We start from the raw sequence: 243793 nt of genomic DNA on the forward strand, positions 1-243793 counted from the left end.
TGGCGAGTGTGGCGTGTCGAAAACATAAAGGGAATTGCCTCTGAAAACATCTGGATCGGGATCTGGCAGGTCTGTTTTTTGAAAGACCCTTCTAACGACGGAAACTATTATTACCATTGTGAAGAGCTCCATGAACAACATCCAAACCTCCCGAGGGAAATTTTTGTTGCTCAGGACTTGATGGCCTTAGCTGCCATTATGAATTCAGCGGCCCTTGGATTACAGGCATTTGCCCTCTGCAATGTGTTCGAGACCAGAAACCATAAGGATTTTCTCTTAACCTTTTTTGGGCTTGGAGCTCTGCTGAACTTACCAGCAGGGATACTCGTCCTGATTTCCGTGATATGGAACATGTCTGCTGTCTTACAAAATGGGGAAATTGACTTCCCTGAAACTTTTGAGTTGCCTCAAATTCCCAGTGAGCAGCATATTGGACCTTCTATTTATCTAGGCTGTATTGCTGGGGGTTTCCAGCTGCTGAGTGCAGCATTGGTTGGGATGGAGAGATGTTGCATCAAGACCACCGCAACAGATACACCTCAAATAGCAACTGTAGTGGTGATTACCCCAGGAAGTGCGGGGAAAAGCGAGAGTCTTACTACTTGTTCAAAGTGTGGTTCTCTGCTGGACCTGGTAATTCAAGAGAAATCCTCCGCAGTGGAGATGGAGGAAACCCATGCGGAAGATCTTGTCAAATCCTGTGCAGTTAAGATGGAGGAAGGCTGGGCAAATGATCTTGTCATTCCAGAGGAATCCTGCGTAGTGGAGATGGAGGAAAGCTGTGCAAGTGATCTTGTCATTCCAGTGGAATCCTGCACAGTTGAGATGGAAGAAAGCTGTGCAAGTGATCTTGTCGTTCCAGTGGAATCCTGCGTAGTGGAGATGGAGGAAAGCTGTGCAAGTGATCTTGGCATTCCAGAGGAATCCTGCGTAGTGGAGATGGAGGAAAGCTGGGCAAGTGATCTTGTCTTTCCAGAGGAATCCTGCGTAGTGGAGATGGAGGAAAGCTGGGCAAGTGATCTTGTCTTTCCAGAGGAATCCTGCGTAGTGGAGATGGAGGAAAGCTGGGCAAGTGATCTTGTCATTCCAGAGGAATCCTGCGTAGTGGAGATGGAGGAAAGCTGGGCAAGTGATCTTGTCATTCCAGAGGAATCCTGCGCAGTGGAGATGGAGGAAAGCTGGGCAAGTGATCTTGTCTTTCCAGAGGAATCCTGCGTAGTGGAGATGGAGGAAAGCTGGGCAAGTGATCTTGTCATTCCAGAGGAATCCTGCGTAGTGGAGATGGAGGAAAGCTGGGCAAGTGATCTTGTCATTCCAGAGGAATCCTGCGTAGTGGAGATGGAGGAAAGCTGGGCAAGTGATCTTGTCATTCCAGAGGAATCCTGCGTAGTGGAGATGGAGGAAAGCTGGGCAAGTGATCTTGTCTTTCCAGAGGAATCCTGCGTAGTGGAGATGGAGGAAAGCTGGGCAAGTGATCTTGTCTTTCCAGAGGAATCCTGCGTAGTGGAGATGGAGGAAAGCTGGGCAAGTGATCTTGTCATTCCAGAGGAATCCTGCGTAGTGGAGATGGAGGAAAGCTGGGCAAGTGATCTTGTCTTTCCAGAGGAATCCTGCGTAGTGGAGATGGAGGAAAGCTGGGCAAGTGATCTTGTCTTTCCAGAGGAATCCTGCGTAGTGGAGATGGAGGAAAGCTGGGCAAGTGATCTTGTCATTCCAGAGGAATCCTGCGTAGTGGAGATGGAGGAAAGCTGGGCAAGTGATCTTGTCATTCCAGAGGAATCCTGCGCAGTGGAGATGGAGGAAAGCCATACACCCAAAGCTTACCTGAAGGACATCATAGGCCACCTGATGTCCCCAATCAAACGATTATACATGTGATTCCCTACAACAGGGAGTCGTAAACTGTCAGATGCAGATCCACGCAGGTCACTCCATACACGCATAGATCTGCGTGGATCAGGACTTCAGGGATTTTGGGACTTCAGGTGGGCTTTGATGTCCTTCCAGTGAGGAGGCCTCTTTTTATGATTATTATTTTTTTAGTATTTATTTATTTATTAAAGATTTTGTTGATTTACAAAAGTGTGCAATGTCTCTCTCTCATGTTTTTCCCCCCATGTAACATTTTTACAAGTCATTTTCATTTGTTGAGACATTAGGAAGGAAAGGGGAAAGAGGTGGAGGGGGGGAAGATGGGTGGGGGTGGGGTCGGGTGGCCTAGGGTGTGGTTATTCATTTGTAGTTGGCTGTGGTGGTCTTTGTTTTCATGTGTGGGGTGGGTGGGTGTTTTGGATCAGCAACAAATCTACTTATTTCAAGACCTCCCTTAAAGCAGTAGTGGACCACCATGAAGAAGGCGCCACCACTGAGAAGGCCTCTGCCTGGTTCCCTGTAACTTGGCTGCTCCCAGGGATGGGGGGAGGTCATATTTTTTCACTTGATTTCCCCCTCTGAAAACTAGGTGCGCCCTATGCTTTCCAAATAACTGGCCTCCTCCCAAACCGTAGTGCTTATATACTGGGATGGATCTCGTACACGGAAAACCACAAGAAGAATTCATTTCCGCAGCATCTGTTAACAGCCCACCCCCCCAATCTCTGAAAATTCCAAAGAGCTCAATATGGTTTCCAGAACCCTGAGAAAGCTGCAGTTCCCAGCACCTTTAACAAACTACAGTTCCCAGGATTCTTGGTGGGGGCGCCTTAAAAGTTCACAGTCCTAAAAAGAAAGCTGGTTTAAGCAGGAAGGTAGAGAGGCAGTGCGGCCTAGTGGTTAGACTGCCAAACTAGGACCTGGAAGGCACTGGGGCTCAAATCTCTCACTCGGCTATGAAGCCACATCTAAAAGAGCATAGAAATAAAGAAGACCGCGAAATGATACAAACATGACCACCGCTTTGCAGCCTCCTTTGAACAGATGTGAGGAGGCTCGGTGTGCCATCCTGCCCAGGGCCGGGCGATGTCTGGTTTTCAACGTCAGCCGATGAGCAGGGCTTAAATTCTGCTCAGTTGGGCAGGATTCCAAGCAAACCCCTTCCTGATTCAGACACGGGTTTGTCTGGATCTATCTCTTAAACAGTCCCCATTCTTTGTTTTAGCAGGGGAATCCAGTCTCATTCAGGCAGGGGGCTGCCTTGAATTTCCTGCTGAAACCCCCAAGTTGTCCAACTCTCTTTTAGCAGAAATCCCATCTTGACTGAGGAAGGGGGTTTGCATTAGAAGTGGGACGGGCGGGGAGGGGGAATAGTTTCTAGCAGCAGTACCTCCCCAGGTGTTTTGAGGACCTATTAGTAATTGATTGATTGATTTTCTATACATACCTTTTGCAAACAGATCTTTTTTAAAAAAGAAACACAGTAAGCCACACATTTCCTGCAAATTATCCCCCATGACCATTGCAAAGCTCACAATAATAACAGTGATAGCAGCGTATTGGACCTTAACTCTGCATAGGAAGGAAACAGGGGTGGGCTGTCTAAAATAATTGTGCCCAGAAAAGGGTGGCGGTGGACAGCAGAGGTTTAGGAGAGAGAGAGTGACCCCTCCCTTCCTCCAGCTTAATCTGCAGCTAAATTTGATGTGAAATGTGGTTTTCTTAAAAAACAAAAAAGCCAGCCACAGGGACAGTCTAAGGAACAATATTTTGGGGGGGAGTGGGGAGATAGCTCCATTAGAGGTTCCACACTGGTAAGGAAAATTCCGGGTTGAGAGACTACTCAACAGCCCAGCTTGTCGGGGTACAGGTCCCCCCACAGGTCCATGTGGTCAGTAAAAGAAGGAAATCCCAGCAAGCAAGCAATTTGGAGCAAAAGAGCAGTCAGTAGCCTCAGAGCCTTTATTGTTGCGCAACAGGTTCAACAGCAGCCAGTGAACCCAGAGCATGGGGCCACATTGACTTTGAAAACTTTCCCACCATATGTCAGAATACAGTTTGCACAGCATCATCAATACAACATTGATACATCACTAACATGTCACAAAAGGGGAGGGTTACACAAGATTAGCATAGGCAGCTATGTCGGGGCAACACCCAAGTACAGTATAAGCTTGGCATCATAGGCAAACATGTCTTAAGTACCCACCACCCAAAGTACAACAGAACTTCCTTGGCATGTCTGGAGCCGGAGGCAAGTCTGGGGATGAGATTTGTCTTCCCTTGGAGAACAAGGAGCCCAGCAATTGTCACCTCTGGGCATTTCCTGGGGCAGGAGGTGTGTACACATGTCTTCAATCCTGGGGAGTTGGAAGGGGAAAGAGTCTTTTTTCCAAGGGCAAAATGGTGCTGGAATGGAGGAACTTGGCAAAGGGGTTGATTTTATAGGATTCATAAAGCTTGGTATCTTCCCTGAGCTGTCAAGTCGAAAGGATAGGTTCAGGCCTAATATTTGTAACATTTAACAACTTTAAAGATGTGCCCCCCCGGTAGTTTCCGTAGGAACTGCAAATATTTTCTCCGCATTTAACTACAGTTCAGACGTAGACATATTTCCCACCCCCTTTGGTCCCATATGTTATATAGATCTGCACTTAAAAACAACCTGGTACATCACAACACTCAAGTCCCTTCCAAGCAAACCTACACTTTCAATTTTTAAAAAAATATATAAACCAAGGGTTCTGTAATTTCAATTCCGTGCACAAAAGTGTAGTCCTCATGATAAACCTTCTTTTGGGTTGCAGAATTGCGTTTAAAGCAAACGCGTGCATACGCACATCCCGGGAGCTACAGGTCCCAGCACACTTAAACTACAGTTCCCAGCTCCCTTGGCACACTGCGCTTTCCAGAGCCCTGAAGAAACTACAGTTCCCGACGCCCTGAACAAACTGTAGAGATCTGCGTGGATCTGGATCTGATAGTTTGCTCTTTACGGTGGAAGGGAATCACATGGAGGCCTCTTTTACGTGTTCTCTACCATTTGTGTCCTTGTTCCTTTTAGCTTGTTCCTCGTCTGGATTTCTTTCCTGCGTGTACTCATAGATTTACATTTTTTCTCAGCTCTTTCATTTCTCTGGAGGAGTGTTTATCGGTAGAGCCTTGAATAAATAGACAATTTCAGGATTTTTCCCTTTTAATATTATAGGATATCATCTTTTAATGCTATCTGATATATTTTCATGTTATAGGATATCATGAATAGACATTCCTATTTTTTATCATTTTCTGCATACAATTGTTTTATAATTCCTAACAGATTATTTTCGATGTTTTGAAATTAACTCCAGTACGTTTGTCCACTGATCTTCATTGTATTCTTTAGTAGTATTTAATGCGATTATAGGTAGAGGAATTTAAGGATTTTGTTGTAGTTTACTATGATTATTGGCTAAATTTCCCAATCTATTAGCTAAAAGATTTGTAATATAAAGTGATCTTTGACTCCTCAATGATATGGACCACAAGCAAACAAAGAAAAACTTGGAAGTCAAGAGATGTGGAAAAATTAATCTCAATTCAAGATGGTGGCACTCTGCTCCCTGGGTCCATGCAACCAGCTGTTTTGGCACCACTCAATAACGTCAGACAAAACCGAGCCTGCAAGCTCTAAGGTAGCAAGCGTGCACAATTTATTGAAATTGACAAGGGCTCCCAAAAATGGGCTTCCAGGAAGCAGTTGTTCAAGAGGCAATGTCCCAAAGAGAAAAGCAGGAAGCCTCAAGGTTGGTGGAGCTTGAGAGCATTAGTCAAGTGTGGGAATGCCTTGGTGCAGAGGGTGAAATGGTGAGTAGCAGGCCCTGAAGTCGTAGTACAGATACCACCTTGCAGCAATAAGAAGCTGGACTTTTTGCCAGCAAAAACCACTCGTTTACAAGGGCCAAGTCACCATAAGAATTTGCGTTTGGGGGGTGTTGTGAAGGGACACAGTGCAGTGTTGTTTGGAAGCAACTCACTTCAAAGCCTTCTTGATTTGTCAGCTAGCCAGGATCGACAGACGGAAAGAGCACATAGGTAGGCCCTTTGGCCCCACCCCTGCCAGAGTAGTTCCCCCTGCCAACATGCTCTCATCTTTGCACTATTGCAATGCACAACCAAATATGAAATAGTGTGCAGAGCTTGGGAGAAGGTCACACAGACCAGGGCGGGAGGCAGGGAGCGCAGGAGAACAGCAACAGATCTACTTATTCCAATGTAGGGCCATAAGAACGCCCTTTCTTTCACGGCAAATGTTTATTATTCAAGAGCAGCGAAAAATCCTGTGTTCTGAGGGGGGGTTGCCCCCCCCCCATGCAACTAAAGAGGAAAGGAATTTGTAACTCTGCTAGGGAATGTTTCCTTGCTCAGAAGCTAGTTTCCCAGTGTTTCATGAGCCTTAAGTAGGTCTCCATTTGAGAGAAAAATGTTATTAAAGGCAGAAGCTTCCCTAGCCAGCAATTGTCTATCTGAGTCCAGTTTTAATTTTGATTTGGTTGGACAGAGGAGTTGTAAGGCTCCTGATATCAGTCTCTGTGAGACTTCCTGGCCTCTTCTCTTGGGAAATTCCAACCCCCCCTTCCCCCTGTCTCTTTCAGTCCCCCCCCCCCTTCTTAGTTCTGTGCCAGGTAAATTTACTTCCGAGTAAGCTTCCCTTAACAAAAAATGTGCAATAGGGGGGAAATGTTTGCTAAAGGTACCCCACGTCTAACTTTCCTAAGTGTGGTTATTTTAAAAATCTTAATTAGGCTTCCTATTCTTATACAAGTTATGGAAAGAAAAAATTGTTCATTTTGTATTCCTATTAAAATCCAATCTATGGCTGTTTTATTATTGTTGAGTGGTTGTATCAATTGAATTAACCCTTATTTCAGGATCTGAGATCTATACGAGGTTGGATACTTCTATTTTCCTCCTCTTTAGGGTGTGATAGGCAGCTTTCAGGATAGGAGCATAGATGTTTCCTTTCCAGTTGTGCATCTGTACTTAAATGCGTGTGTCTCTTTGGTAGTACAAATCTTGCTGTAAACCCTGTATTTTGGAGGGTTGGACTAGATGACCCCAGGGTCCCTTTCAACTCTCCCAATTTTATGGCTATGTGGAAGCCAATGAGTCTGCAAAGCATTGAAGGGCATTTAAAATTCTGGGGTAATGTGATGGGTTGAAGTTTAGCCTAGCTTTGCTTTTTTGGTATAGAAAGATGGCTTGATTTCAGAGTTGGAATAAAGTTTTTAAAAGGGTGCGAGGTGTCCGAAAACTCCCCTCCCTTAGAAGGAGATTTTATAGTCAGGAGGCCCCTTTTGAGGAATGTAGCTCAGGCGATGAGATAACGGGTGACTCCTGTCTGGGAGAAAAGAGGGAGGCTGAAACAGGAGGAAGGGGGGCTTACAGACAGTACATGTACGTACTGTCTCCCCACATAAACCCTGTGCCATCCTCAGATTTGTTTCGAAAGGGGGGGGCGCTAGGGGCGCATTGGAAGATGGCCGACAATACCATCTCTCCGGCCCACACGAGGTAATTAAGAGGCTGATGTGGGAGTATGCAGCCTCCCTTGTTACCCCAAGGAAATGGGGAACACTGCCTCGCCTGCGGTTGCCATATATCACCCTCAAGTTCGACAGAAGGGGGTGAGGGCACAAGGCGCACAGCACTCGTGTGGGACGGCTCTCCCGGACGCTGCTGTCTCTGATCGCGCGGCCTGTTTGCAGCAACTCAAAATAAACAATTAGAGAGAGAAGCAAATGCACATATTTCGAGTGAAGGAGTTAAGATTGCTAATTGAAGTGACCTCTGTGAAGTGGAGCGACGGCTGGATTTAACAGGAAAAGATATCAAGAAGAAGACACATCAAAGGGTCGGTATGTTGGAACGGGACGGAATGGGGGGGGCTTTTCTTTTTTTATCTTATGTGATTACCTAACAATCCCCCACCCCCCAGGAAGAATCTTTGCAATTACTGAATATAAGCGGAATGATTAAGAACTGTGTGGAAATGAATTACTAATCAAAGACATGGCTTGTGGAATATTTGGAAAGGAATGAAAGGCCTTTGGAATGATGCAGTTATAAAAAGAGACTCGTTAGGAAGCAGGCCTGGTGGATTTACGATCGGGGGGGGGGGAGACCACGGCTTTGTTATTATATCGGAATGTGAGTTTGACCTGGCAGAACCCCCTAAGAAGTCTGAGGAGAGAGTGACAGGCCTGTGAGGATTAATGGGCAGACTTTAAGAATGCTTTGTACAGAAGTGTTGAAATGGCGTCTGTTTGAATATGGCTCTTGGAGGAACGGAAAATCCACACAGGATATAACAACGTTTGTTTTTAACCCGCTTGTGGAGACTATCTGAGGTCACAAAGAAAGGAATATACGATAACAACAAGAAGATGAAGAAAACAATAGAGAGAAGATTGGACAGAACTGTGAATATTAAAGCAGCAGCAAGAGAGACGTTTGGATCCTTTTCTGAGCTCGAAGTATGGGTACCCCCAACAAAAAATTAAAAATTTGGCTTTGTAATTTGGAATTAATGTGATTTGATTGGTTTGTTAATAAAAATTATATGAAAAAAAAGACTTGTTTCAAGGGGTTGGGGGAAATGCCAGAACAGATTTTGGGGGTACACACTGAGAGAAAAGAAAGTTCCATTGCACAATGAAAAGTCTTGCATTGGATTGATTTTTGATGTGCCATATGTTTTTTAACAAGCTGCCAAAGTAGCCTTTCATGTGAAACTCCTTGTGGACTTTTGTTAAAACAAACTCCGTTATCCACGTTCAAAAATGAAAGAAAGCAAGCAAGAAAAAATGCACAAATTGATACAGCAAAAAGTCCTAAACACAGGAGAAGGTGAAATGATTTGACCCAATTTCAACAAAAAGCACATCCATCATTCTGAGCTGTAATTAAATATGTATATATATATATGCAGATATGATTTTTTGGGAAGGGAGTAATAAAAGACTTTGAACCCCCCTTGGCCATCCCATGCGGAAGATCTTGTCAAATCCTGCGCAGTTGAGATGGAGGAAGGCTGTGCAAGTGATCTTCTCATTCCAGAGGAATCCTGCACAGTTTACCTTTTTTTACTTTACTTCTTATTAATTTTGTTATTGTGGCTAGTTCAAGGTACCTGCACCACAACCTTGAATTGTTATTCATTTTTCCTTGGTATGAATTCGTTTTTCCATATTCTGCTATTACATCAAGAAACGATCCCCTGAGAGGTTTTTCGGTGGAAACAGATGGATTTTTATCATTGGAAACAGAATGAGACCGCGAGGTCGGAACAACTTTTTTTTGAAAAAATCCCTAAGCCGCGCGGTCACAATTTCAGAAAAAATCTGACGTTCTGCAATTCACTCAAATATGGTGCCAAAGTGTTTAAACCATCCCCGCAGAGTTTTTTCGGTGGAAACAGATGGGTTTTTATCATTGAAACAGAATGAGACCGCGAGGTCTGAACAACTTTTTTTGGAAAAAATCCCTAAGCCGCGCAGTCACAATTTCAGCAAAAATCTGACGTTCTGCAATTCACTCAAAAATGGTGCCAAAGTGTTGCAAACGATCCCCTGAGAGCTTTTTCGGTGGAAACAGATGGGTTTTTATGATTGAAACAAAATGAGCCCTCGAGGTCTGAACAACTTTTTTTTGAAAAAATTCCTAAGCCGCGCGGTCACAATTTCAGAAAAAATCTGACGTTCTGCAATTCACTCAAAAATGGTGCCAAAGTGTTTCAACCGATACCCTGAGAGGTTTTTCGGTGGAAACAGATTCATTTTTATCATTGGAAACAGAATGAGACCGCGAGGTCTGAACAACTTTTTTTTGAAAAAATCCCTAAGCCGCGCGGTCACAATTTCAGCAAATATCTGACGTTCTGCAATTCACTCAAAAATGGTGCCAAAGTGTTGAAACCATCCCCTGAGAGGTTTTTCGGTGGAAACAGATGGGTTTTTATCATTGAAACAGAATGAGCCCTCGAGGTCTGAACAACTTTTTTTTGAAAAAATTCCTAAGCCACGCGGTCACAATTTCAGCAAAAATCTGACGTTCTGCAATTCACTCAAAAATGGTGCCAAAGTGTTGAAACCATCCACTCAGAGTATTTTCGGTGGAAACAGATGGGTTTTTATCATTGAAACAGAATGAGACCGCGAGGTCTGAACAACTTTTGTGGGGAAAAATGCCTAAGCCACGCAGTCACAATTTCAGCAAAAATCTGACGTTCTGCAATTCACTCAAAAATGGTGCTAAAGTGTTTCAACCGATCCCCTGAGAGGTTTTTCGGTGGAAACAGATTCATTTTTATCATTGGAAACAGAATGAGACCGCGAGGTCTGAACAACTTTTTTTTGAAAAAATCCCTAAGCCGCGCGGTCACAATTCCAGCAAAAATCTGACGTTCTCCAATTCACTCAAAAATGGTGCCAAAGTGTTGCAAACGATCCCCTGAGAGGTTTTTCACTGGAAACAGATGGGTTTTTATCATTGAAACAGAATGATCCCTCGAGGTCTGAACAACTTTTTTTTTGAAAAAAACCCTAAGCCGCGTGGTCACAATTTCAGCAGAAATCTGACATTCTACAAATCACTCAAAATTGGTGCCAAAGTGTTGCAAACGATCCCCTGAGAGGTTTTTCGGTGGAAACAGATGGGTTTTTATCATTGAAACAGAATGAGCCCTCGAGATCTGAACAACTTTTTTTTGAAAAAATCCCTAAGCCGCGCGGTCACAATTTCAGCAAAAATCTGACGTTCTGCAATTCACTCAAAAATGGTGCCAAAGTGTTGCAAACGATCCCCTGAGAAGTTTTTCGGTGGAAACAGATGGAGTTTTATCATTGGAAACAGAATGAGCCCTCGAGGTCTGAAAAACTTTCTTTTGAAAAAATCCCTAAGCCGCGCGGTCACAATTTCAGCAAAAATCTGACGTTCTGCAATTCACTCAAAAATGGTGCCAAAGTGTTGCAAAAGATCCCCTGAGAAGTTTTTCACTGGAAACAGATGGGTTTTTATCATTGAAACAGAATGATCCCTCGAGGTCTGAACAACTTTTTTTTTGAAAAAAACCCTAAGCCGCGTGGTCACAATTTCAGCAAAAATCTGACGTTCTGCAATTCACTCAAAAACGGTGCCAAAGTGTTGCAAACGATCCCCTGAGAGGTTTTTCGGTGGAAACAGATGGGTTTTTATGATTGAAAGAGAATGAGCCCTCGAGGTCTGAACAACTTTTTTTTGAAAAAATTCCTAAGCCGCGCGGTCACAATTTCAGCAAAAATCTGACGTTCTGCAATTCACTCAAAAACGGTGCCAAAGTGTTGAAACCATCCACTCAGAGTTTTTTCGGTGGAAACAGATGGGTTTTTATCATTGAAATAGAATGATCCCGCGAGGTCTGAACAACTTTTTTTTGAAAAAATCCCTAAGCCGCGTGGTCACAATTTCAGCAGAAATCTGACATTCTACAAATCACTCAAAATTGGTGCCAAAGTGTTGCAAACGATCCCCTGAGAAGTTTTTCGGTGGAAACAGATGGAGTTTTATCATTGGAAACAGAATGAGCCCTCGAGGTCTGAAAAACTTTCTTTTGAAAAAATCCCTAAGCCGCGTGGTCACAATTTCAGCAAAAATCTGACGTTCTGCAATTCACTCAAAAATGGTGCCAAAGTGTTGCAAACGATCCCCTGAGAGGTTTTTCGGTGGAAACAGATGGGTTTTTATCATTGAAGCAGAATGAGCCGTCGAGGTCTGAACAACTTTTTTTTGGAAAAAATCCCTAAGCCACGCGGTCACAATTTCAGCAAAAATCTGACGTTCTGCAATTCACTCAAAAATGGTGCCAAAGTGTTGCAAACGATCCCCTGAGAGGTTTTTCGGTGGAAACAGATGGGTTTTCATCAGTGAAGCAGAATGAGACTGCGAGGTCTGAACAATTTTTTTTTTGAAAAAATCCCTAAGCGCGCGGTCACAATTTCAGCAAAAATCTGACGTTCTGCAAATCATTCAAAAATGGTGCCAAAGTGTTGCAAACGATCCCCTGAGAGGTTTTTCGGTGGAAACAGATGGGTTTTCATCAGTGAAGCAGAATGAGACTGCGAGGTCTGAACAACTTTTTTTTTGAAAAAAATCCCTAAGCCGCGCGGTCACAATTTCAGCAAAAATCTGACGTTCTGCAAATCATTCAAAAATGGTGCCAAAGTGTTGCAAACGATCCCCTGAGAGGTTTTTAGTGGAAACAGATGGGTTTTTATCTTTGAAACAGAATTAGCCCTCGAAGTCTGAACAACTTTTTTTTGAAAAAAACCCTAAGCCGCGCGGTCACAATTTCAGCAAAAATCTGACGTTCTGCGATTCACTCAAACATGCTGCCAAACTGTTGCAAACGATCCTCTGACAGGTTTTTCGGTGGAAACAGATGGGTTTTTATCATTGAAACTGAATGAGCCGTCGAGGTCTGAACAACTTTTTTTTGGAAAAAAATCCCTAAGCCACGCGGTCCCAATTTCAGCAAAAATCTGACGTTCTGCAATTCACTCAAAAATGGTGCCAAAGTGTTGCAAACGATCCCCTGAGAGGTTTTTCGGTGGAAACAGATGGGTTTTTATGATTGAAACAGAATGAGCCGTCGAGGTCTGAACAACTTTTTTTTGGAAAAAATCCCTAAGCCGCGTGGTCACAATTTCAGCAAAAATCTGATGTTCTGCAATTCACTCAAAAATGGTGCCAAAGTGTTGAAACCATCCCCTGAGAGGTTTATCGGTGGAAACAGATGGGTTTTTATCATTGAAACAGAATGAGACCGCGAGGTCTGAACAACTTTTTTTTGAAAAAATCCCTAAGCCGCACGGTCACAATTTCAGCAAAAATCTGATGTTCTGCAATTCACTCAAACATGGTGCCAAAGTGTTGCAAACGATCCCCTGAGAGGTTTTTCGGTGGAAACAGATGGATTATTATCATTGGAAACAGAATGAGACCGCGAGGTCTGAACAACTTTTTTTTGAAAAAATCCCTAAGCCGCTTGGTCACAATTTCAGCAAAAATCTGATGTTCTGCAATTCACTCAAAAATGGTGCCAAAGTGTTGAAACCATCCCCTGAGAGGTTTATCGGTGGAAACAGATGGGTTTTTATCATTGAAACAAAATGAGACCGCAAGGTCTGAACAACTTTTTTTTGAAAAAATCCCTAAGCCGCGCGGTCACAATTTCAGCAAAAATCTGACGTTCTGCAATTCACTCAAAAACGGTGCCAAAGTGTTGAAACCATCCACTCAGAGTTTTTTCGGTGGAAACAGATGGGTTTTTATCATTGAAATAGAATGAGACCGCGAGGTCTGAACAACTTTTTTTTGAAAAAATCCCTAAGCCATGCGGTCACAATTTCAGCAAAAATCTGACGTTCTGCAATTCACTCAAAAATGGTGCCAAAGTGTTGCAAACGATCCCCTGAGAGGTTTTTCGGTGGAAACAGATGGGTTTTTATCATGGAAACAGAATGAGCCCTCGAGGTCTGAACAACTTTTTTTTGGAAAAAATCCCTAAGCCACGCGGTCACAATTTCAGCAAAAATCTGACGTTCTGCAATTCACTCAAAAATGGTGCCAAAGTGTTGGAAACGATCCCCTGAGAGGTTTTTCGGTGGAAACAGATGGATTATTATCATTGGAAACAGAATGAGACCGCGAGGTCTGAACAACTTTTTTTTGAAAAAATCCCTAAGCCGCGTGGTCACAATTTCAGCAAAAATCTGACGTTCTGCAATTCACTCAAAAATGGTGCCAAAGTGTTGAAACCATCCCCTGAGAGGTTTATCGGTGGAAACAGATGGGTTTTTATCATTGAAACAAAATGAGACCGCAAGGTCTGAACAACTTTTTTTTGAAAAAATCCCTAAGCCGCGCGGTCACAATTTCAGCAAAAATCTGACGTTCTCCAATTCACTCAAAAATGGTGCCAAAGTGTTGCAAACGATCCGCTGAGAGGTTTTTCACTGGAAACAGATGGGTTTTTATCATTGAAGCAGAATGATCCCTCGAGGTCTGAACAACTTTTTTTTTGAAACAAACCCTAAGCCGCGCAGTCACAATTTCAGCAAAAATCTGACGTTCTGCAATTCACTCAAAAATGGTGCCAAAGTGTTGCAAACGATCCCCTGAGAGGTTTTTTGGTGGAAACAGATGGGTTTTCATCATGGAAACAGAATGAGCCCTCGAGGTCTGAACAACTTTTTTTTGAAAAAATCCCTAAGCCGCGCTGTCAGGGGTTCAGGAGCAGAGACGCAGAGAAGGGAGGAGACAGAGAGCGAGGGGGAGGAATACGAAGGAAGGATGAGTGGGGATGACGACCCGAGATCACCGAGCCTGTCTAGCGAGTCCGAGGATTCCCAGAAGGGAGCGCCAGCAGCCAGAGCAAGGGGGGAGAGCAGGGGGACACCCCAGGAAGAAGGGTCCAGAGAGGGATCAGAAAGCAGCAGTTGGAGATCGGGACCCACGTTCCCAGCCGGGAGCAGCGGGGAGAAAGGGGACCAGATATCGGGCTCCGGAGACTTTCAGAAGGAGGGAGGGCATGAGTCAGGAGTAGTCACGCCCACCTCGGGGAGCGATGAAACGATCAAGAGGAAAGTGGAGAGTTGGGCGCGCGCGCCAAGTTCAAATGTAGCGGAAGCTGGCGCAGTCAGCAGCCCAGAGAGTGAACCGGGTCCCAAAGCCCGCCGCAAGGAGGCGGAAGGGTCAGGGGGGTCCGCGTCAGAAGAGAGTAGGAAGGGAGAGACCCAGGGGGGCAGGAGGACCCAGAGACGGAAGGAAAGGCGCAGGAGGTGGAGCAAGGCTAGGGTATTAAGCTGGTGCGCTAGAGGCGGAGACTCAGACGGGTCTTCGTCGTTCTGACCTAGAAGAAGTAGGGCTGCACGTTGCAGTTTGGAAATGGAATCTGTAATCCAATAAAGACTCTTTGAAACTGAACGCTGGCTGACTTGGTCCTATGTGAGCTGGGACTGGGCGGCAGCCCTGACAGTAAGACCCGTCTCACAAGCTTCTGACACCTGATACCTCGCAGAGGAGACAGAAGCAGCTGGAGGAGGGGATCGGTGTGTGGGAGCAAGCTCACGACGGTTGGCAAAGATGACGGAAGCAGAGAAAGTTTCAGCGTTGCAACAAGCAGTTACCCAATTGAATGCGGAGGTACTGGCATCCAAGAAAAGGGAGGAGGATGCGGCAGCCGCCTACCGAGATCTCCACGCCAGGTTTGAAGCATGGGTTAAGCATGGGCAGCCAGGACCCAGACCGGAGGGGGTTGGGTTGGCACGGAGAGCAGGAGGGCTGGTGGCTCACTTCGATGGGAATTTACAACAGTACCCCAACTTTCGAGCAGATGTGATGTGCGCACTGCAACTGCTGGCAAAAGACTTTAGAGATGAGGAAGAGAAAGTGGGGTTTATACTGTCCCATTTGCATGGGGATGCGAAAGCGTGGCTGCGCAATTTGTGGAGGGATAAAGATCCGGCGCTTCAGAGTGCAGATGCCTTTATCAAAGCGATGGATGCATGTTTTTTGTCTACCATTGATGTGGATCTTGCCCGACGGGAGATTCATGGACTGAAACAAGGGAGGGCGAGCGTCCGGCAGTACCACGCCCGCTTTTTTGCGCTGGTCAGTGCATTGGAATGGGACCGGGACTCGCCCCCAGTCAGGGACCTGTTCTGGGAGGGTCTCAGCTCTGCTGTGAAGGATGAAATTGCGAGGGGGGAGAGGCCCCGAAGCACGCAGGAGGTGGTCCAAAGGGCGCTGACTGTGGGGGTGAGGCTGGAAGAACGTCCATGGTGCAGAGATGAAGGACGTGGAGGGCGCGAAGCAGCGAGAAGTTTCTCTTTCGTTCCAAGGGAAGCAGCGCGTGCGCAATCCACACCTCCGCCAGGAGGGGGAGTGGAACCTATGGAAGTGGGAGGCGCCAGGGCTCAGTCAGCTAGCAGAGCCTCTGCACCGACAGCAGTCAAGACTAAACCTCCTAGAGGGACCAGGAAGTGTTACATATGCGAGAGCCCTCAACACTTGGCGAAAGAGTGTCCCCAGAGGAGCTCCAAGCACACTGCAGCCTCCGCAACGGTGAAAGTGGCCACGCAATGCAGCGAAGCCCAGCAGGGAAACGACGATGTCTGGCTGGAGACAGAGGCACTGGGGCCCAGCCAGACGCATCAGTGAAGCAGTCCCCAGCGATATTGCAACCCACGGACCCCCTCCCACCCAAACCAGTAGTGCAACTCACAGCGTCTCTCCAGCTACCCAATGGAGTCACCATCGAAGTGCCGCTTTCTGTGGATTCTGGAAGCAACGCAGACTTTATAGCACAGGATTTTGTGGAGCAGCACGCTATAAAGCTGCTGCCTGCCACTCTGCCCCTGCAAGTCGTCACAGTGGATGGCAGAGAGTTGCTAGGGGGGCAGGTGGTGAAGCAGACGCCACCAATGGTGATGCAACTTGGTAACCACAGGGAAGTCATCAGTTTTAATGTCACCCGACTGTCGGACACGCCCATTGTGTTGGGCATGAGTTGGCTGGACAGGCACAGTCCAACGCTGGCTTGGTACCAGAGACAGCTGATCTTCGGCTCCTCTTACTGCGCAGAACACTGCATCCTGCCCAGGCAGGAGGGGGAGGAGGAGGACTCACAACTGCAGTTGGGAACGTTGCAAGCAGTTCCCCACAAATACGCGGACTTTCTGGAGGTCTTCTGCGAGAAAGAGGCAGACAAGCTACCACCGCACAGGCAATATGACTGCAAGATTGACCTCCTGCCAGGGGCGACGCTGCCGAAGGGGAAGCTATATTCCATGTCTGAGGACGAACTACAGGAACTCAAACAGTTCATCGATCACAATTTGCAGCGCGGTTTCATCCGGGAGTCCAGCGCAGTAGGGGGCAGTCCTGTTTTCTTCGTGAAGAAGAAGGACACGCCCCAAAAAAGATTGGTCGTGGATTACCGCCTCTTAAACAGAATGACCAAGCCCTCCGATTTCCCTATGCCCAGGATTGACGACCTGCTGGCGACGGTGCGCAAGGGACGCGTGTTCACCAAGTTGGACCTGCGAGGAGCGTACAATCTCATCCGCATGAGGGAGGGCGATGAGTGGAAGACAGCCATGTTCACGCCTCTGGGCACCTACGAATACAGAGTGATGCCGTTTGGTTTGCAAAACGGTTCTCACTGTTTTCAAGCTTTTATGCATCACGTGTTGGCGGGACTCCTCTACAAGAAGTGCGTCTGCTTTCTGGATGACATCCTGATATTCTCTGACTCGCAGCAAGCACACGACCAGGACGTTCGGGAGGTGCTGAAGAGGCTGCAGCAGCATAGACTGTACGCCAAACTGGAGAAGTGCCAGTTCGACACGACGGAGGTGGATTTCTTGGGTTACAAGCTGTCGGACAAGGGGCTAGCCATGGACAGCGCCAAGGTTCGTGCGGTGTTGGATTGGAAGAGCCCGCGCAACCGGAAAGAGGTCCAGAGGTTTGTCGGATTCGCCAATTTCTATCGCAAGTTTATCAAGGGGTTCGCGATGCAGACGGCAGCTATTACGGACACGCTAAGCTCCAAGAAAAAGAAATTCATCTGGACAGAGCAGGCGGAGCGGTCCTTTCAGACACTCAAGCGTCTCTTCGCGTCGGAAGAGCAACTGCTGCATATCGACCCCAGCAGACCGCTGAGGGTGGAGACAGACGCGTCCGATAGAGCAGTGGGAGCGGTACTGCTGCAGAAGGACCCGCAGGGGGTCTGGAGGCCGGGGGCGTTCTACTCCAGAAAGCTCAGCAAGTCGGAGCAGAACTACACCATCTGGGATAGGGAGCTGCTTGCCATTCATGCAGCTTTCAAGGCGTGGAGGCACTTCCTGATCGGCGCCAAGCACACGGTGCAGGTCTGCACGGACCACAAGAATCTGGAGCACTGGCGCACGGCTCGGTTCCTGAACCAGAGGCAGATCCGTTGGGCGGAGTTCTTTGCTGACTTCAATTTCCGAATTGAGTACGTCCCGGGCGACACCAACATCATGGCGGATGCCCTGTCCCGAAAACCGCAGTACCTCGAAGAGGCGACGCCAGCGGCGGCCATGCACATCTTCGCGCCAACAGCGTGGGCGTGCGCTTCAGCCACAGTAGACCTGGATGCGGTGCGACGGGCGTTGACGGACGACTCATTCGCGCAGGCAAAGATGGCAGAGGTGCACAAGGGCACGGCGAAGGGCGACGAGTTCCAGATACGAGACGGCTTGCTCTTACGTAAAGGGGCCGTCTACGTGCCGGGAGACGAACTTCGCGCCCGGGTACTGCAGCAGCTGCACGACGCACCCACGGCCGGGCACTTTGGCACAGAAAAAACGGTGGAATTGGTCGCAAGAGACTTTTGGTGGCCCAGACTGAGGGGGGAAGTCGCGGACTACGTCGCGAGGTGCGACACCTGCCAGAGGGCCAAGCCGGTGCACAAACCACCGGCGGGACTACTGGAACCGCTGCAAACGCCGTTTGAACCATGGGAGAGAGTGGCCCTGGACTTTGTCACGGATCTACCCAGCTCGAGAGGCAAGACAGCTGTACTAGTGGTGGTGGACTTGTTCACCAAGATGGCACATTTCATACCGTGTGCGAAGGTGGCCACGGCAGAACAAACAGCCAAATTGTTCATAGATCACGTGTTCAAAGTGCACGGGCTGCCGCGGTCTATACTGTCCGACCGCGGACGCCAGTTCATCTCGAATTTCTGGCAAAAGCTGATGGGCTTCCTGAACGTCAAGATCAACCTGACATCGGCAAGGCACCCGCAGACCAACGGGCAAGCGGAGAGGGTCAATGCCATCATGCAGCAGTACCTGAGATGCTATGCCAATCAACAGCCTGCGACGTGGGTGGATTACCTGCCGCTCGCCGAATTCGCCTACAACAACACGAAACACGTATCCACAGGGGTGACGCCGTTCTTCGCCAACAATGGGAGGAATCCCAGAACCTTCCCGGGACTGGACAGAGTGGGGGAAGGGGAACCACAGACGGCGGACGCTTTCGCATCTGAGTTGCAAGAGGTCCACGATCAACTCAGACGGCAGCTGGAGCTGGCGAAGCACGCATACAAGGTCCAAGCTGACAAGCACAGGCGAGTTGGCGAGGAGATCCGAGTGGGAGACTGGGTCTGGTTGGCAGCCCACGCGGTGCCGATCCGATCGTTAGCCAAGAGGAAGCTAGGGCACAAGCAACTCGGTCCATACCGAGTCGAAGCGCAGATCAACCCGGTGGCTTTCCGGCTGGTGCTACCAGAGGGTTCCAGGATGCATCCGGTGTTCCACAGGTCGGTGCTCACTCCCTACAGGGCACCGCACAGGTTCCAGGAACCAGGAACGGCACCGAGTCAGTCTCCGGAGCGGACGGAGGTGGGAAGATTGCCACAGCAGGACCCCATCAACGAAGTCACGGAGATTTTGGACTCCAGATGGGGGGAAGACGGAGTAGAATATCTACTAGCAAGGGAGGGCACCCGGGCCAGTACTAATAGCTGGGTGCCGGACTACGCCTTGGAGGAACCCCTGCTCAAGGATGAGTTTCATGCCCTTTTCCCACACAGACCTATGCCAGCGGGCTTCTTCGACGACTGGTTGTTCACGCCCACGCTTTCCTCCAGCACGTTCCATGGCTTCGACTCGGAAGGGGAACCCGCACCGCGCACACGTTCCCCAGAGGGGTCACCGGAGGGTTCGGCGTCCGACAACTCGTATTGGTGGGACGATCGGCCAGAGGAGCAGTGGCGCCGGAAGTGGCAGGAGACTCCAGGTCCAGCGACAGACGCAGAGACGGACATGGACGTTTGCGGGGAGGACCTTGGTTTCGAGCACGGCGGCACCGAAATGGAGGCGGAGGAGACCACCGTTGACGAACGCGGGGAGGAAGACTCGGAGGTCTTCAGTTGGCGGCCAGCAACGGGGAGCGAACTGTATCCGACATTCACTCCCGTGATGACGGAGCACCCACCAACCACCCTTGAAAGCGGGGAGGGGGGAAGGGGGGGCTTCGAGGGGGGGATGGATGTCAGGGGTTCAGGAGCAGAGACGCAGAGAAGGGAGGAGACAGAGAGCGAGGGGGAGGAATACGAAGGAAGGATGAGTGGGGATGACGACCCGAGATCACCGAGCCTGTCTAGCGAGTCCGAGGATTCCCAGAAGGGAGCGCCAGCAGCCAGAGCAAGGGGGGAGAGCAGGGGGACACCCCAGGAAGAAGGGTCCAGAGAGGGATCAGAAAGCAGCAGTTGGAGATCGGGACCCACGTTCCCAGCCGGGAGCAGCGGGGAGAAAGGGGACCAGATATCGGGCTCCGGAGACTTTCAGAAGGAGGGAGGGCATGAGTCAGGAGTAGTCACGCCCACCTCGGGGAACGATGAAACGATCAAGAGGAAAGTGGAGAGTTGGGCGCGCGCGCCAAGTTCAAATGTAGCGGAAGCTGGCGCAGTCAGCAGCCCAGAGAGTGAACCGGGTCCCAAAGCCCGCCGCAAGGAGGCGGAAGGGTCAGGGGGGTCCGCGTCAGAAGAGAGTAGGAAGGGAGAGACCCAGGGGGGCAGGAGGACCCAGAGACGGAAGGAAAGGCGCAGGAGGTGGAGCAAGGCTAGGGTATTAAGCTGGTGCGCTAGAGGCGGAGACTCAGACGGGTCTTCGTCGTTCTGACCTAGAAGAAGTAGGGCTGCACGTTGCAGTTTGGAAATGGAATCTGTAATCCAATAAAGACTCTTTGAAACTGAACGCTGGCTGACTTGGTCCTATGTGAGCTGGGACTGGGCGGCAGCCCTGACACGCGCGGTCACAATTTCAGCAGAAATCTGACGTTCTACAAATCACTCAAAAATGGTGCCAAAGTGTTGGAAACGATCCCCTGAGAGGTTTTTCGGTGGAAACAGATGGATTATTATCATTGGAAACAGAATGAGACCGCGAGGTCTGAACAACTTTTTTTTGAAAAAATCCCTAAGCCGCGTGGTCACAATTTCAGCAAAAATCTGATGTTCTGCAATTCACTCAAAAATGGTGCCAAAGTGTTGAAACCATCCCCTGAGAGGTTTATCGGTGGAAACAGATGGGTTTTTATCATTGAAAAAGAATGAGACCGCAAGGTCTGAAAAACTTTTTTTTGAAAAAGTCCCTAAGCCGCGCGGTCACAATTTCAGCAAAAATCTGACGTTCTCCAATTCACTCAAAAATGGTGCCAAAGTGTTGCAAACGATCCGCTGAGAGGTTTTTCACTGGAAACAGATGGGTTTTTATCATTGAAACAGAATGATCCCTCGAGGTCTGAACAACTTTTTTTTTGAAAAAAACCCTAAGCCGTGTGGTCACAATTTCAGCAAAAATCTGACGTTCTGCAATTCACTCAAAAATGGTGCCAAAGTGTTGCAAACGATCCCCTGAGAGTTTTCGGTGGAAACAGATGGGTTTTTATCATTGAAACAGAATGAGCCCTCGAGGTCTGAACAACTTTTTTTTGAAAAAATCCCTAAGCCGCGCGGTCACAATTTCAGCAAAAATCTGACGTTCTGCGATTCACTCAAACATGCTGCCAAACTGTTGCAAACGATCCCCTGAATGGTTTTTTGGTGGAAACAGAAGGTTTTCTCTCCTTGGAAAAAGAATTAGCCCTCGATGTCTGAAGGTCCAGAAAAACCTTTTTTTGAAAATTTCCCTAAGCCGCGCGGTCACAATTTCAGCAAAAATCTGACGTTCTGCAATTCACTCAAAAATGGTGCCAAAGTGTTGCAAACGATCCCCTGAGAGTTTTCGGTGGAAACAGATGGGTTTTTATCATTGAAACAGAATGAGCCCTCGAGGTCTGAACAACTTTTTTTTGAAAAAATCCCTAAGCCGCGCGGTCGCAATTTCAGCAGAAATCTGATGTTCTACAATTCACTCAAAAATGGTGCCAAAGTGTTGCAAACGATCCCCTGAGAGGTTTTTCAGTGGAAACAGATGGGTTTTTATCTTTGAAACTGAATGAGCCCTCGATGTCTGAACAACCTTTTTTTGAAAAAATCCCTAAGCCGCGCGGTCACAATTTCAGCAAAAATCTGACTTTCCTTAATTCACTCAAATATGGTGCCAAACTGTTGCAAACGATCCCCTGATAGATTTCTCTGTGGAAACAGATGGGTTTTTATCCTCGGAAATAGAATTAGCCTTCGACGTCTGGACAACTTTTTTTTGAAAAAATCCCTAAGCTGTGGGGCCACAATTTCAGCAAAAATCTGACGTTCTGCAATTCAATCAAAAATGTTGCCAAAATGTTGCAACTGCTCCCCTGAAAGCTTTTTCGTTGGAAACAGAAGCGTTTCTATCATTGGAAAAAGAATTAGCCGTCAACATCTGAACTTGCGGAAAAACATTTTTTTAAATAAAATTCCCTTAGCCGCATGGTCACAATTTCAGCAAAAATCTGACGTTCAGCAATTCACTCAAAAATTGTCCCAAAATGTTGCAACTGCTCCCCTGAAAGGTTTTTCGTTGGAAACAGAAGGGTTTTTATCATCGAAAAAAGAATTAGCCCTCAACGTCTGAATTTGCGGAAAAACATTTCTTTTAAAAAATCCATAAGCCGCGCTGTCACAATTTCAGCAAAAATCTGACTTTTAGCAATTCACTCAAAAATGGTGGGAAACTGTTGCAAATGCTCCCCTGAAAGGTTTTTCGGCGGAAGCAGAAGGGTTTCTCTCCTCGGAAAAAGAATTAGCCCTTGACGTCTGAAGTTGCGGAAAAACATTTTTTTTAAAAAAAAAAGAGAGACATATTTGTTCTGAAATCCACTGAGGAGGCATGTGTTGTTGTTATTTTAAGAACCCAACTCATAATCTTTGTTTCTTTTGATTTTTGCCATCCTATATATTCTTGCCTTGCGCAATTAACTTATCCTCCCATCTATTTTCATTATATAAAAATAAATTATCTGCTTAATCTCGTAAATTCCAATTATGGGTGATTGTCTCCAAAGAACCAAAAATGTCACATTTTCTCATGGGCATTTTTCTTTTTGCACAACAAGGGAGAGAAAGGAAATCTCAGAGCCAGAGAATATGCGGCATCTGTGGCCCTCCAGGCTGTTATAGACTGCAATGGGGGGCAGTGTGGTTTAGTGGTTAGAGCACTGGACTGGGATTGGATGTTTCGAATCATGCCCCACAGCCAGGCTATGTTCCTCTGGCCTCATGAGGAGCCTCTTTTGTGGGGCTAGCAAGTCGGGGCCTAGGCCACGTGGAAAGGGTCTAGCAGGGTGCGGCCTTCACGCCCACAGCCAGGCAATTTTATTTCATACCACACCATAGGGCAGCCATTTTTTGCCATCCACCATGGCAGCCATTTTGTGTTTTGCTATGTTCTCATTGGTAGCCAATTGGTGGACTGGCCCATGTAGCACTTTCCCAGAATTGGTCTGGCTCCGTCTAAGGCAGCTTCCTCCATTCTTATCATATGAAATACCCCACTTTGTATATTAATAGGAGCACGGGATGTTCTGCATATATATCCTAAGGGGGGGGGCGAATCTCATGAGCGTCGCTTGTTCCTGAACCTTTTCTTCCTTCCAAATGCCCTGAAGATCCATTGCACACCTTGACTTGCATGAAACCTCCTCTCTCTTATTTTCTCAGGGAACCAGACTGGGAGAAGGAGGAATGAAGGAAAACAGAAATCCGGCCTGAGAACGGAGGTCCCTGTCAAGAGAATGGCCAAGATCTCCTCAGGTGAGGATGAAAGGGGAGGCAGGGAAAAGCAAAGAGCCCCTGAAAACATCCCCCCACTCGGGAAGAACTTGTCGGCCAAACCCCTGCACAGAAGTGTATCTGCAGGAAGACGGTCAGCACTTTTCTACTGGATGGGTGTCACTGAGCAGAGTTTTCAATGGAGATGGTGTATCCGGATTAAGTGGGGAAAACAGAACGGGAGAGCATTTGTGTGTGGATGATGTTATGCAGATACAGAACTGGACTTGCGTATTTGACGGGGTGAGCTCCCGTTGCTCGGTCCCTGCTTCTGCCAACCTAGCAGTTCCAAACCACGTCAAAGTGCAAGTAGATAAATAGGTACCGCTCCGGCGGGATGGTAAACGGCATTTCTGTGTGCTGCTCTGGTTTCGCCAGAAGCGGCTTAGTCTTGCTGGCCACATGACCCGGAAAAATCGTCTGCGGACCAACGTCAGCTCCCTTGGCCAGTAAAGCCAATGAGTGGCGCAACCCCAGAGCCGTGACTGGACTTAACTGTCAGGGGTCCTTTACCTTTTAAAAAGCACTGCACACTGACATGCGATGTGAAAGTGCTTCATCTTATCAATGGTCACAACTCCTGGGATGAATGGATGGCTCCAATGCTCCATTTGCTGCCTTCCTTCAAACATTAACATTTGTGTATGTTCTAAGATGTTTCAAATAGTCAAAAAGATGACAGCTTTTAATTCCTCTGAATTTGCTATCTACTTTAGATTTTTAAAGGCTGGCTCCCAAAGTTATTTCAGGTGAAATAGATGGATTTAGGCCCATTGCTTGGCCGAATGTTAAACACACACACACACACACACACACACACACACACACACACTTCAGTGGAAACTGCATGCAGCTGAGCACCTCACATTCAGAGCATCAACACAGAAAGGAACAGGAAGGAAGCAACACAAATATTTTGACTGAAGTGTCTTAGGAAAGCGATTTTAAATCATGGGCACCTAGGTTCTGAAAATGGTGTTGCCCGTATTGGTGTGAGTGATGGGGTCTCATGGCACAAATTTAATGTAATCCCAGTGCAAAGGAAAAGAGCTAAGATCTTCTCCCTTACTATAATGTCCAAACAAGATGGGATGGGGAAGAAGAATGATAGGTTTGTAAGGAGTCTTCAGTAATTTTGCCAAGGAGATTCTTATTGTTCAGGGCCTCATGCTATTAGCCTTTCTTATACATGGAGATCCTTTATGAAATGCATTCAGGACCATCAAACAAATCTGTACTGAGATACACACATCACCATTTTTACTGCTGGAACTGCTCTGAATCTGACTTCAGGAAGAACGTGTTTTTAACTGCACAGTGTCCTGGAAAAGACACTCTGCATTGGGAAAGAAGGGAACTCAGTTCCCTCACATTTTCCACTTTCCTGATGTTCCAAATGACCAGTACCTTGGAGTTATGATTTGTGTTGTTGTCAGGATTCTAACTGTAACTGTAACTGACCTAAGAATTCTGCGGAGCAGTTGCTGCTGTGGCTGGCCGGCTGCTCAGGCGAACGTCAGCTCAGTGGCCAACAGCTCAGTCTTCTTGAGGCTCAGGAGCACCTAGCAAATACCTGCTCTGTTCCTGGCACTCTAGACTGTAGCTGAGGAAGGCATTTCACGTAAGTTTATGGATTAAGCATTCCTCACTATGCCATCAGGTGTGTTTATGCTCGGTGGAAAAGGATAGCTGCAGTAGCAGATAGCAGGACAGCGAAACATGAGCAGCTCCCATCCACAACAGGTTGCTGATTTTCACAGCAACAGTGCAAGAGTACAGTGGTACCCCGCAAGACGAACGCCTCGCGAGACGAAAAACTCGCAAAACGAAAGGTTTTTTAGTTTTCGAGTTGCCTCGCAAGACGAATTTCCCTATGGGCTTGCTTCGCAAAACGAAGCTTGCCCCGGGGACAGCGGGTCTTCTCTTTTGAAGCAAGGGGCGGCGGGGAGATCGCTTCTCCCCACCGCCCCTTGCTTCAAAAGAGGTCCGGGGGCAGCGGGAAGCGCTTCCCGCTGCCCCCGGACCTCTTTTGAAGCAAGCGGCTGCGCTTCTCCCCGCAGCCGCTTGCTTCAAAAGAGGTCCCGGACCTCTTTTGAAGCAAGCGGCTGCGGGGAGATCTCTTCTCCCGGTGCTCCGAAGCGGGGCGGGGGGGGCGGGAACACCTGCCCCAGCCGCCGGGCTTTGTAGCGCTGCTGCGAAGCCGGGCGGGGGGGCGGGAACACCTACCCCAGCCACCCCGCTTCGGAACGCTGCTCCGAAGCGGGGTGGGGGGGCGGGAACACCTGCCCCAGCTGCCGGGCTTCGTAGCGCTGGTCCGAAGCGGGGTGGGGGGGCGGGAACACCTGCCCCAGCCACCCCGCTTCGGAACGCTGCTCCGAAGCGGGGGGGGGGCGGCAACACCTGCCCCAGCCGCCGGGCTTCGTAGCGCTGCTGCGAAGCCGGGCGGGGGGCGGGAACACCTGCCCCAGCCACCCCGCTTCGGAACGCTGCTCCGAAGCGGGGGGGGCGGGAACACCTGCCCCAGCCGCCGGGCTTCGTAGCGCTGCTGCGAAGCCGGGCGGGGGGGGGCGGGAACACCTGCCCCAGCCGCCGGGCTTCGTAGCGCTGCTGCGAAGCCGGGCGGGGGGCGGGAACACCTGCCCCAGCCGCCGGGCTTCGTAGCGCTGCTGCGAAGCCGGGCGGGGGGCGGGAACACCTGCCCCAGCCACCCCGCTTCGGAACGCTGCTCCGAAGCAGGGTGGGGGGGGCGGGAACACCTGCCCTAGCCGCCGGGCTTCGTAGCGCTGCTGCGAAGCCGGGCGGGGGGGCGGGAACACCTGCCCCAGCCACCCCGCTTCGGAACACTGCTCCGAAGCGGGGTGGGGGGGCGGGAACACCTGCCCCAGCCACCCCGCTTCGGAACGCTGCTCCGAAGCGGAGTGGGGGGGGGCGGGAACACCTGCCCCAGCCGCCGGGCTTCGTAGCGCTGCTGCAAAGCCGGGCGGGGGGCGGGAACACCTGCCCCAGCCGCCGGGCTTCGTAGCGCTGCTGCGAAGCCGGACGGGGGGCGGGAACACCTGCCCCAGCCACCCCGCTTCGGAACGCTGCTCCGAAGCGGGGTGGGGGGGCGGGAACACCTGCCCCAGCCGCCGGGCTTCGTAGCGCTGCTGCGAAGCCGGGCGGGGGGCGGGAACACCTGCCCCAGCCGCCGGACTTCGTAGCGCTGCTCCGAAGCGGGGTGGGGGGGCGGAAACACCTGCCCCAGCCACCCCCGCTTCGGAACGCTGCTCCGAAGCGGGGTGGGGGGGCGGGAACACCTGCCCCAGCCGCCGGGCTTCGTAGCGCTGCTCCGAAGCGGGGTGGGGGGGCGGAAACACCTGCCCCAGCCACCCCCGCTTCGGAACGCTGCTCCAAAGCGGGGGGGGGCGGGAACACCTGCCCCAGCCGCCGGGCTTCGTAGCGCTGCTCCGAAGCGGGGTGGGGGGGCGGAAACACCTGCCCCAGCCACCCCCGCTTCGGAACGCTGCTCCGAAGCGGGGTGGGGGGGCGGGAACACCTGCCCCAGCCGCCGGGCTTCGTAGCGCTGCTCCGAAGCGGGGTGGGGGGGCGGAAACACCTGCCCCAGCCACCCCCGCTTCGGAACGCTGCTCCAAAGCGGGGGGGGCGGGAACACCTGCCCCAGCCGCCGGGCTTCGTAGCGCTGCTGCGAAGCCGGGCGGGGGGGCGGGAACACCTGCCCCAGCCGCCGGGCTTCGTAGCGCTGCTGCGAAGCCGGGCGGGGGGCGGGAACACCTGCCCCAGCCGCCGGGCTTCGTAGCGCTGCTGCGAAGCCGGGCGGGGGGCGGGAACACCTGCCCCAGCCACCCCGCTTCGGAACGCTGCTCCGAAGCAGGGGGGGCGGGAACACCTGCCCCAGCCGCCGGGCTTCGTAGCGCTGCTGCGAAGCCGGACGGGGGGCGGGAACACCTGCCCCAGCCACCCCGCTCCGGAACGCTGCTCCGAAGCGGGGTGGGGGGGCGGGAACACCTGCCCCAGCCGCCGGGCTTCGTAGCGCTGCTGCGAAGCGGGGTGGGGGGGGCGGAAACACCTGCCCCAGCCACCCCGCTTCGGAACGCTGCTCCGAAGCGGGGTGGGGGGGCGGGAACACCTGCCCCAGCCGCCAGGCTTCGTAGCGGTGCTGCGAAGCCGGGCGGGGGGGGCGGGAACACCTTCTGAAGGCGGGCGGGGGGCGAAAGTCTTTGTCCCCCCTGCCTGCCTTCCCAGGGGCTTTTAAATCGCCCCGGACAGTGGAGAAGTCCTCCGCTGTCCCGGGGCGATTTTAAAATGCCGCCCGCCATCATTTTAAGATCGCCCGGACAGCGGAGAAGTCCTCCGCTGTCCCAGGGTTTTTTAAAATGCTGGGGGTGGGAAGAAAAGCCCTTGTCCCCCCCCCCCCAGCCTTCAGACTGTCCGCGGACCTGGTCTGAAGGCGGTTTCCCTAGGAACGCATTAATTGATTTTCAATGCATTCCTATGGGAAACTGTGCATCGCAAGACTGAAAAACCGCAAGACGAAGAGACTTGCGGAACGAATTAATTTCGTCTTGCGAGGCACCACTGTATATTAAATCAGTAGCAGTTTGCTGGAAGAAAGTATGTGTGGATCAGATGTCTATACCTAACCGGGGGGTGGGGGGGGAGAGCAGGGGAACTCTTTCTTGTGCTACTTCTTTCTGTGCATGGAAGGATGTCCTTCAATGACTAGACATGCTTGTTATTCCCTCTCTCACTGCATGTTGTCTTCTCTTTTGTTTCCAGGATGTCTTCCAAGGTCTCCCCTGCTCCCCTCATCTCCAACCCCCCCCTGCGGGTGAAAGAAGGCTCCCTGGTAGTCAGGTGGCTGAGATTGGTGTCCTGCCTCCTCTTGTGTGCGTTCCTGATGGATATTATGGCCTGGATGATGTGCATTGCCTCAATAGCCATTGTCAACTGGCGAGTGTGGCGTGTCGAAAACATAAAGGGACTTGCCTCTGAAAACATCTGGATCGGGATCTGGCAGGTCTGTTTTTTGAAAGACCCTTCTAACGACGGAAACTATTATTACCATTGTGAAGAGCTCCATGAACAACATCCAAACCTCCCGAGGGAAATTTTTGTTGCTCAGGACTTGATGGCCTTAGCTGCCATTATGAATTCAGCGGCCCTTGGATTACAGGCATTTGCCCTCTGCAATGTGTTCGAGACCAGAAACCATAAGGATTTTCTCTTAACCTTTTTTGGGCTTGGAGCTCTGCTGAACTTACCAGCAGGGATACTCGTCCTGATTTCCGTGATATGGAACATGTCTGCTGTCTTACAAAATGGGGAAATTGACTTCCCTGAAACTTTTGAGTTGCCTCAAATTCCCAGCGAGCAGCATATTGGACCTTCTATTTATCTAGGCTGTATTGCTGGGGGTTTCCAGCTGCTGAGTGCAGCATTGGTTGGGATGGAGAGATGTTGCATCAAGACCACCGCAACAGATACACCTCAAATAGCAACTGTAGTGGTGATTACCCCAGGAAGTGCAGGGAAAAGCGAGAGTCTTACTACTTGTTCAAAGTGTGGTTCTCTGCTGGACCTGGTAATTCAAGAGAAATCCTCCACAGTGGAGATGGAGGAAACCCATGCGGAAGATCTTGTCAAATCCTGCGCAGTTGAGATGGAGGAAGGCTGTGCAAGTGATCTTGTCATTCCATAGGAATCCTGCACAGTTGAGATGGAGGAAAGCTGGGCAAGTGATCTTGTCATTCCAGAGGAATCCTGCGTAGTGGAGATGGAGGAAGGCTGTGCAAGTGATCTTGTCTTTCCAGAGGAATCCTGCGTAGTGGAGATGGAGGAAAGCTGGGCAAGTGATCTTGTCTTTCCAGAGGAATCCTGCGTAGTGGAGATGGAGGAAAGCTGGGCAAGTGATCTTGTCATTCCAGTGGAATCCTGCACGGTTGAGATGGAGGAAAGCTGTGCAAGTGATCTTGTCATTCCAGTGGAATCCTGCGTAGTTGAGATGGAGAAAAGCTGGGCAAGTGATTTTGTCATTCCAGAGGAATCCTGCGTAGTGGAGATGGAGGAAAGCTGGGCAAGTGATCTTGTCTTTCCAGAGGAATCCTGCGTAGTGGAGATGGAGGAAAGCTGGGCAAGTGATCTTGTCATTCCAGAGGAATCCTGCGCAGTGGAGATGGAGGAAAGCCATACACCCAAAGCTTACCTGAAGGACATCATAGGCCACCTGATGTCCCCAATCAAACGATTATACATGTGATTCCCTACAACAGGGAGTCGTAAACTGTCAGATGCAGATCCACGCAGATCACTCCATACACGCATAGATCTGCGTGGATCAGGACTTCAGGGATTTTGAGACTTCAGGTGGGCTTTGATGTCCTTCCAGTGAGGAGGCCTCTTTTTATGATTATTTTTTTTAGTATTTATTTATTTATTTATTTATTTATTTATTTATTTATTTATTAAAGATTTTGTTGATTTACAAAAGTGTGCAATGTCTCTCTCTCATGTTTTTCCCCCCATGTAACATTTTTACAAGTCATTTTCATTTGTTGAGACATTAGGAAGGAAAGGGGAAAGAGGTGGAGGGGGGGAAGATGGGTGGGGGTGGGGTCGGGTGGCCTAGGGTGTGGTTATTCATTTGTAGTTGGCTGTGGTGGTCTTTGTTTTCATGTGTGTGGGGGGGGTGGTGGGTGTTTTGGATCAGCAACAAATCTACTTATTTCAAGACCTCCCTTAAAGCAGTAGTGGACCACCATGAAGAAGGCGCCACCACTGAGAAGGCCTCTGCCTGGTTCCCTGTAACTTGGCTGCTCCCAGGGATGGGGGGAGGTCATATTTTTTCCCTTGATTCCCCCCTCTGAAAACTAGGTGCGCCCTATGGTCAGGTGCGCCCTATAGAGCAAAAAATACCGTAATAATAATTTAGTTAGACCCCGCCCATCCGGCTGGGTTTCCCCCTCTTTTAATTCTAATAGCGCATTAAAGTTCTGATATAAAAAAGGTTTGTCCTGGAATATCAGTTCTGGGAGGGGGGGAAGAGCTAAATGCCTTCATGCCCTGCCTGGAAGCTTCCTTGAATCACCCATCCGGCTTTTGTGGACTTCAGTGCATTGGACTAGAATGGGCTATCGGTCTGTTTGCATGACTCTAAGTAATTGTGAGGTTGGGTAACTTGCGATCTGAACAGCAGTGCCATATCCTAGAAAGTCAAACATCTTTTCTGTTTCTTTGGGATTAAGCTTTCCTTAGAATAAGATACATTCTCCCCAAATCGCAGTCTCCCTCTGACCTCATCTGCCACAGTCCACAAAAGTCTGGGTGTCTTTTTCTGTCGACCTTGTGCTTTCCAAATAACTGGCCTCCTCCCAAACCGTAGTGCTTATATACTGGGATGGATCTCGTACACGGAAAACCACAAGAAGAATTCATTTCCGCAGCATCTGTTAACAGACCACCTCCCCCCCAATCTCTGAAAATTCCAAAGAGCTCAATATGGTTTCCAGAACCCTGAGAAAGCTGCAGTTCCCAGCACCTTTAACAAACTACAGTTCCCAGGATTCTTGGTGGGGGCGCCTTAAAAGTTCACAGTCCTAAAAAGAAAGCTGGTTTAAGCAGGAAGGTAGAGAGGCAGTGCGGCCTAGTGGTTAGACTGCCAAACTAGGACCAGGGAGGCACTGGGGCTCAAATCTCTCACTCGGCTATGAAGCCACATCTAAAAGAGCATAGAAATAAAGAAGACCGCGAAATGATACAAACATGACCCCCGCTTTGCAGCCTCCTTTGAACAGATGTGAGGAGGCTCGGTGTGCCATCCTGCCCAGGGCCGGGCGATGTCTGGTTTTCAACGTCAGCCGATGAGCAGGGCTTAAATTCTGCTCAGTTGGGCAGGATTCCAAGCAAACCCCTTCCTGATTCAGAAACGGGTTTGTCTGGATCTATCTCCTAAACAGCCCCCCTTCTTTGTTTTAGCAGGGGAATCCAGTCTCATTCAGGCAGGGGGCTGCCTTGAATTTCCTGCTGAAACCCCCAAGTTGTCCAACTCTCTTTTAGCAGAAATCCCATCTTGACTGAGGAAGGGGGTTTGCATTAGAAGTGGGACGGGCGGGGAGGGGGAATAGTTTCTAGCAGCAGTATCTCCCCAGGTGTTTTGAGGACCTATTACTAATCAATTGATTGATTTTCTATATAAACCTTTTGCAAACAGATCTTTTTTAAAAAAGAAACACAGTAAGCCACACATTTCCTGCAAATTATCCCCCATGACCATTGCAAAGCTCACAATAATAACAGCAATAGCAGCGTATTGGACCTTAACTCTGCCTAGGAAGGAAACAGGGGTGGGCTGTCTAAAATAATTGTGCCCAGAAAAGGGTGGTGGTGGACAGGAGAGGTTTAGGAGAGAGAGAGTGGCCCCTCCCTTCCTCCAGCTTAATCTGCAGCTAAATTTGATGTGAAATGTGCTTTTCTTAAAAAACCAAAAAGCCAGCCACAGGGACAGTCTAAGGAACAATATTTTGGGGGGGAGTGGGGAGATAGCTCCATTAGAGGTTCCACACTGGTAAGGAAAATTCTGGGTTGAGAGACTACTCAACAGCCCAGCTTGTCGGGGTACAGGTCCCCCCACAGGTCCATGTGGTCAGTAAAATAAGGAAATCCCAGCAAGCAAGCAATTTGGAGCAAAAGAGCAGTCAGTAGCCTCAGAGCCTTTATTGTTGCGCAACAGGTTCAACAGCCCCCAGTGAACCCAGAGCATGGGGCCACATTGACTTTGAAAACTTTCCCACCATATGTCAGAATACAGTTTGCACAGCAGCATCAATACATCATTGCCACATTACTAACATGTCACAAAAGGGGAGGGTTACACAAGATTAGGATAGACAGCTATGTCGGGGCAACACCCAAGTAGAGTATAAGCTTAGCATCATAGGCAAACATGTATTAAGTACCCACCACCCAAAGTATAACAGAAATTCCTTGGCATGTCTGGAGCCGGAGGCAAGTCTGGGGATGAGATTTGTCTTCCCTTGGAGAACCAGGAGCCTAGCAATTGTCACCTCTGGGCATTTCCTGGGGCAGGAGGTGTGTACACATGTCTTCAATCCTGGGGAGGTGGGAGGGGCAAAATGGTGCTGGAATGGAAGAACTTGGCAAAGGGGTTGATTTTATAGGATTCATAAAGCTTGGTATCTTCCCTGAGCTGTCAAGTCGAAAGGATACGTTCAGGCCTAATATTTGTAACATTTAACAACTGTAATTTTTTTTGAAAAAGATATTTATTGCAATTTTTTTTAAACAACAAACAAACCCCCAAACATATAAAATACCATCACCATACACACAGAGAAAATCAAGACAAAATTAAGAAATAAACAAAGAAAGACAGAAAAGTACATTTAAAATGCAGTTGTTCATCAGTCGTATTTTCATAATCTTTGGACTTCCTCGCATCACCCTTCCCTGCGTTCTCAGTCACATTAGTTATAGACAGCAATTTATTACCTTATTTCAGTTCTTATCTTATGAATCTCAGATATTATGTCCCAAGTTTTAAGTGACTTTATCGTAAACTAAACTGCTTGGTTTGAACATAATATTGCTTCATATATCATCATTTCTTTAGACCTAACTTATTCTCATGTATCTTACAACCAAATTACTGCTGCCCTGTTACTTTCGATCGTGCATTCTCCTAACATTCATACAATTTATAGTATTTTTGTAAATAGTCTTTGAATTTTTTCCAGTCCTCTTCCACCGTCTCTTCTCCCAGGTCCCGAATTCTGCCAGTCATTTCAGCCAGTTCCATGTAATCTATCAGTTGCGTCTGCCATTCTTCCAGTGTGGGTAAATCTTGGGTCTTCCAGTGCTTTGCGATGAGTATTCTTGCTGCTGTTGTTGCATACATAAAAAAGGTTCTATCTTTCTTTAACACCCTTTGGCCAACAATGCCCAAAAGGAAGGCCTCTGGTTTCTTAGGGAAGGTATACTTAAATACCTTTTTTAACTCATTATAGATCATTTCCCAGAAAGCCTTAACCCTTGGGCACGTCCACCAGAGGTGAAAGAATGTTCCTTCAGTTCCTTTACATTTCCAACATTTATTATCAGGCAGATGATATATTTTTTCCAGCTTGACTGGGGTCATGTACCACCTGTATATCATTTTCATAATATTTTCTTTTAAGGCATTACATGCCGTGAACCTCACTCCGGTGGTCCATAACTTTTCCCAGTCAGCAAACATAATGTTGTACCCAATGTCCTGTGCCCATTTTATCATAGCTGATTTGACAGTTTCATCCTGCGTATTCCATTTCAACAGCAAGTTATACATTCTTGAAAGTACCTTGGTCTTAGGTTCTAACAGTTCTGTTTCTAATTTCGATTTTTCCGCCTGGAAACCTGTTTTTTTTATCTGCCTTAAAGACCTCTCTAATCTGAGCATAATGTAACCAATCTCGCACTTTATCCTTTAGTTTTTCAAAACTCTGCAATCTCCAAGTGTCTCCTTCTTTTTCTATTATTTCCCAATATTTCGGCCAATTGGCCTCCATATTGAGTCTTTTCTGGGCCTTGGCTTCCATTGGTGACAACCACCTTGGGGTAACATTTAACAACTTTAAATTTGTCCCCCCCCCTCCCAGTAGGTTCTGTAGGAACTGCAAATATTTTATCCGCATTTAACTACAGTTCAGACGTAGACATATTTCCCACCCCCTTTGGTCCCATATGTTATATAGATCTGCACTTAAAAACAACCTGGTACATCACAACACTCAAGTCCCTTCCAAGCAAACCTACACTTTCAATTTTTAAAAAATATATAAACCAAGGGTTCTGTAATTTCAATTCCGTGCACAAGAGTGTAGTCCTCATGATAAACCTTCTTTTGGGTTGCGGAATTGCGTTTAAAGCAAACACGTGCATACGAACATCCCGGGAGCTACAGGTCCCAACACCCTTAAACTATAGTTCCCAGCTCCCTTGACACACTGCGCTTTCCAGAGCCCTGAAGAAACTACAGTTCCCGACGCCCTGAACAAACTGTAGAGATCTGCGTGGATCTGGATCTGATAGTTTACTCTTTACGGTTGAAGGGAATCACATGGAGGCCTCTTTTATGTGTTCTCTACCATTTGTGTCCTTGTTCCTTTTAGCTTGTTCCTCGTCTGGATTTCTTCCCTGTGTGTACTCATAGATTTACTTTTTTTGTCAGCTCTTTCATTTCTCTGGAGGAGTGTTTATCGGTTGTTGTTTAGTCGTTTAGTCGTGTCCGACTTCGTGATCCCATAGACCAGAACACGCCAGGCACTCCTGTCTTCCACGGCCTCCCACAGTTTGGTCAAACTCATGCTGGTAGCTTCGAGAACACTATCCAACCATCTCGTCCTCTGTCGTCTCCTTCTCCTTGTGCCCTCCATCTTTCCCAGCATCAGGGTCTTTTCCAGGGAGTCTTCTCTTCTCATGAGGTGGCCAAAGTATTGGAGCCTCAGCTTCAGGGTCTGTCCTTCCAGTGAGCACTCAGGGCTGATTTCCTTCAGAATGGAGAGGTTTGATCTTCTTGCAGTCCATGGGACTCTCAAGAGTCTCCTCCAGCACCATAATTCAAAAGCATCAATTCTTCGGCGATCAGTTTATCAATAGTACCTTGAATAAATAGACAAATTAGGGATTTTTTTCCTTTTAATGTTATAGGATATCATATTTTAATGCTGTAGGATACCATCAATAGACATTCCTATTTTTTATCATTTTCTGCATACAATTGTTTTATAATTCCTAATAGATTATGTTCTATGTTTTGAAATTAACTCCAGTACGTTGGTCCATTGATCTTCACTGTATTCTTTAGTAGTATTTAATGTGATTATAGGTAGAGGAATTTAAGGATTTTGTTGTGGTTTACTATGATTATTGGTTAAATTTCCCAATTATTAGCTAATAAATTTGTATTAAAAAGTGATCTTGGACTCCTCAATTATATGGACCACAAGCAAACAAAGAAAAACTTGGAAGTCAAGAGATGTGGAAAAAATTAATCTCAATTCAAGATGGTGGCACTCTGCTCCCTGGGTCCATGCAACCAGCTGTTTTGGCACCACTCAATAATGACAGCCAAAACTGAGCCTGCAAGCTCTAAGGTAGCAAGCGTGCACAATTTATTGAAATTGACAACGGCTCCAAAAAATGGGCTTCCAGGAAGCAGTTGTTCAAGAGGCAATGTCCCAAAGAGAAAAGCAGGAAGCCTCAAGGTTGGTGGAGCTTGAGAACATTAGTCAAGTGTGGGTATGCCTTGGCACAGAGGGTGAAATGGTGAGTATCAGGCCCTGAAGTCGTAGTACAGATACCACCTTGCAGCAACAAGAAGCTGGACTTTTTGCCAGCAAAAACCACTCGTTTACAAGGGTGAAGTCACCATAAGAATTTGCGTTTGGGGGGTGTTGTGAAGGGACACAGTGCAGTGTTGTTTGGAAGCAACTCACTTCAAAGCCTTCTTGATTTGTCAGCTAGCCAGGATCGACAGGCGGAAAGAGCACATAGGTAGGCCCTTTGGCCCCACCCCTGCCAGAGTAGTCCCCCCTGCCAACATGCTCTCATCTTTGCACTATTGCAATGCACAACCAAATATGAAATAGTGTGCAGAGCTTGGGAGAAGGGCACACAGACCAGGGCGGGAGGCAGGGAGCGCAGGAGAACAGCAACAGATCTACTTATTCCAATGTAGGGCCATAAGAACGCTCTTTCTTTCACAGCCTTTCTTTCACGGCAAATGTTTATTATTCAAGAGCAGCGAAAAATCCTGTGTTCTGAGTGGGGGGGTTGTGCCCCCCCCCATGCAACTAAAGAGGAAAGGAATTTGTAACTCTGCTGGGGAATGTTTCCTTGCTCGGAAGCTAGTTTCCCAGTGTTTCATGAGCCTTAAGTAGGTCTCCATTTGAGAGACAAATGTTATTAAAGGCAGAAGCTTCCCTAGCCAGCAATTGTCTATCTGAGTCCAGTTTTAATTTTGATTTGGTTGGACAGAAGAGTTGTAAGGCTCCTGATATCAGTCGCTGTGAGACGTCCTGGCCTCTTCTCTTGGGAAATTCCAACCCCTCCCCCCCGCCCTTCCCTCTGTCTCTTTCAGTCCCCCCCCCTCTTACTCCTGTGCCAGGTAAATTTACTTCCGAGTAAGCTTCCCTTAACAAGAAAACTGCAATAGGGGGGAAATGTTTGCTAAATGTACCCCGCGTCTAACTTTCCTAAGTGTGGTTATTTTAAAAATCTTAATTAGGCTTCCTATTCTTACACAAGTTATGGAAAGAAAAAAATGTTCCTATTAAATCCAATCTATGGCTGTTTTATTATTTGTGAGTGGTTGTATCAATTGAATTAACCCTTATTTGAGGATCTGATATCTATACGAGGTTGGATACTTCTATTTTCCTCCTCCTTAGGGTGTGATAGGCAGCATTCAGGATAGGAGCATAGATGTTTCCTTTCCAGTTGTGCATCTGTACTTAAATGCGTGTGTCTTTGTGGTAGTACAAATTTTGCTGTAAACCCTGTATTTTGGAGGGTTGGACTAGATGACCCCAGGGTCCCTTTCAACTCTCCCAATTTTATGGCTATGTGGAAGGCAAAGAGTCTGCAAAGCATTGGAGGGCATTTAAAATTCTGGGGTAATGTGATGGGTTGAAGTTTAGCCTAGCTTTGCTTTTTTGGTATAGAAAGATGGTTTGGTTTCAGAGTTGGAATAAAGTTTTAAAAAGGGTGCGAGGTGTCCGAACCCCCCCCCCCTCGAAGGAGATTTTATAGTCAGGAGGCCCCTTTTGAGGAATGTAGCTCAGGCGATGAGATAACGGGTGACTCCTGTCTGGGAGAAAAGAGGGAGGCTGAAACAGGAGGAAGGGGGGCTTACAGACAGTACATGTACGTACTGTCTCCCCACATAAACCCTGTGCCATCTCTAGATTTGTTTCGAAGGGGGGGGCGCTAGGGGCGCATTGGAAGATGGCCGACAATACCATCTCTCCGGCCCACACGAGGTAATTAAGAGGCTGATGTGGGAGTATGCAGCCTCCCTTGTTACCCCAAGGGAATGGGGAACATTGCCTCGCCTGCGGTTGCCATATATCACCCTCGAGTTCGAAAGAAGGGGGTGAGGGCACAAGGCGCACAGCACTCGTGTGGGACGGCTCTCCCGGACGCTGTCTCTGGTCGCGCAGCCTGTTTGCAGCAACTCAAAATAAATAATTAGAGAGAGAAGCAAATGCACATATTTCGAGTGAAGAACGGGAGTTACGATTGCTAATTGAAGTGACCTCTGTGAAGTGGAGCGACAGCTGGATTTAACAGGAAAAGATATCAAGAAGAAGACACATCAAAGGGTCGGTATGTTGGAACGGGACGGAATGGGGGGGGCTTTTCTTTTTTTATCTTATGTGATTACCTAACAATCCCCCCCCCCGGAAGAATCTTTGCAATTACTGAATATAAGCGGAATGATTAAGAACTGTGTGGAAATGAATTACTAATCAAAGACATGACTTGTGAAATATTTGGAAAGGAATGAAAGGCCTTGGAATGACGCAGTTATAAAAAGAGACTCGTTAGGAAGCAGGCCTGCCTGATGGATTTACGATCGAGGGGGAGGAGACCACGGCTTTGTTATTATATCGGAATGTGAGTTTGACCTGGCAGAACCCCCTAAGAAGTCTGAGGAGAGAGTGACAGGCCTGTGAGGATTAATGGGCAGACTTTAAGAATGCTTTGTACGGAAGTGTTGAAATGGCGTCTGTCTGTTTGAATATGGCTCTTGGAGGAACGGAAAATCCACACAGGATATAACAACGTTTGTTTTTAACCCGCTTGTGGAGACTATCTGAGGTCACAAAGAAAGGAATATACGATAACAACAAGAAGATGAAGAAAACAATAGAGAGAAGATTGGACAGAACTGTGAATACTATTTGGACAGAACTGTGAATATTAAAGCAGCAGTAAGAGAGACGTTTGGACCCTTTTCTGAGCTCGAAGTATGGGTACCCCCAACAAAAAATTAAAAATTTGGCTTTGTAATTTGGAATTAATGTGATTTGATTGGTTTGTTAATGAAAATTATATGGAAAAAAAAGACTTGTTTTGAAGAGTTGGCGGAAATGCCAGAACAGATTTCAGGGGTACACGCTGAGAGAAAAGAAAGTTCCATTGCACAGTGAAAAGTCTTGCATTGGATTGATTTTTGATTTGCCATATGTTTTTTAACAAGCTGCTGCAGTAGCCTTTCATGTGAAACTCCTTGTGGACTTTTGTTAAAACAAACTCCGTTATCCACGTTCAAAAATGAAAGAAAGAAAGCAAGAAAAAATGCACAAATTGATACAGCAAAAAGTCCTAAACACAGGAGAAGGTGAAATGCTTTGACCCAATTTCAACAAAAAGCACATCCATCATTCTGAGCTGTAAGTAAATATATATATATATACAGATATGATTTTTTGGGAGGGGAGTAATATAAGACTTTGAACCCCCCCTGGCCATCCCATGCGGAAGATCTTGTCAAATCCTGCGCAGTTGAGATGGAGGAAGGCTGTGCAAGTGATCTTGTCATTCCAGAGGAATCCTGCACAGTTTACCTTTTTTTACTTTACTTCTGATTAATTTTGTTATTGTGGCTAGTTCAAGGTACCTGCACCACAACTTTGAATTGTTATTCATTTTTCCTTGGTATGAATTCGTTTTTCCATATTCTGCTATTACATCAAGAAACGATCCCCTGAGAGGTTTTTCGGTGGAAACAGATGGATTTTTATCATTGGAAACAGAATGAGACCGCGAGGTCTGAACAACTTTTTTTTTGAAAAAATCCCTAAGCCGCGCGGTAACAATTTCAGCAAAAATCTGACGTTCTCCAATTCACTCAAAAATGGTGCCAAAGTGTTGCAAACGATCCCCTGACAGGTTTTTTGGTGGAAACAGATGGATTTTTATCATTGGAAACAGAATTAGCTCTCCACGCCTGAACTTGCGGAAAAACTTTAAAAAAAAAAATCCCTATGCCGCGCGGTCACAATTTCAGCAAAAATCTGACGTTCTGCAATTCACTCAAAAATGGTGCCAAAGTGTTGCAAACAATCCCCTGACAGGTTTTTCGGTGGCAACAGATGGATTTTTATCATTGGAAACAGAATTAGCTCTCCACGCCTGAACTTGCGGAAAAACTTTTTTTTGAAAAAATCCCTAAGCCGCGCGGTCACAATTTCAGCAAAAATCTGACGTTCTGCAATTCACTCAAAAATGGTGCCAAAGTGTTGCAAACGATCCCCTAAGAGGTTTTTCGGTGGAAACATGTGGTTTTTTATGATTGAAACAGAATGAGCCGTCGAGGTCTGAACAACTTTTTTTAAAAAAAATCCCTAAGCCGCGCGGTCACAATTTCAACAAAAATCCGACGTTCTGCAATTCACTCAAAAATGGTGCCAAAGTGTTGCAAACGATCCCCTGACAGGTTTTTTGGTGGAAACAGATGGATTTTTATCATTGGAAACAGAATTAGCTCTCCACGCCTGAACTTGCGGAAAAACTTTAAAAAAAAAAATCCCTATGCCGCGCGGTCACAATTTCAGCAAAAATCTGACGTTCTGCAATTCACTCAAAAATGGTGCCAAAGTGTTGCAAACAATCCCCTGACAGGTTTTTCGGTGGCAACAGATGGATTTTTATCATTGGAAACAGAATTAGCTCTCCACGCCTGAACTTGCGGAAAAACTTTTTTTTGAAAAAATCCCTAAGCCGCGCGGTCACAATTTCAGCAAAAATCTGACGTTCTGCAATTCACTCAAAAATGGTGCCAAAGTGTTGCAAACGATCCCCGGAGAGGTTTTTCGGTGGAAACAGATGGATTTTTATCATTGGAAACCGAATGAGACCGCGAGGTTTGAACAATTTTTTTTGAAAAAATCCCTAAGCCGCGCAGTCACAATTTCAGCAAAAATCTGACGTTCTGCAGTTCACTCAAAAATGGTGCCAAAGTGTTGCAAACGATCCCCTAAGAGGTTTTTCGGTGGAAACATGTGGTTTTTTATGATTGAAACAGAATGAGCCGTCGAGGTCTGAACAACTTTTTTTAAAAAAAATCCCTAAGCCGCGCGGTCACAATTTCAGCAAAAATCTGACGTTCTGCAATTCACTCAAAAATGGTGCCAAAGTGTTGCAAACGATCCCCTGAGAGGTTTTTCGGTGGAAACAGATGGAGTTTTATCATTGGAAACAGAATGAGACCGCGAGGTCTGAAAAACTTTTTTTGGAAAAAATCCCTAAGCCGCGCGGTCACAATTTCAGCAAAAATCTGACGTTCTGCAATTCACTCAAAAATGGTGCCAAAGTGTTGCAAACTATCCCCTGACAGGTTTTTCGGTGGAAACAGATGGATTTTTATGATTGAAACAGAATGAGCCCTCGAGGTCTGAACAACTTTTTTTTTGAAAAAATCCCTAAACCGAGCGGTCACAATTTCAGCAAAAATCTGACGTTCTCCAATTCACTCAAAAATGGTGCCAAAGTGTTGCAAACGATCCCCTGAGAGGTTTTTCGGTGGAAACAGATGGATTTTTATCATTGGAAACAGAATGAGACCGCGAGGTCTGAAAAACTTTTTTTTGAAAAAATCCCTAATCTGCGCGGTCACAATTTCAGCAAAAATCTGACGTTCTGCAATTCACTCAAAAATGGTGCCAAAGTGTTGAAACCATTCCCTGAGAGGTTTTTCGGTGGAAACAGATGGGTTTTTATCATTGAAACAGAATGAGACCGAAAGGTCTGAACAACTTTTTTTTGAAAAAATCCCTAAGCCACGCGGTCACAATTTCAGCAAATATCTGACGTTCTCCAATTCACTCAAAAATGGTGCCAAAGTGTTGCAAACGATCCCCTGAGAGGTTTTTCGGTGGAAACAGATGGGTTTTTATGATTGAAACAGAATGAGCCCTCGAGGTCTGAACAACTTTTTTTTGAAAAAATCCCTAAGCCACGCGGTCACAATTTCAGCAGAAATCTGACGTTCTGCAAATCACTCAAAAATAGCGCCAAAGTGTTGCAAACGATCCCCTGAGAGGTTTTTCGGTGGAAACAGATGGGTTTTTATGATTGAGACAGAATGAGCCCTCGAGGTCTGAACAACTTTTTTTTGAAAAAATCCCTAAGCCGCACGGTCACAATTTCAGCAAAAATCTGACGTTCTGCAATTCACTCAAAAATGGTGCCAAAGTGTTGCAAACGATCCCCTGAGAGGTTTTTCGGTGGAAACAGATGGATTTTTATCATTGAAACAGAATGAGCCCTCGAGGTCTGAACAACTTTTTTTTGGAAAAAATCCCTAAGCCACGCGATCACAATTTCAGCAAAAATCTGACGTTCTCCAATTCACTCAAAAATGGTGCCAAAGTGTTGCAAACGATCCCCTGAGAGGTTTTTCGGTGGAAACAGATGGATTTTTATCATTGAAACAGAATGAGCCCTTGAGGTCTGAACAACTTTTTTTTGGAAAAAATCCCTAAGCCACGCGATCACAATTTCAGCAAAAATCTGACGTTCTCCAATTCACTCAAAAATGGTGCCAAAGTGTTGCAAACGATCCCCTGAGAGGTTTTTCGGTGGAAACAGATGGATTTTTATCATTGAAACAGAATGATCCCTCGAGGTCTGAACAACTTTTTTTTTAAAAAAAACCCTAAGCCGCGTGGTCACAATTTCAGCAAAAATCTGACATTCTGCAATTCATTCATAAATGGTGCCAAAGTGTTGCAAACTATCCCCTGACAGGTTTTTCGGTGGAAACAGATGTGTTTTTATCATTGAAACAGAATGAGACCGCGAGGTCTGAACAACCTTTTTTTTGAAAAAAATCCCTAAGCCGAGCGGTCACAATTTCAGCAAAAATCTGACGTTCTGCAATTCACTCAAAAATGGTGCCAAAGTGTTGCAAACGATCGCCTGGGAGTTTGTTTTTTTGGTGGAAACAGATGGGTTTTTATCTTTGAAACAGAATGAGCCCTCGAGGTCTGAACAACTTTTTTTTGAAAAAATCCCTAATCTGCGCGGTCACAATTTCAGCAAAAATCTGACGTTCTGCAATTCACTCAAAAATGGTGCCAAAGTGTTGAAACCATCCCCTGAGAGGTTTTTCGGTGGAAACAGATGGGTTTTTATCATTGAAACAGAATGAGCCCTCGAGGTCTGAACAACTTTTTTTTTGAAAAAATCCCTAAGCCACGCGGTCACAATTTCAGCAGAAATGTGACGTTCTGCAAATCACTCAAAAATAGCGCCAAAGTGTTGCAAACGATCCCCTGAGAGGTTTTTCGGTGGAAACAGATGGGTTTTTATGATTGAGACAGAATGAGCCCTCGAGGTCTGAACAACTTTTTTTTGAAAAAATCCCTAAGCCGCACGGTCACAATTTCAGCAAAAATCTGACGTTCTGCAATTCACTCAAAAATGGTGCCAAAGTGTTGCAAACGATCCCCTGAGAGGTTTTTCGGTGGAAACAGATGGGTTTTTATGATTGAGACAGAATGAGCCCTCGAGGTCTGAACAACTTTTTTTTGAAAAAATCCCTAAGCCGCACGGTCACAATTTCAGCAAAAATCTGACGTTCTGCAATTCACTCAAAAATGGTGCCAAAGTGTTGCAAACGATCCCCTGAGAGGTTTTTCGGTGGAAACAGATGGATTTTTATCATTGAAACAGAATGAGCCCTCGAGGTCTGAACAACTTTTTTTTGGAAAAAATCCCTAAGCCACGCGATCACAATTTCAGCAAAAATCTGACGTTCTCCAATTCACTCAAAAATGGTGCCAAAGTGTTGCAAACGATCCCCTGAGAGGTTTTTCGGTGGAAACAGATGGATTTTTATCATTGAAACAGAATGATCCCTCGAGGTCTGAACAACTTTTTTTTTGAAAAAATCCCTAAGCCGCACGGTCACAATTTCAGCAAAAATCTGACGTTCTGCAATTCACTCAAAAATGGTGCCAAAGTGTTGCAAACGATCCCCTGAGAGGTTTTTCGGTGGAAACAGATGGATTTTTATCATTGAAACAGAATGATCCCTCGAGGTCTGAACAACTTTTTTTTGAAAAAATCCCTAAGCCGCGTGGTCACAATTTCAGCAGAAATCTGACGTTCTGCAATTCAGTCAAAAATGGTGCCAAAGTGTTGCAAACGATCCCCTGAAATGTTTTTCAGTGGAAACAGATGGATTTTTATGATTAAAACAGAATGAGCCCTCAAGGTCTGAACAACTTTTTTTTTGAAAAAATCCCTAAGCCGCACGGTCGCAATTTCAGCAAAAATCTGACGTTCTGCAATTCATTCAAAAATGGTGCCAAAGTGTTGCAAACGATCCCCTGACAGGTTTTTCGGTGGAAACAGATGGATTTTTATGATTGAAACAGAATGAGCCCTCAAGGTCTGAACAACTTTTTTTTTGAAAAAATCCCTAAGCCGCGCGGTCACAATTTCAGCAAAAATCTGACGTTCTGCAATTCACTCAAAAATGGTGCCAAAGTGTTGCAAACGATCGTCTGGGAGTTTTTTTTTTGGTGGAAACAGATGGGTTTTTATCTTTGAAACAGAATGAGCCCTCGAGGTCTGAACAACTTTTTTTTGAAAAAATCCCTAAGCCGCGCGGTCACAATTTCAGCAAAAATCTGACGTTCTGCAATTCATTCAAAAATGGTGCCAAAGTGTTGCAAACGATCCCATGACAGGTTTTTCGGTGGAAACAGATGGATTTTTATGATTGAAACAGAATGAGCCCTCAAGGTCTGAACAACTTTTTTTTTGAAAAAATCCCTAAGCCGCGCGGTCACAATTTCAGCAAAAATCTGACGTTCTGCAATTCATTCAAAAATGGTGCCAAAGTGTTGCAAACGATCCTTACAGGTTTTTCAGTGGAAACAGATGGATTTTCATGATTGAAACAGAATGAGCCCTCAAGGTCTGAACAACTTTTTTTTTGAAAAAATCCCTAAGCTGCGCAGTCACAATTTCAGCAAAAATCTGACGTTCTGCAGTTCACTCAAAAATGGTGCCAAAGTGTTGCAAACGATCCCCTAAGAGGTTTTTCGGTGGAAACATGTGGTTTTTTATGATTGAAACAGAATGAGCCGTCGAGGTCTGAACAACTTTTTTTAAAAAAAATCCCTAAGCCGCGCGGTCACAATTTCAGCAAAAATCTGACGTTCTGCAATTCACTCAAAAATGGTGCCAAAGTGTTGCAAACGATCCCCTGAGAGGTTTTTCGGTGGAAACAGATGGAGTTTTATCATTGGAAACAGAATGAGACCGCGAGGTCTGAAAAACTTTTTTTGGAAAAAATCCCTAAGCCGCGCGGTCACAATTTCAGCAAAAATCTGACGTTCTGCAATTCACTCAAAAATGGTGCCAAAGTGTTGCAAACTATCCCCTGACAGGTTTTTCGGTGGAAACAGATGGATTTTTATGATTGAAACAGAATGAGCCCTCGAGGTCTGAACAACTTTTTTTTTGAAAAAATCCCTAAACCGAGCGGTCACAATTTCAGCAAAAATCTGACGTTCTCCAATTCACTCAAAAATGGTGCCAAAGTGTTGCAAACGATCCCCTGAGAGGTTTTTCGGTGGAAACAGATGGATTTTTATCATTGGAAACAGAATGAGACCGCGAGGTCTGAAAAACTTTTTTTTGAAAAAATCCCTAATCTGCGCGGTCACAATTTCAGCAAAAATCTGACGTTCTGCAATTCACTCAAAAATGGTGCCAAAGTGTTGAAACCATTCCCTGAGAGGTTTTTCGGTGGAAACAGATGGGTTTTTATCATTGAAACAGAATGAGACCGAAAGGTCTGAACAACTTTTTTTTGAAAAAATCCCTAAGCCACGCGGTCACAATTTCAGCAAATATCTGACGTTCTCCAATTCACTCAAAAATGGTGCCAAAGTGTTGCAAACGATCCCCTGAGAGGTTTTTCGGTGGAAACAGATGGGTTTTTATGATTGAAACAGAATGAGCCCTCGAGGTCTGAACAACTTTTTTTTGAAAAAATCCCTAAGCCACGCGGTCACAATTTCAGCAGAAATCTGACGTTCTGCAAATCACTCAAAAATAGCGCCAAAGTGTTGCAAACGATCCCCTGAGAGGTTTTTCGGTGGAAACAGATGGGTTTTTATGATTGAGACAGAATGAGCCCTCGAGGTCTGAACAACTTTTTTTTGAAAAAATCCCTAAGCCGCACGGTCACAATTTCAGCAAAAATCTGACGTTCTGCAATTCACTCAAAAATGGTGCCAAAGTGTTGCAAACGATCCCCTGAGAGGTTTTTCGGTGGAAACAGATGGATTTTTATCATTGAAACAGAATGAGCCCTCGAGGTCTGAACAACTTTTTTTTGGAAAAAATCCCTAAGCCACGCGATCACAATTTCAGCAAAAATCTGACGTTCTCCAATTCACTCAAAAATGGTGCCAAAGTGTTGCAAACGATCCCCTGAGAGGTTTTTCGGTGGAAACAGATGGATTTTTATCATTGAAACAGAATGAGCCCTCGAGGTCTCAACAACTTTTTTTTGAAAAAAAATCCCTAAGCCACGCGGTCACAATTTCAGCAAAAATCTGACGTTCTCCAATTCACTCAAAAATGGTGCCAAAGTGTTGCAAACGATCCCCTGAGAGGTTTTTCGGTGGAAACAGATGGATTTTTATCATTGGAAACAGAATGAGATCGCGAGGTCTGAAAAACTTTTTTTTGAAAAAATCCCTAATCTGCGCGGTCACAATTTCAGCAAAAATCTGACGTTCTCCAATTCACTCAAAAATGGTGCCAAAGTGTTGCAAACGATCCCCTGAGAGGTTTTTCGGTGGAAACAGATGGATTTTTATCATTGAAACAGAATGATCCCTCGAGGTCTGAACAACTTTTTTTTAAAAAAAAACCCTAAGCCGCGTGGTCACAATTTCAGCAAAAATCTGACATTCTGCAATTCATTCATAAATGGTGCCAAAGTGTTGCAAACTATCCCCTGACAGGTTTTTCGGTGGAAACAGATGTGTTTTTATCATTGAAACAGAATGAGACCGCGAGGTCTGAACAACCTTTTTTTTGAAAAAAATCCCTAAGCCGAGCGGTCACAATTTCAGCAAAAATCTGACGTTCTGCAATTCACTCAAAAATGGTGCCAAAGTGTTGCAAACGATCGCCTGGGAGTTTGTTTTTTTGGTGGAAACAGATGGGTTTTTATCTTTGAAACAGAATGAGCCCTCGAGGTCTGAACAACTTTTTTTTGAAAAAATCCCTAATCTGCGCGGTCACAATTTCAGCAAAAATCTGACGTTCTGCAATTCACTCAAAAATGGTGCCAAAGTGTTGAAACCATCCCCTGAGAGGTTTTTCGGTGGAAACAGATGGGTTTTTATCATTGAAACAGAATGAGCCCTCGAGGTCTGAACAACTTTTTTTTTGAAAAAATCCCTAAGCCACGCGGTCACAATTTCAGCAGAAATGTGACGTTCTGCAAATCACTCAAAAATAGCGCCAAAGTGTTGCAAACGATCCCCTGAGAGGTTTTTCGGTGGAAACAGATGGGTTTTTATGATTGAGACAGAATGAGCCCTCGAGGTCTGAACAACTTTTTTTTGAAAAAATCCCTAAGCCGCACGGTCACAATTTCAGCAAAAATCTGACGTTCTGCAATTCACTCAAAAATGGTGCCAAAGTGTTGCAAACGATCCCCTGAGAGGTTTTTCGGTGGAAACAGATGGGTTTTTATGATTGAGACAGAATGAGCCCTCGAGGTCTGAACAACTTTTTTTTGAAAAAATCCCTAAGCCGCACGGTCACAATTTCAGCAAAAATCTGACGTTCTGCAATTCACTCAAAAATGGTGCCAAAGTGTTGCAAACGATCCCCTGAGAGGTTTTTCGGTGGAAACAGATGGATTTTTATCATTGAAACAGAATGAGCCCTCGAGGTCTGAACAACTTTTTTTTGGAAAAAATCCCTAAGCCACGCGATCACAATTTCAGCAAAAATCTGACGTTCTCCAATTCACTCAAAAATGGTGCCAAAGTGTTGCAAACGATCCCCTGAGAGGTTTTTCGGTGGAAACAGATGGATTTTTATCATTGAAACAGAATGATCCCTCGAGGTCTGAACAACTTTTTTTTTGAAAAAATCCCTAAGCCGCACGGTCACAATTTCAGCAAAAATCTGACGTTCTGCAATTCACTCAAAAATGGTGCCAAAGTGTTGCAAACGATCCCCTGAGAGGTTTTTCGGTGGAAACAGATGGATTTTTATCATTGAAACAGAATGATCCCTCGAGGTCTGAACAACTTTTTTTTGAAAAAATCCCTAAGCCGCGTGGTCACAATTTCAGCAGAAATCTGACGTTCTGCAATTCAGTCAAAAATGGTGCCAAAGTGTTGCAAACGATCCCCTGAAATGTTTTTCAGTGGAAACAGATGGATTTTTATGATTAAAACAGAATGAGCCCTCAAGGTCTGAACAACTTTTTTTTTGAAAAAATCCCTAAGCCGCACGGTCGCAATTTCAGCAAAAATCTGACGTTCTGCAATTCATTCAAAAATGGTGCCAAAGTGTTGCAAACGATCCCCTGACAGGTTTTTCGGTGGAAACAGATGGATTTTTATGATTGAAACAGAATGAGCCCTCAAGGTCTGAACAACTTTTTTTTTGAAAAAATCCCTAAGCCGCGCGGTCACAATTTCAGCAAAAATCTGACGTTCTGCAATTCACTCAAAAATGGTGCCAAAGTGTTGCAAACGATCGTCTGGGAGTTTTTTTTTTGGTGGAAACAGATGGGTTTTTATCTTTGAAACAGAATGAGCCCTCGAGGTCTGAACAACTTTTTTTTGAAAAAATCCCTAAGCCGCGCGGTCACAATTTCAGCAAAAATCTGACGTTCTGCAATTCATTCAAAAATGGTGCCAAAGTGTTGCAAACGATCCCATGACAGGTTTTTCGGTGGAAACAGATGGATTTTTATGATTGAAACAGAATGAGCCCTCAAGGTCTGAACAACTTTTTTTTTGAAAAAATCCCTAAGCCGCGCGGTCACAATTTCAGCAAAAATCTGACGTTCTGCAATTCATTCAAAAATGGTGCCAAAGTGTTGCAAACGATCCTTACAGGTTTTTCAGTGGAAACAGATGGATTTTCATGATTGAAACAGAATGAGCCCTCAAGGTCTGAACAACTTTTTTTTTGAAAAAATCCCTAAGCTGCGCGGTCACAATTTCAGCAAAAATCTGACGTTCTGCAATTCAGTCAAAAATGTTGCCAAACTGTTGCAAACGATCCCCTGAGAGGTTTTTCAGTGGAAACAGATGGGTTTTCATCAGTGAAGCAGAATGAGACCGCGAGGTCTGAACAACTTTTTTTAAAAAAAATCCCTAAGCCGCGCGGTCACAATTTCAGCAAAAATCTGACGTTCTGCAATTCACACAAAAATTGTGCCAAAGTGTTGCAAACGATCCCCTGAGAGGTTTTTCGGTGGAAACAGATGGGTTTTTATCTTTGAAACAGAATGAGCCCTCGAGGTCTGAACAACTTTTTTTTGAAAAAATCCCTAAGCCGCCCGCGCGGTCACAATTTCAGCAAAAATCTGACGTTCTGCAATTCATTCAAAAATGGTGCCAAAGTGTTGCAAACGATCCCCTGACAGGTTTTTCAGTGGAAACAGATGGATATTTATGATTGAAACAGAATGAGCCCTCAAGGTCTGAACAACTTTTTTTTGAAAAAAATCCCTAAGCCGCGCGGTCACAATTTCAGCAAAAATCTGACGTTCTGCAATTCACTCAAAAATGGTGCCAAAGTGTTGCAAACGATCCCCTGAGAGGTTTTTCGGTGGAAACAGATGGGTTTTTATGATTGAAACAGAATGAGCCCTCGAGGTCTGAACAACTTTTTTTTGAAAAAATCCCTAAGCCACGCGGTCACAATTTCAGCAGAAATGTGACGTTCTGCAATTCACTCAAAAATGGTGCCAAAGTGTTGCAAACGATCCCCTGAGAGGTTTTTCGGTGGAAACAGATGGATTTTTATCATTGGAAACAGAATGAGACCGTAAGGTCTGAACAACTTTTTTTTGAAAAAATCCCTAAGCCGCGCGGTCACAATTTCAGCAAAAATCTGATGTTCTCCAATTCACGCAAAAATGGTGCCAAAGTGTTGCAAACTATCCCCTGACAGGTTTTTCGGTGGAAACAGATGGATTTTTATGATTGAAACAGAATGAGCCCTCGAGGTCTCAACAACTTTTTTTTTGAAAAAATCCCTAAACCGAGCGGTCACAATTTCAGCAAAAATCTGACGTTCTGCAATTCATTCAAAAATGGTGCCAAAGTGTTGCAAACGATCCCCTGACATGTTTTTCGGTGGAAACAGATGGGTTTTTATCATTGAAACAGAATGAGCCCTCGAGGTCTGAAGAACTTTTTTTTGAAAAAAAATCCCTAAGCCACGCGGTCACAATTTCAGCAAAAATCTGACGTTCTCCAATTCACTCAAAAATGGTGCCAAAGTGTTGCAAACGATCGTCTGGGAGTTTTTTCGGTGGAAACAGATGGATTTTTATCATTGGAAACAGAATGAGATCGCGAGGTCTGAAAAACTTTTTTTTGAAAAAATCCCTAATCTGCGCGGTCACAATTTCAGCAAAAATCTGACGTTCTGCAATTCACACAAAAATTGTGCCAAAGTGTTGCAAACGATCCCCTGAGAGGTTTTTCGGTGGAAACAGATGGGTTTTTATCTTTGAAACAGAATGAGCCCTCGAGGTCTGAACAACTTTTTTTTGAAAAAATCCCTAAGCCGCCCGCGCGGTCACAATTTCAGCAAAAATCTGACGTTCTGCAATTCATTGAAAAAATGGTGCCAAAGTGTTGCAAACGATCCCCTGACAGGTTTTTCAGTGGAAACAGATGGATATTTATGATTGAAACAGAATGAGCCCTCAAGGTCTGAACAACTTTTTTTTGAAAAAAATCCCTAAGCCGCGCGGTCACAATTTCAGCAAAAATCTGACGTTCTGCAATTCACTCAAAAATGGTGCCAAAGTGTTGAAACCATCCCCTAAGAGTTTTTTCGGTGGAAACAGATGGATTTTTATCATTGGAAACAGAATGAGACCGTAAGGTCTGAACAACTTTTTTTTGAAAAAAAATCCCTAAGCCACGCGGTCACAATTTCAGCAAAAATCTGACGTTCTCCAATTCACTCAAAAATGGTGCCAAAGTGTTGAAACCATCCCCTGAGAGGTTTTTCGGTGGAAACAGATGGGTTTTTATCATTGAAACAGAATGAGACCGAAAGGTCTGAACAACTTTTTTTTGAAAAAATCCCTAAGCCACGCGGTCACAATTTCAGCAAATATCTGACGTTCTGCAATTCACACAAAAATTGTGCCAAAGTGTTGCAAACGATCCCCTGAGAGGTTTTTCGGTGGAAACAGATGGGTTTTTATCTTTGAAACAGAATGAGCCCTCGAGGTCTGAACAACTTTTTTTTGAAAAAATCCCTAAGCCGCCCGCGCGGTCACAATTTCAGCAAAAATCTGACGTTCTGCAATTCATTCAAAAATGGTGCCAAAGTGTTGCAAACGATCCCCTGACAGGTTTTTCAGTGGAAACAGATGGATATTTATGATTGAAACAGAATGAGCCCTCAAGGTCTGAACAACTTTTTTTTGAAAAAAATCCCTAAGCCGCGCGGTCACAATTTCAGCAAAAATCTGACGTTCTGCAATTCACTCAAAAATGGTGCCAAAGTGTTGAAACCATCCCCTCAGAGTTTTTTCGGTGGAAACAGATGGGTTTTTATCATTGAAACAGAATGAGACCGCGAGGTCTGAACAACTTTTTTTGGAAAAAATCCCTAAGCCGCGCGGTCACAATTTCAGCAAAAATCTGACGTTCTGCAATTCACTCAAAAATGGTGGCAAAGTGTTGCAAACGATCCCCTGAGAGGTTTTTCGGTGGAAACAGATGGGTTTTTATGATTGAAACAGAATGAGCCCTCGAGGTCTGAACAACTTTTTTTTGAAAAAATCCCTAAGCCACGCGGTCACAATTTCAGCAGAAATCTGACGTTCTGCAATTCACTCAAAAATGGTGCCAAAGTGTTGCAAACGATCCCCTGAGAGGTTTTTCGGTGGAAACAGATGGATTTTTATCATTGGAAACAGAATGAGACCGTAAGGTCTGAACAACTTTTTTTTGAAAAAATTCCTAAGCCACGCGGTCACAATTTCAGCAAAAATCTGATGTTCTCCAATTCACGCAAAAATGGTGCCAAAGTGTTGCAAACTATCCCCTGACAGGTTTTTCGGTGGAAACAGATGGATTTTTATGATTGAAACAGAATGAGCCCTCGAGGTCTCAACAACTTTTTTTTGAAAAAAAATCCCTAAGCCACGCGGTCACAATTTCAGCAAAAATCTGACGTTCTCCAATTCACTCAAAAATGGTGCCAAAGTGTTGCAAACGATCCCCTGAGAGGTTTTTCGGTGGAAACAGATGGATTTTTATCATTGGAAACAGAATGAGATCGCGAGGTCTGAAAAACTTTTTTTTGAAAAAATCCCTAATCTGCGCGGTCACAATTTCAGCAAAAATCTGACGTTCTGCAATTCACACAAAAATTGTGCCAAAGTGTTGCAAACGATCCCCTGAGAGGTTTTTCGGTGGAAACAGATGGGTTTTTATCTTTGAAACAGAATGAGCCCTCGAGGTCTGAACAACTTTTTTTTGAAAAAATCCCTAAGCCGCCCGCGCGGTCACAATTTCAGCAAAAATCTGACGTTCTGCTATTCATTCAAAAATGGTGCCAAAGTGTTGCAAACGATCCCCTAACAGGTTTTTCAGTGGAAACAGATGGATATTTATGATTGAAACAGAATGAGCCCTCAAGGTCTGAACAACTTTTTTTTGAAAAAAATCCCTAAGCCGCGCAGTCACAATTTCAGCAAAAATCTGACGTTCTGCAATTCACTCAAAAATGGTGCCAAAGTGTTGAAACCATCCCCTCAGAGTTTTTTCGGTGGAAACAGATGGATTTTTATCATTGGAAACAGAATGAGACCGTAAGGTCTGAACAACTTTTTTTTGAAAAAAAATCCCTAAGCCACGCGGTCACAATTTCAGCAAAAATCTGACGTTCTCCAATTCACTCAAAAATGGTGCCAAAGTGTTGAAACCATCCCCTGAGAGGTTTTTCGGTGGAAACAGATGGGTTTTTATCATTGAAACAGAATGAGACCGAAAGGTCTGAACAACTTTTTTTTGAAAAAATCCCTAAGCCACGCGGTCACAATTTCAGCAAATATCTGACGTTCTGCAATTCACACAAAAATTGTGCCAAAGTGTTGCAAACGATCCCCTGAGAGGTTTTTCGGTGGAAACAGATGGGTTTTTATCTTTGAAACAGAATGAGCCCTCGAGGTCTGAACAACTTTTTTTTGAAAAAATCCCTAAGCCGCCCGCGCGGTCACAATTTCAGCAAAAATCTGACGTTCTGCAATTCATTCAAAAATGGTGCCAAAGTGTTGCAAACGATCCCCTGACAGGTTTTTCAGTGGAAACAGATGGATATTTATGATTGAAACAGAATGAGCCCTCAAGGTCTGAACAACTTTTTTTTGAAAAAAATCCCTAAGCCGCGCGGTCACAATTTCAGCAAAAATCTGACGTTCTGCAATTCACTCAAAAATGGTGCCAAAGTGTTGAAACCATCCCCTCAGAGTTTTTTCGGTGGAAACAGATGGGTTTTTATCATTGAAACAGAATGAGACCGAAAGGTCTGAACAACTTTTTTTTGAAAAAATCCCTAAGCCACGCGGTCACAATTTCAGCAAATATCTGACGTTCTGCAATTCACACAAAAATTGTGCCAAAGTGTTGCAAACGATCCCCTGAGAGGTTTTTCGGTGGAAACAGATGGGTTTTTATCTTTGAAACAGAATGAGCCCTCGAGGTCTGAACAACTTTTTTTTGAAAAAATCCCTAAGCCGCCCGCGCGGTCACAATTTCAGCAAAAATCTGACGTTCTGCAATTCATTCAAAAATGGTGCCAAAGTGTTGCAAACGATCCCCTGACAGGTTTTTCAGTGGAAACAGATGGATATTTATGATTGAAACAGAATGAGCCCTCAAGGTCTGAACAACTTTTTTTTGAAAAAAATCCCTAAGCCGCGCGGTCACAATTTCAGCAAAAATCTGACGTTCTGCAATTCACTCAAAAATGGTGCCAAAGTGTTGAAACCATCCCCTCAGAGTTTTTTCGGTGGAAACAGATGGGTTTTTATCATTGAAACAGAATGAGACCGCGAGGTCTGAACAACTTTTTTTTGAAAAAAATCCCTAAGCCGCGCGGTCACAATTTCAGCAAAAATCTGACGTTCTGCAATTCACTCAAAAATGGTGGCAAAGTGTTGCAAACGATCCCCTGAGAGGTTTTTCGGTGGAAACAGATGGGTTTTTATGATTGAAACAGAATGAGCCCTCGAGGTCTGAACAACTTTTTTTTGAAAAAATCCCTAAGCCACGCGGTCACAATTTCAGCAGAAATCTGACGTTCTGCAATTCACTCAAAAATGGTGCCAAAGTGTTGCAAACGATCCCCTGAGAGGTTTTTCGGTGGAAACAGATGGATTTTTATCATTGGAAACAGAATGAGACCGTAAGGTCTGAACAACTTTTTTTTAAAAAATTCCTAAGCCACGCGGTCACAATTTCAGCAAAAATCTGATGTTCTCCAATTCACGCAAAAATGGTGCCAAAGTGTTGCAAACTATCCCCTGACAGGTTTTTCGGTGGAAACAGATGGATTTTTATGATTGAAACAGAATGAGCCCTCGAGGTCTCAACAACTTTTTTTTTGAAAAAATCCCTAAACCGAGCGGTCACAATTTCAGCAAAAATCTGACGTTCTGCAATTCATTCAAAAATGGTGCCAAAGTGTTGCAAACGATCCCCTGACATGTTTTTCGGTGGAAACAGATGGGTTTTTATCATTGAAACAGAATGAGCCCTCGAGGTCTGAACAACTTTTTTTTGAAAAAAAATCCCTAAGCCACGCGGTCACAATTTCAGCAAAAATCTGACGTTCTCCAATTCACTCAAAAATGGTGCCAAAGTGTTGCAAACGATCCCCTGAGAGGTTTTTCGGTGGAAACAGATGGATTTTTATCATTGGAAACAGAATGAGATCGCGAGGTCTGAAAAACTTTTTTTTGAAAAAATCCCTAATCTGCGCGGTCACAATTTCAGCAAAAATCTGACGTTCTGCAATTCACACAAAAATTGTGCCAAAGTGTTGCAAACGATCCCCTGAGAGGTTTTTCGGTGGAAACAGATGGGTTTTTATCTTTGAAACAGAATGAGCCCTCGAGGTCTGAACAACTTTTTTTTGAAAAAATCCCTAAGCCGCCCGCGCGGTCACAATTTCAGCAAAAATCTGACGTTCTGCAATTCATTCAAAAATGGTGCCAAAGTGTTGCAAACGATCCCCTGACAGGTTTTTCAGTGGAAACAGATGGATATTTATGATTGAAACAGAATGAGCCCTCAAGGTCTGAACAACTTTTTTTTGAAAAAAATCCCTAAGCCGCGCTGTCAGAGCTGCTTGAAGATCCTAGCTCACAGAGGATCACGCTAGCCAGCGATCATTAAGTAAAAGTCTTTATTGAATTACAGTTTCCATTCTCACGCTGCTGCGCGCAACTCTACGTCTAGTAGCTAGATCGGCGAAGCTCCGTCTGAGTCTCCGCCCCGTGTGCACCAACTTAATATCCTAGCCTTGCTCCACCTTTTCCGCCTGACTGTCCTCCTCTGGGTCCCTCTACCCCCCGGGGCTTCTTCCTTCCGGGATTCTTCTGACGCTGACCCGGACCCTCCTGCCTCCTTGCGCCGGGCTTTAGGACCTGGCTCCCTTTCGGGGCTGCTTACTGCGCCGCCTTCCTCTGCATTTGAACTTGGCGCGCGCGCCCAACCTTCCACTTTCCTCTTAACCGTTTCTTCTCTCCCCGATGGAGGTGTGGCCACTCCTGACTCATGTCCTCCCTCCTGTGGTGAGCTGCCAGCGCTTCCCCCCTGGCTCCCTTCCTCTTCCCTGCTTCCTGGCGGTGACGCTGGTCCCGATTTCCAGCTGCTCCCCCCTGAGTCCCCTCTGGCTCTATCTTCCTGGGGTGCCCCCCTAGACTCCCCCCTTGCCCTGGCCACTGGTGCTCCTTTCTGTGAATCCTCTGATTCACTGGAAAGACTAGGAGATCTCGGGTCGTCGTCATCACTCATCTTTTCTTCTGCCTCCTCCCCTTCGCTCTCTGTTTCCTCCCTTGCCCGTGCCTCTGCTCCTAAACCCCTGACACGCGCGGTCACAATTTCAGCAAAAATCTGACGTTCTGCAATTCACTCAAAAATGGTGCCAAAGTGTTGAAACCATCCCCTCAGAGTTTTTTCGGTGGAAACAGATGGATTTTTATCATTGGAAACAGAATGAGACCGTAAGGTCTGAACAACTTTTTTTTGAAAAAAAATCCCTAAGCCACGCGGTCACAATTTCAGCAAAAATCTGACGTTCTGCAATTCACTCAAAAATGGTGCCAAAGTGTTGAAACCATCCCCTGAGAGGTTTTTCGGTGGAAACAGATGGGTTTTTATCATTGAAACAGAATGAGACCGAAAGGTCTGAACAACTTTTTTTTGAAAAAATCCCTAAGCCACGCGGTCACAATTTCAGCAAATATCTGACGTTCTCCAATTCACTCAAAAATGGTGCCAAAGTGTTGCAAACGATCCCCTGAGAGGTTTTTCGGTGGAAACAGATGGGTTTTTATGATTGAAACAGAATGAGCCCTCGAGGTCTGAACAACTTTTTTTTGAAAAAATCCCTAAGCCGCGCGGTCACAATTTCAGCAAAAATCTGACGTTCTGCAATTCATTCAAAAATGGTGCCAAAGTGTTGCAAACGATCCCCTGACAGGTTTTTCGGTGGAAACAGATGGGTTTTTATCATTGAAACAGAATGAGACCGAAAGGTCTGAACAACTTTTTTTTGAAAAAATCCCTAAGCCACGCGGTCACAATTTCAGCAAATATCTGACGTTCTCCAATTCACTCAAAAATGGTGCCAAAGTGTTGCAAACGATCCCCTGAGAGGTTTTTCGGTGGAAACAGATGGGTTTTTATGATTGAAACAGAATGAGCCCTCGAGGTCTGAACAACTTTTTTTTGTAAAAATCCCTAAGCCGCGCGGTCACAATTTCAGCAAAAATCTGACGTTCTGCAATTCATTCAAAAATGGTGCCAAAGTGTTGCAAACGATCCCCTGACAGGTTTTTCGGTGGAAACAGATGGATTTTTATGATTGAAACAGAATGAGCCCTCAAGGTCTGAACAACGTTTTTTTTGGAAAAATCCCTAAGCCGCCCGCGCGGTCACAATTTCAGCAAAAATCTGACGTTCTGCAATTCATTCAAAAATGGTGCCAAAGTGTTGCAAACGATCCCCTGACAGGTTTTTCGGTGGAAACAGATTGATATTTATGATTGAAACAGAATGAGCCCTCAAGGTCTGAACAACTTTTTTTTTGAAAAAATCCCTAAGCTGCGCGGTCACAATTTCAGCAAAAATCTGACGTTTTGCAATTCAGTCAAAAATGTTGCCAAACTGTTGCAAACGATCCCCTGAGAGGTTTTTCAGTGGAAACAGATGGGTTTTCATCAGTGAAGCAGAATGAGACCGCGAGGTCTGAACACCTTTTTTTAAAAAAAATCCCTAAGCGGCGTGGTCACAATTTCAGCAAAAATCTGACGTTCTGCAATTCATTCAAAAATGATGCCAAAGTGTTGCAAACGATCCCATGACAGGTTTTTCGGTGGAAACAGATGGATCTTTATGATTGAAACAGAATGAGCCCTAAAGGTCTGAACAACTTTTTTTTTTAAAAAATCCCTAAGCCGCGCGGTCACAATTTCAGCAAAAATCTGACGTTCTGCAATTCATTCAAAAATGTTGCCAAAGTGTTGCAAACGATCTCCTGACAGGTTTTTCAGTGGAAACAGATGGATTTTTATGATTGAAACAGAATGAGCCCTCAAGGTCTGAACAACTTTTTTTTTGAAAAAATCCCTAAGCTGCGCGGTCACAATTTCAGCAAAAATCTGACGTTCTGCAATTCACTCAAAAATGTTGCCAAACTGTTGCAAACGATCCCCTGAGAGGTTTTTCAGTGGAAACAGATGGGTTTTCATCAGTGAAGCAGAATGAGACCGCGAGGTCTGAACAACTTTTTTTAAAAAAAATCCCTAAGCCGCGCGGTCACAATTTCAGCAAAAATCTGACGTTCTGCAATTCACACAAAAATTGTGCCAAAGTCTTGCAAACGATCCCCTGAGAGGTTTTTCGGTGGAAACAGATGGGTTTTTATCTTTGAAACAGAATGAGCCCTCGAGGTCTGAACAACTTTTTTTTGAAAAAATCCCTAAGCCGCGCGGTCACAATTTCAGCAAAAATCTGACGTTCTGCAATTCATTCAAAAATGGTGCCAAAGTGTTGCAAACGATCCCCTGACAGGTTTTTCGGTGGAAACAGATGGATTTTTATGATTGAAACAGAATGAGCCCTCAAGGTCTGAACAACGTTTTTTTTGGAAAAATCCCTAAGCCGCCCGCGCGGTCACAATTTCAGCAAAAATCTGACGTTCTGCAATTCATTCAAAAATGGTGCCAAAGTGTTGCAAACGATCCCCTGACAGGTTTTTCGGTGGAAACAGATGGATATTTATGATTGAAACAGAATGAGCCCTCAAGGTCTGAACAACTTTTTTTTTGAAAAAATCCCTAAGCTGCGCGGTCACAATTTCAGCAAAAATCTGACGTTTTGCAATTCAGTCAAAAATGTTGCAAAACTGTTGCAAACGATCCCCTGAGAGGTTTTTCAGTGGAAACAGATGGGTTTTCATCAGTGAAGCAGAATGAGACCGCGAGGTCTGAACAACTTTTTTTTAAAAAAATCCCTAAGCCGCGCGGTCACAATTTCAGCAAAAATCTGACGTTCTGCAATTCACACAAAAATTGTGCCAAAGTGTTGCAAACGATCCCCTGAGAGGTTTTTCGGTGGAAACAGATGGGTTTTTATGATTGTGACAGAATGAGCCCTCGAGGTCTGAACAACTTTTTTTTAAAAAAAATCCCTAAGCGCCGTGGTCACAATTTCAGCAAAAATCTGACGTTCTGCAATTCATTCAAAAATGCTGCCAAAGTGTTGCAAACGATCCCCTGAAATGTTTTTCGGTGGAAACAGATGGATTTTTATGATTGAAACAGAATGAGCCCTCGAGGTCTGAACAACTTTTTTTTAAAAAAATCCCTAAGCCGCGTGATCACAATTTCAGCAAAAATCTGACGTTCTGCAATTCACTCAAAAATGGTGCCAAAGTGTTGCAAACGATCCCCTGAGAGGTTTTTCGGTGGAAACAGATGGATTTTTATCATTAGAAACAGAATGAGACCGCGAGGTCTGAAAAACTTTTTTTTGAAAAAATCCCTAAGCCGCGCGGTCACAATTTCAGCAAAAATCTGACGTTCTGCAATTCACTCAAAAATGGTGCCAAAGTGTTGCAAACGATCGGCTGAGAGGTTTTTCACTGGAAACAGATGGGTTTTTATCACTGAAACAGAATGAGACCGCGAGGTCTGAACAACCTTTTTTTTGAAAAAATCCCTAAGCCGCACGGTCACATTTTCAGCAAAAATCTGACGTTCTGCAATTCACTCAAAAATGGTGCCAAAGTGTTGCAAACGATCGGCTGGGAGTTTTTTTTTTTGGTGGAAACAGATGGGTTTTTATCTTTAAAACAGAATGAGCCCTCGAGGTCTGAACAACTTTTTTTGAAAAAATCCCTAAGCCGCGTGGTCACAATTTCAGCAGAAATCTGACGTTCTACAAATCACTCAAAAATGGTGCCAAAGTGTTGGAAACGATCCCCTGAGAGGTTTTTCAGTGGAAACAGATGGATTTTTATGATTAAAACAGAATGAGCCCTCAAGGTCTGAACAACTTTTTTTTTGAAAAAATCCCTAAGCCGCACGGTCACAATTTCAGCAAAAATCTGACGTTCTGCAATTCATTCAAAAATGGTGCCAAAGTGTTGCAAACGATCCCCTGACAGGTTTTTCGGTGGAAACAGATGGATTTTTATGATTGAAACAGAATGAGCCCTCAAGGTCTGAACAACTTTTTTTTTGAAAAAATCCCTAAGCCGCGCGGTCACAATTTCAGCAAAAATCTGACGTTCTGCAATTCACTCAAAAATGGTGCCAAAGTGTTGCAAACGATCGTCTGGGTGTTTTTTTTTTGGTGGAAACAGATGGGTTTTTATCTTTGAAACAGAATGAGCCCTCGAGGTCTGAACAACTTTTTTTTGAAAAAATCCCTAAGCCGCGCGGTCACAATTTCAGCAAAAATCTGACGTTCTGCAATTCATTCAAAAATGATGCCAAAGTGTTGCAAACGATCCCATGACAGGTTTTTCGGTGGAAACAGATGGATCTTTATGATTGAAACAGAATGAGCCCTCAAGGTCTGAACAACTTTTTTTTTGAAAAAATCCCTAAGCCGCGCGGTCACAATTTCAGCAAAAATCTGACGTTCTGCAATTCATTCAAAAATGTTGCCAAAGTGTTGCAAACGATCTCCTGACAGGTTTTTCAGTGGAAACAGATGGATTTTTATGATTGAAACAGAATGAGCCCTCAAGGTCTGAACAACTTTTTTTTTGAAAAAATCCCTAAGCTGCGCGGTCACAATTTCAGCAAAAATCTGACGTTCTGCAATTCACTCAAAAATGTTGCCAAACTGTTGCAAACGATCCCCTGAGAGGTTTTTCAGTGGAAACAGATGGGTTTTCATCAGTGAAGCAGAATGAGACCGCGAGGTCTGAACAACTTTTTTTAAAAAAAATCCCTAAGCCGCGCGGTCACAATTTCAGCAAAAATCTGACGTTCTGCAATTCACACAAAAATTGTGCCAAAGTCTTGCAAACGATCCCCTGAGAGGTTTTTCGGTGGAAACAGATGGGTTTTTATCTTTGAAACAGAATGAGCCCTCGAGGTCTGAACAACTTTTTTTTGAAAAAATCCCTAAGCCGCGCGGTCACAATTTCAGCAAAAATCTGACGTTCTGCAATTCACTCAAAAATGGTGCCAAAGTGTTGAAACCATCCACTGAGAGGTTTTTCAGTGGAAACAGATGGGTTTTTATCAGTGAAGCAGAATGAGACCGCGAGGTCTGAACAACTTTTTTTAAAAAAAATCCCTAAGCCGCGTGATCACAATTTCAGCAAAAATCTGACGTTCTGCAATTCACTCAAAAATGGTGCCAAAGTGTTGCAAACGATCTCCTGACAGGTTTTTCGGTGGAAACAGATGGATTTTTATCATTAGAAACAGAATGAGACCGCGAGGTCTGAAAAACTTTTTTTTGAAAAAATCCCTAAGCCGCGCGGTCACAATTTCAGCAAAAATCTGACGTTCTGCAATTCACTCAAAAATGGTGCCAAAGTGTTGAAACCATCCACTGAGAGGTTTTTCAGTGGAAACAGATGGGTTTTTATCATTGAAACAGAATGAGACCGCAAGGTCTGAACAACTTTTTTTGGAAAAAATCCCTAAGCCACGCGGTCACAATTTCAGCAAAAATCTGACGTTCTCCAATTCACTCAAAAATGGTGCCAAAGTGTTGCAAACGATCCGCTGAGAGGTTTTTCACTGGAAACAGATGGGTTTTTATCATTGAAACAGAATGAGACCGCGAGGTCTGAACAACCTTTTTTTTGAAAAAATCCCTAATCTGCACGGTCACATTTTCAGCAAAAATCTGACGTTCTGCAATTCACTCAAAAATGGTGCCAAAGTGTTGCAAACGATCGGCTGGGAGTTTTTTTTTTTGGTGGAAACAGATGGGTTTTTATCTTTAAAACAGAATGAGCCCTCGAGGTCTGAACAACTTTTTTTGAAAAAATCCCTAAGCCGCGTGGTCACAATTTCAGCAGAAATCTGACGTTCTACAAATCACTCAAAAATGGTGCCAAAGTGTTGGAAACGATCCCCTGAGAGGTTTTTCAGTGGAAACAGATGGATTTTTATGATTAAAACAGAATGAGCCCTCAAGGTCTGAACAACTTTTTTTTTGAAAAAATCCCTAAGCCGCGTGGTCACAATTTCAGCAAAAATCTGACGTTCTGCAATTCACTCAAAAATGGTGCCAAAGTGTTGCAAACGATCGTCTGGGTGTTTTTTTTTTGGTGGAAACAGATGGGTTTTTATCTTTGAAACAGAATGAGCCCTCGAGGTCTGAACAACTTTTTTTTGAAAAAATCCCTAAGCCGCGCGGTCACAATTTCAGCAAAAATCTGACGTTCTGCAATTCATTCAAAAATGATGCCAAAGTGTTGCAAACGATCCCATGACAGGTTTTTCGGTGGAAACAGTTGGATCTTTATGATTGAAACAGAATGAGCCCTCAAGGTCTGAACAACTTTTTTTTTGAAAAAATCCCTGAGCCGCGCGGTCACAATTTCAGCAAAAATCTGACGTTCTGCAATTCATTCAAAAATGTTGCCAAAGTGTTGCAAACGATCTCCTGACAGGTTTTTCAGTGGAAACAGATGGATTTTTATGATTGAAACAGAATGAGCCCTCAAGGTCTGAACAACTTTTTTTTTGAAAAAATCCCTAAGCTGCGCGGTCACAATTTCAGCAAAAATCTGACGTTCTGCAATTCAGTCAAAAATGTTGCCAAACTGTTGCAAACGATCCCCTGAGAGGTTTTTCAGTGGAAACAGATGGGTTTTCATCAGTGAAGCAGAATGAGACCGCGAGGTCTGAAAAACTTTTTTTTGAAAAAATCCCTAAGCCGCGTGATCACAATTTCAGCAAAAATCTGACGTTCTGCAATTCACTCAAAAATGGTGCCAAAGTGTTGAAACCATCCACTGAGAGGTTTTTCAGTGGAAACAGATGGGTTTTTATCATTGAAACAGAATGAGACCGCAAGGTCTGAACAACTTTTTTTGGAAAAAATCCCTAAGCCACGCGGTCACAATTTCAGCAGAAATCTGACATTCTACAAATCACTCAAAAATGGTGCCAAAGTGTTGGAAACGATCCCCTGAGAGGTTTTTCAGTGGAAACAGATGGATTTTTATGATTAAAACAGAATGAGCCCTCAAGGTCTGAACAACTTTTTTTTTGAAAAAATCCCTAAGCCGCACGGTCACAATTTCAGCAAAAATCTGACGTTCTGCAATTCATTCAAAAATGGTGCCAAAGTGTTGCAAACGATCCCCTGACAGGTTTTTCGGTGGAAACAGATGGATTTTTATGATTGAAACAGAATGAGCCCTCAAGGTCTGAACAACTTTTTTTTTGAAAAAATCCCTAAGCCGCGTGGTCACAATTTCAGCAAAAATCTGACGTTCTGCAATTCACTCAAAAATGGTGCCAAAGTGTTGCAAACGATCATCTGGGTGTTTTTTTTTTGGTGGAAACAGATGGGTTTTTATCTTTGAAACAGAATGAGCCCTCGAGGTCTGAACAACTTTTTTTTGAAAAAATCCCTAAGCCGCGCGGTCACAATTTCAGCAAAAATCTGACGTTCTGCAATTCATTCAAAAATGATGCCAAAGTGTTGCAAACGATCCCATGACAGGTTTTTCGGTGGAAACAGTTGGATCTTTATGATTGAAACAGAATGAGCCCTCAAGGTCTGAACAACTTTTTTTTTGAAAAAATCCCTGAGCCGCGCGGTCACAATTTCAGCAAAAATCTGACGTTCTGCAATTCATTCAAAAATGTTGCCAAAGTGTTGCAAACGATCTCCTGACAGGTTTTTCAGTGGAAACAGATGGATTTTTATGATTGAAACAGAATGAGCCCTCAAGGTCTGAACAACTTTTTTTTTGAAAAAATCCCTAAGCTGCGCGGTCACAATTTCAGCAAAAATCTGACGTTCTGCAATTCAGTCAAAAATGTTGCCAAACTGTTGCAAACGATCCCCTGAGAGGTTTTTCAGTGGAAACAGATGGGTTTTCATCAGTGAAGCAGAATGAGCCCTCGAGGTCTGAACAACTTTTTTTTGAAAAAATCCCTAAGCCGCGTGGTCACAATTTCAGCAAAAATCTGACGTTCTGCAATTCATTCAAAAATGGTGCCAAAGTGTTGCAAACGATCCCCTGACAGGTTTTTCGGTGGAAACAGATGGATTTTTATGATTGAAACAGAATGAGCCCTCAAGGTCTGAACAACGTTTTTTTTGGAAAAATCCCTAAGCCGCCCGCGCGGTCACAATTTCAGCAAAAATCTGACGTTCTGCAATTCATTCAAAAATGGTGCCAAAGTGTTGCAAACGATCCCCTGACAGGTTTTTCGGTGGAAACAGATGGATATTTATGATTGAAACAGAATGAGCCCTCAAGGTCTGAACAACTTTTTTTTTGAAAAAATCCCTAAGCTGCGCGGTCACAATTTCAGCAAAAATCTGACGTTTTGCAATTCAGTCAAAAACGTTGCCAAACTGTTGCAAACGATCCCCTGAGAGGTTTTTCAGTGGAAACAGATGGGTTTTCATCAGTGAAGCAGAATGAGACCGCGAGGTCTGAACAACTTTTTTTAAAAAAAATCCCTAAGCCGCGCGGTCACAATTTCAGCAAAAATCTGACGTTCTGCAATTCACACAAAAATTGTGCCAAAGTGTTGCAAACGATCCCCTGAGAGGTTTTTCGGTTGAAACAGATGGGTTTTTATGATTGAGACAGAATGAGCCCTCGAGGTCTGAACAACTTTTTTTTAAAAAAAATCCCTAAGCGGCGTGGTCACAATTTCAGCAAAAATCTGACGTTCTGCAATTCATTCAAAAATGCTGCCAAAGTGTTGCAAACGATCCCCTGACAGGTTTTTCGGTGGAAACAGATGGATTTTTATGATTGAAACAGAATGAGCCCTCAAGGTCTGAACAACGTTTTTTTTGGAAAAATCCCTAAGCCGCCCGCGCGGTCACAATTTCAGCAAAAATCTGACGTTCTGCAATTCATTCAAAAATGGTGCCAAAGTGTTGCAAACGATCCCCTGACAGGTTTTTCGGTGGAAACAGATGGATATTTATGATTGAAACAGAATGAGCCCTCAAGGTCTGAACAACTTTTTTTAAAAAAAAATCCCTAAGCTGCGCGGTCACAATTTCAGCAAAAATCTGACGTTTTGCAATTCAGTCAAAAATGTTGCCAAACTGTTGCAAACGATCCCCTGAGAGGTTTTTCAGTGGAAACAGATGGGTTTTCATCAGTGAAGCAGAATGAGACCGCGAGGTCTGAACAACTTTTTTAAAAAAAAATCCCTAAGCCGCGCGGTCACAATTTCAGCAAAAATCTGACGTTCTGCAATTCACACAAAAATTGTGCCAAAGTGTTGCAAACGATCCCCTGAGAGGTTTTTCGGTGGAAACAGATGGGTTTTTATGATTGAGACAGAATGAGCCCTCGAGGTCTGAACAACTTTTTTTTAAAAAAAATCCCTAAGCGGCGTGGTCACAATTTCAGCAAAAATCTGACGTTCTGCAATTCATTCAAAAATGCTGCCAAAGTGTTGCAAACGATCCCCTGAAATGTTTTTCGGTGGAAACAGATGGATTTTTATGATTGAAACAGAATGAGCCCTCGAGGTCTGAACAACTTTTTTTTGAAAAAATCCCTAAGCCGCGTGGTCACAATTTCAGCAGAAATCTGACGTTCTACAAATCACTCAAAAATGGTGCCAAAGTGTTGGAAACGATCCCGAGAGGTTTTTCAGTGGAAACAGATGGATTTTTATGATTAAAACAGAATGAGCCCTCAAGGTCTGAACAACGTTTTTTTTGGAAAAATCCCTAAGCCGCCCGCGCGGTCACAATTTCAGCAAAAATCTGACGTTCTGCAATTCATTCAAAAATGATGCCAAAGTGTTGCAAACGATCCCATGACAGGTTTTTCGGTGGAAACAGATGGATTTTTATGATTGAAACAGAATGAGCCCTCAAGGTCTGAACAACTTTTTTTTTGAAAAAATCCCTAAGCTGCGCGGTCACAATTTCAGCAAAAATCTGACGTTCTGCAATTCAGTCAAAAATGTTGCCAAACTGTTGCAAACGATCCCCTGAGAGGTTTTTCAGTGGAAACAGATGGATTTTTATCATTGGAAACAGAATGAGACCGCGAGGTCTGAAAAACTTTTTTTTGAAAAAATCCCTAAGCCGCGCGGTCACAATTTCAGCAAAAATCTGACGTTCTGCAATTCACTCAAAAATGGTGCCAAAGTGTTGAAACCATCCACTGAGAGGTTTTTCAGTGGAAACAGATGGGTTTTTATCATTGAAACAGAATGAGACCGCAAGGTCTGAACAACTTTTTTTGGAAAAAATCCCTAAGCCACGCGGTCACAATTTCAGCAAAAATCTGACGTTCTCCAATTCACTCAAAAATGGTGCCAAAGTGTTGCAAACGATCCGCTGAGAGGTTTTTCACTGGAAACAGATGGGTTTTTATCATTGAAACAGAATGAGACCGCGAGGTCTGAACAACCTTTTTTTTGAAAAAATCCCTAAGCCGCACGGTCACATTTTCAGCAAAAATCTGACGTTCTGCAATTCACTCAAAAATGGTGCCAAAGTGTTGCAAACGATCGGCTGGGAGTTTTTTTTTTTGGTGGAAACAGATGGGTTTTTATCTTTAAAACAGAATGAGCCCTCGAGGTCTGAACAACTTTTTTTGAAAAAATCCCTAAGCCGCGTGGTCACAATTTCAGCAGAAATCTGACGTTCTACAAATCACTCAAAAATGGTGCCAAAGTGTTGGAAACGATCCCGAGAGGTTTTTCAGTGGAAACAGATGGATTTTTATGATTAAAACAGAATGAGCCCTCAAGGTCTGAACAACTTTTTTTTTGAAAAAATCCCTAAGCCGCACGGTCACAATTTCAGCAAAAATCTGACGTTCTGCAATTCATTCAAAAATGGTGCCAAAGTGTTGCAAACGATCCCCTGACAGGTTTTTCGGTGGAAACAGATGGATTTTTATGATTGAAACAGAATGAGCCCTCAAGGTCTGAACAACTTTTTTTTTGAAAAAATCCCTAAGCCGCGTGGTCACAATTTCAGCAAAAATCTGACGTTCTGCAATTCACTCAAAAATGGTGCCAAAGTGTTGCAAACGATCGTCTGGGTGTTTTTTTTTTTTGGTGGAAACAGATGGGTTTTTATCTTTGAAACAGAATCAGCCCTCGAGGTCTGAACAACTTTTTTTTGAAAAAATCCCTAAGCCGCGCGGTCACAATTTCAGCAAAAATCTGACGTTCTGCAATTCATTCAAAAATGATGCCAAAGTGTTGCAAACGATCCCATGACAGGTTTTTCAGTGGAAACAGATGGATTTTTATGATTGAAACAGAATGAGCCCTCAAGGTCTGAACAACTTTTTTTTTGAAAAAATCCCTAAGCCGCGCGGTCACAATTTCAGCAAAAATCTGACGTTCTGCAATTCATTCAAAAATGTTGCCAAAGTGTTGCAAACGATCTCCTGACAGGTTTTTCAGTGGAAACAGATGGATTTTTATGATTGAAACAGAATGAGCCCTCAAGGTCTGAACAACTTTTTTTTTGAAAAAATCCCTAAGCTGCGCGGTCACAATTTCAGCAAAAATCTGACGTTCTGCAATTCAGTCAAAAATGTTGCCAAACTGTTGCAAACGATCCCCTGAGAGGTTTTTCGGTGGAAACAGATGGGTTTTTATGATTGAGACAGAATGAGCCCTCGAGGTCTGAACAACTTTTTAAAAAAAAAATCCCTAAGCCGCGCGGTCACAATTTCAGCAAAAATCTGACGTTCTGCAATTCACACAAAAATTGTGCCAAAGTGTTGCAAACGATCCCCTGAGAGGTTTTTCGGTGGAAACAGATGGGTTTTTATCTTTGAAACAGAATGAGCCCTCGAGGTCTGAACAACTTTTTTTTGAAAAAATCCCTAAGCCGCGCGGTCACAATTTCAGCAAAAATCTGACGTTCTGCAATTCATTCAAAAATGGTGCCAAAGTGTTGCAAACGATCCCCTGATAGGTTTTTCGGTGGAAACAGATGGATTTTTATGATTGAAACAGAATGAGCCCTCAAGGTCTGAACAACGTTTTTTTTGGAAAAATCCCTAAGCCGCCCGCGCTCACAATTTCAACAAAAATCTGACGTTCTGCAATTCATTCAAAAATGGTGCCAAAGTGTTGCAAACGATCCCCTGACAGGTTTTTCGGTGGAAACAGATGGATATTTATGATTGAAACAGAATGAGCCCTCAAGGTCTGAACAACTTTTTTTTTGAAAAAATCCCTAAGCTGCGCGGTCACAATTTCAGCAAAAATCTGACGTTTTGCAATTCAGTCAAAAATGTTGCCAAACTGTTGCAAACGATCCCCTGAGAGGTTTTTCAGTGGAAACAGATGGGTTTTCATCAGTGAAGGAGAATGAGACCGCGAGGTCTGAACAACTTTTTTTAAAAAAAATCCCTAAGCCGCGCGGTCACAATTTCAGCAAAAATCTGACGTTCTGCAATTCACACAAAAATTGTGCCAAAGTGTTGCAAACGATCCCCTGAGAGGTTTTTCGGTGGAAACAGATGGTTTTTTATCTTTGAAACAGAATGAGCCCTCGAGGTCTGAACAACTTTTTTTTGAAAAAATCCCTAAGCCGCGCGGTCACAATTTCAGCAAAAATCTGACGTTCTGCAATTCATTCAAAAATGGTGCCAAAGTGTTACAAACGATCCCCTGACAGGTTTTTCGGTGGAAACAGATGGATTTTTATGATTGAAACAGAATGAGCCCTCAAGGTCTGAACAACGTTTTTTTTGGAAAAATCCCTAAGCCGCCCGCGCGGTCACAATTTCAGCAAAAATCTGACGTTCCGCAATTCATTCAAAAATGGTGCCAAAGTGTTGCAAACGATCCCCTGACAGGTTTTTCGGTGGAAACAGGTGGATATTTATGATTGAAACAGAATGAGCCCTCAAGGTCTGAACAACTTTTTTTTTGAAAAAATCCCTAAGCTGCGCGGTCACAATTTCAGCAAAAATCTGACGTTTTGCAATTCAGTCAAAAATGTTGCCAAACTGTTGCAAACGATCCCCTGAGAGGTTTTTCAGTGGAAACAGATGGGTTTTCATCAGTGAAGCAGAATGAGACCGCGAGGTCTGAACAACTTTTTTAAAAAAAAATCCCTAAGCCGCGCGGTCACAATTTCAGCAAAAATCTGACGTTCTGCAATTCACACAAAAATTGTGCCAAAGTGTTGCAAACGATCCCCTGAGAGGTTTTTCGGTGGAAACAGATGGGTTTTTATGATTGAGACAGAATGAGCCCTCGAGGTCTGAACAACTTTTTTTAAAAAAAAATCCCTAAGCGGCGTGGTCACAATTTCAGCAAAAATCTGACGTTCTGCAATTCATTCAAAAATGCTGCCAAAGTGTTGCAAACGATCCCCTGAAATGTTTTTCGGTGGAAACAGATGGATTTTTATGATTGAAACAGAATGAGCCCTCGAGGTCTGAACAACTTTTTTTTGAAAAAATCCCTAAGCCGCGTGATCACAATTTCAGCAAAAATCTGACGTTCTGCAATTCACTCAAAAATGGTGCCAAAGTGTTGCAAACGATCCCCTGAGAGGTTTTTCGGTGGAAACAGATGGATTTTTATCATTGGAAACAGAATGAGACCGCGAGGTCTGAAAAACTTTTTTTTGAAAAAATCCCTAAGCCGCGCGGTCACAATTTCAGCAAAAATCTGACGTTCTGCAATTCACTCAAAAATGGTGCCAAAGTGTTGAAACCATCCACTGAGAGGTTTTTCAGTGGAAACAGATGGGTTTTTATCCTTGAAACAGAATGAGACCGCAAGGTCTGAACAACTTTTTTTTGAAAAAATCCCTAAGCCGCGCGGTCACAATTTCAGCAAAAATCTGACGTTCTCCAATTCACTCAAAAATGGTGCCAAAGTGTTGCAAACGATCCGCTGAGAGGTTTTTCACTGGAAACAGATGGGTTTTTATCATTGAAACAGAATGAGACCGCGAGGTCTGAACAACCTTTTTTTTGAAAAAATCCCTAAGCCGCACGGTCACATTTTCAGCAAAAATCTGACGTTCTCCAATTCACTCAAAAATGATGCCAAAGTGTTGCAAACGATCGCCTGGGAGTTTTTTTTTTTGGTGGAAACAGATGGGTTTTTATCTTTGAAACAGATTGAGCCCTCGAGGTCTGAACAACTTTTAATTGAAAAATTCCCTAAGCCGCGCGGTCACAATTTCAGCAAAAATCTGACGTTCTGCAATTCATTCAAAAATGGTGCCAAAGTGTTGCAAACGATCCCCTGACAGGTTTTTCGGTGGAAACAGATGGATTTTTATGATTGAAACAGAATGAGCCCTCGAGGTCTGAACAACTTTTAAAAAAAAAAAATCCCTAAGCCGCGCGGTCACAATTTCAGCAAAAATCTGACGTTCTGCAATTCACACAAAAATTGTGCCAAAGTGTTGCAAACGATCCCCTGAGAGGTTTTTCGGTGGAAACAGATGGGTTTTCATCAGTGAAGCAGAATGAGACCGCGAGGTCTGAACAACTTTTTTTAAAAAAAATCCCTAAGCCGCGCGGTCACAATTTCAGCAAAAATCTGACGTTCTGCAATTCACACAAAAATTGTGCCAAAGTGTTGCAAACGATCCCCTGAGAGGTTTTTCGGTGGAAACAGATGGGTTTTTATGATTGAGACAGAATGAGCCCTCGAGGTCTGAACAACTTTTTTTAAAAAAAATCCCTAAGCGGCGTGGTCACAATTTCAGCAAAAATCTGACGTTCTGCAATTCATTCAAAAATGGTGCCAAAGTGTTGCAAACGATCCCCTGAAATGTTTTTCGGTGGAAACAGATGGATTTTTATGATTGAAACAGAATTAGCCCTCGAGGTCTGAACAACTTTTTTTTGAAAAAATCCCTAAGCCGCGTGATCACAATTTCAGCAAAAATCTGACGTTCTGCAATTCACTCAAAAATGGTGCCAAAGTGTTGCAAACGATCCCCTGAGAGGTTTTTCGGTGGAAACAGATGGATTTTTATCATTGGAAACAGAATGAGACCGCGAGGTCTGAAAAACCTTTTTTTGAAAAAATCCCTAAGCCGCGCGGTCACAATTTCAGCAAAAATCTGACGTTCTGCAATTCACTCAAAAATGGTGCCAAAGTGTTGAAACCATCCACTGAGAGGTTTTTCAGTGGAAACAGATGGGTTTTTATCATTGAAACAGAATGAGACCGCAAGGTCTGAACAACTTTTTTTTGAAAAAATCCCTAAGCCGCGCGGTCACAATTTCAGCAAAAATCTGACGTTCTGCAATTCACACAAAAATTGTGCCAAAGTGTTGCAAACGATCCCCTGAGAGGTTTTTCGGTGGAAACAGATGGGTTTTTATGATTGAGACAGAATGAGCCCTCGAGGTCTGAACAACTTTTTTTTAAAAAAATCCCTAAGCGGCGTGGTCACAATTTCAGCAAAAATCTGACGTTCTGCAATTCATTCAAAAATGCTGCCAAAGTGTTGCAAACGATCCCCTGAAATGTTTTTCGGTGGAAACAGATGGATTTTTATGATTGAAACAGAATTAGCCCTCGAGGTCTGAACAACTTTTTTTTGAAAAAATCCCTAAGCCGCGTGATCACAATTTCAGCAAAAATTTGACGTTCTGCAATTCACTCAAAAATGGTGCCAAAGTGTTGCAAACGATCCCCTGAGAGGTTTTTCGGTGGAAACAGATGGATTTTTATCATTGGAAACAGAATGAGACCGCGAGGTCTGAAAAACTTTTTTTTGAAAAAATCCCTAAGCCGCGCGGTCACAATTTCAGCAAAAATCTGACGTTCTGCAATTCACTCAAAAATGGTGCCAAAGTGTTGAAACCATCCACTGAGAGGTTTTTCAGTGGAAACAGATGGGTTTTTATCATTGAAACAGAATGAGACCGCAAGGTCTGAACAACTTTTTTTTGAAAAAATCCCTAAGCCACGCGGTCACAATTTCAGCAAAAATCTGACGTTCTCCAATTCACTCAAAAATGGTGCCAAAGTGTTGCAAACGATCCGCTGAGAGGTTTTTCACTGGAAACAGATGGGTTTTTATCATTGAAACAGAATGAGACCGCGAGGTCTGAACAACCTTTTTTTTAAAAAAATCCCTAAGCCGAGCGGTCACAATTTCAGCAAAAATCTGGCGTTCTCCAATTCACTCAAAAATGATGCCAAAGTGTTGCAAACGATCGCCTGGGAGTTTTTTTTTTTTTGGTGGAAGCAGATGGGTTTTTATCTTTGAAACAGAATGAGCCCTCGAGGTCTGAACAAATTTTTTTTGAAAAAATCCCTAAGCCGCGTGGTCACAATTTCAGCAGAAATCTGACGTTCTACAAATCACTCAAAAATGGTGCCAAAGTGTTGGAAACGATCCCCTGAGAGGTTTTTGAGTGGAAACAGATGGATTTTTATGATTGAAACAGAATGAGCCCTCAAGGTCTGAACAACTTTTTTTAAAAAAAAAATCCCTAAGCCGCGCGGTCACAATTTCAGCAAAAATCTGACGTTCTGCAATTCACTCAAAAATGGTGCCAAAGTGTTGCAAACGATCGCCTGGGAGTTTTTTTTGGTGGAAACAGATGGGTTTTTATCTTTGAAACAGAATCAGCCCTCGAGGTCTGAACAACTTTTTTTTGAAAAAATCCCTAAGCCGCGCGGTCACAATTTCAGCAAAAATCTGACGTTCTGCAATTCATTCAAAAATGGTGCCAAAGTGTTGCAAACGATCCCCTGACAGGTTTTTCGGTGGAAACAGATGGATTTTTATCTTTGAAACAGAATAAGCCCTCGAGGTCTGAACAACTTTTTTTTGAAAAAATCCCTAAGCCGCGCGGTCACAATTTCAGCAAAAATCTGACGTTCTGCGATTCACTCAAACATGCTGCCAAACTGTTGCAAACGATCCCCTGAAAGGTTTTTTGGTGGAAACAGAAGGTTTTCTCTCCTCGGAAAAAGAATTAGCCCTCGATGTCTGAAGGTCCAGAAAAACCTTTTTTTGAAAATTTCCCTAAGCCTCGCGGTCACAATTTCAGCAAAAATCTGACGCTCTGCAATTCACTCAAAAATGGTGCCAAAGTGTTGCAAGCGATCCCCTGAAAGGTTTTTTTGGTGGAAACAGATGGGTTTTTATCTTTGAAACAGAATTAGCCCTCGAAGTCTGAACAACTTTTTTTTACAAAAAACCCTAAGCCGCGCGGTCACAATTTCAGCAAAAATCTGACGTTCTGCAATTCATTCAAAAATGGTGCCAAAGTGTTGCAAACGATCTCCTGACAGGTTTTTCAGTGGAAACAGATGGATTTTTATGATTGAAACAGAATGAGCCCTCAAGGTCTGAACAACTTTTTTTTTGAAAAAATCCCTAAGCTGCGCGGTCACAATTTCAGCAAAAATCTGACGTTCTGCAATTCAGTCAAAAATGTTGCCAAACTGTTGCAAACGATCCCCTGAGAGGTTTTTCGGTGGAAACAGATGGGTTTTTATGATTGAGACAGAATGAGCCCTCGAGGTCTGAACAACTTTTTTTAAAAAAAATCCCTAAGCGGCGTGGTCACAATTTCAGCAAAAATCTGACGTTCTGCAATTCATTCAAAAATGGTGCCAAAGTGTTGCAAACGATCCCCTGAAATGTTTTTCGGTGGAAACAGATGGATTTTTATGATTGAAACAGAATTAGCCCTCGAGGTCTGAACAACTTTTTTTTGAAAAAATCCCTAAGCCGCGTGATCACAATTTCAGCAAAAATCTGACGTTCTGCAATTCACTCAAAAATGGTGCCAAAGTGTTGCAAACGATCCCCTGAGAGGTTTTTCGGTGGAAACAGATGGATTTTTATCATTGGAAACAGAATGAGACCGCGAGGTCTGAAAAACCTTTTTTTGAAAAAATCCCTAAGCCGCGCGGTCACAATTTCAGCAAAAATCTGACGTTCTCCAATTCACTCAAAAATGGTGCCAAAGTGTTGCAAACGATCCGCTGAGAGGTTTTTCACTGGAAACAGATGGGTTTTTATCATTGAAACAGAATGAGACCGCGAGGTCTGAACAACTTTTTTTTGAAAAAATCCCTAAGCCGCGTGGTCACAATTTCAGCAGAAATCTGACGTTCTACAAATCACTCAAAAATGGTGCCAAAGTGTTGGAAACGATCCCCTGAGAGGTTTTTCAGTGGAAACAGATGGATTTTTATGATTGAAACAGAATGAGCCCTCAAGGTCTGAACAACTTTTTTTAAAAAAAAATCCCTAAGCCGCGCGGTCACAATTTCAGCAAAAATCTGACGTTCTGCAATTCACTCAAAAATGGTGCCAAAGTGTTGCAAACGATCGCCTGGGAGTTTTTTTTGGTGGAAACAGATGGGTTTTTATCTTTGAAACAGAATCAGCCCTCGAGGTCTGAACAACTTTTTTTTGAAAAAATCCCTAAGCCGCGCGGTCACAATTTCAGCAAAAATCTGACGTTCTGCGATTCACTCAAACATGCTGCCAAACTGTTGCAAACGATCCCATGAAAGGTTTTTTGGTGGAAACAGAAGGTTTTCTCTCCTCGGAAAAAGAATTAGCCCTCGATGTCTGAAGGTCCAGAAAAACCTTTTTTTGAAAATTTCCCTAAGCCTCGCGGTCACAATTTCAGCAAAAATCTGACGTTCTGCAATTCACTCAAAAATGGTGCCAAAGTGTTGCAAGCGATCCCCTGAAAGGTTTTTTGGTGGAAACAGATGGGTTTTTATCTTTGAAACAGAATTAGCCCTCGAAGTCTGAACAACTTTTTTTTAAAAAAATCCCTAAGCCGCGCGGTCACAATTTCAGCAAAAATCTGACGTTCTGCAATTCATTCAAAAATGGTGCCAAAGTGTTGCAAACGATCTCCTGACAGGTTTTTCAGTGGAAACAGATGGATTTTTATGATTGAAACAGAATGAGCCCTCAAGGTCTGAACAACTTTTTTTTTGAAAAAATCCCTAAGCTGCGCGGTCACAATTTCAGCAAAAATCTGACGTTCTGCAATTCAGTCAAAAATGTTGCCAAACTGTTGCAAACGATCCCCTGAGAGGTTTTTCGGTGGAAAGAGATGGGTTTTTATGATTGAGACAGAATGAGCCCTCGAGGTCTGAACAACTTTTTTTAAAAAAAATCCCTAAGCGGCGTGGTCACAATTTCAGCAAAAATCTGACGTTCTGCAATTCACACAAAAATTGTGCCAATGTGTTGCAAACGATCCCCTGAGAGGTTTTTCGGTGGAAACAGATGGGTTTTTATCTTTGAAACAGAATGAGCCCTCGAGGTCTGAACAACTTTTTTTTAAAAAAATCCCTAAGCCGCGCGGTCACAATTTCAGCAAAAATCTGACGTTCTGCAATTCATTCAAAAATGGTGCCAAAGTGTTGCAAACGATCCCCTGACAGGTTTTTCAGTGGAAACAGATGGATATTTATGATTGAAACAGAATGAGCCCTCAAGGTCTGAACAACTTTTTTTTTGAAAAAATCCCTAAGCTGCGCGGTAACAATTTCAGCAAAAATCTGACGTTCTGCAATTCAGTCAAAAATGTTGCCAAACTGTTGCAAACGATCCCCTGAGAGGTTTTTCAGTGGAAACAGATGGGTTTTCATCAGTGAAGCAGAATGAGACCGCGAGGTCTGAACAACTTTTTTTTAAAAAAATCCCTAAGCCGCGCGGTCACAATTTCAGCAAAAATCTGACGTTCTGCAATTCACACAAAAATTGTGCCAAAGTGTTGCAAACGATCCCCTGAGAGGTTTTTCGGTGGAAACAGATGGGTTTTTATGATTGAGACAGAATGAGCCCTCGAGGTCTGAACAACTTTTTTTTAAAAAAATCCCTAAGCGGCGTGGTCACAATTTCAGCAAAAATCTGACGTTCTGCAATTCATTCAAAAATGGTGCCAAAGTGTTGCAAACGATCCCCTGAAATGTTTTTCGGTAGAAACAGATGGATTTTTATGATTGAAACAGAATGAGCCCTCGAGGTCTGAACAACTTTTTTTTGAAAAAATCCCTAAGCCGCGTGATCACAATTTCAGCAAAAATCTGACGTTCTGCAATTCACTCAAAAATGGTGCCAAAGTGTTGCAAACGATCCCCTGAGAGGTTTTTCGGTGGAAACAGATGGATTTTTATCATTGGAAACAGAATGAGACCGCGAGGTCTGAACAACTTTTTTTTGAAAAAATCCCTAAGCCACGCGGTCACAATTTCAGCAAAAATCTGACGTTCTCCAATTCACTCAAAAATGGTGCCAAAGTGTTGCAAACGATCTGCTGAGAGGTTTTTCACTGGAAACAGATGGGTTTTTATCATTGAAACAGAATGAGCCCTCGAGGTCTGAACAACTTTTTTTTGAAAAAATCCCTAAGCCGCGTGGTCACAATTTCAGCAGAAATCTGACGTTCTACAAATCACTCAAAAATGGTGCCAAAGTGTTGGAAACGATCCCCTGAGAGGTTTTTCAGTGGAAACAGATGGATTTTTATGATTGAAACAGAATGAGCCCTCAAGGTCTGAACAACTTTTTTTAAAAAAAAAATCCCTAAGCCGCGCGGTCACAATTTCAGCAAAAATCTGACGTTCTGCAATTCACTCAAAAATGGTGCCAAAGTGTTGCAAACGATCCCCTGACAGGTTTTTTGGTGGAAACAGATGGATTTTTATGATTGAAACAGAATGAGCCCTCGAGGTCTGAACAACTTTTTTTTAAAAAAAATCCCTAAGCCGCGCGGTCACAATTTCAGCAAAAATCTGACGTTCTGCAATTCATTCAAAAATGGTGCCAAAGTGTTGCAAATGATCCCCTGACAGGTTTTTCGGTGGAAACAGATGGATTTTTATGATTGAAACAGAATGAGCCCTCAAGGTCTGAACAACTTTTTTTAAAAAAAAATCCCTAAGCTGCGCAGTCACAATTTCAGCAAAAATCTGACGTTCTGCAATTCAGTCAAAAACGTTGCCAAACTGTTGCAAACGATCCCCTGAGAGGTTTTTCGGTGGAAAGAGATGGGTTTTTATGATTGAGACAGAATGAGCCCTCGAGGTCTGAACAACTTTTTTTAAAAAAAATCCCTAAGCGGCGTGGTCACAATTTCAGCAAAAATCTGACGTTCTGCAATTCACACAAAAATTGTGCCAATGTGTTGCAAACGATCCCCTGAGAGGTTTTTCGGTGGAAACAGATGGGTTTTTATCTTTGAAACAGAATGAGCCCTCGAGGTCTGAACAACTTTTTTTTGAAAAAATCCCTAAGCCGCGCGGACACAACTTCAGCAAAAATCTGACGTTCTGCAATTCATTCAAAAATGGTGCCAAAGTGTTGCAAACGATCCCCTGACAGGTTTTTCGGTGGAAACAGATGGATTTTTATGATTGAAACAGAATGAGCCCTCAAGGTCTGAACAACGTTTTTTTTGAAAAAATCCCTAAGCCGCCCGCGCGGTCACAATTTCAGCAAAAATCTGACGTTCTGCAATTCATTCAAAAATGGTGCCAAAGTGTTGCAAACGATCCCCTGACAGGTTTTTCAGTGGAAACAGATGGATATTTATGATTGAAACAGAATGAGCCCTCAAGGTCTGAACAACTTTTTTTTTGAAAAAATCCCTAAGCTGCGCGGTAACAATTTCAGCAAAAATCTGACGTTCTGCAATTCAGTCAAAAATGTTGCCAAACTGTTGCAAACGATCCCCTGAGAGGTTTTTCAGTGGAAACAGATGGGTTTTCATCAGTGAAGCAGAATGAGACCGCGAGGTCTGAACAACTTTTTTAAAAAAAAATCCCTAAGCCGCGCGGTCACAATTTCAGCAAAAATCTGACGTTCTGCAATTCACACAAAAATTGTGCCAAAGTGTTGCAAACGATCCCCTGAGAGGTTTTTCGGTGGAAACAGATGGGTTTTTATGATTGAGACAGAATGAGCCCTCAAGGTCTGAACAACTTTTTTTTAAAAAAATCCCTAAGCGGCGTGGTCACAATTTCAGCAAAAATCTGACGTTCTGCAATTCATTCAAAAATGGTGCCAAAGTGTTGCAAACGATCCCCTGAAATGTTTTTCGGTAGAAACAGATGGATTTTTATGATTGAAACAGAATGAGCCCTCGAGGTCTGAACAACTTTTTTTTGAAAAAATCCCTAAGCCGCGTGATCACAATTTCAGCAAAAATCTGACGTTCTGCAATTCACTCAAAAATGGTGCCAAAGTGTTGCAAACGATCCCCTGAGAGGTTTTTCGGTGGAAACAGATGGATTTTTATCATTGGAAACAGAATGAGACCGCGAGGTCTGAACAACTTTTTTTTGAAAAAATCCCTAAGCCACGCGGTCACAATTTCAGCAAAAATCTGACGTTCTCCAATTCACTCAAAAATGGTGCCAAAGTGTTGCAAACGATCTGCTGAGAGGTTTTTCACTGGAAACAGATGGGTTTTTATCATTGAAACAGAATGAGCCCTCGAGGTCTGAACAACTTTTTTTTGAAAAAATCCCTAAGCCGCGTGGTCACAATATCAGCAGAAATCTGACGTTCTACAAATCACTCAAAAATGGTGCCAAAGTGTTGGAAACGATCCCCTGAGAGGTTTTTCAGTGGAAACAGATGGATTTTTATGATTGAAACAGAATGAGCCCTCAAGGTCTGAACAACTTTTTTAAAAAAAAAAATCCCTAAGCCGCGCGGTCACAATTTCAGCAAAAATCTGACGTTCTGCAATTCACTCAAAAATGGTGCCAAAGTGTTGCAAACGATCCCCTGACAGGTTTTTTGGTGGAAACAGATGGATTTTTATGATTGAAACAGAATGAGCCCTCGAGGTCTGAACAACTTTTTTTAAAAAAAAATCCCTAAGCCGCGCGGTCACAATTTCAGCAAAAATCTGACGTTCTGCAATTCATTCAAAAATGGTGCCAAAGTGTTGCAAATGATCCCCTGACAGGTTTTTCGGTGGAAACAGATGGATTTTTATGATTGAAACAGAATGAGCCCTCAAGGTCTGAACAACTTTTTTTTAAAAAAAATCCCTAAGCTGCGCAGTCACAATTTCAGCAAAAATCTGACGTTCTGCAATTCAGTCAAAAACGTTGCCAAACTGTTGCAAACGATCCCCTGAGAGGTTTTTCAGTGGAAACAGATGGGTTTTCATCAGTGAAGCAGAATGAGACCGCGAGGTCTGAACAACTTTTTTTTAAAAAAATCCCTAAGCCGTGCGGTCACAATTTCAGCAAAAATCTGACGTTCTGCGATTCACTCAAACATGCTGCCAAACTGTTGCAAACGATCCCCTGAAAGGTTTTTTGGTGGCAACAGTAGGTTTTCTCTCCTCGGAAAAAGAATTAGCCCTCGATGTCTGAAGGTCCAGAAAAACCTTTTTTTGAAAATTTCCCTAAGCCGCGCGGTCACAATTTCAGCAAAAATCTGATGTTCTGCAATTCACTCAAAAATGATGCCAAAGTGTTGCAAACGATCGCCTGGGAGTTTTTTTTTTTGGTGGAAACAGATGGGTTTTTATCTTTGAAACAGAATGAGCCCTCGAGGTCTGAACAACTTTTTTTTGAAAAAATCCCTAAGCCGCGTGGTCACAATTTCAGCAGAAATCTGACGTTCTACAAATCACTCAAAAATGGTGCCAAAGTGTTGGAAACGATCCCCTGAGAGGTTTTTCAGTGGAAACAGATGGATTTTTATGATTGAAACAGAATGAGCCCTCAAGGTCTGAACAACTTTTTTTTAAAAAAAATCCCTAAGCCGCGCGGTCACAATTTCACCAAAAATCTGACGTTCTGCAATTCACTCAAAAATGGTGCCAAAGTGTTGCAAACGATCGCCTGGGTTTTTTTTTTTGTGGAAACAGATGGGTTTTTATCTTTGAAACAGAATCAGCCCTCGAGGTCTGAACAACTTTTTTTTGAAAAAATCCCTAAGCCGCGCGGTCACAATTTCAGCAAAAATCTGACGTTCTGCAATTCATTCAAAAATGGTGCCAAAGTGTTGCAAACGATCCCCTGACAGGTTTTTCGGTGGAAACAGATGGATTTTTATGATTGAAACAGAATGAGCCCTCGAGGTCTGAACAACTTTTTTAAAAAAAAAATCCCTAAGCCGCGCGGTCACAATTTCAGCAAAAATCTAACGTTCTGCAATTCATTCAAAAATGTTGCCAAAGTGTTGCAAATTATCCCCTGACAGGTTTTTCGGTGGAAACAGATGGATTTTTATGATTGAAACAGAATGAGCCCTCAAGGTCTGAACAACTTTTTTTAAAAAAAAATCCCTAAGCTGCGCAGTCACAATTTCAGCAAAAATCTGACGTTCTGCAATTCAGTCAAAAACGTTGCCAAACTGTTGCAAACGATCCCCTGAGAGGTTTTTCAGTGGAAACAGATGGGTTTTCATCAGTGAAGCAGAATGAGACCGCGAGGTCTGAACAACTTTTTTTAAAAAAAATCCCTAAGCCGCGCGGTCACAATTTCAGCAAAAATCTGACATTCTGCAATTCACTACAAAAATTGTGCCAAAGTGTTGCAAACGATCCCCTGACAGGTTTTTCGGTGGAAACAGATGGGTTTTTTATCATTGAAACTGAATGAGCCTTCGATGTCTGAACAACCTTTTTTTGAAAAAATCCCTAAGCCGCGTGGTCACAATTTCAGCAAAAATCTGACGTTCTGCGATTCACTCAAACATGCTGCCAAACTGTTGCAAACGATCCCCTGAAAGGTTTTTTGGTGGCAACAGAAGGTTTTCTCTCCTCGGAAAAAGAATTAGCCCTCGATGTCTGAAGGTCCAGAAAATCCTTTTTTTGAAAATTTCCCTAAGCCGCGCGGTCACAATTTCAGCAAAAATCTGATGTTCTGCAATTCACTCAAAAATGATGCCAAAGTGTTGCAAACGATCGCCTGGGAGTTTTTTTTTTTTTTGGTGGAAACAGATGGGTTTTTATCTTTGAAACAGAATGAGCCCTCGAGGTCTGAACAACTTTTTTTTGAAAAAATCCCTAAGCCGCGTGGTCACAATTTCAGCAGAAATCTGACGTTCTACAAATCACTCAAAAATGGTGCCAAAGTGTTGGAAACGATCCCCTGAGAGGTTTTTCAGTGGAAACAGATGGATTTTTATGATTGAAACAGAATGAGCCCTCAAGGTCTGAACAACTTTTTTTAAAAAAAAATCCCTAAGCCGCGCGGTCACAATTTCAGCAAAAATCTGACGTTCTGCAATTCACTCAAAAATGGTGCCAAAGTGTTGCAAACGATCACCTGGGAGTTTTTTTTTGTGGAAACAGATGGGTTTTTATCTTTGAAACAGAATCAGCCCTCGAGGTCTGAACAACTTTTTTTTGAAAAAATCCCTAAGCCGCGCGGTCACAATTTCAGCAAAAATCTGACGTTCTGCAATTCATTCAAAAATGGTGCCAAAGTGTTGCAAACGATCCCCTGACAGGTTTTTCGGTGGAAACAGATGGATTTTTATGATTGAAACAGAATGAGCCCTCGAGGTCTGAACAACTTTTTTTTAAAAAAAATCCCTAAGCCGCGCGGTCACAATTTCAGCAAAAATCTGACGTTCTGCAATTCATTCAAAAATGTTGCCAAAGTGTTGCAAATTATCCCCTGACAGGTTTTTCGGTGGAAACAGATGGATTTTTATGATTGAAACAGAATGAGCCCTCAAGGTCTGAACAACTTTTTTTAAAAAAAAATCCCTAAGCTGCGCAGTCACAATTTCAGCAAAAATCTGACGTTCTGCAATTCAGTCAAAAATGTTGCCAAACTGTTGCAAACGATCCCCTGAGAGGTTTTTCAGTGGAAACAGATGGGTTTTCATCAGTGAAGCAGAATGAGACCGCGAGGTCTGAACAACTTTTTTTTTAAAAAATCCCTAAGCCGCGCTGTGAGGGTTTGATTAGCTGCTTGTGCGTGAAAACGTGCTCCCTCAGAGTTTGTGCGACCCCACAAACCTCCGTGTGTGACGGAGCTCCTCAGACATGTCTGCTCTAGTCACTAGTAGTGTCCGACAGTGGCTGTCTGCGGAAGCGTTTCCAGCAAAGAAGTTCCTTAACGGAAACGCGTCTCCTGGACTCACGGCGTGACAGTTTCCTGCGAGGTGTGGGTCTCCCTATGGGAGACTCCGATACCTCCCCACTGTTCTCGCTGGAAGCCTCCCTGAGCCCTCCCTCCTGCTCGCATTCCCTCAGAGACCCACTCCTCCCCCTGCTGGTCCCTGCTTCAGCAGTTGAGTCTCTTTCATCCTGCCTGAGTCCCTCCACCACCTGATGCTCTGATGGCAGTTCCCTGACATCCACCTCCCCTCCAGGGCCCCCCTCACCCCCTCCCAATTCCTCCCCCCTGGGAGGTGAAGGGCTAAAACCCCGAAACGAATCTTCCTCATCTTCTGACGTCTCGAACAATTCTCTCCATCGATCGTCGTCCTGGCCAGCTGCATCCTCCTCCTCTTCAGAATCTGGGAACCCCTCCAACTCCTCTTCCTCGTCGGTGGTGGCAAAGTATTCCCTTCGGAACCTCGCTACAGGCTGAGGTTTACGTGGGAACCTCTGATGAAAAGTCTCTATTAAAACCTCGTCATTGACATCCTCTGCCCTAACCCAGGTGTTTTCCGACTCCGGTTCCCCTTCCCACATTACCAAATACTCTACTTGATCTCCCTTCCACCTGGAATCGAGGATCTCCGCTACATGGTAGCTGTGTTCCTTCTCCTCCATTGCTGGTCCCCTAGTGACCCTCCCCTCACTGTCTCCTCTATACGGTGACAGCAACGACCTGTGAAAAACTGGGTGCAGCTTCATGTGGCTCGGTAACCGGAGCCTGAAAGCCACTGGATTGACCTGCTGTATGACTTCAAACGGACCCAGCCTTTTGGGTCTTAATTTCTTACAACCTCCTTTGAATGGCAACCCTTGGGTTGACAGCCACACCTGGTCCCCCACCCTGATGGTTTCACCTTCCCTCCTGTTTTTGTCTGCCTGCCTCTTATATTCCTCCTTAGCCCTGTTTAAGTTGAGTTGGAGCTGGCGATGGATCGCTTCCATTTCTTCCACGAACTGTTCTGCAGCTGGAACGCTCCAGTTCTCCCCCTCCCCCCCTGGGAAGGCTCTGGGATGGCACCCGTGATTAGCCAAAAAGGGGCTCATCCCCGTGGACACGTTCTCTGCATTGTTGTAGGCAAATTCTGCCAACGCCAACTTCTCCACCCAATCATTTTCTCTGTCATTAACATAACACCTCAAATATTGTTGGAGAACCCCATTTGCTCTTTCCGCCTGCCCGTTGGTTTCAGGATGACGGGCCGTCGAGAAATTAACCTCTACATGCAGTAAGCTCATGAGCTTCCTCCAGAACCTGGAAGTAAATTGTTTCCCTCGGTCTGAAACCACCCTCAAGGGGGCGCCATGCAACCTAAACACATTCTCTACAAACAATTTGGCGGTTTCTTCTGCTGTAACCGCATGTGAGCAGGCTATGAAGTGGGCCATTTTAGTTAACAGGTCTACTACAACCATGATGGCTGTTTTCCCTCTAGACCTTGGCAGATCAGTCATGAAATCTATTGCCACTGCTTCCCACGGTCTCTCAGGTGTGGGCAGTGGTTCTAATAAACCAGCCGGCGCCTGCCTCTCCCCCTTGGCTCTTTGGCATTGTTCACACCCTCTCACATACTCCCGCACATCTTCCCTGACCTTGGGCCACCAAAATTCCCTGGTAACCAGCCACATGGTTTTGTGTTGCCCAAAGTGCCCTGCTGTGGGGCTATCGTGCAGCTGCTTGAGTACCTTCTCCCTCAATTCCCCTTCAGGTATATATAACGCTCCCTTATAATACAATGCCCCATTTCTCTCCTCAAAACCACCGGATTTGTCTTCCTCCCCTCTGAGATCCCTGAGTTTCCCCTGGGCGTATGCATCCTGCACCGTACCCTCTACCAATTCCCTTTGCCCCACCAAAGTCGCCCCACACACCCAGCGGTCCTCTGGAATGATATGGGTTTCTTCGGGTGCTCCCTCCCCCTCCAAATATTCAGGTTTGCGTGAGAGAGCGTCCGCCCTAACATTCTCTGGGCCTGGCACATAACAAATCTCAAAGTTAAATTTGGAGAACTCTTGGGCCCATCTCAACTGCCTTTGGTTGAGCACTCGCGCCGTTCTCCAGTACTCTAGATTTTTATGATCCGTGCACACTTGCACTTTATGTTGTGCACCAACTAGCAGATGCCTCCATCTCCGGAACGCCTCATGAATAGCAAGCAGTTCTCGGTCGTACACCGTGTAATTCCTCTCGGATTTGTTCAGCTTCCGCGAGAAGAAGGCACACGGACGCCACTCTGACTCCTCCTTCCCCGGCTGCAGAAGAAGCACCGCCCCTATGGCTCTGTCAGATGCGTCTGTTTCAACCCTTAGCTTCTTTCGTAAATCCACATGCAGAAGTTGTTCTTCAGAGGCGAAGGCCCTTTTCAGTTCCTCAAACGCTCGCTCCGCCTCCGCCGTCCATACAAACTTCTTTTTACTGCTGAGACAGTCAGTGATGGGCGCCGTCAGATGGGCGAAGTTGCGGATGAACTTACGATAAAAGTTTCCAAACCCTAGGAACCTCTGCACATCCTTCTTGGTTTTGGGTGTTTTCCATTCCAGCACTGCCTGTACCTTGCCGGGATCCATGGCCAATCCCTTGTCTGACAGGCGGTACCCCAGGAATTCCACCTCCTTGGTATGGAACCGACACTTCTCCAGTTTGACCCACAGCCTGTTGGCTTGCAGTCTGCTCAACACTTCTCTGACGTCTCTCACATGTTGCTCCTCATTCTCAGAATACACCAACACATCATCTAGAAAGGCAACGCAATTCTTGTAGAGCAAAGGGCCCAGCACGTGGTTCATAAAAGATTGAAAACACGCGGAGCCTGCTTGTAATCCAAATGGCATAACGAGGTATTCAAACGCCCCCAAAGGGGTAAACATGGTGGTTTTCCATTCATCCCCTTTCCTTATGCGTATCAGGTTGTACGCCCCCCTTAGATCCAGCTTTGTGAAAATCTTTCCCTTCCTCACCCTGGTCAAAATATCATCAATTCTGGGCATAGGGAACGCCACCGGTTCAGTCACTGCATTCAGCCGCCTAAAATCACATACAAGTCTCGGCTTGTCCGCATTTTTTTTGTCCACAAAGAACACTGGTCTCCCCCCTGCGGCTTTGGACTCTCTGATGAAGCCTCTCTTCAGGTTCTTGTCAATGAACTCTCGCAACTCCTGCATTTCTCTGTCTGACATGGCATACAACTTGCCTACAGGAAGCTGTGCTCCAGGGAGTAAATTGATCTGACAATCAAAGGGTCTATGAGGTGGTAGTTGGTCAGCTTCCTTCTCGCTGAACACGTCGCTGAGATCTGCATACTGTGGTGGTACCTTCACCTTCCCCATTACTTCAGTCCCTGCTAGGGTGGCTTGGGCCCCTGCTGAACCCTTCTCCCCTTTGCAGTGTTCTAGGCAATGTGCTGAACCAAAGGACACCACTCTTTGATGCCAGCCAACCAGCGGATCATGTAGAGCTAGCCAGCTCATTCCCAAAATAATGGGAGCGCCTCCCAGGGTGGCCACATTAAACGCTATCAGTTCTGTGTGCCTTGCCACCCTCATTATCATTGGGACAGTCTGCAAGCGGACTCCTCCTCCCAACAACTCCCTGCCATCAATCGTGGTCACCTGCAGGGGGTTGCTTAAAGGGATGGTCTGTATCTGGTGTTCAGCAGCAAACTCCTTGCTCATAAAATTGCAGGAGCTGCCTGAGTCCAATAGCGCCTTTATTTTTAGGGGGTGCCCATTCTGCAGCTCTAGCGACACTTCAATCACTAGAGCAGGTCGAGGAGCTTCTGGCACGGGCACTTTCACTGCTCTTTGGCCTGGCTGCAGTGCCCCAATTGTGGCAACCAGGCGTTGGCTTTTACCTGCTCCGCTCCCCCTTCTTCTCCCCCCTCAACAGCTCCCACCATCCCTTGCCATTCCTTCCTCTGGGGGCAGACTCTGGCAAAGTGGCCTGGCTGTTGGCAGAGATAGCATTTCCGGGGGCCCTTTCCCTCCTTCTTAGCTCCCTCGCTGGTTTTTGAAAATGCGCGCGCGCGCGCTGTTCCGATTTCCATCGGCTCTGCCGGCGGGAAAGCTGGCTCAGGAATGTCTGGAATGCGGAACTCCTTCCAACGTTCCCCTCTCCCTTCCCGCCTCTCCAAGGCTCTTGCCTCCTGCCGCGCTCCTATGGTCAGCGCAGATTTGGTCAGCTGATCCATAGACTCCGCCCTGGGGCTCCGTGCCAACTCGTCTTTCACCCCCGAAGAAAGACCTTCTTCAAATAGCATTTGAACGGGTGCCGCCGATAAATCCCAACTCAGTCTGTGAATCAGCATGGTAAACTCAGTCCAATATTCACGGACAGATCGACTTCCCTGCTTACAAGCCATTAACTGTCTGCGCACCACCCCTTCCTCAATATCGCTGGAAAACATGATATCCATTGCACGAAAGAACTTCATTGTGTCCTTTAGTATTTCATTGTGCGTTGCCATTAGGGGTCGAACCCAGTCTCTAGCCCCTTTCTCAAGATGCCCAATTACAAAAGCAACTCGCGATTCCTCATCAGGGAACTCATCGAACTGCACATTAAGGGCATATTGCATCTCTGTCCTAAAAGCATGGTAGTCCTTGGGGTCCCCCCCAAATTTCTGCACCAATCCAGGTACCTTTCTGGGGAATTGCGTGGCTCTCCCCTTCTTGTCTGCATCCTGAGCCCTTCTCTCCTCCAACCTCGCCGTCTGCAGGGCCAGTTGAACCTCCAACGCTCGGTATCTATCTTCCAAGCTTGGACCAGCTCCAGCCCCTGCTCCTCCGGTTCCGGTTGGTTCGCTCATGATGCCTTCTCTTGCACAGGCAGCGTACAAAGACTGTCGGACTGCTGTGAGGGTTTGATTAGCTGCTTGTGCGTGAAAACGTGCTCCCTCAGAGTTTGTGCGACCCCACAAACCTCCGTGTGTGACGGAGCTCCTCAGACATGTCTGCTCTAGTCACTAGTAGTGTCCGACAGTGGCTGTCTGCGGAAGCGTTTCCAGCAAAGAAGTTCCTTAACGGAAACGCGTCTCCTGGACTCACGGCGTGACAGTTTCCTGCGAGGTGTGGGTCTCCCTATGGGAGACTCCGATACCTCCCCACTGTTCTCGCTGGAAGCCTCCCTGAGCCCTCCCTCCTGCTCGCATTCCCTCAGAGACCCACTCCTCCCCCTGCTGGTCCCTGCTTCAGCAGTTGAGTCTCTTTCATCCTGCCTGAGTCCCTCCACCACCTGATGCTCTGATGGCAGTTCCCTGACACGCGCGGTCACAATTTCAGCAAAAATCTGACGTTCTGCAATTCACACAAAAATTGTGCCAAAGTGTTGCAAACGATCCCCTGAGAGGTTTTTCGGTGGAAACAGATGGGTTTTTATGATTGAGACAGAATGAGCCCTCGAGGTCTGAACAACTTTTTTTTAAAAAAATCCCTAAGCGGCGTGGTCACAATTTCAGCAAAAATCTGACGTTCTGCAATTCATTCAAAAATGGTGCCAAAGTGTTGCAAACGATCCCCTGAAATGTTTTTCGGTAGAAACAGATGGATTTTTATGATTGAAACAGAATGAGCCCTCGAGGTCTGAACAACTTTTTTTTGAAAAAATCCCTAAGCCGCGTGATCACAATTTCAGCAAAAATCTGACGTTCTGCAATTCACTCAAAAATGGTGCCAAAGTGTTGCAAACGATCCCCTGAGAGGTTTTTCGGTGGAAACAGATGGATTTTTATCATTGGAAACAGAATGAGACCGCGAGGTCTGAACAACTTTTTTTTGAAAAAATCCCTAAGCCACGCGGTCACAATTTCAGCAAAAATCTGACGTTCTCCAATTCACTCAAAAATGGTGCCAAAGTGTTGCAAACGATCTGCTGAGAGGTTTTTCACTGGAAACAGATGGGTTTTTATCATTGAAACAGAATGAGCCCTCGAGGTCTGAACAACTTTTTTTTGAAAAAATCCCTAAGCCGCGTGGTCACAATTTCAGCAGAAATCTGACGTTCTACAAATCACTCAAAAATGGTGCCAAAGTGTTGGAAACGATCCCCTGAGAGGTTTTTCAGTGGAAACAGATGGATTTTTATGATTGAAACAGAATGAGCCCTCAAGGTCTGAACAACTTTTTTAAAAAAAAAAATCCCTAAGCCGCGCGGTCACAATTTCAGCAAAAATCTGACGTTCTGCAATTCACTCAAAAATGGTGCCAAAGTGTTGCAAACGATCCCCTGACAGGTTTTTTGGTGGAAACAGATGGATTTTTATGATTGAAACAGAATGAGCCCTCGAGGTCTGAACAACTTTTTTTAAAAAAAAATCCCTAAGCCGCGCGGTCACAATTTCAGCAAAAATCTGACGTTCTGCAATTCATTCAAAAATGGTGCCAAAGTGTTGCAAATGATCCCCTGACAGGTTTTTCGGTGGAAACAGATGGATTTTTATGATTGAAACAGAATGAGCCCTCAAGGTCTGAACAACTTTTTTTTAAAAAAAATCCCTAAGCTGCGCAGTCACAATTTCAGCAAAAATCTGACGTTCTGCAATTCAGTCAAAAACGTTGCCAAACTGTTGCAAACGATCCCCTGAGAGGTTTTTCAGTGGAAACAGATGGGTTTTCATCAGTGAAGCAGAATGAGCCTTCGATGTCTGAACAACCTTTTTTTGAAAAAATCCCTAAGCCGCGTGGTCACAATTTCAGCAAAAATCTGACGTTCTGCGATTCACTCAAACATGCTGCCAAACTGTTGCAAACGATCCCCTGAAAGGTTTTTTGGTGGCAACAGTAGGTTTTCTCTCCTCGGAAAAAGAATTAGCCCTCGATGTCTGAAGGTCCAGAAAAACCTTTTTTTGAAAATTTCCCTAAGCCGCGCGGTCACAATTTCAGCAAAAATCTGATGTTCTGCAATTCACTCAAAAATGATGCCAAAGTGTTGCAAACGATCGCCTGGGAGTTTTTTTTTTTTTGGTGGAAACAGATGGGTTTTTATCTTTGAAACAGAATGAGCCCTCGAGGTCTGAACAACTTTTTTTTGAAAAAATCCCTAAGCCGCGTGGTCACAATTTCAGCAGAAATCTGACGTTCTACAAATCACTCAAAAATGGTGCCAAAGTGTTGGAAACGATCCCCTGAGAGGTTTTTCAGTGGAAACAGATGGATTTTTATGATTGAAACAGAATGAGCCCTCAAGGTCTGAACAACTTTTTTTAAAAAAAAATCCCTAAGCCGCGCGGTCACAATTTCAGCAAAAATCTGACGTTCTGCAATTCACTCAAAAATGGTGCCAAAGTGTTGCAAACGATCGCCTGGGTTTTTTTTTTTGTGGAAACAGATGGGTTTTTATCTTTGAAACAGAATCAGCCCTCGAGGTCTGAACAACTTTTTTTTGAAAAAATCCCTAAGCCGCGCGGTCACAATTTCAGCAAAAATCTGACGTTCTGCAATTCATTCAAAAATGGTGCCAAAGTGTTGCAAACGATCCCCTGACAGGTTTTTCGGTGGAAACAGATGGATTTTTATGATTGAAACAGAATGAGCCCTCGAGGTCTGAACAACTTTTTTTAAAAAAAAATCCCTAAGCCGCGCGGTCACAATTTCAGCAAAAATCTGACGTTCTGCAATTCATTCAAAAATGTTGCCAAAGTGTTGCAAATTATCCCCTGACAGGTTTTTCGGTGGAAACAGATGGATTTTTATGATTGAAACAGAATGAGCCCTCAAGGTCTGAACAACTTTTTTTAAAAAAAAATCCCTAAGCTGCGCAGTCACAATTTCAGCAAAAATCTGACGTTCTGCAATTCAGTCAAAAACGTTGCCAAACTGTTGCAAACGATCCCCTGAGAGGTTTTTCAGTGGAAACAGATGGGTTTTCATCAGTGAAGCAGAATGAGACCGCGAGGTCTGAACAACTTTTTTTAAAAAAAATCCCTAAGCCGCGCGGTCACAATTTCAGCAAAAATCTGACATTCTGCAATTCACTACAAAAATTGTGCCAAAGTGTTGCAAACGATCCCCTGACAGGTTTTTCGGTGGAAACAGATGGGTTTTTATCATTGAAACTGAATGAGCCTTCGATGTCTGAACAACCTTTTTTTGAAAAAATCCCTAAGCCGCGTGGTCACAATTTCAGCAAAAATCTGACGTTCTACAAATCACTCAAAAATGGTGCCAAAGTGTTGGAAACGATCCCCTGAGAGGTTTTTCAGTGGAAACAGATGGATTTTTATGATTGAAACAGAATGAGCCCTCAAGGTCTGAACAACTTTTTTAAAAAAAAAATCCCTAAGCCGCGCGGTCACAATTTCAGCAAAAATCTGACGTTCTGCAATTCACTCAAAAATGGTGCCAAAGTGTTGCAAACGATCGCCTGGGAGTTTTTTTTTGTGGAAACAGATGGGTTTTTATCTTTGAAACAGAATCAGCCCTCGAGGTCTGAACAACTTTTTTTTGAAAAAATCCCTAAGCCGCGCGGTCACAATTTCAGCAAAAATCTGACGTTCTGCAATTCATTCAAAAATGGTGCCAAAGTGTTGCAAACGATCCCCTGACAGGTTTTTCGGTGGAAACAGATGGATTTTTATGATTGAAACAGAATGAGCCCTCGAGGTCTGAACAACTTTTTTTAAAAAAAAATCCCTAAGCCGCGCGGTCACAATTTCAGCAAAAATCTGACGTTCTGCAATTCATTCAAAAATGTTGCCAAAGTGTTGCAAATTATCCCCTGACAGGTTTTTCGGTGGAAACAGATGGATTTTTATGATTGAAACAGAATGAGCCCTCAAGGTCTGAACAACTTTTTTTTTAAAAAAATCCCTAAGCTGCGCAGTCACAATTTCAGCAAAAATCTGACGTTCTGCAATTCAGTCAAAAACGTTGCCAAACTGTTGCAAACGATCCCCTGAGAGGTTTTTCAGTGGAAACAGATGGGTTTTCATCAGTGAAGCAGAATGAGACCGCGAGGTCTGAACAACTTTTTTTAAAAAAAATCCCTAAGCCGCGCGGTCACAATTTCAGCAAAAATCTGACATTCTGCAATTCACTACAAAAATTGTGCCAAAGTGTTGCAAACGATCCCCTGACAGGTTTTTCGGTGGAAACAGATGGGTTTTTATCATTGAAACTGAATGAGCCTTCGATGTCTGAACAACCTTTTTTTGAAAAAATCCCTAAGCCGCGTGGTCACAATTTCAGCAAAAATCTGACGTTCTGCGATTCACTCAAACATGCTGCCAAACTGTTGCAAACGATCCCCTGAAAGGTTTTTTGGTGGCAACAGAAGGTTTTCTCTCCTCGGAAAAAGAATTAGCCCTCGATGTCTGAAGGTCCAGAAAATCCTTTTTTTGAAAATTTCCCTAAGCCGCGCGGTCACAATTTCAGCAAAAATCTGATGTTCTGCAATTCACTCAAACATGGTGCCAAACTGTTGCAAGCGATCCTCTGAAAGGTTTTTCGGTGGAAACAGATGGGTTTTTATCATCGGGAACAGAATTAGTCTTCGACGTCTGAACAACTTTTTTTTGAAAAAATCCCAAAGCCACGCGGTCACAATTTCAGCAAAAATCTGACGTTCTGCGATTCACTCAAACATGCTGCCAAACTGTTGCAAACGATCCCCTGAAAGGTTTTTTGGTGGAAAGAAATGGGGTTTTAACATTCAAACAGAATTAGCCCTCAACGTCTGTACAACTTTTTTTTGAAAAAATCCCTAAGCCGCGCGGTCACAATTTCAGCAAAAATCTGCCGTTCTGCAATTCACTCAAACATGGTGCCAAACTGTTGCAAACGATCCTCTGACAGGTTTTTCGGTGGAAACAGATGGGTTTTTATCATCGGGAACAGAATTAGTCTTCGACGTCTGAACAACTTTTTTTTGAAAAAATCCCTAAGCCACGCAGTCACAATTTCAGCAAAAATCTGACGTTCTGCGATTCACTCAAACATGGTGCCAAACTGTTGCAAACGATCCCCTGAAAGGTTTTTTGGTGGAAACAAATGGGGTTTTAACATTGAAACAGAATTAGCCCTCGACGTCTGTACAACTTTTTTTTGAAAAAATCCCTAAGCCGCGCGGTCACAATTTCAGCAAAAATCTAACGTTCTGCGATTCACTCAAACATGCTGCCAAACTGTTGCAAACGATCCCCTGAAAGGTTTTTTGGTGGAAAGAAATGGGGTTTTAACATTGAAACAGAATTAGCCCTCGAGGTCTGAACAACTTTTTTTTGAAAAAATCCCTAAGCCGCGCGGTCACAATTTCAGCAAAAATCTGACGTTCTGCAATTCACTCAAACATGGTGCCAAACTGTTGCAAACGATCCTCTGACAGGTTTTTCGGTGGAAACAGATGGGTTTTTATCATCGGGAACAGAATTAGTCTTCGACGTCTGAATAACTTTTTTTTGAAAAAATCCCAAAGCCACGCAGTCACAATTTCAGCAAAAATCTGACGTTCTGCGATTCACTCAAACATGGTGCCAAACTGTTGCAAACGATCCCCTGAAAGGTTTTTTGGTGGAAACAAATGGGGTTTTAACATTGAAACAGAATTAGCCCTCGACGTCTGTACAACTTTTTTTTGAAAAAATCCCTAAGCCGCGCGGTCACAATTTCAGCAAAAATCTGACGTTCTGCGATTCACTGAAACATGGTGCCAAACTGTTGCAAACGATCCCCTGAAAGGTTTTTCGGTGGAAACAGATGGGTTTTTATCCTCGGAAACAGAATTAGCCTTCGACGTCTGGACAACTTTTTTTTGAAAAAATCCCTAAGCTGTGCGGCCACAATTTCAGCAAAAACCTGACGTTCTGCAATTCAATCAAAAATGTTGCCAAAATGTTGCAACTGCGCCCCTGAAAACTTTTTCGTTGGAAACAGAAGCGTTTCTATCATTGGAAAAAGAATTAGCCGTCAACATCTGAACTTGCGGAAAAACATTTTTTTAAATAAAATTCCCTTAGCCGCATGGTCACAATTTCAGCAAAAATCTGACGTTCAGCAATTCACTCAAAAATGGTGTCAAAATGTTGCAACTGCTCCCCTGAAAGGTTTTTCGTTGGAAACAGAAGGGTTTTTATCATCGGAAAAAGAATTAGCCCTCAACGTCTGAATTTGCGGAAAAACATTTCTTTTAAAAAATCCATAAGCCGCGGCGTCACAATTTCAGCAAAAATCTGACTTTTAGCAATTCACTCAAAAATGGTGGGAAACTGTTGCAAATGCTCCCCTGAAAGGTTTTTCGGCGGAAGCAGAAGGGTTTCTCTCCTCGGAAAAAGAATTAGCCCTCAACGTCTGAAGTTGCGGGAAAACATTTTTTTTTTTAAAAAAAAGAGAGACATATTTGTTCTGAAATCCACTGAGGAGGCATGTGTTGTTGTTATTTTAAGAACCCAACTCATAATCTTTGTTTCTTTTGATTTTTGCCATCCTATATATTCTTGCCTTGCGCAATTAACTTATCCTCCCATCTATTTTCATTATATAAAAATAAATTATCTGCTTAATCTCGTAAATTCCAATTATGGGTGATTGGTTAGTTAGTTCTTCATGGAAATCTTGAAGCTGTGTGCAGAAGGAAGTTGGGGGGGGAAAGGGATGAGGCTCCTTTAAATGGAGAGAGAGAGAGAGAGAGAGAGAGAGAGAGAGAGAGAGAGAGAAGGAGAGAAGCAGAACTGTCTCCAAAGAACCAAAAATGTCACATTTTCTCATGGGCATTTTTCTTTTTGCACAACAAGGGAGAGAAAGGAAATCTCAGAGCCAGAGAATATGCGGCATCTGTGGCCCTCCTGGCTGTTATAGACTGCAATGGGGGGCAGTGTGGTTTAGTGGTTAGAGCACTGGACTGGGATTGGATGTTTCGAATCATGCCCCACAGCCAGGCTATGTTCCTCTGGCCTCATGAGGAGCCTCTTTTGTGGGGCTAGCAAGTCGGGGCCTAGGCCACGTGGAAAGGGTCTAGCAGGGTGCTGCCTTCATGCCCACAGCCAGGCAATTTTATTTCATACCACACCATAGGGCAGCCATTTTTTGCCATCCACCATGGCAGCCATTTTGTGTTTTGCTATGTTCTCATTGGTAGCCAATTGGTGGACTGGCCCATGTAGCACTTTCCCAGAATTGGTCTGGCTCCGTCTAAGGCAGCTTCCTCCATTCTTATCATATGAAATACCCCACTTTGTATATTAATAGGAGCACGGGATGTTCTGCATATATATCCTAAGGGGGGGGGGGCGAATCTCATGAGCGTCGCTTGTTCCTGAACCTTTTCTTCCTTCCAAATGCCCTGAAGATCCATTGCACACCTTGAGTTGCATGAAACCTCCTCTCTCTTATTTCTCAGGGAACCAGACTGGGAGAAGGAGGAATGAAGGAAAACAGAAATCCGGCCTGAGAACGGAGGTCCCTGTCAAGAGAATGGCCAAGATCTCCTCAGGTGAGGATGAAAGGGGAGGCAGGGAAAAGCAAAGAGCCCCTGAAAACATCCCCCCACTCGGGAAGAACTTGTCGGCCAAACCCCTGCACGGAAGTGTATCTGCAGGAAGACGGTCAGCACTTTTCTATTGGATGGGTGTCACTGAGCAGAGTTTTCAGTGGAGATGGTGTATCCGGATTAAGTGGGGGAAACAGAACGGGAGAGCATTTGTGTGTGGATGATGTCATGCAGATACAGAACTGGACTTGCGTATTTGACGGGGTGAGCTCCCGTTACTCGGTCCCTGCTCCTGCCAACCTAGCAGTTCCAAACCACTACAAAGTGCAAGTAGATAAATAGGTACCGCTCCGGCGGGAAGGTAAACGGTGTTTCTGTGCGCTGCTCTGGTTCGCCAGAAGCAGCTTAGTCATGCTGGCCACATGACCCAGAAAAATCGTCTGCGGATCAACGTCAGCTCCCTTGGCCAGTAAAGCCAATGAGTGGCGCAACCCCAGAGCCGTGACTGGACTTAACTGTCAGGGGTCCTTTACCTTTTTAAAAGCACTGCACACTGCCATGCGATGTGAAAGTGCTTCATCTTATCAATGTTCACAACTCCTGGGATGAATGGATGGCTCCAATGCTCCATTTGCTGCCTTCCTTCAAACATTAACATTTGTGTATGTTCTAAGATGTTTCAAATAGTCAAAAAGATGACAGCTTTTAATTCCTCTGAATTTGATATCTACTTTAGATTTTTAAAGGCTGGCTCCCAAAGTTATTTCAGGTGAAATAGATGGATTTAGGCCCATTGCTTGGCCGAATGTTAATCTCACTCACACACACACACACACACACACACACACACACACACACACTTCAGTGGAAACTGCATGCAGCTGAGCAGCTCACATTCAGAGCATCAACACAGAAAGGAACAGGAAGGAAGCAACACAAATATTTTGACTGAAGTGTCTTAGGAAAGCGATTTTAAATCATGGGCACCTAGGTTCTGAAAATGGTGTTGCCCGTATTGGTGTGAGTGATGGGGTCCCATGGCACAAATTCCATGTGGTCCCAGTGCAAAGGGAAAGAGCTAAGATCTTCTCCCTTACTATAATGTCCGAACAAGATGGGATGGGGAAGAAGGATAGGTTTGTAAGGAGTCTTCAATAATTTTGCCAAGGCAAATCTTATTGTTCAGGGCCTCATGCTATTAGCCTTTATTGTACATGGAGATCCTTTATGAAATACATTCAGGACCATCAAACAAATCTGTACTGAGATACACACATCACCATTTTTACTGCTGGAACTGCTCTGAATCTGACTTCAGGAAGAACGTGTTTTAACTGCACAGTGTCCTGGAATAAACACTCTGCATTGGGAAAGAAGGGGACTGAGTTCCCTCCCATTTTCCACTTTCCTGATGTTCCAAATGACCAGGACCTTGGAGTTATGATTTGTGTTGTTGTCAAGATTCTAACTGTAACTGTAACTGACCTAAGAATTCTGCAGAGCAGTTGCTGCTGTGGCTGGGCGGCTGCTCAGGCGAACGTCAGCTCAGTGGCCAACAGCTCAGTCTTCTTGAGGCTCAGGAGCACCTAGCAAATACCTGCTCTGTTCCTGGCAAGCTAGACTTTACCTGAGGAAGGCATTTCACGTAAGTTTATGGATTAAGCATTCCTCACTATGCCATCAGGTGTGTTTATGCTTGGTGGAAAAGGATAGCTGCAGTAGCAGATAGCAGGACAGCGAAACATGAGCAGCTCCCATCCACAACAGGTTGCTGATTTTCACAGCAATGGTGCAAGAGTATATTAAATCAGTAGCAGTTTGCTGGAAGAAAGTATGTGTGGATCAGATGTCTATACCTAACCGGGGGGTGGGGGTGGGGGAGAGCAGGGGAACTCTTTCTTTTGCTGCTTCTTTCTGTGCATGGAAGGATGTCCTTCAATGACTAGACATGCTTGTTATTCCCTCTCTCACTGCATGTTGTCTTCTCTTTTGTTTCCAGGATGTCTTCCAAGGTCTCCCCTGCTCCCCTCATCTCCAAACCCCCCCTGCGGGTGAAAGAAGGCTCCCTCGTAGTCAGGTGGCTGAGATTGGTGTCCTGCCTCCTCTTGTGTGCGTTCCTGATGGATATTATGGCCTGGATGATGTGCATTGCCTCAATAGCCATTGTCAACTGGCGAGTGTGGCGTGTCGAAAACATAAAGGGAATTGCCTCTGAAAACATCTGGATCGGAATCTGGCAGGTCTGTTTTTTGAAAGACCCTTCTAACGACGGAAACTATTATTACCATTGTGAAGAGCTCCATGAAAAACATCCAAACCTCCCGAGGGAAATTTTTGTTGCTCAGGACTTAATGGCCTTAGCTGCCATTATGAATTCAGCGGCCCTTGGATTACAGGCATTTGCCCTCTGCAATGTGTTCGAGACCAGAAACCATAAGGATTTTCTCTTAACCTTTTTTGGGCTTGGAGCTCTGCTGAACTTACCAGCAGGGATACTCATCCTGATTTCCGTGATATGGAACATGTCTGCTGTCTTACAAAATGGGGAAATTGACTTCCCTGAAACTTTTGAGTTGCCTCAAATTCCCAGCGAGCAGCATATTGGACCTTCTATTTATCTAGGCTGTATTGCTGGGGGTTTCCAGCTGCTGAGTGCAGCATTGGTTGGGATGGAGAGATGTTGCATCAGGACCACCGCAACAGATACATCTCAAATAGAAACTGTAGTGGTGATTACCCCAGGAAGTGCGGGGAAAAGCGAGAGTCTTACTACTTGTTCAAAGTGTGGTTCTCTGCTGGACCTGGTAATTCAAGAGAAATCCTCCACAGTGGAGATGGAGGAAACCCATGCGGAAGATCTTGTCAAATCCTGTGCAGTTAAGATGGAGGAAAGCTGTGCAAGTGATCTTGTCATTCCAGAGGAATCCTGCGTAGTGGAGATGGAGGAAAGCTGTGCAAGTGATCTTGTTATTCCAGTGGAATCCTGCGTAGTGGAGATGGAGGAAAGCTGTGCAAGTGATCTTGTTATTCCAGTGGAATCCTGCGTAGTGGAGATGGAGGAAAGCTGTGCAAGTGATCTTGGCATTCCAGAGGAATCCTGCGTAGTGGAGATGGAGGAAAGCTGGGCAAGTGATCTTGTCATTCCAGAGGAATCCTGCGTAGTGGAGATGGAGGAAAGCTGGGCAAGTGATCTTGTCATTCCAGAGGAATCCTGCGTAGTGGAGATGGAGGAAAGCTGTGCAAGTGATCTTGTCATTCCAGAGGAATCCTGCGTAGTGGAGATGGAGGAAAGCTGGGCAAGTGATCTTGTCATTCCAGAGGAATCCTGCGTAGTGGAGATGGAGGAAAGCTGGGCAAGTGATCTTGTCATTCCAGAGGAATCCTGCGTAGTGGAGATGGAGGAAAGCTGGGCAAGTGATCTTGTCATTCCAGAGGAATCCTGCGTAGTGGAGATGGAGGAAAGCTGGGCAAGTGATCTTGTCATTCCAGAGGAATCCTGCGCAGTGGAGATGGAGGAAAGCCATACACCCAAAGCTTACCTGAAGGACATCATAGGCCACCTGATGTCCCCAATCAAACGATTATACATGTGATTCCCTACAACAGGGAGTCGTAAACTGTCAGATGCAGATCCACGCAGATCACTCCATACACGCATAGATCTGCGTGGATCAGGACTTCAGGGATTTTGGGACTTCAGGTGGGCTTTGATGTCCTTCCAGTGAGGAGGCCTCTTTTTATGATTATTATTTTTTTAGTATTTATTTATTTATTTATTAAAGATTTTGTTGATTTACAAAAGTGTGCAATGTCTCTCTCTCATGTTTTTCCCCCCATGTAACATTTTTACAAGTCATTTTCATTTGTTGAGACATTAGGAAGGAAAGGGGAAAGAGGTGGAGGGGGGGAAGATGGGTGGGGGTGGGGTCGGGTGGCCTAGGGTGTGGTTATTCATTTGTAGTTGGCTGTGGTGGTCTTTGTTTTCATGTGTGGGGGGTGGGTGGGTGTTTTGGATCAGCAACAAATCTACTTATTTCAAGACCTCCCTTAAAGCAGTAGTGGACCACCATGAAGAAGGCGCCACCACTGAGAAGGCCTCTGCCTGGTTCCCTGTAACTTGGCTGCTCCCAGGGATGGGGGGAGGTCATATTTTTTCCCTTGATTTCCCCCTCTGAAAACTAGGTGCGCCCTATGGTCAGGTGCGCCCTATAGAGCAAAAAATACCGTTATAATAATTTAGTTAGACCCCGCCCATCCGGCTGGGTTTCCCCCTCTTTTAATTCTAATAGCGCATTAGAGTTCTGATATAAAAAAGGTTTGTCCTGGAATATCAGTTCTGGGAGGGGGGGAAGAGCTAAATGCCTTCATGCCCTGCCTGGAAGCTTCCTTGAATCACCCATCCGGCTTTTGTGGACATCAGTGCATTGGACTAGAATGAGCTATCGGTCTGTTTGCATGACTCTAAGTAATTGTGAGGTTGGGTAACTTGCGATCTGAACAGCAGTGCCATATCCTAGAAAGTCAAACATCTTTTCTGTTTCTTTGGAATTAAGCTTTCCTTAGAATAAGATACATTCTCCCCAAATCGCAGTCTCCCTCTGACCTCATCTGCACAGTCCACAAAAGTCTGGGTGTCTTTTTCTGTCGACCTTGTGCTTTCCAAATAACTGGCCTCCTCCCAAACCGTAGTGCTTATATACTGGGATGGATCTCGTACACGGAAAACCACAAGAAGAATTCATTTCCGCAGCATCTGTTAACAGCCCACCTCCCCCCCAATCTCTGAAAATTCCAAAGAGCTCAATATGGTTTCCAGAACCCTGAGAAAGCTGCAGTTCCCAGCACCTTTAACAAACTACAGTTCCCAGGATTCTAGGTGGGGGCGCCTTAAAAGTTCACAGTCCTAAAAAGAAAGCTGGTTTAAGCAGGAAGGTAGAGAGGCAGTGCGGCCTAGTGGTTAGACTGCCAAACTAGGACCTGGAAGGCACTGGGGCTCAAATCTCTCACTCGGCTATGAAGCCACATCTAAAAGAGCATAGAAATAAAGAAGACCGCGAAATGATACAAACATGACCCCCGCTTTGCAGCCTCCTTTGAACAGATGTGAGGAGGCTCGGTGTGCCATCCTGCCCAGGGCTGGGCGATATCTGGTTTTCAACGTCAGCCGATGAGCAGGGCTTAAATTCTGCTCAGTTGGGCAGGATTCCAAGCAAACCCCTTCCTGATTCAGACGCGGGTTTGTCTGGATCTATCTCCTAAACAGCCCCCCTTCTTTGTTTTAGCAGGGGAATCCAGTCTCATTCAGGCAGGGGGCTGCCTTGAATTTCCTGCTGAAACCCCCAAGTTGTCCAACTCTCTTTTAGCAGAAATCCCATCTTGACTGAGGAAGGGGGTTTGCATTAGAAGTGGGACGGGCGGGGAGGGGGAATAGTTTCTAGCAGCAGTACCTCCCCAGGTGTTTTGAGGACCTATTAGTAATTGATTGATTGATTTTCTATACATACCTTTTGCAAACAGATCTTTTTTAAAAAAGAAACACAGTAAGCCACACATTTCCTGCAAATTATCCCCCATGACCATTGCAAAGCTCACAATAATAACAGTAATAGCAGCGTATTGGACCTTAACTCTGCATAGGAAGGAAACAGGGGTGGGCTGTCTAAAATAATTGTGCCCAGAAAAGGGTGGTGGTGGACAGGAGAGGTTTAGGAGAGAGAGAGTGACCCCTCCCTTCCCCCAGCTTAATCCACAGCTAAATTTGATGTGAAATGTGCTTTTCTTAAAAAACCAAAAAGCCAGCCACAGGGACAGTCTAAGGAACAATATTTTGGGGGGGAGTGGGGAGATTGCTCCATTAGAGGTTCCACACTGGTAAGGAAAATTCCGGGTTGAGAGACTACTCAACAGCCCAGCTTGTCGGGGTACAGGTCCCCCCACAGGTCCACGTGGTCAGTAAAATAAGGAAATCCCAGCAAGCAAGCAATTTGGAGCAAAGCAGCAGTCAGTAGCCTCAGAGCCTTTATTGTTGCACAACAGGTTCAACAGCAGCCAGTGAACCCAGAGCACGGGGCCACATTGACTTTGAAAACTTTCCCACCATATGTCAGAATACAGTTTGCACAGCATCATCAATACATCATTGCCACATTACTAACACGTCACAAAAGGGGAGGGTTACACAAGATTAGCATAGACAGCTATGTCAGGGCAACACCCAAGTACAGTATAAGCTTAGCATCATAGGCAAACATGTCTTAAGTACCCACCACCCAAAGTACAACAGAACTTCCTTGGCATGTCTGGAGCCGGAGGCAAGTCTGGGGATGAGATTTGTCTTCCCTTGGAGAACCAGGAGCCCAGCAATTGTCACCTCTGGGCATTTCCTGGGGCAGGAGGTGTGTACACATGTCTTCAATCCTGGGGAGGTGGGAGGGGAAAGAGTCTTTTTTCCAAGGGCAAAATGGTGCTGGAATGGAAGAACTTGGCAAAGGGGTTGATTTTATAGGATTCATAAAGCTTGGTATCTTCCCTGAGCTGTCAAGTCGAAAGGATACGTTCAGGCCTAATATTTGTAACATTTAACAACTTTAAATTTGTCCCCCCCCCCCCCAGTAGGTTCTGTAGGAACTGCAAATATTTTCTCCGCATTTAAATACAGTTCAGACGTAGACATATTTCACAGCCCCTTTGGTCCCATATGTTCTATAGATCTGCACTTAAAAAGCAACCTGGGACATAAAAACACTCAAGTCCCTTCCAAGCAAACCTACACTTTCAATTTTTAAAAAATATGTAAACCAAGGGTTCTGTAATTTCAATTCCGTGCACAAGAGTGTAGTCCTCATGATAAACCTTCTTTTGGGTTGCGGAATTGCACTTAAAGCAAACACGTGCATCTGCACATCCCGGGAGCTACAGGTCCCAGCACCCTTAAACTACAGTTCCCAGCTCCCTTGGCACACTGCGCTTTCCAGAGCCCCAAAGAAACTACAGTTCCCGGCGCCCTGAACAAACTGTAGAGATCTGGATTTGATAGTTTACTCTTTACGGTTGAAAGGAATCACATGGAGGCCTCTTTTACGTGTTCTCTACCATTTGTGGCCTTGTTCCCTTTAGCTTGTTCCTCGTCTGGATCTCTTTCCTGTGTGTACTCATAGATTTACATTTTTTGTCAGCTCTTTCATTTCTCTGGAGGAGTGTTTATCGGTTGTTGTTTAGTCGTTTAGTCGTGTCCGACTTCGTGACCCCATGAACCAGAGCACGCCAGGCACTCCTGTCTTCCACTGCCTCCCACAGTTTGGTCAAACTCATGCTGGTAGCTTCGAGAACACTGTCCAACCATCTCGTCCTCTGTCGTCCGCTTCTCCTTGTGCTCTCCATCTTTCCCAGCATCAGGGTCTTTTCCAGGGAGTCTTCTCTTCTCATGAGGCGGCCAAAGTATTGGAGCCTCAGCTTCAGGGTCTGTCCTTCCAGTGAGCACTCAGGGCTGATTTCCTTCAGAATGGAGAGGTTTGATCTTCTTGCAGTCCATGGGACTCTCAAGAGTCTCCTCCAGCACCATAATTCAAAAGCATCAAATCTTCGGCCATCAGTTTATCGGTAGTACCTTGAATAAATAGACAAATTAGGGATATTTTCCTTTTAATGTTATAGGATATCATCTTTTAATGCTGTAGGATACCATCAATAGACATTCCTATTTTTTATCATTTTCTGCATACAATTGTTTTATAATTCCTAATAGATTATGTTCTATGTTTTGAAATTAACTCCAGTACGTTGGTCCATTGATCTTCACTGTATTCTTTAGTAGTATTTAATGTGATTATAGGTAGAGGAATTTAAGGATTTTGTTGTAGTTTACTATGATTATTGGCTAAATTTCCCAATCTATTAGCTAAAGATTTGTAATATAAAGTGATCTTTGACTCCCCAATGATATGGACCACAAGCAAACAAAGAAAACCTTGGAAGTCAAGAGATGTGGAAAAATTAATCTCAATTCAAGATGGTGGCACTCTGCTCTCTGGGTCCATGCAACCAGCTGTTTTGGCACCACTCAATAATGACAGCCAAAACTGAGCCTGCAAGCTCTAAGGTAGCAAGCGTCCACAATTTATTAAAATGGACAACAGCTCCAAAAAATGGGCAGGAAGCAGTTGTTCAAGAGGCAATGTCCCTAAGAGAAAAGCTGGAAGCTTCAAGGTTGGTGGAGCTTGAGAGCATTAGTAAAGTGTGGGAATGCCTTGGCACAGAGGGTGAAATGGTGAGTAGCAGGCCTTGAAGTCGTAGTACAGATACCACCTTGCAGCAACAAGAAGCTGGACTTTTTGCCAGCAAAAACCACTCGTTTACAAGGGTGAAGTCACCATAAGAATTTGCGTTTGGGGGGTGTTGTGAAGGGACACAGTGCAGTGTTGTTTGGAAGCAACTCATTTCAAAGCCTTCTTGATTTGTCAGCTAGCCAGGATCGACAGATGGAAAGAGCACATAGGTAGGCCCTTTGGCCCCACACCTGCCAGAGTAGTTCCCCCTGCCAACATGCTCTCATCTTTGCACTATTGCAATGCACAACCAAATATGAAATACAGTGGTGCCCCGCAAGACGAATGCCTCGCAAGACGGAAAACCCGCTAGACGAAAGGGTTTTCCGTTTTGGAGGTGCTTCGCAAAACGAATTTCCTATGGGCTTGCTTCGCAAGACGAAAATGTCTTGCGAGTTCCTGCGGGGGTTTTTTCCTCCCCCCCCCCTTTCCCCAAGCCGCTAAGCCGCTTATCAGCTGATCCTAAGCCGCTAAGCCGCTTAACAGCTGATCCGCTAAGCCACTTATCAGCTGATCCGCTAAGCCGCTAAACCGCTTATCAGCTGATCCGCTAAGTCCGCTAAACCGCTAATAGTGCTAATCCGCTAAGCCGCTAATGGGCTTGCTTCGCAAGACGAAAAAACCGCAAGACGAAGAGACTCGCGGAACGGATTCTTTTCGTCTTGCGATGCACCACTGTATGTAAAACTTGCTAAATCCTCGGCCTGCCTGAGCCGCAGTAACCCCATCTTGTGTGTGATGTAATTTCTGACTGTTTGCAGACGGGATAGTAGACTCGTATTCTGGGGAACCGGATTCGCGTCTCCACTTCTCCACATGCAGCTGCTGGGTGACCTTGGGCTAGTCACACTTCTCTGAAGTCTCTCACCCTCACTCACCTCACAGAGTGTTTGTTGTGGGGGAGGAAGGGAAAGGAGAATGTTGGCCGCTTTGAGACTCCTTCGGGTAGTGATAAAGCGGGATACCAAATTCAAACTCTTCTCTTCTTCTTCTTCTCCACACCAAAACGCAAACCCTTAAAAGAGATGCTTCTTCTTGGTTCTGGGTCTCTCTTGCCTCCTTGCTAGGAGGGGAGGGAACTCTGTCACAACAGAATAATAAAGATCTGCCTTGCTTTCACTGCCTCCTGCCTCCATCCAATCATCTCTGACTGATCATGGACTTAGGGGACTCATGGACTTGGGCAGCAAAAGCCAATCACTCCTATTTTTTCTATATCGAAACATAAAGGTAAAGGGACCCCTGACAGTTAGGTCCAGTCGTGGCCGACTCTGGGGTTGCGGCGCTCATCTCGCTTTACTGGCCGAGGGAGCCGACATTTGTCCGCAGTTTTTCCGGGTCATGTGACCAGCATGACTAAGCCGCTCCCAGCGAACCAGAGAAGCGCACGGAAACGCCGTTTACCTTCCTGCCGCAGCAGTACCTATTTATCTACTTGCACTTTGAGGTGCTTTTGAACTGCTAGGTTGGCAGGAGCAGGGACCAAGCAACTGGAGCTCACCCCATTGCGGGGATTCGAACCGCCGACCTTCTGATCGGCAAGTCCTAGGCTCTGTAGTTTAACCCACAGCGCCAACTCACACATAACTCACGCCTCCTAACTCAGCTTCTACAAGTGCCCCCTTGCACATGTACCCCGATGCCCTTGGCCAGAGGCGTGTTTAGGGGAGTGTGGCTGGTTCGCCTGCACTGAGCACCAAGTTGAGTGCCTAAGGGGGAAATGCAACAATGACTTAGAATGAGAGTTGGGGGGTACTGAATTTTGGCATCACACAGGATGTCGCTGAAATTTTAAAGCCCAAAGTCTGCCCCTGCTTTGTTCTACATCTGAAGCATTAAAAAAACTTTTCGGTTGGTTCCATTATATACACAGCCTGCCTATGGATGTGCTGTAATTTTGTTTCTTACTGCTTCTCTTGTTGAGATTTGCAAATGTTTTAGTGGGTATTGTGGATTTTTTTGATACCGTATTTTTCCATGTATAAGACAATGCTTTTTGCTATAAAAAAGGGGCTAAAATTGGGTGTCATCTTATATACGGACAGTGAATGCAGAAGGGGGACGTGCGATTAATGGCAGCAGCAAGAAGGAGATTGACAGCAGCGATTGGGCGGGTGATTGGTGGCTGCGGCAAGGCCTGCTGGCAATTGGCTGTGGTGACTAGGCAGGCAATTAGTGGCTCTGGCGAGGCGGGCAGGCGATTGGCGGCTGTGGCAAGTGGGCGGGAGGGCTGTTGGTGGTGGCGAGCGGGCAGACAATTGGTGGCTGCGGTGAGGTGTGCGATCGGCAGTGGCGGGCAGGCAGGTGAGTGATTGGCGAAAGTGACCTCCCCCACCCCACCAAAAAAACTAAACAAATTAATTTCTTAATTTTGGCTTTTTTTAAAAAAGGGGGTCGTCTTATACACTGAAAAATACGGTATTTTGTTAGTTGCTCCTTGGGACTTTTTATCAAAAAGTGCCTTTGAAATGTTTTAAATAAAATTTGATGTGTACTTAACACTATTCCCAGTAGAGAGCAGCAGTACATAACAGCTGAAGTTGACACATCCCTGGCCTCACGTGTCCTTCCTATTCATGTGTTTTTTATGATGAAAAATATACAAACAAGTACAGTGGTACCTCGGGTTAAGTACTTAATTCGTTCCGGAGGTCCGTTCTTAACCTGAAACTGTTCTTAACCTGAGGTACCACTTTAACTAACGGGGCCTTCCGCTGCTGCCGATTTCTGTTCTCATCCTGAAGCAAAGTTCTTAACCCAAGGTACTATTTTTAGGTTAGCAGAGTCTGTAACCTGAAGCGTGTGTCACCCGAGGTACCACTGTGGAGCCGTTTTCAGAAGGATGGATATGCTACTAAAGATTTACTCATAGCCAACAAGAGTTAAGAGTGAATCTCAAGTGCTATCGAGGGTGCACCTGAAACATTTTGGAACCTTTTAGAAAGCATTACACAAACGCTGATTATTAAAGCTATTTTTTTTGTCTTCAAAAGCGTACATTGCACCACTGAACCTTCCTCATGCTATGCTTACTGGAGGGTTGAAGGGCTGTGAATTAGGCCTAATCCAATGTGTTAAATTGCATGATACATCACACATGTCCTCCAATCAGCCCCCCCCCCCCCAATTGAAACACTTGATTTTTTCCCAGTTCTGGGATAGCTGCTTCCAATGAACAGGCAGGGCTCAAGGACAGGACTGGGTGGTCCAGGCAATGTTTCGTGAACTCCACGGCACTGAGAGAAGCATCAGAGAATCCAAACACAGCCGCGTCTTCAGCCTTGTTGCTACGACACTTCTCATGTGTTGGCCAAGAGGGAAAAACCAATTTATTTATTTATAGGGGTGCCCTGTAAATTGTTGGGAGCACCTAACAGTGCAGATGTTGCTGTGTTCCCAACCCCACCCATCCCACGTGGCCAATGGTCAGTGTGATGGCAGTTGTAGGAAGGCAACTGGCGCCCCCAATCCTGTTTTAAAGGCACATGCCAGTCTCTTTGCAGTGCTTGATCGCAACACTAAACTCAGGCACAGCAGCTTGTAGCTTTCAACTGAATGATATTTGTAGGAGTCATAAGGCAGGACCTTTTTATTTGGGGGGCCTTCCCCCATTCCCATGCCGTCACTTGGAAGGTACTGGATGCAAAAGAAGAGAGGTATCGTTTGTACGTACTTCTGGAGTCGAGATACCAATTCCTGATCATCTGAAAACCCAAAAGCATGAAGTTAAAAGGCAGAACTGCCAAGACATCGTTCAGAAGCCTCAAGTTCCACTTTACAAAGCACACACCAACTTCCTAGTGAGAAACTAAAAGGCACCGGGTGGCTTACATCCATTGCTCCTGTGGCCTCACCTCTGCCTTATTTTCTTTCTACCCTGTCTTCAGTTCCATCTCAATGCCTTTATGCCTGTACTAAGCTCCCAGACGGCTGCATATGGCCTCGATTTGAGAAATCATGATAAGGTATCCATTTGCTAAGAGATGGGAAACGAGAGCCACATGAATCCCCTGTTAGGAGCTACAGCAAGGATCTTCTAAGAACGTATTCATCTTAACCCACTATTATTTCACACATCCAGGGAGAGACAGACCCGGTTTCTAAGCAGAGAAAGAATGAAAATTACCTTTTCCATTGAAATGGCAGAAAACAAATTCAGGCTGGACCAGATATAAATGGAAATATATATACATGCTAAAGTAACGCAAACCGGGCAACATGTCAACAGGCATGGCAGCTAATAACTAAAACTATGTTGAAGACTTTGGCTCGAATTTGGCAGGAGCTGTTGTTCCCTTTCCGTAGAGGTCAGTTCTGGCAAACCTACTGGGGAAGAAAGTCTCTTCCAGGGCCTATGGGCCTCCCAGTTTTTTAAGCCTCGGCAGATGGCTTAGTTTCACCATTCTCCATCTACCTACCTAACACATTCCAAGCACCTGCTACAAACCCCATAGTTGCTCATATCAAAACAAGATCATTTGTCCACTTCTTCCCAGAGTTTGCAGGCACACCTGTGTGAACACGATATAGCCCAATGGTCAAAACTCAGTAAGGGCTAAAAATCCTTCCCAATCCCTTATACCCGATTTGGGAGATCCAACTTTCCCAGCAACCCCCTCCTTCTGCTTCCACAGGGTTCAAAATGGAAGCTGTCGTCTTGTCAACATCAGGGGTGACCACTGCTTCTTGCCCGACTTTTCTTCTTACAATTGCTTAGCTTACAGAGTAAATCTATACAGTGGTGCCCCGCAAGACGAATGCCTCGCAAGACGGAAAACTCGCTAGACGAAAGAGTTTTCCGTTTTGGAGGTGCTTCGCAAAACGAATCTCCTATGGGCTTGCTTCACAAGCCGAAAATGTATTGCGAGTTCCTGCGGGTTTTTCCCTCCCCCCCTTTTTCTAAGCCGCTAAGCCGCTTATCAGCTGATCCGATAAGCTAAAAGCAGCTAATAGCGCTAATCCGCTAATCCGTCAATGGGCTTGCTTCGCAAGACGAAAAAAACCGCTAGACGAAGAGAATCACAGAACGGATTCTTTTCGTCTTGCGAGGCACCACTGTACTAGCTATTTTTGCTCTCTCCCCATATACAGTGGTGCCCCGCAAGACGAATGCCTCGCAAGACAAAAAACTCGCTAGACGAAAGGTTTTTTCATTCGCGATTTGCCTCGCAAGACGAATTCCCCTATGGGCTTGCTTCGCAAGACGAAAACGTCTCGCGAGTTTGTTAAACCGTTTAAACCGTGCTTCGCAAGAAGAAAAATTCGCTAGACGGCAAAAATTGCGGAACGAATTAATTTCGTCTTGCGGGGCACCACTGTAATTCCTCTGGGCTGTGGCTCAATGGCCGGACAAGGTTCGTGCAAAAGGACCCAGGTTCTCCAGCATCTCCAGGTACGGTTGGCAAACACTACTGATACCCTGCATTGCAGGGGGTTGGACTAGATGACCCTTGGGACCCCTTCCAACTCTACAATTCTATGATCCTGGAGAGATGCTTTCAGTCAGTGGTGACTACACTGGGTAAAATAACCCAGTACTGTCTTACTCAGTTTAAGGCAGCTTCATAGGTTCCTTTGCTTTAAATAAGGGTTTCCTTGCTTTTAACAGCAATTACCTGGGGTTGATTGTCGATTAAAATCCAAGTAACATTTCTCCCCACAAACCAAGTTGTCAGCTTATGCTACAAGCTGACAGTTTATGCTAAGGTAAAGGTAAAGGGGCCCCTGACCATTAGGTTCAGTTGTGACCGACTCTGGGGTTGCGGCGCTCATCTCGCTTTATTGGCGGAGGGAGCCGGCGTACAACTTCCGGGTCATGTGGCCAGGATGACTAAGCCACTTCTGGCGAACCAGAGCAGCGCACGGAAACGCCGGAACGGTACCTATTTATCTACTTGCACTTGACGTGCTTTCGAACTGCTAGGTTTGCAGGAGCAGGGACCGAGCAACGGGAGCTCACCCCGTTGCAGGGATTCAAACCGTCAACCTTCTGATTGGCAAGTCCTAGGCTCTGTGGTTTAACCCACAGTGCCACCCACGTCCCAGGGCAAAACAGTATGCACGGGTTAAAACTGGATTTGCCGTGATAAAGGGGTATACCTCCTGGGCTGCCCATCTCTCTGTTTAAAATAGCTCTGAATCCCTTACAGTGTCTTGTGGGTGAAGGAAGGAAGTGGTGATAAACAAGAGCTGGCTGGCTGTGACATGGCAGCAGTCATGCATTTTTCTACGCCCATGTCGTACCTGAGTATGTTACTAAGGAACCAAGCAGCTTTCCGAGAGGTTAATGCAAAAAAGGAACCAAGCAGCTTTGCAAAGTTTTCATGCAGGGTGCAACACACCTGAGTCTGAAGGAAGCTTGTAAAGGAGTCAGGAAAAAGGCAATTTATTAGTGCAGTCAACACAATTGAACAGCAAAACACAAAATGCGATCAGCAACTTGCGTACTGCCAGGAGACATAACAAACTCTATGGTACGTTTCAGAGCACAAGAGTGACAGCAGGACATCGAGGGGAGGTAAACAAGATGTGTTAGGAGAAAACAGTGCAGTCAGTTTCGCTCAAGATACAGTTATTAGGTTGGATTTAGCAGCTTTTTCAATTCCTGAGCAACAGGGACAGAGTTAGAAATTACTTCCAACCAGCATATTCCCCTTTCTAAACATGTCATTTATCACTGACATGTATACGAGCACAACCCATTCCATCCCTAAAACTGATCTGACTTTTGAAGCACATTCCAGGTGTTTTTAAATCATCACTTACAAAATTGAAGTACGAATAAATGAACTGTAAAGTTACTTTTAAGTAGCAGCTCGTACAGTTAACAGTTGTAAAAGCTGAAACACCATAGGAAATGGTAACAGGCTCAGTTTCTGAAGCAAAGTTCTACTTGGGAGCAGAGCATAAGCAGTGTGCCAACAAAGGAGAAAAACTGGAAGGAGGAGGAAAACCGAGGACACGGCAGAGCTGGAGAGCAGCTAATGAACAGGTCTGTGAAAAAGCAAAGGCAACGAACAGAATGATTGCTGCAGACTTAAGTATCTCCAAAGCACAAGCATTTCCCACAGAATGAAACTGGAAACAGCATCTGCTTGGTGAATATTCAAGATCATAAACAAAAGCTAAGCTGCGTTATTCATGCACTTTATTCATAGGAATGATTGAAGTTCCACAAGAGGGATGGAGATTATTTTTGAAGGGGTTTAAGAATCGTGTCTTCCTATACTCTTCTATCCTCTCTTCCACCCCACCCCACCCCACTTTCCACAAAAAGAGCAATGGTTGTAGGCTATCAATTGCTGTGAAAACCACATTCCCAATATACCTGATTCTCCACCATAGGATCACCATGAAGAACCAGGCCACTTACTATAATACAGGAATGAGAAAACACTTCTTAGATTATATATCCCATTGCATCCATTTGCAGTGCAGAAGGAGAAGAAACATTCCTCAAGCAGCCATCATTCCTGTTGATAGTATCCAGTTCTTTCTGTCCCAAACATTTGCAGATGGTAACTGCTTGCAAAGTGGTCCAAACTCTATGATGAAGGCAGCAGCTATGGTCATCTACTGTTGCAAATCCCCTTATGTGAAATATTAACACCAACCATTTCAGGCAGCAATAGCACAAGAAAGGGAATTAAACCTTGGTTCAAAGTTTCTGCTCAGATGAGGATATTCAGGGAGTCTTAACAAAATGAAAGCTGTTCAGAAGGGATGGTACTGTCAGTGTTTTGATACAGAGCAAGGTCCAACTGCTCTTTTATTGATGCTTTTATTCCTTGCCCCACCAACTCCAGCACAAATGCTTAAAAGCAAGGAAGAAATATTCAAAGCAACACACACAAAAAGAAAGTGGCTGTAAAAAACGGTTGCAAATAAATTAAATTTAACAGGTAAACTAAACTTGGACCTGAAGACATTCCTGACCACTGTATTTAAAAAATAAAATAAGGGAAACATATAAAGGCAAAAGTAGTACAAAAAAATACTGGACACAATCATCAAGATGTCAAAAACAAAACAAAACACAGATTTATCAAAACAGCCAACGTACAATGACAAGACAGTTTCATCCAGGTTAATTTCAATTTTTTTCCATTTTCTTTGCAAGGTCACGAAGTTGAGACAACCTTAAATGGCACACACACAATTCAGAGGAGTCTGGTTCTGTTCAAACTGAGCAGAGCATCTGCTTGAAGGCTTGCATCCTATGAGAAAGGACTGAAGTCAGCACAGAACCTGACCTCACCAGCGGCACTTTGAGAGTACGAGGAGGAAGATGACATCTGGGTTCTGCGAGGAGATGTGCATTTAATTCTGCACCAGCAGCAGCAGCAACAGCACATTGCTAAAAATGCTAATTCTGTTGAAAACCAGGCCCTATCTGAAAAGGAAGGGTTGTCTTCTGTGCAACGTAAGGCCACGCATCTCAAGGAAGTTGCAGAAATTGTCCTGTCGGGTTTTTGGCTCCATAACACTTTGTACGCCAAAAACATCACTACTGGTATGTATATTTTATTTGGCATTACTCCCAGTTTGGCATCTGCCTTCTCATGTACCCCATCCTTGTCCATCCACCCCACCCCACCCCAAAAAAGGCTGCAAAGTTGTGCCTTAAAGGTACTGTGTGAAAGTCAGGTGCTATGGGGCCAAGATGGGGAAAGCGTGCGCCCTGCACAGAGATGCTTTGAAGAGAAACCACGTCATCTGGGCCAATGCACTCATGTCAGGAGATTGAAGACTTCTCTAAAGACGTTTACGGCAGAAGCCCACTTACCGGAGCACAGAGGAGTTTCTTGTGCTTTTATGAAGACATTTGGAAACCTGCGCCAACATCAAACTGGAGTGGGATTATCACAAGGGGGTGGAGTGGGGTGGGGGAAATGCAGTACGGCATCTTGCATAAGTTGCTGGGCACCTGCCCAGTATAATTAGGAAGTGGTGTGTTAATCAACAGAGAGAAATAATGCCCTGACACGGCACAGCGGGGCAAGATCAGTCAGCTCGGACACGGTATATTTCTCTCTCAAGCACATTCGTCCATCATCTCTGCTAAGTCTTTAGATTTCCTCCACTCCGTGTGCAAATATCATAACCAGGCCTGGCTCTAGCACCATCTCCTCACCCATGTGCTGATTCTCACAGGCCATCACCACCACGGCCTGCTTGCCCGGAATGCGTTTGGCCACATAGTTTTCATAATAGCGCCGGTTCATCTGGCGGGTTTCTAGCGTGGCCAGGCCCTGGGGCCAGTTCCGTTCGTGGGCGTTTTCAATCAGCTCGTTGATGATGGATGTGGGGCAGCCGCTCTCCACCAATGAGCGCTTGATGACAGCCTGAAGTACGGCGTCTGGTGTAGAAATCATACCGCCCCACCGAGTCACTCGGGCTGGCTGCAAGGAGTTCACCCACCTAGAAGCAATTGAAGAAAAACAAGTCAAGGTAAGAGAAATATCAGGGGAAACAAGAGTGTTACCTACAAGCCTGAAGGTGAGGAATCCTAAATTGTATTGCTGATCTAACCTCTGGCCTTGGACCAAACTACAATAGCAGTCTTGACTCAGAAGCTGCCAGCTTATTTTGAGCACTTCTGCAGATATTAACTGGGGTTGTAACTCACTTTAAAGTGTGTGTGTGTGTGTGTGTGTGTGTGTGTGTAAAAGGTGAAAAATAAATGCAACGAATGCATGGCATCTTGCTTCCAACTTCGAGGAAAAGACAATGGAATGGGAAGAGACTTGCTCAGTGGTTTTCCAACTTTCCATCTTTAGAGAATGCTTTCCTCATTGATCTGTCCTCTAAGAAACCCCTTGCACATTATACATAATTCCGGGGCATGTTCTAGGAGGTTCATTCAGTTTAGTTGGAACCTTGGCCAGACCTGATGGGTCTCCAGTTGCCTCAGGTAAACCATGTGATCCTCAAAAACACACCCAGCTACTCCTGACCCCCCACTTCTCTATGGTTGTGGATCACACAGGAAGATCAGTAATGGGCGAATGGTATTATAGGCAGCACTTCTTCTGTTCTTGAACTTTTCGGAAGCTTCCAAGGGGCGCTAGGGTTTTCCAAAGGCCACGAGAACCACAGGTTATTAGTTTAGTCTCAAGGCTTAAGACAGGGGAATTCAATTTTCAGCTCTGCCACCAAATCCATTATTTCATTTCCAATCTACCCTGAAGTGAGAAATGTGAGGCTTCAAGATTTGATCCCTATAATGCACTCTGCTACTGGAGATTGCAGCTACTATAAACTGTTAGCAGCTTATCGTCTCCCATGGTTAAGACTGAAAGCAGCACATAATATCTGTGGTCCAGGGCCTGCACTGTCAGTTGGTATGGATTTCAGGGAATCAACACTTTGGAAGACAAGAGTTATACTGAATAAGACTCCATATTTAGGAAATGTGTTTAAATCCTTTTCTCCCTTCTACATTATATCATACATAATGAGATATTTTACTATAGCCCATTGTTTGTTAGCCGCCGGGGATGCGGGTGGCGCTGTGGGTAAAACCTCAGCGCCTAGGACTTGCCGATCGTATGGTCGGCGGTTCGAATCCCCGCGGCGGGGTGAGCTCCTGTCGTTCGGTCCCAGCTCCTGCCCACACAGCAGTTCGAAAGCACTCTTAAGTGCAAGTAGATAATTAGGTACTGCTTTATAGCAGGAAGGTAAACTGTGTTTCTGTGTGCTGTGCTGGTGCAGGCTTGCCAGAGCAGCTTCGTCACGCTGGCCACGTGACCCGGAAGTGTCTCCAGACAGCGCTGGCCCCCAGCCTCTTAAGCGAGATGGGTGCGCAACCCCAGAGTCGGTCACGACTGGCCCGTACGGGCAGGGGTACCTTTACCTTTATTGTTTGTTCTCCTTTTTAATTGCAAACAACCCTGCTCTAAACACTCCTTTTGCTTCATCATGTTAAGTTGGAATTGACCGATGGTGTACATATAACACAATGTTAAAAAGCAGACACACAACAGTGGATTTTTCTTTCCCTAAAAAATTGCCAGAGAGAACCTATTGTAACATTTTCTAGAGACAGTGTAAGGGTTTAAGACTAGAATGGAACTGATTTCATTTTTAATTTTGATTGTTTTCATCTGTGTTATGAACACGGTATCTGACCTAAGCCTTCAAAATAAAAATGCAAAATAGTAAACATTTATTTTCTACCTATTGCTCCTGTATGCGCATCAGCCAGGCAGCATGGATTCAAGCTCCTGTAACACTCCAGGAATCCAATGTTTCGAAACACCTTGGGTGATATGTGAGTGATATGTGAGTGGAACTCCACCCCTTCCTCTCTTGCCCCTGCAGTCACCCCCACAAACAGCTGCGTTGCCATAATAGGAAGCATCTCCTTGCCTACTCTGTATATTATTGTATCCCTAAAGGTAAAGGTAAAGGGACCCCTGACCATTAGGTCCAGTTGTGACCGACTCGGGGGTTGCGGCACTCATCTTGTTTTACTGGCCGGAGGGAGCCGGTGTACAGCTTCCGGGTCATGTGGCCAACATGACTAAGCCGCTTCTGGCAAACCAGAGCAGCGCACGGAAACGCCGTTTACCTTCCCGCTGGAGCGGTACCTATTTATCTACTTGCACTTTCTGATGTGCTTTCGAACTGCTAGGTTGGCAGGAGCAGGGACTGAGCAACGGGAGCTCACCCCATTGCGGGGATTCGAACCGCGACCTTCTGATCGACAAGTCCTAGGCTCTGTGGTTTAACCCACAGCGCCACCTGCATCCCTTATCGTATCCCTAGAAATGTGCAAATTTGCAATGCGAACACACACGCGCACACAGAGAGAGAGGGAGAGGGAGAGGGAGAGAGAGAGGGAGAGAGAGAGAGAGAGAGGTTACAAGACAGTGAGGTCTTCTCCATTCCCTTTTTCAATCACTTTCCAACATTATCTTAGCTATGCTGGCCTTGCCCATGTCAAAAAAATACCCTCACCATTCCACCCTCTTTTAAAACTCAGTTCCAGCACTTACTCTAGGATTTCATTATATTCAATAGTCTCCTCCAAATTCTGCAGGTTGGGATTGACACTACGTATCGCTCGCATATATGCTTTCAACAACTGAATGTCACGTTTCTGAAAGAAACAGAGTAAACGAGAAGATGAAAGCTGCAGTTTTTCAAATAAGATTTTGAGAAAGACGCAGTTTTTAAAAAAATGTCCCCGACTTTTAAGCAGCCACTAGATCTCTCCATTACGAGATGGTAATGGGATGCTAGGTATGGACCTAGTGAAGAGTCAGGGAACATAAAATGCATAGCGTGGTTGAAGCTAAGTGAATGTGGACCTATTTCCCATTTCTCCAGGATAGGGAGAACATGGGAACCCTACATTAGGATGACCTGAACTTTCTAAAGGAAAAGTGGGATATAATAAACATCTCCTGTAGGCATTCCGTGATTCCTGAAAATAAGACCTTTTTCCCCGGCAGGACTCTCATGCCTTCAAAAGTTTCATGACAGGCGTAAAACCACAACCAATGACCATCAAGGATCAGACCAAAGGTGCAACTAGCTTCTCACAAGTCAGCCAGATGTTTTTGGGAAGCCCACACAGCAGGACTTGGAGGCAAAAGTACTCCCCTGTAGCTTGCTACATGCAACTTGCATTCAAAGGCAAACTTTAGCCATTTGTATGAGCCAACAGTTTTTGAAGGCGTCCTAAGCCTGCCACAACTAGGTGGCAAACCCAGCACTGCATGGACTTTGTTCTTACCTTCTCCTTGACCCCTCCTGTCTTCAGCTCTGTGTCACATCAAGCTTCCAATTTTCTTCCTGCCAACTCATCAGTCCTACTTCCTTTAGCCTCTCTAGCTCTGAGGCGGAATCATTCCCCTTTTCTCCTCCAATTTCCCACCTTGCCAATATACAACTAGTTGGCAGCCCAGGCTCAGGGCTCCCTGGCCCAAATAGGCTTATCTTCTGGGACCACTTCTCATCTTGCCACAGTGGCCCTGCCCCTTGAGTCACTGAGATTTGAGTTTCCAGTTAAAAGGATGCTTCAGAGGAGGAGGCTGCATGTTAGCATTCTATATGGCTGCATTTTCTTAGCACACAAATAGTGTTACGAGGGAGGAGGCATGCCATGCCCCCTCCCTCTCAAGTGTCAAATTTATTGCTCATTCACATCCCTTTTTTACCTCTGGGGTTGGCAACTGAGGAGGCCAGAAAGCATCATTCAAGGAGTCAAATTTGACTCAGGAGTTGCCGCTTGGCTCACTGATATTCTAAAAGGGGTCTCATTAGCTCAATCAACAGGATCCAGAGGTTCCAGTACTAGAACAAAAAAATGCATTCACATAGAACAGTGGTACCCTGGTTCTCAAACACCTTGGTACTCAAAACAACTTGGAACCCAAACACTGCAAACCCAGAAGTAAGTGTTCCGGTTTGCGAACTTTTTTCGGAAGCTGAACATGCTCCCTTTTGAGTGCCACGCTTCTGAGTGTTATGCTGAGGCCTGTCTGTTTTTGCTATTTATTTTGCGTTTTTGTGACTTTTTTGTTTTGTTTTTGTGACTGTGTGGAACCCAGTTCAGCTACTGATTGACTGTGTGACTGCAGTACATTGTTTATTGCTTTCATTTTATGGATCAGTTTGATAGTAAAATTCATGTTAAATTGCTGTTTTAGGGGTTGTTTTTAAAAGTATGGAACGGATTAATCCATTTTGCATTACTTTCTATGGGAAATCATGCCTTGGTTTTGGAACGCTTTGGTTTTGGAACCGACTTCCGGAACGGATTACGTTTGAGAACCAAGGTACCACTGTACACTATATAAATACTATTCAATGATAATGTCCTGCAGTACTAGACTGCTACACAAGGAACTTTCAGTACCTGCAAGGTTATAACCTCTGTATTTTAAGAAGAACCAACTGTCACATAGTGAATGCCCCTTTTGGATATTTTACAGCCACACAGAACTTGAGAAGAATCCAGAGTCTAAAAAATATTTGAAATCCATCTGCGCAAGAGTCTTTTGAAATCTTCTCTTCCTCCTTAACATCAGGACTCAGCTATAACACTTACACAATACTTCAACTCAATATTCCCTATCTTCTAACAACACTTCTAACAACCTTTTTCATCCTCTGACAAATTCTGAACTAACAAGAGAGGTAATTTAGTCCTTTAGCCATTTCTCATGGCAACACAAACTCTTATCAGTTATTTGAGCTTGCCTGGGGAAAGAGGAATTGTTTATCTACTTAAAGGAGCCACAAAGACTGCTGCAAAAGAAGCTGTTACCTGCTCCGCTAGCTGGTGCTTATGTTCTGCTGAAGTCTTTTCCAACTCAGCTATCCTTGTCTGTTGCTGCTGCACCACTGACCGCAAGTGCTTGATGCAGTTATGATTCGGTAACTCATCTTTGGGCATTTCCAAGCTGCATGGAGAAGGAACAGCAGGAATTGAGAAAGGTGATTAAGCAATGGGTGTCTTCTAATAGAAACTCATGGTTAGCTGACCTGCAAACAATGCGGAAGCAAAAATCTATACTTGAAAGCAAACTGGGACTGAAGTCAGTAGTCTCAAGTTACCAGCTGCCAGTACTGTGAAACTCAACTGTGCCTCACGCATCATAAAAGCTGTCTCATATTAAGCTTGACCAGGTGGACCACACAACCAATGTCTCTCTCCTGCTGATTTTTCCAGTTCACGCTGGCATGGGAATGAAGCTCTACTGGCTATAGTAAAAGGTAAAGGGACCCCTGACCATTAGGTCCAGTCGTGACCAACTCTGGGGGTTGCGACGCTCATCTTGCTTTACTGGCCGAGGGAGCCGGCGTACAGCTTCCGGGTCATATGACCAGCATGACTAAGCCGCTTCTGGCAAACCAGAGCAGTGCACAGAAACGGCGTTTACCTTCCCGCCGGAGCGGTACCTATTTATCTACTTGCACTTTGACGTGCTTTCAAACTGCTAGGTTGGCAGGAGCAGGGACCGAGCAACGGGAGCTCACCCTGTTGCGGGGATTCGAACCACCAACCTTCTGATCGGCAAGTCCTAGGCTCTGTGGTTTAACCCACAGCACCACCCACGTCCCGTCCCTATTGGCTATATAAAACCCTTAGACCAGGGGTGCCCAAACTTTTTCCAAAGAGGGCCAGATTTGATAAAGTGAACATGCATGAGGGCCGACCAAAGCTGTTGCTTTTTTATGATTTTACCCCAAAGTTCTTGAGCTTTTTTTAAGGATTGAAGTTGTTGGGGTTTTACCCCAGGAGATAAACTGCCACCGGGGCCAGATTAAACCAACTGGCGGGCCAGATTAGGCCCCCGAAAGCACTGAACTACAGTGGTGCCCCGCAAGACGAATGCCTCGCAAGACGAAAAACTCGCTAGACGAAAGGGTTTTTCGGTTTTGCGTTGCTTCGCTAGACGAATTTCCCTATGGGCTTGCTTCGCAAGACGAAAACGCCTTGCGCTTTTTTCTTAAAGCCGCTTGAAGAGGCGCAGTTGCGACGGACCGTGCTTCGCAAGACGAAAAACATCGCAAGACGCGGAACGAATTATTTTCGTCTTGCGAGGCACCACTGTATGACATTAAAATGCATCGGGCCAGACCTAGCTGAATACTTACCCGCATCCCTGCTCACAAGTCACAGGCCGCTTTGGATTGTGTTCACAGTCGTTGAGGTGAGACATCAGGTTGTCAAGTCGCACTACAGCGGTACAACCAAAAACAGCGTTGTCACATGTGATCTGCAGCTTAGATAGCATATTACGCATGATCCGAGGAACAGGCCGCAAGTGAGCCACGGTCACCACACTTCGGTCCACGGGGCAAGTCTGTTGTTGGGAGAACCACTGGGTGATGCAGGCATTGCAGAAGGCGTGCTCGCAATGAGGAGCCTGTGCAAAGAACAGAGCAAGGTATGCCAAGGCAGGTTACATCAGGTTCATGCTACTGGTTTGTGGCCTGTGTTCATGTGTGCTCTCTATCGGTGTTTTTCACAAAGAAGAGAGAAAGAGTTAGAAGAAGAACAGAACTTCGAACAATAATTTAAGCCAATCTAAGCTACTAACAGCAGATGAAGATAGCTCACTTTGGCTATAACTTACCAGACACTGAAGCAGCAGGACAACTGCTATCAACCAAAGGATATGAAAATCATCTACTGCCTTTGAGGCAGATCTCTCTCTCTCTCTCTCTCTCTCTCTCTCTCTCTCTCTCTCTCATATCAAGCCTATTGCAAATCATACTTTGCCATTTCAGTGCTGGTGTGGTACAAGTAGAGATCAATGGAAGGAGATGTACATTCACCACTGTGCAAGGTGTTCAACTCAAGAATGAATTGTTAAAATAAATCTTGATGATTTGAAAAATTCACTCCACAGGGTAAAGTAGCACAGTACCTCTCCCTTTAACCAGCTGTTTTCATTGCACTGCCTGTGGGCGTAACATAGACAATCCTCCAAATAAGGCACAGTTGTAGTTATAACTCTTCTTCCGGAGAAGATTTATTCATGCACAAATGTACTTCACCAGCTCAGCTACTCATCTCACAGCTATGCCTCCCAGGCATTGCCAACTGACAGAAGGCAGAAGTTTAATTTCCTATAAACTAATTCACAATTGCTTGGTTCTCACCGTGCTTTCTGTCTTATGATAATGGCGAGGAATTCAGCGTAGTGCTAAGGAGAATGTTCCATCTGGCAAGTCGAAATGCTTGTGCTGGTGGAGCAATTTCCCCTCTTCTCACCTCCTCCAGCCTATCTGCTGTTCTTGGGTTTCCCCCAACCCCCCACCCCGAGCCAGCTTGGGGGGTCAGGGGGTAGAGAAAGGGGGGAAGCCCTGTTGTGCTGGCAGAAGTCCTTGAGTTGGCTTCTGCTAGCAAGATTCATTAGCTGAATCGGGCCAATTTTCTTAGTTTCTTCCTGTGTGCTCTCAGGTTTTTCCTAGACATCTGCTACACTAAGCTCTCCTACACTCAGCATGTGCCATATGCTTCCAAATAAGCCAGTGATGTAGCTGAGAATGGTCAGCCTGTTGAGCACCATAAGCCAACAGAAGGTTTAAAATACACTGTTGCTGAAATCACAAAATGGTCATTCATCAAGTGTTTGCATTGCTGCATTTGGAACACAAGACCAACACTTGTGGAAGTGATACAACTGGCTTGGGAGACCCATAAACATCACTCATGAATTAGTCTGCTAAGAAGTAAAGTTATTGCCTTATGACGGCTGTAAAACAGTGTATTCAAATCCTGGCAAACAAAACAGATTTCTGTACTTTTACTAATAGTCTACAATTATTTTTTAACAGGGACTTTTTGTACATTTTTATTTATTTTCAAGAAGGATGTCTAGGTACAGAATAATAAGTGTGTCCTCAGCAGAACAGATGTTTGTCATTTTTTAGGCAGTAATAGTTATTGCAAAGGTTAATGAATGCAATACATCAAGTAACAATAGAACAAATAATTACCCCCCCCACCCAACGAAATAAAATTCTTTGTGAGCAATGCACACAAAGCGCATCCTCCAGAAAACCCTTCAGCAAATCTCTATTGCAGATGGGAGACACAGAAGATTAACAGGGACATTTTAACCTTAGCAAGCAATTATAGAGGCTAACAATGCTGCATTTGGTCACTGACTCATCCCCATATAAACAGAAATACAGGCAAAGGCCTCCAGCCTACACCCTGACCCCATATGAAGAGAGGTGGCGGGGGCGGCTGGGTAACTGGTAATGCACAACACATATTCAATCTAAAAGGGAGTTAGGAAAGTTCAGAAGCTCTCGGTCTATTTCCTCTCCCATTCTCCCAAGCTTAATGACTTCCTGTTCGGAGAAAATCAAGATGTGCAGCTGAATAGCACATGTTGCTCTCCATTGTATGAACCGTATCACAATGGATTCGATGCAATGTGCATTCTGAGGCAGTTTTTAGAGTGTCGCTTCAAATTTAAACGCAAAACAGTCTGTCTCTTGCACAAGAGGGAAACAATTTGAGTTTATTAACATGCCTAACTAGCTTGCTAAGAATAATGTTTCTAGTGCGATCAGAAATACTGTTTAACACTAAGATATTTTGCACACATACCATAACAAAACACTTGAATATTTTAGGTAGACTGATCTCTCATGGCTACTGCGAATCAGCTAGTTCTGGTAGGTTGTATCCAACAAAATCATTGTATTCGCAACAGAACTTCCCTTCCTTCTCCTTCCTCCCACCAGACTACTCCGAAATCTGTTCTGGAACCCCCAGAACAGATTCGGGAGGCTTTGCTGTGCTTGTGGAAGTCATTCCATGAAAGCAATTATTTTGTTGAATACAAGCTTCTGTCTCCTCTGACAGGTTAGAACAGCATTTTAACTTGACTGATGCACTTTACAGGGTCACTAATTAGCAAGAAAAAATGCCTTCTCTGTTCAGTGCACAAGATGTGACTGGCGAGATCCATCTCGCCCCCTGATTGCTCGTTTTCCATTGCTTTCTGAAGACTGTTTTAGCAGGCTCTGGGCAGACTGTGTGATTTCTTTTTGCTTCATCCGGAAAATAGTTTCTCGCTTTTTGACTTTCTACCACCCCCACGTTTTGCTTTTTTTTAAAAAAAAAGTTTAAGCAATGTTTTGGTTTTTTCAATAAAAAATGATATTTGCTTTTAATGTTTGTTTATATTAGGCTCCTTGGGGACTTCATTTTGAAGTGAAAGGGGGGATAAAAATCTGAATAAAGCAAAAGCAAAGGGCCCTTCAGGATTAGGGTCCCATACCTGCATATGGAGCAAGCACCAAAGCCAGCGATGTAACATGCAGCAAGGTCATATTTTTGGTTAATGCTTCTTCGTGCAAATGTTACATAAGGAGACCTACTAAGATAAGAATAGTTTCTGCCAGTTCCCTGTGCAAAAATAAACTCATGCTCCAGCAGTTCCAGCCTCTCAAGAAACAGAAGCTTTTGTTCCGAATGTGGAATGACAACTCCCAGTATGCCTAGTTATACAAGTATCTGACGGTTCATCGTCATCTAGTTACCAGCTACTTGCAAGACAGAGAGCTGAATTCAAACTAAATGTTTTTTCCTTTTAATGATATTCCAAAGCACTTTTGCGGCCACCCAGTCGGCTTGCATATAAAAGAAGCAAATTAGAAACAAATTAGAGAACTGGGCCAAAACAAACAAGATGAACTTTAACAGGGAGAAATGTAAAGCATTGCACTTGGGCAAAAAGAATGAGAGGCACAAATACAAGATGGGGGACACCTGGCTTGAGAGCAGTACATGTGAAAAGGATCTAGGAGTCTTGGTTGACCACAAACTTGACATGAGCCAACAGTGTGACGCGGCAGCTAAAAAAGCCAATGCAATTCTGGGCTGCATCAATAGGAGTATAGCATCTAGATCAAGGGAAGTAATAGTGCCACTGTATTCTGCTCTAGTCAGACCTCACCTGGAGTACTGTGTCCAGTTCTGGGCACCACAGTTCAAGAAGGACACTGACAAACTGGAACGTGTCCAGAGGAGGGCAACCAAAATGGTCAAAGGCCTGGAAACGATGCCTTAGGAGGAACGGCTAAGGGAGCTGGGCATGTTTAGCCTGGAGAAGAGGAGGTTAAGGGGTGATATGATAGCCATGTTCAAATATATAAAAGGATATCATATAGAGGAGGGAGAAAGGTTGTTTTCTGCTGCTCCAGAGAAGCGGACACGGAGCAATGGATCCAAACTACAAGAAAGAAGATTCCACCTAAACCTTAGGAAGAACTTCCTGACAGTAAGAGCTGTTGGACAGTGGAATTTGCTGCCAAGGAGTGTGGTGGAGTCTCCTCCTTTGGAGGTCTTTAAGCAGAGGCTTGGCAACCATATGTCAGGAGTGCTCTGATGGTGTTTCCTGCTTGGCAGGGGGTTGGACTCGATGGCCCTTGTGGTTTATTCCAACTCTATGATTCTATGATTCTAAATCAATCTAAAATTCAGCAGCTAGCTGTTTAGCTTAATTCATCTTTTCAAGAATACCTTGCCAGCAAAGAAATCAATCCTTTACCTATCCAGTTCACTAGCTACAGACAGAAGTGATTTGTTTACTACTGATAAGAGAACAAGACAGGCTTACAGCTGATTGACATATTACCATATTACTATAGGGAAAGCAAAATAGATGCATGTGGTCACATGTGACAATCATATGTGGGGTTGGCTTGAACATATGCCAGGTCCTGCTTGTATGTTTCTGAAAGGCACCTGGTTGGTCACCGAGAGAAACAGAGGAGCCTTTGGCAAAAATTCAGCAGGACTCTCCTTATGTGTATAAATTGTTAACTACTTAACATTCACAGTCCTAGGTCTGTCATTTTGGAAAATCCAGAAGAAATTGCAACAGATAGTAGAGAAATCATGTGCTCCGATAGCCTATATTTTAATACCATGAAGTGCATAGCCTATTGTGAAGTCTACTGCCTTTTATATGGATAAACTACCTACCCAATTAGTATTCAGTGATTAACATGGGCTGTTAAATTTGAGCCTGAACTCCAGACAAAGCTCACGATGTTTAACAGATTCCAGTGGAATTTGCATAGATATAGTGTGCATTTTTAAACTTTTTTCTTTGGCTTAATAAATCAGACTATATTATAGCTTTAAAAATTAAAACAAATAGTACTATCACATGTATTCTCCCTCAGTCATGCAGCTGAACAAAGATCTAATACAGCTTTGACATAGAAAACCTTCAGCTTTTCAATAAACCACAAAATCTTTACGCTGACCTACCTGCACTGGCTCCTCCAAGACCCCGCTGCAGATGGGACATATAAGATCTTCATCAACATCCCCTTGAAAACGAGCTACATCATACCCCATTTCTCATCACCGATGCCAAAACCCTAGAAAAAGCAGGAGAGGGGAAACGAAGAACAGTTGAGCACAGAAGATTTGGAGTCTTGCCACAAGAGACGACAGCATATTCAGATTGCTGCTTCTGTGGAGTCAGTTAAAAGTCATTCTTTTGGCTAGGCTGCCTGCCTGCCAGCTAACCTGATAAGGCTGCATTCTAAGTCAGGGATTGACAGAAAAGCTTCAAATCCCTGAAGAGCAGGGTGTGGTGCAGCAAAGAGACAACTCAACTCAGCCCAATCTGTGTGCACAGATTTGGGTGGTTTGACCCACCCACTAACACCAAATTAGACACTTCCCTCTACAGTGCAGAATTACTCATCTCTTCACTTGCATTTTTTAATTCCACACCTTGCTTTTTTTGGTTTTTTTTCTGTGGAACAACTTGCCTATATGAGCGATGGCAAGGTGTGTCTAAGTTTCACACCAAATTATAGAGCAGGTATGGCAGGAGGGGGGAAAGAAGAAAAGTTCCATAGCTAAGACAGCTGATGGGGGGGCTCAGTGTAATTAATTCACAGCCTTCTCTAGGAGCTGTAAATGAGCTTGCAAACCTTGCGGGGGGGGGGGGGAGAGAAGCAAAACTGCACAGGCTACTTCCAATAGAGAGTTGAGCGTGGCGTCCTCTGAGGGCAGGTAATTTGGGTGCATCCCTTTATCAAGCAAGATTGGATCAATCACTCCTGATGTAGTTAGGCACACAGCATAATTACCTGGCCCGAGGAGGCTAACTGAATGATGGCACACCCGAGTCTCCCAAGAGACTGAATTATTTATTTCTTGAAACACATGCTTTGGGAGTGACTGACAGCTCCTCCAAGAACCGGATCAGAGCATGAACTCTCATGGCTAATTATATAGCGTTCTCCAGCCATGTTCACCTTCCATCTTGTAACCTCCCAATTCTGCGCTCAACACCATCCCACCCTGTCCACCTGCAAACAGAGGGAGATTGTCCACCAAGTTTCATACGCCACCAAATTAGGAACACAGAAAGCTGCCAAGTCAGACAATCGGTCTATCCAGTTCAGTATCGGCTACACTGACCTCCAGCAGCTCTTCAGCGTTTCAGAAAGTTTATTTTACCCGATTTTGGTGGGATAGAACCTCTGACCTCAGTGCTACCTCTGAGCTACAGTCCTCCATCAGTAATCCATAATGCTGAAACAGAGGACTGTCAAGAGAATAAGTTGGAAATTGGGGGGAATGGGACAGAACAGATCCTGTCACACCATCTCCTGTAAGTCTAGTTACATACCTTCCATATTTTTAAAACAACTCTCCCTACTGCTTTGTTCCCCCACAAGCACTGAGCTGAACTGTGAGCTATTATTGCAGTCCTACAAACTGCCCTGTCCGATTCATTTAAACACTCTTGGTTAGGCTATGCACCTTGATAGACAAGTGACAAATTTCCAGAGTAAGGGCCAGCCTCTGTCAATATCTTTATCTTCCCCAAGGGAAGCATATAGCCATTGGCCGAGAAAGGATTAATGGTTACACCTTTCCGCAATGCTACTTTCAAGTGACTTGCACGGCTCCTGGAATACTTCAAGAGCAGACGGCTCATTTCTGCTCACTCAGGGACCGGCTTCTAGGGGAAAAGTTGCTGTAGAGGTGACATTGCACTCTTCATTATAAGTTGGCAGCTTGTTGGCTATATCTTTAGCTGCTTGAATTATGACATCAAAGGAGTAACAGAGACTTTCTTCATTTGCAAAATGTAGTCCTATTGGCCAATATGACCTTAGTTTTAAGATTTTAAACAAATCTGGCATATTTTATTGTCAGGAAGCATTCAAACATGGGAACATAAGTAGCACAAAAAACCATATTCAATAACTGATAAAACCCAATATGATTAATACACCATTGCAAGTCCGAAGCAAACAAAGAAAATATTATCTCCTCAAATATCCCGACTAGTCTTTTATGTACAACAGTATGTTCCGTTTGGCAGGAAATATAGATTTATGAATACAGCACAATATTACAAAAGCAAGAGATATTGCGAATGAAAGAATCATTACATTAGAGCCGACTGACAAAATAAATGAACTCCAAAAGGCCCAAAGGTACCAGTATGTTAAACTTAATGAGTTTTATAAGTAGAAACATATTTCTAGCTGCCCAATGGCATAAGTGCTCGAGCACTGATAGTAAAATAATTATGAAAGTATGGTACAGTTCAGGGATGAATTTAACTAAACTGCTCAGAATGAGAGAAGGGAGTCCAAAGCAAGAACAATTTGAAAATGTTTTGTCTCCTTTTTATGACATATATAGAGAAGAATTACAGGATACAATCTTTTAATGCTTTTTCATAACTGTGATAAAATGTAACATATGCTGAAATAATATATACATGGTTTGCAGTGCTGACAAATATATTGTTAATAAATAATGAAATGTTCCATAAGATTAACAGGTAGGGGTGTGTGTGGGTGTGTGTGACTGGGAGTGGCCGCCAGGACCATATAACACCGGTCCTGAGAGATCTGCATTGGCTCCCAGTACATTTCCAAGCACAATTCAAAGTGTTGGTGCTGACTTTTAAAGCCCTAAACGGCCTCGGTCCTGTATACCTGAAGGAGCGTCTCCACCCCCATCGTTCAGCTTGGACATTGAGGTCCAGCTCCAAGGGCCTTCTGGCAGTTCCCTCATTGCGAGAAGTGAGATTACAGGGAACCAGACAGAGGGCCTTCTCGGTAGTGGCGCCCGCCCTGTGGAACGACCTCCCATCAGATGTCAAGGAAATAAGCAGCTATCCTATTTTAAAAAGACATCTGAAGGCAGCCGTATTTAAGGAAGTTTTTAATATTTAATGCTGTATTGTTTTTAACACTCGATTGGGAGCCACCCAGAGTGGCTGCAGAAACTCGGCCAGATGGGCGGGGTATAAATAATAAATTATTATTATTATTATTATTATTAGTAGTAGTAGTAGTAGTAGTAGTAGTATGTATGGTTTGTATGCTTTTGTATAGATTCTTTTAGAAAATTATTACAAAAAGCTATATTCAAGCATGGACACAGAACGGCATCAAAATAATGCATTTTTACAAATAAGAACACAATTAAACCCCATTTTGCAGTTGGGGAAACCCAAGACAGGGAGAAGTGACTCACCCAAAACCAGAAAGCAGATGACATGAGGAGTCCACATTATCAATTTAGCAGCATGATCACCAGTTTAATTTGCCTCTTGTAGTAAGTTATGCACTGCTGATAATCAGAAATAAAGGGTTCAGTCTGTACATTCAGTGATATCGCTTATACTAGATGCTCAGATTAAAAAGGAACATTTCTAATGAGATGGCTTTGACAACATGGCTTGCTGCTGATTGACCTTGTTCAATATTTAGGCCACTTCTCACTACTTATCTCTGAATAGCATAGATACACAAAGATGAGATTTGAAAGGTCACCCTGAGCGGACAAGAGGGGAAGAGGCACACACAAAACGGCAGGAATATACAGCTCATGGCCAAACAGTCTATCCTGGCTGGAACAATTTGTCTGGAAAGCCGATGACAGCTGCCCAAATTATAGGGTGTTCGTAAGTTTTTTAAGATGCATCCAAATGAATCATGTCTGAAAGTCATAGCGCACTTAGGGATTTTTCAGTATACTCAAGTTTGAATCACAAATGAGACCTGTTCAATAGTTTGGCTGAATTTTATAACCCATAAATACCTTTAAAGATTTCCACACAACCTAAAATCTTGATGATTCAAATGGCAACAGAAGATGCAACGAAAAATATTATTGCTTGAGAACTGAACATGATAACCACAAACCCACATTCTAGTTCATATTCTGTTTACCAAGACTGTTAATCCAATCATTAAAAAGTATCTTAACACAAATAGTATTTTATCTAGACTTCAAACAGACTTGAATCTCAGAAGTCGTAGTTTGTTATCACTGCAATAGCCACTACTACATTGCTTAGAGATCTCTGTCTAAGAAAATAACCTAGTAAATAAATTCCCACCACCATTTGAACCTATTTTCAGTGTTATGACATTCCGAAAGTGTATCAAGAAATAAATCTGTCTACTTCTCTGAGAGGAGAAACACAATTTAGTCCTACAGAGGAAATCTAAATTTGCCTAAGTTCTGATACATTTTGAAACTAAGAACCAAGTAGTATTACCGCATAACAGGTACAAGCATCCTTCCCTGCTCTTGTAAGCTATGGTTTTGGTTTTTTTGCTTTTAATGAGGTTTCCTAGTTCCGTAATAAAAAGACTGTTGCCCAGGGAAAGGCTTATGAATACACACATCCTACAGTGGTCTACAAGGGACGCGGGTGGTGCTGTGGGTTAAACCACAGAGCCTAGGACTTGCCGATCAGAAGGTCGGCAGTTCGAATCCCCGCAACGGGGTAAGCGCCCGTTGCTCGGTCCCTGCTCCTGCCAACCTAGCAGTTTGAAAGTACGTCAAAGTGCAAGTAGATAAATAGGTACCGCTCCGGCGGGAAGGTAAACGGCGTTTCCGTGTGCTGCTCTGGTTTGCCAGAAGCGGCTTAGTCATGCTGGCCACATGATCCGGAAGCTGTCTGCGGACAAACGCCGGCTCCCTCGGCCAATAAAGCGAGATGAGCGCCGCAACCCCAGAGTCGGTCACGACTGGACCTAATGGTCAGGGGTCCCTTTACCTTTTTACAGTGGTCTACAAGGCTCAGACACAGTCAATTTGGACAATCAGATTCAGAATACAAACTGCACGTACCTCTGATAGCTGTGCAGGAAAATAAATTGTAGTGGCTACAGCTTGTTCTGTCACAGTGCCACAAGTAGGAAGTTGCAGTTGCCAGGATTTCCCCTTCTACTACTGGAACTACAGAGCCACTGCATGTAGACTTCACTAACTTTACACAGGACCAGACCCCTTGGTTAAAAATACGCTAACAAAGAATTCTCTTATTAGTTCCAAATAAGTTTCCATGTCTTATTTCCAGCTTTGCAAATGATTCATTCGTGTGATCCCAAGATGTCACTTTGATTTGCTCTATCTTTAGAAGCAGGTATAATATTTAGCCAAACCATGGTGAGAGGTTCTTTGAACTTTAATACTTCCAAATGAAAAAAACAACAAGAAGAAGAAAAACTCACAGTAAGGAGAAATTCACTCCGGCTTGCAGAGTCAACTTCACATAAATGAGAACTGGCATAGTTTGTTCTGCGTGTAGGATAGTAGCAAAACTGAACAGAACAAAGCAACAACCATTTGGTACCTGGATAACAGTTTCCTAAGACTGTATAGCCTTCAAAATATTTAGGTAGCAAGGCTTCCTTCAGATCTACCAAATGCTAGGAAGCTCTGAAGGGTGTTCAGAGCAATTAAAAATGTAATTAGTTGAAAGTCCAGTGGAAGTCTATCAATGTAAAAATGCTTGTGCAGGATCTCTGGTACTACAAGCTCAAACATCGGTGGTCAGTAACTGTGAAACCTAGACTGGTACACACTATTCAGTAGACAATGCAGACATCATTTAACTGTGGAGAGATTGCATCGCTGGTGGGGAACCTGTAGCTCTCTGGCATACATGTTTTGATGCTGATGCGATGTTCACAAATTATTAATCAAAATACCCAATTGAATGGTTCAGCTGTTAGACAGTCTAGTTTTAGCTGTGCAATGAAGGGAACTAAAATGCATAATACATGCTGCGTGCATGCTAAAAAGAAATGGGAGTTTATCAGGTTGATATGTGGCACAAGAAAATAAAAGATGAGCAGGAATAAAATAAAAGATGAGTAGGAGAAACATGTGACACATGTTGTAGTATCCAAAGCAAAGTTTTCTCTAGAAAAACAAATGCAAAATTACCCAGGACCATAGCCCCTGGATTTGAAAGCATACTTAAAAACACTGACTGGGTTTGGCATTAGAAATAAACAGACATTTTATTAAGATAAAATCTGCAAAGAAGCAGTGAATATCTGCTTAATGCCCAAATGGATTTTTCAGTGTTATTTTGGACCAACCCTCTCCCATTCCGTACAGAAAGATAAGAGCAGTTCTATGACAGTTAATTTAAGGAGAAATTAAATCCTGCCTTATATGCTATTATAATGCATTGATGGGCTAGGAAGGTGGAAAGTTGAGAACCACCCTTTCAACCTATTATGGGAAAGAGGCTTATTTAGCTTTCCTTTTAGTGGTACCACAACACCTATACTTTAAATGCTGCCAAGTTTTAACTATCACATAGGGATAGGTAGCTTTCCCCATCTCTGGTCTCATATGGACTCAGAAACTGTTCACGTTTCTGCCTTTTCTTGAAGCATGGGTTTAATTGTAACTTATTTTGGTATTACATGGAGGCATATTGCCTGTTACACAAATTTTCACGAATAGCACAGTATTATCCTGTTTTCTGTAGTCAAATTGTATCATGTGGCTGCAATCAGCTAATGCACCTTATGCTATGTAAGGCTTTTAAAATTCCATTTCCTTGCCAACGACAGGAGGGAGAGGGATTAGACAGCACAATTAAAAACCACAGTCTACTCATGTGAGTGGAGTGCAGGGATTTGGGTATCTTTTTGAAGCAATTGTTATCTGAAATATTGCTGTTGCTTGATCTTCAAATAACAGCATTGTCAGTAACTTCAATTGCTAAAGGAATAGCAACAGACAGCTGACTTACTCATTTCTGTTATTCATTGCAACTTGGTGCTAGAAGCCTACAATTCCCATGCAGCCTATCAGTTTACTGCTTTAGGAGTTAGCTTGTAAGCTAAAATGATGAGCTGTCTAATCACCAAAAAAGAAGAAAGAGTTTAGGCTACCAATAGTAGAGTTCACAGTTTGAGAGACTTCTGAGATACAAATTTTGAGATACACACAAAAGGCCCCTAAAAACCTGAATACGGTAGGTGTGAGGCTGATGCACACAATAAAAACAACCAAAAAGAATGACAACACATGCCTACACTTGTGGTTTGCTGATGGGAATCTAGGATATGAAAGCCAGCAATCTAGCAGTTGGTTAAAAATCTGAGGCATTTCTAGAAATATGGTTGCCAGAGCCAGACCAACTGCCTGTCACATTAAGAGCTCTGAATAGAAAAAAATATATATAGCAGTGGTTTCTCCCATCCTAGTCTGGAATCCTTCCCCTTCAGTTCTCTCCTGCTGTTTTAGGGCACAAGAGTCCTGGTTTGCTACATCAAGGAGAATAGCAGGTAATTGTATTTTATTTATTTAACAGAAATAATTTAAAAGGCACTGGGTTGAAAAGTGCCACTGCTGCATACTATTTCTTAGCCCCAGAACTTTGAAAATGTAGGGTGAATCTCCAGGTAATCTCAGAAAGATTGCATGAAGCCCTTGTTCAGCGCAAAAAGGCCGGCATGGGGGATCAAATCAATGGCTCTGGCATTACTAACACCATGCTCTAAGCTAGCTACTTATCTGCACTGGGTGTGACTAAATCAGGAATGGGCAACCTGTGGCCTTCTGTCTGATTTCAAGAGCCCTCTACATGCAATCAGTTCGAGTGAGATCTGTCCCTACCTCTATAGGGCAGAGAGAAGGGGTGACCCCACTCACTGTCAACATATGGTCACTAACAGATTATTTCTAAAGGAACATGGCCCTTAACACACAAACAGTTTTATTTCCCCCCCTTACATTTATATCCCTTTTTGTATCATGTGACCCAAGTTGGTGTATATGTGGTTTAAAGAGGTCTCCATTTCAGGCATAATCAGATTCGGGTCTGCCTTGCTTCAGCATGGTGGTGGGCTCATATGCCTTTGGACACAGGATGCCCACCCCTTACTAAATGATCCAGTCATTAGCAACGCAGGAGAAAATGGGGGACCTGTTATCAAATGAGACTCTTCACTGTGTCTCTGCATACGTCATTGCTTTGGTTTTCCATTCTTTCAGTTAGGAGGCATGCTCAAGCAAAGTGTGACTCAAGCAAAAGCATAGGACATGACTGAATCTTACTCTTACAGACATTTTCCATGTGTAGCTATGCAAGCCTCCAATTTTAATTCAGAAAAGAGCATGCTACTTAATGTATGACTTTCTGGGCATTGTGATGTAAATTAAACAGAAAAAGCTTTTGTCATTTTTAAGAGACTGCGGTTTCTATTGGAGCACCCAGAGACATACTAAGAATGTCAACCAGAAGAATTAATGACCTAGTTTGCACATAAAATATCCCCTTTTTTCTGTCATCCCCTTTTTATTGTCTCTCAGCCTAGCCTACCTCATACAGTTGTTGTAGCAATACAACGGAGACGGGGAGACCTGTGCTTCTTGGAAGAAAGGTGGGATATATATGCAATCAATCAATCAATCAATCAATCAATCAATCGAATAATAATGCCAAATTACGGCATAGTGAAAATGTGTGAGCACATGAGTTTCCAGAGAGGAGACCGCAGCTGTTGGCTGCTCCTCCTGTCCTGTGAGTCAAGCCATGGTCTGGTTTAGCGGGTCCTCCAAATCCAGACTTGTCTTGCTCAACATAAAGCATGAGCTGCAAACAAACTATGTTCTTGGTTTGCAGCTTGTCGTTTGTCTAGAAAGAGACTAATCACAAGTTCAGGATTGGACAACATGCTAAGTCAACCCATGGCTTAGCTTGCAGCGTCAAGTACAGAGAGGGAGCAAGATGGTCACGATCTTCTCCCTTGAGAGCCCTTGCGCTTGTACATTTGCACTAAGCATCGTTTGGCTTTACATTACCTGCAAATCTTACCGATGTGTGAAACAAAAAATGCACACAAAACCTCCAAATACATTTTTAGAGGCAATGTGGCTCGTTGTTTAGGGATGTATGTAACAGTCAAGTGCACACCAATGGGCTGTGATACCCTAGAGAAAAATCTAGTTCAAGGTTAGGGCAAAGTTGTTGCAGGTACAAACCAAAGGCACAATTTTCTGAAACAACCCCAAGCCTCCTTTAAAAGAAATGAAAGGTGGGATACTTTTCTATGTTAATCTTTTTCCATTGTTATAAAAAACTGAAAGAACTTCTAGATAATTATTGCCCTTTCTAATGAGACTTCCACATGCTAATTTCCTTTTTATGCACAGCACACCTTGCAGTCTGGATGTCGCTTGGCACAGATAGTCATTATGTAACAGACACTACTACTGGCGCCTGCTTCCAGTGTCTTAAAGTGCTCTCTCTGCCTCCCAGATTTCAAAGTGAAGGTAGTCTCTCTTGCTTATTACACAGGCATGTTATCAATTACAGAAACATAAGACAGAGCACTCTGAAATGTTCAAGTGCAGGACTAAAGTCATTCTGACTCCAATAATTCATCGTTTGACGATAATACGACTGCACCAGCTCACAGCAAAAATTCCGAAATGTAGGTCTCTTGCACTGAGTAAACTATACAGTTTATTCTTCCTGGTAAATATACTCACACTGCCCTTCAACACGTTACACAATACAACCTTCACCTACAAATAGATTAATGCTATGAAGCAGTCCTCAGAGTTGACAAGTGTCAATGACTTTACCTCTTGCTTATGGGAATGTGGGGCTTTATAGGGTTATCAACTCGAAGAACAAGGATGACTTGACTCTGTTGTCAAACAGAAGAAGTAGATATACAGACAGTATCTGTAACTTCTCTTCACAATCTCCCAACAGTACACTTTAAATCGTCTATGTTCTTGTGTTTTTAGAGTCTGTTTTTTCTAAAGAAATTAATGGTAATTGGTCATGGTAAGCAGACATGAATTTACCAGCAACATGATATAGTGGCCTACCAGTAAGTAAATTCTAGTACTTAAAAAGAGATGGCAGTAAAAAAAGTATTAAAAGCCCTTCCAGCAGCTTAGGACAAGTAAATTTGCATATCTTCTATTGTCCTGTGAATGTTGTATTTAATTTATCTTCTTTAGTTGCGGAGACGGTAAGAAAACGCCCATCTACATTTGTATTGGACTCAAAACTGTTTTACATTTATATATTGTTTTATTCTCAAATTGCTTTCCGATGTCTTAGAGAAGACAGTTCAGAAATTAAATAAATAAATACAATAAAACCTTGTGTAAAGTTCATTACTCAGATCTAGCTCACAGGACCATATTTATAAAAATGTTCTTAACTAATCAGAAGCTAGATTCAAGACAAGTAGAAGACAGTTCAAGAAAGCCATCTTGTCACTAACTGCTTCAGGAGGGAAACAAACACAAAGAGGAATTTAAATAAATATAGCTCCAGAAACAATACTTTCTACACAAGTGAGTAGTAACTAGGCAGAACAAATTTTCCATACACACATGAACTATTGACAAGTCCATTCTTGAAAGCAACCACCTTTCATTATTTAAGCACTACTTCCTCCAGTTTAACATCAAAGCCAAAATCATTGCTTGTGTACAGCTTTTAGAGAGGGTTAGTGCTCGTAACTCTAAAAATAACCTATGAAACAAACTGGTGATTTTATGTGATATTTCATGAAAGCTTTAAGTCATCTTTTTGCACTTCGTTCATGCAGAGTGTTTTTCTCAGGAAAAATGCTGGCACGAAACACAGATACCAGGAGCTTGTTTTCGCAACGAATGACAGATCATTTTAGTGTTTCTGCAGCCCAAGCATATTATTTTCACAGTGCCAGGCAGATTACTCCCCCCAAAGCGTAACCTTTAATTACCTTCCAGAACATTATGCTTCTGAAAGCAATCATGACACCCAAGTTGAAGATTTCTAAAGAAGGGACGCAGATCAGCATCTAGTCAAACATAAGCCTCCTAAGTCAACAAAACAGCTACTTGAAGCCGCTTATGTATAGTTCGAACATAAGCTCTGCCAGGCCCTCTGTCTTTGCTTACTTTCACCCAAGAGCAATGAGATCAAAAAAGGGGAAAAAATGGTAATATGGGATCACAGCAACAGGGAGTGTTGTTAAGGAAAAAAAGATCGCTGACTCTCTTTTCATCACCAAGTTGTAATTCAAGTATTAAAATTATGTGAGCTAAAGCAGTATTTTGTTCAATTGGTGTTCCATATTCTGCTTTATTTCACTATTCAAAATGCTGCTGCACACATGAGTTTCCTTGCCTAGCAATGAATATGTGCCCTCCAATATGTGTCTCTTACCTAACTCCCTATTATGGTGTTCAATAGCTCTTAAAGCTCTGCACTGCCTTGTTCCTTCCTACCTTTTGCCTCTTATCTCATGTTATGCTCCTGACAGATTGCTTCCTCATACTCCATTGCTTGAATCTCTTCAGTGGCATTTATCTTTGTTTCCTTTAAGAACTTCTTTTAAAAATAACAGCAAATGAGTGTTCCACAGAAAAGGAGCAGCAAAGTCTCAAAGTTAGCCTTTTCTCCCTAAAATTCTATTCTTTCCTAAACATAAAAATATCTACCCATCAACTCTGCTATAGCGTCAATTTAAAGGAATCTTAGGCAGGCGCTCAATTTCTTTCTCTCTCATCTTGCCACGACAGTGCATTGTAATAATAATAATAATAATAATAATAATAATAATAATAATAATAATAATAATATCTTTATTGTCATTGCCCCCTTCGGGGACAACGAAATTACTTGACTGCTCCATAAAAACACTAATTAAACAATACAGTATAATACAGCAAGGGAGATTAGATGACTTTCAAAGTCCGGGCTTCCCATTCAGGGCCGAGATCGCTCTGGAGAAGAAGCTGTTCTTAAGACGGCTCGTTCTTGTCTTCATCGTCCTGTATCTCCGTCCCGACGGCAAGAGCTCGAAGAGACAGTGACCAGGATGTGATGGATCTTTTACTATGTCCAGTGCCTTCCTATGGCACCTTGTGGCATAAATCTGCTCTAAGGTGGAGAGTGGGCAGCCAACAATGCTCTCTGCTGCCTTAACAACCCTGCACAACCCCATCCTGTCCTGGGTAGTACAGCTTCCGTACCACACACATAAGCCATAAGTGAGCACGCTCTCAATGGCACAGTGATAGAAGGCAAGCAGCAGTTTCTGTGGAAGATGGTTTTTCATTAGTATTCTCAAAAAGTACAGTCTCTGCTGCGCCTTCTTCACAAGCCCCCTTTCCTTACAGCAACATCCACAGTGATTAACCTCCTAGCAGTTCTCTTGTACTCCCTGGCAGGCTCTGAGCCATCACTTAAGAATTAGTACTACAGGAAATATTGTTTTTCTGGCATAGAAGCAACAGCCTTCAGCAGATGCTGTTTGCTTTAAAGCAATAAGGCTTTCAGCTAGGAATCTTTGTTATTGCCAATTATGGTACAGAAAACACCCATAGGACTCAAACATGTCCTGTTCCAGAAACTGAGCATCTATAGAGTAAGTTTTCAGGTGCTTCTGAAAGAGCTGAATTTGAAATCTGCATTTTATGTAGCTTCCCAAAAGTGACCAAAATAGTCCTACACATACCAACTTTTGTCATCCACCACTGTTTGTCAAACAATGTAATGCAGAGAAGCCATTGGTGCTTGGGCTGCATAGCATAGATTATAAATGAATGCACCATAGTTGTAGAATTGAAAATCCTTTCAAATATCTTATTTCGATTGGCAAATCTCTCCAAAGCTTTCAGTTCTAAAAGCTTCTAATGACAAAATAAAAATAGAATGTGCATACAAATATAGGACAACAGCACCCGGCTTGGGGTTTTGTTTTGGTTTTTGTCTTCCCCATAAGAACAGGATATGTCACAAACTGAATCCATCAATCCATTTGGTTGAATGCACAGCCACTGTTAGTTTTCAATACAAAGAGAAATGCAGATGCGTTAGCCCCAAACACCCTTTGAGCTCTGACAAAGTTGCTTTACCTTCTGTAGAAGAATTCCTTCCTGAACAGCAATAAGACAAAGATGACTTTCGATTGCTCTTTTCAAAGAGTATATCACAGTGGCCCATCTTCTTCCTGCTCTTCCTCATTCAGACTAAGTTGTCGTTCTTCTCTGCATCCATGATCTGTAGCCACAGGAACATACAAAAGGAGAGACAACACCAGACGTGAAATTATATTACAGATTACAAGCATTGCGGCAAGACATGTAGTTGCTCTATACTACTATTAACAATGACAAGAACATATATTAAGCTATTTATACCCAACAAACAATATTTCATCAACTATATCATAAACCATGTGGACATAATTTTGCACTAGTAATTTACTTCATGCACAAAATTATAAGACAGCAAGGCATGTTATTAAAATGCAGTTCATTTCCATGCCCTTGGGCAGGGCAAACGATTCATTATGTACTAGTACTGTATTATGTTTTCGGCATTTAAACACCAATTTCCCAAGAGCAAAAAGGTTGATATGAAGCAATATTGCCCAATAAGGTTGATCAGCTGGTACGATTTTCATGCAATAAAGTTCCTTTCTATACAGTGGTACCTCGGGTTACATACGCTTCAGGTTACAGACTCCGCTAACCCAGAAATAGTGCTACAGGTTAAGAACTTTGCTTCAGGATGAGAACAGAAATCGTGCTCCGGCAGTGCGGCGGCAGCAGCAGGAGGCCCCATTAGCTAAAGTGGTGCTTCGGGTTAAGAACAGTTTCAGGTGAAGAACAGACCTCCGGAATGAATTAAGTACTTAATCCTAAATCAGGGGACATTTAAAAACACATTTTAAGTAGCCATTAACCACTGTCCACCCCAAAAATAAAGTGTAACCTTATATGAAACACTACTACGCTAACCTTTGAGACAGGTTTTCCTGGGCCATAACCAAACATAAGGTTGGCAGCTGGATTAGACCTTAAAACTGGATGCAGGTCCATAGGCACTGGTGCAAGCGGATCACTTACTCCTTTGCCTTTGCAACCTGCCATGCTCTCTGCCCCTGGGAAGGAGCAATTTATTTATTGCATTTATATTCCACCTTTCCTCCAAGCAGCCCAAGTTATTCTCACAACAACCCTGTGAGGTAGGTTAGGCTGAGAAAAAGTGATTGGTCCAAGGTCACCAAGTGATCTTCACGGCTGCATGGGGATTTTGAACCCTGAACTGCAGCTATTCAAAACTGGCTATGCTGCATTACTGCACCATACAAATAACTTATTTTGAGCATGGAAGGGTACAAGATAAGACTCTAGACTGAGGGTGGTTAACCGCAGATTCAAACATTCTGAAGATTCGTCCATTCCGATGACAAGTGGGCCAAAACAAATAAATAATTCTAAAAAACCAAAGCTGTAAAGCACCACTGCTATGATCCTAATGGCTTCTTAAGGATTCCGAGTCACCTTGTACCAGCAAAACAAAGTGTAACAAGGCAACAGAAGAGGTTTTAAAAGACAGAGGAATCTGTGCTAGACAGCTGCTCCTCACTTGCCTTACACATAAGATGATGAACTAGCAGTGAAAACAGAGGTTTGTGCCACAAAAGCCACAGCCAGGAATTACGTCAGTCAGTCAGTCAGTCATCTTGAAGACCATTTCAAATAAAACTTTATTCTCTCAGCAAACAGTTTTGGAAACAAGGATCAAACATTACACATCAGGCCATACAACAAATAGATCTAGGAAAAATGCTCTAATATTACACATTAGGTCATCTCTTAACTGCACATCAATTTTCTTATTTGCACATCAATTCTCACTAAAGTTACTAAATGAGTGGTGTGAAAAAGTATCTCTAGGACTTTAGTAAAGATTAGCTGTTGACAGAAAATAAGAACATAATCACAGATTTAATATTACATAGGCTTTGCTAAATAACTTTTACCTAAAGTTGATAGCTAATGCTTCATGAAAATAACTTTTTAGATTAGCACAAGAGTTCTATGTCTGTTCTGAAGTTTAATTCAAAGCAAGGATATTCTAACACAAGCTGAAGTATTTACATTCCAACCTTAAATACGGCACATTGATTCAAGAGTAATACAGAAATCATATTCTGTACTTTTAAGTCATGATGTAGTCACCTACTGCTGTCATACGTACCATGATAGTGAAAAAGTGTTGCAGTAAACGGGAATGGTAACTTTTTACACATCAACAGCAGAATTCTGTTCAGTAGATTTAAGAATACAATCCTAAGTGAGGATGAGTGTGTACATCACCTGCCCCATCCAAACATCTACCAGCTAGGGGAAAACAACAACATTTTCAACCCCCACAGAATTAGTTACTTCAACTCCATGCTAATGCAGATGGAATGTTCCTGGGGTCCATCCAAGGAAAAATGGGGCCTTGGATCTAGCAGATCCAAAGAGCCTTCATCCTGCTCCTGGAATTCCCTGCTTCAGAGTTCAAAACTGACTCCTAGCACCAAGAATACACCAATGGTGGATGTATGCCCACAAAGCTTTCTGCGGGAGTAGAGCAGGTCTCTGAGTTGACATGGCCCCTCACTGGTGAACCAGATTATGGGGCGGGGGGAGGTGGTTGCTCTGTAAGACCATAGTAAATGTGTCAAAGACAGCAACCCAGCTGCCAATTTTGCTTAACCACTTTCCATTCACGCTTAAGTTAAACCCGGGCATTAACCCTGCTCCAAAAATCCTTAAGATGTGGTGTTTTGTGGGTGGGGCGAAGAGATATAGTCATATCTTATGTATTCATTCAGAAGAGTTAAAGATCCCCCATGCATGTGTCATTGTTTTACTTATGGGTTACTGTTATGTTGTGCTTTCCAGTGAACATTTGTGCAACAAATAAGGGAAATCTCACAAGTTTTAGATAATATGCTACACATCAGACCATTTTCTTACATGCTTAATGATGACATTATCTGTATCCTCCAAGCCTCATTATTCCAATTATTAAAGGTAAAGGTACCCCTGCCCGTACAGGCCAGTCATGACCGACTCTGGGGTTGCGCGCCCATCTCGCTTAAGAGGCCGGGGGCCAGCGCTGTCCGAAGACACTTACGGGTCACGTGGCCAGCGTGACGAAGCTGCTCTGGCGAGCCTGCACCAGCGCAGCACACGGAAACGCCGTTTACCTTCCCACTATAAAGCGGTACCTATTTATCTACTTGCACTTAAGGGTGCTTTCGAACTGCTAGGTGGGCAGGAGCTGGGACCGAACGACGGGAGCTCACCCCGCCACGGGGATTCAAACCGCCGACCATGCGATTGGCAAGTCCTAGGCACTGAGGTTTTACCCACAGCGCCACCCGCGTCCCTATTCCAATTATTAAAGTGCAACAATTTCACAAATCAAGGGCACATCTACAGGGCAGAGGACTTATGAAGATGTTGCAGTTGCACTTCCACATACAATAGCTCAAGCGAGAGAATAGACCTTGAAATGTCCTGGTTATTCCCCTGCTTGCTTACAGCACAACAGAATTTAGGCAGCAAACGTTTGCTTTACAGCCTATAAAACAATTACCTCTCTGTTGTAATCTATGCTCAAACTAGAGAAAGAACACTTCCTTGAAGCATTAGGTATTCTGCCCTTGGCTCTTCTCCCAGCCTCAAGCAATGGCTTGCCATAAGATCCTTCAGCACAGTATCTTGCACGGCTCTAATATGCACTCCCCACGCCACTAGTTCCTTCTAACATAGGACTAGGAAATCTAGGGCCCTTCAGATATTGCTGGACTACAACTTCCTTCAACCCTGTTGTCATGCTTTCTGGGTTGAAAGCATTTGAAAGCAAATGAGGGACTCTTTTTTGTGTGCAGTATATGCTGGGCATTTTTGATTCCCTGCACTGAACAGATAAAACTAGGTCACCTAACAGCTGAACCACACAGGTGGGTATTCTAATTTGAGGACACTGCTCTACATCAAGGTCTGTAATCCAGAGGTGGGGAACTGGCTGTTCAGAAGCTGTTGAGACTGTAACTGAACTATGCCTGGGTCTGATGAAAGTTGGGAGTGCAGCAACATCTTTCCTTATCCTTTAACTAAGGGCTCATCCACACTTCCACTTGTCCTGTGCCTAGAAAGCACAGGTCTTACAATTTCCCACTTATATTGTGTTTTTAGGGACGAGTCCAAGTTGTTTTGCATTTGCTGTATAGGTTTTGCTGGGAAAACATGCTCTTTACCACTGGACCAAACAGCAATCTGTTGAAAACAGTAACCTGTGGGGGGAGAATGGAGGGGGGGGAGAATGGGGGGCAAATGGAGGTGTGCACAAGCCCTAACAGAACCAATCAGAAATCTGCAACATGCTAAGGGACGTCCCAGACTTGTTTTCTGTTGTGTTTGCGTGTGTATTTTGCAACGTCATTGATGACCTAATGGTGTATTCGTAACAATTTATACTGGACCACCATACATCATTCTGTTTTATCTACTGTTCTATGATACTCCTCCCTCCTCCTGAAAAAAAGGCCTCACGGCTTCTTTCAACTACAGTGGTGCCTCGCAAGACGAAATTAATTCGTTCCGCAAGTCTCTTCGTCTTGCGGTTTTTTCGTCTTGCGATGCACGGTTTCCCATAGGAATGCATTGAAAATCAATTAATGCGTTCCTAGGGAAACCGCCTTCAGACCAGGTCCAGGGACAATCTGTCCCCGGACCTCTTCTGAAGGCTGGGGGGGGGGGGACAAGGGCTTTTCTTCCCACCCCCAGCATTTTAAAAAACCCCGGGACAGCGGAGGACTTCTCCGCTGTCCGGGGCGATCTTAAAATGCTGGCGGGCGGCATTTTAAAATCGCCCAGGGACAGCGGAGGACTTCTCCGCTGTCCGGGGCAATTTAAAAGCCCCTGGGAAGGCAGGCATGGGGGACAAAGACTTTTGCCCCCCGCCAGCCTTCAGAAGAGGTCCTGGACCTCTTCTGAAGGCTGGCGGGGGCAAAAGTCTTTGCTCCCCCCCGCCTGCCTTCAAAAGCTGTCCGGCCAAGGCTTCGCGGACCTCTCCGCCAGCAGCGGCAGCGCTGCCGCTGCTGGCGGAGGGTTGCCGGCATGCCGAAGCCTGCGCGCGCTGACATCAGCGCTCCCAGGCTTCGCGGACCTCTCCGCCAGGTCCTGAATATCTTTCACCAGAACATGAATTCTTCCCAACGGATCCTTTCCTCAGAAACGGTGCCAGTCGCTTTTCTAGATCATCCCACTATGTGGAGGATTCTCTACCAACGGTTTTTTAAAACTTAAACATGTGGACACGCATGCATTTGCGTATCTACTGTAAACTGATCTGGGCAGGGACATGTCTTTCTTGTGGCCATTCTGTGTTGTTGTTTTTTAAAGACTATGTACGTCATGCACATTACATTGGTGCTTTATATTTCTGTATTAATAGACCCTCCCTTTCTCCAAAGGGCAGAGGGCACGGGGCTTCTTTCTTCTTCTTACTTGCCTCACCCAACCCATCTTTTAAAGCTCCCATCAACTCCCACGAAGTGATCTGAAGCCAACTCTGTCCCAAGTAAAACATTTGCCGCTGAACACCGTGGCTGCCGAGGCGTCCCCTATTACCCCAATGACCACATACTGATGACTTGCTTTTTTTATTAAAACAAAAACAAAAACCAAAATGCACCAAAATTGCGTATCGACTACACAACAAGTTCTCAAGGCAGTTTGCAAGACTACATATAGATATACAGTGGTACCTCAGGTTACATATGCTTCAGGTTACATACGCTTCAGAACAGAAATCGTGCAGCAGCAGCGCAGCAGGAGACCCCATTAGCTAAAGTGGTGCTTCAGGTTAAGAACAGTTTCAGGTTAAGAACGGACCTCCGGAAAGAATTAAGTTCATAACCAGAGGTACCACTGTAGTTGAAAGAAGCCATGTGAGGCCTTTTTTCAGGAGGAGGGAGGAGGCATTTACATAAATATAGCTCCAGAAAGAGTACTTTCTACACAAATAAGTAGTAACTAGGCAGAACAACTTTTTTCATAGACACATGAACTATTGACAAGTCCATTCTTGAAAGCAACCACCTTTCATTATTTAAGCACTACTTCCTCCAGTTTAACATCAAAGCCAAAGTCATTGCTTTTGTACAGCTTTTAGAGAGGGTTAGTGCTCGTAACTCTAAAAATAACCTATGAAACAAACTGGTGATTTTATGTGATATTTCATGAAAGCTTTAAGTCATCTTTTTGCACTTCGTTCCGGAACGAATTAAGTTCTTAACCCAAGGTACCTGTGTATTACACACAGACAGACCCGAAGCCTCTGGGATAACTAAGTCGGTAGAGTTAGATCAACCTCAGGCTGTGAGTTCGAGCCCCGAGCTGGGCAAAAGGGGGTTGGTCTAGATGACCCTCGGGGGTTCCTTTCCAACTCCACGGTTCTACGAAACGGCCACAGCTGGCCAGCTTCTCTCCTCCATCCCAGGTTTCCCCTTCGCAGCACAAGCCTGGGAAGGTAAGCCCCACCGAGTCCAAATTGGGGTGGGGGCAGCCCAATATTTGCGAAATGTGCAAAGGGGGGGGGGAGAAAGAGGAGCCTCAGTCGGGGTCTCCGACACTTCCAACAGCCCCCTCAGACGCGGGCTCCCCGCCTCGCGACGCCCCCCTCAGATAACCGGGAGCTCCGGCGGTCTCCCCTCCGCGCCCATTCCTCCCTTCATTTCCTCTCAGGCGCCCCCACTTACCTCAGAAACAAAAACACGCCCGCCCTCCAACGTCACCCCGCCGCATACGCGAGACCAGGCTCGCTCTCCGCCACCTGCACCCGCTTCAAGCACCCGCTAGGCCCCGCTCGGAACCCGCCGTAGCTCCGTAACCCCGAATTTCCCTTCTATTTTCTTCTCTTTTTTCCCCCCCCAACCCGCCGCCGCCGCCGGAAACACGCCAGATTCAACCCGGATGAACGACCCCGCCCACACAGCGGTGTAACCCGAGCCGCGACCGCTCTAGCCAATGGCGGGGCTTTGTGGTTAAGGTTGCCTCCGCCTTTTCCAGACCAGAGAAAAAGAGCGGGTGGGCGTGGTCCTTTCCGCTATGGGCGTGCCTGGGGGCGGGGCCTAGATGGCGCTGATGCTTAGAATGCCGCGTTTCTGTTTGATCCCGCTGACTCGAGAGACGTCGGAGGCTGCACATCCTGGAGGGGGACGCGGGTGGCGCTGTGGTCTAAACCACTGATCCTCTTGGAATTGCTCGTTCAGAAAGCCGGCGGCTCGAATCCTCCTCGATCGGGGTGAACCCTACATTTGACCTTACAAGAGCAGTCTCTGAGATCAGAATAACTAAACATTATCCACATTCCTTGTTTTGGGGAAGAAACTGGTTTTTCCAGCTCTTGCATAATCTCCATTGTAACTTTTAAAGTTTCTAAACAACTTCACCCTTCCCCATCTGTAGGAACAAAATTACAGTGTGTGATTTGGTCTCAGTCCTGTATTGTACAACCCTTTTAAAATTGACCTAATGAAAAGAAAGGGCTGTCTTCAGATGGCTCCGGGGTCAAATAACTCCATGCCCTCCAACTTTTCTCCAGTGAAAATAGTGACATCTTACCATATGTTCCACCATTTCTCTGATGAAAATAGTGACATCCTAAGAAAAACCTGTGGGTTAAACCACAGAGCCTGGGATTTGCCTATCAGAAGGTTGGCAGTTTGAATCCCTGCGATGGGGTGTGCTCCTGTTGCTCGGTCCTTGCTCCTGCCAACCTAGCAGTTCGAAAGCACGTCAAATCATAGAATCATAGAATCAGAGTTGGAATAGACCACAAAGGCCATCGAGTCCAACCCCCTGCCAAGCAGGAAAGACCATCAGAGCACTCCTGACATATGGTTGTCAAGCCTCTGCTTAAAGACCTCCAAAGTAGGAGACTCCACCACACTCCTTGGCAGCAAATTCCACTGTCGAACAGCTCTTACTGTCAGGAAGTTCTTCCTAATGTTTAGGTGGAATCTTCTTTCTTGTAGTTTGGATCCATTGCTCCGTGTCTGCTTCTCTGGACACGTTCTAGTTTGTCAGTGTCCTTCTTGAACTGTGGTGCCCAGAACTGGACACAGTACTCCAGGTGAGGTCTGACCAGAGCAGAATACAGTGGCACTATTACTTCCCTTGATCTAGATGATATACTCCTATTGATGCAGCCCAGAATTGCATTGGCTTTTTTAGCTGCCGCGTCACACTGTTGGCTCATGTCAAGTTTGTGGTCAACCAAGACTCCTAGATCCCTTTCACATGTACTGCTCTCAAGCCAGGTGTCACCCATCTTGTATTTGTGCCTCTCATTTTTTTTGCCCAAGTGCAATACTTTACATTTCTCCCTGTTAAACTTCATCTTGTTTGTTTTGGCCCAGTTCTCTAATCTGTCAAGGTCGTTTTGAAGTGTGATCCTGTCCTCTGGGGTGTTAGCCACCCCTCCCAGTTTGGTGTCATCTACAAATTTGATCAGGATGCCCTTGAGTCCATCATCCAAGTCATTGATAAAGATGTTGAATAAGACCGGGCCCAAGACAGAACCCTGTGGCACCCCACTAGTCACTCTTCTCCAGGATGAAGAGGAACCATTGATGAGCACCCTTTGGGTTCGGTCAGTCAGCCAGTTACAAATCCACTGAGTGGTAGCATAGTCAAGACCGCATTTTACCAGCTTCTTTACAAGAATATCATGGGGCACCTTGTTGAATGCCTTGCTGAAATCAAGGTAGGCTACATCCACTGCATTCCCTTCATCTACCAGGCTTGTAATTCTGTCAAAAAACGTCAAAGGTACTGCTCCGGCGGGAAGGTAAACAGCGTTTCCATGTGCTGCTCTGGTTCGCCAGAAGCGGCTTAGTCCTGCTGGCCACAAGACCTGGAAGCTGTACGCCGGCTCCCTTGGCCAATAAAGTGAGATGAGCGCTGCAATCCCAGAGTTGGCCACGACTGGACCTAATGGTCAGGGGTCCCTTTACCTTTACCTAAGGAAAAGCAGGACATTCTGGGATCAAATAAGAAACCAGGACAGCATCTGTAAATCCGAGAGTGTCCCTGGAAAATAGGGACATTTGAAGAGTTTGTGATGGTTTCTAAACCAGATGCAGTACCTCTATCAAGAATGAAGAAGGAATTCACAGTGATAGAAACCAACCATCTTTTGAAAACGTTGTGGTATGCGCTGATCGGGCTGTACACCTGCTGATTTGTCATGTATACACACTTTGTCATATCACGAATGCTGTGTGAATCAACTCACAAGTGTGACAACACAAAACAACCACAGTGCAAAAAGTGTATCATTTCAGACATGCCAATAAAGATCAAGGCCAAAAGTGTATCATATTAGCATCACTTCTGCTTTATTTTTCATTAAATACTATGAGTGGTCATGATATTTATGTAGAATCCAGTGCTTACATCATAGCTGTCAACGTTTCCCTTTTTTAAAGGGAATAGGATAGGATTCCTCGCAAGAAAGGGGGAAAGTTGACAGCTATGGCTTACATGAGTATCTTTCTGCGTTGGAAATATATATCTATTTAATGCATTCATTCATTCATGATTCGTTCAACTAACTTGAAAAGTCAAGCCTTCGGAGCATCAAGTGCAAAATAGCTGGAAATTCTTCTCGAAGAATTTCACAGCACCCTCTGCTATCGATTTTTCAAACGCATCAGTTGGTGATACTGTCACTTTAATACTTTATTTGCCTCCAATTGGTTGAAAGATTGGAACATTCCTGCATGTCGAAGGAAAGCCTCGCCACGCGATTGGCTGCGCTGGACGCAGCAGGATACTTCCTGGAATGTCTGCAACCCAACGTTCCTCCAGGTCTGTTTCACTGGAAAAGTGGTGGTCGTGATCTTCTTTTATTCGAAATGTAATTAATAGACTCGGAATGGTTGGTAAGGAGAATGTGGGAGTTTAATAAGCTCTCCTGTACTTTGCGTACGGCAGGGAAAAATATCGGTGCATGTTGCAGGGCTGGTTGAATCCATGTTTCGTGGGGGAGGCGTGAGGCGGTTGGGGAGCTGCTCACCAGTATATTTACTAACTTACAATCATATCATCATGGAATTGTAGAGTTGAAAGGGACCTTGAGGGTCGTGGAGTTTTAAACTTATTTTCCTCCCGTTTGAATATTAATCACGGTGCAGAAATTTAAGTATCAGCCGATCGATCTTTGCGTAACCCAGAAGGGAAACCGGCAGCAAAAATAAATAGCCAGGAGATCAGTTTTGCATGTGTTGATCAGATCGGTGGTTGAAGATCTGCGAAAAAGCAAGGTGTCTTTTCCTTCCAGGCGTGTGTGAACTGTAACACAAGCAAGGATGCTATACCCGTTTTCTTGAAACCAGTCTTCTACACATGCCAAAGAAGTCTTTCGTGTACGGTGCTCAAAACAGGTAATAAAGATCAGTGTGGACCCTTTAAACTGATACCAGGGCAGGTTGATAATTTGCATAAAAATAGAATATTCACATCCATAGCAATAACAGCAGCTATAGTGCTTTAAGTGTTGCTGGAATTTGCGCATGAGCAGAGACAGAAATGGAAGAGAATTGTTGACCTTTTACTTGTTCATTGAATGGCACTCTTCAAGTCATGTTATTAGCTGTAAATCTTGGAGTGTGTAAAAGAGGGTGATCTTCTGCTTGTGTTCAAAGATTGTAATCAGTTGAAGCTCTTATAAAGTGAAGGGTTAAAAATATTGTGGTGTCAGGATGGGGTTCTTTTACAAACTCAAAACAACATCTCCAGAAAGTTTTGTGGGTTTTTTTTGCATTTCTGTCTGTTGAGATTTTTAAAAAATGTGACCAGGGCAATTGATCTGACATTAATCTAGTTCAAAAATCAAAATGCCATGAACACAAAATTCCAAAATCAGAGACTGGAACTAAGCAAAATAGCCTATTTTTCTCACATTTGATGGATATTTTCATAACTGCCTTTCTGTTTATAAATTGGTCTTGCCTACAAATTGGACGCGGGTGGCGCTGTGGGTTAAACCCACAGGACTTGCCGATCAGAAAGACGGCGGTTTGAATCCCGGCGACGGGGTGAGCTCCCGTTGTTCGGTCCCTGCTCCTGCCAACCTAGCAGTTCAAAAGCACATCAAAGTGCAAGTAGATAAATAGGCACCGCTCCTGCGGGAAGGTAAACGGCGTTTCTGTGCACTGCTCTGGTTCGCCAGAAGCAGCTTAGTCATGCTGGCCACATGACCCGGAAGCTGTACGCCGGCTCCCTTGGCCAATAAAGCGACATGAGAGCCGCAACCCCAGAGTCGGTCACTCTTTATCTTTACCTTTACTTTCTATATCATGTGGATAATCTGTACCTTCCCCCACCCCCAAATGTTGCTGGTCTACAGCTCCCAGCATTTTCTGATGACTGGCCATGATGGCTGGGGCGGAAACAACATCTGAAAGTCCACAGGTTGGCCACCTGTTCTTTCATATCAACTGACATATACCAGATTTCTTAAAAAGTCATTCTTGGCATTCTGTTCAAAATTGTTGATTTGTGGAATTTTTCACACAGAATGACGGGGGGAAAGAGTAATACAAAACATATTGAAATTGATAAAATTTGGACAGTCTAATTCTGGAAGCTAGGAATAGCAGCTGCGCTTGTGTCTACATGGTGGAACTTCTGATTTTTGGACATATTTGAAACATGCCTTTCTTTGTCCTTAGAGGAAGTCACAAAATAACAGTGCCTCTGCTCAAGGTTAAAATAACAAGGTTTTATTATTATCTACTGCAGTCAGCACCTTTTTCGTTTGTTCTGTTTGCTGGATATTAAGACATAATAATAATAATAGTAATAATAATAATAATTGTTTACTCAGATACTGGAAATCAAAAGCCATTCAAAATGACGACAGAAACATTGGTGAAGGATATTAAACCAGGCTTGAAAAACCTCAATCTTATATTCATTGTTCTAGAAACAGGTGAGTGCTCTGCAGATGACAATGGCTAACATGCTTTAAAAACCTATTGCAGTACAGCTGAGAGGTCCATCTGCTTCCTTGCTTCACAGAATCATATTAAAAGACATAGAACCATCACATTATTTTACTTTATTAATTATGGGCTGCACATGGACTTCCTTCTATCAGTAGCCAATGAAAGGTGACATTGCATGATCAATATTAGTATTTCTGAATAGGATTCTTTGAAATGTAGAAGCAGACTGGATTGCTGTCAGGCTGAGTGCAGCTTATGGAAGAATCTAAGGCTCTTTTACTCTTGCCTTAAAAAAACCCCACAACTTGTGCTTTTAGCACAGTGTTTTTATCTGGATTCAGAAAAGTGTTGTGCTATATTGAGTGTTGTGGGTTCCTTGGACTGTCATCTCGTACTGATGTACCCTGTTGCAAGTCAGAATATTGTCACCGCATTTATATAGCATGCATTGCAATTCCATATCACTTGCATTGTCAATAATACTCCTAGGTTCCTTTCTTGTTAATGCCATACAAGTTGAGGGTGCCCTTTCCTCTCCCCTTTCCAGGAATGTTTCATTTTCTTCTTCTTCTGGTGATAAAGAGCTGCGCTCTGCAAATGTTTCCATGGGGTGGGATTGGCACGGAGCTGCTTCCCAGCCTGTACTTCTAGCCTGAAAGCAGAAACACCCTTTTAGCTGCCTTGAATTTTGGTAACCGTGAATTTTGCTAACCAATCCTACCGGAATGTCCCAGAAACTCCAGCGGGTGCAGAATGCTGCAGCGAGGCTCCTCACGGGGTCTCTGCCATGGGAGCATATTCACCCAGTGCTTTTCCAGCTGCACTGGCTCCCGGTGGAGTACAGGGTCAGATTTAAGGTTCTGGTTTTGACCTTTAAAGCCCTTCACAGCCTAGGACCCTCGTACCTACGGGACTGCCTCTCCTGGTATGCCCCATGGAGGACCTTAAGGTCCATAAATAGCGACACCCTAGAGGTCCCGGGCCCTAAGGAAGTTAGATTAGCCTCAACCAGAGCCAGGGCTTTTTCAACACTGGCCCCGGCCTGGTGGAACGCCCTGCCTCATGAGACCAGGGCCCTGCAGGATCTGATCTCTTTCCGCAGGGCCTGTAAGACAGAGTTGTTCCGCCTGGCCTTTGGCTTGGAGTCAATTTTATTCCCTCCCCCTCTTTCTTTTTTCCTTTCTCCTACTGTAATGAGGCTGCATTTTAATGTTTTAATGTTGTATTTTAATCTTGTTTTTAAGTTGTATGCATTCAACTTGTTTTTATTATTGCTTGTTGGCTGCCCTGAGCCCGGCCTTGGCTGGGGAGGGCAGTGTATAAATAAAATTTATTATTATTATTATTATTATTGCCACCAGGCCGGGTTACCAAGACCAAGGATGGCCATGAAGTGCGGACATGTAAAGTAGCCGACAAAACTGGCAGCATAAACATCTCTGTGTGGGACGATGTTGGCAACCTCATCCAACCAGGAGACATCATCCGACTCACCAAAGGGTATGGACCACCTTTCCAATAGGAGTGCAATAGGAGAAAGTGGGGGAAATTGGATGTTCCTTTCTCCAAGTGGAGCTTTAGCCCCAGCCCCAGAAGTAACAGGTAGTTGGGCCCATTTTAGGCTTTTTCAGGTATACACCTAAGATCACATAGTATAATAATAATAAGAATAATAATAAGAATAATATATAATCCAGGTGGGGGCAGCTCACCTGCTTAATCTTTCTGTCCACATTCTTAGCCCTTATCTTAGCTCTTATCTTCCTTGCACAATACACATCCCACAATATAATAATAATAATAATAATAATAATAATAATAATAATAATAATAATAATTTATTTATACCCTGCCCATCTGGTTGGGTTTCCCCAGCCACTCTGTGCAGCTCCCAACAGAACATTAAAAACTTCCCTAAACAGGGCTGCCTTCAGATGTCTTCTAAAAGTCAGATAGTTATTTATTTCCTTGACATCTGGTGGGAGGGCGTTCCACAGGGCGGGCACCAATACTGAGAAGGCCCTCTGCCTGGTTCCCTGTAACCTCACTTCTCACAGTGAGGGAACCGCCAGAAGGCCCTCGGCGCTGGACCTCTGGGCTGAATGATGGGGGTGGAGACGCTTCTTCGGGTATACTGGGCCAAGTCCATTTAGGGCTTTAAACGTCAGCACCAACACTTTGAGTTGTGCTTGGAAACATACTGGCAGCCAATGTAGGTCTTTCAGTACTGGTGTTAGATGGGCTCGGCGGCCACTCCCAGTCACCAGTCTAGCTGCCACATTCTGGATTAATTGTAGTTTCTGGGTCACCTTCAAAGGGAGCCCCACATAGAGTGCACTGCAATAGTCCAAGCAGGAGATAACCAGAGCATGCACCACTCTGGCAAGACAGTCTGCAGGCAGGTAGGGTCTCAGCCAGCATACCAGATGGAGCTGGTAAACAGCTGCCCTGGACACAGAACTGGCCTGTACTTCTGTGGACAGTTGTGAGTCCAAAATGACTCCCAGGCTGTGCACCTGGTCCTTCAGTGGCAAGTTACCCCATTCAGGAGCGTAGGAAGTCACCTTGAACCAAGTCAGGCCCTTAGTCCATCTGTCTGAGTCCTGTCTGTGCTGCCTGGTAGTGGCTTTCCATGTGTTTAAACTAATTCAGAATGAATTTCAGCGCTGGCTCCAGGATCTTGGATGGGGAGAGCACAGTTTAATCTGGGAGGGATGTGCAGAGAATTATCCTCTTGCCCTGCCTGTGATCTTCTTGGGTGTTCTGTGCGAAATGGGAATAGCAGTACTGCTGGTGTGTCCCAACTTTGCCAGCCCCAATTAGTTAAACTGAGTGTTTCTTTTTTTTATTATTATTTGTTTGATACCCAGCAGCTGAAGGGCAACATTCTGAACTTCATCCAGAGGAAGTAAAAAGTGCTTAACAGTGCAACCCTATACCTGTCTACTCAGAAGTAAGTTCCACTGAGTTCAGTGGAGCTTACTCCCAGGTAAGTGGCTATAGGATTGCAGCTTAAGACTTCTTAGCTGTAATGAGACTTAAAAATGTGCAGATTATGCCCAATAGTATCCAGAAATGCACAGAAACTCAATTGACTTAACTGAGAAGACAGGTGGACTATTTTATACTGAAATGTGGGGTATAAACAAATTTTATAAATAGAACAATATGCATCATACAACTGGAGAACAACTTTATGCGTCTGTGCTTCAAGGTACCCCCAAATTGGGTATTTTGTTTTGAGCTGGTGCATTTTCTACCTATAAGAGGAATGTTGTGCTGTTCCTAACCATGGGTCTCTCTCTCCTAGGTATGCATCTGTTTTCAAAGGCTGCCTGACCTTGTACACTGGACGTGGAGGAGACTTGCAGAAAGTTGGAGAGTAAGGCCTGTAATTGGCTTATGCCAATGTTGCTTTTTTGGAACTGGAGGTTTGGTACATGGTTGATTTTTTTAAAGTTCAGACACACAGCCAGATTCCCACCAAAGGATAGTATTTGCTCCAGGGGCTATCACCACCATAAGTCAAGGAGGCAGCTTCCAAGTTAGAAAAGACTGGTGACTACTTTGCATGCTGACCGCACCGTAATAAACGGTTCAGGCTACAGTTAGCAAATGTATTGAACATTGAGAGGCATTGCTTGCATAAGAATCTCTCCCCCCTGCCATCCATAAAGGTAAAGGGACCCCTGACCATTAGGTCCAGTCGTGGTTGACTGTGGGGTTGCGGCACTCATCTCGCTTTATTGGCTGAGGGAGCCAGCGTACAGCTTCCGGGTCATGTGGCCAGCATGACTAAGCCGCTTCTGGCGAACCAGAGCAGCGCACGGAAAAGCTGTTTACCTTCCCACCAGAGCGGTACCTATTGATCTACTTGCACTTTGACATGCTTTCGAACTGCTAGGTTGGCAGGAGCAGGGACCAAGCAACGGGAGCTCACCCCGTCGCGGGGATTCCAACCGCTGACCTTCTGATCGGCAAGTCCTAGGCTCTGTGGTTTAACCCACAGTGCCACCCGCGTCCCGTCTGCCCTCCATAACTGTACTACAAATGCTCATTATTTTTTAATTAACTCTGTAGGATAAATACCCCTCTGTGCATTTCAAAAGGCATCCACTAATTTGTAATCTAAGGCAAAAGCCTTCCTACCTCCCTTACAAATGATTCCCATTTCCGCCCCCCCCAGGATGTTTCTATGAAAAGACCCACCATTCCTGAGCTTTTATGCTCGAGTAATTATATGAGTAATATTGGCTGGGGTTGATGGTGGCTTGTAGTTGGGGTCTTCAGGTTGTTCCCACGTGCTGCTGCCTTTAACGGAAACTCTCTTGAGTGAACTTGCACAGCTGCTGTTACCCATTTCTGAAATTGTTTTTCTTCTTCTTTTCAATAGTATGGACATTAGATTACCCATAGCCTGGGGGGGGGGGAATGCATGCTGTCAGGTTTTGATTTTGACAGCTTGAGATTTTATTTTACCTCGGAAACTACAGCTAATCCAGAATGCGGCAGCTAGACTGGTGACTGGGGGCGGCCGCCGAGACCACATAACACCGGTCTTGAAAGACCTACATTGGCTCCCAGTACGTTTCCGAGCACAATTCAAAGTGCTGGTGCTGACCTTTAAAGCCCTAAACGGCCTCGGTCCAGTATACCTGAAGGAGCGTCTCCACCCCCATCATTCTGCCCGGACGCTGAGGTCCAGCGCCGAGGGCCTTCTGGTGGTTCCCTCATTGCGAGAAGCAAAGCTACAGGGAACCAGGCAGAGGGCCTTTTCGGTAGTAGCGCCCGCCCTGTGGAACGCCCTCCCATCAGATGTCAAAACGATAAACAACTACCTGACATTCAGAAGACATCTTAAGGCAGCCCTGTTCAGGGAAGTTTTTAATGTATGATATTTTAGTGTTTTTTGGTTTCTATGGAAGCTGCCCAGAGTGGCTGGGGAAACCCAGCCAGATGGCGGGGTACAAATAAATTATTATTATTATTATTATTATTATTATTATTATTATTATTATTATTACCTCCTGCAGCCCTGGCTTCCCCGCTCCTATAAAAGTATATACTTCAAAGGATATTGTCAAAGTTTGGGTTTGTTGATGTCTGGCATTAATCTAGGTCCAGGCCTAAATTATTACTGCTAATTGGCATGTGGTTACCATCCCTCACTGCCCATGTAGAGCTGCATACATGTAGGGAGAGGGAGAATAATAATATTATAATAATTATACTCAGCCCATCTGGCTGGGTTCCCCCAGCCACTTTGGACGGACATTTGTCAGTGGACTGACAGCTGCGTTTTATCTGCTGCCCCTCCTGTTCCAGGTTTTGTATGGTTTACTCAGAAGTGCCAAATTTCAGTGAGCCAAACCCAGACTATGTTGCCCAGCAGTCGCAAAACAAAAATGTGAGTATCAGGATTCTTAACTAACGCTGGGGGGTGAAATGAATTTTGAAGGAAGAGCTTCCTGACCGAATCAGAAGGGGTGTTTATACCTCCCTTTACAGCAGGGAAATGTATCACTCCAAATTCTCGTGACCACCCTACACTCAGTGCAGCTCTCCTCTATACCCCAATGCTTATTTTTATATTGTATTTTGCTACAGGCAGCTGTTGCATTTCCTTGCCCTGAGAAAATGGAAGCTACGGTGGGTGTTAAGGATTATAAACCTTAATCTTTCAGGAAGCAAGCCCGTAAGGTCTCAGGTCCAGAGCCTGGGAGGATTCCTGTATATTAAGAGCAGAGCGGAAAGCACAAATTTTACCCATCACAGTGAGGGAGTGAAGCTGCAAAGAGGAGGGTTTTTCCATTTGGTGTAACTCTTTAATGGCACAGGGAGGTCTTCTCAGTTACGGATTTGGCAATTCTTCTGGATTGCCTTACTGGATCTGACTCGAGAGTGAGTAATGCTGACTGGGATGGAATTGACTTCCTTAGCATGTAGATGTGCTCCCTCCCTCTCTCTAGGGTGCTAGATAACATCTTCCAAGATCCACTTTGCCTAGATGAGTGTGGACACATTACAGGTCTCTTGGGGAAACAGTAATCACTCTAGCCCTGCTCCCTCGTCTGATAACCTCTTGTTTTCTGCACAATTGACTTATAAAACATTTTTCTCTTCCTTCTCAGGCTGTGTACACATCATATGTTTAAAGCACATGCACCAACCCGCAAGAATATTGTAGTTTAAGGGTGCTGTGACCACAGTTACCAGGATTCCTTGGGGGAAGTCATGTACTTTAAATATACAGTGGTACCTCAGGTTACATTCGCTTCAGGTTGCAGACTCCGCTAACCCAGAAATAGTACCTCGGGTTAAGAACTTTGCTTCAGGATGAGAACAGAGATCGTGCTCCAGTAGCACGGCGGCAGCCGGAGGCCCCATTAGGTAAAGTGGTGCTTCAGGTTAAGAACAGTTTCAGGTTAAGTACGAACCTCCGGAACGAATTAAGAACTTAACCTGAGGTACCACTGTATGGTGTGTACACAGCTGTAGTTAGGCTTGATTTCAGCATACTTCTGTAAACCTTCCCCCGCCCCTCCTCTGCCCATGGCTGTTGTATCTGTGGAACTTCTGTATATGTCAAAAAAATTCAGTAGACTTTTGCTTTCTTCGACAGACACAGAATGACAACGCAGCGCCCGCAGCCTCCCAAACCACAGCAGGGCCTTCCACGTCATCAGCAGGTAGGCAGCGAATGATCTTGCACTTCCTAGTACCATTGAGCGAAACGGATACCTGCAGGTGAGAGAAGCACAAGTCGTGCATGTCAGGGTTTTGTGCCTCCTGGTATTATTTAGCCTGGAAATGGCCGACATCTGACTCATGGCCTATCTAAGGGTCAAATTGGACATGGCAGTGGATTGTACCCAATGTGATATTACAAGAATGTTCTGTCAGCGCAAAGATTTATGCTTCTGCAATGGAATGTTATCCCCTTCTCTTCCCGCCCCCAAATTGTGCCTCCTAAATCTGTCCTAGGGGTTCCACAAACCCTCGGGGGCAAATTTGACGAGGGTGCACAGCGCGCACAATGGAACATGGCTGGGGTGGGGAGCCACACTGCATAGACGAAACCCTTGCACTGACAGGTTTCGGCAGTTGAATACTGCCCATTAAATAAATCTTTTTGTTTAATGTACAGTTTTGGTTTTTTAAAATTCAAATAGTATCAGTGGAGTGGGGGGCAGTTGTTAATAATTGCTGGAATTACAGCAAGCTGTGGAGGGGGGGATTTAACTCTTTCCTATTGCATCCCTAAGGAAAATCCTTTGAAGCTAGTACTCTTTTCTTTTTAAATTGGCAACTGATAATTTTAAATTAAAACCCAAACTAGGTATGTGATTTGTTTATTGAATCAGTTACTTATTTTTTGGATCAGTCCTACAGCTTCTAAAAACAGCATCTGTCAGCAGAAACGTTCTGACCGTATATTCTATCACAGTGTTGCACAAAGGCTTCCCTTCTCTAAAATGAAATAAATACTTCGCTCTTTCTCTCCCTCCTGTAAAGCTAGCAGTGAGAGCTGATCTATATAGCGTTGTGTATTCCACACACTTGAATGCATCTGGCATTCAACTGAAAACGCCACATTTCCCATCTGCTAGCTACTTTAGTTCCTAAAACAACAAGCAGAAGACTCTTTTTACTATATCCCAGCAGGAATACCAATGGATTTGTTGGCTCCATCTCTGTGGGTTCCAGTAAGGTTTTTCTGTTCTCCTCCTGGGAGCCAGCGTGGTGTAGTAGTTAAGAGCGGTGGACTCGTAATCTGGTGAACCGGGTTCGCTTCCCCGCTCCTCCACATGCAGCTGCTGGGTGACCTTGGGCTAGTCACACTTCTCTGAAGTCTCTCAGCCTCACTCACCTCACAGAGTGTCTGTTGTGGGGGAGGAAGGGAAAGGAGAATGTTAGCCGCTTTGAGACTCCTTCGGGTAGTGATAAAGCGGGATATCAAATCCAAACTCCTCTTCTTCTTCTTCTTCTTTCCCCCCCCTCCCCTCCCTTTCTTTTAGTCACTGATAACCAGAATGGCAACGGGTTGATCACCACTGGATCTGGCAGCTCCACCCACACACCTAGTGCCCCCTCTCACCCCACCAGCGGCCGCATCACCCGGAGCCAGCCCAACCACCAGAGCGGAAGCTCCTCAGGGTCATCCTCTAACCCAGTCAGCAATGGCAAAGAGACACGGCGAAGCAGCAAGAGATAACAAGCACAGGATTTGGGGTTGCTTTTCTGTCCCTTCCCTCCACTGCCTGCTGTGTTAACCTTTGCCTCCTGCTGATCAGCTTTGAGGCAGAGCGGCTGACACCGAAAAGAGACGGGTGGCCAGGCTATGGATGCAGAGACTCTGAATTGTACGAAACCAATTTGTATTTTAGCCACTGAAATCTCCTTTTTAACATGCGATGCCAAGTACCGGGTGAGGGTATTGAGTGCGTTTATGCTGATAATCCCAGGTCAAACTTGTTCTTTTCAGGATTCCTTGCAGGAAATTAACATGTCTGCCCGACCGCCTTTTAACCTGATTGCGTTTCATTGCTCCCTTCTAACTTCCCAGATGACATGTTCCTGTGCTACAGGCGCATGCGTCCTTGATTTTAACCCCCTTCTAAAAAACAAAGTGTAGAACCCTTAAAAGAGGGGTTTGAAAGATGTGATCCTTCAAGGGCTGTTGGAGTCCAATTCCCATCAGTCCCAGCCAGTATGGCCAATGGTTGGGATGATGGGAGTTGTCCATCAACATCTGAAAGTCCACAGGTTCCCCATCTCTGGTTTAAAACTATTTATTGTGGACTTGTGACGAAATCTATGAAACAACTCTAGACCGAGTGGCTTTGTTAATTATTATTGTGGGCTAAATGACAGGTTGTGTTTCAGTTTCCATAAGGCTCTTGAGTTTCATGAGATGTTTTCTAAGGAGGAGGTGTACCCAGACAAACAAAACAGAATTTATGCCACTTTTTCCGAGCCAAACTGAGTGACTATCCAGAACCGGCCAGTGAGATGGCACTGTTGCTGTATCCCCCAAACATATTCTTGATTGATATTGTAGCTCACAGCATCCTGTAGCTAGGTTTCTGTAGATATAATGATGGTGTTAGATTTAGATGTGTGGCTAAATTGAGAAGCTTTTAAACAACAACAACAAAAACCTCAAAAAACACACACACATGCCCAAATCTAAATTATGAAAAATGAGGATTCGGTTATATTTTAATTTCTATTATTGTGCAGAAAACTTTAAATAGATTTGTGTTTTTATTCCAGCGTATCTCAGCATGGTTGGCATCAAAGGCTGGCAGTGTTGGGCATATTTTCTGAGGCCTGTCAGGCTCACAAGCCAGTGCTGCCAGCTTGGTTCTCATTTGGTAGAAGGCCCAGCCAGATGTAAGGTGTGTTTGCCTCTAAACTGGTCCAGACCCTGTGTGAAGTAAGAAAGCTACTCAGACTACCCCCTTTAACCTCTTTTGGGGTTAATCATTGCTGTTCTCTATGTCCTTGTTCCTCTCTCCTAACATTTAAGGGGCCTGTTAGGCTCAAGGGCTCCAGAAAGCTATTGATTGCCCTGGTTTCAGTTAGCTAAAAGGAATCTGCAGAATAGTCTGCCTTGTAAATGGAACGGTAAAAGTTTTGAAAGGAAGATAAGATGGCATTTAAACACTACAAAATCGTTTTGCCAAACTTAAAACACTTTCTCAAAAGCCAATAAAATGTTCAGAAGAAACATTTTCTCTCTCTTTTTTGAAGTGCTATTTTATCTAGCAGTTTGGGTCCTTGTCTCCTTTTCTCTCTTTCCTTCTGTTTTCCACTCTAGAGTAATTGCTTGAATTTCTCAACTGGTTGGTTTTTTTTTAAAGCTACGTCACTGTTGTCTAAAATCTGATGTGACAGTTTGAATGTACTATTCATGAATGTTTGGGGAATAAATATTTTAATCCTCTTTACAATGTGAATGTCTCTGATCAGAGAATATGGGTCATTCCATGGAACAATCGATGTGAGTGCAAAACTGGAAGTAACTTTTTTCTTGTTTGCTTACAAACGTAGGACAAAATGACATAATTGTGTAGATAACAATACCTCAGTAAATCTAGCCAACTGACCTTTGCCAGCTTTGTTGAGATTGTGATTACACAAAGTAAGGTAATATGAATTACCCTTTTCTAAACTCCCTGCCTACTACCCAGTTTGTGAATAAGACTGCAGTCCTAATCAGTTTCCTGGGAATAAGTACCATTGAACACAATGAAACCTATTTTTTTATATCTGATCTCTGGTTATATTTGAAGCATGGTCACACTTGCAAGATGGAAATCCTGGACTTTGTGACAGATGTGGACCTGAGAGACCATCTAAGAACATAGGAAGCACCTTTTACACTAAGTCAGACCGTTGGTGTATCAATCTTTGTGTTGCCTAAGTACTCAAACTAACCAGCAGCAACCCAGGGTTTCAGATAGGGGGACATTCCCAGTCTTACCTTCTGCATGCAAAGCAAAATATTCCCTACCAATGAGCTATGGCACTTTCCAGGGGCAGATTTTGGTGCCTGGAGCGAGGACAAAATTTGCCGCCATAAATATTTATTTGGCACCCTCCCGTTCTGCGCATGCTCTCACAAGTGCACTATGCCATGGTTGCAGCAACTCAGTTGTCTATCTGACCATGGCCTAACTTTGAGTAGGTACATTTATAAATACAGGTTTTAGTAAAACAACAGCTATTTTTATTATTATTATATGCCCTCTTTGCTTGCCTTGTGTGGAGGAACTGCCCGGACCACCCTAAATCTGATGCTGGCACTTCCCTATTCTTTCTCCTTTTTAAAAAATAATAATCCCCCCCCCTTTTATTTTATTTTACCATATTTTTCGCTCTATAAGACGCACCAGACCATAAGACGCACCTTGTTTTTGGAGGAGGAAAACAATAAAAAAAATATTCTGAATCCCAGAAGCCAGAACAGCAAGAGAGATCGTTACGCAGTGAAAGCAGCAATCCCTCTTGCTGTTCTGGCTTCTGGGATAGCTGCGCAGCCTGCATTCGCTCCATAAGACGCACACACATTTCCCCTTACTTTTTAGGAGGGAAAAAGTGAGTCTTATAGAGCAAAAAATACGGTATTTTAATATATATTTTTATAGAAAAATCGTAACAACCAAATTATCAATCAATATATCCATTTACATTTCCCTCCCTCAGCTCCTCTCTCTCCAGTTTCTTTGCACATATTATCCTCTGTATATTGTAAAATTGTACATGCCATTGCCTTATTTATCATATTCAACAAATATTCTATTTTAAATTAATCCAAGTTACATGTTAATTGTGATACACATTCAACATGGTACATAACATACATTATTTCTACAAATTCCCCACATCTAACCCTATAACCACCTCCCCTTTTACCCAAATACCCATGTGACTTTTTTCACCCACATGCGTGATATCCAACTTATTACTTAACCCCCCCCCCCACTAATAATTGTGTTCATTTTTGTTCATGAGAATGATCATTCATCTATTAAAAACATAGCTGCTTAACTTAATGGGTTCAATCTATACTTGTCCAGAAATTTCTAACACAATGATTTTGTACAATATATTCTTCAACACGTTTCCATTCCTTTCTTAATTTTTGTTTTGATTGCATTCTGATTGACGCTGTCATCTTGGGTAGTTCAGTATATTCACAAAATTTAGTTTGCCACCCTAACATAATTTTTATTTGATTTTAAAAGTATATTCTTGTCCTTTGAGGTGAAGATCCTTTTATTGCCTCATTCCCATCCTCGGGAGTAAAAAAAGGACAGACTACCTTAGGAAACAAATGAGAAATCCAGGCCTTTGCATAGCTCTGACTGGACAAGAGTAAAACCAGGAGTTAATCAGTTTGTCTTGTGGGTGGGAGGTGATCTGTATGTTTATTAGTTCCTTTAAAATTCCTCTTTAAAATGCATATACTGTAAACTCTTATTGTTTATCTCCATGTTACCAGTGGGTGTGTGGGTAGACCCTCCAAGTGTCCGTTTTCCAGGGACAGCCCCCCAGATTTATAAAGGCTGTCCCGTTTTCTGATTTGATCCTGAGATGTCCCGCTTATCCCTAGGACACCCCTATTTTCATCTGAGAAATGTTGGAGGGTATGGTGGGATGTGTCTATTTGCATCGGAGAAATGTTGGAGGGTATGGAGTTACGTGACCCCTGAGCCAAGGAGATAAGTAACTATTGAAATTGAATATTGAAATACTTTATTGTCACTTGTACAACTTGTATACAGTGAGATTACACGAGCACCCCCCCCCCTCAGCTCTCTTAGTCTTAATTCCCCTCCTTTACTGACGCACACCCACCAAACCCAAAAGTCAGTTGCCCTGTTGTTATCTTTTCATTCAGCAGCCTAACAGCCCACGGATAGAAGCTGTTCTTTACCCTGTTGGTGCGACTAATCCTGCTTCTATATCTTCTGCCTGAGGGCAGGAGATCAAGAAAGTTCCGGCCAGGGTGAGAATCATCCCTGAAAATTTTCCTTACTCTCCTGAGGCAACGTTCTTCCGCTATTTCATCCAGTGGATTCACGGGACAGCCCATAATATCTTGTGATGTATTCACCACCCTCTGTAGACACTTCCTATCAGATGATGTCAAACCAGCGTACCACACCGTGATGCAGTATGAAAGGACACTTTCTATTGTTGGCCGGTAGAAGGAGATCATCAAATGTTGATTGACATTGTTCTTCCGCAAGACCCTGAGATGGAGTCTCTGTTGGGCTTTCTTAACCACCTGGGTTGTATTTATTTTCCAAGTAAGGTCTTCACTGAGATAAACTCCTAGGAATTTAAAGGAAGAGACTCTCTTCACACAGCCCTCCCCGATGTACAGCGGGGCTAGTTCTCCTCTCTTCCTTCGAAAGTCCAACACCATCTCCTTTGTCTTGCGATATTAAAGTGCAAGTTGTTCCCTAGGCACCATGTAGATATTTTTTGGACGTCCCCTCTATAAGCTGATTCGTCTCCAACTGTTATTAAACCCATTATGGTGGTGTCATCTGCAAACTTAATAATTGCAGTAGACGGGTCAGATGATACACAATCGTATGTATACAATGAATACTATACAATGAATATACTATACAACCATTGGAAAGTTTTTTTTTAATGTTTAACGTTTAATTATGTTTTTATATTTTTTGGAAGTCTTCCAGAGTGGCTGGGGCAAGCCATTCTGATGGGTGGGAAATAATAATAATAATAATAATAATAATAATAATAGTGCAATAAGACATCTCTATTTTCTGGTGCATGGGGTCACGAAGAGTCGGACACGACTAAACGACTAAACAACAACAAATTTTCATCGAGAAAATGTTGGAAAGTACGGCTTTGTGAGGCTGAGCCTGCGCAATGAGTTCACCACAATCTTGCTCTAGCCTGTTGAAGGCAGACACGTTGGACTTTTAAATTTACCCACGCTCGGTAGGCTCCCTGGGGGCGCGTGTCACTCTAACCTTTTTCGCAACTCTATGGGACGGGGCTTTAGAAGGCGTTCCTAGCTCCACGCTTCCCGGGGAGCGAAAGAGCCACGCCCACTCTGGCCCCTCGGACTGCTGGGGGACGTGACGTTTCGAGACAGCCCCTCCCACCTCGCCCGGCAGCCTGCCGCGCTGTTCGCCACGCGAGCCCGCGGCGGGGAGGCGGGGGCGCGGCCCTCGCCGAAGGGTCCTTACGGGAGTCAGGTGTCTTCGGCAAGCGCCTGCTCCAAAGAGCAGGGCCAGGGTTTCCAGGGAGGCCGCGATGAAAGACTGCTGATACGGGGAGAGAGCTATCATTTTTTAGCGTCCTCTTTTTGTGTGTGTGGCGTGGCCGGTGGAGTGGGATTCCGAGCAGGCGGACGTTGGCCACCCCTAGAGGAAGATTTGGAGGCGCTCGCTGCTGAGGCGCCGAGTGGTGGGGTTCGGGCGGGCTCGGGTGGCGTCGTGGGAGGAGGCGAAGCTGAGGGAGTACCTATGGCGGGTACCATTTCCACGCCGGTGTAGTTGGCAGGAGTCGGGAAGGCAACGGGTCAGACCTCTTCCCTGCCACGCACCACACACTGGGAGGCTTCAGGGAAGCCGGCCACCGTCACCTCGCCTCCGGTCCCCCGCCTACAGAACGCGGGAGGGAGCGACCTACCTTGCAAGGTCGTCGTTCGCGTGTCCAAGGTGAAGTACCACTTCGATACGATACGATAATCTTTATTGTCATTGTCCCATACAGAACAACGAAAAAATCGACATCAGACATTCAAATAATAATAATAATAATAATAATAATAATTTATTATTTATACCCCAGCCACTCTGGGCGGCTTCCAACAAAACACTAAAATACAATACAGTGGTACCTCGGGTTACATACGCTTCAGGTTACACACTCCGCTAACCCAGAAATAGTGCTTCAGGTTAAGAACTTTGCTTCAGGATAAGAAGAGAAATTGGGCTGCAGCGGCGCAGCAGGAGGCCCCATTAGCTAATTCCGGAATGAATTAAGTACTTAACCCGAGGTACCACTGTAACCTATTAAACATTAAAAGCTTCCCTAAACAGGGCTGCCTTTGGGTGTCTTCTAAAAGTCTGGTAGTTATTTTTCTCTTTGACATCTGATGGGAGGGCGTTCCACAGGGCGGGGTGCCACTACCGAGAAGACCCTCTGCCTTGTTCCTTGTAACTTGGCTTCTCGCAGCCAGGGAACCGCCAGAAGGCCCTCGGCGCTGGACCTCGGTGTCCAGGCAGGACGATGGAGGTGGAGATGCTCTTTCAGGTATACTGGACCGAGGCTGTTTAGGGCTTTCTCAGGAAACTGGGACTGTGGGTCTGGCGATGATCATAGCAGTGACCTTTGCCATGAGGGTGACCAGGGTCTCATGGGTAAGCTCTTGTCAACACTGAATCCAAAATACTACGTGCCATACCAATCATGTGTTCCCAAGCACCCCCCATGTGAGAGGCATGGAGAGGGTTAAAGATCCATGCACAATCCCGAGCACTGCGGTAGTCACGGAGAGCGGGTCAGTGTCGTTTTTTTCTCTTTAGTCCCAGCTCCCACAAAATTCATGCCACAATCGGGCCTAATGAATTTGATAGGTCCATGTATGGCCACGAATCTTCTCAAGGCATTGATGACACTGGTAGTGCCTATGGACTCAGTGATCTTGATGTGGAATGCACAGATACTGAAACACTGCCCAGCGCTTATTGTTAGCTTGACCTCCCCTTGTCTTGCACATGGCCATGCTCCAAGGTCTAAAGACATCCAGGCCCACATTATCGAAAGGTGGTTCGACTGCATGCAAAGCAGCCCGATATGTTCATTGGCTTTGCTGCTCTAATAATGTGTTTAGGGTTGCAACTGTAGGCTCCAACACTAAATGCTCTTAAGAGATCTTAGAAACAACTCAGTGTGACTTGATTCTGCACATTGTGGCTGTGAGGTGTCAATGCCTTGCTTTTTGAATCTGCCCATATGAATGTTTTGATCCATGATTAAAAAGAACTTGGAAAGAACTTCAGTCCGGGTGGCTTGATTAGATAGAAGACCTCTGTACTGGTAATGGGAAAAAAATCAGTAAATACAATTTAAGAAAAGGAGATCTCTATGAAGACTTTGACACTGTAGATTTGCCACTCCTGTCCTATGGAGTATGAGGGATTGACAGTCGGCACCTTTTTCCAATTTGATGTAAGATTAATTCAGTCTCCGCAAACAAACCAGTACTTGAAATTAGAGAATTAGTGCACTTCCTCCAAGATGCTTGCAGTACACACACACTATATGCATTTCCAACATCATTTTTTGTACTAAAAACCATATATTTTTGTATATTTTCAATTTCGTTGTTCTGTATGGGACAATGACAATAAAGATTATTGTATCGTATCGTAGGTGTGGTGTTGCTTACCATACGTTTGTAGGTGCAGGTGGAGCACAGGGCTTACCTGCAGTTACTTTGAGTAATGCATGTCCGTGAAAAGCATCTGGCAGGGCTTTTGGCTTGAGTGATATATGTTGAGCTGTGACCAGAAATCATTACAATTTTTGGACATCTATATGTGCAGTGGGGGACAATCGTGCATATGAAACCCAGTCGTGCATAAAAGGCATATGTGAGCCCATCCTGAGACCACTGTATGCAACATTTCTTGAAATTGGTGCTTCATTCTTTCCCTGTTATGGTTTCCATACATCTTGTGTTATGGTGTGGTTCTGTTTTTAAAGGTTGAAATGCTTATACGTAACTGGTATCCTTACGTGTGTTATTGGATAAAAATACCCTAGTACTGACAGGGTTTTTTCTGCTTGAGCTTAGAGCCCAACTCTCATTTCAATTGGATGTGTCATTGGGAAACTCTGGATTCCACAGATTGCAAGCTGCTAACCGTGTTTTGCACGAGGGCATTGAAAACCCAAGTCCCACGTACAGCAAAATAGCAAAGTCCTCTTTGGACTATACCACTTTTAATTGCAGTTGAGTGAATGTGCTTTTTAAGTTCTCCCTAACATGGGGGGGGAAACCTATAAGAACCTCCATATATATATGTGAGTGTGTGTGTATATATATATATATATATCTCCTAAACAGTGGATGGACTTCAACAACATTTTACTTAGAGTAGACTCTGGGACAGCAAGATTTTGGCTTGCCAGACAAAACGACCCCCCCTCCCTTCCACTTGTGTGCTGTTTGAGTGTTCTCCTGATGCACCCCCCGGAGCCAATTTTGGGGAGTGGAGGCGGGGGGGGGGAACCTTTGTTGCAAAGGCAGAATCACTGGTTAATTCCTGCCCATTGAAATTAAGGAACACTGCTAAGTTAGGTCCATTAATTTCAGTGAGCCTATTCTGAGTAAAACCTAGTTGGATACCACCAAATGTCCTCTCCCTCATAGGCCTGCTTCTACTTCAGTAGAATTCAACCCCCTACCTCTAAGTCAGAAGCGGTGTGGCCCTAGAAAGTTTCTACTTCATAACTCTGCTGTGTATATTAGGGTCTCATAACTTTGCTGGATATATTAGGTTCTCATGGGATTTAGCTTAGAGGTGCAGGAAGTGGGATCTGAAAAGGTACAAGGATATGGAGGTAAAATGAGAGTTCTTTTAGGAGTGAAGCGTGTTTTGAAATCCAGGAATGTAGCACTACTTACAAATATTAGCTGGCAGTGAGATCTCTGCCTATCCTCTGTTAACTCTTGATTGATCTGATAGGTGTGAACACTATGCCCAATAGGCTATACTGTATTGCCTCTTCTCTTGGGAGCCGTCCAGGAGTTTTTCATACCTTTTTTGGTTCACCCATTCCCCCCGCCCCACCTTTTGTGTGTTGAATTTGGTTTTGCAGAGGGGTTATTTTTCGTCATTTGTGGAAAGCACAGCAAGCTAGCAAACATTTAAAACAGCCTCAGAATAGCTGCTGCCGTTGGCCTGTCACACAGAGGGCACTTTGTATTTTAAAGCTGAGCTTGGGACGTGGAGATAAATGCTAGCTTTGAGAGTGTTGCGTAGCATAATAAGTCGTACTACGGAGCCCTGACTGAGCACAGCCATTGGACTGCTTGCTTGCATGTGGCTCATGAACACGTCTCCATGGCTGTGGGAGGTTAGGATGAGATTCCTGGTAACGGAAGCAGTTTGCTTTTTTTGGGTTTGCGAGCCAGCTAGATAATTGGTTCCATGCAGCCCTGGGATAACTTCTGACTTTCTGTGCAGCTTGTAACGCTTGCCCACACCCTTGAAGATGAATGGCTGGATTTCAAGCACGGTTTGCCTGTCCGCTGCCCTCTTGCTGCTGTTGAGTGGTGCTTTGGCCCGGAGGAGCCAAGATCTCCGCTGTGGAGGTAAAGCAGACTCTCTCATAGCAATCTCATTAGGAAAATGGGTGGTGGAGCTTGAGAAATACAGAGCAGTAAAATAACATTGCTTACACCCAGTGCTTTTTTTTCTAAAAAAAAATGTTTAGGGGTACTCTCATTTCCCTACTCATATTGAAATACTGCCCCTCAATGAGGCCAAACTTGAATTCAGAAAATGTTTAGTGTACCCCTGCGTACCCCCAGAAAAAAGCAATGCTTACACCACTCTCTGCCTTTAAAGAGCCTTTTCTACATTGATTTGGCACCTGAGGATTCTAGGAAATGGACCAGGCTGCCCAGTCCACTCACTCTGTTGCAGGGTGTGATGTGCAATGGTGGCAGCAAACTTTTTCAGGGTAGCCTATCTCATAACAGATCAGTTCCCATTGAGTGACCCCCCACAATAGTACAGTGGTGCCTCGCAAGACGAAATTAATTCGTTCCGCAAGTTTTTTCTTCTTGCGAGTTTTTCGTCTTGCGAAGCATGGTTTCCCATAGGAATGCATTGAAAATCAATTAATGCGTTCCTATGGAAACCGCTTGCCAGGCTGGCGGTGCCGAGAAGGGCTTTTCTCCCCACCGCAAGCCTTCAAGACAGGTACGGGAACAGAGGGGAAGGGGCGCAGCGCTTCTCCTCTGTTCCCGGGGCTTGCGGTGGGAGGAGGGTTTTTCCTCCCCACCGCCAACATTCAGAACAGCATTCTGAATGTTGGCGGTGGGAAGGAAAACCCTCCTCCCACCGCAAGTCTTCAGGACAGCCATCCGAAGGCTGGCGCGGGGAGAAGCTCTCTCCGCCCCACCGCCAGCCTTCGGAGCAGCCTTCCGAAGGCTGGCGGTGGGGCAGAGAGCGCTCCGCCCCACCGCCAGCCTTCGGAAGGCTGCCCCGAAGGCTGGCGGCGGGAGGAGGGCTCCCCGCCCCACCGCCAGCCTTCGGAAGGCTGCCCCGAAGGCTGGCGGCGGGAGGAGGGCTCCCCGCCCCACCGCCAGCCTTCGGAAGGCTGCCCCGAAGGCTGGCGGCGGGAGGAGGGCTCCCCGCCCCACCGCCAGCCTTCGGAAGGCTGCCCCGAAGGCTGGCGGCGGGAGGAGGGCTCCCCGCCCCACCGCCAGCCTTCGGAAGGCTGCCCCGAAGGCTGGCGGCGGGAGGAGAGCCCTCCTCCCACCACCAGCCTTCGGAGGAGGTCCGAGGACAGTGGGGAAGACGCGCTGCGCTTCCCCGCTGTCCCGGAGATTTCCCTATGGGCTTTCGTCTTGCGAAGGAAGCCCATAGGGAAATTCGTTTTGCGAAGCGCCTCCAAAACGGAAAACCCTTTCGTCTAGCGGGTTTTCCGTCTTGCGAGGCGTTCGTCTTGCGGGGTACCACTGTAGTCTGAGGGCACCTAGGTACTTAGTTTGAAATAAACATAATGGTTCCATTCCTGTGCATGTAGGAATACGCTGCATCTATTTGTTCTTTCATTGTTTTCATCATTCTTTGGAGATGAAAGGTTGGCCACAGCAAGGTCTTATCCTAGGGATGGGCAGCTGGTGGCATGGGCTCAAACAGGCTCCGAGGGGTTTTTCATCTGGCCCCTCTGATCTGGTCAGATAACTGGTCAGCCTGGACAGCTCAGCTGGTTAGAGTGTGGTGTTGATAACACCAAGGTTTCAGTTCAGTCGCTGTGCATGGGACAGCTGCAGATTCCTGAATTGCAGGGGTTGGACTACATGACCCTCATGGTCCCACAATTCTACGATTCTGTGATCTCAAGGGCCTTCCCTTTATTAGGCACCTCACCAGTTTTTTGCAGCAAAAGTGACCTCTACAGACTTCAGCTATGTGCAACGGGACTCTGCAATTGAGATGCATAAGAAGGGTGTTTGACTCTTTAAAAAATCATTTGCCTGAGTCTTGGGAGTAAGTAGCTGCCATGCATATTAAGGGGACGACTTTGCCACGGTTTGCTGCTATTTCCTGAGGAGGCGGCTATTATAGAGACCCTTGCCTGAGTAGAGTGACTCAGTTGGGCAGAACCCAGCATTCCTGGGCCTTCAGTCCTTCTCAGTTCAAAACAGGGTTTCCCAAACTTCGGTCTCCAGCTGTTTTTGAACTACAGTTCCCATCATCCCTGACTACTGATCCCGCTAGCTTGGGATGATGGGAGTTGTAGTCCAACAGCAGCTGGAGACCCAAGTTTGGGAAACCCTGGTTCAAAACTCCTGTTAAATTAGTTCCCGACTGAGGTGAGGAGCCCTCCAGATGTTGTTGCGGGACAATTTCCATCATTCCTGATGAACGGCCACACGGGCTGGGACAGATAGAAGCCAAACAGCACCTGGAAGGCTACAAGCGACCTGCTCCTGCCTTCCCTGCATGCCTGAAGCAACATCCTTCCGCTCACAATAACAGAATTGTCTGGCCTACGTAGAGGCTGCTGAAAAGTGACGTTGAAATGGCATAACCCTTTGAGCCGTTACGTGTCCACTCAAGTCAGCCCAAATGTGTGAGATTCGACGGCTCCAGCCCCACACATCCCTGATACAAACATTACGCCTCACCATGTGGAACACTGTCACACAGAAGGATTGCTTGGCAGTGTCCACATGGGAGAGGAGATCACTGGACCTGTGTCTTCAGAAAAGCCTTATGGGAGTGTTAGCATAACTACCCATCCCCTGCTATTGAATTTTCCCTTTTTCTTGGGTTACAAGCACAAGTCCCAGAAGCAGCAACTGTTGCTTTGGTAGTCTTGCTTGCTGATGCTACGTCAGAGGAGAAAGAAGAATAGGGGAATAGAGAGTGCAGTTGTTTTGTTGCCTTCAAGGCCGCTGAACCAACTGATGTTGTGCCGAGGTCAGGAGCTGTCAATTTTACCTCTACTTGCTTTCACTCCCCTGCATGCACGACTTGCCTAACGTAAATGATAAATTCTCCTATCAAGTGCTGCAAATAAATTGTTGTTACAAGACATAGGCAAGGCATACAGTGGTGCCTCGCAAGGCGAAAAGAATCCGTTCTGTGATTCTCTTCGTCTAGCGGTTTTTTCGTCTTGCGAAGCAAGCCCATTGAGGGATTAGTGGATTAGCGCTATTAGCGGCTTTTAGCGGCTTATCTGCTGATCCGATCAGCTGATAAACGGCTTAGCGGCTTAGAAGGGGGGGGGAAGGAAAAAAAACCAGCAGGAACTCGCAAGACATTGTCATCTTGCGAAGCAAGCCCATAGGAAATTCGTTTTGCGAAGCACCTCCAAAACGGAAAACTCTTTCGTCTACGAGTTTTCCGTCTTGCGAGGCATTCGTCTTGCGGGGCACCACTGTATTTTCAATTGCACTATGCTGGGTTCTGAAGAATGCATTTGTTCAGCTGCCAAATCTTGAGAATGTTCCTGGCATTGAGCAGTGGATCATGAAGTTAATGTAGCTGTCTTCCTGAGTGCTATGATCAGTACTGCTTCTTGGAGCTAGTTTTTCTTTCTTTTTTTCCTTTGGTTTTAGCATGCCGGGCACTGGTGGATGAGCTGGAGTGGGAAATATCTCAGGTAGATCCCAAGAAAATGATCCAGATAGGTTCCTTCCGCATCAACCCAGATGGAAGCCAGTCCGTCGTGGAGGTAACACGTTTCATGCTTGCCCTTGATTGGCTGAATCTCTGGAGACTTTTGTGGCAATCTGACAAATAGGAAGTCAGGGAGATGGTTAGCACCCTGAAGAAATGTGTGGGGGAAACCCTTGTGCTGAGATTTTAAACTCCTGGTGAAAGGGAATTTATTTTTTATGGGCGGCACCCAATTCTTCAGCTTTTCTGGCACAGTGGACTTCTGTGTGCAAAATGGAACTTCCTCTCCTGTCCCCTCTAGCACACTGTGCACCCTCAAAAACTGCTCTGGGGGGTTAACGGATCCTCTGGAGCAAATTTTGGGGATGTGCAAGGGAAGGAGAAGAAACATGAATCTGGTTGTGCCAACAGAATTAAGCTCGTGGAGCACTGGCTACATCCCTGCATTTTTATCCTTTTACATCTCTCAAAGCAGCCCCCAACAATAAACAGAAATCAGTAATTACCGTATTTTTCGCTCTATAAGACGCTCCAGACCATAAGATGCACCTAGTTTTTGGAGAAGGAAAACAAGAAAAAAAAATATTCTGAATCTCAGAAGCCAGAACAACAAGAGGGATCGCTGCGCAGCAAAAGTAATGATCCCTCTTGCTGTTCTGGCTTCTGGGATAGCTGCGCAGCCTGCATTCGCTCCATAAGACACACACACATTTCCCCTTACTTTTTAGGAGGGAAAAAGTGAGTCTGATAGAGCAAAAAATACGGTATTTATATTAGGTGTGGGGAACTTCTGGACCTCCAGATGTTGCTGAACGACAGCTCCCATCATCCCTTGCAATGGGCCATGCTTTCTGGGGCTGATGGGAGCTGTAGTTCATGGAGGGCCAAAGGTTCTCCACACCTAAAACAGAAATTTCAAATTCTAGAGGTGCAGCTAAGAAGGGACTGGTGAGGAACATGGAGCCCGTGAGCGGGGGAATATAGAGTTCAACAATAGTTCCACATAATTTCTTTATCCCAAGTTCCAGATCTTAGTGGCCGCCGTTGGTCCTTCTGTTTGGCGACTTAGGTTGTCACAGAAAGATGAAAACTAAGGCAATCATTACAGTGTCCTCCTTTTGGTACAATGGCAAAATGATTGACTACTCCTCAGTGATAGGTTGTAAGACGTGCATGGCACCCGAGGAAAATTAGGTTACAATAGGATCTGATAAAGGTAAAGGTGGGGGAGGCTTTTCCCACCTTCATAGCAAGCTGCCATTCCTCCACAGGTGCCCTATGCCAGGTCTGAAGCTCACCTGACGGAATTGTTGGAGCGCATCTGTGAGAAGATGAAAGAGTATGGCGAAAAGGAAGATCCTTCCACCCACCGGAAAAGCTATGTGAGGGTGATGTCCCGCGACGGGTCCAAGATGGACCTTTCTCAAACCAAATTTGATACCGATATGACATCGAGCCTGAAGTTCGCGGTGAGTGGTGCAGAGAGTGAAGCTGGGTGTGGGACTACTTGGCTGCTGGAGAAAAGGAGACTCCAGTGGAACCTCCTGGCTGCAACCTGTAGCCTCTTTTCCTTCCGAATTCTATCTTAATACTTGCAGCTGGTTATGCTGACAGACATTCGATGCTGCAGCTGCGATGGTATAATTGCAGCCACGACTCTGGACCAGCTCCACGCTTTGCAATACGTAATAGGGAAGTGGAACAGGTAGCTGGTGCCTACATCAAAGAACGTACGTTGCAGGCACGGTGTATAGCACGGCTGACTTCCTTGGTTCCCCTTTGCAGTGTGAGAGTATAGCTGAAGAATATGAAGATGAGTTCATAGAATTCTTCTCCCATGAGGCAGAAAATGTCAAGGACCGACTATGCAGCAAACGAACAGGTAAGCAAAGGACTAGGCTGTTTGCAGATCAAGCCAGTCAGTAATTCACTCCGTCGAAAGCTGGAGTCAACTCTTTATTAGCGAAACGTAATCTTTGCAGATTTGGCTGAATTTCAGGCCTTAGAAGCACAGCAGCTCTTGCCCTGTAGGCCCTACGCCATAAAATACAGTGGTACCTCGGGTTACATATGCTTCAGGTTACATACGCTTCAGGTTACAGACTCCGCTAGCCCAGAAATAGTACCTCGGGTTAAGAACTTTGCTTCAGGATGAGAACAGAAATCGTGCTTCGGTGGCGCGGCGGCAGCAGGAGGCCCCATTAGCTAAAGTGGTGCTTCAGGTTAAGAACAGTTTCAGGTTAAGAACGGACCTCCAGAACGAATTAAGTACTTAACCCGAGGTACCACTGTATGCTGCTGAGATTAAAAGTCCCCATCTCCCTTCTATGTCTCCTCCTCTCCTGGGGTTCTTGCCCGCAATCAGAGACTGCACCTGCGGGCAGCTTGCCTTTGCTTCGCCTGTTTCATACCTCTCCCGATTCTGGGAGTCATGGGGAGATGGGACACTATTGACTCTTTATTAACCTGACTGCCTTTTGACCTCCCTCCTCCAACTCGCCTGCTTCATCTTCAACTTCAGCCTCTGATACCCGACTTCTCTCTGCCACAGACTCTTCTCAACTCACTGAGCCCTGTCACTCTTTCAACTTCTGACCCCTTCTCTTCCCAGTCTTCTCCCTCTGAGCACTCATTGGTGTCCCACCACCACTACTTCCTGGGCTCTGGGCCTTCTTCTCTTGGTGGTTCCCCAACTTGCTCCTCCCCCTTTTCCTCAGTGTCCAACCAGCCCATGGCGTAGGCCATTCTTCTGACAAGGAGGCACAGCTCTGCATTCCAGGCAAGAAGCACCCTCCTTTTAGCTTGCAGTGAAGCCAGTTTTCCAACATGGAGAAAATGCCAGTGTAGCCACTAGCTTCCATTTTGGGCAGTAGACAATTAGTCACAAGTACAAAATGGCAGATATTGTTAAGCAGGAGTCATCCCAGCTTCCTTTCAAGCATCTTTTAAAAGCTGCATTGTTCAGACAGCTTTTGGGACATGATTTAAAAAACAAACACTATTATTTATTGAAAACCTGAAATAGCAACTGGTGTTTTTACTGTTGCGCCTGCGTTTTTATGTTTTGCGCTGTTATTTTCTGTAACAGTGCCATTTATGAATACAGTGGTACCTCTGGTTACGTACTTTAATTCGTTCCGGAGGTCCGTTCTTAACCTGAAACTGTTCTCAACCTGAAGCACCACTTTAGCTAATGGGGCCTCCTGCTGCTGCCGCGCCACCAGAGCACGGTTTCTGTTCTCATCCTAAAGCAAAGTTCTTAACCCAAGGTACTATTTCTGTGTTAGCGGAGTCTGTAACCTGAAGCGTATGTAACTTGAAGCGTATGTAACCCGAGGTACCACGGTATTTCAATGTAGAAAATAATCAGGGCCATCTTGCCTTCCTACGAACCTGCTTTCAATTTCTGCTCTTGTTGACTGGTGTAAAGTTCTTTCACCCAAAGTTCTTTCTGCTGGATAAAATTGGTGATCAGCAGGGGTTTGGAGCCCTGAATTAATTTTCCAGTTGACGAATACCATTCAAATTGGTTGAAGGACCTTGATATCACTAAAAATAAAAGGGACTTCTCTCCCTCAAACTTCAGGGAACAGGCATCTCATTCCATCGAGCTTCAGCTTGTCTCAGAAGGGGAGAAGCTTTAGTTCAGTTCCCAGCTAAACACTGCCTGATTAACAAACTCTGACTTTGCCCTCTTCTGAACAGTTGCTGTACTAAGTTTCTAGGAAGAGAGACTTCAGGTAGGATTTTGGCTGTGCTTTGACCTTGGAGAATGTTCCTAAGAGACAGATGACCTTCTTCTCCTGGCACAGCTTCCTGTGCTTGGCTTCCTCTCTCCACGCTTAGAAACAGTAAAGGCAGCTGAACTGAAACAGGCTGGTGCTGTTGAGCGGAACGTCTTTTCTTACCTCCTGGCAACGAGGCAAAGTTGCTGCTCTCCCACCGCGACCTGTCCTTGGCATTGCTTGCCAGTACCTTATAGCGTTCTGCAGTGCCTCACAACGTCCATAGAATGGTGTCCTGCAGTAACTGGAGCTCACAGATGCCGAGAGAACAGTGCAGGTGCTATAAATAGTAAACCTAAAGGGTTCTCTGTGGCCTCGCCTCGTATCCCTGCCTTTTTTTGCTTCAGGGCTGTCACTCATGGCAAGTGATTCACCTGGTCTGTCTTTCCCACCTCAGTGTCTCTGAGGCAGAGCAGGCAATATAGGAGAAGGGAGGCTTCTCTGCCCTTATTCACCTGGAGTCAATGTGGTCTTCCTCCCCACCGCTTGCTATTTGCAGTAGGAGGAAAGACTCCAGAAGGGTAGGGTGAATTTGTTTTTTGTTTTTAAAGTAATATTTATTAAAGTTTTACAGACATTGAAAAAATTTCCAAGTTTAAACTCAAAAAATAAAGACAGAGAGTAACCCTAATATAATAAAGAAAAAAAAATACAAACAACAAAAGCAAAACACATGAAAAATACAAAATAGAAGACAGTTAACATGAAAAGAAAGAAAAAAGAAAAAATCAATAATTTCATATCTTATACTTCATTTACTAGTTTCCTGACCTCCTCACACCTCCCTTTTTGTATTCCAGTTCAGATATTTAGTTCAGCAAATCCTTACCCTCTATCATTTATCCTTACTCAGCATCTTAACCTATAATAAATGTATATTTTCCACCATTATCAATCCATATTTACATATTCTTGTTAATCTTTTTACCAACACCGCTTGTTTTCAATCCAACATCCCTTTAACATTCATTAATTTTACAGTATTTCTGCAAGTAGTCTTTAAATTTTTTCCAATCTTCTTCCACCGCCTCTTCTCCCTGATCTCTGATTCTGCCAGTCATTTCTGCCAATTCCATGTACTCTATCACCTTCATCTGCCATTCTTCCAGGGTGGGTAGATCTTGTGTCTTCCAATACTTTGCGATGAGTATTCTTGCTGCTGTTGTGGCGTACATAAAGAAAGTTCTATCCCAGAAGGGTAGGGTGAATTTGATCAGGGGTGCAGCAGAGGCAAGGAGTTCAGACTGAGATTCCTTTAACTGGAGAAAGCCTTAGTTGGTGGCAGCCAAGCTTGGCCCTCCAGCTGTTTTGGGACTACAACTCCTATCATCCCTAGCTAACAGGACCAGTGGTCAGGGATGATGGGAATTGTAGTCCCAAAACAGATGGAGGGCCAAGCTTGGCCACCACTGTTTTGCATAGGGTTCTTTTCCACAAGAAATGAATGGATAAGATTGAGCAATACGTTGTTATCTAGCAGATAGGAAACCGCGGGTTGTTGACCAGTTTCAGCTTTGCCATGTGCTTTGTTTCTGTGTCTCAGTTCAGACACTGCACCAAACCATGATTTCAGCTTGCAAATTTAAAACAGTGAGTACCAAGGTGGTATAGTGGTTTAGAGTGGGGAAAGCCAGGTTCAAATCTCTGCTCACTGCTTAAACTTACTGGATAAACTTGGAGGAAGGGTAGGATACAAATAAGTGAGATGAAGCCAACAGAGGCACACATTTGTTTTCCACTTTTCCTGCACTTGGCGTCAGAAGTTCACTCCCAATTATCTGGATGCAAAGGAATGACCATTGGCTATGGTGGACGTGGGTGGCGCTGTGGTGTAAACCACTGAGCCTTGGGCTTGCTGATCAGAAGGTCGGCGGTTCGAATCCCCCTGATGGGGTGAGCTCCCGTTGCTCGGTCCCTGCTCCTGCCAACCTAGCAGTTCGAAAGCACGTCAAAGTGCAAGTAGATAAATAGGTACCACTCTGGCGGGAAGGTAAACGGCATTTCTGTGCGCTGCTCTGGTTTCACCAGAAGCGGCTTAGTCATGCTGGCCACATGACCCGGATAAACTGTCTGCGGACAAACATCAGCTCCCTTGGCCAGTAAAGCGAGATGAGCGCTGCAACCCCAGAGTCATTCGGGACTGGACTGTCAGGGGTCCTTTTCCTTTTTATGGTTTGTCAATTCACACTGAACTGTAGCCTTCCATGGCTTGAATTGAGCCTGTCTGGGCACAGTGTAGCTAAATGAAACTGTTTGATTGAAGGTTGGTGTTCTGATATGCAAAATAAGTAAAAAAATACATTGCTCCTCCAGAATTGTCTTTGTCCTAGATTTACCTGCCTTTTGGGTTTGGGCTAAGCAACGCCTTATTAGATATCTACAAAATGTTTTAACTGTCCTAGAAACTCAAAATACCTGGGTATGTGAAAGTATGCTGAGAGTTGCATTCTCTGTAGTTTCTTTTTTCCAGTTCATTTCTTGGTCAGTTTAGGAAAGTCCTTGGAGCCTATAAAACCGACAAATGAAAAGTCTCTTCCTGCCTTCACTTTCCTGCTGGATTTTCACTGGCTCTCAGAGGAATGACAAGCAGCCTGTTGCCAGGGGTCCGTTTAGGAAACTGCCTCTTCCTCTTCCTGTAGCACTGAGCTATTTTTGGACTACGAACCTGACTGTGTTGTTTTCACCTGACCTTTACCCTCCAGTGTTTGAGGGTTGGAGGCATGCCACGTTGGCACAGCCAAAATGCAGCACCTATTTCTGACCACCAGGTCGTAACAGGCTATTTGTAGTACCCAGCCAAATAATTAACACACAAATCCACCTGGTTTTAGGCTCAAAGCCAAGTTGAGCAAGGAAGTCTAGCCAAAGTTGATTCTTTATGACCACCTATTACTTTTACAGATCAGCAAGGTGAGGATCGCAGTTGCTGTTGTCCTGTGGAAGTGGCTTAATAATTGGCTGCCACCCAAATCAATTGCATATTCACCTGATCTGTTCATACTACCACTTCGCCAGAGTCCTTGGGATTGCGTGGCTAGTCTCATGATGTTCATGATGATTAGGAAGATAAGCTAACCCTGTTTGATCCTGTGGCCCGAAAGCAATTGCTGAGTCATTATTGATTTAATCTTCCCTACAGAAGAGAAAAGGGTGATTCGAACTGTGAATTTTGTTTGTGGTGAAAAGTTTCTTGGGCAAGACCTGGCTGTGAGAAAAAGAGCAGAGGCTGACAGAGATATTTCGGCAAATGACAATTTAGGATAGCTCTTTAATATATTTGCAACTCGTGATGTACCAAGGTGAACGCTACCCTTTTTATCAAAAGCTCAGAACTGCTGGGGACTTCAGAAATGTATTTGTGTATGTGGAACAACTCACAGGTGGATAATATGGCTGGCAGACAGCATTTGAATTGATGACCCACGTGCTGTGCAGATGTAGGATTGAGGAACAAATTTTTAACCCTTGGATGGGGAGTCCATACTTTTTTGTCCATTCACTAGCAACTCTGTTAGAACAAACTCTGCAGTAAGCTCTGCACAGTGGAATACCTTTTTACAAGGGGAGTGTTTTAAAATGGACTTTTTTATCAGGAGCTGTTAGTATGCATGACAGAAATGAAAGTTGGTAGGGTTGGAGCAGTGAAAAGGAGCAGGCTAGAGTGCAGAAGACCTCGCCCAATAAAATGTTGCCCCGTGATCACCACATTTTGTTAAAATGAGTTCCACTTTGTACACATATCATCAGTCACATATCAGCACCAAATCTCGAGTTCAGCTTCAGAAAATAAAACTGGAAACAATTGCTGAGATTTTTAAAAAGAAAAGGTTGTGTTATGAAATTTTTATTTTTTTTACATTACAACATTTAGATTTACTGTATTTTTGGATAAAGCCTCATTTTGTAGGGGAGCAATTCAGACTGAGAACTATTGGTTTTTTGTGTAGAGTGAAGAAGTACAACCATTACACCTTCTTCTGGGGACTGCTGCTATGATATAATATTGGGCAAGTTTGAATCAGCTCTGTTGTCTATCTGGAAGTTCCGGTTCTTGTAATGAATTGAATTGTCTGTGCTTCTGTTGTAGATTTGTGTGACCACGCCTTGCATCTCCCACATGATGAACTATGAAGCACAAAGGCCTGCCTGGTCTGGTGGATGAGTTGGCAAAGTCCTTGTAGACCACCTCCCTCTTCCTAACTCCAATAATTATTGTCCCAGCAGCCTTTGGGGGGGGCACACACCTTACAATCTGTAAACAACATTGTATCTCTAAAAGAAAACACAAACAAAGCTTCTTTATCAAATTTTTAAAGTGAATAAGTGATGCAGTATCACTCACCTGACTTTTTAGAAACCCACCGTTATCAGGCCTTTTCTGTTTGCTATTTTTAAAGGGAACAAGAGACACTTCCATATGTGGATCCAAGTCTTGTTTTTTTTCTACTGCGTAGCCCATTCCTCTGTGTGTGTGTGTGTTTTAATACTTAGTGGCTATGTGCAGGTGCATTGATGTGTAGGTTGGAGTCAAGAGACCAACAACACAGCTCCTGGGTTCATTTCCAGCTCTCAGAGGCAGAGTTAACCCAAACTTGAATAGAAGAACTTGTTGTGCTCCATTGTGGCTCTGCTACCACCTTATAATGACACCGGGCAAGTCATTTAATTTGTCTGTGCAATCCGTGCTTTGAGTGCAAAGCGTGGGGGAGTATGAACATACATCTTTCTAACCTGTACCAAGAGGGAGGAGCAAGCCAATTTATATATTATGCCTCTGGAGCGGTTGTCTGTGCCTTGCAGCTGTTTTACCAGCCTCCACATGTATAGACTGGCTCCTGGTGAAAGCCAGTATCTGGCTTGTAAAATCCACAAGGGTGCTGATATTGAGCACCTGGAATTGGGGGAGGGGTTGTTGTACCCTTCAAAGGGCTTTTAATACCTGTTTAAAAACAAATGGGCCAGTGATGGCAACAAAATAAATCATGCTGTGACTGAGATGATCAACAAGGAACTCCTTACAATTTTTTTCCCTTTAGTTGTGCGTGGCAGCATGTGTGTACAGTGGTACCTCAGGTTACATACACTTCAGCTTACATAAGCTTCAGGTTACAGACTCCGCTAACCCAGAAATAGTACCTTGGGTTAAGAACTTTGCTTCAGGATGAGAACAGAAATTGTGCTCCGGTGGCGCAGCGGCGGCAGCAGGCCCCATTAGCTAAAGTGGTCTTCAGGTTAAGAAGAATTTCAGGTTAAGAATGGACCTCCGGAACAAATTACCGTATTTTTCACTCTATAAGATGACCAGACCACAAGACGCACCTAGTTTTTGGAGGAGGAAAACAAGAAAAAAAATATTCTGAATCTCAGAAGCCAGAACAGCAAGAGGGATCGCTGCGCAGTGAAAGCAGCAATCCCTCTTGCTGTTCTGGCTTCTGGGATAGCTGCGCAGCCTGCATTTGCTCCATAAGACGCACGCACATTTCCCCTTACTTTTTAGGAGGGAAAAAATGAGTCTTATAGAGCAAAAAATACGGTGAGTACTTAACCCGAGGTACCACTGTATTGATAATGTAAAATGCTGGTTGAAAGATTTTTATTTAGCAGATAATTACCCTAGACTAGCTGGCTCTTTCCACTGGGCATAGGGGTTGGAGGATCAAAACTAAAGGAAAATTAGTGGATTTTAGTGATTTAAAGATAATGAGGAAGGAGCTTAAGTATGGAGGGAGGAGATTATCCTACTGTATTGTAATGCTATCAATCAACACAAGAAGGAGAGGCAAGTTTGCCATGCTGCATTGTTGAAAGGGCAACAGTGGAACTGTACTCCCCTTGTGTGCTCAGTCAAGACATAAAGAAAAATCAGGCTGTGGGAAGAATTGAGGGAGAAGTTTCTGTTTCTTCTGACAGCTGCTAGCAACTATTTGGAAATCATAGAACTTGAGCCAGTATTGCCTCCAAGCTTGGGAGTGAACTTATTCTCTGGTCTAAATCTTAACCACTGCCACAAATTTGATCAGGTGCAGATTATTATTACCATGTAATGAGCAGCGGTCCCCGAGAGGTTATGAATTGGTTTGGACCCTGGACACTGAGAAGAGTGATTACAGTGGTACCTCGGGTTACATACGCTTCAGGTTACATACGCTTCAGGTTACAGACTCCGCTAACCCAGAAATAGTACCTCAGGTTAAGAACTTTGCTTCAGGATGAGAACAGAAATTGTGCTCCGGTGGCAGCAGGAGGCCCCATTAGCTAAAGTGGTGTTTCAGGTTAAGAACAGTTTCAGGTTAAGAACAGACCTCCGGAACGAATTAAGTACTTAACCCGAGGTACCACTGTATATGTTTGTCGTAACTAGTCAAGAGTCCTAGGACTTCCAGTGTTAGGAAATGGGCAGATGAATGTGATGGAAACTTTGGTCTGCCATGCCAGCTGACTTTAGAGGCTCTGGGTGAATATGATTTTATTAGCCAAGTCCATTCTGTCCTATAATTTTACCCATGGGATAGTGAAATCCAGCCAGATGCTATTTAGTCAAGGAAGTGAAGTGAAGCTGTAGTGGTAAGAAAGTTAAGCCTCATCTTTATACATTAAGCTCAATATTATTCTATTAGTCTTATGCTAATTTTTGCTGCAAAGTCTGTATTACTATAAAATGCTTGTTTCGCTTCCGTACAATTCCAATTCACGCAGGGAAGTTGCTCAGAGGTCACAGCTGAAAAAGAACTGATTCATTAACAGGTTTATGCCCAACCTTCCCAACAATGTAGAAAGGTGCACAAAGTAGCCCAAAATTACAAGTGGTGAAACTGTACAAAAAGAAAAGCAGTATACAACTGTGTAAGGTAGAAGAGTAGAGTCAAATCAGCCAATACCCAAAGCTTTATTCAAAAGCCAGGTTTTCACCTAGAAAGCCCCCTTTCTTCTTCAAATTTTTATTCTTGACCCTGTTTTCCAAAGTTCTCTCGAAAGCCAATTCTCAAATAACTTAAATCTCTTTCTTCCCAAATCTGCTCCCCTGTTTATTCCTCAGACTAGGGCTTTACTCCAAAAACAACAGAGTAGTACTTCAAACAAAATTATCAGTATAAATTTCATTACCTATTATTTTATGGCAACAAGAGAACTAAATTGGCTGTTTAGTTTGTTTGTTATGCTTCTGAGAGATACAGCCTCCTGACTTATGTCATGAATGCAGCCTGTGTGTGTTGCATCCATGGATAACAAGAAAAACTTGTAGAAGCAAAACTGAAATAGGGTGTCTTCCTCTACCCCTTCCCTTCCTTATTTAAAAATTGAAATGTAGGGATTGTTCATCTACATAGACAAATGGACGTAACTCATATCATGAATGACTGGAAGTCCTTGCAGGACTAATTGAAATAGCCTCTGCGGCAATCTGGAAAGAGAATACTACTATGACCTTTTTGCCCTGGTTCAGCATGAGGACTCTGCACTCTGGTCACACATCTGCTGCATGAGGGGGCAGCCTGGCCATGATAATAGCAGGATGTGTGCTTTGGGCTTTGCAGCTTCTGGGAGTGTGGTGTTTGAAGCAAATAGAGCAAGTGGCCTAGACAGAGTTCACTGGTCTGATGTTGCTTGCCTGGCTAATGCTAGGCTTTTGTTCTGCAACATCTAATGCAGTGTCACTCTTTACCACCCGCTCTGGTTCTATGTGATAGAATCCAAAATTGTGTCAGAACTAGCATGATGCTTGAGTGATGTCCCTATGCTGTTAGTCTATGGGGCAGGGGTCAAAAATGGGATGATCATTACCACCTGGGGTGAATAAATGAAGTAACTTAGCCTAAAATTATCAACCATATTAACCATTTGCAGTGAGTCGCCATAAAAATCCCTTAATTATGTGGAAAACACATGCCAAAAACACATGAATGCAAATTTGGGCTTTAAGTTTCACAACTTTTGTCCAGTTTAGGTTAAGAGGGCTCAGCCTGACTAGGAAACATATATGGTTGTGTGGGGAAGTGTGTGCTGCAGGGGGAGCAACACACACTTCTCCACACAAGCATATATGGTATAGTCAAATAAATCTTCAAGTAGGGTTAGATACATGAGCAGCAGCAGCAACAACTATTCGGTTATTGTATAGATTGAAAATGGTGTAAAAGGATATGCAGCAAAATAAGGAACAAATAGGAAGCCATGGTGGCATGGGCAGGGAAGTCTCAAGGTAGGAGATAACTAAGAAGTTGTGTATATTAAATTCTGGAAAATGCATTAAAAAAGACATCAACCCAATTCCTTTCCCCACATTCCCAACTATGACTTCTATGTCATCCAAATGAATCCTGCCATCAGTAATGACTTTCCTATCCTGTGGAATACTACAGGGACAAGAATATACAACAATTACTGGAAACCCAAAATTTACAAATTTGTTTAGTTATTCACAGGTGTGTTGTGCTTTTGGCAGAAATCGTGTGTATTTTTACCCAAGGGACTCATGCAACAGGAAACCTTCCCATTTAATGTCTGCTGCCAAGATGATGTTGGAGGAGCAGGTCTTTTTAATTAAAAAAAACAACAACCAGTAAAACATTCTCATTATAATCCTACTTGCCTCTCATTTTGTCTCGGTTTTATGGGTCCACAAGGAACCAGAGAAAAGCTTGGGTAGAGAAATAAAACCACCCTGCTTTCCTCTGGCACAGTGGCCTTGTGCTGCTGCTCCCCTCAGGGTTTTCCTAGGAATCCCTAGACAGCCTTGGGATCTTCGGATGAAAGGCGGTATACAAAATTGAATACATGCCTGGCGCAGGGCGAACCTTACAGCTCATTTCTACTCTGAATCAAGTCCCAATGAGTTCCACGGTAAGTGATGCGGTATCTTAAAAAGCAGAGACATCACCTTGCCAACAAAGGTCTGTATAGTTAAAGCGATGGTTTTCCCAGTAGTAATGCATGAAGTGAGAGCTGGACCATAAAGAAGTCTGATCGCCAAAGAATTGATGCTTTTGAATTCTGGTGCTGGAGGAGACTCTTGAGAGTCCCATGGACTGCAAGAAGATCAAACCTATCCATTCTTAAGGAAATCAGCCCTGAGTGCTCACTGGAAGGACAGATCCTGAAGCTGAGGCTCCAATACTTTGGCCACCTCAAGAGAAGACTCCCTGGAAAAGACCCTGATGCTGGGAAAGATTGAGGGCACAAGGAGAAGGGGACGACAGAGGACAAGATGGTTGGACAGTGTTCTTGAAGCTACCAGCATGAGTTTGACCAAACTGCGGGAGGCAGTGGAAGACAGGAGTGCCTGGTGTGCTCTGATCCATGGGGTCACGAAGACTAAACAACTAAACAACAACAAGAAGCGATGCGGGTGGTGCTGTGGGTTAAACCACAGAGCCTAGGACTTGCCAATCAGAAAGTGGGCAGTTTGAATCCCCGCGACGGGGTGAGCTCCTGTTGCTCGGTCCCAGCTCCTGCCAACCTAGCAGTTCGAAAGCACGTCAAAGTGCAAGTAGATAAATAGGTACCGCTCTGGCGGGAAGGTAAACGGTGTTTCCGTGCGCTGCTCTGGTATGCCAGAAGCGGCTTAGTATTGCTGGGCACATGACCCGGAAGCTGTACGCCAGCTCCCTCGGCCAATAAAGCGAGATGAGCTCTGCAACCCCAGAGTCGGCCACGACTGGACCTAATGGTCAATGGTCCCTTTACCTTTACTAAGCAATGGGGGGGGGGGGAGAAGTTAGGAATAAAGTTAGCCTAAAAGAAGAGCCTTCCAGTATCAGACAAATGCCTATCTAGCCCAGCCAAGCCGCCTACGGAAAGCCCACAAGACTGGCAACACCAAGTACTCCCAGTCCCTCCAGCTGAACCCGTATTAATTTATATATATGTGTGTGCAGACGAGTCTACTTCAGACGCTGTCGCCATGCAGATCAGGCGCTTGACTAGGGCGCCTCACTCCCAGGCAGGACCACGCCCTTGCCCGCCCGCGCGCGGACAAGCCCCGCCTTTCCCGCCGCGCCGCCCAATGGCGCCTCGGCGACGTTTATGTTAATAGCCTCGGGGTCCTCCGCCGGGGCAAGGCCCCGCCCCTCCGCTGCTGACGCCGCCGCCGCGTTGTGAGGACCCTGCCGGGCGCAGCCGCTGCCGCTCCTTTCCTCAGGCGTCTGCTGCCGCTCTTCAACCTTGGCCTCGCCTGCTTCCCTTCTTTCCTCCCCGCCCACCCCCGGACTTCCCTCTTCTCCTCGAGGCGGCCGCTGGTTTTCGCCCCTTCGCCGCCGCCGCGTCAGGTTCTCGCCGCTCCTCGCTCGCCATGACCTTGTTGACTGCCAGCAGCAGGGCGGCCGCGCGCCTCTTGGGTGCCAAGGTGAGGTGAAATCTTCTTTCTCGCCTCCCCCCCCCCCCGCCGGCCGCCGGCCATTTCGCCCTTCCCGGGGCCTCTGACAGGCCGCCCTTAAAGGGGCCGCGCCCTCCACGAGACTTGCCCGGAGGCCTCGCGAGGCTGTGTAGCGCGTGTTTGAGTGGTGGGGGGTTGCGCCCCAACTCTTGCTAAGGAGCAGCAGCTGGGATCTTCTCGGGATCTTCCGGATCCCTTGGGATCTGCCGTTGCAGGAGGGGGGGGGGTTCGTCTTGCCCTAGTTCTGTGCAACTTGGGTGTTCCCGCATCGGATCCGTCGGGCTCTTAAATCTCAGGGTCGTGGGTTCGAGCCCTACGCTGGGCAAAAATAAAAATAAATTCCTGCATTGCAGGGGGTTGGGCTAGATGACCCTTGGGGGGGGACCCCCTTCCAGCTCTAAGATTATGGGGACTCGTAGGGCGCGGGGTAGCCAAGCCAGTGGGGAGTGGGGCCTGTGCTGGGCACATCTGTGTCCTTGGGTGGGACTGCCTTATCCACCGCTCCACTTCCACGTTTCTCTTTCAGAGGACGTTGCGTTAGATCTAGGTTTGTTGAAAGATGTTCTCTACTTTATTACCCCGTTAGGTTGCTGCTTCTCCTCCCGTATGAAATCTTAAAGGGAGAGGGATCCTTATTATGTCCGTCCCCGGGGGGTGGGGTGGAGAAAGACAACGAAATGGTGAACTGCGGTGGTTGGTTGGCGGGTAAGAGGTAAAAGAAGAAACTGTTGCTGTGTAATATATCCCTTTCTCCTCTCTTCCCATTAAGAGGGTTGACTTCATTTTGAGATTTCCATGATCTTATGTTTTGGGAATATCAGGCCTTGGCAATTGCAGACTTGGCTTTTTCCTGTTCACGTGACCTCTGGATGGGAAACTGTTCATTCCCTCTGACAGGGGCTCCCTCCCCCAGTCTTAAGTTTGGTATCTAGGGGAAAGGTGCAGCACCTTTTTATAGCAGGTGGATTGAAGCAGCTAAACTGGTGCATGTTGGTGGAAATGTAGCTAAGCTAGGAAACTGTGCCTCCTTTCCCACCTCTTGTGTGATCCCCAGCCCTTATTAAACAACTTGGTCACCTTTAAGCTTCTCCTAGGATGCTTAGAGGGCAAAAGGGTCAGCTGTCAAAAGGGTGAAGTTGGGATGGAGTATCCCTTAACATGAGTAATCAACGTCATGCTGCTGGTTGCTAGTTTTTCTTAAAGTGGAAGAAATACTAGCAATTGTTTCATGGAAGGGAAACAATGCATGAATCTATAAATTAATGTTTGCTGCCTGGCTCACACCCCAGCATGGTGGAATGTTGGAAGGGCAAAGTAGGCCTCTAGTCTAATGTATTTGGAAAGTAGTGCAGCTTCCTAGTAAGCATTTTCTTTTGCTGCAAGATTGCAGTGATAAAGTTGTGGGATGTATTAGAGGCATCAAACGCACCATGCGCACACATCCTGTAACAAGTGACATTTCTTGAAAGCAGTCTCTTTCTATTGGGCTATTTTCCAAGTGCCCATTTTTTCTTCGTGATCTGTGTTCTCCTTTGCTACAGTCTAATTTTCTGCCTTCTACTGAAAGTTCAATATGCTGTTTGCTGTTGTCTTGCTGAAAAGTCTGGCAGTGGCTTTTTCCCTAGGATAAAGGGCCATTTGACAATTTTATTTGAACTCCAGACTCACTATATTCCCTAACCAATCGATTGCAAATGGCTAATCCCAGAGCATTTATTTTGGGCTTATTTACCTTTTCCCCATTCCTGACTTCTGCCTGCTCTGTTGCTGTACTTTGACTAAATTTTGATGACTGAGGAAATCTGTTCTGTTTCTGTGTAGTACAGATATGCAGCAGGGCAAGTAGATAGTGAAGTTAAAATTAGGACATACTTAACTTGGGTCTGAAACAAAAGCCAGATGAGCCAGACTTGTAGTGACCCGAGTAAGCTCTTCATCTCTCTGCTCCTAATCCTCTCCCAAATACCTTCCCCCTTTTCCTTTTTTGATTTTTAGCTTTTTATTTCTCTTTTAAATTTTGCTTCTTGTGGTGGTGCCTGTTCTTTCTCTTCAGGGAGTAATTGCATTTCCAGCACTCTTAATTGTATTATGTGGGTGTCTGGAGATTTCAGCTGTCTCTGTGATACTTACAATGCTGGGCTAAAATTGTAGATGTTTGAGCAGGGGGGAGGCAAATTGTGGGTCCTACATGTGGAGTATTTGTCTTGCTTACAGTGAGTGTAATTATTGGGATGTAGTATTTGGATCTGCTCAAATCTGGTGTGATTGAGAACCACCCTGGATATGCAAGGGTCTCCAGGGATGTGTCTGGCTTCAGTTTCAACCATATACAATATGTGAATGTTTTTCACAAGTGTTGATAACTACAAAGGAGTAATTAATGTTATATTTATTTATTTATTATTTGTTACATTCATTTCCTCCCAAAGGAGCCCAGAGCAAGCATACAGATAACCTAACATAATAAAATGCTCATCTAAAAAAACACTGCAATAAAACAAAATGTGTGCTTTCTGCTGGTAAAGGTAATAAAAGCTTGGCTCCAATCACTGTTCCCTGAAAGTTTAAACAGGTGGTTTTTTTGTGTTGGAAAAAAAATGTGTTGGGGGGCAACTGGACAGTACATTGTAGAAAGGAGCAATTAATGTTTTATTTATTTATTTTTTGTTACATTCATTTCCTCCCAAAGTGGCCCAGAGCAAGCATACAAATAACCTAACATAATAAAATGCTCATCTAAAAAAACACTGCAATAAAACAAAATGTGTGCCTTCTGCTGGTAAAGGTAATAAAAGCTTGGCTCCAATCACCGTTCCCTGAAAGTTCAAACAGGTGCTTTTTTAGTGGTGGAAAAAAATGTGTTGGGGGCAACTGCACAGTACATTGTAGAAAGGTGTCACTCTTCCCTTGGTAACTTTCCTTTACAGTATAAGTCTCTGGTCCTGTTCATACCTTTGGGAAAGCAGGTATGCACAAAATGTGTGGTGGGATTGAGGTGGGCACTTGCCTGCATTGGCAATATAAACTCTTCATCTTTATGCTCCCAATCCATCGTTTCTTCTCCCAGCTGTGTTCCCCTCTTCCTTTTTAATTGCTGTTCTCTTTTTCTGCCTCTTCTTCAAACAATAATTGCCAGTAGCAGGAGAAGGGCTGCCTTATCTTAGTTTTCCATCTGCGATTCCTGTTGCAGCTACGTGACATCAGTTGCTAGCTGCAAAGAGGGGAGGCTGGTCTTTTGTATTTTCTGCTCTTGTATTGCTTTATCTGAGTTGTGTAAAGGAAGTGCCAAGTTCTTGAGAGTCCTCTTTGGCTGGACATACTTAATATATTGTCAAGTCACAGCATATATGCTGATAGTGTTAGTCCCAGTGATACGTATTCCACGGCCTCAAAAACATTGGGTGGGATACAACTAACTTGTTGGGGGAACCCCAGAACAGGTTTAGAAGTGCATTGAGGGGGGATTCCCATTGCGTGAGTGGGCCTAATTCCTCAAACACATACCCCACTTACTGGTACCGTATTTTTCGCCCTATAGGACGCACTTTTTCCCCTCCAAAAATGAAGGGGAAATGTGTGTGCGTCCTATGGGGCGAATGCAGGCTCCTTGGCTTCATCAATGGCAGCGGGAAGCCTCCGAAGCGCAGAGGGAGCGCTCCCTCTGCGCTCCGGAGGCTACGTGTTGCTTTCGCTGAAGCCTGGAGAGCGAGAGGCGTCGGTGCGCACCGACCCCTCTCGCTCTCCAGGCTTCAGGAAGCTATCCGCAAGCCTTGGGAGCCCGGCGGGAGTGCCCCCGGGCTCCCAAGGCTTGCGGGCAGCAGCCCGAAACACGGGGCGCGCCTGGGGGGGAATAATTTTTTTCCCTTTATTCCCCCCCCCAAAAAAATCTAGGTGCGTCCTATGGGCTGGTGCGTCCTATGGGGCGGAAAATACGGTACATTGAACGAATTCCACTCACTGTGTGGTTTTTAAAGAGCATGTGTCTCTTGGTTGCACATGTTAAGACTGTACTTGCCAATAAGATGTTACATTAAGGTTTGAATAGGTACTCTGAGCTGGGATTCTGTAATGGGGATGGCAGAACCTGTTTTCCCCCAAGGATTCTTCTGGTTTACAGGTGAAGAAAGCAAGAGCTTTAGCGGGGTGTAAGCTTGTATTCCCTGAAGCATTAATGGAGGAAGTAAGCTCTTGTTTGCACAAGGTTTACCTAAGAGTGGTTCCCTTATCTTGTCCTGATTTGTATTTTAAGAGTGTGGGAGAAACTTTGGGTGCGCTTGGGCAATTTGGTTGTTCTTGTGCAATTAGTATATAAGATTCAGAGATCCACCCAGCCTCAGTCAGTGCCATATAGAAGTGCACCTTTCTTGTTTCGGAAAGAGATGGTGTGCTGGTAATAATCTCAGCTCTGCTACTGTTCCTGTTCCTCTTCACCATATACTCTGCCTATCAGCAACTCAGTCCACTGCTCTTCTCTTAAAGAATGGGGTTTTGAGTTGAGAGTAGTCTGTTCAGGTGTTTGTAAATGACTAACCAAAATATGCTAGGAAGGGAAAGTGTACATGAACACACTAGCTCTGCATTCCCAGGCCTGTTGTCCCTTGTGTGTTCTAGGGCAGCAGCCTGCACTTGGGAAACCACTTGTACTTGTTGAGTTCCCATGCATTTTGGAAAACTGGAAAAGCAGGGTTCCAGAACAAAGGGAAGCTTCCATGAGTACAGGAGCCTTCCCTGCTGCAGGCAGATGTATTGGAACACATGGAGAATGATAGACCTGGAGGATGCAAAAGCTAGGATGTTTGTGCATGCACTTTCATTTTAGTTAGACCCTATTACAAATGCCTGAATAAGTATAATGTGGATCTGCAACTCTTGGCAGCCTTGACTGTTTGAAAGAACCCCCTTTCTTTGTTCCTCAGTGTTATGCAGCATTTTCTCTTTTTGGGTGTTCCTTGGAACTCTATATGTGGATATTCAGAAGGACCAACAGGTTAATGTGCAGCATAAAGTTATTGAGGCTAGATAATGGACAGTGAGTGATCAAATAAGTTTGGGAGTCACTACAGTGGTACCTCGGGTTACATATGCTTCAGGTTACATACGCTTCAGGTTACAGACTCCGCTAACCCAGAAATAGTGCTTCAGGTTAAGAACTTTGCTTCAGGATAAGAACAGAAATTGTTCTCCAGCAGCAGAAGGAGGCCCCATTAGCTAAAGTGGTGCTTCAGGTTAAGAACAGTTTCAGATTAAGAACTGACCTCCGGAACGAATTAGGTACTTAACCCAAGGTACCACTGTACAAGGAGCAGTGATTCAGAGTGGTCTCTTTGATAGCTCAAACTCTGCAGTAGGGACAGTAAGCCTCAAAATGAAACCAGTTCCAAGGCTGCAACTTTGCTTTTGCAATCTAGCTGCAGGGGCATCAGGACTGATAACCTTGACAGACATAACCTTGGTTGGAGACTAAGGATATATCTGCATTGGGCCTAAGAAGGAGCCCTCGAAGAGGAAGAAGCCTGCATTGTTGTCACTGGAACTAATAGAGCCCTGATCTCCAGAGCCTTCCACATTAGTTTTATGGTGGTTTTTGTTCGTTTAATTCTGTAAGCTACTTTGTGTGTCCAAACGCAGAAAAACAGGGTAAAAATAATAAAAGCAAACAACCCCATATCAGTAATTGATAGGATCTCTTTCAGAAAGTGCAGTGGTACCTCGGGTTAAGTACTTAATTCGTTCCGGAGGTCCGTTCTTAACCTGAAACTGTTCTTAACCTGAGGTACCACGTTAGCTAATGGGGCCTCCCGCTACTGCTGCTGCTGCCGCTCATGGAACTTTGAAGTGTCAGGCATAGCCCTATTGGCTTTAGCCCAAACGTAGCAGAGTTTTCCTGCACAGCGAAGAAGCTAGTTGCGGCAGTAATGACTAGTCAGCTAGACTCAGAATAACTATTTACAGGATTTATTAAAAAGGAAAAAATAAAACCAGCAGAGTTTCTGCATACAAATAAAAGCAAAATAAATCCTCTCTTTCTCTCTCTCAAAACCATACACAGCACTTCTAACTCCTAACACACCTCACACCAAACTGTGCTAGCAATCCTAGATAACAGAGTTGAGTGCTGGTCGTTAACCAATCAGAGTGAGTAGTTTCTAGGTCAAGCAGACCTGGGCTTTCTGCCAAGAGTAAATTGACACCAGCTTGAGTTAATTGGTGAAGCTAGAATCTGCAAGTTTCCCACGAGAACCAATTAACAGAAACTGAACACCCCCTCACAGATTCTGCTGAACAATTAACACCAAATACACCTATGTAGGAGATTATTTTTCCAGCAAACCTAAACCCTTGCACATTCGCTTGTTCTTTATCTTTGCCAATGGTTTAGTTAACACATCTGCTACATTTTCTTCACTTGATACATAAGTACAGGTGATTACATTGTCTTGTACACAGCAACGTACATTTTGGTATTTTACAGAGATATGTTTTGAACGTGATTTGAAACCCTCTGTTTTACTTAAGGTTATACAAGCTTGATTATCAATGTAAACTTGTACTGGTTCTCCACAATTTACATTTAAATCTGCTAACAAATGCTTGAAATAAATCACCTCGTTGCACAATTCACTCAATGCGGCGTACTCTGATTCCGTTGATGACACACTTACAACGTCTTGCTTGCGTGACCGCCAGCTGATTAAAGCTCCACCGACCATTATGACTAGTCCTGTGACAGATTTTCTATCTGGCAAATTTCCCCAGTCACTATCACAGTAGCAACTCAACATTTCATCCTCGGAAGAATTTAATTGTAACATATAGCCAATTGTCTGTTTGAGATACCTCAGAACTTGTTTTACCCCTTTCCAGGCATTTAGTGTGGGTTTTGAGACCAATCTACTTAATATGCCTACTGCATAGCTAATATCAGGTCTGGACCACTGTGCTAGATACAATAAACTTCCAATTACAGAATGATATACATCAGGATGTTCAAATTCAGGACTCTCATCTGTGTGAAGTGTTTTTATGAAACCTGGATCCATAGGCACCGCTGCCCCTTTGCAATCCTGCATCCTGTATGTAGTCAGTAGTTGTTTAACTTTGTTCTGCTGACTAATTAGGCAGCTGCCATCTTGGGCCCAGCACACTTCCAACCCTAGATATGTCCTAACCGGGCCTAAGTCCTTCACTTTGAACTTACTGGACAATTGCTTGGCAAATCTTTTAGTTTGTTTATCTGTTTTACAGGCATACAATACATCATCTACATAAATCAGACAAAACTCTTGATCACTGCCTGTACCACGTACATAAACACAATTGTCAGCTGTACTCTGCTTGAAACCAAATGACACTAAGGCCTCATGGAAACATTTGTTTCAAGATCTTGCAGCCTGTTTGAGACCATATAGAGCTTTGTTTAATTTTAACACTCTATTGGAACCTGTCTCATAACCAGGCGGTTCGGCTAGATACAGGTCTTCTGATATTGATGCATGTAAATATGCAGTCTGAATGTCAAAATGGTTTAACAGGAGTTTTCTCTTTGCTCCAAGCGTTAAAATCAGCCTTACACTGTCCCCCTTAGCAGTAGGGGAAAAAGTTTCGTCATAATCTTTTCCAGGCCTCTGAGAATATCCTTGAGCCACTAAACGAGCTTTGTATTTGTACTCTCCTGTCACCAGAGGTTTAAGTTTGTACACCCACCTGCAGCCTACAATCTTTGCCCCCTCAGGCGCTGCTACTGGTGTAAAAACCTTGTGCTCATTCAGAGAGGACATCTCTTCCTCCATTGCCTGTTTCCAGCGCTCTGCCTCCTCTTTTGGTAACTTTAACACCTCCTGAAAACTCTTGGGCTCTGCAATTACACTAAACACATTTGCAGTATCAGGAGAAAAACGCACCGGAGGCACTCCTTTGTTTTGTCTTTTAGATCTTCTGGAAGAAAATTTTTCTTCTGACCCACTTTCCTCCTCAGAACTACGACCTCTCCTTTGTTGCTTAGCAACTGGTCTTTGGCTAACTCCACTTCCTTGAGAGCTCTTATCTGAACTTTCCTCCCCCTCAGACTCTGATTCTCTGTGTCTACCTTCAGAGTCATGAAGCTCCTGGGAAGGTTCAAACCAAACCTCAGTATTGGCATGTAGTCTCTCCCAGCCACTATGTTCACAAAAACTGGCATTCCTGGAGATCACAATGCCATTTGTCCCTTCAGCAAAGCGGAAACCTTTTCCCAGCTCCTGGTAACCCACAAACACTAATTGTTTGGTCTTAGGATCTCCCTTCTTTCTCATTTGTTTCGGAATTAATACCCAGGCTTTTGATCCAAACACATGCAAATGGTCAATTTTAGGTTTTTTCTGAAACAATTTAAAGTACGGGGTTGTACCTATTGTTTGATGAAAGAGCCTATTTTGGAGATAACACGCGGTGAGCATGCTCTCCCCCCAATAAGACATGGGCAAATCAGCATCATCAAGCATGGCAAACATCATATCTTGTAAAGATCTGTTTTTTCGCTCTGCAACGCCATTCTCCTCTGGGGAAAAAACGTTCGTTTTTCTATGCCCAATGCCACGCTTTTGTAACCAATCTTTAAAAGCATTTGACATAAATTCGCCACCTCTGTCCGTCTGAATCCTTTTGAGTTTAATGGACAGAAATCTTTCCACAGATGTCACCCAGCCTTTAAACTTAGTGAACACGTCACCCTTATTCTTCATGGGAAAAACCCAAGAATAACGCGTGGCGTCATCCACAATTGTTAATGAAAAACGCGATCCACCCCTGCTTACAGCAAATGGACCAATTACGTCCATGTGAACCAGCTGTAGCGGTGACTCACTAACTCTGTCACTTCTGGGGTAAGAGACTCTGTGGGTTTTAACCTTTTTACAAACATTACAATCAAGGTACTTGTTACAACTCTTTAAATTACCCCCATCAGCCAATTCAGACATTTTTAGTACACTTTTCCAGCAAGCATGCCCCATTTTCCTATGCAATAAGTGCACACAGTTGTCATGTATAGCTTTGTTATTCACTGCAGGCTGAGATTTACTGACTACTGCTGCAACTTGAGATCCTGCTTTAAGCCAAAACAAGCCTCCCTCTGACTTAGCAGTGCCTAAAATCTCACCAGCCTTCTTAATAATGCAACTGTCTCCTTCAAAATGCACTTTAAACCCAGCTTTTAGCAAACAATCTACAGACATCAGATTGCTCCTTAATGAAGGCACACAAAGTACATTTTGCAGGCATTCACGAAGACAAGGAACAAAAACTGCACCCCCCGAAATCACTTCGGAAGTACTTCCGTCTGCTAGAGCCACCTGGCTGCGCTGTGCTGAGTTCTTGGAAACAAACAATTCATCTGAATTTACGATGTGGCGAGACGCTCCCGAATCGACCACCCAGACCGCTTGTTTCTCATCAGCAATCTTGACCTCGGCGGTCACCAGCTGAGCCGACTGTTTTTGTTTGAAGAATTTCCTTTTACGCTGCTGCTGCTGATGCTGCTGATCTCGTCTCTGCTCCTGCACCGGCAACTGAGACTTGACCAACTCCGGACATTGTCGTTTTAGATGCGCTGAAGACCCACATCGGAAACAACGCCTAACAGCAAACGCTGACTCCTCACCAGTACGCTGCTTTTGCTTCACCTCTGGCACGGCATGAGAACTCCTTCCAAACCGCCCACCAGTAGAAGCCTCTGCAGCCAACAACCTTTCTTGCCTCTTCTGCCATTCTTCAATCAAACGCCCAGTAACGTAACTGACTGATAAATCATGCTCCTGCATGCCTTCTAGAGACAAAACTAAATTATCCCAGCTTTCCGGGAGAGAACTCAAAATAATAGCCACCTTCTCCTGCTGGTTTAACGCACAGTCTCTTTCCTGTAGCGCAGCAAACTTTAACTGTAAACTGTGTAGGTGTTCCTGCATTGTAACCCCAGGCTGTAACATTGCCTTGTACAATGCCTTGCGAATGAACAGCTTGGAAACCGCTGTCTCACGCACATGGAGTTCTTTAAGTGCTTGCCACACACCTCTAGCTGTCTTGATTCCCCTCACATACGGCAACTGGGAATCTTCCAGCCCCAAGACAATTGTGGCCCTTGCTCTTTGGTCTTTATCGAGGTCTTCATCATCAGGCTTCGTAGGAAACTTACTCACCACTTGCCAGAGACGATCCCTCTGCAGCACTGCCTGCATGCGTTCCGACCACAGCAAGTAATTGGAGTCATTCAGACGCTCAAAAGCCATCTGAACTGGTTGTGAGGCCATCTTGAGAGCGATGTCCCTGGAACCTGGAACCAGCTGCTCACGACCACCGAGAGAGAAAACAGGAACCACAGCACCCAGCACTCACACGCTGCAGCTGTTGTCCTTGCGTCCACTGCGTCACCAGCTCACCACAGTCAGGAACCAGCCAGTGTCCATCTGCTGCACCAACAGGAACAACAACTTCTGGAACTACTGGAACCAACGCCGTTGATGCTGACACCACCGCAACTCAGGCTGGCAGCACAATGCCCATAACCTCATGGAACTTTGAAGTGTCAGGCATAGCCCTATTGGCTTTAGCCCAAACGTAGCAGAGTTTTCCTGCACAGCGAAGAAGCTAGTTGCGGCAGTAATGACTAGTCAGCTAGACTCAGAATAACTATTTACAGGATTTATTAAAAAGGAAAAAATAAAACCAGCAGAGTTTCTGCATACAAATAAAAGCAAAATAAATCCTCTCTTTCTCTCTCTCAAAACCATACACAGCACTTCTAACTCCTAACACACCTCACACCAAACTGTGCTAGCAATCCTAGATAACAGAGTTGAGTGCTGGTCGTTAACCAATCAGAGTGAGTAGTTTCTAGGTCAAGCAGACCTGGGCTTTCTGCCAAGAGTAAATTGACACCAGCTTGAGTTAATTGGTGAAGCTAGAATCTGCAAGTTTCCCACGAGAACCAATTAACAGAAACTGAACAGCCGCCGCTGCTGCACGATTTCTGTTCTCATCCTGAAGCAAAGTTCTGAACCCGAGGTACTATGTCTGGGTTAGCGGAGTCTGTAACCTGAAGCGTATGTAACCTGAAACGTATGTAACTCGAGGTACCACTGTATGTGCGTGAAAATCCACTGCATATATTTGAGTGTTTGGGCAGAAAGACAGTATATAAATATAGTTAGTACTGTAAATAAATAAATAAATAAGTAAATGAATTCCCAGCCATGTTGTGTTAACTTTAAACAAGTTAAGGTGTGTAAAAAAAGCACAAGATGATGCCAAAACGAACAGGTGCTTGTTGGGGTTTTATATCTTGTAGGAAACTCTCCCTGCTGACTGGCAGTGGGTCTGCTACGTGCAGCAGGTCCCTCTCATAACTCCTATTCCATAGTCACAGTTTCGTCCCAAGTCCCTTATGTTATAATTTGGGTCCCCTGAAGGGGCCAGTATTCCTGCTTTTGTCAAATCGACTTGAGTGATGGCCAAAGGAGCATGTGTATCTCAGTTTAATTTGGCACACCTGTAAGAGGGGAAAAAACATTTTCTAGTACTATAGGCAAGTGCTGCTTTGAGAAACCTTTGCACGGTTTAGACCCCCCAAGTCAGATGGCATGATTCATGTTTCTTCCATGGTGAGTTATCGTCCTACTGAGTTTTGCTGGCAAGCCGGCCGTTGGCTGGATTGCATCACCCAGATCCTGATAACCAGGTTAAAATGACATGGAGGTGCTTGGCTGGCCTTGCCACCTTAATTGCCCTTATTGCTGGGTGCATGCAGTCAAGCTAAACATCAAGGTCTGTTTAAAGTAGGTTCCATTCGCTGAGCCATCTGACAGTGCCTCCAAATAATGCGGGAACATTATTAGGATATTCTTTATATGTAGCTTCAGTATCCACACAAGAGAACAGGCTAAATCCAGGCCAGCAGCATAGCTGTCTTCCCTAGCTTAGAGAAGAAAGCACCGAAAATGTTGTTGCAGAGGCTGGATGCGGCTCTCTCTGGGTCACAGCTTGTTCACTAGCCTGTGCCTGAACAGATTTATATAGGAATCCCTTAATTGGCTCGGACTCCTGCTGGCAGATATAAACTGCCCTCTGCAGAAAGACAGCATTATCTTGAGTGAGGTCTTCTGATCTGCTGTCTGTATTCCCGTTGCAAGGGTGGGGTGTGACAGTTTAGCTTCTGAACTTTTCCATTACCTTCCTAGTAGGGATGCATCTAAGCTGTGAGAATTCCTTCCCTTCCAGAACAAAGAACATAGACTTTCCGAAGACCCTTCTGCCTTAGCGGCTGTCTTCTGTCTGTGCATGCAGATGTATGTCCATGCCCACTCCACTTAACATACCACTGCTAAAATGCTTTTGAGGAGCCAAACTTGTGGCTGGGCAACCTTTCCTTCTCAGTTAAAGGTGGGAAATTGCTTTTATATCACAGCAAAAGCACATAATACACTTCAGGCCGTTCAGCTGTGATATGTCCATTGGTCGTGGAATCTATATGTAATTTGTTTTCTTGGTTTTAAAGAACATGTATGCAAAAACTCCCTCGTTCTCCTTGCTTCATAGGGACCGTTTTCAAAACTTTAGAAAGCTCAGCCTAAAATAAGACACAGGAAAAGGACAGTTTCCAGGGTCTATGGGGGGGACCCAGTTTTTTGTCCAGAGTTCTAGTTCTATCTTGACTAGTTTCTACTGCATTCCCATTCTGTTCTTTTAAGTGTTCTTCCTTTTATTGCTTTAGCATACCAGTCAACGGCAAGCGATGGTCTCTCTAAAGGTATAGCAAACATTTGGATCAAATTAGACCAGCCTTCCTCAACAAGTACCCTATGGAGTACAAATTCTGATCGACTCCAGCCAACATGGCAGATGGCCAAGAGATTATGGGAGTTGCAGTCCAAAACATCTGGAGGGAACTAGGTAGGGGAAATCTGAACTAGACCATTAAAATAAAACAGGTTATTTCATTTATAATATTTATGTCTTGCTTGTCCATTAATAATCCTGAAATGGTTAGGTTTAGTATTGTCATTATTATGTAATAACACAGTTGAGTGCAGGGTTTCTGTTTCCTCGGTGTAAAAACATGTCCCAAGGAAAAAGGCTGCTGTCCTGGCAGTAGTAAAGCAGAACCACTTGTCAGTAGTAACATTATCAAACCCTAGTGTGTTCAGCCTAACTGGGGTAGCTCAGTCGGTAGAGCATGAGAATCTTAATCTCTGGGTTGTGGATTTAAGCCCCATGTTGGGCAAATGATTCCTGCATTGCAGGGGGTTGGACTAGATGACCCTTGGGGTCCCTTCCAACTCCATAATTCTATGATTCTACATGAGTAGTTTATTAGTAAATCCTCTGACCCAGCAACTCCATATCCTTCCAGTGGCCTGTTTGCTGAAGCTCTAGAAGACAGCCTGTGAAAGCACATGGGGCTCATTATCTTTGCTTCTCTACCCTCTTGCTCATTCTTTTCTTAGGATGCTTTAAAAAGTAAAATAAACCCGTTTCATATATTACATCTGGAAAGCGACTGCAGTTTCTAAAGTTCAAGGTGAGCAGGTTTTGTCCATGACTTTGCAAAATTTCCTCACAACTGCAATAAATATTCCACAGTACAGTACTTGAAAAGAGGTAGTGAAGGCATTCAAAATTGGAATAAGAAAGATTTCAGTTTTCTGGAAAAAATATTGGTCTCTTATGAAGGCAGAGATTATTTAGGACCTAAGGCTCTTCCTTTGCTTTCTGTTTACGTACTTCCCTTCTTCTGAGTCAGAGCTTTCATGACTCTCCTTTCTAAAGCACCAGATGCTTTAGGAAAGAATAGGTCTATTTATTTATTTTTAATACAATGCAATCTTGCTTGAGGCTTTCTTGTTTTCTTTCATTTGTAGAACAAAAACTAAATAAAAATGGCTGCAGTCTTGCTTTTAAGAACACTCTAGATTTTCCTAGGCATAATTTCCTGCTCTGGAAGCTGTAATGGTCATTTGTTCTTAAATTGATTTACCAAGACATGGTGAATAACACTGGTTTCTTAGTTTTCCCTAGAGACAGCTTATTCCTTTTGTACCTATCCTGCAGGTGTTACCCAAATAATGCAAACACCTAGAAGGGAGAACTTCAACTAAAATTAAGCAAAGATTCACTGGTGTCAAACTTCAGAAGCTCAACACACTTCCACAGTAATCAATCCATAAATCAAATAGTAATATCCAGCACTATAAATAAATCATATCCTGCACTATAAACACATTGAGCATTTAACCACTTGGATGACTCCCAGAAACTGGAGTCTTTTATCTGCCACCTTCCCTCCCAATTCTTGAGTGTGGTGGTTTTCAGTATGCATAGTATTTGTTTTCGTTTTTGAGAGGTATATCACATTGAGAAAGGAACTTGGCTGTGGAGGAGTTTCATGTACGGGGTGGGGAATGGGATTTTGGACTCCTGCATCAATCAAAATGCAACATTCTGTCCTGAGTACTTGGTTCTACTGAGAACAGTGGGAAGAAGTCTGATATACAGTGGTACCTCGGCTTACAGACGCTTCAGGTTATAGACTCCACTAACCCAGAAATAGTACCTCGGGTTAAGAACTTTGCTTCAGGATGAGAATAGAAATCACGCGGCAGCAGCAGGAGGCCCCATAAGTTAAAGTGGTATCTCAGGTTAAGAACAGTTTCAGGTTAAGAACGGACCTCCAGAACAAATTAAGTTCTTAACTCAAGGTACCACTGTACTGGTTGTTGGGGGCGAGGAAGCTTCCCCATGCTTTGAAGAGAGAAGGCCCTTCCCCAGCAGGGCAGTGCCTCTGGGACATGAGTCTGCTTTCTGCCTTCCCTTTCAACTTAAATTTTAGGCTTCCTCAGTCAAGGAAAAGGGGAACAAATGCAGAGAGCAAAATAGGATAGGGTTTTTGAGGTTGTTTTTTTTTTTTTTGCATACTTTATCCTTGAATTCAGCAATGTCAGCTCCTGCTGGTATACTAAAAGAGAGAGAACATGCACAAGAGCTGGAAACCACACAATGGAAAAAACAAAGATAAGTCTTATTAATAAAAATAATCAGATGCCAACTGTAGTACCTTACTAACATAATACAGTTGGCTTGCACAATGGCTTTCAGATGATTCATGAAAATTAATCCCTAGCCAAAGACTGCAGCCCCAAGTTGGACAAAGGAAAGTGGAGCCACAGAAGAGGCAGAGAGCTAGCAAAGAAATATCATAATGCAGTTAAGATGACACCTTGTGGTACAAACAATTCTCCTTTTGGTGGACTTCTTGTAATATACACAGTCCTTCCATGTAGAGATATCAGACTTGACTGTGCGATGCTGTCAGGTGGATACTAACGTGGGCACGTCACTATATTGTGTGGTTTTCCTGAACTCCAGAAATGTCTTATTCTGCTGATAGCTGGAGTGTCTGCTTTTTCACCATCACCCCTTTGAAATGTGTAAATACCAGAGTTCTCATGGATTTATAAGTTCTCCAGAGACTTGAGTACTTTTCCAGCTCTCCATTTGCACTTTGACTAGATGTTTCTTTCCTAGGCAAACAATAGCTTGTGAAAGAAACTCATTCCTTTTTCTCGGATTGCTTATCCTCAGAATTCAACAGTGTTTACCAGAGCATTTCTGACTGAGTGCATACAGCAATGTATGTCTAGCCTCTCCTGGTGCAACTCAACACAGACTATAACTCTTCAGTTAGTGGCTGGGGCAGTCCAGTCAGATGGGTGTGGTACAAATAATAAATTATTATTATTATTAACTTTGTGAGAGAGGTTACGAATATGGCAGGCTCCTTGGCTCACTCTAAAGTCTGACAGGATCATGTCACATTTATTATATTAGTTTTGTATTCTGTATTTTGTTAACTGGTGGCTGACAGGCAAGTGCACTCATGATTTGAATGAGAACCATGATCCTGCAGACAGTGTTAGATCCTGGGGTGGAAAAGCTAGGAGCCAAATGGTTTCTGAGACCTGGGTTGTGGGCGCCAAAACAGAATGTATAGTCGCCACTGGGGGGGGGGTCAGCAACACTTTTTATTTTTTGCTTTGATAAGCATAATATGGAATTCACATAAGTGACACATTGTTAATATCACATTTTGGCAGAAATTGTTAATACATGTTTAATTTGGTTGTGATAATAAACATATTGGTACCATACTTCAGTTTTCGAAACGCTTTGCTTTTTATTATTAATTAAAGGTAAAGGGACCCCTGACCATTAGGTCCAGTCGTGACCGACTCTGGGGTTGCAGCACTCATCTCGCTTTATTGGCCGAGGGAGCTGGCGTACAGCTTCCGGGTCATGTGGCCAGCATGACTAAGCCGCTTCTGGGGAACTAGAGCAGCACACGGAAACGCCATTTACCTTCCCGCCGGAGTGGTACCTATTTATCTACTTGCACTTTGATGTGCTTTCGAACTGCTAGGTTGGCAGGAGCAGGGACCAAGCAACGGGAGCTCACCCCGTCGCAGGGATTCAAACCGCCGACCTTCTGATCAGCAAGTCCTAGGCTCTGTGGTTTAACCCACAGTGCCACCCGCGTCCCAACCCTTAACATATTGTCTATCCTTAACATATCCTTCCAAGTATTCAAAGCACATACATTTCAGTAATCCTTGAGTGTCAGCCAGGCGCAAAAAATGGCACCCAGACTTTTTGAGGTGCTTGCAAATGGAGAATCTTTAGGCACAAAATGTGCTCTGCGCCCTGCTAATTTCAAAGCCTGCCTGCAGATGTTGATTCCAGCTCTTATCAGCCCCATCTAGCATGGCCAGTGGTCAATGCAACATCTGGAGGGCCAGTGATCCCTGATCTACTGCAGGCATGTACTATAAAATATTTTCACCTTTCTCTCGAGCTTATTGTGCAATGGATCTGTATAGTTCTTTTAGAAGATGCAAAATCCGAGTCTGACAGTCATTGGACACACTGTATATGTTGTGGCAGAAAAGCAGTGGCAATTCTTATGTGCCATGTTGTCGGCTATTTAAATACCTGGTGGGTTGTTGTTTTTTAAGCCCAAATGCCTGTAGTTTTAGACTCATACAAATGTGCATTACACTCAGAAGACTTTGGTATAATAGATTTTTAAAATGTAAAATCCCTCTTAAATATCAGGTTTGTGTTTTTATTTAAAGCAGCTAACGCCACAGTGATTGAAGTTGGTTGTAAGAAAAGATGTTGCTTTATTGTTCCCAGAAGTTTATTAGACAGGCTTCTTGATTCATCAGGAACGCAGTGAGCTCCAAAGGGTTGTGATATCCTCAAAGTGTCCTGTTCTTCTCTCTCACACACATCCACAGAAGATCAGCACTGTCAGATTTAGCAGCGTTTCTTTATCTTGCAAAAGCAAAATGTTGCCTGCAGATTATAATAACCCACTTCCTTGCCAGCCCACTTGCCTAGGTAACTAAGTTAACCACATGTGTTTCAAAATATGAGACACAGCTTTTACTTTCCCAGGTTAGTGGCTATTTGCAAGCCTGCTCCTGTTAAAGGGGAGCGGGTGCAGCTAAGGTTAAAAATTTCACAAACTAATTTGAAACATTATAGACAACAGACTAGAGAATCCAAGTGTACCAGTTGTATAGCAAAATGCAGTTTTATAAGAGTCCCATTGCGAACTCCCATTACTGTACTCTTGCATTCTTCACAGGACATGAATTTATCTCTTGTTGAGGAACAACTGTGACTGTGTGCAGTCCTCTTAATCCCTGAAATAGCAGGGTTCAGCCTCCTCCCTGTAAACGTTGCAGGAAATTACCATCTTCAGCTTGTCTTATGTGAATGTTTTTTTTTTCCTCCTCCTCAGCCTCCTCCTAATCAAGAGTTGTCCCAAGATAGTGCTCTAGGTCCAGAGTGGAAAAGGGATGTTTGTTGCTTAGATACGGCTCTGGGAACCACATCATTCGCCCCAAAGCATCCTGCTGTTTACTTTTAATAGTGACCAAGCTTTTGCTGATTTGCTCTGGAGGGTAAAGCTGTTGCAAGTTAAAGCTTTCAGAGTACTGATTTTTGGCAGTAGCCTGGATCCTGAATGTCGCTCCAAAAGAACATAGTGTTGCCGGAAGCTGCTGCCTTTGTTTATCCTGGATTATGTAGGGTGACTTTGGAAGAACTGTGGTGACACTGCTTGGTGGAGCTGTGGTAGCGCTCCTTCTGTTCCACGAGGCTTTATGTGCCAGGACTGTGTTCAATGGGCCTGGCCACCAGCAGCCTCTGCGGTGGAGTACCTGTCATCAGTCGCAGAGGAGCGCATGTTGAGCCAAGGAACTCGGTTGCTGCTGCGTGGCCTGTCCTGGAAGATAGGCAGGCAGGTATGCGCTGCTCAGAAGGCATTAAAAGCATAGAAGAGGTAAGCCGGGAGCCAAAAAAGGAGTTCAAAGGATGCTCGGAGGACACTTTTGCAAGTCAGCTGGGGGTTGGGAAAGTCTTGTCAGTAGTGCCCAGGGGACCGTTCATTGGAAACTGGCAGCTTGCAACTTGGCTAAATTCCTAGACTACATTGCTTTATTTTTCCTACTCAGTAGTGGGCTCCGAACATAGAAAGCTTCCTTATATAGAGTCACACCATTGGTTTGTCTAGTTCAGTATTGTCCACGCTGACTGTCAGTGGCTCTCCAGGGTTTTGGGCAGGAGTCTATTCCCAGCCCTAACTGGAAATAGCAGGGATTGAAACTGAGACCTTCTGCTTGCAGAACATGTGCTCTGCTGTTGAGCTATAGTCCTTTTCCCATAGAGTCCTATGCCATAGTGCCATAGAGTCCTGACCTCTCTCAAAAGTCAGGAGGTGCCATCGGTTTTACAGATGTAGGATGTGTGTGTGTGGACTTTTGGTGTTCTGTGTTGCCCCAAAAGCAAATCTAGAAATACACACACACACACACACACACACACACGCAAAAGGCACTTAATGCAATATTCTCCAGGCCAAAGGCTTTCTGTCAAATTGGCAGTGCTGCCAGTTATTAAATGTACTTTCAGTATTGCTGCGGCTCTGGTTCCATGCTTATGTGCATTGAACTGATGCCACCAGAACTGATTGATAAGCTAATTGGTTTTAAGAAACCTCCATCTTGATGTAGTCTTAGAGTCATGCTGAGTCTTCCTGATTTCTCTCTGAAAACACTTTTCCTGTCAGCAGAATGTGCTCAGCTGAGGCATAGGTTGCCCGAGTTCCGATATAGAAAGCGGTCACGGAAATCCCTTTGGCTTGTGTCCTGTCAGTGTCTGATAGGACCTGTCCCTTGGCTTTTGGCTGCCTCTCAAATTTGCTGGAATTTGTTTATTCCAAATACTTCATGACAGAGGAACAAAAGAATCATCAGTGGTCTGGACTGTTTGTTTTACTATACAGTGGTGCCCCGCAAGACGAATGCCTCGCAAGACGGAAAACTCGCTAGACGAAACAGTTTTCCGTTTTGGAGGTGCTTCGCAAAACGAATTTCCTATGGGCTTGCTTTGCAAGACGACAATGTCTTGCGAGTTCCTGCTGTTTTTTTTCCTCCTCCCCCCCCTTTTTCTAAGCCGCTAAGCCGCTTATCAGCTGATCCGATCAGCAGATAAGCCGCTAATAGCGCTAATCCGCTAATCCGTCAATGGGCTTGCTTTGCAAGACAAAAAAACCGCTAGACGAAGAGAATCACAGAACGGATTCTTGCGAGGCACCACTGTACAGTAGAAAGGTTCCTGTCTGGCTGTAATCATATGAGGATGGTGGGATTAGTTTTTTTAGTGTAAGGCTTCTGTGAGAAGGGGAAAAAAGGAAGCCCAAGGTCTCCTTATTTGCCAGCTCTCTTTCTTCTGCTTCCTGTCTGTCATATTCCATGAACCCCCACCCCTCCTTCCTCTCTGCTACAGGGACTGGTTTGCAATGAAGACAAGAGTCCTCAACCTAGAGCTTCAGATCTGATCCATTGAGATGGTACACTCCAGATGGGAGTGTAACTTCCATCATCCCTGACCAATGGTCATACTGTCTGGGGCTGATGGGAGTTGCAGTCCAGCATCATCTGGAGGGCACCATGTTAGTTATCCCTGCATTAGGTCGAAAGGATGTTTGCATAATTTACCTAATTCTACTCCCCACCCTCTAAAGAGGGTTTTTGCCAAATTCTAGCTTCTGGCATGTTGTAAACCTAGCAGGTGGCACTGTGAGTTAAACCACAGAGCCTAGGACTTGCTGATCAGAAGGTCGGCGGTTGGAATCCCCGCAACGGGGTGAGCTCCCGTTACTCAGTCCCTGCTCCTGCCAACCTATCAGTTCGAAAGCACGTCAAAGTGCAAGTAGATAAATAGGTACCGCTCCGGCGGGAAGGTAAACGGTGTTTCTATGTACTGCTCTGGTTCTCCAGAAGTGGCTTAGTCATGCTGGCCACATGACCCGCTGTACGCCGGCTCCCTCAGCCAATAAAGCGAGATGAGTGCCGCAACCCCAGGGTCGGCCATGATTGGACCTAATGGTCAGGGGTCCCTTTACCTTTTTTAACCTAGCCCTAGCACTTTAAAGGGGGCCTGTCCATGCACATGTGGAAATCTCCTTCCCAGGCTTTGTCCGTAGTAGCATGCACCTTCCCCTTAGGTGCCCCATCAGGTAGGTTGGTGTTCTGGGTATTGGAACACTTTATCCCAAGTTTTACAGGCCACCTGGGGGAAAGCTGAGTGCATTTGAGTGCAAGAAAGTAGAAGCATTCCTTCTTGCAAAGGCAAACTGTACTGAGACAGCTCCTGTGTGTGTTCTGTCACTTGAGATGTGTTAAGTCAGCTGTTAGCTATATCATATGCTTACCTTGCAATTAGTTTCTCTTGCTGTTCCACTGGTGAGTGCCACTTCCAGCCATTGCTTCCTATATCATTGCCTGTTTCTCGGCATCTTCTGTTATTGTAGGAGATGGGGCTGCAAGAATGGGAAGGGGGAAATGGCTTGTGACTGGAGGGGGTGCCTTTGCTCATCTAAAGCTTTTCTCCTAAGATTAGACGTAAACGGCAAGCAAAAGCATGGATATTTGGGACTTCTTTTCAAGTTGGCGACATACAAAATATTCTAAAGCACTTAAAAAAGAGAGTAACTGTGAACATGACAAAAGCAACGCAACAGCAATACAACAGAAAAGCAAACATGTTCCTCAGGCACCTTGGAGAACGTTTTCAAAAGCAGGCATTGCTTGCTGGCGTAAAGAGCGTCAGCTCAAGGGAGGGAGTTCCACAGGGTGGTTGCCACAACAGAAACAGACCTGCTTTGAGAAAAGATCTTACTCTGCATGCTCTTCATGCTTTCCAAAGGAAAAGGTTTGCAGAGCAATGCTATCTCAGATGATCTCAACCAGTGGGAAGGCGCAGTATGGTACTCCTTGTGCAGGGAACTGCTTCTTGATTTCCTCTGCCCACCCCCACCCCCAGCATGCAGTTTCCTTGTCTTCAGTTATCAACCCTTGTTTGTGTTTGGTAGCTTTTGAGACACTGAGATGGTGCTCCCCTTGGGTAACGCATACCTGGGATCCAAGTGCTTATGAAGTTTAAGTGTGTTGGGCCAAAAACGTGGACTATAGCTGGTGGGGGGGGGGCTCCTTGTATATGTTGCTCATTATATGCAACCTTCTGCAGTACTGCTTGTAACGGGTTGTTCGCAAGGGAGGCTTAATCTTAAAAATTGAAAGATGATTGGGGCTGTGCATACTTTAAAATAAAAAAACCCTAGGAAAAAATCTGAATACAGGACGATACAGTGGTACCTCGGGTTACATACGCTTCAGGTTACATACACTTCAGGTTACAGACTCCGCTAATCCAGACATAGTGCTTTAGGTTAAGAACTTTGCTTCAGGATGAGAACAGAAATCGTGCTCCGACGGCGCAGCAGCATCAGGAGGCCCCATTAGCTAAAGTGGTGCTTCAGGTTAAGAACAGTTTCAGGTTAAGTACGGACCTCCGGAACGAATTAAGTACTTAACCCGAGGTACCACTGTAATGACCAAAATTATGCAAGGGGTGGGAAGCTGAACAGATACAGATTCAACCAACTTGCACCCGTCTCTTTTGTATGCATAATTTTGTTTCTGTGCCTGCATAGTGCCACAGAACACAACTTTGGATATGGCATGTGACCTGTGAGCAGTTTTGGGGTAAGGGTGTTGGTGAACATTTCCAAGCGTTAATATTTAACTTTTTTTTAGTCAAAAGTTCTGCTGTTGAATGATGAAATTAGTGAAGAATCTATCAGTGTTAGACCTTTTGGGCAATATTATTATAACCCACGTGGTGGTCTGTTAAATGCAGACAATGTCTAACACTGTCTGTCTCAACCCTTTGGCTCTGTAATTCTCATCTTGGCACATATTAACAGGTTGGAAACTCAGCAACTTGCAAGTATCCAATGCTGCTAAGCCAGCAAGATTGCCGGACTGTGAAACTGTAGCACACTTTTGCTTACCCTCCCTGGTGTACATGACTCATGATGAGCACTTGCTGAATGGAGTCCTGACCAAAACTCTTAGGCAGCTGATGCCAGGCATCCTACGTTTGCAGGGTACCAAAAACAGTGGAAATTGCACAAAGTGGAAGCTGTAGGAATGGGGACATAATATGTGCGGGAGAGGAGGTGGCGGGGAGAATACAGTTAATGCAACAAAGAAAGTAAAGCCTGGTGTTTGAAATTTCAGAATTGCTTCACCATAAGACTCCTGCCTTGGTTTTAGCATCATCACTCAGCAGAAGTATAGAAAACTAACTAACTAACAAAAACAAAAACAAAAATCATTTAAAATACATTTGTTTGATTCTTTGCAAAGAAGGCTCTTCTGTATTGGTGGTAGGAGCTATAAGGAAACTCCCAAGTATTTCAAAATGTTCTTCCCATGTGCTATAGTGAAAATTCTGATCTATGATGGCAGACTTCACTTGTGTGACGTTGTCAAGCAGAGGCACCAAGTTGAGCAGAAGATTGGAAGGGAGCCGATGACACACAAATGACATAGGCATGATGCAGGGACTCCAGGAGGAGCCAGGGGGTGGAGCCGAACATGGTGGCAGCGTGGCTTCAATGACTTACGGCTCCTCCTCTCTGGCACTCAGCATCCTCCTCCTCCTCCTGCCGCCACCAGCCAGGAGCTGCTTCCCCTCATCCTTCCCGTCCGTGGCAGCAGCAGTAGGCGGAGCTACCAGCCACAGAAGCCACTCCACTCTCAGCCTCCTCCATCCCCTGATTGTTCTCAGATATTTTATCGGGGGACCCGAAGGGACCTGGGCCCCTTAGAGTTGGCACCTATGTTGTCAAGAGAGTCTCTTTATAATCAAGGGACTGAGGTGTATTTGCAAGTCAGGTGTTAAATGGGAGTGAAAGGCCATGGGGGGGGGAATCTGCTTGGGATGCATGTGAGGTTATTGGTGGTCTGCCCACTTGTAAAGAAAGTGTCTTCAGTTGCTGTCTCGTTTCTCCCTTGCAGAACTCATCATGTATCATTTTTGCTGCCAGACATGCCAGTGCTTCTACGGTAAGCAGTTCTTTTTCATTGCTTGTGGGTTATTCGGGGGAGATGAGTTCGGGTGCTCTGGACCCTCTACACCCTGTACTGCTGGGAACCTCAGGTGAAGAGAGTGCTGCTGTGCCCAGGTCCCGCTTACAAATTTCCCATTGGTATCTCATTGGCCGGGGACGCGGGTGGCACTGTGGGTTAAACCACAGAGCCTACGGCTTGCCGATCGGAAGGTCGGCGGTTCGAATCCCCGCGATGGGGTGAGCTCCTGTTGCTCGGTCCCTGCTCCTGCCAACCTAGCAGTTCGAAAGCACATCAAAGTGCAAGTAGATAAATAGGTACTGCTCCAGCGGGAAGGTAAACGGCATTTCCATGCGCCGCTCTGGTTCGCTAGAAGCAGCTTAGTCATGCTGGCCACATGACCCAGAAGCTGTACGCCAGCTCCCTCGGCCAATAAAGTGAGATGAGCACCACAACCCCAGAGTTGGTCACAACTGGACCTAATGGTCAGGGGTCCCTTTACCTTATCTCATTGGCCATTGTGAGAACAGGACTCTGGTCTAGTTGGACCTTTGACCTGATCCAGCAGGACTTTCCCTATGTTCTAGTGCAGGGGTCGGCAAAGCTTTTGTGGGTTGGGCCGGTTCATTGTCCTGCAGACGCCGCGGTGGGCCGGAGTGTGCACGCATGCGCAAACACTATTTCTGGCACTCCTTCTGGCGCTGAGGCAGCGGGCGCCTCTTCCCATTGGCTGCAGGAGCTTCCTGCAGCCAATGGGAAGCTGGCCAGCATCGCAGAAGGCGGTCCCTGCTCTGTTTTGCGCCTGTTTAGCATGGCGCATGGGAGCCAACCGAGTGGGCGGCAGGGGTCCATGGGCTGGTTAAATGACCCCCATGGGCTGCTTGTGGCCCATGGGCCTTAGGTTGCCGACCCCTGTTCTAGTGTTTGCCCCAGGAAAATGTCCATAAAGCATACTGCCTGTCTAGTGACTCACTTTGTCATTTGTACTTGAGAGAATGCAATCCGTGCTGGATTTCTTAATTCTCACCCACTCTTTATTCTACCCCATGTCTCTTGCAGTACTAGGTTACTGGCATTTTCTTAACTTTGTGTGTAAGATCTGGCTGCACTTTTTTGTTTCCAGAACCTGAAAGATGTTCTTGCAAACATGATACCTAAGGAGCAATCAAGACTTAAAAGCTTCAGGCAACAATATGGCAGCACAGTCATTGGTCAGATCACTGTGGATATGGTAAGTTCTTCTGGTGTCATCACTGTAGTAGAATATCCGAGTCATTGTATCCTGCAGGAAATTCCATCTCTACCTGCAGGCTGCTACCAGTCTAAAGGAGTGAGTTGCAAAGAAGCCCCTGTGCTGTGCTACATTTAGGCATTTTGTCTCCTGGTAAAATGTCTGGAGTAGGGGCTGGGCAATATGTGGTTTTCAATATCACCAGCTAAACATTGTGGTATACTGATATATCACAATGTCTGGAATAAGGATGGAGCTATGTAGAGGCATTGGCTGGCTTCACGGTTTTCCCTGCATCGTGATTTTTGTATAGTGTATGCACAAACACCATGATTCATGATATATTGCCAGGTCAAAAATTATGAACTATCACGATACAGACTTCAGTATTGGATGATATATCAATATATTGCCCAGTCCTACCCTGGAGAGAGGTGGTTAAGCGTGGCCTGGAAAGTTTCACAAATGATGTCTTGTGACTTCTTTAGTCAAGCCAATAACATGGGGTAGGATTCAACTAGGTTGCTGTGTGCACAGAGCAGAGGTCTGCTTCTGCAACAGGATTTCAACCCCATCTTCTCCCTGTGCCCTCTAAATCTGCTCTGGATGGTTAGGGGAACCCCTCAGTACAGCTTTAGGGGGGTGCACAGGGAAGGGGGGGAGAGTCAAGTTGCATGAGTGGGACCCATTGTGAAGAAGAGTTTGGATTTGATATCCCGCCTTTCACTCCCTTTAAGGAGTCTCAAAGCGGCTAACATTCTCCTTTCTCTTCCTCCCCCACAACAAACACTCTGTGAGGTGAGTGGGGCTGAGAGACTTCAAAGAAATGTGACTGGCCCAAGGTCACCCAGCAGCTGCATGTGGAGGAGCGGAGACGCGAACCCGGTTCACCAGATTATGAGTCTACCGCTCTTAACCACTACACCACACTGGCACGCATACCTCACTTAGCACTGCATTGAATTCCACCCATGAGACTTAGGGCATGGCAAAGCATCAGCAGGGTTTGAGGATATTAGTGACACTAGAGCACTTTTTAAAGGAGGAGGAGGAAGAACAGTCGGTGAATAAAGGGATATGGGTCAAAGACAAGATGCATGTTCTGGTGACAACTCCAGAATAAGCTCTTGGCATCTCAAGCTAAAGGCTGTCAAGAAACAGAACTAGAAATGACCTCTGCCTGGGACCTTGAAGAACTGCTGTCAGTTTGAGTAGATAGTACGTGGTTTAGATAAAAAAATGGTCTACTTCAGGCATGTCTATTTCAGGGGCCTAACCCGGCCTGCTGGTCAGTTGAATCTGACCCCTGTGGCAGTTTATTTCCCAGGGTAAAATACTAAAAAGCCTCAACAACTTTGGTCGGCCCTTGCGGCCCTTCACTTCATCAAATCTGGCCCTCTTTGAAAAAAGTGTGGATACCACTGATCTACTTCATTTCTCAAGTAGCCATGTTTTTATTATGGAAGCAATTGAATATTTGTTGTTGAGTTGTTAGCCTTCTGAGTTTGAAGTGAGGTATAGTGAGCATGGATCCTCCTAGTGCAGTGGTCCAAACTGTGAATATATGTACTCACTGCAAAAAAAGGGTGGCACTTGCTGTAACAACTTCATGGTGAGTAGCGGCACCTATTCTATTAAAAAATCACTGGGCACAAGGGTTGGCAACTCTGCCTCAAAGCTGTGGTATCTCCTAGATCAGAGCTTTTCAAACTTTGCATGTTGGTGACCAACTTTTTAGACGTGCATCATTTCATGACAGTTAGTTTTACTAGCAAACTGGAGGTTAAACAAACCTTATAAGAGATAACGGACACCTATTGTGTGACACACCTACACACTTCAACCAACACACTAACTTGTTGCAACACACAGTTTGGAAAGCTCTGTCCTAGATGATGCAGCCCTTGTGAGCAAGTCTGGAGGGCTTCATTCCTAGCCCCTTGCAAGGTAGCTGACATAAAGGTAACATTTCATTAAGAGAAAATGCCAAAGAGAGCCCAACTGCTGTTAAAGCAATGAGGTCACATTACTAGTTCATTGTTTGCGGTACCAAGGCTTTCTCTAGTGTTTAGATGCCAAATCAGCTTCCTGATTACACTAGTCTCTAAGCAGTGCTGATTAGTATCTCCTGCTTTGTTTCTGAATCTGAAGTTCATTTAATTAATTGTTTGCGAAGTGGTGCTTCCTCCAGCTTTGGTGCACAGTAGCAAGGTTTTCTGGGTGCCAGCTGGAAAGCTGAGCCTTGACGGTTGTTGAAAAGGACTCTGTTCTTCAGTCTGGTTTTTGAGGCCATTGACAAAAGGGGAAGAAGTATTCAAGCCAGAGCCAAGGTTATAGGAGATTTGCCACTATGCTTCCTGGTCTCTCGAGAGCTTACAGAGGTGACAAGGAGTGGGGAATAAAGCTATCATTTTGGCCAAACAGGGCATTGGAAACAATTCTGCACCAGAATCCTCACCTGGTACACCTGAGACTGTTATGCAATCTTTGTTCAACGTATCAATTTATTCTGGCTGCAAACTTTGGGCTGTGCTGAAACTTTGGGTTAACTTAAACCAGGGGTGGTGAACTGCTAGCCCATAAGCCTTCCCTGGTGGCCTATCAGCGCCCCCCCCCCAACTCAATTTTTCACTAGTGCCATTACCACCACCAAAGGAAGAAAGTGTGCAAAGCACCAGTGGGGACAGAGGGATAGTATTTAGCATTGATAACCTTGATACCTCCTATTTGAAGTGTGAAATTGCTTAAGGGAAAGAAGAACCTAAGTTATCACACCTTGCAGCAGCAAATTCCATAGCTCATGCACTTAGCAAAGAAGTATTTCCTTTTGTCTGTCCTAACTTTTTACCGCTTGCATCTTTTGTCCCTAGATCTACGGGGGCATGAGAGGCATGAAAGGGCTAATATACGAGACCTCAGTCCTGGACCCAGATGAGGTAAGTGAGGCCTGAGGTTGTAGTAGTCACAATACCTGTCTGGCCGTGCAGCCTGTCCATGGAGATGTATGAATACCTCTTAATCTGCCTTTGCCACATCTGCAGGGCATCCGTTTCCGTGGCTACAGCATCCCCGAATGCCAGAAGCTGCTGCCCAAAGCCCCCGGAGGCGCAGAGCCCCTGCCCGAAGGGCTGTTCTGGTTGCTGGTGACAGGAGAGATCCCCTCGCAAGAACAGGTAAGGAGACAGGAGTGGCTGAAGTAGTCTCTGAATGGGAGGCTGCAGCTGATACCTTCAGCCCTTCCTTGAATGCCATTATGCAGCCTGGGGGGGTTTTGTGAGTGTCTGTGAGCAGGCAGGGAAAGCACTGAGGTGTCTACATGGCAGAAGGAGATAGCAAAGGGCAGAGGGAGGCTGCATGCAGCTCAGCACCGATTCCTTCGTTTTTACTGAGGCAGAGCTTTGTGTTTTCTCCGTTCAGGTGAGCTGGCTGTCCCGGGAGTGGGCCAAAAGAGCCGCGCTGCCTTCTCATGTGGTGACCATGCTGGACAACTTCCCCACCAACCTTCACCCCATGTCACAACTGAGTGCCGCTGTCACCGCCCTCAACAGCGAGAGCACTTTTGCCCGTGCCTACTCAGAGGGAATCAGCCGGACCAAGTACTGGGAAGTAAGCACGGGGACGGGAAGCATTTCGCGTGTGCAGAAGAGGTGCGAGCCCTTTGCGGGCTTGGCAAGCAAATAATGGGGGAGGCGGGTGGGCAAGCTGTAAGTATTTTCTTCTGTAGCCTCTGATCGATGGCATCTGGAGGTGAAGTCCTGAAGCTACGTACCAGAAATGCAGGTGGTTTATTATACAGTGGTGCCTCACAAGACGAAAAGAATCCGTTCTGTGAGTCTCTTCGTCTAGCGGTTTTTTCGTCTTGCGAAGCAAGCCCATTGACGGATTAGCGCTATTAGCGGCTTTTAGCGGCTTAGCACATAAGCGGATAAGCGGCCTAGCGGCTTAGAAAAAGGGGGGGGAGGGGAAAAACCCCGCAGGAACTCGCAAGACATTTTCGTCTTGCGAAGCAAGCCCATAGGAAATTCGTTTTGCAAAGCACCTCCAAAACGGAAAACTCTTTCGTCTAGCGAGTTTTCCGTCTTGCGAGGCATTCGTCTTGCGGGGCACCACTGTAATCGTCTACATAAAAATGGGCTTTGCTGTTTATACCTGTATGCACAAAGCATAGACACTTAACATAGGGTTATGGCTGTGTAAAGAAATCTGCGTTGTCTGAGCCTCGTCCCTTCTTTGCGTGAGCTGAAAACTGAAAATCGTGCACTCAGTGTTGCAAGAATAAGGTCTTGAATGTCAGGATGATTCTTGCTGAATGTTAAAAAGGCTAGGGGGAAATGTATCTGAAGCTTTCATTGTCAGAGGGTGGTGATGATCCATGCCCTGCAGCTTAATCCCCCAAAACGCTATGGCAAACACCAAGAACTCCAGTGGTGGGGAACTTTGGGGCTTCCAGATGCCACTGGAATCCCATCAGCCCCAGCCAGCATGGCCAGTGATCAGGGGTGATGGGAGTTGTAGTCCATCAACATCCGGCAGGCTGCAGCTTCCCCATCCCTGCATTGGTTTGTCTTGGGTCCTCATATTGGGGAGTTGGGCGTACTGATTGGAAAGCTGCTGCCAGGTTTGCTGAACACCCTTTGTCCTAGGATTGATTTCCTAATGCCAGGTGCTGATAAAATTGTGGAGTTTGGGGCTGTGGGCGTGGTCCTTCCTGCTTCTGCATCTAGAGGTGGAAGTTGCTCCGGAAAAAAGAGACACCTAATGTGTCAAGCCTGACCAAGCCTTGCTGAAGGCTGCCGTATTTTGACTTGGAAATGAGCCAGCCCAGTTCAGCTTTTGTTTCGTGCTGATCCTCAAGCGCATGGTAAAGGACAGAAGTCAGGTGTGTGAGAAAGACAGAGAGACAGACCTTGGTCCTCACCATGCGGAATCCCAGTCGCTGCCTTTTTAACATGAGACCTTGAACAAGGTGACATGTGCCTCTGGCCTGACCTAAAATGTGTGTGCACACCCTCGGCACTGAAGCGAAGAGACTTTGGTCTCTGGCCCGTTCCAATTCTGCCGGCCTGTATCTGCCCTGAGGCATTGCTGTCTGGAGTAAAGGGGTAAAGAATTGGGATGCGGGGAGGCAGTAGTTCTGCTGTTCATTAACCTTGACCTGCTTGTCCCCTGCCCAGCCAGTGCACTGCAGTTAGACAAGAGAACAGGTCCTTTTCCGTGGAATACTCATGGAGTGCCATTGGTATCATTTTGATCCCAGGCATTTGAGTGTTAAATCCTCCAGCAGTTGATTATATATTTTATCTGGATGATTTTGGGGGGAAACTCATCTCTATATTGGGGGACGGAGGGATTTGTTTCTAGGGTGTTCTGGTATTAATACCACTTTTAAATTTGTTTATTGAGTTCTCCTGGCAATTGCCAACAAATTGCTTTGTACATTGCAGTTGCTGGCAGATTGCTTTGAGACTTATTGTGGAAAGTGACTCATAAGAAATAATAAAAAGGTAAAGGGACCCCTGACCATTAGGTCCAGTCGTGACCGACTCTGGGGTTGCAGCGCTCATCTTGCTCTATTGGCCGAGGGAGCCGGCGTACAGCTTCCGGGTCATGTGGCCAGCATGACTAAGCCCCTTCTGGCAAGCCAGAGCAGCGCTCGGAAACCCTATTTACCTTCCCGCTGGAGTGGTACCTATTTATCTACTTGCACTTTGACGTGCTTTCAAACTGCTAGGTTGGCAGGAGCAGGGACCAAGCAACGGGCGAGCTTCCCCCGTTGCGGGGATTCGAACCGCTGACCTTCTGATCGGCAAGTCCTAGGCTCTGTGGTTTAACCCACAGCACCACCCACGTCCCTAATAAGAAGTAATAGTTGTTATTATAAAAGAGTAGAAATGTGTGGCAGGAGTGTGATTCAGATACCAGTCCCCTGCCTATAAGCCCATGAAGGAAGTCAAGCCCATGTGACTCTTGGAAGAATAGGCAGCAGTGCTTATCAGCATTCCTAGGTCTGGTTATACATTCAGGACAAACAGTAGCAGAGTCTTGTGGCACCTTTCAGATGAGTATATTTCATTTTACAGCCGCAGCTGCTTTTGTGCTCTAAGAGTTCATCTCATGAGATGCATGCATGAAGGCAGAATACAAAGACTCTTGTTGCAGACTGTACACAAGCCGCTCTAGCCTTCATGTTAACTGTTGTAGCTGTAGCCTGCGAACAGATCATATGTCCCTGCTCTGGCGGGATTGGAGGGGGAAGACCCCCTACAAGTGGTTCCTGACTTCTACCTCCCCTTCCCCTTCCGTACCTTGCAGTTTATCTATGAGGACTCCATGGACTTGATTGCCAAGCTGCCATGTATAGCTGCAAAGATTTACCGCAATCTGTACCGTGAAGGCAGCAGCATTGGCGCCATCGATCCCGCCTTAGACTGGTCGCACAACTTCACCAACATGCTGGGCTATAATGACCCCGAGTTCATTGAACTCATGCGCCTCTACCTCACCATTCACAGGTAAGTCTTACCTGTCTTGTGTACAAGAGAGGCTTGAAAGAGCTGTGAGCTGATGGAGCAACAGAAAGAACTGAGGCCTGAGCTTTTGTGCGTTCAGCACTTGTGTCCTTCCCCCATACATCCATTACTGCCAGCGCACTAAGCATTGGTGCAATTTCCCCCATATGCTTTCTGCGCTTGAGCATAATGAAGGTGCTCAGCAAGCCTTCTTGGGGAGAGTGTTCCACAAACGAGGGGCCACTGCAGAAAAGGCCCACTCTTGTGGAGGAGGCACACAAAGAAGGGCCTCAGATGACCATCACAGGGTCCATTCATATGAGGAGAGGCGGTCCCTGGGCTCCTTTAAGGCTTTATAGGTCAAAGTCAGCATTTTGAATTGGCCCGGAAACTGATTAGCAACCAGTGAAGTTGGGTCAGGCTCTGTGCAATATACCGTATTTTTCGCTCTATAATACGCACCAGACCATAAGACGCACCTAGTTTTTGGAAGAGGAAAACAAGAAAAAATATATTCTGAATCCCATAAGCCAGGACAGCCAGCAGAATCGCAGTGCAGCGATCCCGCTGGCTGTCCTGGCTTATGGGATAGCTGCACACTGTGCTCCGGAGGCTTCGCGTTGCTTTCGCTGAAGCCATGGAGCCTGCATTTGCTCCATAAGATGCACACACATTTCCCCTTATTTTTAAGTTCGTCTTATAGAGTGAAAAATACAGTAATCTCAAACCGCCTTGCCCCAGTGAGCAAGCTGGCTGCCGAATTCTACACCAGCTGAAGTTTCTGAACTGCCTTCAGGGGCAGCCCTATGTATAACGCATTGCAATAATCTAACCTAGAGGTTACCAGGGCATAGACAGCAATAGTTAGGCTGTCTAGGTAAGGGCGTAGCTGGGCCGCCAGCCGAAGCTGATGGAAGATTGTCCATGCCTCTGAGGCCACTTGAGCATCAAGCGACAGCAAAGGATCCAGGAGTACCTCCAAGCTCCTTCAAAGGGAATGTAACTTCCCATTCGTCCAACCACCCACTAACAGTGCCCCAGTCTTATCTGGCTTGAGCTTCAGTTTGTCGGCACTCACCTTTTTTCTCTAGTTGACAGTGGTTTTATTGCCAACAGGCATAGCACTTAAGCATCTGATATAATCTGTAGCCTTTTGCGACAATTGAGATGTGCAGGGAGCTGGGTGCATAGTTCAGGGGTTAGAGTTTCCATGTATAACGTCCCAACTTCAATCCATGGAATATTCTGTTAAAGCAGTAGGCTTCAATATTTAACCCACCTTTAACCCAAACGTGAATTTGGTGTCCCATTTCTAAATCTTCTTTTTACCATATGTTTGTATGCTGCTACTCCTGCTGCTGTTAGGTCAAACTGTGACCCAGCAGTTGGTCCCATTCCATCAGCCCAACTGAGAGGCCTCTGCCTGAAATCCTGTTGCTAGTTGGGTTAATATGACTTCATATGTTCCAGGGGTAGGCAAACTAAGGCCCAGGGGCCGGATGTGGCCCAATTGCCTTCAAAATCCTGTCCGGGAATCAGTGTGTTTTTACATGAGCAGAATGTGTCCTTTTATTTAAAATGCATCTCTGGGTTATTTGTGGGGCAGAGGAATTCATTCATGATTATTTTTTTCAAAATATAGTCCGGCCCCCCGACAAGGTCTGACGGACAGTGGACAGGCCCCCTGCTGAAAAAGTTTGCTGACCCCTGAATGTTCTCTTAAGCGGCTCCCTCTAGTGGCAGAGAACCCTAACTTTTGTTTAACCCTCAATTGGGAGCTACATGTTACAAGGGTAATGTTACTTTCGCCCCGGTAGGTTGTTTCTTGCAGCTGTGGTGTGTTGGGGCTGTAGAATTGTAGAGTTGGAAGGGACTCCGTTGGGTCATCTAGTCCAACCCCCTGCAGTGCAGGAATCTTTTTGCCCAATGTGGGGCTTGAACACACAACCCTGACGTTGAGAGTCTCATGCGCTATTGACAGAGCTATCTGAGTGTGCTGAGAAAGCCGCTTTCGTGAACATCTTTCATGCTTGCATATGACGATCATAAAATGAATTCATTGTAACTGCTATTGTACTTCTGGAATATTATGTGTGTCATCTTTTCTGTTCAGGAAGAAATGTTGGTGAGAATCTTAATTTATTAACCATTGGCCAAATGCATACAGAACTTCATTTCAGTCTGCTTGCTGTGCACTCTAAGCTTCCTTGTTCCCTGCTGATTTCTCCCCTCCCCCTTTGTTTTCTGCAGTGACCACGAGGGTGGTAATGTCAGTGCCCATACCAGTCACCTAGTGGGCAGTGCCCTCTCCGACCCTTACCTGGCTTTTGCTGCAGCCATGAATGGTCTGGCTGGCCCACTCCACGGTCTTGCAAATCAGGTAGGGGGCTGCATTGCCGAGCAGTGCTGGCAAATCTTGAATTTGGCGGAGAGCGCTTAGGGAGCCCTCCCTGTTCTTGCACATTATCAGCAAATCTCGCGGGCTTTTTGCAGGAAGTGCTGGTATGGTTGACGAACTTGCAGAAGGAGCTGGGTGAGGATGTGTCCGACACGAAACTGAGGGATTTCATCTGGAATACTTTGAACTCTGGCAGGGTGAGTGTTGGCGGCATCAAAGCCTTAATGGGGCAACGGAGGGAGGGGGTGCAGTTGGGAGGAAACTGTAGAGATTTAGGTTGCAGTGAGGTCTGTTATAAAATGGGGTGGGGGGGGCACAGAGCGACCACACTGGCTTATGGGATTTCAACTTGTAAACTCCACAAAAGCATATATGCGCAGCCATATTTCGGTTTTTGTTTTGCTTTTTAAGCTGAGCTTCTCAGGAAGAGGAATTCTGTCTAAAGTATTCATTCTTCTTTTTCCTGCACTTCCCACAGCCCTGGTGCCTTTCCCCTGTCCTATTTTATCAATTCAGTGTGGGGACTCTTAGAATAGCAACTCATGTCCTGTTCTGTGTTAGAAAGGAGTATCTTCCCCCTCCACCATGTTGATTACAGGACCACAAGGAGTGGCCTAAATGTATTTTAAGGATGCGTAATTATCCCCCAGTTCTTCTTCAGCAGCCGCTGGGAAGTGAAGCACGTGAATTAGCTGCAGAAGAAAGGCATTGATGTACTAGCTAGTGGATTCCCAGTGCCTTTGTAGTCTCACTTGGCATAGAAATGGGGAGCAAAAACAGGAAGTCAGGTGCTGGGAGTCATCAACAATGGGAGAAGACAAACAAGGACTTCACGTCAGTCCATGCTATGGGCCAATAGGGCACTCCTCCTAGAAACCAGCCAGGAGACAGTTGCCAGGATGAAGCTGCACAGAAAATGGATATGGCCGCCTAGATTTTCTCTTGCTGTCTGTGTGCAAATATATATTTCACACACACACAATTTCCAATCATGATCTCATTCCACAAGCTTTAAACTGCTGTAGGGCTGGGGGAAGAGGAGGAAGCTCCCAGGTGAGAGCTGGGAGGGTTTCCTCTTCTGTATGTGCAATAAGAGTTAAGATACAGTGATGGAGGACTTGGTATTCACTTTCTCTTCTTCTCTTCTTTATTTTCTTCCTTCTCTTATTCTTGCTTTTTTCTTATCTCTCTAGATTAGTTTGGCTCTTACTGTATTTTATGTTGGAAACCTTTAATAAAAATTGATTTAAAAACTTAGACTGCTCTAGGGCTTGTTAAAACAGGTCAGTGTTAAAAATGATTGCGAGCTGGTGGGAACTGCCTGAAGAGTCCCACAGGCAGGATAGTGGGGGAAGGTGAGAAATCAGGGGTAGTGGTGGCACTGTGTGAAAACCCACCGATCAAGGTGTGGATGCCGGCAACTATGAAGGGGGCTGAGTACCTGCCTGTTAACCCCTTTGCACATCATATTGGGTACCACCCACAAGGTTCTGTCAACGTCTCATGTTGCAGGTGGTTCCTGGCTATGGCCACGCAGTGCTGAGGAAGACGGACCCTCGCTACACCTGCCAGAGAGAATTTGCGCTCAAGCACCTTCCCAAAGATCCCCTCTTCAAGCTGGTGGCGCAGCTATACAAGATTGTCCCTAATGTGCTGCTGGAACAGGGCAAGGCCAAGAATCCCTGGCCCAATGTGGACGCACATAGTGGGGTCCTTCTGCAGGTGAGCTAACTATACCTTTGGCAACCCTCTTGAGGGCGGAGACAGAAGCCCTGGACTTTCTCAGCTAAAGGTGCCTGCTAGAATCTGGGCCCTGCAAGCACCTTTCTTAGGACTGAGCACTGGGGAAATATTTCCCTGGGAACTCGCCTTGCGGGCTCAAATAGAGCCCGGATTAGTATCACACTTTGCCTTGGGTCTGAAACAGGATCATCTCACCTTGCACGGGGGAAGATTTAGCACTGCCTAAAACTTACACTTTTGGCCAGAAATGGATGGAACCCACCATATTCAGACCAATAGGTGCAGGGAATCTTGTGATAAGTATCTTTAAAGGATGAGGGTTTTTTAAAAAAATAGTTTTGAAGCTGTTGTGGTTTTGAGAATTTGTTGCACTGGCTCCTGCTAGTGCAACTGTTTAGTTGCATCCAGCCCATAATATAAGGGAAGGATAAAAGCAGGGTTTGAAAAACATAGTTGAGAGGTGCAACCTGAAGCACCTTTTTGCACTCAATTTGTGAAGTAGGAAGCTTTGACTCAGCTGTTGATTTGCACAGTGTTCTAGAATGTGGCCGACATTCCCACATAGCTCTGCATAGTAGGGGAAGGGCAATAATTGCCTGGGGATGCTTGTTTTGCCATAGCCAATAAGCTAGTTGTGGAACCCTTGGTAATTGTATGCCATTCACCATTTGAACTCCTACACTTGCAGAAGCCAGGCAAGGTGGTGGTGTGCCTCCCTCTAGCGGTGGCTTAGGAGGCTTTGCAGATGCTATTATATCCAACCATAGTATAGGAATAGCATGAGGCAGAATTCCTAAACGGCTGGGATTTGGGGTGGGCAAACCTGAAATGTTTTGGCTGGTATGAGACAAAGAATCAGAGTGCTTTGCCCTATCCCCCACCCTTCTAATTTCAGCAATTTTTTAAAGGAAGTGACTGAAAACAAACTTTCCTCTTCTGCCCTCTTGGAACAACAAAAAAAGTTGTTTTGCAAGGGCTGTAGGATTCATGTCACTTCCAGGAATTATTTCTTGTGTGTAAGAACATTTGTTTTGCTGGGTCAGATCTATCAGCATTCAGTTTTGTTTTTTTCTTAATCTCTTCCTGTGAGGCCCCTCAGAGCAATATACAATATAGATTATGACAATGACCAGTCAGGTTTGTGTGTGTCCCCCAGTGCCTCCCAGGAACCTCACAGGTGGGTCTTGAAGGTGATGCCCTTCTGGTTTTCCTGAACACCTAGTGTTTGAGGTATACTGTATCTGTAGGTGGAGGTTCCATTTTAGCACTCTCAACCATCATGGCCAATACAGTGGAACCTTGGTTCTCAAACGCCTTGGTACTCGAACATTTCGGCTCTCAAACGCTGAAAACCGGAAGGAAGTGTTCCGGTTTTCGAATGTTTTTCGGAAACTGAACATCCAATGTGGCTGTCGACTATTGTTTCCGGGGCGCCTGCACCCATCGGAAGCTGTGCCTTGGTTTTCGAATGTTTCAGAAGTCAAATGGACTTCTGGAACGGATTACGTTTGAGGACCGAGGTACACCTAGAGGGCTAAAGGGTTCCCTATATTTGTCATGGCCAACGGCTAGTACAATAAAGTTATTTACTTACTTAAGGGTTCTCTATGCCTGGTAAGTGGTCTTTTTCCTCCCTGGGGCTGTTCTCCTAACCACCACCACCTCTTTCTTTCTGCAGTACTACGGCATGAAGGAGATGAACTACTACACTGTGCTGTTTGGTGTGTCTCGAGCTCTTGGCGTCCTGTCGCAGCTCATCTGGAGCCGAGCGCTTGGCTTCCCTCTGGAGAGACCCAAATCCATGAGCACAGATGGGCTGATGGTGCTTGTGGGCGCAAAGTCAGGTTAAAGCAAGGGATAACGTGGCAGGGGGTTAGCTGTCGAGGGAACGGTAGAGACAATACGACTTTTTTGTGTTTTGTTCAAAGGGCCTTGAAAAGATCCTTCCTTAGAGGCACTGACCATCGCATATTTTTTTCAGGTTATTTATGGGATAAATTCAGATAAAACTTATAGATACTTATCCTCCCCCTCCTCCCCCCTCTACCACACCTGCTACCTTAAAATACCACCTTCAAGTTAGTTTAGATTCCTAAGCGCAGGGCAGCTCTTCCCAACCTGAGTTGATGCCCCCGGCTAGAGAGAATGTTGCTTCTTTCCAGCTCAGACTCCTCCTCTTTCATCCCCTCTTATCGCCCCAGGTTGCAGGCCAGGAGCAGAGAATACTTCCCCTTTAACAATCATGTCATATCACACGCTGCTTTTTACCACCTTCCACAGATGGGGTGTTCTGCATTTGAAACAACGCCCTCCCTTTTTGGCAGGAGGGGGTTGGAGAGGAAAGCAGTTCTTTCCCGTCAGCCGAGCGCCACCCCCTTTTGTATACCCTTCTCCCGCCACTGTCAAAAACGGCAGAATTGTGCTCTTAAAAGACAGAGCAGGTAGGGCTGTGACTTGAGTCACACTCCGGTGAAAAAGGTGAGTACAGCTCACCTCCTTGCCTACCAAAGAGGGGCAACACAGACCTTTCCCTTTCCCCATCCCAAAGCTACCACAGCACTTGGTTGTCCTGCCCTGCATTAATGCACACAACCCCCTGGGCAACCCACTCCCCCCCCCCAAAAAAAACCCCTGATCTTCTGTGAGATGCTGCTTTGTTCCCAAAGATAAGACTCTCAAGAAACTTAATCTGCCAGGAACAAAAACCTCCTTGCCTCTCTCCTCTTTGGCCAGAGGAGATGAGAGCAGCGTGTTTGAAGCAAGTGACCTCCCCATCCCATTTTTAGTTTTGACTTGAGTGTTGGTGCTGTGGGTACTGAAAAGGTGGGTTGAGGGTGTCTCAATAGCAAAGAAGGTATTGGTAACGTTTCCAAAAGGGCAGCTTTTAATAGCATTGCCGTGTGGCGCTAAATTGGCTGGCCACACCTTGAGAGCGCAGTGATAGGTGAAAAGAATGGAGCCTGTCTCCTGGCCTCCCTTCCTCTCTAGAAAGGACTTCATACACTCCTACCAATGTTTGTTTTTTCTCTGTGTGTTTGTGTGAAACCCTTTTTTGTCCTAAAACCACAAACAAAAAAAAGGAAAGAAAAACCCCAATCTTAAGTTGAAGGCACAGTGTCAACAGCTGTGTAAGCATCAGCGTTCCGTTGCAAACTTCAGGTGGTTCTGTACAAACTGCAAAATAAATGTTTTTATTAACAAGTTACAGTATTGGAGTCTGTCCCTATGTATCAGTGGGGCCTGCAGCCCTTTGAACTATTGCTTCCAGTGACTGTTTGCGCCCCCACACACCCAATTCTTTCCAGACATCATAGTTTGCTTAGCATACTGGAAACGCAAAATTCTAAAGGAACAGAACAACCAGAGCTTCTTTACAGGTAGGCAAACTAAGGCCCGGGGGCCGGATCCGGCCCAATCGCCTTCTAAATCTGACCCATGGACAGTCCGGGAATCAGCGTGTTTTTACATGAGTAGAATGTGTCCTTTTATTTAAAATGCATCTCTGGGTTATTTGTGGGGCATAGGAATTCGTTCATTCCCCCCTCCCCAAAATATAGTCCGGCCCCCACAAGGTCTGAGGGACAGTGGACCGGCCCCCCCGCTGAAAACGTTTGCTGACCCCTGAGGTACACATTGGCAACTCTTTATCAACATCTTTATCAACGACTTGGATGATGGACTCAAGGGCATCCTGATCAAATTTGCAGATGACACCAAACTGGGAGGGGTGGCTAACACCCCAGAGGACAGGATCACACTTCAAAACGACCTTGACAGATTAGAGAACTGGGCCAAAACAAACAAGATGAACTTTAACAGGGAGAAATGTAAAGTATTGCACTTGGGCAAAAAAAATGAGAGGCACAAATACAAGATGGGGGACACCTGGCTTGAGAGCAGTACATGTGAAAAGGATCTAGGAGTCTTGGTTGACCACAAACTTGACATGAGCAAACAGTGTGAAGCGGCAGCTAAAAAAGCCAATGCAATTCTGAGCTGCATCAATAGGAGCATAGCATCTAGATCAAGGGAAGTAATAGTGCCACTGTATTCTGCTCTGGTCAGACCTCACCTGGAGTACTGTGTCCAGTTCTGGGCACCACAGTTCAAGAAGGACACTGACAAACTGGAACGTGTCCAGAGGAGGGCAACCAAAATGGTCAAAGGCCTGGAAACGATGCCTTATGAGGAACGGCTAAGGGAGCTGGGCATGTTTAGCCTGGAGAAGAGGAGGTTAAGGGGTGATATGATAGCCATGTTCAAATATATAAAAGGATGTCGCATAGAGGAGGGAGAAAGGTTGTTTTCTGCTGCTCCAGAGAAGCGGACACGGAGCAATGGATCCAAACTACAAGAAAGAAGATTCCACCTAAACATTAGGAAGAACTTCCTGACAGTAAGAGCTGTTCGACAGTGGAATTTGCTGCCAAGGAGTGTGGTGGAGTCTCCTTCTTTGGAGGTCTTTAAGCAGAGGCTGGACAACCATATGTCAGGAGTGCTCTGATGGTGTTTCCTGCTTGGCAGGGGGTTGGACTCGATGGCCCTTGTGGTCTCTTCCAACTCTATGAACTCCAAAAGTCCCCGTGACAGCAAACACAAGCTGTGTGTGTGTGTGTGTGTGTGTGTGTGTCTGTTGGTTTGGGGTGGTCAGTGGGATGGAGCTGCTCCACTTAACTTTTTACTTACACTGTTTCATATCCTAATTTGAAGTTGCTGCTTCCTCTGCAGCTACTTATCACAAACCCAAAGGAATAACCCCAAGGTTCCTCCTATTTGTCTTCATTTTTGTCCCTTTTGTATATGCTCGTTCAATAAACTCTGTTGTACAATCACTACTTCAGAGCATCATCTGGAACAGGGCATTTTGAATTGTCGGTATTCCAGTTTTGGATGGCAGTGGCGAGGCAAACCACTCAGCAGGTATGTATTCTTCCTGTACTGGGCAATTGCAGAGGCAATAGCTCCAAGGTGAAAACGACTTCCTTGATGCCAAGCATGGACATGGAATATTGTATGTGTATGTGCACACAGGGGACGCGGGTGGCGCTGTGGGTTAAACTACAGAGCCTAGGACTTGCCGATCAGAAGGTCGTGGTTTGAATCCCTGTGACGGGGTGAGCTCCCATTGCTCGGTCCCTGCTCCTGCCAACCTAGCAGTTCAAAAGCACATCAAAGTGCAAGTAGATAAATAAGTACCCCTCTGGTGGGAAGGTAAACGGCGTTTCCGTGCGCTGCTCTAGTTCGCCAGAAGCGGCTTAGTCATGCTGGCCCCATGACCCGGAAGCTGTATGCCGGCTCCCTTGGCCAATAAAGCGAATGACCGCCGCAACCCCAGAGTCGGCCACGACTGGACCTAATGGTCAAGGGTCTTTACCTTTACGTGCACACAGTGGCAACCTACAAACCATACTTTTACCCCCCAAAAATGTACATTTGCGATGCGTGTGCTTGATTTGTTTCTAGATTTCTCAGCATTGTGCCGTGGTTGTGAGGAAAACCCTAGTGTTGGTCCTTAGCATTTTTTGATAGCAGCTGGCTCTGTTTTTAGTTAGGTAACCAAAACCTTCCACTGGAAAGTAGGTGGCAGACTGGGGAAACTGTAGCAGTTACTTCTCCTTTGACTTAACGGTTCAAGCTGCAGAAAGTGACTTTGGTTCCTTGCTTGTATGCCTGTGTATAGGGTAGTGACCTTCGCCCTCTTCACAAGCCCCTGTGTGTTCAGTAGGATTACTGTTATTTTTGTTGAGCTTTTTATTCTACCAAAACACTGAGCTGGGAAACACCTTGCTTTCAAAAGACAAAGTAGAAGCCCTGGTAGATGGGGGGTGTGTGCTGCTGCTGCAAAGAAAGGTGTGTTTTGTGGCAGCGCCTCCTCCAGCATCTTGGGCAAAGAAGTTCCTTAAGCTTTGCTGGAGAGGCTACAGAATCGAACCTGTGACCTTTTGCATGCAGAGCACGTGCTGTGTCACTGAGCCATGACCCCTCCTCATATTGCTCATGTGCTAATCCGCAAGCACAAATGTAGTCTGCACTGAACTGGGCCTAACAGCTTTGAGTGGCCACAAATCCACACCTGCCAATAATTTAACTTGGGAGCGCATGGAATAAAAGTGGCTTCCGGGTTCTCCTGCTGCCGACCTGCATTTAGAGTGCAGAGGTTAAAAATCGAGGATCAAGTCCCAGCCGTGCCCCCAGCTGACCTTGGGCAAGCCTTCCCTTCCCTTGAAGGACACCGTGCACACGTTGGTAAGAAGCCAACAGCTGCTGCCTGTAGAGAAGGGCGATGGTTCTGAGCCCATCTGGAATGACGTTCCCAGAAGGCATCTATAAATAGCTGGGTTCCCTCGTGGTTGTGCCAGGAAATGGAGGCTGTGGTATGAGAACACAGCCCTGTTTCAGCAAAGAAATGTGCTGCAGTCCTAACCTAGGATTAGCACATTTCATAAAGTCACACGATGCAGTCCTCCTTTGAGCAGAAGGTGGGTCTTGCTAGTATGCCCTCATGTCAACACCTATTCCTGCTTTCATAGAGGGAAGTATTCAAAGGTGACCATTCAGCTGCAGTTTGAAGTGGTAGGTCCCAGAAGGATTGTAGCTCTAAGCCCTACTGGAAACTTCACTGTACATCCAAATTATGGTCCAGGTGTCAGAGGCTTTGTGGTCTGATGGATGATGGCCTTGTACAACTGCTGTAGGGATGCAGGTGGCACAGAGGTCTAAACTACTGAGCCTCTTGGGCTTGCTGATCGTAAGGTCGGCAATTCGAATCCGTGCGACAGGGTGAGCTCCTGTTGCTCTGTGCCAGCTCCTGCCAAGCTAACAGTTTGAAATTACACCAGTGCAAGGAGATAAATAGGTACCACTGTGGCGGGAAGATAAATGATGTTTCTGTGTGCGCTGGCTTCTGTCACGGTATTCCATTGTGCCAGAAGCAGTTTAGTCATGCTGGCCACATGACCCAGAAAGCTGTCTGTGGACAAACGCCGGCTCCCTTGGCCTGAAAGCAGAGATGAGCGCAACACCCCATGGTCAAATTCAACTGGACTTAACTGTCCAGGGGTCCTTTACCTTTACACCTGCTATAAAAGCACACTGGCTGCTTGTAATGCAGAAACTACCATGTATTTCCGTGTATAACACGCCCCCATGTATAAGAGGACCCTTATTTTTTGGGACTGCAGCAAAAAAATTTGAGGGGGAAATTGCCAAAAGTTGCTGAGCTTCTTTTAGGGAGAGATTGCCCAGAGTTATGGAGCTATTTGCGGGGGAGGAGGGTGGCATCATCGCCACCAATTGCTCTACAGACTGCCCAACACTGCAAATCGCACACATCGTCGCGGCCAGCAATCGCCTGCACGCTCACCATCAAAAGCCCACCTGCCCACTCGATACAACCACAGCTGATTGCATGCACACCTCACCGCTGCCGTAAATCAACGCCCAATTGCCACAGCCAGTCGTCAGCAGGCCTTGCCACAGCAACCAATCACACACCCAATCACTGCTGCCAATCTCCTGCTACCTGCTGACACCAATCACCCATCCCCCCTCTGCTATCCATGTATAAAACGACCCACAATTTTTGGCTACTATTTCTAAGGAAAAAATATTGTCTTATACACGGAAAAATACAGTAGTCAGCTTTCCTTTTGAAAAAAAATACTTATTCGGAGGAGAACATAGCTGTTGTGATTTGCCATCTGCTGCTGCAGCAGCATAGTCACCAGAATTTTCGAAGGTAGAACCCACGTTGCATCTCGCCATGCCTGACAGTTCTGGGTCCTGACCTAGTTGAGGACTCAGAGGGGTGGGGATGGGGATGTTGTACTCCATAGTTTTGCAATTACACCATGGTCTGCCTTTCCATGTTCAGTGTTTGTCTTGACCTTGTGCTATAGGTATTGCCAGTTGTCACCACCCATGCTGTAAAGCACAGCCCTAAGTATATAAGCCAAACTAGGCTTATACCCAACCTTCTCTCCACACACTCAGCAGCCATGCATTCTGTGCTAAATTGAAGGCTTAAGCCAGAGCTTTGCATGTTGGTGACACTTTTTAGACATGCATCTTTTCGCGACACAGCCATTCAGTTTTAGTAGCAAACCAAGGTTTAAATAACCCCTCTCCAGCCCTGGGAGGAGCGTGGGGAGCGTTCATGCAACACACCTACACATTGCAGCCGACACACTTAACACGTTGCAAAGCAGAGTTTGGAAAGCTCTGGCTTAGGCACTAATGATGAAGCATAACATTTCCTATGCCTTCAAAGAATATTGATGCAATAGGTACCAAATATATACTTATCAAGCAAATCCAGCTGTGGAAAGTATATGCATTGGTTCAGTCTTTGAACATTCTTGGACAGATTTTGCAGCTATCAAATAAGATTCACAGTTAAAAGGGTAGAACACAATGATGATTTCCTCTTACTGTGCATAATCTCATTTTCTATTCCCCTTTCCTTCTTCTGGAAATACCCCCCCCCCCTTCTTACAAGCTGAGGTAGCACATACCAGGCTAAGTAGCATGAGGCAGCCGCAGCCCTGATGATGATACAGGTAGGAGCAGAAGGCACTGCAATGTTTAGGACACAATCGCTTTGCCGACTGGAGGGGAGCAGCAGGTACAAGGTTTAAACATGAGGTGCCCAGAGAGGCTTAAAAGTCCAGGTTCATGGGGACAGGCAGGGGGCAGTGAAATAAAAGTAGATAGAGAACCACCTGGTCTCTCTAAAGGAAGATACTAACACAAGCAACAAACGGCATTGCTGATTTTTCTGCAGTAGATATATAGATGTATAGGGCCAAAATGTCTCCAATGAAGGCAAAGCTCTTGTTAAGAATGTAAAAGCTGAGGAAGTAATGACAAGAAACCTGGAACGTTAAACAAGCATCAACCCAGGACACAACATCTGCTTGTACGTCTGGTGTCAATAAAGAATTATGTTCTCCACTGCAAATGAAGTTAGCGGGGCCTTAACATTCCTGTCCTCTGCATGGGACTTGAACACTACAACCTTCAGCAGAATCCGCCCCATGAACTATCTTAGCTCTTGCATTTTAAAGGGAGTGTGGTACACAGACTGCAGCAAACACAATTTATTAAATCACGGATCAAGGTCACGATGATTCAAAGTAACAGAACCGCTAGTTCCTTCTCCTTGGTGCCTTATAATGTCTTGGTGAACCGGGCTTCATCCCTGCTTGGCAAATGCCTAAATGCAAGGCTGCCCATTTTCAATTTAAAATGATGACCACTAGACACGTTGAGCACCTTTCTGAGTTTCCGTTCATAGCTGCAGAAGAGAACTACAGTGAGCACGAGGCTCAGGAACCAAGACGCACTGCTGTTTTGTTTGGCAATGGCGGAATTGCTTTGAAGCGCAACGTGCAGCAAACTTTTGGGGCAGAAGTCTGTGCCAAAGGAACCCACTTTAAAGCTAGCCTCTGCCCTGGCAGCATTGTTCTGGAGGTTAGAGTCCAAATTCAAGGGAGGTATGCAGGCAGCACTGTCCAGAAGAAACCAGCTTTGCAGAGCGGCGGTTGGGTCTCTGCATTAGAAGCAAAGGAGTCAATACATTTTGGGCTCTGAAGCTGCTACCATGTCATCATTCCCTCTCCCTCCTCCCAGCAGAAAAGAATTTTGTGATTTGAATAAATTGTGCAACTGGAGACAATGAGATCCTCTCATTCACTTTGTTGAATGCACCTTCCACCCCCTTGCAGTGAAAAGTAAGCTTGCTTATGATAACTACAAGTTCCTTGTGCTACTCAAAGCCTCTTGCGTCCCCCAGCCTCTGGCACAGTGGCCTAACCATATTTACACAGAAGTAAGTCCCACCAAGTTCAATAGTAATTACTTCCAAGTAAGCATGAATAAGATTGCTCATCTTATTGGCGAAGGCTGCAAACAGCAGCAACTGTCGTGAGACTGCCAGGCAGTCCAGGCGCCAATATCACAGAAGTATTTCTGAAATACGCTTTAGTCAGCTTTAAAAAGCCTTCCCTGCATCCGCAAATCCAAATTTTATGGTAGGTATATACAGCCAACTTGACCCCAAATCACCTTCAAACAGAGCACGCCTGAAACGGGATTTGAAGCCAGGGCTCTCCCAGCTGAAATCACAGTCCCTCTTCTATGCACCTGATCCTCGTGTAAACGTGAGAGTTCAGGCTGGTTCTTCCTGAACGTGTGTAGACAGAGAAATTTGTGCGCTAGCCCTTGTGCCACGCTGGTCACTTTGCCAGACTTGGATGCAAGGGCAGGTTCCTTGGATAGAAATATAAAACATTCCTGCCAGCCCACCCAAATGTACCTCCATTAAATTCAGATGTAACAAGGGCAGCCAAGTGGCGTTCTAAAGTGACACTTTTTCATGAATATAGCACAGGACATGCTTAGCAGAGCAGGTTAGAAGCGTGCTATTGTTAATGACTTCCTCTCGGAGCAGCTTCCTCACTAGCGCTTATTGCCTTTTATTACTACAAAAGGAACTATTTGCTCAGAGAAGCATTCTGGAAATACCGGTCTTAGAAATGCAAGCCTTTCCTCCCTGAGGACTCTGAAAAGATCACTGCCTTGTATATGCATTCCATGGAGCAGGCCTGTTTGTTCTTACAGGATAACAGCAGAAACTGGGATAAAGAGCAAGTAAATAGTCTCAGCGGCTCAGAAAAGCAGAAGGAGGATGTTCTTTGGAAACAAGCCCCCTTCGGTCGGTAAAAGCTGGCAATTTTGGGAGCACGGAAGGAAAGACCACTTTTACAAATGAAAGATTTGGGGAGAGTTGCCGAGGGAACATCTCAGCACAGGACACCCACTGCACAGTCAAATCTATACAGTTTGGGAGATCGCAGCGTAACTGCATGGAGCCAATTGGTATGCAAAACCAATGGCGAGTATGAAGCCTTTGGAGCTGCCTCCAAAACTGGGTTTCTAGCTCAGCACAGGAAGTGGGTGGTTGTTTCCAGAGCCATTACAATGATAGCAACGCAGTCAATTTGGGATAGAAGCCCAAACTATTCTTGCATTCTTTGGAGGAAAAGCGAAGCCATGAAACCCGTGGTCAGAGAAAAAAGGAAGCCATCCATTGTACAATGGGCAATACCTAGCAGCCTCGACAGGAGATTGCTCAGGTATCTATGCCACAGCAGCGCCCCCCCTACTTTATGAAGAAAAAGGGGGTCATGTTCCCAATGGTCCATATGCCTCCCGCTACCCAAACATGGCTGGCTTCTGGCCATGACCCCATCACTGGTCCAGGGATCCTGGTTCTGAAGAGGAAAGCTCAGAGAGCAAGGACTTGTAACACATGTAAGGCAAGCCTCTGTTACAAAGCCAACTTCAAGCCCCTCCCCTCCAAGGGCAGGTATGGCAGATCTACACCTCACATTGGAGCAAGTAGGGTGATCTGGCTGCTCAATGGGCACAAACAAAGCAAGGCCCAAGGTTCATCCACCTACTTTATTTCCCTCAACCTGCAGTTTTAACCTATCTTCCTCCTTCCGCTGAACAGAGAGCCACAGGAATCTGTGAAAAACATAGTGATCACTCTCACCCCATGTTATGCAACGTGACATCTTCATAAAAGCAGGCACACAAACACTCTGGCATCCGGAAACTTGGAAGCAACAGGGCCTGGAATACCCCAGGCCCACATTGCAGGGCTCAACCCCAGCAGTCATGTGTTTGTGTCCACATCGCTTGTGCAAAATGTGCGTCTAAACGTAGATAAACTCCTTTTCCAGCTCAAAACAGGGTACCGAGTTTACAGCAAAATAGGCAAGACAAATGGATGTCTGCACCGGGGAAAAGTGCAGGGTGGGGTTTTGGGAGACCCACAATGGTGGTCATGGGAACAGGAGGCAATTTTAGGAACAGCTGCTGGGCAGGCAAGGTTGGTCTCAACTTGCAGCTTTCAATGGGGCCAAGACTCAGAATACACCCCCCAACTAAGCACCTTCCCACAAGCCAGCTGCAGACAGTGGCATGCTCATCACTTCCCACGGGTGGCGCTTTATCTCAAGTGGGCTGCACAAGGCATAGTCACTCTCCCTGTGTGGAAATATTTGGTGGAAGAGGGACCATGCTTCTGCGCAGGTGGGAGTCCTGTCCTCAAAGCAGCAGCCCCCAGCCTGATAATGCTATATGCCATTCCCATAATGCAAAGCAGAACGCAACTATGGTGCTGTGGCGAGCGCTGGCAGGCTTGTGCAACCCATTGCCTCAATAATCCCAAAGATGCCTTAGGCATGGCACTTCAAAAGGCTGCAACCAAGACATCCACCTCTGGGTTTTAGGTGACGTTTCAAGAGGGTTGGACATGGGTTTTAATGAAACAGGAGGACAGAGGAATCTGAACTTTTGCAGAAAACTCTGGTTGAACTCCCAACAAGTAATTCTGCTTCCCTTCTCTCCCCGCACCCCCACCGCAAATGTGCACCCATTTGGAGTGTGTCTTCTAACATTTCTAAAACTATTCCGGCTCCAAGAGGGCCATATCTCCCCCTTGGCCCTTTATTTGGCACACATCTTTTGCTACTCTGCACTCTTCTATCAACCGAAAGGAAGACACAGGGCAGCTGGCTGGATGCAAATCTCCCTTAGATAGCCTAGTGATGAACAAAGCTTATGGTACTGTTTGGGCAAGGGAGAAGAATCCCAGCCTGATGTTTCAGCACAAGTACGATGTTAGCTTTGCACAGCCTCAAAGAAAGCAGCAACTGCAGAGCACCCTCTACCCTCAGTAACAGACACCAGCCACTCTGCACTGCTTGCCTGCTCCCCTCCGCCATGCCTGCATTTCCGCTACTGCACTCCAAACCAACGTTCAACCAGCAGAGTCTTGCAAATCCAACCACTAACAGCTAAGGAGACTGCCAGACAAAAAGTACAGCCTCTCCACGCTTATTCTCTATTGTCAAGGGGCAGTCCAGGTCAGGGCTTTCTTCCTTTCCTTTTTTTTAAAACAAGTGATTTGCGAGGCACGATTTCCAATGGGCCCTTCACTAGGCACAGAAAGAGAGGATACAACCACATGCTGTGAGCTTCCGCCACCCCTTGTTCCCCAGAGAAACAGGGTTCGGCACTGTCCTCAACCTAAGACCGGCCATGCTGGCACATACAAAATAGGTGGAGAATGGGATGGGAAACGATCTGCAGACTGGGGGATTAAGGGGGAGGGGAGGAGAAGGGCTTCAAAGAAAGTCCTACAAAACGAAATATGTATGTATGACCCAGCATAAGAGCATGACTAGGCAAAACAGACAGTTAAGAGGTTGCTCCGGAGGTAACATGACCACCTGGCCCTTTCCTTAGGAAAAAGTCTCTCTTCATCACACCAGGCCCAGTGGATAAATTAAGACAGGATACCAGGAGAAACCAAATAAATAGATAAAAACAGAGGGGCTGAGGAAGCCATGAGTGCACACCCCAGCGCAGTGTCCGCGTGGCCACCAAAGCAGCAGGGAGCCCTTCACGTCTGGTGGATCTCGTGGAACATGAGCTCTCGGGGAATGCGGGTCTCGGGACCGTAGTTCTTTGCCGCCCGGCGTTCAAAAGCAGCGACCATCTGTTTGACCACCTCGTCGAAGAAAACGGTAGCCAGCTGCGAGTGCAGCAGGGAGCGGAACTCGAAGGAAATCTGGGGAGAGAGGAAGAGCATTAGTCTGCCGTCTCATAGCTCTTTCAAAGCTGGGGGGGGGTGCATTCTAGTACTGTGCATAAGGGACGCGGGTGGCGCTGTGGTCTAAACCTCAGAGCCTAGGGCTTGCCAATCAGAAGGTCGGCAGTTCGAATCCCCGCGACAGGGTGAGCTCCCGTTGTTCGGTCCCTGCTCCTGCCCACCTAGCAGTTCAAAAGCACCTTCCGGCAGGAAGGTAAACAGTGTTTCCGTGTGCTGCTCTGCTTCGCCAGAAGCGGCTTAGTCATGCTGGCCACATGACCCGGAAGCTGTTTGCGGACAAACGCCAGCTCCCTCAGCCTATAGAGCGAGATGAGCGTGCAACCCCAGAGTTGTCTGCGCCTGGACCTAATGGTCAGGGGTACCTTTACCTTTTAGTACTGTGAATATATGGGGAAGGGTGGGAGGGAATCTTCCTGTGACAGATATGAAAAGCCCTGCTCTGTAAAGTGCCCTGCAGCTGATATTCCCAAAGGGTTTGCAACTCCCCAAGTGCAGCACGCGTGATTGGCAGAGATCATTTTGTTACTGGGCACATCAGAAGATAATGGCGAGAGCAAGGTGCAAGAAACCTGCAGCTGTGCAGACCCAGCCAGCACGGCCAATGGTCAAGGATGACAAATGAGCTGCCAGCGTCTCAAAAGCCACAGGCTTCCCATCCCTCATTTACATTAAGCCACCTGTGAAGAAACAGTATCCCTAGGATGGTGAAAATATCCTCCAACATGTGCAGCCATCTTATTGCTGGCAAGAGATGGGAGTTCACATCTGGACTTCTGCTCAGCCCACCTTTTCCACTCACAGATGAGGAAAAATTTGACATCCTAGTGGGACTTGTAAAGTTGCTCAAGGACAGCACTATCTTGTGCAACAAGGCATCACCCAAGAGAAACCTTGCCAGTCTCTCTAAGATGCCCAGTACCATCTTGTAGACCCTGTCTCAGACAGGGGGAGGGGAGGGGAGGAAGGCAGATGGGGGGGCGGGAATGACAGAAAGGAGTATAATTCCTTATCTGCCCCCATTTCTCTCATCTTCTGATAACCTAAGGAGCTTCTCCGAGATGGAGCTGTCCTCCAGAATCTATCCCAGCTATTCTAAGACAATAGCACCATTTTAGAGACGCAACGGAAAAGAAACAAAGAACCAATGGTGCATTGCAAGGTTGAGGGAAGAGTATGAGATTTGTGCAATCCCACATTTGACCCCTAAGGAAGGCACTTTGCCCTGCCTCATTATCATCATTCAAAAATAGGATGTTGCTTCATTAGTCCTTAAGCATCACAAAATTAGACGACCACACGAAGTGACGCAGAGTGAGCTTGTCACACCAGCTGGGATTGTTTAGAGCAGGCATCCCGAAACTCCGCCCTCCACTTGTTTTGGGACTACAACTCCCATTATCCCTAGCTAATGGGACCAGTGGTCAGGGATGATGGGAATTGTAGTCCCAAAACAGCTGGAGGGCCGAGTTTGGGGATGCCTGATTTAGAGGCAGCAGCAATGGTAGTGGTGCTGAGGAACAGACCCATCTCTGCCTTGTGGAACGCACAAGAAGATTGAGAGGAGAAGAGGAGGTTAAGTATCCCATAGCAAGCGTTCACACCTCCACAGAAGGTCACACTTTAGGATCAAAAACTTCCTCAAAGTCACACTCATTAAGAAGTCAGGAGTTTTGGCTCTCACCTGCTCTCTAAGAGACAAAAAGTGAACCCAGGAGACACAACACTCGAGCTCTGGCCCTTCTGTACACACAGTTTCTGCTCATGAAAAGAACATTTGCTTCCTTGGCTGACTAATGCTTGGGCTTCATCACAGGCAAGCACCTTTCTTTCTGTTGCAAAGGAATAAGCCCACCCCTTGCTGGCACAGTCCGATGAATCCTTTGTGGAACAGGAGCCGAGCTGCCTGAGAACACTTTTATAGCCATGTGTGCTTACCGAGAAGTCCACTGTGCACGTGCGGGGGTAGCCAGGAATGCCAGGGCTGAAACGCCAGCTGGTCTCCAGGTGGTTGAAGAGCTTCCCATCAGTGCAGACCGCCTGGGATATAGGACAGAGGTGAGATCAGAGAATGATTTTGCTAGCAACGTCCATGCCCACCCACATAAGCTAGAACAAGAGTGTCCATCCCTGGTTCCGATTGCAGCTCTGGGACTACAGCTCACCTGCAACCCATCAGATTGTATCAGGCATGCCATCAGTCAGCATTAGGATAAGGCCTCTTTCCTAAGCACTCTAATCATTTGAAATTTCTACATGGCGAGTTGTTGCAATCAGTACTCCTGATTATACAATGTACTGTATAATGAAAGAGATTTTAGCCAATGGAAGAGATTTTAGTCTGGATAGCACAGAAATGTGTAGCTACATTGGTTCCCAGTACGTTTCCAAGCACAATTCAAAGTGTTGGTGCTGACTTTTAAAGCCCTAAACAACCTTGGCCCAGTATAACTGAAGGAGCATCTCCACCCCCATCATTCAGCCCAGACACTGAGGTCCAGCTTCAAGGGCCTTCTGGTACTTCCCTCACTGCGAGAAGTGAGGTTACAGGGAACCAGGCAGAGGGCCTTCTTAGTAGTGGCACCCACCCTGTGGAATGCCCTCCCATCAGATGTCAAGGAAATAAACAACTATCTGACTTTTAGAAGACATCTGAAGGCAGCCCTGTTTAGAGAAGTTTTTAATGTTTGATGTTTTATCGTGTTTTTAATATTCTGTTGGGAGCCACCCAGAGTGGCTGGGGAAACCCAGCCAGATGGGTGGGGATAAATAATAAATTATGATGATGATGATAGCTCACCTTTACTAGGTGGGGCCGCACCAGTGTCACAATGGATGTGTAACGTTCCACAACAGGAGGAAACCCGACCTCCAGCTGGGCCTTCACGTGGCCTGTCCTCTTAGAGACCACCACTGATTTCTTGCACCAGGGAACAAATTCCTTATATTCATCCACATTGGACACAACTTCATAGATCTCCTGCATGGAGTAACTGCAAGAAAGGAGAGAGTTAATTCAGGAGCCCCTCAGAGCTGTTATAACACTGACAACCTGATGGTGACAGCACACAATGTACATAACAGGGAACAGGTAAGCCATTATTTAGTTGAACTGGCCAATGAGTTTATTGAGAAGAGGGTATGCAAGTGGGAGATGGCTGAAATCACAACTGGGTTTGCACGTATGCAGAATACTGGAACCTGGCTCTGAGTTCAGAGCTTGACAGTCATGCTCAGAGCATGTCTAAGGTAAGAGAATTTCTAAGGCAGCATTGCCTCCCTCTTCCTCAAGCCCAGGACTTTGGGGGCTTTTGGGTGGTGGGACATATAATGCATTTTATCTGCTGCAGTCACAAGGTGAGGGAGTTTGGTACATACTTTGTTCTTATTTATCCAAGGCACCTATGCCCTACACTCTATTATCAGAACAAATACTTCATTCTTGGGGTTTATTTGTCCAATACAGAGCAAAGCAGAAAAGTCCTCAAACAGAAGTTATGGGTTAGACCCAGCACAATTGACACCTTGATTCTAAGCAGACTGACTGAGAGCTACTTCTAGGCAAGTGTGGCTATGGCCACAGTTTGAGTGGCTTCCTCAGACTCACACACAAAACTAGGAACGGACCCTTTGCCTTTGCAGTCCTATGCCACTGCCTACGCTGCTGGACAATCTTTATGTCCAACATTTGGGGCTTCTTCGTTTTATAAAAAGCAGCGCATGGGGCGTGAGATGTTTATAAAATTCTGAATGGTGTCGAGGAAGCAAGTTTTCTCCCTCTTTCGTACTGTTAGAACGCAATACCATCCAATGAAGATGAATGGCGGGAGAATCGGGATGGACAAAAGGAAAGACTTCACAACGCTCACAAAATGGAGGGAGGGTCCCCAACTTGGACAGCTTCAAAAGGCATTTAGACAAATTCACAGAAGATTAGGAGATTCATGGCAGCTAGGGATGATGGCTGGCTACATATATATAAATATACACTACTGCCTGGATCAGAGGCACCATAACCAGTTGCTTGGAAACAACTAGAGGAGAGGCTATTGCCTCCCAATGCCCTGTGGGCTTCCCAGAAGCATCCGGGTAGCCATTGTGGGAAGCAGATGCTGGACTAGAAGGCAAGGTGCAGTTTTGTTCTAATCACAAACACAGCTCATTCATCCTCCTGTGAAGCAAGTCCGCTCACCCAAGGATCCTCCTTTCCGAATATTCCTTCCGTTTGTTGGTGAAAGGCCCTGTAAAGTTGATAAACGTCCGGCTGTGCTGAGCACTAAGATCCCAATCGGCACTGGTGACAGCTTGGGGGGCACGGATCATCAGAATCCCACAGGACGGCATGTACCTGGAACTGAAAAATCCTCAGGATTAGCTGGACTCAACGGTCAGGAGATTCACTACACCTTCATGAAGATTAATTCCAAAGGGACACTCTTCAATGCCCAGCAGAAAGCAATACAGGAGCATTAATCTGAGAGTTTCCTCATAGATAAGTTACAAGGAAGCATGACCAAGCACCCCCTTTTGAAGTTGTGTTCTTAGGGAATAATTCCCTAAATTCCCTAAAACTTAAGGAAGTTTTTAATGCTTGATGTTTTATTGCATTTTTACTATTTTCTTGGAAGCCACCCGGAGTGGCTGAGGAAACCCAGCCAGATGGGTGGGGTATAAATAAATTGTTGTTGTTGCTGCTGTTATGAAATTTGAAAAATACCACGTCTAGAAATAATCAGCAGAGTACACAAGCCTGATTCTAGAACCATTTAATTTTCAAAGACAAAGGCCCCTGCTAATCTAGAGGCTCCTATATTAATGCTACCCCCAAAAAAGAAAATATCCTTGAGCATTCTCTACATTTGTGAGACTGAGTCTTCAGAGCCAAGACCGTGCACATCCAATCTGCCAAGCAGAATGTACAGGCTTAAGCTACCACCCACCATCGTATTTGAAGCAACTTGCAAACCTGCACCATGCTGAGTTTGAGAAATATGCAAGGAAATAAAGGAATACTGTATAACTTACTATATGGCTTATCACCCACGCTGACAAACTGAGGTAAGGTGCAAGAAAAGCCTGCTTCCTCCCCAGCATCAAAGTAATAAACAGGGTCTTTTCGGTGTTCCCCAAGACCTTCTCCAAGGTTGGACAGAAGGACAGCACATAGTTGTGTATGTCATAAAGACAAAAACACCTCCTTTTGCCTGTTCCTGCTTTCAAGCGGGCTTCAAGCAGGCATTTTACTTAGTCAGCTGGGAGTATGACAGTAGTTGGGATGCTGTTATGTTTGATCTACAGCAGAGATTTTCAACCTTTTTGGGTCCATGGCTCCCTTGACCAACTACATTGTGAGGCAACTCCATGGGGCTCAGAACCCAGTTTTGTCACCCCTTGCCTCCAGAGCTAACAGCCCCTCACCCCTTTTTCAAACACCCTCCCTTGTGGAGTGTTCCTTCAGACCCCTCTCCTCTCCCCAATCCTTGGGAGTCCTCTGGGCAGCCTTAACTACCACCCCCCGGTCTCTGACCTGTCCTTCCTGCCCCAAAGAGAGATGCCTCCTCACACTGCCCCACGGGAACCTGGGAAGCACCCCCTGGCCAGCCCCCGAGGCACCTTTCACCTGGGGAGCTTGTAGCCAGGGCTGCTGCCACAAACAGCTGTGCAAGCCTTTGGGAGGCAGAGATGCGAGGGAAGGGAAGAGGGACAGAGGCCAGTGTTGCCCGCAGCATTCCTGACCATTATTCAAGGCACCCTGGTTGAAAATCATTGATCTACAGTGTTAAGAGATTGGGGGGGGGGGTTGGTTTCTCACCAGTTCATCCCACAGATGGCCCTACAATGGGGAAATGTGAGATTGCTGCCTCAGGTGAAGTATTTTGGATACTATTAAGGGCAGCAGAGTTGAAAACGGACAGATCAGACTCATGTGGCAAAGCTCACAGACATGAACAGGAGCTGCCAGGAGCACTTCAGTAACCTTGCACAGCTCCTGTTCACTTCAATGGGGCTTCCGCAACAATACCTCCCATTGGATTGTGCCTTACACTAGTTAGCAAGGAAGGAGGGTCCACTTAGATGCATAGACAAGGCAGTATGTGTCTTAGGCTGGCCTTGCCTGATCTCTCATCTTGCTTTTGGGTCACAAACGCTTTCTTCCAGAGACAGTGTAATGCTTGAACCCTGACTGGGACTGCCAGACACGCCCACAGATAGCGGTGGATGATTTCCTCCTTCACATCCCACAAGTCTTGCTCAAAATTACATGAAAGGAAACATCAGACAGGGTTACACAAGCCCTCTGCACTACCTTGTGCCCTGGCCAGCTTCCATCTCTCACATGGGTACTGGCTGGCTGGCTTATCTTACGCAATATTGACTCTAAGCCCTCCCACTGGATCAGCTGAACTGCCTTGTCAACCAATAAATGCTCAGAGTGCCAAGCGGAAAGTCTATTCAGGGAAGGAGGAATTTCCATACCAGAGGGGAAAGAAAAGAGTACACTTTGCATGAACGGACAAAGCTACAGGCTGCTCGCAATCATGACCTCAGGGGACTGAAGAAATGGACCTGTATGGTTTCTGGAGAACCCCACTACAGGCTAAGGAGATGAGTGTCATGACTAGGGCTGGGCACACACATCATGATTCACAATACATTGTCAGGTAAAAAACTAAAGGTAAAGGTAAAGGTACCCCTGCCCATACGGGCCAGTCTTGCCAGACTCTAGGGTTGTGCGCTCATCTCACTCTAGAGGCTGGGAGCCAGCGCTGTCCGCAGACACTTCCGGGTCACGTGGCCAGCGTGACAAGCTGCATCTAGCGAGCCAGCGCAGCACACGGAACGCCGTTTACCTTCCCGCTAGTAAGCGGTCCCTATTTATCTACTTGCACCCGGGCATGCTTTCGAACTGCTAGGTTGGCAGGCGCTGGGACCGAGCGACGGGAGCGCACCCCGCCACGGGGATTCAAACCGCCGACCTTCTGATCGGCAAGTCCTAGGCGCTGAGGCTTTTACCCACAGCGCCACCCGCGTCCCAGGTAAAAAACTATGAAACCGTTATTACGATATGGACTTCAAACCAGGTTTTGGACGATATATCAATATACCGCCCAGCTCTATGCTTGACCCAATTTCATCATGCTCTGTGTCTTTTTGGCACAAGTCAGCAGGAGTTTAGTTTCCTTAAAGTCTTTTCTGTAAATGAGAGGAAAGTAAATAGGTAATTGGTGTGCTAGTCCTTTGCTGAACCAGCAATTACTCTTCACAAGGGCAAGTGCTTTCAGAGAACTTGCGGCACGCGTTGTGAAGGTGGGAGAAGGTCTGAGAAGCAGGAAATGGATCCAGCAACATGTTGCAAGATCAAGGGTCTATGCTTCATAGGCAAATCAGCCCAAAAGGATCGCCCATTTGACATCGAACAGTGAGGCATACTCAGGGACAGTCTAGAAAAAAACAAGGACCAGTTACAGTAATTGCTGCCCAGCAGGTTAGCTGGGACATTTATTTTGGAGTGCTGCCAAGCAAGTGCTTATGAATAGGACTGTTACGTAAGAAAGTTAAAGCACAGGAAATCCAACATGCCACTGGTGAAACCAGGTGCTTTTAATCTGGGATGACAGAGCACACAGTAGGTTAACCCTCACAAAGCCCTTCAAAGCCCATCAACTTACTCCCCATAAAGAAACTGAGGAACGACAACTCACATACCATCACCACTTGCGGGTGCACAAACTTTTATGTTCTCTGGTCTCAAGCCATGCCTCACCTCTATATTCTCATTCACATCAAGTACAAACAAAATCTTGCACCAAAAGGTGTTACCATTAACAACCTGGTAGCAGCCAGTTCCACAGGCTCCAACATCCCCATGCTGGGGAAAGGGCTATAGCTCAGTGGTAGAGCCATCTGCCTTGCAGGCAGAAGGTCCTATGTTCAATCTCAAGGAGATTGTAGGCGATACTGAGCCAGACAGGCTAGGGCAAGGCATCTTCCTATCTTTCTTGCTGTGTTCTGTGAAGTCAAACACTGCACATTATGTCAAGACATTATTCTCCACAGTCAGTGGTTGCTAACACAGCAATAGAAAAGCATAACTGTGTACATCTACCTGCAATCTAGACATTGTATGCTTCTGAACAAAAATAGGGCTAATGCAGAAGCCAAGAAAAGCAGTCCTACTGAAGGATGTTCAAAAGCCAGGTGTATCTTGAAATCTGGCCCAAGGGAGTCCAAAGACTCCAGTGGCACCAGCTCTTAACTCTGGATCTCCTAAAGCAACAGGCACTACCAACCTTCTCCAGCTTGAAGGGCAAAGATGTGGCATTATCCTGCCAACTCTATGTTCTAGGATCTTATTTGCTTCACTGCTGCTCAAGCCAACACAGTCCTGGCAAGCTTTAGCAAGCCAACAAGTAGCAAACCTCAGCCTAAAGACCATAGATTGCTTACCAGAAGCCATGGGTCTGTAGAGAGTCAACTATTCCCAAGTCAAGTTCTCTCTTTTGTTCTCATCTCCAATAAGTGATGCTTACATAAGCTAAAGAGAAAGTTTCCATTAAGCTGCCCTTTTCATGTACCTCTTTGGAGATTACACAGTTGTAAATGCCACCAGCTACCAATATGCAACACACTGTTCTCCACCAATACATGGAAACAAGATGAGTGTCTTATTCCAGAGAAACGGATCCAGGAAACCACCAGTCCCTGTGCACTGAGTCACAACTCTGTAAACAAACATGGATTGAAAAGGCGGGGGGCGGGGGCGGGAAGGACAGAGAAACTCATTTGCTCACCTTAATTGTGAGTACAAAAAGATAAGTAGGGGGGTACTTTACCCATAAGTGACCAAAAGCGTAATTGCCACTGGTGGCAGTGTTTAATTCTGGTGACCCTCAGGTGTATTCTGCTAAAGGAACAAGACATTTCTTGGGAGGGGGGTGGAATGCTACCAGAAACAGAAGGAGGCAAACTAGCCCCAGACTGTGTTATTTACTAGCAAACAGCATTAGGGTCATGAGCTGGAGAAATGGGGTTCCTACTAACAGCCCTCCCCCATAATCACCTGCTCCTCCATCCCTGAAATAAAACCCCTCAATGGACCGCAGTGTGTACGCAACTTTTCCCATGCTCCCTACAAGGATGCGGCCATTAACCAAACCCCCTCTAACCATTTGGTGGGTCAGTTCGCACAGACCTGTTACCCTTCTTCATCGCCCTCTGAGCACGTCTTTGCTACTAACACAACCTCCTCCCTGACCTCTTTGTCCTCCACCCTCTCACTATCCTTGGCCTTCCTCCTAACTCACAATAACCTTATTATTATTATTATTATTCATTGAATTTATATACCGCCCTATACCCGGAAGCCTCAGGGCTTGAAACCCTGCAAGCACAATATAACCTCCTCCCTTAATATGCGAGCATAGGTATCTATTTAACCTCCATTTCCCCTTCCAATCCCTCTCCTTTTGGCATTCTGATGACCTTCCAAGGGCTGTGCAGCGTATTCGCCCCTAAACTCCTCAGTGCTACCCCACTGAATTGAAAGCCAAAGCAGGGGGGCATATACAGCATGGCGGATGCCCCCCTTATTATTCCCCCCCATATGCACCAGCACCTGCCAAAGGCTCCTCCCCCCCCCCCCGCTGGGCTCTTGTTGAAAAGGGGCCTGCCCCTTTTCGCCGCGTTGCCTTTGAACTCTGACGGGAGTGTTTGGGGTTGCCAACTTTCCCCTTTCCTCCTGGCTCCTCTTCCAAGCTGGGGAGGCAGGAAAGCCGAGAGGCGAGTCTTTCTCCCAGCATGGAGAATGAGGCGCTAGAGGGGTTATTTTTTGAGGGGGGGTGCAGCTTCCCCTTTCGAGTTTGCCTGCTGTGTGAGGCAGAGGAGCGCCTGTCGAGGGGGAATGTGGCAACCCTGAACCTGCGCCCAGCCCAGGCTCCTCCTCCCTCCTCCTCTCCCTTTTCTTTGCCCCGCTCACCAGCCGGTCGGGGGCGCTCGCGGCCTCAGCCCTCCCCGCGCTCCCAGTCGCCAGACTTCCCGGAGCCGGCGGGCCGCCATGAAGGGGGCAGCCTGAGGTGGAAGCGCGTCCGGTTCCCCGCCGCCTCAGTTCTGCCAGCTACCAGAGACAGACGCCGGCTCCGGCCTCCGTGAACCCTCACCCCCCTCCGCTTACGTCAGCGCGTCGTCAACGCGTTGCCATACCTCACACTGGCGGGAGGGGCCGAGGAGAAGCGGAGCGGGCGCGATGCATGGCGGGAGCCGAAGGCATCATGGGAAACGTAGTTCGCTCTTGCTGCTGCTGATGCTCCTCGAAGGGCCGAGGGCCTAGCAAGGGTGGTGGGATGGTGCCTTAGCGAGGGAATGGAGGCTCCGGGAAAGGTCGCAGCTTTCGGATCAGTGGCGTAGCTGTCAGCTTACAGATTTGAAAATATGGGACCAGCAGCCTCGAAAATAAGGCATCAGCAGCGGAAATAAGAGATTTTGCTTAGTTTATGCAGAAATCCGGCACTGATGGAGCCAGGCTGCTTTTGCTGCGACTGTGTTTTGCAGGCGGTTGGACTTGATGATCCTAAGGGTCAGACAAAAACTGATGAATGGCAAACAAAACTGATGAATGACGTCGAGATGGCAAAGCTTACAGGCAGAATTAGAAACCAGGGAGGGGACCTCTTTAATAAAGAATGGGGAGAGTTTATAATTTAGTTGAAAAGCTATTGTCAAGAGTTACATACATTGGTAGGATTGACAGAAAACTTGTAAAAA

General features: G+C 45.1%; 5 protein-coding genes and 2 long non-coding RNA genes across 17 annotated transcripts; 5 read left to right on the forward strand and 2 right to left on the reverse strand.

Moving 5' to 3' along the window:
• Positions 1-109117: 109117 nt before the first annotated feature.
• Positions 109118-143364, reverse strand: RNF41 (ring finger protein 41). 3 transcript variants are annotated; one of them, XM_083490442.1, is made up of 8 exons: positions 143117-143364; positions 136419-136563; positions 126762-126857; positions 123510-123622; positions 118361-118632; positions 117027-117162; positions 114748-114851; positions 109118-112168 (listed from the first exon to the last, which is right to left on the reverse strand). In XM_083490442.1, the coding sequence occupies exons 4-8, from the start codon at positions 123597-123599 to the stop codon at positions 111817-111819; spliced, it is 954 nt and encodes a 317-aa protein (XP_083346568.1). In that variant the 5' UTR covers positions 123600-123622; positions 126762-126857; positions 136419-136563; positions 143117-143364; the 3' UTR covers positions 109118-111816. The 3 variants fall into 3 exon arrangements, with proteins under 3 accessions (XP_083346568.1, XP_083346569.1, XP_083346570.1); XM_083490443.1 differs by lacking the exon at positions 126762-126857 and having other exon boundaries at positions 143117-143323; XM_083490444.1 differs by lacking the exons at positions 126762-126857; positions 136419-136563; positions 143117-143364 and adding an exon at positions 125136-125334.
• LOC310700770 lies at positions 117171-121340 on the forward strand. Of its 2 annotated transcripts, none has more exons than XR_014522808.1 (2): positions 117171-117475; positions 118743-121340. It is a non-coding gene; the product is annotated as an uncharacterized lncRNA (long non-coding RNA). The 2 variants fall into 2 exon arrangements; XR_014522809.1 differs by lacking the exon at positions 117171-117475 and adding an exon at positions 118540-118653.
• On the forward strand, positions 142834-158105 carry NABP2 (nucleic acid binding protein 2). Of its 4 annotated transcripts, XM_083490420.1 has the most exons (9): positions 142834-142887; positions 146128-146231; positions 146704-146806; positions 148252-148356; positions 149734-149872; positions 151683-151754; positions 153698-153779; positions 154995-155061; positions 156391-158105. In XM_083490420.1, the coding sequence occupies exons 4-9, from the start codon at positions 148278-148280 to the stop codon at positions 156585-156587; spliced, it is 636 nt and encodes a 211-aa protein (XP_083346546.1). In that variant the 5' UTR covers positions 142834-142887; positions 146128-146231; positions 146704-146806; positions 148252-148277; the 3' UTR covers positions 156588-158105. The 4 variants fall into 4 exon arrangements, with proteins under 4 accessions (XP_083346546.1, XP_083346547.1, XP_083346548.1 ...); XM_083490421.1 differs by lacking the exon at positions 142834-142887 and having other exon boundaries at positions 146169-146305; XM_083490422.1 differs by lacking the exon at positions 142834-142887 and having other exon boundaries at positions 146180-146280.
• Positions 158106-162283: 4178 nt separating this feature from the next.
• On the forward strand, positions 162284-178595 carry CNPY2 (canopy FGF signaling regulator 2). Of its 2 annotated transcripts, XM_083490585.1 has the most exons (6): positions 162284-162588; positions 166129-166256; positions 169743-169858; positions 171075-171272; positions 171589-171685; positions 177676-178595. In XM_083490585.1, exons 2-6 carry the CDS (start codon positions 166157-166159, stop codon positions 177717-177719), a joined length of 555 nt encoding a protein of 184 aa, XP_083346711.1. In that variant the 5' UTR covers positions 162284-162588; positions 166129-166156; the 3' UTR covers positions 177720-178595. The 2 variants fall into 2 exon arrangements, with proteins under 2 accessions (XP_083346711.1, XP_083346712.1); XM_083490586.1 differs by lacking the exon at positions 171589-171685 and having other exon boundaries at positions 162329-162588.
• Positions 178596-183544: 4949 nt separating this feature from the next.
• Positions 183545-222556, forward strand: CS (citrate synthase). 2 transcript variants are annotated; one of them, XM_083490166.1, is made up of 11 exons: positions 183545-183930; positions 207420-207467; positions 208594-208701; positions 211572-211637; positions 211743-211874; positions 212119-212307; positions 215014-215213; positions 217461-217590; positions 217704-217805; positions 219121-219330; positions 221030-222556. In XM_083490166.1, the coding sequence occupies exons 1-11, from the start codon at positions 183877-183879 to the stop codon at positions 221198-221200; spliced, it is 1410 nt and encodes a 469-aa protein (XP_083346292.1). In that variant the 5' UTR covers positions 183545-183876; the 3' UTR covers positions 221201-222556. The 2 variants fall into 2 exon arrangements, with proteins under 2 accessions (XP_083346292.1, XP_083346291.1); XM_083490165.1 differs by lacking the exon at positions 183545-183930 and adding an exon at positions 201796-202333.
• Positions 202352-205671, forward strand: LOC310700769. Its single transcript, XR_014522807.1, has 2 exons — positions 202352-203321; positions 203643-205671. It is a non-coding gene; the product is annotated as an uncharacterized lncRNA (long non-coding RNA).
• Positions 222557-226993: 4437 nt separating the features above from the next.
• COQ10A (coenzyme Q10A) lies at positions 226994-243214 on the reverse strand. 3 transcript variants are annotated; one of them, XR_014522657.1, is made up of 6 exons: positions 243009-243214; positions 237225-237386; positions 235833-236025; positions 234971-235072; positions 231447-232993; positions 226994-231302 (listed from the first exon to the last, which is right to left on the reverse strand). XR_014522657.1 is itself a non-coding variant. In XM_083490541.1 (6 exons), exons 1-5 carry the CDS (start codon positions 243086-243088, stop codon positions 232826-232828), a joined length of 705 nt encoding a protein of 234 aa, XP_083346667.1. In that variant the 5' UTR covers positions 243089-243191; the 3' UTR covers positions 226994-230880; positions 232782-232825. The 3 variants fall into 3 exon arrangements, 2 of the variants coding, with proteins under 2 accessions (XP_083346667.1, XP_083346666.1); XM_083490541.1 differs by having other exon boundaries at positions 226994-230880; positions 232782-232993; positions 243009-243191; XM_083490540.1 differs by having other exon boundaries at positions 226994-232993; positions 243009-243206.
• Between the last annotated feature and the right edge of the window lie 579 nt (positions 243215-243793).

Source organism: Podarcis liolepis (genome assembly GCF_965112155.1).
Source record: "Podarcis liolepis genome assembly, chromosome: 2".
In the NCBI taxonomy this organism is placed as follows: domain Eukaryota; kingdom Metazoa; phylum Chordata; class Lepidosauria; order Squamata; family Lacertidae; genus Podarcis; species Podarcis liolepis.

What these genes read in the sequence shown, in the direction of transcription:
- RNF41 (XM_083490442.1), bottom strand. Translation starts at nt 123,599, where the DNA reads ATGGGGTATGATGTAGCTCGTTTTCAAGGGGATGTTGATGAAGATCTT. An exon ending in TCTTGGAGGAGCCAGTGCAG is followed by an intron (nt 118,633 to 123,509) that starts GTAGGTCAGCGT and finishes TTCTTTGCACAG; the next exon opens with GCTCCTCATTGCGAGCACGC. An exon ending in GAATATAATGAAATCCTAGA is followed by an intron (nt 112,169 to 114,747) that starts GTAAGTGCTGGA and finishes AATTGCTTCTAG; the next exon opens with GTGGGTGAACTCCTTGCAGC.
- NABP2 (XM_083490423.1), top strand. An exon ending in GTGTACGGTGCTCAAAACAG is followed by an intron (nt 146,807 to 148,251) that starts GTAATAAAGATC and finishes TTGTTTACTCAG; the next exon opens with ATACTGGAAATCAAAAGCCA. An exon ending in AGCAGTCGCAAAACAAAAAT is followed by an intron (nt 153,780 to 154,994) that starts GTGAGTATCAGG and finishes TTTCTTCGACAG; the next exon opens with ACACAGAATGACAACGCAGC.
- CNPY2 (XM_083490585.1), top strand. Translation starts at nt 166,157, where the DNA reads ATGAATGGCTGGATTTCAAGCACGGTTTGCCTGTCCGCTGCCCTCTTG. An exon ending in CATCGAGCCTGAAGTTCGCG is followed by an intron (nt 171,273 to 171,588) that starts GTGAGTGGTGCA and finishes TCCCCTTTGCAG; the next exon opens with TGTGAGAGTATAGCTGAAGA. An exon ending in ACTATGCAGCAAACGAACAG is followed by an intron (nt 171,686 to 177,675) that starts GTAAGCAAAGGA and finishes CTTCTGTTGTAG; the next exon opens with ATTTGTGTGACCACGCCTTG.
- CS (XM_083490165.1), top strand. Translation starts at nt 202,175, where the DNA reads ATGGGCCTGGCCACCAGCAGCCTCTGCGGTGGAGTACCTGTCATCAGT. An exon ending in GTCAGATCACTGTGGATATG is followed by an intron (nt 208,702 to 211,571) that starts GTAAGTTCTTCT and finishes TTTTGTCCCTAG; the next exon opens with ATCTACGGGGGCATGAGAGG. An exon ending in AGATCCCCTCGCAAGAACAG is followed by an intron (nt 211,875 to 212,118) that starts GTAAGGAGACAG and finishes TTCTCCGTTCAG; the next exon opens with GTGAGCTGGCTGTCCCGGGA.
- COQ10A (XM_083490540.1), bottom strand. Translation starts at nt 243,088, where the DNA reads ATGGCGGCCCGCCGGCTCCGGGAAGTCTGGCGACTGGGAGCGCGGGGA. An exon ending in CGAGCGCCCCCGACCGGCTG is followed by an intron (nt 237,387 to 243,008) that starts GTGAGCGGGGCA and finishes AGGATTTTTCAG; the next exon opens with TTCCAGGTACATGCCGTCCT. An exon ending in TGCGGCCCCACCTAGTAAAG is followed by an intron (nt 235,073 to 235,832) that starts GTGAGCTATCAT and finishes CCTATATCCCAG; the next exon opens with GCGGTCTGCACTGATGGGAA.